At 52.8% G+C, this 280,343-nt stretch overlaps 5 protein-coding genes and 1 pseudogene across 13 annotated transcripts in view; 3 read left to right on the top strand and 3 right to left on the bottom strand.

Annotated features, from left to right (window-relative positions):
* The window catches only part of ZNF335 (zinc finger protein 335), a 21,592-nt gene extending 7,247 nt beyond the window's left edge, over positions 1-14,345 (bottom strand). The window contains exons 1-17 of one of the 3 annotated variants that reach the window (XM_081916642.1): positions 14,219-14,345; positions 11,886-11,984; positions 11,314-11,528; positions 10,674-10,947; positions 10,425-10,502; positions 9,838-10,104; positions 8,555-8,695; positions 8,311-8,466; positions 6,632-6,881; positions 6,328-6,505; positions 5,116-5,228; positions 4,130-4,148; positions 3,700-3,816; positions 2,780-2,856; positions 2,492-2,652; positions 1,352-1,584; positions 1,161-1,257 (exon numbers count right to left, since the gene is read on the bottom strand). In XM_081916642.1, coding sequence (XP_081772768.1) covers positions 1,161-1,257; positions 1,352-1,584; positions 2,492-2,652; positions 2,780-2,856; positions 3,700-3,816; positions 4,130-4,148; positions 5,116-5,228; positions 6,328-6,505; positions 6,632-6,881; positions 8,311-8,466; positions 8,555-8,695; positions 9,838-10,104; positions 10,425-10,502; positions 10,674-10,947; positions 11,314-11,520 — 2,368 coding nt within the window. In that variant the 5' untranslated portion in view covers positions 11,521-11,528; positions 11,886-11,984; positions 14,219-14,345. The remainder of the gene's footprint in view (positions 1-1,160; positions 1,258-1,351; positions 1,585-2,491; positions 2,653-2,779; positions 2,857-3,699; positions 3,817-4,129; positions 4,149-5,115; positions 5,229-6,327; positions 6,506-6,631; positions 6,882-8,310; positions 8,467-8,554; positions 8,696-9,837; positions 10,105-10,424; positions 10,503-10,673; positions 10,948-11,313; positions 11,529-11,885; positions 11,985-14,218) is intronic. The other 2 variants (XM_081916643.1, XM_081916644.1) reach the window with 2 other exon arrangements.
* Positions 14,346-49,728: 35,383 nt separating this feature from the next.
* Positions 49,729-64,690, top strand: MMP9 (matrix metallopeptidase 9). Its single transcript, XM_081916838.1, has 13 exons — positions 49,729-49,946; positions 51,983-52,221; positions 53,033-53,181; positions 53,382-53,513; positions 54,357-54,530; positions 55,400-55,573; positions 56,494-56,667; positions 56,908-57,063; positions 57,801-58,056; positions 59,768-59,907; positions 61,262-61,412; positions 62,317-62,420; positions 64,141-64,690. The coding sequence occupies exons 1-13, from the start codon at positions 49,791-49,793 to the stop codon at positions 64,248-64,250; spliced, it is 2,115 nt and encodes a 704-aa protein (XP_081772964.1). The 5' UTR covers positions 49,729-49,790; the 3' UTR covers positions 64,251-64,690.
* Positions 64,691-72,581: 7,891 nt separating this feature from the next.
* SLC12A5 (solute carrier family 12 member 5) lies at positions 72,582-176,038 on the top strand. Of its 3 annotated transcripts, none has more exons than XM_081916682.1 (26): positions 72,582-72,720; positions 132,920-133,014; positions 135,534-135,665; positions 136,676-136,822; positions 139,361-139,415; positions 142,589-142,719; positions 146,786-147,027; positions 148,672-148,883; positions 150,381-150,548; positions 152,145-152,243; positions 153,317-153,374; positions 156,535-156,709; positions 161,225-161,343; positions 161,624-161,722; positions 162,269-162,388; positions 163,921-164,025; positions 164,525-164,693; positions 164,800-164,995; positions 165,781-165,950; positions 168,031-168,162; positions 168,272-168,379; positions 169,883-170,005; positions 171,006-171,205; positions 171,451-171,465; positions 171,655-171,788; positions 172,681-176,038. In XM_081916682.1, the coding sequence occupies exons 1-26, from the start codon at positions 72,597-72,599 to the stop codon at positions 172,770-172,772; spliced, it is 3,420 nt and encodes a 1,139-aa protein (XP_081772808.1). In that variant the 5' UTR covers positions 72,582-72,596; the 3' UTR covers positions 172,773-176,038. The 3 variants fall into 3 exon arrangements, with proteins under 3 accessions (XP_081772808.1, XP_081772809.1, XP_081772810.1); XM_081916684.1 differs by lacking the exon at positions 72,582-72,720 and adding an exon at positions 108,406-108,816; XM_081916683.1 differs by lacking the exon at positions 171,451-171,465.
* Positions 176,039-178,713: 2,675 nt separating this feature from the next.
* NCOA5 (nuclear receptor coactivator 5) lies at positions 178,714-192,626 on the bottom strand. Of its 3 annotated transcripts, XM_081916899.1 has the most exons (8): positions 192,409-192,503; positions 185,583-185,649; positions 183,193-183,426; positions 182,971-183,086; positions 182,718-182,844; positions 181,632-181,831; positions 180,680-181,003; positions 178,714-179,928 (listed from the first exon to the last, which is right to left on the bottom strand). In XM_081916899.1, the coding sequence occupies exons 2-8, from the start codon at positions 185,618-185,620 to the stop codon at positions 179,318-179,320; spliced, it is 1,650 nt and encodes a 549-aa protein (XP_081773025.1). In that variant the 5' UTR covers positions 185,621-185,649; positions 192,409-192,503; the 3' UTR covers positions 178,714-179,317. The 3 variants fall into 3 exon arrangements, with proteins under 3 accessions (XP_081773025.1, XP_081773024.1, XP_081773026.1); XM_081916898.1 differs by lacking the exon at positions 185,583-185,649 and having other exon boundaries at positions 192,409-192,626; XM_081916900.1 differs by lacking the exon at positions 192,409-192,503 and having other exon boundaries at positions 185,583-186,932.
* A 10,941-nt stretch (positions 192,627-203,567) lies between these two features.
* Positions 203,568-214,084, top strand: CD40 (CD40 molecule). 2 transcript variants are annotated; one of them, XR_014169773.1, is made up of 10 exons: positions 203,568-203,656; positions 204,595-204,679; positions 207,137-207,262; positions 208,448-208,594; positions 209,077-209,170; positions 210,149-210,210; positions 212,709-212,840; positions 213,508-213,533; positions 213,663-213,900; positions 213,959-214,084. XR_014169773.1 is itself a non-coding variant. In XM_081917268.1 (9 exons), the coding sequence occupies exons 1-9, from the start codon at positions 203,597-203,599 to the stop codon at positions 213,807-213,809; spliced, it is 879 nt and encodes a 292-aa protein (XP_081773394.1). In that variant the 5' UTR covers positions 203,568-203,596; the 3' UTR covers positions 213,810-214,084. The 2 variants fall into 2 exon arrangements, 1 of the variants encoding a protein (XP_081773394.1); XM_081917268.1 differs by having other exon boundaries at positions 213,663-214,084.
* A 40,678-nt stretch (positions 214,085-254,762) lies between these two features.
* On the bottom strand, positions 254,763-255,116 carry LOC309371743 (histone H2A type 2-B pseudogene; annotated as a pseudogene). The gene has a single exon. The product of its transcript is annotated as a histone H2A type 2-B pseudogene (transcript).
* Between the last annotated feature and the right edge of the window lie 25,227 nt (positions 255,117-280,343).

Here is a 280,343-nt window from a genome sequence, read left to right as displayed (position 1 = left end):
CATTCTTAAACCGAGGCATGCTTTTCCTAACGAGGCTCCTGCCGCCAGTGCCCTTCCACCATTCGGCTTCTGTTCTTAGACCAAGGTAAAGTTTGCAAACCGGGAAACTATTTCCAGTTTTGCGGAGTTTGTAAACCAAATCGTTCTTAAACCGGACTGTTCTTAAACCGAGGTACCACTGTATGCGGTTGCAGGCAGGCTGGCTGAAACCCTGCAAGTTCCACCCAAGGAAGGCAGTGACCTTAAAAGCTCTTTTGGTGCTGGGTCCTCTGACGCTGGCAGAATGGCGACACTCAGATCGGAGACCTCCTGCTCAAAGCTCTGCAGGGTCCCTTCCGCGCCCCCTCTCCCCCTCCCCTCCTGCTGCTCCAGGACAGGCCTTCAGAAAAGGGTGTGGAGTGAGACCCCGATGTGCTGCATGTTTTTGAGACCTGTGTTTTGTATGTTTGTTTTTGGCTGTATGGTCATACCTCGGGATGAATAAACTTCAGGTTGAGTGTTACTTCCGAGTCAAGCACATGCACGTAAGCGGCAAAACACGACCCACAAACGCGCAGACGGAGTCACGTCTTACGTTCCTTTCAGGATGTGAACAGGGCTATGGAACCGATCCTGTTCGCATCCAGAGGTACCACTGTAACTGGTATTTGATTGACCAATAAAATCTGACTCTCCTATGAAGAAACGTTGCAGCATTTGGGACCTTTTAGCTTTGGGGAATGGCAAGTAAGGAATGCCAACATGGCAGAAGTTTATAAAATTCTTGCATGGCTTGGAAAGAGAGGATAGAGGAAGGTTTCTCTCCTTCTCTGGTGACACTGGAACTTGTGGACATCCAGTGAAGCCGAATGTGGGAGGAAAAAGGAAAGTCCTTCCTCATGCAGTGCCGTGTTAGACTGTGGAACTCCCTCCCACAGGAGGCAGTGACGGCCACCAACTTAGATGGCTTTAAAAGAGGAGGAGGAGGAGAAGAGGGCCACTGTTGGCTACTAGCCACCATGGCAATGATCTGCCTTCCCAGGCAGAGGCAGAACGGCTTCTGAATCCCAGTTGTTGGAAACCACAGGAGGGGAGAGGGCTGCTGCTTGTGGGTTTCTCAGTGGGGCACCCGGCTGGCCCCTGTGAGAAGAGGACGCTGCACTCGATGGGCCCGTCCCTACCTGGCTCGTAGATGATGGTGGCTGCCTCCAGCGGCTCCTGTGTGAGGATGGGGGGCTCTGGAGCAGGCGGGGTTTGGGCAGGTTGGTAGGTGACCTGCTGGAGGGAGAAAGCGGTGAGGGCAGCTCAGAGCTGGTGGGAAGGATGGGGCAGCTGCAGAAATGAGAGGGGGGGGCGATGCCCGGGCACTCACGGGGGAGCTGGTGGGTGCTGCCTCCGCGGCCGCCTGGCCCTGGCTGTGCTGCTGCTTCAGCTCCTCGATCTGCTGGAGGGTGAAGAAGGGGCGGCGACGACAGGGGGGCTCCTCCGGATGCCGCTGCACCCACTCCTCAAAGTTCTCCGCATGGCGGCACTGGATGTGGAGGCGCAGGTTCTTCTTGTGCTTGGTGGTGAAGTGGCAGAACTCACAGGCAAAGGGCTTCCCGCCTGCAGGGGAGACAGCAGCAGCAGCAGCGGGGTGAGGACGGAGCCCGCCTGGCTGGTGACAAGGGGAGGGACAGCTTGGCAATTGGGGAGAGAGTCTGCCCCCCCTTTTCCTTTTTGCGGGAGGCAAGATTCCAAAAAAGCCCAGTGGGACTGTTCACACCCGTTGAACAGTCCTAAACACAGAATTGCAGAGGCCCCCCGAGTCCCACCCCCGGCAATGCAGGAATCTCAGCCAAAGGATCTCTGGAGGATGGCCGTCCAACCTCTGCTTAGAAACCTCCCAGGAAGAGGGGAGAGCAAGCGCCAGCCCTCTTCCTGCAATGTCCTCTCTGCCATCTGCCAGCCGGGGGGGGGGAGGGGGACTGGTCCTCTGCCCTTCTTTGTGTGCCTTCTCCAAGTGAAGTCCAGGGGGAGGCCTTTTCCGCAGTGGCTCCTCGTCTGTGGGATGCTCTCCCCAGGGAGGTTCGCCTGGTGCCTTCATTACAGGTGAAAATGTTCCTCCTCAGCCAGGCCTTGGGCTGATTCATATTCTGTAGCCTTTTAAATGTCTTTGTGTTATTGCCTTGTTGCTTCTGGTTTAGCCATTTACTGTATTTTTCACTCTATAAGACGCACCAGACCACAAGATGCACCCAGTTTTTGGAGGAGGAAAACAAGAAAAAAGAATATTCTGAATCTCAGAAGCCAGAACAGCAAGAGGGATCGCTGCGCAGTGAAAGCAGCGATCCCTCTTGCTGTTCTGGCTTCTGGGATAGCTGCGCAGCCTGCATTCGCTCCATAAGACGCACACACATTTCCCCTTACTTTTTAGGAGGGGAAAAATGAGTCTTATAGAGCAAAAATTACGGTACTTGAATTATTTGCTCTATAATCTAAGTAATCCGTGAGATGGGACGGCGCTGATCACCTGTGTGCTTGACGGCCATGTGGGAGAGGAGGAAGTCCTCCCGGAGGGTGGCGTAAGGGCAGAGGCTGCAGCGGAAGGGCTTGTCCTGGATGTGCAGCAGCTGGTGCTTGAGGAGCAGCTTCTTGTCCTCGCAGACGTGGTCGCAGAACTCGCACTTGAACCTGCCCGGGAGGAGGAGGAGGAGACGGCCGTCATCGTGGGCCAACGGGGGGGGGGGGGGCGGCCTATGTGCACAGCTGTCCATTATTCCTCCCCGCACCCCGCAAGGGCCATGCAGGGGGTGCTCACCGGCGGTTGGCCACAGGCTGGATGTGGGTCAGCAAGTGCATTTTGAAGGTGTAGCGCTTCTTGAAGGACTTCCCGCACTGCAGGAGAGAGGAAGGGCTCAGGTCATGCAGGGCAGGGGCGGAGGAAGGGGGGGCGGTTCTGTTGGGATGTGTCCTGGGAGACGGGGGCAATTGGCAAGCCCCCAGCTGGCTCCAGCCACCGGCCGGCAGCCGGGCGAACTCTGGTTCTCAGAACAGCATCTATCACCGACTTGAGCCTCGGAAGCCTTCAGAGACGGAGCACGCTCTAACTGGCAGAGTGAATAATTCTTCACAACGGAAGTGGTGGACAGAGGCATATGCAAGCATATTTACAGGCGTTTATTCAGCATCAGGAAAAAAGGAAAAACATGTCTGCTTCCCTTTGTGTCCAAGCAAACAGCAGTATAGCAAAAGCAATACACAACGGACGTTCCCAGCAGACTGTGCTGGAAGTAAACAGACATGTGATATACAACAACTCCACATGCCTGTTCTAAAGGTGGAATGGAACTATATCCTAAGAGGTCCAACCCGGGTGTCACCACTGAGGGGTGACAAAATGCCAGGGGGCACTCAGCGCGGGGCCTGTAGCACACCTGAGCCATGCGTCTCTCCTGGGAGTGACGCGGTGGTTTGGGCGCCCGCAGGCTCTGTGCTGCCCCAAATGGTCCCCCTGCTGCCTCCCCCCCCCCAGCTGTAGGGTGGCTGCGTGGGAGGAGGCAGGCAGACTCCTCAGAGGCCCCATGGTGCTCCCTGCCCCTATGGGCGCGCCACCCCAGGCGCCCGAGCAGCTTCCTCTGCCGCTGATGCAGGGTGGCAGCTGCGGACCTTGCTCCCTGCCCTCCCCATGCCCAGGCACAATGCATCAGCCAAAGAGCCCCCCCCTGCTTTGACACCCACCTTGTCACACATGTGGGGCTTCTCGGTGCTGTGCGTCTTCATGTGCTGCGTGAGCCTCTTCTGCATGGGGTAGACGCGGCTGCAGACAGGGCAGGGGAAGGAACTGCGCTTGGGGGGCTGCCCAGGGAGAGGTTAAGGGATGGTCAGAACTGCCTGACTCAGGTGAGACAGAGACCCCACCCCCCACCCCACGAGGAGCAGCCGGCTATGCTCAGCCCAGAGAGCTGGCCCTGATTCTGGGGCTGAAGCTCCCCTCCTGGTCCTGCTCTGGACTCTGTGTGTGGCTTTGCCAAGTCACAGCCTCTCGGTTCCCAAGCAGAAGCAGCCTCCCTCGCAGGGTTGTCCATGAGGAACAGCAAGGAGCGCCCCCTAGGGGAACCAAGGAAGATTCCCACGCAGGAGTCAGGGGGAGGCGAAGGAGGACACTCACCGGGTCAGCTCGCTTCTTCCTAAAAACAAAAACAAAGGATAGATGGTACATAACACCAGTACAATGAGGGGAAATGGATAAAACTGGTTCAAACCTATGTTGGGAACGCAAGGAAAAAGAAGGGACTTTTTATCATATGTGGTGGGATTGCAGTAAAACTAAAAGTTTTGGGATATGATATATAATGAGTTAAAGAAAATGTTCCATTCAACATTTATGAAAAAGCCCGAGGCTTTCTTGTTAGGGATTGTGGGAAAAGACCTACCAAATAAATTTAAAAACATTTTTATGTATGCGACAACGAGAGTCTTAATAGCAACAAGAGTCTTAATAGCACAAGGATGGAAGAACGAAGAAACCCCGACGAAAGAACTGTGGCAAGAAAAACTGATGCGACTATGTGGAACTGGCAAAATTGACACACAAACTACGTGACAAGGATAACTCTGATTTCAAAGATGAATGGGAACCTTTTATGAAATATTTGAAGAAGCAACAAAATGAATTGGACTCTTTGGCAGGTTTGGAATAAACATTCACAAACTCTTTACTGCAATATATAGATAGATAATTTGAGGATTTTTACAATTTTGTAACATGCAGACAGAAATATGTGTTGAGAAGCCAGAGAAAGGAGCTGAGGAAGGTCCGGGGGTGTTCTATTTGGGGGGGGGGATGGAGGGGGGAAAACAATGTGGATGATGTATTTTTGTTAAATTATTGTGTTGAAATCCTTAATATTTAAAAAAAAAAACAAAGGAAGGAAGGGAAGAAGAAGCAGGTGAGGCCACTGAGAAATCGCAAAATTGTAGAGTAGGAAGGGACCCCCAGAGGACATCTAGCCCAACGCCCTGCAATGCAGGAATGTCAGCCGAAGAATCACTGTCAAGCAGCCACCCACCCCGTGACCTGGACATGGGAGGGGAGGCCCACTGCCACCCCTCTGCTGCCCGTCTGGGTCTGCCGGGGCCCCTGAGGACACCTACTTGTCGCGGTTGTGGACGGCCGAGTGGCGGATGACGTCCTTCCTGTAGACGCTGGTGTAGTCGCACTCCTCACACTTGTAGGGCTTGCTCCCCACGTGGTTGAACATGTGCTCCTGCAGGGGGAAGGACGAGGCTGTAAGTTATTAAAAAATAGACCTGGGCTGGTTCTGGCTCCTTGGCCTCTCTCCACCTGCTCACTGGAGCAAATTCCCACAGGCCCCTCTCTCCGTCCCAATTCCCTCTCAGGCAGGTCTGTGGGGGATGCAGGAGATGGCCTCCTCAGCGCTGGCTGATGGCAAGCAACTTTGGAACTCCCCGCCTAGAGAACTCTGTCCTTGCTGTCCTCCCACCGGCAGACAGAGGCTTTCTTGTTCCAACAGGCTTTGGGGAACAGATTGCTTTCAAAGAAAGGCATCGCGCTGTGATGTTTTGATTGTACAAATTGGTTGTTCGTACGTTTTAATAGATCTTTTCTATGCAGCGGACCTGCAACTTAACGCTCGCTTGACAGAAGTGATCAGAAAATTACACAGTGCTTTACCAACTGCACTAGCTCCCGGTGGAGTACAGGGTCAGGTTTAAGGTGCTGGTTTTGACCTTTAAAGCCCTGTGCAGCCTAGGACCCATGTACCTACGGGACCGCCTCTCCTGGTAAGCCCCGCGGAGGACCTTAATGACAACACCTTGGAGGTCCCAGGTCGCAAGGTGGTTAGAATGGTCTCAACTAGGGCCAGGGCCTTTTCAGCACTGACTCTGACTTGGTGGAACGCTCTGTTACAAGAGACTAGGGCCCTGTGGGACTTGACGTCTTTCCGCAGGGCCTGCAAGACAGAGCTGTTCCGCCTGGCCTTTGGTATGGAATCAGTCTGACCCTTATGTTTTCCCTTCCCTTATGGTTTTGATCTATGGGCTACTTTTAAAATGAGGCTGCATTTTAACCTGTATTTTAAATGGGGTCCCCCCCCCATTATGATTTTACTGTAATTTTACTGGTGTTAGCCGCCCTGAGCCCAGCTCTGGCCAGGGAGGGCAGGGTATAAATAAAAATTATTATTATTATTATTATTATTATTATTATTATTATTATTATTATTATTTACAGGCAGGTGATTAAAAGAAAATGAATACATAAACGTCCCCTGCTCTCCATTTATTTGTCTTCCTCCCACCTGCTCGGAGGAGACGGGAGAAGGGAGGCGGCCAGCAGCTCACCTTGAGGGACGACCAGCGCCGAGAGCGGTAGCTGCACTGCAGGCAGCGGAAGAGCTGGGGGTCTCCGGCCTCGTGCGAGTTCACGTGGAAGCGCAGGTCCTCGGGCGTCAGGAAGCGGGAGCCGCAGATCCGGCACAGGTAGGGACGCATCAAGGGCTTGGCCGACTTGTAGCAATACCTGCGGCGTGACATCACAGGGGCGCTCAGCGCAGAGAGCCCAGCCCCACGGAGGCCCCAGGGTCTCTTGCAGGGAGCCCCAAGGGGGCACACGGAACCAGCCCAACCTGCCGTCCCCACCAATCACCTTCGCCCGATGTACTTGCGGTATTTCTTGCCCAGGAAGCGGTGGGAGGGACGGCCGCGCCGACGGGGGAGCGCTTCCAGATTCTCGCGGGAGGAAGGGTCCCTGTTTTCGGAGTCAGACTGGCTCACGGCCTGCTCCCTGTGGCTTTCGCCCCCAACGGGCACTTGGTCCGAGGAGCTGGCCGCCTCGGGGCCTTGGGGGTCACCCTGGGGGAGGCCCTGGGATGAGACCACAGGCTCTGCGTCGCCACCTGCCCAAGGGAAACAGCCAGCCAGCTTAGTTGGGGGGGGAAGGAAGGGGGAGGGGTGGCCTGAAGCCACAGCAAGTGCAAAGCCAATCCAGGAACAGCACTGTGCGAATTGGGGGAAGGGGGAGGAAAACAGAGCATGAAAAAACAAGCTGAGAACTATTTAGCATGAAGAAATCAGTTTAGCCTGGAGAAGAGAAGACGGACAGGTGTCAAAGGAGCCATCTTCAAATATGTGAAGGGCTATCCCACGGGAGTGTCATTCAATTCTGCTCCTATTGATCCAGAGCAGAACTCCAATGTATAGTTGGCAGAGGAAAAACCTAAACACGTTGCAGGATTCCCCAAAAATAGACCAGAGGGAGTGAATATTTCATCCAGCAGAGCTTTACTGCTACTGAAGGCAAATGAGCACAATGTTTAGAAATCCAACACATTCAGGATTGGCCCCGTGCATAAGAAATCCAGTTGCAGCAGACTTAACTTAAGCTTACAATAACTTATAAGTCTAAACTTTAATGCTACATGCTGTACAGAACAGGACACCAGAAAGAAAAGAGATAGAAAGAAAAAGTGAAGCCCAAGCTCCTTCTGGCCTTATTATGATAGTCAGCATGACCTTGACAGAAGAGAAAAGAGAACCAGTTTAAGCCAGCTGTTCTCAGCTTCTCCGAAGGAATAACCCAAACATCAGGAACCTTCTGCTTGTTTCTTTCACAAAGAAAAGCTTCCAGAAGCTTCTTGAACTAATTGGAATAGGAAAGATCTCTACACATGAGATCAATACTTTCTGCACCAAGAAATGCAAACTGACAGGGAGATGGAGGAAACTTGTTCTCTGATGCTCCAGGGGACCCCCTCCATGTCTTTGCTTGGTGCCACTGCCTTGCTCCCCTCGCGACTCGACCCACAGCGGGCAGAGGGGGATCTGAGCGAGGCTCCCTCAAAGGCAGCAAGCCCTGCCAACCTCCTACCAGCAGCTGAGTAGAAGAAACTGCCCTACTGCAAGAACGCCTATTTGCTTGTGAGTAGTCCCACCGAACTCCAACGGGGCGCCAAAGCATCCCCTGGAGAATCTGAAAACCTCAGTGTCTTTCTTTCTTTTCCCCTCCAAATAATCTTTATTAGTTTTCCAGTTACATACTCCACATACACATAATGTGTTGCATCTTACATTTATACTTGCTCCTAAGCGATAAAATTATATCTGATATAAAAAACCAGAAGAAGGAAGGAGGGAAGTCAGCGCTGAAAACCTCTGTTTCTGATATGCAGCCAGCAACTGGAAGTGTTTCACTTTGGCCCTAAATCTGGCAATGACTTGGAAAATGGAGAATCCGCCATGCCGTGCAGGTGGGCCTGACCTTGCCCCTCGGAGCGCACCTCTGTGTGCATTTCTACACCCTCTCCCTGCTCCGCCACCGCTGCTTACCCTCTGGCTGAGGGACCACCTCCAGGCAAGGGAACTTGCGGGGCCGTCCCGGCCGCCGGCGCAGCCGCTCCTCGCTGGACGTGGGCACAGGGCGGCTGCTGGTCTTGGGCAGGCGCCCTCGGGGCTCGTCCTCCGCTGGGTTGTAATCGCTGTCCCCTGTGGAAGAGTGGCAAAGGCAGGCCCAGGTGAGCGGGGCGGGGGAGCCAGGTGAGGGGCTGCAGCTGGGGGTTTGCGTGAGAAATACCTTCAGGGTCATCGATAGCCCCTGCGTCCACAATGTCGTCCTCCTCCTCCTCCTCTGCTTCTTCTGCCTTCCTCTTCTCTGGGGCCTTGGGCACAGGAGCCCCCTTCCGGGGGCGCCCTTTCTTCACACCAGGGGCTGACGCTAGAGGGGAGGAAACAGCACAATTCAGTCCATATATTGTGCCCCTCCCATCTCTCCCATCGTACAGCAGCTTGACTTGCAAGCAGCAGAGTTTAGGAAAGGATCCCTGGCCTGGAGAAATTGGAGAGAGAAAGGTCTTTTCTCCCTCTCTCATGATGCTGGACCTTGTGGATGCTCAATAGTACTGAACATTGGAAGACTCTGGATGGATGAAAATGAGGGCGGCTGACAACAGTAAAAATTACAGTAAAAACATAATGAGGGGGGGCAATTTAAAATACAGGTTAAAATGCAATTTAAAATGCAGCCTCATTTCAAAAGTAGCCAATAGATCGAAACCATAAGGGGAGGGCAACATAAGGGTCAGACTGAGTCCAAACCAAAGGCCAGGTGGAACACCTGTCCTGCAGGCCCTGCGGAAAGATGTCAAGTCCCGCAAGGCCCCGGTCTCTTGGGACAGAGTGTTCCACCAAGTTGGGGCCAGTACTGAAAAGTCCCTGGCCCTAGTTGAGACCAGTCTAACCACCTTGCAACTTGGGACCTCCAAAGTGTTGTCATTTGTGGACCTTAAGGGCTTTAAAGGTCAAAACCAGCACCTTAAAAGAGGATTAGACAAATTCATGGAGGAGAAGGAGGGCTACTGAGGGCTCCATCCAGGCTGGCTCTGCTCTGTCTCCAGGGTGGGAGGCAGCGGCGCTTCTGAATGCCAGTTGCTGGAAAGCACAGCAGGGATAGTTACACTCCTGTGCTCAAATCCTGCTTGTGGGTTTCCAAAGGAGGCATCTGTTTGGCCACTGTGAAAACGGGACGCTGGACTAGATGGGCCATTGGCCTGATCCAGGCAGGCTCTTCTTATGTTCTTTTACTGCCCTGTTTGTGCCACAGAACCTCCCCTCCCTCTCCTATTGCTAACCTCCCCCCCGGCTCCCAAAACTTGACTGCACACAAACTAGAGAAGCTGATAGATTTGTGGTGCAGAGCCAGAGTTCTCTTGGCAAGCCTGCGCAAGAGCCGACTCCATGCCCTCGTGCACCACTCCTGCCTTGCCCTCGGGGTCCCTTCCAACTCTCTGAGTCTACGAACCGCTCCAAAACTCCACTCCGCCCCTGGAGCTTGACGAGCCCCGGCCGAGCCCGACGCACCTGGCTGGAAGTGGCGCTCCCTCATGTGCTGGATGAGGACCCTCTTTGAGGCGCTCTTGTGCTGACACATCTTGCATTTGAACTGCTGCACCACGACCACCTCCATCAGTTCCTCCAGGCTCTCCAGGTCGGGCTCCTCCGGCTGCTCCAGCGGCTCCAGGGCCCCGGGGTGCTCCACGCAGGTCGAGGTGGGGCCGTCCGCAAGGGCTTCGCCGGCCAAGCCGCGGGCCAGGGCAGAGCTGGCCATGTGGGATATCACGGGGGCCCCTGCGGCAGAGGGAGGGAGTGCAGGCGCCAGGTCAAGGGAGAGCTCCCTCCTCTCCAGGCTGGCCAGGAGGGAGCCCTCAGGCCACCACAGCTCCCGGCCGGAGAGGAAGGAAGCAAGGCTGGAGCCAGTGAGGTGTAGCGGTTAAGAGTGTCGGGCTAGGACCTGGGAGAGGGTTTGAATCCCCCCCTCGGCCAACCTCACAGGGTTGTTGTGGGGGTCACACAAGGAGAGGGAGAATCGCGTACGCCACCTTGAGCTCCTTGGAGAAAAGGGTGGGAGAGGAAGGCAAAGAAATGGATGCGTAAGACCCTTTCCTTACCATCATCTGGTCCCTGCAGGATGAGGTACTGGGTGGTTTGGGCCCCACCATCCTCCTCGCTTGTCACAGCAATGCACCCTGAACCAGGGAATAAAGAGAACCAGCGTCAGCTCCTGCACAAATGGCACATTTGGGGGTGCCTCCTAAGAACGGCTGTGAGAAGCGACTTCCAGAGTCCGTTTGCTTCCCCCGACTCCCTCTGAACCCTCCCACCACGGACTCCCCGCCCACAGCCCTCTGCCTGCTCACGCTGAATGATGTCTGGCCCAATGGTGGACTCTATGATCTTGTCAATGGCGGCACTCAGATCCGAGGAGGTGGAGGCCGTGGAGTTGGAGACGACGGGAGCTCCTTCCGCGAGGACGCTGGAGTGAACGAGGCCCTGGGGAGACTGGGAGACCAGGACGGACTGGCTGACGGTGGAGACGCTGGACACCAGGGTGGACTGCGCAATGGAGGAGGAGTCCGGCAGGTAGGCCCTGGGCAAGGTGTCCGTGCTGGAACTGCTCTCCGGTACTTCGGCCTGCGAGGCAGAGAGGGGGAAGAAACAGAGGCTGGAACTCAACTCAGAGGTGGCAGAGAGAGGAATGTGGTGGATGCTCCTTCATAGGAGGATTTGAAGAACAATTTAAGTGGCCATCTTTAGTTGCAATTCCTGCACTGCAAGGGGGTTGGACTAGATGACCCTAAGGGTCTCTTTCCAACTCTACACAAATAAATAAAGGCAAGTCCATCATACCATGAGGAAAGGCAAGAGGAGACTTCCTACTAGCCTCTCATTCTTCCACCAGGTCAGACTTGCTATCTTGCGGAATGGGCCTGGCCTGCTGTGTCCCCCACCCTGGCAGAAAGCCTGGCCCCAAAGAGGCAAAAGAGACTTGGTCCGTACCAGAGAGATCCCTCCACTGTCCGAGCTCTGGCCGACCCCGGATTCATCTGCCTCCGAGAGGGTGACGGGCACCGAGGCAGCATCGCTGCTGTCTGCAGACATGGTCTCTGAGGTCTCCATGCCCAGGCCGCTCTCGGAGGGCTCCTCTTGCTGCCCCAGCCGAGGGGCAGCATCGCTGCTGCTCTCCACTTCATTTTCTGCTTCCATGGCCAAGTCTGGAAAAGCAGAGCGTGTGTGTCATGGTGGGAAGAAACCCCTGTCTTCAGTCGCCCCCTACTGGGATGTGGCACTTGACACTGCCCATCAGTGAAAGGGGGAAGGAGAAACAGAAGCTTCTGACTGCAAAGGAGGAGTGTTCATGCAACAGCACCTCCCCACCCCCCCACCCCCCCAAAAAATCAGGAATGGAATCAATGCCAATCCATGCCAGCTCTTTCCCAGTCATATTTCTGAATCTCTCTTGCAAACCCAGGCCAGTTCACCACTCTTTGGTGTCGCATCTTGCCCCCCTCATGACAGCCCCAGGAACTATCTTGCCTGTCCGTTGCATGGTACATATTTCTGGCACCTACCTGGATGGGGATATCCCAGCTACAGCCTGAGCCAGATACAGTTCCTCTAACTGTGCTTGAGTGAGGCCAGAAAGCGACCAACATCTAGGGCACCTCAGACTAGGCAAGGAGAGAGAAGAGAGGAGACAGTAAACATAAGGCTTTTAGAAGAGGACTTAAAGAAACTTATAAGGCTACCAAGGGCTACTAGTCATGATGGCTGGATCAGAGGGACCCGGGATCAGAGGTCCTATGACGCTAAATCCCAGCTGCTGGGAATCCAAAGTGCAGGGAGAGATCCTGCCCGTGGGGCCTCCCAGAAGAGGCATCTTCCTGGCCATGAAGAGGATGCTGGACGAGATGGCCTCTTCTGACATTCTGAGGCATAAGAGGGGGCTGCTGAGCTTACATCGTGCTTGAGGGGTTTCTCCCTGGGCCACCTGGCTGCCACTTTAAAAGCAAAATTCTGGGATAGATTGATCCAGCTGCAAGGCTCTCCCTGTCTTCCACAACACAGCTTCATGCAATCGGGCTTATCTCTGAACCTGGATGGCTTCAAAGACACAAGATGTGCACCAAATTCCAGGTTCTTTGTACCATCAGGGAACCAAAGATGAAAGCAGTAAGCAACTAGTGTATCCCCTAATCTCTAATGAGATATACTGGCAACAGAAAAGTAACTAATGTTCGAATGACAATCTCATTACTTTGCCACCTCCAGAGTCTGCTTGTCACCCTACATGTCCCTTTGGGCAGGAAAACTTTAGCCTGCTAGGCACTAGATGTGCAATCCAGGTGACCCTGTGCCTTGGTTTGCTTATCGTCCCCCAGCCCGCCCAGCAGTTTAACCACGAAAATTTAATGGAAAACTGAACAAGCTGCTGGAAGGAGTATTGCTTGTCCAGAAATGCCGGAGTACAGTTTGATCTAAGCAGAAAGAAAAGCGGTGCTCCTATTGCTGAGTGCTTAAGTTGCTCATATTGGTGTGTGTGTGGTATTGTGGTTAGAGTATCAGATTAGGATCTGGGAGGCTGCCCTGAACAACTTCGGTGTTTGCAACCCAGAATTCACCCCGTGGGAAAGGAAGCCAGGCAAAGCAGGCGTCCGAGAGCGCTCCTTGCAGGGCTCCCTGAATTGCGGGCTGCAAAGACCAAAGTTGTGCAGGGCCACCTTTGAGGTTGGAGCAGAGCAAGGGTGAAGGGGGCTGTGGCAGAGAAGGGTTTTTGCCCTGAGCAGGAGGTGGGATGTGTTGCAGGAATTTATGTATAGTTTGGGGGGGGGGGGTTGCACATGCAGTCCACTACCAAAATCAGCACAATCACTTTTGTGACTTGTCTCCACAAAACACTTCATCACAGTTTCGTCCTATCTGTTCAAAGGGCCTCTGCTGCACAATACCAAATGATAAATGTATCTATGTACTGGCTCACTGGGAAAACTTCAGAAATTATTATAGACCTGTGAGCTCAGCTGTTCAGCAGCCCCTCTGCCTGAGTGATAATCCCTGGCATCCTGATACCTGAGTGCCACACAGGCTGCCATTCCAGAAATAACAAACCCAGATGAAGACAAAAGGGTGGGATGAACTTGGCTGGGAAACAGGGAAATGTAAATGTCTCTTTTGTTCCACTTGATGGGTGTTTGGTGGAGGGCAAGGGGAACCATGGGGCAGGGTCCAGGATGCTCAGATTTCTGCCACCAGACCTCCCCTTTCATGATGTAACCATGATGTAGTTTTTGGGGGGTGTAACATGGGGATTGGCAGCTCATAAAAGTTTGGGGGCTCTTTTGTTTGGGGCTTCCATCTTGTTCCACCTGGTGGCAGGTGGGAGTCCTGTCACGACAGTCTTCAATCAAGACCAAGGCAACTGGCTGCTCTTTTGCTCTGGTATTCCGATTTTGCTGCGATTCCTGCATCCCAGGGGGTTGGACTAGATGACCCTGGAGGTCCCTTGCAGCCCTAGGATTCCAGAGGAGGCAGCCGAGCCTGGGAGCGGGAGGGCTCGGGGCCTGCAAGCGGATGGGCCCGGCTCCCGGGTCGCCCATGGGCAGGGATGGAGGGATGGAGAGATTCTCCCACAATGCACCTGGAGAGGCCAGGGCGCCCCCGCCTCCCTCTCCCCGCCTCCCCTCTTCCTATTGGCCCAGCGCCCTGGCGTGACGTGCGTGCGGGGGGGGGGCTCGGCTGCCGCGCTCTGCCTTCCCTCCCGCGGGGCCTTGTCCGAGGCGGGCTGCCCTCGGCGCTGCCTGAGCCCCCGCCCGCCGCCATCTTGCGCCAGGCCCCCTCCCTCGCCCGCCGCTCTGAGACCCACCCAAGCGCGCGGGGACCCTCCGCGCCGCCGCAGCCTCCTTACCGCCGGGGGCCTCTCGCAGACGCCCCCGCGGCCCCTCAGCCGCCCGCTCCCTCCGGCCCGGCACCCGCCAGGCCGCCATCGCCGCTTCCCTCGCCCGGCGGAGGGATTCTTCCGCCGGACCCCGCCGGCGCCGGGACTACTTCCGAGGGCGCGGCGGCGGCGCTGGGCGGGCGGCGGCGGCGCTGCTCCGGCTTCTGTTCCCCGGAGCCTGGTTGCTCACTCGTCGGGGGAAGCGTCAAGCCGGCCGTTTCCTCGGAGAAATCTGGCGGCCCGCGGGGAACTACTTTTTCTCCGCGGAAGGCTTCGAGGGCGTCAGTTACGTAAGTGCGCGAGGTGAAGGGAAGGGCGTGCGGAGCGTGTCACATGATCGCTGGGCGTCACGTGCCGGGGCGGAAGAGAGGCTCCGGCCTCCTCCCTCCCTCCCTCCCTCCCTCCGGGCCGCCTGACGGGGGGGGGGGGGGAGCCTCAGGCACTGGGATCATGGCCGTCACGTGACAGATTGGATAATAAGGGACCAGCAGCCTCGAAAATAAGGGGTTTTAGTCAACCAGTTAGAAGGGACCAGATAATTTGGGAGAGCAGCGCCGGTTTTTAGCCCTTCGTTTCCAGAGGTTGCTGCTCAAGACACCAGAAACACTGCAATTAAAGGACTACCAGCAGCAGCCACTTTGGGCGCAAAACGAAGTCCAAGCTTCGAAGATGCTGCTGCAGTTCTCTTATCTTTTCTCTCGTGCTCCGTCTGCAGCTCTCAGTTCCATCAGGCGGGGCGGGAGGGAGGGGGGGAGGAATAGCGCCCAAAGTAAACCCACAGATCAGACCATGTATGCTAGTCTGCCACTACAAATCTGTGGGAGAAGCGCTTGCAGTCCTTCCTCCGCTTTCCCCCTCTATGGTTAGCCCTTGGAACACCTGCCCGCGCCTCCGCTTCCTCCTCCTCCTCCTCTCTGAACTGCTTTCTCTATGGTTGCCCTCGCTCTCCTCTCAAGGCTCCTCAGCAATTCATAGACCATGCCAGGCTGCCCATCTCATCCGGGGGTCCTTTGGCGGCCTAGCGGGAGCGGTGGCAACAGGCAGAGGGGAGGCCCCAGGTAGAGACGCTCACTTCAGCGGCCGCAAGGAGGATAGCGGCGGAAGGGTCCGAGCTTCCCGCCAGTCCCGGCGGGGAGGGGCTCCCGGGGGCCGAGGATGGTGGGAGGGGGCCGGGCCGGGCAGCCAATCAACACAGTTGGAGCCTCCCTCCTCCCTGGCTGGCAGGGAGGGAGAGGAGCTGCTTCCTTTGAAACCCGGGAAATTTAAGGGACATCATCAATCTGGGACAGCAGTGGGACACAGCCCTGGGATAAGGGAGTTTCCCGCCAAATACGGGACGGTTGACAGCTGTGGGCATTTGGGCCTGGGGCAACAGGGAGCAGCAGGGGCTTCTTTGGCTGTGCTCTGAGGCATCCATGCCGCTGTCACCCCTCCCCCCAAAGCCTCAGGTATGTCAGGATCCCCAGAAAACAGTCTCAAGAACCCCAGCAAAGCAGCAGCATTTCTAGAGATTTAAAAATCTCCACTACTGCTGACATACCGTATTTTCCCGTGTGTGACACACCCTCGTGTATAACACGCCCCCTATTTGGGGGGGGGACTCAGAATTAAGAAAAAAGGGGGAGATTGCCCAGAGTAGTGAGTAGTTGAGCTTTTTTTAGGGGGGATTGCCAAAAATCGATCACCCGCCTGACCTACGCGGCCACTAGTGCACGTAGGAAAAACCACCGATCATCGGTCCCCTTGCTGCCAGTCGCCCGCCCAGTTGCCACAGCGACAGCAGCCCTTGCAGCAGCCACCAATAACACACTGACAATCTCTGGCTCGCAGCACCAACCAATCCCACATCCCCCCCCCCCTGCACTACCCATGTATAAGATGACCCCCAATTTTTAACCTAATTTCTTAATTAAAAAAAGCCCCATCTTACACACGGAGAAGTACAGTAATTTGGGGTTGAAGGCAGCAAAAACAGTGACACCTTGCAGGACTTCCTGGCTGGGCTCCTGCTCCCTCCCTCCCTCACCCTCAAGCTGCGGACCCTTTTTTCAAAACAGTGGAAAGGCCAGAATCTCACCGGATCTGTTAGGTCTAGAGCAGGGACGTCCAACTCCCAATAGACTGCGATCTACTCACAGTATAAAAAAAACTGGCAGTGGTCTGCCCATTGTCATTGGATGGACCAAAGTTGTTGGGGGGGGGAGATCCCTGAGGGGCCAAAGATCTACCAGGAACACCCCACGATCTACCTGTTGGACATGCCTGGTCTAGAGTGTTCAGTTTGGGTCTCTGCTGCCCCCACCCCCATTTCTGCCAGGGTCTCTGTTTTAGACTCGCCTCTTCCCTGTCTCGTGAGAGCTCCAGAGGCTTGTCATGTGCTGGAAATTTTGTGTGTCTTCAGTAGTTTGGACACCTAAGGGTTACGTAATGCACTTCTGACAGGGAGATATTGCATGATGCCCCCTTGGGTGCTTTCTGAGAGAAGTGAGAAGAGGGTCCCTCCACAAAACCCCTGCAGAAGAGCTGAAGTGTTTGTAACTAACTCTTGCTTCCATAAAATGGGAGAGATGCTGTCAGACCGGCATGCTTGGAAAGTGACAAATGTTTGGACCTTACGGTGTTCTGCATAGTTCCCAGAGGTTCAGTGTCTCAAAAAGAGTGGATGGAACAATTGCAGCCACATCCCGGAGAGGCTCTTGGCGGCTTGGCATGGCCAGAGGTAAGACCTCATTTTGGGAAGGGGGATTCTGTTTATCTACTGTGTGACCCGAGAATGAAAACCAACAGTCGTCTCAAAATGCAGACCTTTGTGCACAGTTCCTTTGGGGTTCAGCTGAAGGCTTGCTCTGCAAACTCCCAAGTGCTAGGACTCAGAGTAATACCAAACAGTATTGCTCAGAGGAGACCTGTTGAAAGTAATGGGCATACTCTAATTAACATTTAATACTGCTAAAGGAGTTCCCGCTCGTTTCCTCTTTGCTCTCTTTTTAGTTGTATAACAGTTGATACCTAAGAACACAGGAGCCTGCTGGATTAGGCCAATGGCCCATCTAGACCCGCATCGTGTTCCCACAGTGGCCAGCCCAAGTGCCCCACTGGAAAACCTACAAGCAGGATTTGAGCACAAGAGCAACTCTCCCCTCCTGTTGTTCGGAAGCCTTGCCATTTAGGTTGGTGGCCATTACTGCCTCCTTTCAGACTGAGTTCCATAGTTTAATTTCTGTGCTTTGCATTGTAGTCTTTCCTTTTATCTCTCCCAAATCTTCTAACATTCAGCTTCATGTGTTAGGAGAGAGGGAGAAGACTTTTTCTCAATGCCATGAATAATTTTATAAACCTAGTTTGATTGGTGATTGAGCTGTCTGAAGTGAATATGTCCATTTATTGTGTCTGGAAATCTGGGACCAGTCTTGTCCTGCTGAGAAGGGTGCTGCTTTCCTTGTATTGAGCTTGCTGTCCCGCGGGCAGTGGGGGTAGCTCTGCAGTAATGCCCAGATCCGGACACATTTTCCTCTCTGTCTAAAAATGAGCTCTTGGCTAATGCCAGAGCAGCTCTCTGTTTCTCACCCTCCCTCCTCATCTGCCTCTTTCCATCTCCCGGTTGCTCTGCTCTGCCTTCCACCGCTTGGGTTCTTCTTTCACACTCTGATTAGGGAGCCAACAATTTGGTTTTTGGCTCTGCTAAGTGATTTAGTATTGACACAGTCTGTCTCAGTGGGGCTGGAGGGAGTCTGGGCCAAGAGGACTAGCGGGGTGGGTGCTGCAGCAGTGTTCCAGTGGGTCATGTAACCCCCTGCTCTTTTGCCAGGGGTCCAGACAGCACACCAGGCAGCTCCAGGGACGCTATCCAGAGCCTCGCTTGCAGGGTGATGTCCCCAAAGGGCAGACAAAGCCTTTGAATTGGGGTGAGCCTTCCAATGGCCCAGGCTCCCCCATCAATCCTCCTCTCTGGCTTTCGGTTGCTTCACCTCTGCCCAGTGCACAGAATGGTTTGGTGCTCAAATCATTCACCTCTCTTGCCTTTCAGGCCATGTGACACGCACCCCAGTTTAAACCTGTGTGCTGGCTTTCTGTTTGCTCTCAGGTCCACCACAAACTCCTCCTTTTTGAAGCCTTCTATGCCAGCCTGTCCTCTCTGCTTCCTGTGGCCTTTGCTCCTCCACCCTCAGCCATGCAGAGATCGCCCGGACCCTTGAACGCTTCTGCCCCAGGTGCCTTGAACTCTTGGAATATTTCTGTCTCAGGGCTTTCTGGGGCCCTTCTCAGAGGTTTGATACCACGAGAAGATGAGACACCCAGAGGTAGAGTGGGACTAGTGGGACGGTGCCTGCCAGCCCCACCCGCAGCATCACATGGGGAGGGGAGCCACCCCTGTCCCACTCTTCTTTCACATTTATTTAATTATGTACAACTTGCATTCTCCCTAAAATTATAGCACACCGTGAATTTTATATCCTTCTTCCATAATCTTTCCCATTGTTCCATATAGATACTACATCCAAGATCTTGTGCCCATCTCGCCATTACAACTTTAACTTGCTCTTCTTTCACTTCCCATTCTAATAAATAGTTGTATATTCCTGAGATATGTTTTCCTTTATTGTGAGTTTGCTCTTTTTCAAACTTGGATGTTTCTTTTGCCAGACCATCTCTCTTGTCTAAACTAAATCTTTTGTTTATTTGAAAGTATTGGAGCCAGTCTGTCAAGTGGCTTTATTTATTCAACATTGGCTTATCTTCAACAAATTCTAGCAGTACTCGATAGGCGGACCATTCCTTTTTCATATTCCTTTTTTTGACAGCTATGGCTTCTGCAGGAGAGGTCCACAAGGGTATCTTTGGTTCTAACAACCTTTTCTATTTCTCCCAGATCTTATACAGGGATTTTATTATCACATGATTCAATAAACCCTTATGGACCCTCACTTTATCATATATCAAATAGGCTTTATAGATTGCACCAAACTCCAGCAAAACTTGCTAAAATGTATAAAGGTAGATCACCAACCTGCTGGTGCAAAAAAGAGACAGGGACATATTTACACATGTGGTGGAATTGCACAGTCATCTGGGAATTTTGGGACAAATTATATAATGAATTCAAAAAGCTATTCTGATTTACATTCAGAAAAGGACCAGAAGCCTTCCTCCTAGGAATAATGTCAGCGGAAATCAGAAAAGATATAAGACCATTGTTTATGTACGGAACAACAGTAGCCAGAATATTAGTGGCAAAAAACTGGAAAAATGAAACACCACCCACAATAATAAAATGGCAGACTCTTATGATTGAATACCTCGAACTGGCAAAGATGACGGGGAAAGTAAGAGGGCTCTCAAACCAGAAAGTATGCAAAGAATGGGAAATATTCAAAGGTTACCTAAAAACATATTGTCCAAATAACAATCTCCTTGCGGAATTAAACTGATCCTTGTAAAATACAATGAGCAAATGTCCACGAAAACAATTTAGGGTAATAGAAGGCTGTGTGTTAAACGTAAATAACAATACAAGTACAATGAGAAGAACTGGAAATCTTTTATTTAGAAATTCAGTGAACGATTGTATAATACAGTAATGCAAATTCTTGTTTTGCATGTTTTTCCCTCTTTCTTTTCTTGTCTTAATCTTTTCTTTTTTATCTTTATGTGTGTATCTGTATTTGTATTTTAATTCAATAAAGATGATGTAAAAAAAAATTACGTACAACTTACAAAGTCAACGAAAGATGCATAAAATCATTTTAAAATATCAATAATTGCTAGCTAGTTAAAAGTCATGTTTTGAAGGCCTGTGTGAACAAAGAAGTTTTCAAACAACATCTGAAGGAAGAGAGGGGCAGTTCCTGCTGGACCGCTCCCTGCAAGAAGTTCTCATCTTGCCTCAGAAGTCCCCTCGGTGCCTTTGACACAGCCCCATAATCCCCAAACCCCGACAGCAGGGTGCCCAAACTTTTTCAAAGAGGGCCAGATTTGATGAAATGAAGGGCTGTGAGGGCCGACCAAAGGGCCAACCAAAGTTGTTGAGCTTTTAAAAAGGGATTTTACCCCAGGAAATGAACTGCCACAAGGGCCCCAGATTAAACCGACCGGCAGGCCAGATTAGGCCTCCGAAATGGACTTTGGCCATGCCTGCCCTACAGAAACAGCAAGTGACCTGCAAGCATTTCCTGCCATCGCTCTTCCCTGGCTCTCCTGCATTGGATTTCAGATTGTAACCACCTCTAGGCAGGCAGTGGTCTATTATTCCTGTCAAGCACCAGTTCCACTGATGCCATTTTATTATTTTATCTGCCTACTCTCTTATTAATATTGTTAATCTTGCGCCTGCAGCTACCTGTTTCACAGTGGAAGATGATAGATATTTGCATCTGCTGCGTAATTCTCCATTTGAAGTTTGAATATCTGCCTAAATCCTTTTTTCAAAGGGGGACGGGGGGGGGGAGGGGAAATGCCTCCCCTAAGGCGATAATGCCTTGGAAATGAAAAGTTGGCTTTGCATATTCAGGACGCAATTCTCCGTTTCATGTTCATAAGCTCTGGAAACCTCTCCACCAAGGGCCAGGAGTGACCAAAGTTTCTCATTGACCCTTTTGCTCAGAGCATTAAGAAACCAGTGACCGAGGTCCGTGCCCCTGGGTTTGCCATATTTCAGCCCCTAGGTGGGAGTTTGTGGCTGTTATGCAGAATGGTCTGGTCTTCATGTAGCCTCTGAAAGTCCATGAAGTTTCGTTCCTCATTGCTGTCCAGTAACAGGGGCACCGACTTATAAAAAATATTGGGGGGGCCCAAGACCTCCAAACCGCTGCTGCTGGGGGAACGAAAGGGGCGAGCCCCGGGCTGCCCCGACCTTAAGTGAACCTGTGAGGGCCCGCCCTTTGCGGCAGCCAATTGGCTGCCGCCGTGGGCGGTGAATATTAATGATGTATCATTTTTGTGCTTCATGCTGTGGCCACAGACATATGATCTGATGGTGAATTTGGGGTGACCCAATGCAAAAATCCTGAGAATCCCTGTGGATCCATGCTTTGTAACCACGTTTTTGCACCATTGCAGCCCCAGGCAACAGTGGGTGTGTGATTTTTGGGGGGCAGGCTGTAGCCATGGACATGCTATGTGCTCTGATGGTGAATTTGGGGTGACCCAATGCAAAGATCCTGAGGATCCCTTTGGATCCATGTTTTGTAACCACGTTTTTGCACCATCTAGCCCCAGGCAACAGTGGGTGTGTGATTTTTGGGGGGCAGGCTGTAGCCATGGACATGCTATGTGATCTGTTGGTGAATTTGGGGTGACCCAATGCAAAGATCCTGAGGATCCCTGTGGATCCATGCTTTTTAACCACATTTTTGCACCACTGCAGCCCGAGGCAACAGTGGGTGCATGATTTTGGGGGGGCAGGCTGTAGCCATGGACATGCTATGTGATCTGTTGGTGAATTTGGGGTGACCCAATGCAAAGATCCTGAGGATCCATGTGGATCCATGCTTTTTAACCACATTTTAAGTGGGGAGGGAAGGAAAAACACAGAACGGACAAGGAGCACGAGAGGGGTGTGCAGAGAAGCAGCTGGCTAAGAATGCAGGGGAGGGGTATAACGGCAGGGAGGAAAGGAAGGCAAAAGTTTTCCCTCACCTACCCACCCAAGCCAGCCAGCTCGCATGCTTGCTCTCTCTCTCTCTCTCTCTCTCTCTCTCTCTCTCTCTCTCTCCCTCCTGCATGTTTTCAGCAGCACTCTGCTTTCCCCTCTCCTTGCCTGGAGGGGAGGGGCTTTCCCTGCTCTTTGTTCCGTTTGAGCAAACACAGCAACGAAACAGAGGCGGGTGGGCAGTAAGACCCTGAGGCAGAATGCAGGAAAGCAGCCGCTTCCTCTTTTCAGGTTTCCCTTCGACGCGCGGTTTGATTTTTGCCTGATTTTTCGGCTCCAGGGACCACACATTCGCTCTATAACGCTCTATAACGCTCTATAACGCGCGTGTTATAGAGGGGAAAATACGGTAATAATTTTCTTAAATTATTGGGGGGCAGAGCCCCCCCAAACGAATTTTTGAGGGGGCTCGGGCCCCCTCAGGCCCCATAGAGTCGGCGCCTATGTCCAGTAATGCCCATGGCCACTGGTCCCGTCACCTCTTGGCAAATAGAAGGGGAAGAAATGGAGGCAGTGAGAGATTTTACTTTCTTGGGCTCCATGATCACTGCAGATGGTGACAGCAGTCATGAAGTTAAAAGACAAAGGTCTGTATAGTTAAAGCTATAGTGATGTATGGAAGTGAGAGCTGGACCATAAAGAAAGCTGGTCGCCGAAGAATTGATGCTTTTGAATTCTGGTGCTGGAGGAGACTCTGGAGAGTCCCATGGACTGCAAGAAGATCCAACCTCTCCATTCTGAAGGAAATCAGCCCTGAGTGTTCACTGGAAGGACAGATCCTGAAGCTGAGGCTCCAAGACTTTGGCCACCTCAGGAGAAGAGAAGACTCCCTGGAAAAGACCCTGATGTCGGAAAGACGGAGGGCACTAGGAGAAGGGGCGAAGGAGGACAAGATGGTTGGATAGTGTTCTCGAAGCTACCAGCATGAGTTTGACCAAACTGCGGGAGGCAGTGGAAGACAGGAGGGTCTGGCGTGCTCTGGTCCAGGGGGTCACGAAGAGGCAGACACGACTAAACGACAACAACAAAATGCTTTGCATCATGACAAGCACCATGAACAAAAGAGGATAAGGAGAGTCTGCTGGCCAGGCCAGTAGCCCATCTAGTGCAGGATCCTGTTCTCACAATGGCTGAACAGTTGGGCAGTGGTAACAACAACAACAATAATAATAATAATTTATTATTTATACCCCGCCCATCTGGCTGGGTCCCCCCAGTCACTCTGGGCGGCTTCCAACAAAACACTAAAATACAATAACCTATTAAACGTTAAAAGCTTCCCTAAACAGGGCTGCCTTCAGATGTCTTCTAAAAGTCTGGTAGTTGTTTATCTCTTTGATATCTGGTGGGAGGCGTTCCACAGGGCGGGTGCCACTACCGAGAAGGCCCTCTCCCTGGTTCCCTGTAACTTGGCTTCTTGCAGCAAGGGAACCGCCAAAAGGCCCTCGGCACTGGATCTGTGTCTGGGCAGAACGATGGAGGTGGAGATGCTCCTTCATGCCCCAAAGCCGTCTCCTGTGCTTTCCAGCAAGTGGTGTTCAGAAGCACCCCTGTCTTCAACTGTGGAGGGCAGAGCATAGCCGTGGTGGGTAGGAGCCATCAGTGGTCCTCTCCATCGATTTGTCTAATCCTCTCTTGAACGCATGCAGCTGATTCCACTCTCTTCTCTCCCTCTCCCCAAACGGTCCTTTTGTTCTACGCAGGGCAAAACAGAAGCCCTGCCCTTAAAGCATCTAATATTAAAATGAGCAAGGAGCACTTAATCCTGCTCCCCAGGAGTATTTGAAAACTCATTTTCTGAATGTAAGAATTTTTAAGGGGGTCAAAGGGCCCCTTTGGAAGGTTGTGTGAAGAGATGCTTGTTTTTGTCTTCCTTGAGCCTTAGGATGCAGCATCCGCAGTGATGAAAGTTGCCCAGGATCTCGGACCAACATGCTCCCCAGCCACTCTGAAGGAGTGTTGTTGTCAGGCAGGAGGTGGCCACCAGGAGGCAGCACTGAGGCTGCTATGACTTGCAGCACAGCCCATCTTGGTGCGGTGGCAGAATCAAATGCTGGAAGGGGATTTAAATATACATATTTATATTTTAGATTATATATATTTTAGATTATATATATTTTAGATTATATATATTTATGCCTGGCGTGCTCTGGTCCATGGGGTCACGAAGAGTCGGACCCGACTAAACAACAACAACAATTTATATTTTATTAAGGTGATTTCAGTTAAAAGAAATAAAGTGCTCCAGAAAAAAAAAAGGAAAAGTGAGGGAGAAAAACAACAACAAAGATACATATAAAAAGGAAAATAGGCCAAAAAAGCAATATATTCCCGTACATTGTGGTATAAATTGGTATAGTATTATTGTTCAAGTGCTTTTGAAAATGCTAATAGCTGCCTACATTTTGTATAAACTCATTCCAAATGTTAGCATATTTATCCACACAGAGTCTGTACCTGTAAGCTGTGCGTTCATAAATTGGCTGAAGGGTATCATATCTTCATTTTTCCAATTCCTCAATATCAATCTCTTGGCCATCATCAGGGCATGGAAAACCCATTTCATATTCATATATATATGTGTGTGTGTGTGTAAATTTTTTATTTATTGTCTATTCAATAATATACGTTCGCATCATTTCACTCCACGTCCCTGGCTTTTTAGAGCCTGTCCACTTCCTTCCCTCCCACCTCGTGGCTTTCAGAATTTACCTTTATCTTACTGCATTTTGTACATTTTCCAATTCTAATTACACACCTTACAAAATAACTCAAAATTTAAATCAATATAGAAAGGTAGAGAGTTTCTCATTACAAGTCTTCAAACAACCCTGCTAGTGATGTTCATTGCTTACAGTAATCTTTCAGATATCATATAAATTTCCTGGAAAATCCGTTTCCGTTGTCCCGTTGATAATTTCCATAAAGATTTAACTTTTCCTGCGCAGTCAGGACTTTCTCCCCAGACTTGTTAAGTAAAGACACGTGTTTCAGAGAGACCTTGTCCTTGTCCATCTCCAACACTGAGCTATCTTTGCTAACCCTTATACAACCGTAAAGGGGTTCAATAAACTCTGAATATTATTTTCTGTTGTTTTAGTCTTAATTTTAAATCTAATTGCAACTTAGGTATTGAAGCTAATGCATTATCCCACTGTCTGGGTAATAATGATAGGTGATATGATGAGAGAAGTGGCCCACCTTCGGGAATCCTGGCTCAAGAACATAAGAACACGAACGTAAGAACAACTCTCCCCTCCTGGGGTTTCCAGCAACTTGCTGCCTCAGGTGTGAAGGCAAGTAGAGCCATCCTGGCTAGGTGCTAATAATAATAATAATAATAATAATAATAATAATAATAATAATAATAATAATTTATTTATACCCCACCCATCTGGCTGGGTTTTCCCAGCCACTCTGGGCAGCTTCCAATGGAATATTAAAATACAATAACCTATTAAACATTAAAAGCTTCCCTAAACAGGGCTGCCTACAGATGTCTTCTAAAAGTTTGGTAGTTATTGTTCTCTCTCACATCTGATGGGAGGGTGTTCCACAGGGCGGGTGCCACTACTGAGAAGGCCCTTTGCCTGGTTCCCTGTAACTTGGCCTCTCTCAGTGAGGGAACCATCATAAGGCCCTTGGTGCTGGACCTCAGTGTCCGGGCAGAACGATGGGGGTGGAGACGCTCCTTCAAGTATACAGGACCGAGGCCGTTTAGGGCTTTCAAGGTCAGCACGAACACTTTGAATTGTACTCAGAAACGTACTGGGAGCCAGTGTAGGTCTTTCAAGATCGGTGTTATGTGGTCACAATTGTCCTCTTCATGAATTTGTCGAATTCAGGGTTTGGGGGGCACCTGGCTGGGGACAGCTGATAGAGGCAGGGATCAGCCAGATACTTCATGGGTCCAGGAAAAGGGCATTTGATGCTTATGCCCACCATATTTGGGCCAGTCAGTTGTGCTGTGACATCTATGCTGTCAAAGAAGAGAGACCAGGATACTGTTCTCAAAGCCAGTGATTACTGATAACTACACCCCCCATATCCTCCATGTTACAGGAAAAATCCGAGGGCTCTCTTGGACAAAACAAAGACACCAACCAGGATAACTTGGAGCAAAACAGCAGCCTGTAGGCTTGGCCTTTACTGAACTGTTGCAACAGGGTATTCCCCTCACTTGCAGGAGAGAGGAAAGACCCAGAAGAATAGTGTGCAAGGTCTTATAAAAACTTTTGAAATTCCCCTCCTCTAGATCAAGCCCACCCCCAGAAACATCATGCATACATTACAGAAAGGAGGGGCTGAGGGAGGCATACATTACAGAAAGGAGGGGCTGAGGGAGGAGTTGGTGGTAACTTGAGTGTCTTGTCACCTGGCTGGTTCCTCCTTTCCCCCTCCCCATGAGTACTTTCCACAGGACAAAGGGCAGTTTGCAGTTTCCTGCCCCCTGAGGGAAGATCTGATCAGTGTCCTTTGTTTCAGTCCATGTTGAATCCACTCCCATATGCAAGTTCTTTGTGATCTTGATTGTCTTCTGTCTGGGATCATCAGGGTTGGCATTTTGTTAGTTCCTGTCATATGGAGTAAAATAAAATGGAACAGTGCAAATCCGATGTATGGTTGATTTTCTATGAATTTATAACAGAAATGTGGTGTATATAGTGTGTGAGTGTGTAGTTTATACAAACAGAATGATTGGGGTGGGGGGGTTCCTGCTACAGTTCCCCCCTTCGGAGATAAGATTGCAAAGGTGGTTACTTTGCAATCCTTCTCTCCGCACAATTTAAGGTGGTAAATATTAACCTGCTATTCTCCGTCCCAGATGCGTGTGTCCATGTGAACTTGAAAGGGACTTGGATGTCATGCTTCTTAAGGATATTTGTATAGAAATACAATGGTGTAACAGTGCACATAGTTAGACATGAAATTAATATTTTGTTGCTCAGTTACTTGTGGTATTCTAGCACCTTGGAAGAAATATTTTCTCAATAGTGGCGTATGCTTTACATTTAGCAGGAAGGTCCACTAATGACTGAAAATGCAGTTTGCTTTGCCCCCCCACCATTTTTGTGTTCTCAGGTGTCAAAGTAGCTCTTCTGCGGTCTCACACCGGCCTGGTGTAACAGTAGTAGCAATCCCTGGTGAATCCCCTTAGGGCTTTCATATTAACCATGTTGCCTGGCACTCACCACAGCTGGCACAGGTTTGGGCACGTCAGGAGAGAAATGTCCTTGCCTGGCCATTCTATGGGATTTTATTATTATTGGCGATGGTCTTGCAGTCATGGGACTTGCACTTAAAGGACCAAAAAGCTAATTGCAGCCTGGATACACTTGCCCAATTCAAACTGAGTCCAATTTGAATTTATCTTGCCCCATGGTTCTCAACTCTTCAAACCAATCTGTTAAAAGAAAACCATTCTTAAAAGGGCACTTGTCCAAATAAGTCAATTTAACTCTATAAGGGATTATTCCTGCTAAACCAAAGCATATTCACTTTCATGTATCTTAGAAGCTTCTCATTGGTAAAGTGAGTTTTTTTAGCACATTTTTTAAAATGGGTAGGGAAGTTGGCAGAGTGCCAGGTGAAACAACTAAATGTGGTTATAAATTTATCTAATTCTAAACATTGGACTACATAATAGCCTGATCTGTAAAAAAAAAGCATAAAATGTATGAGAATCCTCAACTGGGGTGTAAGGAATAGGACATTAAACATAAAAACAATTACACACAAAAATAGCCACAAATAGCCCCCCCATTTGTGGAAATAACACACTGTCAGACACATTTCAACATTCCTACACAATAACACATAATACAAAACAAACTAATTAAGTATCAGTTACATATCTTGAGACAATTGTGATATTTTTACGCATGTATCTTGAGGTTCAAAAGTCAGAAAATGTCCTTGCAATTCAACTCCACCCCCCATTTGTCAGCCCCACTCCCCCGGCAGTCTATATCCTTTGAAAGAGATAGCTGTGGCCACTTTGAAACTTTGGTGTCTTCTTGGATCTGTAGTAACACACTTGTAGAAGTGATATCCTGTAAGGGGTTAGGGGTTTTTTTGGGTTTTTTTAGGGACTTAAAAAGACAGTTAGAAAAGGGAGAAGCAAAAACCCCCTCCCCAAGAAAATCTCCTTGAGTTATTAGCTGCAAATCATAAAATCTTAGCATGTTAAGCATTTTACTCATTTTAATATTATTATCACATTTTCATATAATTACTGTTATTATCTGCTAAGTTTGTTTGCTTTCCTTCACTTAGTTTTTTGTTGTTATTTTTTTTCCCTTCATATTATTAAAAAAAAATTACTCCACATGTAAAAAAATACAACAAAGGTTAAAAATAAAAAAGAAAGCCAAAAATTAGATTACCAGTCAGATGAAAACAGACTTGACACAAAGATATCAGATTTAGAAAGGAATTATTATTAAATAATACAAAGATATTATCAGAACCACAGATTACTACCGGACTGAAAGAATGAGAAAACAATGGAAAAGGGCTTAAAATGACTTTCAATATGTGGTGGACATGTCCCCAAAGTAAAACACACACACAATGACCTATGAGGAACCAAAAATAATAATACTCAGGCAAAAGGTAAACAAATACAATTCCACAAACAATGTTTGGTTGTGCTTCGATTAATTTCATAGACATCATGGAAAAACTGATTAAATAAATGAAAAGAGATTATTTGTAACTTAAAGTGTCCAAGCCACAAAGAGATGGAAGTCACTAATACAGCAGGGATTCAGACTTGTTTCACAGAACAGGAAAGAAAGTTGCTGTGGGAGAAAAGGGACAAACACTTTGTTATCGGGGTTCACATATCCTGTTAAAAGGGAAAATTATTCCATGTGAGAAGTCTGTCAGGAGATGCTGTTCCTAAAATGCACACAAAGTCTGTGATTTTAATCCCTTGGGGGAGGGGAGTGCTCTGATATTTACCTGTGAAAAGAATTTGGCATGTTAATCATGTTAAGATTTGAAACTACTTAACACCTTTTGTCTTACGTAGCCCCTGGATCAAAAGAGACATTAAGGGTGATTTCCCTCAGTGGCTCCAAGTTTTTTTTACATAAGGAAATTTGGATAAATTTTCCCGTTCAGCCCAAGCTCCTCTCACTCCCTACAGTTCCCCCTCCTTCCTCTCTCTATCTCCCCCCTTTGTTGCTGATCTAGCCTCTGTGCATGTGCAGAGTTCATATCTCAGCAAACCTTTTATACTATTGAAAATGTTGAAACCTTTGGCTAAATTACCATTTGAATAAAGGAAATGAAGGGTAAGGAGTAGATTTAAAAATAGGGTTAGATTTTTTTTTTAACAAAAAAGAGAAACGGAGCAATTAAAGTATTCAATAAAGTTAGCAATTGTAGCCCAAGCAAAAAGGACTGCTTCCTTTATGTACAGGAAAGGGCTATCATTTTGTGTGATTTCCCTCTGGTCATTCACGGAACAATGCCACGCCCTTATATATGGGAAAAAATGGCCAGAGAGTCAGAATTTATAGGATTTTTTAACATTCTCAGTCATTTCAGCCTTACCATTTGCAGACAAATTTTTCTGCCCTTTATTTACAGGATAAATGGTCAAGACTCATATGTATTTTATGTGGTTAAACTTTGAATTGACTTTGAAGTTTGATTTTTTTTTTTAATAGTAGAGAAAATGATAAACACTGTAATCACTCAAATGCTTGAAATTACCAGTTCTGCTTCAAAACATCACGGATTTTACCTCTCACATTTTTTTTTAAAGTAAAAGAAAGAGCAAAGTTGGGCTGAATTTCAACTGATCACATGCTTGCAGACACATGGCCCTCCACACAGCCACAAATTGGGAAAGCTAAAAGGGACCCTTGGGTCATCTAGTCCAACCCTAAATACAATGTTCATAGCAAGATTTCAAAGCAAGATTTACACTACCAAAAGGACATATACATTTAAGTACAGATTTTCAACTGGGAAAGGAAACATCTATGCTCGTATCATGTACTAAGGAAGAGAAAAAGAAAAGTAGCCAACTTTACACAGAACCGTTGTAGCAGATTTTGAGATAGTTTGAGTTTGCTTCCTTCAAGTTCCTAGAGAAATTATCTTTAAAGGAAGATTGAAGTGAACATTTTTCCTAAGAGGGAGAGGATCTCTTATAAAGCATAGTTAAAACAGCCATAGATTTGATTTAAAAGGAATACAAAAGTGAGTTTTTCCTGAATTTGCAGAGGAATAGTAAGCCTAATCTATGCCCCCCCTTTGCAGTTTCCTTTAAAGGAAGCTTACTTGGGAGTAAATTTACCTGGCACAGAAGTAAGAAGGAGAAGGGGGAAAAAACCCCTGAAAGAAACAGAATGAAACAAAGGGGCATGTTTTTAAGAAAAGAGGCCAGAAAGACTGATATCAGGACTGGACTCAGATAGACAATTTTGCTGGCTATGGAAGCTTCTACATTTAATACCAATTTTAATACCAATTTTTCTTAGAAAGAACACATTTTTATAGGGAGACGCTTAATGAAATACATACACTGCATTTTAGCTTGAGAGAGCAGTTGGCTCTACTAGGCTTTTGCAGCAGAAACATTAGTTTCTTCACAGCACATTTCAAAATACTGGAAAAAAAATACTGGAACACGGATATAAACTCATAAACTCAAACGTTGCAACATAACATTATCCACCATCAACTTAAAATCATACTCCTCACTCAAGCTACTTGGAGGAAGACTCCTTGGAGCCTCTCTCAAATAAACATTTGCACACTTCATTCTCAATTTTTTTTTGTCCTGTTTAAGATTGATAAGGCCCAACCTGGTTTCCTTAGATTTAAAAAATTTTTGAGCAAGCTTGCAATTTAAAAACTATGTGCATTTAAGAAAAGTCTGTGGATGCCGGAGCCAATGTAAACACAAACACTTTAAATATTTCCAAATCTTTGAGTACATCTCTTATCCCTTTTTTTTCTTTTTTGGAAAAACTAAGATCTCAAATGCATGGGCTCCCAGGCTGGGCTATTATATCTATTGCCTTCTGAGCACCATTAAATTTACGGTTTCATGTTCTAGCTTTAGGTTCTAGTTTAACACCACAAATTTGATGTGTTCAGCTCTCCCTAAGGGTTCAAACCCTGATTTTGTTAAAGGATCCCTGGGGTGGCCACTGTGCCCTGGGTTCCAGGTGGTGGGCCTAAGCCACTCACTAAAAGTTACAATGGTCTTGTACTTTGTACTTGGAAAGACCATTTTTGCCCCCTTATTTTTTATTTTTTATTCTTTTCCGATTGGAGATGACAAGCTGGAGGGGCATATTGGAATCATATCTGGGGCAAAAAAGGCTTCATGGAAGCTTTGTTGCCAGGAGGAGTCCAGTTAGGGTGTTTAGTGAGCTCCCATTCTCTCATATGTTATTGTTAGGCTTTTTTTCTTTTCTTTTCATTAACGAAGTACGCTAGAGACAGAAAGAGTGGACGCACACACACAAGGGAAGAGGGGCAATGGGAAAGAAAGGGGGGACAGACAAAAGATCCTTTCCGTACTCAAAGTACCCTTGACTAACACAATTCCTACTTATCTATAAACCACAAATTAATTTCTGGAAATCTCAAACCTGAACCTGAAACAAAACCACGGGTCTCTGCCCGGAAACTAAACCACGGGTCTCTCTCTGCCCGGAATTCCTTTACCTCAGCGCTGCTTACAAGACTAATCCTAGTGTGGGGCCCCAATTCCCCCCTCTACCCTCCACGACAGCCTCCTGCCTAGCCATTGAGACTAAGTTCGGAACCCCTACTGGACGCTTGCGCAGTGCAATGCCAGATTAAGGCCCGAGAAAAAGAAGGTTTGGAAAGGAAACAAACAACCTTGCGTTCTCACGTACCCGGGTCATCCCTAACAAAGGTCGCCGGGCATAATTAGAGGAGAGAGAGAGAGAGAGAGAGAGAGAGAGAGAGAGAGAGAGAGAGTGCTTTGAAGGACGCCTCTGGACGACTCCGAAAGAGGGACGTCAGAGAAAACAGTAAAGAGCCACGCTTTTCCGGACTCAATTCCAAGACGGAAAACGGGGGAGAAAAGGACAGGTAGATTAAGGCGTACCCGGACGACTCCGAAAGGTAACGCCGGAAAACAGTAAAAGGTACCACAATTTTCCCGGCCACACTCCGTGTAAGAAATTGAGGGGAGAGAAAGAGAAAGGTTTTGATGTTCCTAGACGACTCCGAAAGGCAACATCAGACAGTAAAGTTCCGCGACCTCCCTGGCCACTCTCCGAAAGGGGAGAATCGGGGGAGAAAAGAATAGAGCTAAAACGTTCCTGGCCGACCCCGAGAGGGAACGTCAGAAATGAAAGAAGGAAAGTCTGGCTGTCGTGGGGACGCTGCTTCTCCACCCCCCTCCCAATGTATTTACTTCAAACCATACTCACGTTCGAACATGTCCCCCGCGGATCCCGGGATCCTTTTCTTTTTTAGCCGGCTTGACCTCGCCTTTGCTCCCCTGGTTGGGCTTTTGGTGACGATTGATTACCGCCCGCAAAGAGGAGGCAGGGAGAGGAAGAAGGATCCCTGGGCTAAGGTTGCCCAGTGGCGCCCGATCCCCTCTATCTCCCCTCTCACCTCTGCAGGAGAACCAAGTGTCCCTTCGTGGTCGCCAACTGTTACAGGAAAAATCCGAGGGCTCTCTTGGACAAAACAAAGACACCAACCAGGATAACTTGGAGCAAAACAGCAGCCTGTAGGCTTGGCCTTTATTGAACTGTTGCAACAGGGTATTCCCCTCACTTGCAGGAGAGAGGAAAGACCCAGAAGAATAGTGTGCAAGGTCTTATAAAAACTTTTGAAATTCCCCTCCTCTAGATCAAGCCCACCCCCAGAAACATCATGCATACATTACAGAAAGGAGGGGCTGAGGGAGGAGTTGGTGGTAACTTGAGTGTCTTGTCACCTGGCTGGTTCCTCCTTTCCCCCTCCCCATGAGTACTTTCCACAGGACAAAGGGCAGTTTGCAGTTTCCTGCCCCCTGAGGGAAGATCTGATCAGTGTCCTTTGTTTCAGTCCATGTTGAATCCACTCCCATATGCAAGTTCTTTGTGATCTTGATTGTCTTCTGTCTGGGATCATCAGGGTTGGCATTTTGTTAGTTCCTGTCATATGGAGTAAAATAAAATGGAACAGTGCAAATCCGATGTATGGTTGATTTTCTATGAATTTATAACAGAAATGTGGTGTATATAGTGTGTGAGTGTGTAGTTTATACAAACAGAATGATTGGGGTGGGGGGGTTCCTGCTACACCATGCCTTCCCCACATCTTTAAAACCGTTTGTGAGAATGGCCACTGCAAAATCATCTGCGGTTGAATTCCTTGGGATAATTATTTATGGTGTTCAGGGGGGAAAAACCTTCCCTTTTTATTTAAATCTTGTTTCCAGGAATATCAATGAATGATGTTTCTGTTCTTGAGAAACTGTTGTCAGATCCTATTTCCTTTCCACTCCCAGCAATGTTAAAAAGTTCCCCACATGTCCTCATTTACCTTTAAATCTGCTCTCAGGAGTTTTAAGTGGATGATGTCTCTGCATTTTGAGAAACGGTTGAGATCTCATTCCCTCCCGTGATGTTAGAAAGTTCCCCATACGCCCTTCATTGACCCTCTTCCGCAAGGATCCAAACCTTGTCTTTGGAGAGGTGATCCCTTCCCATCAGATCCCTTTCACAGGATTTATCCTTTTGAAGACAAGGGTGTCTGGTGAGGCCCACCCCACAGATTGAAAAGCTCAGCTGAGCTGTGATTGTGTGTGTGTGTGTGTGTGTGTGTGTGTGTGTGTGTAACACATAGATTTCCTCCACCCACTGCTTTGCAGGGCTCTTTTGCTGATAGAATCAGAATTCAAAATGACCTTAACAGATTGGGGAACTGGGCCCAAGCTAACAAAATGAATTTCAATAGGGACAACCAGATGCACAAATATAAGATGGGGGGCACCTGGCTTACTAGCAGTACATCTAGGGGTCTTGGTGGACCACAAGCTTAGCTTGATGCAACAGCCAAAAAAAGCTAATGCTATTCAAAGGCTGCATCAACAAAAGCACCATGACCTGATCTAGGAAAGTAATAAAGGTAAAGGGACCCCTGACCATTAGGTCCAGTTTTGACTGACTCTGGGGTTGCGGTGCTCATCTTGCTTTATTGGCCGAGGGAGCCGGCGTACAGCTTCTGGGTCATGTGGCCAGCATGACTAAGCTGCTTCTGGCGAACCAGAGCAGCGCATGGAAACGCCGTTTACCTTCCCACTGGAGCGGTACCTATTTATCTACTTGCACTTTGATGTGCTTTTGAACTGCTGGATTGGCAGGAGCAGGGACCGAGCACCGGGAGCTCACCCCGTCGTGGGGATTTGAACCACCGACCTTCTGATCGGCAAGACCTAGGCTCTGTGGTTTAACCCACAGCACCACCCGCGTCTCTCAAGGAAGTAATAGTCCTGCTCTATTCTGCCTTGGTCAGACCACACCTGGAATTGGATGCTGACAAGCTGGGATGTGTGCAGAGGAGGGTGAACGAGATGATCAAGGATCTGGAAACCTAGCCTGATGAGGAGCGGTTGAAGGAGCTGGGGATGTTTAGCCTGAAAAAGAGGAGATATAAGAACTGACTCATGGAAGGTGGAGCTTGTTTCAGACTAAGAATCAGGAAGAGCTTCCTGAGGGTGAGAGCTGTTTGACAATGGCATGGGCCCCCTCAGAAGAGAAGCTTTTACACAGTGGTTGGATGGGCATCTGCCAGGGGTTCTTCAGCTGTGATTCCAGAGTTTGAAGGGCCCACAAGGGTCATCTAGTCCAACCCGCCTTCCAACCATAAATCTACAATTCCCCTCCTTCCAAGGGCTGCTGCCAGCAGAGCCAGCCCTGGGCTTGTGGTCCCCTCTCCCTGGCCTGGTGCCCAGGCTTCTTTGGGCGTGGGCCTTCCTCCTGCCCACTAACATGCCCTCCTTACTAGGAGCCTGCAGGGGGGCGCATGCGCTCTGTGGCTGTGGCTGGCTCACTTCCACCTAGGCAAGCAGCTCTTGCATCAGGAGCAGCTGTGTCATCAGAGTTTGAGCAAAGCTGCTGCCTCTGCCTGTGCCAGAAACGGGCCTTACTTCACCCCTCTTGCTTCACCCCTGTCTGGTCTCTTCCGGAGAGGAGGGAGAGGACACATTGCTCAGAGGGTACATTTGTCACGGGGGGGGGGGGGCTTCCTTCCCTTGGAGGCTGTTCCAGATCTGTTGACCAGAGACTCAGACTTGCTAGGCTTATGGTGCCATTCTTAATCTGGTTCCCGAAGTGCCCTGGACCTATCTGGTCCAAAGAAGAAAGTGTTGGGCTTGGGACTGGTTCAAATGACCAGTTTAGGGTGGTGTTAAGAACATCAGAAGAGCTTCTGCTGGATCAGGCCCAAGGCCCATCTAGTCCAACATCCTCTTCTCACAGTGGCCAACCCCTGAGTTTCCGCTAGGTCACCTCAGAGGAATTGATTCCATTCCATTTAATACTCACATGCTGCTTTTCCAACAACAAAGCAGCTCACAAGAATCACAACAGCAATATATATACATTGCAATCGCTACAACATAAAAAAACCTAGTTGTTGGCATCTGTCAGTCTTGAGAGACAATGGAGTGTGCCTCCAGGGGTCAAGTCAAACTGCTGGAGAATCACGGCAGCTGCTGTGGATGCAGAGACTGGGGACTTCTGACTCAGGGGTCAGCAACCTTTGTCAGCTGTGGACCGGTCCACCGTCCCTCAGACTATGTGGGGGGCCGGACTATATTTTGAAAATAAAAATAAAAATTAATGAATTCCTATGCCCCACAAATAACCCAGAGATGCATTTTAAATAAAAGGACACATTCTGCTCATGTAAAAATACAGTACGCTGATTCCTGGACTGTCCATGGGCCGGATTGAGAAGGCGATTGGGCTGGATCCGGCCCCCAGGCCATAGGTTGCCTACCCCTGTTCTAACTGCTGCCTGCGGTGTTTTTGCTGTTAGCAGCACCAAAGTAACCTTTCTGGGGCGCCAGCCTGGGCAGTGTGGAGAGGTCCTGGGCTGCCCAGAGGACAAGATCCCGCTCTCAACCTCACTGATGTGGTCCAAAAGAAAGCAGAGCAAGACATTTGGCACCAGCTGGGCTGCAGCAGTTGCTGGAGGGAGGCATATGAGGTGCCATCCAACCACCTTAGGGACTGCGCTACGGATCTGTGTATTGGGGTTTACCCCCTGGGCCTTTCTTCTCCCAAAGATGTCCTGCAAGGCAACGGAGGTTTGGGATCAGAGACCACCCCCAAAACACCATACATACATCACAGAAGGAGGCGGTCTACAACAGAATTCCTGTCTGCTAGGATACCTGACAATGGTCACTGATTGCTTTACCTGGGCAGCCTGGCCATTCTTTTGTGATGGTAAAAACAAAAAAAAAATTCCTTCCAGTAGCACCTTAAAGACCAACTAAGTTAGTTCTTGGTATGAGCTTTCGTGTGCATGCACACTTCTTCAGATACACTGTGATGGTAAATACTTTAATTCCTGAGTCCAGGTCACAAGCTCACCCTATTCATACACAAAGATGCCCTTAAGACAGGTAAGCAAAAGACAACGGAGAGGCGTTCCCATTTCCTTCCTCCTTGCAGAGAAACATTTGAGGTCAATTTGGAAGAGTCAAAATGGTTTCAGGATTGTTCTCCTGTACTATTTCAGACATGTGGTTTATATACTGTACTTATGTATGTGTTTGCCTTGTAAATTGACGAATATTTAATTTATATATTTGATACCTTAAATTCCTATAACACTACCTTTCCAGGCAGCAAGCCTCACCTGGCCCTCACTTCCCTCTGCAGCATGTGCAGAAACCACCTTCTCGACTGTTGAACCCACTGCTGGTCTCATCCACTTGATCCACTGGAGCCAGTCTTCACACGTAGGGTGTGTCGCTAGCTCCCCAAGAGTTTGAGACCCACCAGCTCCCCTCGCCTGTTTAGCCAGCCAGTCGAAGCCTTTCCCAGGGTTGTCGCTGCTCTGGCCTGCTGACAGCTGCTAGGAGCCGCAGGTGAGAGCTGAGTGCAGGGTGGGGATCAAAGGCAGACAATCTACAAACACACACTGTTCCCCACCAGAGGTACCACCCCTTCCCCAACACCCAAAAACACAATAGCAAAAAAAGCAAGCCACTACAGTGGACGCTTGGGTTGCGAATGTGATCTGTGCGGGAGGCACGTTTGCAACCCGCAGCGTTTGCAACCAGCAGCGCCGCGTCTGTGCATGCGCGGGTTGCAATTTGGCGCTTCTGTGCATGTGTGACCGCCGAAACCCGGAAGTAACCCGTTCTGGTACTTCCGGGTTTTGGCATGTCCGTAACCCGAAAAAACACAACCTGAAGCATCTGTAACACGAGGTATGACTGTACTGCTACAAATTCATCACAACAATTGATGCAACGCAGTAAAGTCTTAATGTCCACCATATCTCTGGGTTCAGGGACCTTGTTGCCAGTCAGGATGTGGCCCAGGGAATCTGCCTCCTCCTGGCTCAGAAGTGGCCTCTTAGCCCAAGAGACAGGACAGAGGAGATGCTCTGGAAGGAGGAGGGGTCTCCGGAGTGCTGAATCCACTGTGAGAAGAAGAAGCTGGACTAGGTGGACCATTGTCTGACCCAGCAGATGCTCTTCTTACTCCATGGTTTCTGCTGGAGGCTGGATCCTGCCCCAAGCCCTCTCCTTGACCTCCAGTGAGAGGCTCTCGGGGTTTTGTTATTTCCCCAGAGGCTCCTCCTTGGCCTTCTGCAGTCCCAGCGTTGAGGTTTCCTGGCTTCCAGCACATCTCAGGGGTTGCTGATTCATCAGCCAGGTTGGTTTACAAAAGGGGGAGAAAAACCAGCCGAGTGTGGCAAAACGAGTGAGAACAACAAGGCTGGGCTGGAGACACGGAGCCTGGGCGGTTGGGTCACGTGAGCTGCGGGGCCGGCTGGGAATGAGGGGCCTGGGCGGTGACCACGCTGCTCTGGGGCTGACCCCTGGCCCTTTGGCCTCTGCCCTGAGGACCCTTTCCTACGGTTTGCTCCCATCAGCCTTCCCCAAGCTGAGGCCCTGCAGACATTTTGACCTGCAGCTCCCATCAGCTGCGGCAGAAACATTTGGAGACGCCAGCTTGCCAAAGACTTGCTCTGATCATCTCCCCAGCCTTGAGCTGAGGGTCCAGGGCGAGCTGGTTGTGGCTGCTCCCAGGCAACTTTGGAACTCCATTCCTGGAGAAGTTACTGGCTCCCTCCTTGCTGTCCTTTGGCCGACGGGTGAAGAACTTCCTATTCCAACAGGCCTTTGGGAATGGCTGCTTTTAAGGAAAAGGCTGGCGCTGTGACGTTTTTATTGTAATGATTTGTATGTTTTATTAATAGAATGTGTATGCATGCATGTGTAGTTTTAATTTTGAACGTTTAATTGGTTTTTATTCTTATTTTTCCTATGTTGTTAGCTGTTTCCGACTTTATCTGTAAACCACCTTGAGTTCCCGTCAGGGAAAAAGGCGGAATACAAGTAATTACTATAATAATAACAAAATTTAAAAAAGAATATTGAAAACTATTTCAAAAAATGCACAACCCTACAATAAGGATGGCAGAGTCTCTTGGGCCTCCAGTGCAGAGACCTCATCCATCCATCATTCAACCCCTGACCACATCGTCATCTGCGTTATCCATCCTCACAGGGGCTGCTAGCTTGGGAGACTCCTGGTGGAGGAGCATTCAGGGGCTGCTTTGGAGACAAGCAAATCCTTGCCTGCAGCAGGTTCTGCCTCGTGAGCATAGTGTTTATTTATGTTATTGCATTTCTATCCCACCTTTTTTTCCTCCAAGAAGTTCAAGGCGGCCTTTTATCCCCCTCCTTTTATCCTCACAGCAACCCTGTGAGGCAGGTTAGAGTGAGAGGCAGCGGCTGGCCTAGTGGGGATGCAGACCCTCGTTTCCCAGATCCTGGTCCACTCTTAACCACTTCACCACCAGGGGCTGTTCCCGCAATCCCAGCACGGCCTCCCTTCCGTGGTCCAGCGATGCCCCTGAGCTCTTGTGCTGCTCTTTCCATGCCATGCAGCTCTCTCTCTCCTCAAGCCTTTCCCAAGGCGTCTGTACCTGCTCCTGCCCTTGCAGAAGGCGGCAAGAGCTTGTGCAGGAAGGCCTTTCTGACGTGGAGACAGTGGAACCGACTCCCTGGAGGCGATGGACTCTCCTTCCTTGGAGGTTTCTAAGCAGAGACTGGAAAGCCTCCAGTCGAGGATTCTCGAGCTGTGATTCCTGCACTGCAGGTGGTTGGGCCTGATGACCTTTGGGGGTCCCGCCAGCTACGGTTCTGTGAGTCTGGGAAAGTGCCCCCGAGACTCCCCGCATGCTTTTTGTTCACGATGTGTGAGAGCATTGCCAGTGTGATGGGCTGCAAGGTTTTACTAGTTCCAGGGGTTCTTTAGCTGTGACTCCTGCATTGTGAGGGGTTGAGCCAAATGACCCTTCCATTAAACGTACATCCTGCACGTTCCCCCAAAGAGCCCAGGTGCCCAACTTGTTGATCCTAGAACAATGCCATGAAAACCTCTGGAAAATGGTTCCAAATAAATTGCTTTAAAACAGCTAAGAACTCCTGTAAGCAGTCACCTGCTCTCAGACTTGGCGATTTCAGGGTTGCCAGGGGCAGAACTTCCAACCACCACATCCCTGGGCAGACAGGTGTGTCTTTAAATTTCCCCATGGAGTTCACAGTGAGGAAGAGACATGCCTCACTAAGGAGGGCATTCCCCTGGTTTTGCTGCTCCTGAGATGGTTGGTTTTGGGGAAGTCCTTGGGTCCCAAGCCATTTAAGGAGTCTTATGAGCCTTGTGCGCTATTACTAATGCCTTGAATTAGCCAGTCCATTGCTCTGAGAACCCGTGACACATGCTTGCATCAGGCTGCCCTGTTTGCCAAACGAGCGGCTGCTGTCTGCATAGCAACAGTCTCCAGACCGTCTTCAAGGGCAGCCTCACACAGAGCGTATTACAGTAGTCCAGAGCGTGGACAGCTGAGGTCCAGGAAGAGCTGGTGAGCCAGCCTAAACTGGGCACAAGCACTCCTGGACACAGAAGCCACGTGAGACTCCAGTGACAAGTTGGAATCCAGGAACAGCCTTAGGCTCTTGTTCCTTCAGGAGGAGAGCTGCCCCTTCCAGAACAGGTCAGACACCTCCCTCCTTCACCTGGGAGCCCCACATGTACCTGCCTCTGTCTTATCAGGAGTCAGCGTTAGTTTATTAGCCCCCTTCCGGCTCCTCACTGTTCCCAGACCCCAACTCAGCATCTTCACAGCCTCTCCTGATCTTAATGGACTGGAGAGGGAGAGCTGTTTGCTCTTAGCATATTGGTGGGGCTGTGTTTCCCATCCCAGGAGGACAGTTCCCTGTGGTCTCATACGGAATGGCATAGGAGACAGGCCAGGCCCTTGTGGGACCCCACAACTCAAAGCCATGGGACTGAGCAGCGGCCTCCTACCACTATCTGTCAGCAACTACAGTGGCACCTCGGGTTACATACGCTTCAGGTTACAGACTCTGCTTACCCAGAAATAGTACCTCGGGTTAAGAACTTTGCTTCAGGATGAGAACAGAAATAGTGTGGCAGCAGTGGGAGGCCCCATTAGCTGAAGTGGTGTTTCAGGTTAAGAACAGTTTCAGGTTAAGAACGGACCTCCGGAACGAATTAAGTACTTAACCCGAGGTACCACTGTATAGGTAGGAACAGAATCACTGTAATACTGGACATTCAGCTCCCACCTCCCTGAGTTGCTCCAGAAGGAGTCTGTGGTCAGTGGTGCCCAAAGCCACTGAGAGGTCAAGGAGAACCAACAGAGTCACACTCGCCCTGTTTCCCAATAAAGGCAATCAACCAGGGATGTCAAGGCTGTTTTGGTGCCAACGCTGGGCCTGAAACCAGACTGCAGTGGCTCTAGCTGTTCTGCTTCCTCCAGGCATATCTTGACCTCCCTTCATCCAGGAAGGGAGTGTTAGAGGCTGGACAGCAGTTTTCTCAAAACCTATGGATCCAGAGAGGGCTTCTTCAAGAGGAGCTTCACCGCTGCCCCTTCCAAGGCGAAGGGCATTTTATCAGCCCTGATGGGCAGGGACCAAGGGGGCAGATAGCCTGCCACTGCAACATCCGAAACTGAGCCCAAATGGTGTGATTAGATGGTGCTCCAGGGCCTCTGTTGGAGCTGAAACAATTCAGTGGACCTGAAGAGGACTATCCCTGGAGAGGGAGGGTAATGGGGCTGGGCTAGGGTACAGATAGGGGATATCAGGCTCTCTGGACGTGAGCCCATGACCGGCTTTCGCAGGGAACCCCTAATGGGTGTGTGAGAGGCAAAGTCACCTTTCAGAATCCTTGGGAGCAGAGCCGAGCCGGGCAGGATCCATGCGCTCTGTGCATGGAAGCAGGAAGCCTCCCTCTCTCCCCAGGAGTGACGGTGGATTTTCTGTGGCCGTGGGCAGTGAGCATCTCACGCCTCCACTGCTCTGTAAGGGGAAGGAGTCCACTGCTGCCCCTTTCTCCCCACCAGGCTGACATCACCAGCCCCACGGTGGGCGCACCAATCCCAACCGATTCCTTAAGCTCTTCCTAGAGATCGGAAACAGGACCTGGGAATCAGCTGGGTGCTTTGGGGGATGCTGGAGGAAGGATCCTGGCTTCTTCTGTGCCCCTCGGGATGAGGTGTTTGTGGCTGGTGCTGAGCAGGCGCCTCAGCTGAGCTCCTGCACCACGACCTGCTCCTGGCTCAGGTCGGCTTTGATGTGGCAACGTGAGCTATGTTCATCCTGGGCTGGCGTCACTTTCACATTCTGCTGACTTCCTCTGGCTCTTGGCTCAAGCCCAGCCCTGGCTGGGAAACGGACCCCACTGCCTGCCAGGAAGGCAGTCCCCCCTCCCCCAGGTAGGTGAGCCCTTCCGTGCTCCAGAGGGCCTGGCGGGGCTCATTCCCCTCTTGTTCTGACCTCTGCAGATGGAGGCAAGCATGTCCTTCCTGGGGACTGGTCCCTCCCGGTCCTGATTCTGGAGGGCAGCAGGAGGTGGGGGCTGCTGCAGCTGGCTCACCTTGCCTGCTCCTGTTCTCCAACACAGACAACCTTACCTGTCTCAGCCATCCATGCAGACTGTTTAGGGGCTTTGTCATGGGAGGAGGCCGGCCTTGCAGAGGAGGAATACTGCGGGGAGGCAGAGGAGAGAAATGGTTAGGGTTCAACCTGAGCCATGAAGGTCACTGGGTGACCTTGGGCCACCCTAACCTTCCTCACAAGGTTGTTGTGAGGATAAAATGGGGGAGGGAGGAGAACTCTGCACACCACCTTGACCTCCTTGCAGCAAATGGGGGCTATGGATGTAATTGTGTGATTTATACCCCACCCATCTCACTGGGTTTCCCCAGCCACTCTGGGCGGCTTCCAATAGATATAAAAACATAATAAAACACCAAACATTAAAAGCCTCCCAATAAAGGGCTGCCTTCAGAGGTTTTATAGCTGCTCATCTCCTTGTCACCTGTAGGAAGGGCGTTCCACAGGGCGGGTGCCACCACCAAGAAGGCCCTCTGCCTGGTTCCCTGCAACCTCATTTCTCACAATGAGGGAACCGCCAGAAGGCCCTCGGTGCTGGACCTCAGTGTCCGGGCAGAAAAATGGGGGTGGAGACGCTCCTTCAGGTATACTGGGCTGAGGGCGTTTAGGGCTTCAAAGGTCAGCACCAACACGGAATGGTGCTCAGAAACATACTGGGAGCCAATCAATCAATCAATCAATCAATCAATCAATCGGAAAGAGCATGAATCGCGAATATCAGGCTTGCAGGTTGTGAGTCTGTGGCCTCCTCACAATGGGAAGGCCTGAAGCCTTCCCCTCCCCCACTGCAGTTTCATGGCTGTCTGGAGGAGACACCCTCCCAGTTAACTGATGGACAGCCCACCCCCAACCTGGGGCTCCCATGTTCTGGGGCTCTTAATCTCAGTCGTAGTGGCTGGGCGATGGGAGCTGACAGTGAACACACACACACACATGCCATGCTGGGGTCAGAGGCGTAGGAAGGGGGCGGGGGGGGGCAAACTGCCCCAGGTGTCATCGCTGAGGGGGGTGACATTCTGCCCACTGCCCACCCATGACTCCCAAGCCTACCCCTAGCCATCAATGTGTGTGTGTGGGGGGGGGTGTGACAAAAATTTCCTGCACCAGGTACCACCTGACCCTGCTACGCTTCTGGCCGGGATCCCCCGTCTTCTCCTGCCCCCTGGAAGGGACTGGACTACCCCAGCCCCACTCAGTGCTACCAATCTGTGATAGCTTGGGAAGGTTTTTGCAACTTGACACAACTCCCCTCCACTAGCTGCGCAGAGATCATATTTGTTGGTTTTGTTCTTGCTATTATTATTTGTATCTTGATTTTTGTATCTTATTATTATCTATGTGGAAATGGTTTCAGTTTGGCTGCGTGCTTTTTGTTGTGTTTTCTCTATTGCTTCTGACTTTTGTTATGTTTGTAACAATGCAAATCTTGTTGTGTTGTCAGCCGCCTTGAGCGTGGCTTTAACTATGGAATGACGATCTTGCAACCCAGGGGGCGTCTTCCCTGCCTCCTGCATGTTGAAATTGGAGCTGCCCCAAAACTTGGTCTCATCCACACTTCCTTTGTCATGGGTCCCAGATATTATTTCTTTGTCCCAATTGATGTTTGTTCTGACTCAGCAGAAAACATCTGGTTTTCCCAGGGAAAGCAGTAGGACCAAAACAGAGCCTCTCAGACCCATGCCTGGACCTCTCTAGCCGTGGGGTGTGTGTGTGGGGCGTGTGTGTGTGAGGGTTTTAAGAGTCCTTCTCCAGCCCTGGACAAAGCCGTGGGCGATGGCCCGGTGTTTCAGAATGGACCAGCCCTGCTGCACAAGAGCTGCCTCTGGTGCTGGAGAGAAGGGTTGTTGCACAACTACATTCATGTCCTCTCCTGCTCCTGAATCAGCTGGGATTTGACGGGTCCTGCTGCAAAGAGAGCGGGAGCAGCGCCGGGTGGGGATTCCCAGAGAACACCCATGTGTCAGAGAGACTGGCTGCCGTGACTCAAGAGGCAGTGGGTGCTGATTTCTTGGGCTCTCTTCCCTTTTCGGCCTGTGGGAATCTGCAGACTCATGCACAACCTGGCCAGGGGGAGAGGAAAGGCTGAGCCCGTTCTTAGGGTGGCTCGAGAGCTTGTGGAATCACCTGCTTCTGATAAATCTGGCCTGGTTCTCCAAGCTGCCCACCCCTCTGGCCAGCAAGGACCCTCCAATTTTCAAGGGTCTGCAGGAGAGCCCCCCACCAGGACCCCGCAGCCACCTCTTCCTGGACTCTCTCCTCATCTGCTGTTCCACCAAACAGAGAAGTGGTTCTGGGGCTCAGGGGAGGGTGATTAATTCTAGGGGACTCAGGGTGACAAAGAAAAAGACTTGGGTTTTGGGACCATATATAGACTGAGGATCTTGAGAGGTTGCGGGTGATCTCATGTGGGAAGTGAGTGTGGAAATCCTTCGAAGGGGTGTCTCAACAGCTCAGAGTCAGACCTGGCTGCTCAGCCTCTCTTGAGATTTTTGCAAAGCCCCCGAGTGAACGCAAAGCAGCAGACCTTCGTGCACATGCAGTTGTTGGTGTCCGCACTGCTAATGGCAAACCAGGAAAGAAACTGTGGATAAAAGGAGGCACTTTTTCATGCAGGGCATAGCTGAACTTTGTATATATTGTAATGTTTATTAAATTTTCTGTTTTACAATTTAAAACACTCATTGTTTTTTTACATCCTTAAAATATCAATGAGTTCTGCTCTTCTCTTTCCATGGTTCATTTTACATCTCAATAATCCCTGCATATTTTACAAAAACTAGACCATTCAGTGAAGAGAAGACTCCCTGGAAAAGACCCTGATGTTGGGAAAGATGGAGGGCACAAGGAGAAGGGGACGACAGAGGACGAGATGGAGGGACAGTGTCCTCAAAGCTACCAGCATGAGTTTGACCAAACTGCGGGAGGCAGTGGAAGACAGGAGTGCCTGGCATGTTCTGGTCCAGGGGGTCACGAAGAGTCGGACACAACTAAACGACTCAACAACAACAAAGACCATTCAGTATTCCATTATTGCATCCATCAAAGCTTATCTACACCGTTGAATTTATCTTAATGCTGCCAGAGTTCTCAGCTGTACACAACTATTTCCTATATATTCCATAAACATTTTCCAATCTTCTCTAAATGTATGTTCTTCTTGTTCCCTTATTCTATAAGTTACGTCTGCAAGCTGTGCATATTCCATACTTTAAGTTGCCATTCTTCTTTAGTTGGGACCTTGCTCATTTTCCATTTTTGGACTAACAAAGCATGGGCTGTGGTAGTAGCATACATAAATAACCTTTTTTGACACCTGGGAATTTCAGTCTGAATTATCCCCAACAGAAAGGACTCTGGGGTTTTTTTTTTTTTTGGAGGGGGAGTACTTTTAAGCATCTTTTTCAATTCTTTATGAATCATTTCCCAATATAGTTGAACTTTGAAAGTCACTCTCACAAGGCAGTGACGACCACCGACCTGGATGGATCAGGCCCAAGGAAACCCATCTGGTCCAGCGCCCTGTTTTCACAGAAGGTGACCTGATGCCCGTGATGCAGAGGCATCATGGCCAGAAGCCATTGCTCTCCCTCTCCTCCATAGTTCTAGTTACAGGTAGGCAGCCGTGTTGGTCTGCCGTAGTCGAAACAAAAAAAAATTAAATCCTTCCAGTAGCACCTTAGAGACCAACTCAGTTTGTTATTGGTATGAGCTTTTGTGTGCATGCAGGTATCTGAAGAAGTGTGCATGCAGATGGAAGCTCATACCAATAACAAACTTAGTTGGTCTCTAAGGTGCTACTGGAAGGATTTATTTATTTTGTTTCCTCTCCTCCATGAATTTGTCCAAATCTCTTTTCTCCAGGCAGAACATGAAGTGCTGGATGCAGACAAATAGGTGCTTAAAAGGCACTAAATTAGATCACAGAAACTCTCCTAGGAATGCTAAGAAGTGAAGTTTCTAAAAATCTTTCTTGGATGTCCCAACTGAAGGAAAGGAACCGGAAATAAAACACCTGGCGTTTCTTTACAATACACGCATTCATGGACTGGTTGATTTTCAGACGTTTCCGAATATTGATGCAAAGACGCCCCTGGCAGTATCTCTCTAGGTGACCCTCCCCTTCCTCTTGGGTTTCCCCCCCCCTGACACATGGAGGATCCTCCCCCACGCTGTCTAGGCTGAGGGCAGGGGAAGTCCATCTGGGGCCTCGGAGCCTGTTGCTACAAGCATAGCCATCAAAAACAGCTCTGTGGGGCCAAGGAATGCTGCCTGGGCTCTCGGAGTCGTGGGCTGGAGCCTCTGCGCTGCTGACAGAGAGACGCACCCTCTGGGAGTCCACTGCCTTCTCTCGGCCAGAACCAGGAGAATCCATATGTGCTGTCTAAAGGTTCCCTTGCTGGTTCCTGGGGAGGAGTTTGCTCTTGGAAGTTACAGGGGAAAGTCGAGTCAGCTCCAGAGGTTTCCATAGATGATGATGATGATCACTATTATTTTAGTTTTTAAATTTGTATACCACCCTTCATCCTCTCAGGGTGGGTCACAACATAGATATACAAGATAGAAGCACAAAATTCATAATGAAAACAAGAACACACACACACATACGCACACTCACAAAAACATTTAAAAGGGTGAAGGATGTTAATTGGACAGGGCTGCAAAGCCATAGGATCTGCAGATCTAGCCCCAAGAACGTAAAAATACGGAACGCTTTGTGAATTTGCGTGTCCTTCTCTGTATCGATCCAGCTTCAGGATACGAGCTGCTGAAGCAGCATAGAACTGTAAAGGGATATAAAGGGCCTCTAGTCCAACCCCTCCAATGCAGGAATCACAACAGCTGTTACTTCTTTTATTTGCTTATCACATTTCTATCCCAGCTGGAGGTGGCTTACATGGTCCCCCCGCTCCTCATTTAATCCCCACAACAGCCCTGTGAGGTGGGTTAGGCCAAAAGAGGTCAACCCCCCCCCCCCGTGAGCTCCAGGTCCAATTCTGGCTCTCCAACCACCAGGCCAGGCTGGCTCTCTCTTCTGCCCCTGCTGTGCCCACTATGCTGGCCAGGACTGGAGGACGCTGCAGGCCCAGCCGTCCGGAGGGCATCAGGCAGAGGCTGGGCTAGGGGCTGCCTGCCCCCCCACCTGCATCTGCTGGTTTGTTTGGTTTGTTCCCCGTGTGCAGGATCAGCACCGCTTCCCTCCCTCGGACACTCTGTCCTCCTGCCGCTCTTGCAGGGTTGTGCTGTGAGGCAACAGGCAGAGGGTTTCCTAGCACAGATCACTCCCCCCCCCCCCCCGCTGCCACCGCCCTCAACAGACATGTGCGCAGGCCATGGCACCTTGTCCTCAGAGCTCAGCCCTCGGCTGAACCTCCCTGGCGCTCCCGGAGAACCTTTCCTGAAGGGACAGAGACACCACAAGCCAAGAAATGTCTTCCATGCCACTTGCAGCACCTTTGGGTGGGCTGGCTGGGCGTAGGTGAAAATGGTGCTCTCTTGGCCAGAAAAAAACCCCCTCCACAGACCCAGTCCAGTGCTGGACCCCCAAGTGCAGTGCTTCACCCTGGCGCATGGGGTCCCACAGGGTGAGATGAGGTCTCCTCACATCACTCCTGCGAGGCGGCTCCGGCTGGTAGAGAAGAACGCTAGGAAAAGCTTTCTGAGAGCTGTTTGACAGCGGGACAGATGACCTGGGAAGGTGGTGGACTCTCCTTCCTCGCAGGTTTTGGGTGGGAATCTTCCAGGGATTCTTGCATTGCAGGGGGTGGGCTAGAGGACCATTAGGGGTCCCTTCCAAACCCACAGTTCTGTGGTTCCATGAAAGGGAAGACCTGATGGGAGAGGAGTTCAGCTGCGTGTCTCACCAGCTTTGCCCATGTATCTCGAGCACCTTCCACTTCAGAGCATGCATTCCGTGGCATCGGTGGGGAGAGACTCTGAGCACGTGCAGAGTGCAGCTCTGTTACTATGCCTTATATACCTGTAAGGAGGAGGAGGGAAAGGGGGAGACTGTTCTTGCCAGCAAGAGGAAATGTTCTCCTGGGCAGACCTGACTCCTCACAATTTGTGAGAGTGGCTAGACTCTTTGTGGAGATGCCAGGACAAGGGGCAGGGGCTGCATCTGCAGGGCCAGATCCGCAGCTCAAAGGACCTATGGCACTGCCAGGAAGCCAGTCCTGTGTGGGTGCAAGAGAAGTTTCTATCCATGCATACTTCCGAGCATAAGTCAAAGTGTTGGTGTTGACCTTTAAAGCCCTAAACAGCCCCGGTCCAGTATACCTGAAGGAGCGTCTCCTCCCCCATCGTTCTGCCCAGATGCTGAGGTCCAGCGCTGAGGGCCTTCTGGCAGTTCCCTCCCTGTGAGAAGCCAAGTTACAGGGAAGCAAGCAGAGGGCCTTCTTGGCAGTGGCGCCTGCCCTGTGGAACGCCCTCCCACCAGATGTCAAAGAGAAATACAACTACCAGACTTTTAGAAGACATCTGAAGGCAGCCCTCTTTAGGGAAGCTTTTAATGTTTGATGTATTTTAATATTTGGTTGGAAGCTGCCCAGAGTGGCTGGGGAAACCCAGCCAGATGGACAGGGTATAAACAAACAAACAAATAAATATCGCCTCTGCCTATTGATCCTGTGACATTTCAGGTGGTCCAATACCCGGCATCTGCTGGTAGGTCTGCCCGTTATCTGAAGCCCGGGAGTGCTGCTGCCAGCCAGAGTAGAGAGAACACTGCACTGGATGGACGATGGATCTGACTCCCTGCGAAGGGAGGCCCAGGGGCGTCTGAGGACAGCAGAGGCAGCCTTGCTGGAAATGACGCCTGGAGAGGGCAGCTCTCCTGGGGCCTGCCAGAGGCTGCCACAAGGGGTGCAAGGAGCAGCATGGGGGTTCCTCGCGAGGCAGCATCCCAGCCTGCCTGCCATTTGATGGACTGAAAAGAGGGGGCTCCAACTTCCTGCTTGGAAGGGCAGGTGAGGTCACCTCCCCGCCCTGCTTAAGTAAGGAATCCAGGAAGCTGCTTCGCTCCATCTGTCTCAGCACTGCCTGCACTGGCTGGCAGCAGTGGCTCTCCAGGGCTTAAGGTAGTGCTATGTCCCAGTCCTACCTGGGGGTCCTGCCAGGGATGGCATCTGGGGCTTCTGCATTCAAAGCGGGGGCTCTACCACTGAACTATGCCCCTTCCTGTTAGGGCAGTTATGGGACACCCCACATCTGATGCCAATTTATTTGTTTTTATTAGCTGGCTTTTCGTCCAAGCCTTTGGGATGCGGTGGGAGGAGAAGGGCAGGATCCACTGGAGGCAAGGGGTTCAAGGACTCTTGGGCAGGGTGAGGGAGGGCACACCCCCCCCACTCCCAAATGATGGGCACCTTCCAGACATTTCCTTGCCCACCCCAGAAACCACATTGCTTTTCCTCAATGGATTTCACATTTCCTGTGGGCTTAGTAAACAAACTGTTGAGACACCCCAGGAAGTGGCAAATGCCCTCCCCCCTCCCCCCCAAGGACCTGGCTTTGCATTTCCTCCTCTGCCCAGAAAAGAGTGAGTGACTCTTGGGGCAGAAAGTGACTCACCCCCTTCCTCTCTCCGCCTCCCCCCCCCCAACGTATTGCAGAATATAAATGGCCCAGGCAGAGCTCTCTGCTGCAGAGGTCGCCAGAGGCAGAGAACAGGGGCAGAGAGGCAGACAGAGAGAGAGAGTTCCTCGCCCAGCTGAGTCGCCATGGGGTCCTTCCTGGCTCCCTCCCTCTTTGGGCTCCTGACTTGGGTGTCCCTGCATTGCAGCTGCTGGGCTGCTCCCCTCCAGGACAAGGGTCCTCTGGTCATCTCCTTCCCTGGGGACGTGGTCAGGAACGCTTCGGACCGGGAGCTGGCATCTGTAAGTTCTTAGGCTTCCTGGGGTCTCCTAGCCTGAGTGTCTGGATCTCAGCTCTGGGTTGGGGCAATTAGTAATTCAGACAGGGCTGCAGTTGCTGGGAACTGCAGGAGGGCAGAATTCTGCTCATGGGCTCAGATCCTGGGATGCTGGACTAGATGGTCTGATCAAACTGAGAGAGTGGGAGAGTTCCGTTGGCAGAGCATCAGACTCTTAAGCTCAGGGCTGTGGGTTTGAGCCCCACGCCGGGCCTAAGATTCCTGCATTGCAAGGGGTTGGAATAGATGACCCTCGGGACCCCTTTCGACTCTGCAATTCTCTGATCCTTATGAGGCATTCCTGCCCCCCCCCCCAGCCAAGAGATAGACAGACTAGTCTTGGCGAGACCATGGGGCTGGTGGGATGTGGAGAAATGAGGCTCAGGACCAGACTGGCTGAACACAGGGTGCATCATGTGAGAATATGCTGGGGAAAGGAGATGAGGAGGGATGACTGGATCCGAGTGTGGGTGTATAAATCCTTGGTAAAGGTAAAGGTAAAGGTAAAGGGACCCCTGACCATTAGGTCCAGTCGTGGCCGACTCTGGGGTTGCGGCGCTCATCTCTCTTTATTGGCCGAGGGAGCAGGCGTACAGCTTCTGGGTCATGTGGCCAGCATGACTAAGCCGCTTCTGGCGAACCAGAGCAGTGCACGGAAACGCCGTTTACCTTCCCGTCAGAGCGGTACCTATTTATCTACTTGCACTTTGAGGTGCTTTCGAACTGCTAGGTTGGCAGGAGCAGGGACCGAGCAACGGGAGCTCACCCTGTCGCCGGGATTTGAACCGCCGACCTTCTGATTGGCAAGTCCTAGGCTCTGTGGTTTAGACCACAGCACCCCTTAAATCCCTGGTAGTTTTAAGCAAACTTGCCTTTCATGCATCTAGGCACCTGCACCCAGTTCCTCTTTCTTTATCAGTAATGGGGTTATTCTGAATCACCTGCCAGTGGCAGTGTGGAGAGCCAGTGTGGAGTAGTGGTTAGGAGCGGTAGTCTCGTAATCTGGGGAACCGGGTTTGATTCCCCGCTCCTCCACATGCAGCTGCTGGGTGACCTTGGGCCAGTCACACTTCTCTGAAGTCTCTCAGCCTCACTCACCTCACAGAGTGTTTGTTGTGGGAGAGGAAGGGAAAGGAGAATGTGAGCTGCTTTGAGACTCCTTAAGGGGAGTGGAAGGCGGGCTGTCACGTCAGTGAGCAACCTAGGTAAGGGAGGCAGGGGAGATGATCCTTGAGACCCTCCCCACTGCTCCCAGCAAGGGCAGCTCCTTCTTACTGGGAGGGTCTTTTTCACACACAAATGCACCCCTGCAGGGAGGCGACTGATCCCAGAGGGGCAGCCGCTGTGTCAGCCGCCTTGCTGCAGTGGAAAAGACAAAAGGCGTTGTGGGACCTAGGAGGCAAACAGATATGGGGTGGCAGAAGAAACTTTTCCTGGGCCACAGCCCACTTTGAAACACCCTCAAGATGCCCAAAGGGCCATCCTTACAAGATGTGCTTGTGTGTGTCTGGGGAGAGAGCAGTTTTAATTTGCAACATCCAGCTAGGAGAGAGGCATCGTGAGCCCCCTTGCAGACTGCTGAGGGAAATGTTTTAAATCAATCGCCATTAACTAAGACAAATCTTGATGCTGGTCACAAGCCTGTTCCATGAGTGACCCGTTCACAAGCTCAGCAGCAGCCTCTTCTCTCACTAAGTGGGCGGGGAGCATTTTTCTAGCGATGCTCTGCCCATTGAGCAACTCCAGTGGGAAAGAGATCCACAGGGCCTGTTAGAAGTGGATGAGTTCAATATAAACGGATACAGAGCAGCTGTGATTCCTGCATTGCAGGGGGTTGGACTAGATGAGCCCTGAAGGTCCCTCCCAAGCCTACAAGTCTATGATTCTGTGATTCTAAGAAGTGGCCCCAGACTCTTGGCTGCTTTTGCGTGTGTGTTTTCTCCCTCCCTCTCTGCTCCCAGACAACCTCAGCTCACAGCTCTTTTCCTCCTTCTCCCCCAGCGCTACCTCCAACGCTTCGGGTACCTGCAGGACCCCAACTCGGGCTCCAGCGGCGGCCAGGTCACCCTGGACTCCGCCCTCAAGAAGATGCAGAAGCGCCTGGGCCTGCCGGAGACGGGGCGGCTGGACGCCCCCACCATGGAAGCCATCCGGGCTCCTCGCTGCGGGGTGCCGGATCTGGGCACCTTCCAGACTTTCGAGGGAAACCTCAAGTGGGACCACAATGACATCACCTACCGGTGAGTCCCCCCCCCCCCCGTCGTGCAGAGGCAGCAGCAGGCTGGTCTCTGGCGAGGGCATCTGCGACTCTGCGCAGAACCTGAGCAGCTTGCCTCCTCTCTGGGTGATCTCAAAAGGGACGGGGGCCGCCCTCGTGCCTTGGTCCCCAAAGTGGGCGGTGCCACCTCGGGGGTGAGGGCGGGATTCCCCAGGGGGTCGCTGGAGGTGCAAATGCCGATCCGACTTCGAGGAGCCGATCTAGCAGCCAACTCCTAGGGGCCCCTCGGCCCCCCAATGAAATATTTGCCATTCCTAGGGTGCATGCGCCACATCTTGTGATTGGCTATGTGGGGCGGGGCTTACCTCCCCCCCCCCAATATTTTATTCCACTTGGCACCCTTGGAAGCTGGTACCGCTGGATGAAGTTCATCAGCAGTGGAGCTCAAAGGTTTTAACTGGTTTCGGACAAATGTTTTGAACATTTTGAAGCAACGTGCAATTAAATGCTACCGTTTGGAATCTGGTTGTGTTATTTGTTTATCGATTAAATTTATAAGCCGCCCTTCCTCCGAAGATCACAGGGCGGTTGAGAGGATAAAATCGCAAGATACGCAACAGAATAAAACAAACACAACACACACACTCACACCTTCCTGAGTCAGGCAAACTGCTATTCTGAAATTAGGGTAGGGGGCGCTGGGGAGGAGTTTATGGAACGGGCTGTGGGGGGGAATTTGGGAGCCGCTGCCCTAGACGGGACCCCCAGCCCTCCTGCGATGCCGTGGCTCCCCCTTGGCGGCCGTGGGTCCTGACTTTGCTCTGCCTTCCCAGGGTGCAGAACTACTCGCCCGACCTGGACGCCTCCATCATCGAGGACGCCTTTGCGAGGGCCTTCAAGGTGTGGAGCGACGTGACCCCCCTCACCTTCACGCGCCGGGACAGCGGGGACGTCGACATCCTCATTATGTTCGGGACGGATGGTGAGCCTCGGCCTCGTCCCCCTGAATGGAGAGGGGAAGGGGGGCAGGGAGCAGCCAAGGACACCAGTTCCCCATAGGGCGGTGCCTGCGGGCTCGTGGTGGGAACCCCAGAAGCTGCCTCCCCAGGGGCGCCTCGGGGAGCCCTTGCTTGTCCTGAGCCTCGGACTTCCCCTCATGCATTTGCCTGTCTCCCCCCGCAGAGCACGGGGACGGCTATCCCTTCGACGGCAAGGACGGTCTCCTGGCCCACGCCTTCCCTCCTGGCAAGGACCGCTACAGTGGGGATGCCCACTTTGACGACGACGAGTTCTGGACCCTGGGCACGGGCGTTGGTGAGTGGGCCGCTGCTTTCCCCTCCTCCCCACATAGAATTGTTGGGCTGGAAGGGGATCCCAGGGTCATCTAGACCAACCCCCTGCAGTGCAGAGTCCATTCAAAGGATCCCTGACCAATGGCCTTCGGATGCCTGCCTAAACGCCCTTGCGGCTGTCCCCTCCGGGCTCTTCATTTCAAGCCATTTATTAAACTTGTATACCACCTTTCATCAGGGATGTGGGTGGCGCTGTGGGTTAAACCACAGAGCCTAGGACTTCCTGATCAGAAGGTCGGCGGTTCGAATCCCCGCAACGACGGGGTGAGCTCCCATTGTTCGGTCCCTGCTCCTGCCCACCTAGAGTTCGAAAGCACGTCAAAGTGCAAGTAGATAAATAGGCACCGCTCCGGCGGGAAGGTAAACGGCGTTTCCGTGCGATGCTCTGGTTTGCCAGAAGCGGCTTAGTCATGCTGGCCCCATGACCCGGAAGCTGTACACCGGCTCCCTCGGCCAGTAAAGCGAGATGAGCGCTGCAACCCCAGAGTCAGTCACGACTGGACCTAATGGTCAGGGGTCCCTTTACCTTTACCTTGCCCCCTTTCATCATGGAATCACAGAATTGAGTGGGAAGGGGACATGAGGGTCCTCTGCTCCAACCCCTGCAATGTAGGAATCTTTTGCCTAAATCAGGACTCGAACCCACAACTTTGAGATTGCATAAAACAAATTCATGAATTTCTATACTGTACAGTAACCAGTCTATGAATGCAGTGGGGATTTGCATGTGCTGTTCTATCTTGGGGTGACTTGCCCTGTCCTGACCCGCTTCTTCCCTCACTCCCTCCCTCTCTCTCCTGAGCAGTGGTGAAGACCCGTTTTGGGAATGCCAACGGCGCCAACTGCCACTTCCCCTTCACCTTTGAGGGCAAGTCCTACTCCACCTGCACCACCGAGGGGCGCGAGGACAACTTGCCCTGGTGCTCCACCACCCCCAACTTCGACCGGGACAAGAAGTATGGATTCTGCCCCAGTGAATGTGAGTGGCCAGGGAAAGGAGGGGGGCTGGGGGGCTGGAGGCCCCCAAGGGCGGATCTACTAGGAAGCGAATGAAGCTCCAGGGCCCCTAATCCCAGAGGGGCCCCAGGAGAGACTTCACTCCATGTTGCTTGAAACATTGTGGGTATAGCAGACCCAATTTGAGTCGCTCAGGTCAATTTGATTAATTTATTGTGTGGCATCTATTTCAACAATCCCAATGCTTATGAGTCAGTAGCACAGAGGCTGTAAAAGTTGTTGTGAACAATTCCCTTGAAGACGATGGTTCTCTTTTTATGTATATATATATTTGCTTTATTGATTCCAAAAAGAAAACAAACAGTCAATATTTTTTTTTAACACTTTACAAAAAGATATAATAGTTTCCTAATATGTATCTTCTATGGCGACTTCCCATCACCCCAGGGTGGGTCTTTAGTATTTTTGGTTTGTCACACTTATCTTTATCAATTACATCTTAGTTCTCTTAAGTTTCTACGATTCCCCTCTTTCCCACAGAAGTCACTCCAGGCCTGCCAACAGGTTCCGATTTTTGCAGCGCTCCCTGAGATACTTTCTATACATGTCCCATTCCCTCATAAGTGTTTGTTCAGTCCGACCCCTTCATTTCCCCGTCATCCTTGCGAATTCTGCAAACTCTTAACGGTTTTGACTGCCGCTGCAGTTTAGTCAGGATTACATCTCCTTTCCGGTTCCTAGCTATGAGAATCCTTGCTCTACGGACCTGGTTGCTGCTTGCAAAGGGGTCCCCGTAACAGTTCAAGTTTCAGGGTCCCCCAAATTTAAGTCTGCCCCCCCTCCTCCCGCCTGGCCGGCTCAAGACTCTCCTTTCTCCCTGGCTCTGGCTAGTGCTCTTCACCTACGGAGGCAACGCAGACGGAGAGAAGTGTGTCTTCCCCTTTACCTTCCTGGGCAAGACCTACGACAGCTGCACCACCGAGGGGCGCAGCGATGGCTACCGCTGGTGCGCCACCACAGAGAGCTTCGACCGCGACAAGAAGTACGGATTCTGCCCCAACAGAGGTACAGGCAGTTGCATTTCAAGACGGGTGCCGGGGGCTGGATCTGTCCAGTATATAACTATCACTAGTCCCTAAGGGCAGGGGGGCTCACTGGTTAGGGAAAGGCACTTTGGGTGCACTCAGAGGCACTCTTTCTTGCTGAGCCAGAGAATCACAGGAGTGTAGAGTTGAAGGAGACACCCTGGGCTCATCTAGTCCAGCCCCCTGGAATGCAAGAAACACAGCTAAATTGTGTCATTCATTCATTCATTATCGTTTATTAAATTTCTATACGGCCCTTCATCCGAATTTCACAAGGCAGTTTACAATATAAAAGGGGGGAAATGGCTAACGTTGTAACAAACAGAAGCAAGAACAAGAACACACACCAGTTGAAGGTTGTTTAATTAGCCAAGGGGCTGGAAGAAGAGGAATGTTTTTGCAGCAATCCCAGCTGAAGTGCCACAGGCCCATATAAGTGGACAGGGTCCCCACAGGTCATTTTGTCGAAGGCAGAAGTCACAACCTTGGCCCTGGTGGGTCCTGGAGCTGCTGGACCCATATCCTAGCAGGCCATGCAGGTCACACTGAATTCTAATAATAATAAATATAATAATAATAATTTTATTATTTATACCCAGCCCATCTGGCTGGGTTTCCCCAGCCCCTCTGGGTGTGGGGCTGGCAAAATGGCTTGAACCTAGATCCAGCTGCCCTCAGGGCTGAGCTGTGGGGCTGCCTACGGGTCCCTTCCTGCCATAGGGAAGGGAGGCAACCATGTCAGACAGAGAAGGGTACCTCCCTGCCCCACTGCCCTCTTGCCATGCTCGGCTGGTGCGCTGCTCCCGGGCGGGTGGGGCGCTGTGTGGGAAGCCCCACGGGAGTTGGGTGGGGAGAAGGGCTCCCTGCTGGGCAGAACGCTCACCGGCCGCCTCCCTGCAGACACAGCCGTGATTGGCGGGAACTCCCAGGGCGAGCCCTGCGCCTTCCCCTTCACCTTCCTGGACAAGAGCTACAGCAGCTGCACCTCCGAGGGGCGCGAGGACGGGAGACTCTGGTGCGCCACCACCAGCAACTACGACACCGACAGGAAGTGGGGCCTCTGCCCTGACAAAGGTACCCCCTGAGGCTCTGGCGCATGAGCCAGCCTGGAGAGAGCCCTGACACGAGAGGAGGCTAATGTTCTCAGGTGGTTCAACCAGGTGCCTGTGGGAGGGTGTGGGTGGTTCTGATCCTGGGCCAAATGGTGGGGCGGGTCAGGGGATGCACTCCTCCTCCTCCTGGTGGGGGCAGAGAGGTGAGGAGGGAGAGGGCGAGCCTGCAGCCCCCACCCACAATCTCCTTCCTGCCTTCCAGGGTACAGCATCTTCCTGGTTGCTGCACACGAGTTTGGGCATTCGCTGGGCCTGGAGCATTCTGACGTGCGGGAGGCCCTGATGTACCCCATGTACACCTACCTGGCTGATTTCCACCTGCACTCGGATGACGTGGCTGGCATCCAGTCCCTCTATGGTGAGTGGGGTGCTGGGGCGGCTTTAGCTGGGGGGTCCCCTGCTCAGCCACCCGCCACAGCACTGTGGGCAGGAGGGGGGCCAGAATGTAAAGAGGAAAAGCCTTCCTGTGCCCCATAACTCTCCCTCAGTAGCTCCTCTTCTTGGAGGTTGGGAGGAATGGTGGATAAATAAATAAAACATATAATAAGATATGGTGAAGACTTGACGTTTTCACCCCCAAAAAAGTTTTTGATTTGAGTTTCCATTGAAATGAGGCTGCATTTTAATGTTTTAATCTTGTATTTTAATCTTGTTTTTTAAGTTGTATTTCAATCAATTTGTTTTTATATCGGTTGTTAGCCGCCCTGAGCCTGGTCTTGGCTGGGGAGGGTGGGGTATAAATAAAACTATTATTATTATTATTATTATTATTATTATTATTATTATTATATATAACAAGTGTAGGGTTGCCATGTGTCTTCTTTTTCCAGGACATGCTCTCTTTTTCAGGGGTAAGATTTGAGACAAATTGCATTTATTTGCTTTGAATGGCTGTCGTAGCGTTCTCCTCCTTGCTCTTCAGAATACGGCAACCCTAAATAATGCAATCAATCAACTCTACGAGACCTGTCAGGGATGCCTGGGTGCCTGTTGTGGCCTGACCTTCCCCTGCCCGTCACCCTGGCACCTGGGCTCTCGTGGTCTTTCTGATGGGTATACAGACCCTTGAAAATGCTTTGGCCTTCCCACTCCTAGGCAGAGGGTCAGGCGTGAAACCCACGGTGGGCACTCTCCCCACGACTCAAAGCCCCCAGGACCCTGACCAAACCACCGAGGAATACGATGATGACGGCTCCAGCACGGATGAGGATGTCACGGAGACCCCCCCAGTCACAGAGGCCACCACGGTCGTGGAGACCACCTCCGCAGGCCGCGCAGGAGAGGCTTGCAAAATCCCTCAATTTGACGGGGTGAGCGAGATCAGGAAGGAGCTGTACCTCTTCAAGGACGGGTGAGTGGCAGGAGGAGGGCAGTGTCCTGGGGAGGAGGGGGTGGAGGGGCAGGAATGGGGCAAAGGGCTGTGTGAGCCCACAGAAGGGGACACATGGGCTTTGTGCCCTCGGCACCTCTCCACACTCAGCCAGGGAGGGAGGAAGAGAGGGCTGTTCATGAGTTCTAGCTCTGCAACTCTGTGAGTCATTCTCATTGCGAGATGGGCTGTCAGTTAAAAATTTTCATTTTTCATTTTTAAAATAATTTTTATTTATTTTGCATTTTATAATATACATACACATCATAACACTCCACTTGACGTCCCTGGCTCTTTACAGCCTGTCCACTTCCTTCCCTTCTGCCTCATGGCTTTCAAAATTAACTTTTTTATCATTGCATTTTGTACGTTTTCCAATTCTAATTACACACATTACAAAATACCTCAAAATTTAAATAAGTATAAAAAGGGGGAAGAATTCTCATTACAAGTCTTCAGACAACCCTGCTAGTGATGTTAGTTGCTTACAATGACCTTTCAAATATTGTGTAAATTTACTCCAGTCCTTTTGGAATCCTTGATCATTCTGGTTTCATATTTTTCCTGTCAGCTTTGCTAGTTCTGCAAAATCCATCACCTTTACCTGCCACTCTTCTTTCATTGGTACCTCATGCTGTTTCCATTATTGGGCTAAAAGAATTCTTGCCCTGGTTGTTGCATACATAAACAGTCTTTTCTCTTCCTTCAGTATCTCTTCACCCACTAGACCCAGTCAAAAGGCTTCTGTTTTTATCACAAAAGTATTTTTAAACCTTTTCTATTCGACATAAGGAGGAAAAGTCTTTCTGGGAAATGATATATAATGAGTTTTGTGAGTGTTTTCATTTGTGCCTCAAGGAAGCTGAACATTGGAAAATTTAGGACAGAGAAAGGGAAGGTCCTCCTTTTTTGGGGAATATTTTTTATTAGGAATTTCAAAATAACAATTTATCAAAAACACAACATCCTCACCCCCCCATTTCCCCCTCCCCCTCCCCAAAAGAAAAACCCACCCTCCCACCCCCTCCCAGACTTCCCTCAGCTCCTCTCTCTGTTTTTTCAGCACATGTTATTCTCTGCATATTATAAAATTGTAAAGATCCTTAATTTTTCTATCTATATATTACTAATAAAAAGTTTGTGAATGTTTTTAAAAAACCTGCCAAGGAGTCCAGTTCATTTTGTTGTTTCTTTAAGTATTTTGTAAAAGATTCCCATTCTTCTTTAAAGTCACAGTTGTCCTTGTCACGTAGTTTGTGTGTCAACTTCACCAATTCCGCCTAGTCCATCAGTTTCCCTTGCCACAGTTCTTTAGTCGGGAAAGGGAAGGTCCTTCTTTCTGCAGCTCATAGTTAAACTGCGGAACTCCCTTCCACAGGAAGGGAGAATTGCTCCTGTGCTCAAAATTTCCTTGTGGATTTCCCTTGGGGGCATCTGATTGGCCACTGCAAGAAGAGGGCTCCTCCTCTGTTCTTAGGCTCTTATGACTAGCGCTGCCCCTCCCCACTCTCTTCTCTTGCCAACCCCACCTACGTACCTGCCAGACCCTCTGAGTCCACCTGCCTTCCTCTACACCTGGTCAACCCTGGTGGAGACTGGAGAGCCGGGATGGAGGCTCCCTCTTTCCTTCCTTCCCTCCCTCCCTCCCTCCCTCTCCAGCCCCTGCTCACAGAGACCTTTCCCTCCTTCCCAGGCAATACTGGAAGAAGCCAGTGTCAGGCACCGGGGCCATTGTGGGCCCCCTCCGCATCCAGGACAGCTGGCCGGCCCTCCCAGATGGGATTGATGCTGCTATCCAGGACGCACAGACGAAGAAAACCTACTTCTTCTCTGGTGAGTGGCTTCCGCATTGTGGCTGCACGTGGAAATGGGTCAAAAACACAGGGCAAAGAAGATTTTTTTGGGGGTGGGATATGAGTCCACACTAGCTGTAAATACTGAGAGCTCTACATTAGCTCCCGATACATTTCTGAGCACCGTTCAGTGTTGCTGCTGACCTTTAAAGCCCCAAGGGGCCTTGGACCAGTATGCCTCAAGGAGCGTCCCCATCCACATCATTCAGCCCGGACACTGAGGTCCAGATCCGAGGGCCTTTTGGCGGTTCCCTCCCTGTGAGAAGTGAGAATACAGGGAATCAGGCAGAGGGCCTTCTCAGTGGTGGTGCCCGCCCTGTGGAACACCCTCCCATCAGACTATCTGACTTTTAGAAGATATCTGAAGGCAGCCCTGTTTAGGGAAGCTTTTAATGTTTGATGTACAGTATTTATTGTGTTTTTAATATTCTATTGGGAGCTGCCCCAGAGTGGCTAGGGAAACCCAGCCAGATGGGCAGGGTATAAATAATAAGTTATTATTAATAATGATAATTTTATTCTGCATAGCTCCATGCTCAGACGCTGCCCACAACCCCTGTGGCTGCTTCAGAGAACGTGCTGAAGCCCACAAGGGACACCTCGAAAACTCTTGATTGTTGGCGCCCGCAGGGCAGAGTGGCCTCTTCTCACCTGACTGAAGATTCCTGCTAGCAGGATGAGTCTGAGGGTCACGTTGGATGGATTTAGATGACTGGGAGAGGATATTTTATCTAGGAATGATCCTTCCTCTTTCTTACCTTGTGTGAGAATGCAAATATCTATTTAAGCAGAGCTAACCCCCCCCCTGCACAGCTTATCTCTGGAAGCTATTAGGACAAGGTTGCATAATCTTCTAGAAAAATTATAATTTCCAAGGATGCTTTAGGCAGACTCAGGTTATCTTCCCCCTTTTTATTTTCCCCTCTTAATAAAGAAATCACTTTCAGACAAATAAGTAAACAATAAAAAGCTGAGGTTTACGCACATTGAGGTCTTGCCAGGCAGCAGACACCGTGATGAAAATCAGGGTGGCAATAATCCTTCAACATTGTAAAGACCCACAGTCCAGTTCAAAATGGAGATTGCTTTCTGGAGGAGAGCAAAGAAATGTATTCATCGTAGGTCGGAAAAAGAGTGTGCAGTGACAGGAAGAAACAGAGATTACGTCTCTCTCTTGTTCTCCTTCCTGCCACAGAGGAGACGGTCCCCTGCCTGGGACTCTCTAGCCAACCTGCCCTCTGTGACGGGGCTGCAGGTCCTCCCACAGATCCATGGGATGGACACCTGCTGGGGGGTGAACAAAGAAAGTTGCAAAAGCTGTTTCTCCTCCGCAGGTCGGCGCTTCTGGGTGTACCAGGGGGCGAGAGTCTTGGGACCGCGGAACATCGAGAAGCTGGGCATCCCAAGTGACGTGCCGAAGATCGTGGGGGCCCTGCAGGAGAAGCCGGGCAAAATCCTTATCTTCAGTGGGGAGCACTTCTGGAGGTACCAAGGATCCTGGGGGGCGGAGAAGGCAGGGGAGAGAAAGCAGAAGGGGGCACCTGGTCAGACCTCTGCCTGCAGGCCCCCCTCTTTCCCTGGTCACAGTGGGCCAGGATCAGAGAGCAGCAGGGGCTGGTGGAGAACATGGAATGGGAAGGTCCCCCAAAGGTCATTTAGTTCACCCCCTGCAGGAACCACAGCTCTTGACCTCAGAAAGTCCATCCTCATGTTTAGTGGGAATCTCCTTTCTTGTCATTTGAGTCCATTTATTTGAGTTGTACCATCTGGAGCAGGAGAAGACAAGCTTGCTCTCTCTTCCATGCGACAGCCCTTGGGCTATGTGAAAATGGCTGTCCTATCAGCTCTCAGAGTCCTCTTCCTGGGGCTTAACTCCCCCCCACTCCTCCCCCCACTGTTCCTCAGAAGGTCTCCAGACCCCTGATCATCAGAGAGAGGCCAGCTCTTCTCCAGGACCACCAGTCCTGTAGTTTGACTTGGCCAAGGAGGAATCGCCCCTTCTCAGCTCTGACTCGATGGGCGCAACAGCTGGTTGCTTCTCTGCCAGGCCCAGAACATGGAGAAGGGGAAACTGCCTGCCCCATAGCTGCCCCCATGGCATGAGCAGCCCCACCTGACAAGTGCTTCTCCACAGCACCCTTCTCCCTGCCGCTGAATCAGTCATCTCCAAAGCCAGCGACAAATAGGGACGGCTCATTTCTGGCCTCAACACGGGTCAACCTTGAGGCATCAGGCGTCCTCCTGCCCCCCCCCCCCGTGATGTCAGGACTGAAAGGGCACCGTGCCCACCCCAGCACTGCCCAGACTGCGAAGAGGGCATGGGGGGGGGGGAGGAGGCCTGGGCTGGACCATGGGGAAAGCCTTCCTCAGTCTTGCTTTCCTCCTTCAGGCTGGATGTGAAATCTGAGCGAGCGGATAAAGGCTCTCCTCACTACACGGACAGCCTCTTTCCTGGGGTCCCACTGGACTCTGAGAATATCTTCCACTTTAAAGGTAAGGAGGGTGAAGAGGGGCAGGGGTGGGCTTAGAATGCATGCAACCTGGGGGGGGGAGCACTGCCAGGAGGGGATTCAAACTAATCCACCCGCCCCCCAATTCCCAGACTGTCCCTGCTCAGAGGCTGAGATGCTCTGTCTCTCTTGACCAGGGCTGGGCAACCTAAGGCCCGGGGGCCAGATGCAGCCCAATCGCCTTTTCAATTTGGCCTGCAGGCGGTCCGGGAATCAGCGTGTTTTTACATGAGTAGAATGTGTCCTTTTATTTAAAATGCATCTCTGGGTTATTTGGGGGGCATAGGAATTTGGTCATATGTTTTCCCCAAAATATAGTCTGGCCCACCAGTGGCGTAGCGTGGGTTGTCAGCACCCGGGGCAAGGGAAGTAATTTGTGCCCCCTAACCCGTGGATTTGCGCCCCCTAACCCTAACCCCCAGATGTTGCTCCCGGTGCGGCCGGGCCCCCCTGCACCCCCCACGCTATGCCACTGTGGCCCACCACAAGGTCTGAGGGACGGTGGACCGGCCCACAGCTGAAAAAGGTTGCTGACCCCTGTTCTTGACCTTATGTAGTCTCTGGCCTTAATGGCCTTGCAGGAGCTCCCTCTTCAGGTGGGGATGGGAATTGCCCCACTCACCTGAGCCCCTGCGCAAGGTCCAGCCTGTCTCCCCATCAATGCTCAGAGCAAACCTTTCTGCTCTAGGCCTAAAGAAGGCCAGCTGGTGGAGGCTCCTTGCTGGGATTTCTGGAGGCAGCCATGGGGCAGGTGGGGGGGGGGCTGGATTGAACCAGAATCCTGGCACTGGGGGAGGGAGGGGGATGAAATTCATGCTCCCCACCAGGTGTTATTTGATCTGGGGTGGAAGGCATAGAGGTGCCCATGGCAAATATCTGTATGTTTGACCCTGAAAGGTAAATATCAGCTCTGGGGTGGGGGGTGCCAATAACATGGGGGGGTAGGGGGAAGGGTAGAGCTCTCCCTCCAAGCGCTCTGTCCCCAGTGGGACAGTGCTGTGGTCTAAACCACTGAGCCTCTTGGGCTTGCCAATCAGAAGGTCGGCTGTTTGAATCCCCGCAATGGGGTGAGATCCTGTTGCTCGGTCCCTGCTCCTGCCAACCTAGCAGTTCGAAAGCACGTCAAAGTGCAAGTAGATAAATAGGTACCACTCCAGTGGGAAGGTAAACGGCATTTCTGTGCGCTGCTCTGGTTCGCCAGAAGCGGCTTAGTCCTGCTGGCCACATGACCTAGAAAGCCGTCTGTGGACAAACGCCGGCTCCCATTTATTCATTTTTCATAAAATTTAAACTCCACTTGGTTGTAAAAGAAACCTCAAAGCAGTTTATGAAGATAAAGCAATGACACTGTCAATAAGAAAAACCAACGGTTATATTTAAGACTTTGGGAAAGTTAAAATAGCAATAGGCTAAAAGACAGATTAAATCTCGCATTGACTTTCTCAGCCTCTGGGCAGGAGCAGAAAACAGCACAGAGGCGGCTCCTGCCTGATGTCAGTGGGGAAGGGACACTGCCATGTGTGGCTTTCTTAAGGGTGCAGGAGATGTGAGACTGGATCTCCTCTCTCTTCCTTGGGATCCTCCCCTCCAGAGGCGCTTCCCAGCTGCCCCTCCCTGGGTAGCCTCGGGCATTTTGCCTCCTTTGCTGGTGACTGTGGCACTCCTTTGATGACCGCCCCCCCCAATTTCCTTCCTTCTTCCAGGGAAATACCACTTCTGCCGGGGACCGTTCTGCTGGCGGATGACCCCCCGCTACCAGGTAGACAGAGTGGGCTACCTGAAGTACGATGTCCTGAAATGCCCGGAAGAGTAAGCTTGCCAGAGGGCTGCTGGGACCCTCATCTGCCTGCGGTGGGACTTTAGGGCAGTCGCTCACGCAGCTTTGTCGCCCCAGCCTGGACCAGCAGATCAACCTGGGAGGCTGTGCCCAGGAGATGCGGGTGCCCTGCTCGACTGCCGCCCAAAGAGGACTCTCCAGCCACCCTGTGCCACTCCCAGGGCATGCGGACCTCCTGCCAGCCTGAGCCAGGTGCTTTGCAAAAGCCTCACCAGGTGCAGGCAGCCGGGCTGCTGGCACAAAGAGGGTCCCTGCCTGTTGTGTGTGTGTGTGTTGCTTGGTCATGGACTTGTGGCAAAGACCCCCCTGGGGAAGAGAAGGAGGGTGCCTTCAACCCTCCCACTGCCTCTGCCTACACTGCCTCCTGTGGGACCTCCAGCATCTTGCACTTTCTGAATAAATGAAATCCTGCCCCACCTGGAGCCTCTTGTCTGCTTATGAAGTGGTACAGAGGGTGGGATTTGGGGGGGTTGGGGGGCTGGAAGGGGCTCTGGACATCTGGGAAGCGACACTAGCTCAGTGCTGCAAATGCTGCTAGCCAGCAGCTCTCCTGGTCCCCCCATTTATTTATAACCCCTTGCAGAGCATTTCCTATCAGAAGGAGGTCGAGTGCCCTGCTTGCTTGCCTCAGCTTCCAGTTCTGGGGGCTGGTAGCAAAGAGCTGCCTTCTGCTGACTGACATGGTGTGTAAATAAAGCATAGAAGCATAGAATGGTAGAGCTGTAAGGGACCCCGAGGGTTGTCTAATTCCAGCCCCCTGCCATGCAGGAATCTCAGCTGAAGCATCCCTGACCGCTGGCCCCCCAACCTCTGCCTCGAAATCCCCAAGGAAGGAGAGTCTGCTGCCCTGTCAAACAGCTCTTGCTGTAAGAAAGTTCTTCCTGCTATTTCCTTTCCTTTGAACCTGTCAGTTTGGGTCAGGAGAAAACCTTCCTGCTCCCTCTTCCATGTGGAGCCCTTCAGATATCTGGAAACAGCAATCGTATCTCCTCTTTTCCTTCTGAGCATCTGCTTGGCCTCTGTGAGAACAGGACTAAAGGAGTCTTTGGCCGGATCCAGCAGCCCCCACCCTTTTCAGAATATATTGTAGCGCTTTTTCTCATATAATAAACATAATTTAAAATACAATAAGCAACAGCGGCAGCAGCCAGTCCATCATTTAGAGGGGGAATGTGTAACCAGCTTAAAATTAGAACCATTACTTAGAACAAGTTTATGATCCCTATTAAAGCCTCTAATCCAATAAGTCTCTCCCGATGCTTCCGTGGGTCGGAGGCGGCTGTCTCAATTGATCGTCTCATCTCATCCAGGAGATGAATGGATGCCAGGCATTGTAAAAGGACGGATCGTTTAGAAACAGCGAGATGCGGCATTCTGCAACTGATCTGTCCTTAGGCTCAGGGCAGGCTCAGGTGTGCTCTGTCGCTCTGGCCAGCAGGACCGAAGGAGAGTCCTTTATCCTGCAGAAACCCATCTCCACAGGGCATGGGGCCTTTCCTGCAAAGGCAGCTGCCTCACCTCAATTTCTCGCCTAAGAAACATGCAACGCTTCACCCAACCATTTGTTGTTGTTGTTGAGTCATTTAGTTGTGTCTGACTCTTCATGACCCCATGGACCAGAGCACGCCAGGCCCCTCTGTCCTCCACTGCCTCCCGCAGTTTGGTCAAACTCATGCTGGTAGCCTCGAAAACACTATCCAACCATCTCGTCCTCTGTCGCCCCCTTCTCCTTGTGCCCTCCATCTTTCCCAACATCAGGGTCTTCTCCAGGGAGTCTTCTCTTCTCATGAGGTGGCCAAAGTCTTGGAGCCTCGGCTTCAGGATCTGTCCTTCCAGTGAGCACTCAGGGCTGGTTTCCTTCAGAAGGGATACATTTGATCACCCAACCATACAAAATCAAATGTAGGGGTGTTTTGTGAGCAGTGAGGCAGTAATTAGGATGCAAAACAGAGCAGATTTATTTATTTATTTGTTTCATTAGATAAAAGTTATACACCACTTGATTGCAAAACGAAAGCAAAACCTCAAAGAGGTTTACAAAAAAAGCAAGAAAAATGTACAACAATAGTTTAGAAAACAACAACAACAACTTTATTATTTATACCATGCCCATTTGGCTGGGTTTCCCCAGCCGCTCTGGTTTACAGAATATATAATAAAAACATCATAAAACATCAAGTGTTAAATACGTCCCAATACAGGGCTGCCTTCAGATGTCTTCTAAAAGTTGTGTACATAATTCTTTATCGCTTGACATCTGAAGGGAGGGCATTCCGCAGGGAGGGCACCACCACCGAGAAGGCCCTCTGCCTGGTTCCCTGCAACTTTGCTTCTCACAGTGAGGGAACTGCCAGAAGACTCCCAGAGGAGGACCTCAGTGTCTGGGCTGAGCAATGGGGGTGGAGACGCTCCTTCAGGTATACAAAATAGTATGAAAATAAAAAAGTAGTAAAAGGTTAAACTTCACATCAGTTTTCTAGGCCTCTGGATAGGCTTGTCTAAACAAGAATGTTTTTAGCAGGCAGCAAAAAGAATACCTTGGAGGCAGCTGCTTAATATCACTAAGCAGGGAGTTCCAAAGTGTAGATGCTGCCACACTAAGCGATCAAGTTTTTACAAATGTGGAATGGGTGTTACCTGGCACCGGTAGCAGTGCCCATTCTGCTGGTTTTGTGAGCTGGAGGCGGCTTCCACAGGCTCTCGCCTCTGCCCCAACTAATTGGGTGGTCTTTCAGGTGCCACAGGAATGTTCAGCTGCCTGGTTGCTGATCAAGGCAGCCCTGTGGTCCTGTGTTGTGGCGATGCTCACATAGCCTTGTTCAGCTCCTCTGGGCTCCCAGCAACAAAAATAAGCGAAGGCCACAAAGGCAAGAGGACACTTTGGGTGAGAGACACACTGGGGGGGGGGCGAGTGTGCAAATCCCCTGTTGGATGGAACAAATAATTCAGCCACTGAGATGTTTGTTTCACCTTACACTCATACCTCGGAAGTCGAACGGAATCTGTTGGAATCTGTTCCAGAAGTCCGTTCGACTTCCAAAATGTTCAGAAACCAATGTGTGGCTTCTAACTGGCTGCAGAAAGCTCCTGCAGCCAATCAGAAGCTGTGGAAGCTGCGCCGGACGTTTGGCTTCTGAAAATAGTTCGCAAACTGAGACAGTCACTTCCGGGTTTGCGGCGTTCGGGAGCCGAAACATTCGAGAACTAAGCTGTTTGACTTCCAAGGTACGACTGTACTTCTGCTCAACATTGAATAGCAAGAATACTGAAACTATGCAAAACTATCTTGGCAAAATACAAAGACCATGAAAGAAGAATTAAAAGTACAATGAAACAGGGCCGGTTATTATTATTATTATTATTATTATTATTATTATTATTATTATTATTAATATACCACCCTATACTCAGAGGTCTCAGGGAGGTTTTAAAAACAGCAGCAGCAACAGCACAATAAGCGTACAATATACTTGCCCTTGCCACTGAGTGCAGCTGAGCACCAAATGCCTGGTCATATTTATTTTATTTTATTTTATTAAATTTCTGCCCTGCCTTTCCTCATCCTAAAGAAGCCCAGGGCAGCAAACAACAGCTAGCAAAGCAAAACCACTCAAAATTAATAAAAGAACATTTAAGACATTCATAAAGATTAAGGGGGTCTAAAAATGTCTCAAAAGATTAAGAACGTTTAAAAACATAATAGGATGGGATGTCATGGGGCGGGGATGGGGGGGCAAAGCTAATCTCCAGAGGGAGGGAGTCCCAAAGACAACCTCTGAGGAGCCCAGAAGAAGAAGCGTGCCCCCTGCCCCACCTCCTTGGTGCCACCCCCCCACAGACCTCACCCACAACACCACAAGCAGGACCTCCCCAGCAATGTAGTGCTTAGAGCTGAGTCCTGGGAGACTAGGGTTCGAATCCTCCACTTGGCCATGAGGCTCAAGGGGTGAGACATTGGGGGCCAGTCATTGTCTTCATTCAGCAGAGCCTACCTCTCAGGGTTGTTGTGGGAATTGAAATAAAAAATTTAAGGCCATATATATATATATATATATATATATATATATATGTAATGTTCATAACTGCATATATAAACCGCATGTCTGAAAGCCCACAGAAAAAGTCCTGAAACCATTTTGTCCCTCCCAAATTGACCTCAAATATTTCTCTGCAAGGTCGAAGGAAAATGGAAAAGCCTCCCCATTGTCTTTTCGTTCACAAATCCTGTCTTAAGGGTATGTTTGTGTATGAATAGGGTGTGAGCCTGTGACCTGGCTCAGGAACTAAGTATTTGTCATTACAAAAGACTGGCCAGGCTCCCCAGGGTATCCAATCAAGTGACCATTAACAGGTGACCTGCCAGACAGAAGATAAGCAACGCACTCAGATTTCTGTTGTAGACCGCCCTTTCCGTGATGTATGTGTGATGTTTGTGCTCTTGGGTTACACCCCTTCTGTGATGTATGCATGATGTATGGAGGGGTGGTCTTGAGCTCCAGGGCAGGGAATTTAAAATGTCTATATAAGGGCAGGCACACCTGGGTTCGGGGTCCTCCTCCTTTCCTGTGTGAGAGGAGGTGTGAGGGCTTCCTAGCTTCCTAGCTGCTTTGCTTCTCCATATTCTCTGGTTGGCCTCTGTTATTTTCTCGGACAGATGGAGAACCTACAAAAGACTATACAGCGGTACCTCAGGTTACATACACTTCAGGTAACATATACTTGAGGTTACAGACTCCGCAAGCCCAGAAATAGTGCTTCAGGTTAAGAACTTTGTTTCAGGATGAGAACAGAAATCGTGCTCTGGCGGCGCGGCAGCAGCAGGATGCCCCATTCGCTAAAGTGGTGCTTCAGGTTAAGAACAGTTTCAGGTTAAGAACGGACCACTGGAACGAATTAAGTACTTAACCCGAGGTACCACTGTATAAGGGCTCTTGTGTCCCCCATAGGGGAATAAGGGCAGATTTTTTGTTTATTACAGAATTAAAAAGGAGAAGGCCACGCTCCTTGCGCTCTTATAGGACTTCCCCATCTCACCTGCCCCCCAACCCCACCTAGCAGAGGGAGCGCGAGGGCCTCGATTCTGCCTCTTCGGAGATGGAGGAGACCCAGTGGCGTCCAGAGGTTCCTTATCTGGAGGGCAGAGGTGTGAGACTGTCCTGGAGGGAAAGAAAGGGAGATGCGGGGAGAAGAGAGAGAAGAGAGAGACGCCTGGGCTGGAGAACAAAAAGGACAAAAGCGGTGCGCACGCGGAGGACCCCCTCCTCTTCCTCCTCCTCGCCGAGAGATGGCAGAATCCGGCAGCTGCAGCGGAGCCCCCCGCTCGGGCCAGGCCAGAAGGGGCTCCCGGCCAGAGACCCTTCCGCTCCCGGCCGGGGAAGGGTCCTCGGGGCTGGGCGGCGGAGCCCCGGCCGGGCGCGCAGAAGGTCCCGAAGGGGGCGCATCTCCGGGCAGGGCTGGGGGAGATTCATGAGTCTTGGAACCCCGGAGAGCCGCTGCTGCCGGTCAGTGCAGACTGCACCGGGCAACATGGACCCGGGGTCTGTCTTAGTAAAAGTCAGCTTCTTATGTTCCCCTGCGGCAATGGGGGCGAACTGTGGGGGGAGGCTTTCTTGCAGGGCTCCACCTCGTCTGTTGCTCCTTGCATTTCCCACAAATAATAATAATAATAATAATAATAATAATAATAATAATAATAATAATAATAATAAAAAAATAAAAATTTATTTATAACCCACCCTCCCCGGCCAGAGCCGGGCTCAGGGCGGCTAACACCAATAAAATCACAGTAAAAACATAATGGGGGAAAAACCAATTTAAAATACAGGTTAAAATGCAATTTAAAATGCAACCTCATTTTAAAGTAGCTGATAAATCAAGACCATAGGGGGAGGGAAACAGAAGGGTCAGACCGAGTCCAAACCAAAGGCCAGGCGGAACAGCTCTGTCTTGCAGGCCCTGCGGAAAGATGTCAAGTCCCGCAGGGCTCTAGTCTCTTGGGACAGAGCGTTCCACCACATCGGGGCCAGTGCTGAAAAGGCCCTGGCCCTAGTTGAGACCACTCTAACCACCTTGCGACTTGGGACCTCCAAAATGTTGTTATTTGTGGACCTTAAGGTCCTCCGCGGGGCAGACCAGGAGAGGTGGTCTCATAGGTACGAGGGTCCTAGGCTGCATAGGGCTTTAAAGGTCAAAACCAGCCCCTTCAACCTGACCCGGGACTCAACCGGGAGCCAGTGCAGTTGGTAAAGCTTCCTGCTGCGCCCTCGGCTTCTGGCTCTCATGCTGATTCTGAGGAGTGGCATCGAGGGTCCCGAGGCCCCAGACAACCCTTGGTGCAAATTGGATCAGCCCCCACGGCTGCCCCTCCAGTCCAATTGCAAACATTTCCCAATGCAGAGTTAAGCCGTGGATGGCCTTAAAAGAGAATAGACAAGTTCCTGCAGGAGCAGAGGGCTATGGATGGCTGCAGTTGGAGGCGGTGATGCTTCTGAATGCCACTTGCTGGAAACCACAGGGCTCTTGTGTTCGAATCCTGCTTGCTGGCTTCCCAATGGGGCACTTGCTTGGCACTGTGAGAACAGGATCCTGGACTACAGTCTGTTCCCAGCAATGTGGGATTTTCTTCACATCAATTGTGCTAATTTTAATAGGTTGGCTATTAGATTTGAATTTGCACCTTTCACCTTCAGGATTGGTCTGATCCTGGCTCTGGTGCTGAGGGAGCCCAGGCAGGACCAGCTGCTTGGATACACACACACACACACACACACACACACACACACACACACGTGTTTGGGTCATGCCAGAGGCAGAGAGTGTTGAGCTGCAGGTGGAGGGGGTGTCTGCCCCTGTGTCCACCACAACTGGACATCCCCCCCCCAATTCCTCAACTCAGCTATGAAGCAGCCCAGTAGGACTGTGAGACTCTTCCAGGGAAGGCGGAAACTGGAATCTGTTGTCTGTCTAGCTCAGTAAAGTATGCTCTGACTGGCAGCAGTGGCTTTTGGGGGTTTCAGGCAGGGGGCGTTCCCAGCCCAACCTGGTGGGGCTGCTGGGGACTGAGGCTGGGACCTCCTGAGGCTCTACGCCTACCTGCCAGCTCTAGCAGCGAGGAGCTGCTGGTTGCCCTTGAGATGCCCCCTCTGTACCTCCTGCTACATGACCCTTCCTGGCCCCAGAGTTAGCATCAAACACTCCACTTTCTCCTCCACCCCTTCCTGTGGTTAGTCGGTTTTGGTGACTTTGAGGAACAGGGCCTTCTCGGTGGTGGGGCCTGGACGGTGGAATAGCTTCCAGGAGAGAACTTTAGTGCTCCTTTTCCGGCTGCAATCCTAAGCACATTCCCCTCGGAATGAACCCCGCGGAGAAAGCTGCAGACAGCTGCAATTGGACTAGATGTCCCTTGGGGTCCCATCCAAGGGTACGATTCTGTTTCTAAGCAGCAAGCTATTTAAACTCAACTATTTGAGCACAAGCCTCTCTCTATCCTGGCAAAAGTGGTACTGAGAATCAGTGTGGTGTAGTGGTTAGAGTAGGGTAGTCAACCTTTCTATACCTTCTGTTGTAAATAAAAATATGCCCTTTTCCCTTATGGGGTATCCAAGAGCCCACTAATGCATCTTTCTTGATGGTAACATTTCCTAACCGCCCACCAGGGCTGAATGGAAAGATTCAGCTTGTGCCTTGGGAACCCAACTGCCCGCCTAGAATCCTGAAACGCCCACTAGTGGGGGGTAGGGACCAGGTGGAGAACCCCTGGGTTAGAGGGTCAGACTGAGAGAGAGCAGGGTTCAAATTCTGCCCCCTTGCACTGGGTCATATGAAGCTCGCTGGTCATCTTGGGTTCTGCCTTCTCTCAGGCTACCCCCACCTCAGAGGGTTGTCGTTGTGGGGATTAAAAGGGGAGGGGGAGAAACACGAGCTCCTCGGAGGAAAAGGTGAAATATAAGCTAAATAAATAAATAAATAAATCCACCCATCCATCCGAGGGATGGGTGTGTCTGCCCCCTTCCCAACCTCAAGAATTGGCCTCGCCCTCTCCGGAGCCTCCTCCTGACGCATCTCGTGGCAGTGAGTTCCGCAGGCGAAGAGCGTGCTTGGTGACGTAGACCTTCGCCCCAGCAGCATCTCTCCTCCTCGCGCGCCCCTTCTCTCTTTTCTCCGCGGAGAAAGGAGGCGCTAGGACCGCGCCGCCCCGCGCTCGCCGCCGCCCGCCGGAGCCTCCGCACCCTCGGCGGGAGCAGCATCCGCGCCCCGGACAGGCGGGCAGGCAGGCAGCCACTTGTGGCGGAGCGGCGCCGAGCCCCAGCCCGGCCCGCGGCCATGAGCCGCCGCTTCACGGTCACCGCCGGCGAGGAGCCGCGCCCGGGCACCGCGGCAGCAACCGGAGGGGGCGACGGAGGAGGAGCAGAAGCCCCCCCGCCGCTGGGCAGCAACAGCGGGCAAGGTAAGGGCGCGCCGCCGCCGCCGACCCCGCGGAAAAACCCAGGCAGAGGAGGGAGGAGGGAGGAGGGGTTGCTTCTGCCCCCCCACCAAGGGCCAGTGACCCCCCCCCCGGCCAGACGGGTCAAGTTGGGGAGGGGGCCAGGTCGGCCCAGGCCAGGTGCCCTCCCCCTAAACCCCAATGCGGGAGGAAGAGGAGCGGGGATACCCGCCGCTTACGCCCTCCCCGTCTGGAGGGCTGGTGCGCCCCCCGCCGGGGCGGGCTAAGTGGGGAGGGGAAAGTGGGGAGGGGGCTGGGCCAGGTCAGGTGCTTCTCTCCCCCCACCCCGGTCCGCCTCTGGACTGGACCCCGGGCGGGACGGAGGGGGGCGCGCCGTGTGGGTCGCCCGTCGAGCGAGGCTTTCGTGCCCCGAGGCAGCGGCTCCTCCATCCATCTCGGCTGGCTTTGTCTCCGAGAGGGGAGAGGGGGCTGCTGCCGCCGCCGCCGCCGCCGCCGCCGCCATGCCCCACCGGGCGCTTTCCCGGAGCCGCGCGGCGAGGACGCGGCCGGCACGCCCCCCTGGCCGAGCCCGGCAGCCCGACGGGGCGGGCGGCGGAGGCCCCGGGTGCCTGTAGTGGCCGGCAGAGATTGGAGAGGCTCCGGGACGCGGGGGCTGCCCGGACCCCCTCACTGGGTGGTGGGCGGGTTGCTGCTGCCCCTCCCCCGGGAGTCCCCGCCAACCGCCGCCCCCCCCCCGCTCCCCTGCTCGCCGCGCTGGCTGGCCCGTCCCGGCTGCGCTTCCGTCTCCCGTTACCGGCGCGCATCGATCGTGGAAATCCAAGCCAGGCAGCCGCTTCAGCACTTCCCCGCCTCGACCTTCTCTCCCCCAGGAAAGGGCAAGTGGCTGGCGGGCGAGGCGGAGGGAGGCGCGCGCTTGGAAGGACACCCCAGGGTCATCTAGTCCAACCCCTGGAATGCGGGGGGGAAGGTGCAGAATAGTACCGGGGACAGAATACCTCAGGTATGTGGTTGGGGAAAGGTTCCTACACTGCAGGGGGTTGGACTAGATGACCCTCGGGGTCCCTTCCAACTCTACCATTCTATAGTTTCTAACAAGCAGCACCTGCCTGGAGGAGGCCCTGGGTGCTCAGGCTCAGGGAGTTCTGGAACCCACCAAGAAGCTACAAAATGTTTAGTGAGGTTTCTTATTGAAGTTTACATTCTATCCCCGAGGAACTAGGCATCATACTTTAGCCTCGCAACAACCCTATGAGGTAGGAAACACACAGAGGGGGCAACTTTTCCAGTGCCCCTTATGGCAAAGGCTCCCTTTGAACTCAGATTTCCTACAGCGCTCCGCCCACAGCACCACGCTGCCTCTCTACAGCAGCATCCTTTGTTGACAAATTCCCCTCTTCAGCTGGCGGGCAGGTAATTGAGTTTCTGCCACTGAGCTATAGATCTGAGCCAGCCACCTAGCACCTTGAGGCGAAGTTTGAAATCTTAAAAAAAAGGGGGGGGGACCAGAGGTCTTGCAAAGGGTCTCTCTGCTTTTATGCGATCAGCTCTGCTTTAGCAATGTATATTCTGATGACACCACAAGCCTTGTTCTTGCAAAGAGTCACAGAAAGCGACTGTGAAGGCAAAATTGGTCGGAGCAAAGGCAAGTTGGGGGTATCCGACTGCGGGTCACGAGGGCAAGGAGGCGGTTTGGGGCATCTGCTGCCCTAAAGTGTGAGGCTGGCCTTTGGCCAAGATGGCTTCAGAACAGCCTTCGCCAACTGGGTGCCCACTGCCCACCCAGATGTTGGGGTGTGGGATGCCGGGACTCCTGGGAGATGTAGTCTGAAACATCTGGGGAGAAACTAGGTGTATGAAGGCAGCCTCTAAGCATCAGAAGAGACCTGCAGTTGCTGGATCAGGTCCAAAGGCCACAATTTAAGGAGGATATAGAGAAGTTGGAAGGTGTGCAGAGGAGGGCGACCAAGATGATTGAGGGTCTGGGAACTAAGCCTGATGAGGAGCGGTTGAAGGAGCTGGGGATGTTCAGCCTGGAAAAGAGGAGATATGAGAGCCCTCTTCAAATATCTCAAGGATAGTCACATGGAAGAGGGAACAAGCTTGTTTTCTGCTGCTCCAGAGGGCAGGACTCGAACCAGTGGCTTCAGGTTACAAGGAAGGAGATTCTGTTTGAACATATGGAAAAACGTTTTGAGGGTAAGAGCTGTTCAGTGGTGGGACAGACTCAGAAGGCGGTGGACTCTCTTTCCCTGGAGGTTTTTAAGAAAAGGGCAGATGGCCAACGGGCAGGGATTCGCCAGCTGTGATTCCTGCATTGCAGGGGGTTGGACTAAATGACCCTTGGGGTCCCTTCCAACTCTACAGTCCTGTGATTTTATGAAAAGAGGGCTAGGCAAATTCATGGGGGGGGGGGCTATCAAGAGCTACTAGCCAGGATGACTCTGCTCTCTCCTCCACAGCTGGCGGCAGTGATGCTTCTGGACAACGCTCACTGGTTTCCCCCAACGGGTATCTGGTTGGCCACTGTGAGAACATGTGTGGGGTCCCTCTAGACTGGGGGTGTGTGTGTTTTATTTTGGTGTGTTCTGCAACATTGGTGCAACAATGGTGCTTTGGTGGTGTACAGTCATACCTCGGGTTGAAGTAACTTCGGGATAAGTATTTTCGGGTTGCGCGCTGCAGTGACCCAGAAGTAATGGAGCGTGTTACCTCCAGGTTTCGCCACTCACACATGCGCAAACGGTCAAAATGACGAATCGCGACCCACAGACGCAGGTTGCATTCACTTCTGGATGTGGCCGGGGCTCCGGAACGGATCCCGTTTGCATCCAGAACTACCACTGCATCTAAACCAGGGGTAGGCAAACTAAGGCCCGGGGGCCGGATGCAGCCCAATTGCCTTCTGAATCCGGCCCACAGGTAGCCCAGGAATCAGCATGTTTTTACATGTGTAGAATGTGTCCTTTTATTTAAAATGCATCTCTGGGTTATTTGTGGGGTATAGGAATACATTCGTATTCCCCCCCCCAAATATAGTCTGGCCCCCTACAAGGTCAGAGGGATGGACCGGCCCCCTGCTGAAAAAGGTTGCTGACTCCTGATCTAAACCGTCCACCCGCCATTTGTCTTTATAGGAATTGTTCTGTAATGCTTCCCCATTATTCCAGCCTTCCTGACACCTGGGGGGGCAGACTTGTGCTCTAGCGCAACGGAAACAGGACAGCCCCCCTTTCCCTGAACAATTCCAGTATGAAAACTTATGGCATTTCGGAAGGAAGCTACGGATTAGAGATGAAGGAGTATCACTCCTCACAAAACATTTGTGGCACTATTGAAAAGGGGTCGTGTATCACTGCCCGAATGCTACCATGAGCAGAAAAGGTCACAACTGCACAATAAAATAGCACTATTTATAATAGAAGCATAGAGTTGCAAGGAACCCTCAGTGGTCATCTAGTCCAGCCCCCTGCCATGCAGGAATCTCAACCAAAGCATCCCTGACAGATGACCATCCAACCTCTGCTAAAAAATCTCCCAAGGAAGGAGAGTCCACCTTCTACCGAGGGAGACAGTTCCACTGTCCAAAGTTCTTCCTAGTTTCTTGTAGCTTTCAGAAAGTCCAACCCCTTTCTTGTAACTTGAAGCCACTGGTTCGAGTCCTACCCTCAGAGCAGGGGGAAACTCCCTCTTCCATGTGACAGCCTCTCAGATATTTGAAGATGGCTCTCAGTCTCCTCTTTTCCAGGCTAAACATACCCACCTCCTTCAACTGTTCCTCATCAGGCCTTGTTTCCAGACCCATGATCATCTTGGTTTCCCCTCTTGGCACACCTTCCAGTTTGTCAACATCCTTCTTAAATTGTGCTGCCCAGAACTGGACACAGAACTCCAGGTGTGGTCTGAGGAAGGCAGAATAGAGCAGGACTATGACTTCCCTCGATCTGGACACTAGACTTCTGTTGACGAAGCACAGAATAGCATTAGCCTTTTTTTGCTGCTGCATTACACTGTTGACTTGTGTTAAGCTTGTGGTACTAAGATCCTTTTTACATGTACAGTGGTACCTCGGGTTAAGAACTTAATTCATTCTGGAGGTCCGTTCTTAACCTGAAACTGTTCTTAACCTGAGGTACCACTTTAGCTAATGAGGCCTCCCACTGCTGCTATGCCACTTCCACACGATTTCTGTTCCCATCCTGAAGCAAAGTTCTTAACCCGAGGTACTATTTCTGGGTTAGCGGAGTCTGTAACCCGAAGCGCCTGTAACCCGAGGTACCACTGTACTGCTATCAAGCCAGGTGCCCCCCCCATCTTATATTTGTGCACCTGGTTCTTCCTGCCTAAATGCAGAACCTGACATTGGTCCCTAATTGGTGTGATAGTGCAGCCCTTCCTCGCTTTGGAACAAACACCTGAAATTTTAAAGCAAAACCTCAGTCTTGACTGAATCCTGAACAGGTGGACTCAAACTTGCTTGGGGATCCTAGTTCAGCTGCTACACTTCTTCTGCCATTAAATAGCTGACTTATCTGTTCTAGGAGGGGAGGGCCTGGCTCCACTGATGGGGCTGGAGTGCCTTTGAAGGTTATCTCCAGGCCCCTCCCTCCCTCGCTTGGCCCTTATCTCCCAGGGAGCTGAATTTAGCAACTGGCCTCATGTGTGATGGAGAGGATGCCCCATTGAATGACTTGGCTAGGATCAGGGCTTCAGTTACTGCCTTTCTCCAGATGTTGCAATCCTGAGATAAAGAGAAGATGGAAGCAGAGAGTCCCCCCCCCCCAACACAGAGGTATGGGGAGAATGTGGAGGAGAAGAGGTGGGGGTATTGTGGATGCGCATTTACCTTTCATCTCTCCCCCCCATGTGTGAAACTACAAGAGACAGACTTTTGATTTCAGCACAGAGATATGTCTCTCCCTTCCAGGCCTCTCTCTCTGTGAGGTGGGGAGGGGCTGTAATTTTGTGGTAGAGCCTCTACTTCCCTTGGGGAAGGTCCCAGGTTCAAGACCCCTGCCTGATACTCTCAGGGCCTGCTGCCAGCCAGTGCTGGAAATGCGGGTTAGGTGGTCCAATGGCCTGACTCAATGTAGGGCAACCAATTTCTACAGGAGTTTCAAGGAAAATATTTAAGATTCTTCTCTAAGTGACATTTTGCTTTTCCCAGTCACCAACCAGACATCCAGAGATCTCCATGTGGTTACAAAACACACGTTGTTGTTGTTGTTGTTGTTGTTTAGTCATTTAGTCATGTCCAACTCTTCGTGACCCCCTGGACCAGACTACGCCAGGCCCTCCTGTCTTCCACTGCCTCCCGCAGTTTGGTCAAACTCATGTTTGTAGCTTCGAGATCAGTGTCCCACCATCTTTTCCTCTGTCGTCCCCTTCTCCTTGTGCCCTCCATCTTTCCCAACATCAGGGTCTTTTCCAGGGAGTCTTCTCTTCTCATGAGGTGGCCAAGGTCTTGGAGCCTCAGCTTCAGGATCTGTCCTTCCAGTGAGCACTCAGGGCTGATTTCCTTCAGAATGGATAGGTTTGATCTTCTTGCAGTCCATGGGACTCTCCAGAGTCTCCTCCAGCACCAGAATTCAAAAGCATCCATTCTTCGGCGATCAGCCTTCTTTATGGTCCAGCTCTCACTTCCATACATCACTACTGGGAAAACCAGAGCTTTGACTATATGGACCTTTGTTGGCAAAACACACCTGGAGCCTGGCTAATTTCTAACACTGTAAGGTAAAGGTAAAGGTACCCCTGCCCATACCGGCCAGTCTTGCCAGACTCTGGGGTTGTGCGCCCATCTCACTCAAGAGGCCAAGGGCCAGCGCTGTCCGAAGACACTTCCGGGTCACGTGGCCAGCGTGACATCGCTGCTCTGGCGAGCCAGAGCTGCACACGGAAACGCCGTTTACCTTCCCGCTAGAAAGCGGTCCCTATTTATCTACTTGCACCCGAGGGTGCTTTCGAACTGCTAGGTTGGCAGGCGCTGGGACCGAGCAGCGGGAGCGCACCCCGCCGCGGGGATTCGAACCGCCGACCTTTCGATCGGCAAGCCCTAGGCGCTGAGGCTTTAACCCACAGCGCCACCCGCGTCCCCCGACACTGAGCAGGACCCGAATCCTACTATGACCTCTCTGCTTTTCCTCTTGCATTGTGATAAGGAAAAATCCTGGTGTGTGGATTTACTCCACTGTCCAGCTTGTCTTGGTGCCACTCCCCATGGGTCTCTCTGGTCAGCAAAAGAAGGAGTCTCCAGCCAAGTTAGAAGAAGCAATCAGTGGTCAGTTGACCTGATCTTTATTTGTTGTTGCAACAAGGTTCAAACAGACAAAGAAAAGAGTAGGAACCCCAAGCATGGGGGTGAAATTTTAAGACCTCTCCCCATTTCCCATAATACATTTTCCAACAGCATCATCGATACATCACAAATATGTCACAAAGTCAGATTGTTTGGCATGTAGAAACATGAGCCCATCCCCCACCCCTGTCAATAACCCCACCTCCAGACACCTTTTAACCTCTCCCCCAAAGAACAATAAGAGTATTTACACATCCCGCTAGCTGCAAGCCTTTCCTGTGCTTCTCCTTTGAAAGTATCAGGATTCAATCCACCATCCCGATGGGCTTCTGTCTGGAGTAAGTGCTGCCCTTGATTGCCTCCTGCCTCCTATTGTGTGGCTGACTTCACACCTTGTGGAGGGGCAAGGAGTATGTGACCTTATCCTTAAGGGATTATGGGGTCAGGGGGAGCCCTGGATTCCCTCTTCCAGAGGAGTCATTAGCCCTTGGAACCAAGGAAATCTTTGGAAGCAAGGAAATCTGTCAAACAGATGAATTTTGGCGATTATTTGATTCTATATTGGATAGTCAGAGGAAACAGTACGATTGATGGTATCCGCTTTGCTTCAATTTTATAGACGGCTTTTCTGAGCCTCTTTGCTGTTGTGCATGTCTGGTGCCTGTGTCAATGGTCATTGTCCTGGCCTTAGGTAGAGGCTGTGGTGGGGACTTGGGTTTGGGAGTCGTTTAACTGCCCCCCCCCCCCATTCCTGGTTTTAACAATTGGCAGGAGATATGAGGCAGGATTGGTTAAAGGGTATCTACCTTCCTAAGTTACTGGGTAACCAGTTTTCCTTTGACTCACCTTTGTGTAAAGACCGTGGCAGTGCTGATAGATCACAATAGATCCCACTGTAGAATGACTTCTGAGCTTGGCATTTGTTGCTGCTGGTTAGGAATGGCTTTTCCATTGACCGACTCTGGGGTTGCGGCGCTCATCTCGCTTTATTGGCCAAGGGAGCTGGCATACAGCTTCCGGGTCATGTGGCCAGCATGACTAAGCCGCTTCTGGCGAACCAGAGCAGCGCACGGAACGTCGTTTACCTTCCCGCCGGAGGGGTACCTATTGATCTACTTGCACTTGGATGTGCTTTTGAACTGCTAGGTGGGCAGGAGAAATTCTCCTTAGCTACCAGAATTCTAAGGGACGTGGGTGGCGCTGTGGGTTAAACCACAGAGCCTAGGACTTGCTGATCAGAAGGTTGGCGGTTTGAATCCCTGTGACTGAGCTCCCATTGCTCGGTCCCTGCTCCTGCCAACCTAGCAGTTCAAAAGCACGTCAAAGTGCAAGTAGATAAATAGGTACCACTCCGACGGGAAGGTAAACGGCGTTTCCATGCGCTGCTCTGGTTCGCCAGAAGCCGCTTAGTCATGCTGGCCACATGACCCGGAAGCTGTACGCCGGCTCCCTGGGCCAATAAAGCGAGATGAGTGCCGCAACCCCAGAGTCATCTGTGACTGGACCTAATGGTCAGGGGTCCCTTTACCTTTACCAGAATTCTACCTACCAAAGAAGTGAGGAAGTGAGGTTGGCTCCCTCTAGTGGCAGCACGTCCACACTGACTGCAAGTACTTGCCATGTTGTCTTCATCTCCAGAAAACAGAATGGGCTAGACGTCTTATGGGTCTACTTGGAGTAGAAGTAAGACTGGATACAGCCCATGAGATTTGCTTTTCTCATAGCTGCTTGCCCAAATGCTGAGGAAAGGCACATTTTCTGAGGGGCAGCAGCAGCCCTGCAAGACTTGCAGGAAGGAGAGCCAAGAGCCTAGTTTAGCCCCATGAAGACTCAGCCTTTCCTCTCTTGTGGTCCTCCTCCTGGGTGGCATCTGCAGAACTAGGACCCTGAGGTATCCCTGCAGGCTTGTAATATGTTCATATTTATTTACACAGTTATTTCCAAACTGCTCTTCATACAAAATATCAGGGTGTTGCACAGAGAGATCCACAAATCCAAAAAATAAAAAAATCATATCGACAATACAGAAGAATAAAAAACGAGGGGTTCATCTAAAAAGTTTATAAAGTGCTGAATAGGCCTATCAGCATAAAAAAGTCATTAAGAGATGCCTATAATTAGGAGCAAGGATGTTTCTGCTTAGTATTTTAATTGCTAACACTTTATAATATATTTGCTCTTAGGTTTGTTTTTGTCTTATTATTTTTCGGTAGGTGGCTGGGGTCTAAAGAATAAAAGTATTATTATTATCATTAGCCTTAACTATTTGCTTATTACGGGAAAGTGAGATTAATGTTTATATCTCCTGCCCAGCCCTGTACCTGCAGCTTCCTCCCTTGTTTCCTTTGGAACAACTTTTGCTTGGCAGGGAGGGCAAAGAGGTCCAAACAGGTGGCTTTCCATTCCTAGTGGAGGAATGCCGGGCACAGAGCTCCCTCTCGTGGCCAAAGGTTTTGTCTGTGTTTTGCAAAGGTTGCTCCTGACAGCCGTTTCTGAGACTGTGATTTGCATGGTGGTGCAGATCCCTGGGCCCAAAATACCTGGTGCAGGATGCACCTCTTGGGAAAGGCGCTGCCCAGGCATGTTTTGCCACCATGTGTCTAGCATGGCGAGCAATGAATGAAAGAGCAGGCCTGCCTCTGAGGTGGACCTCTTGCAGAAGTGCATAGTCCACACTTGACCTGATGGTGGGCAGGAGGGTTGGGAGGGATTGAATATCTGTTCCAAAGGACCAGTGGCTGCATGAGAAAGTTGGCACTTATGTGAACATGGGACGGACAAATCGAAAGACGACCTTAGAAATTACGAGATCTCAGTGCTGAGATATTTTCCTTCCCCCTCCATGAGGGCGCAGGGCCCTGAGGGCTGAGTCTGGCTGTGATAGAGATGCCCATGGCAGGAACCTCCCAGCAGCCTGCGCAATAGACAGACTCAGCTATGTGCAAATGGCATCTATACATCACACTAATTCCAGTGTAGAATTTTTACACTGACAAAATCCCTTGCAATCACCACCAGTGTCGGCTCCCTGACAGAAAGTCCCTTTCAGCCGTGCCTCTTTCTCAGGTTCACACGACTGACTGGCGGTCTCTAATTCCTTCGGGGAAATTCTCTATCAGATTCCAGCTTGAATCATTAATAAGGACCAGGCAGCTGAACGATGGGGGCAGTTCTTCAAACCAGCCATTTCTTTCCTTACAATAGGTTGCTTCCCAATGACGTTTTGAATGCTGAGGTTGAATGTGTTTGGAAAATGTTCCTGATGTTTTGCATGGTGTAATATCGATCAGAGGTGCTGAATCTGTGGTACTCGAGATATCATTGGGCTCAGCCTCACTTCTGAGCACAGTCCATGGGCAGACGGAGTCTGTCCTCAATCCTACCCTTAATCATCATCATCATCATCATCATTTATGATTTGTACCCTGCCCACCTGACTGGGTTTCCCCAGCCACTCTGGGCAGCTTCCAACAAAGATTAAAAATGCATCAAAATGTCGCACATTAAAAACTTCTCTGAACTTTCATGAGAGTCCACGGTGAGAAAGGGAGACAAGCTTTACTCTCTCCACGTTCCCCATCATTTATAAACATCTATCCTGTCCTCTATGACTCCACCCTAAAAAGTCCCCCAAAGTCCTTTCCTCACAGGGGAACCTCTCCACCCCATTGATCATCTGGCTTGCTCTCTTCTGAAGCATTTCCAACTCTGCTATATCCTTTTTGAGGTGAGTCAACAAGAAACTCTGCACAGTATCTCAAAGGTGGTTACACCACAGATTTGTATAAAGCCATTATGATATCTGCAGTTTTTATTTTCAATTCCTTGCTTAATGATCTGTAGAACATGCCTTTTCCCCAGCTGCTACACGTGAACCCAGAATCTCCATCGCGCTTTGCACTGTCACCAAAAAGTCTTGTTCCTGACAGTCACCTCCAGTTCAGACCCCATTTGCCTCCCTGTGGAACAAAACATTCTGCCCCAATGTACACCATCACTTTATATTCCTGTATATTTAACTGTGTTTGCCATTCTGCTGCCCTGTGAAGGAAGGTCACGGCATATGGGAGAAAAGGAGACCCAGAGGCGACATGACATTTCCTTGTGCCTGGCATGGAGAAAGCACATAAAGAAAAGTTCTTCTCCTTTTCCCATTACACTAGAAGCCCTAGACATCCAATAAAGCTGAATATTGGAAGACCCAGGCTGGATTTATATATATATATATATATATATATATATATATATATATATATATATATATGCAGGTTTTGGTGTCCTCGGGTGTCTTCCCGTGTAAAAGTTGGGGTGTCTAGGCGACGTTTCGACGAGGTCTCACTCGTCATCTTCAGGCTGGTGCTTTCGGCTTCTTGTTACTGGAACAGAGCAGGATCTCAGTGTTTGAGTTCCTATAAATACTGTTGAGGGGGTGTGGTGTATAGCCTCCAATGTTCTGGGCAGAGAGGAAGTTCCCAGGCTAGTGTGCCTTTTCTTCTTTTGTTCCTTAATTACTTGAGGGATATCTTGAGTGATTTCTTGAGTGATATCCTGAGTACCACTTAGGTGGGTCATTAGGTGTGGATTAGTTGCTAAAGTCTTTGTGTCTTGACCTCTTGAACTTTGTGAAGAGTTTTTCTGAGAAGATGGCTGTACTGCACTTAGTTGTGCTCTGGCTTGGCTTCGTGTATAGGGGCGAGCTGTGGTTTTGTGGCCTGTGTCAGCCATATATATATGCTTTCGTAGATTTTCACGGGTACAGGAATGCAGGTTTTGGTGTCCTCGGGTGTCTTCCCGTGTAAAAGTTGGGGTGTCTAGGCGACGTTTCGACGAGGTCTCACTCGTCATCTTCAGGCTGGTGCTTTCGGCTTCTTGTTACTGGAACAGAGCAGGATCTCAGTGTTTGAGTTCCTATAAATACTGTTGAGGGGGTGTGGTGTATAGCCTCCAATGTTCTGGGCAGAGAGGAAGTTCCCAGGCTAGTGTGCCTTTTCTTCTTTTGTTCCTTAATTACTTGAGGGATATCTTGAGTGATTTCTTGAGTGATATCCTGGGTACCACTTAGGTGGGTCATTAGGTGTGGATTAGTTGCTCAGATATGTTGACGACACCTTTGTAATTTGGCCACACGGGAAGGAAAAACTGGATAGCTTCCTCACACATCTCAACAGCCTACACCCCAAAATACAATTCACTATGGAAATAGAAGCCAACAACCAACTTCCCTTCCTTGACGTCCTAATCTACAAAAAACCTGATGGCTCCCTAGGACACACTATCTACCGGAAAAAAACACACACCAACCGCTACTTACATGCACAATCACACCACCACCCTGCACAAATAAACTCCGTAGCCAAGACTCTCATCTCCAGAACCAAACGCCTGGCTGACAAAGACCACTTGACAACTGAGTTACAGAATCTCTCAAATGTGTTAATTGCCAATGGATACCAGCAAAACAGGGTTACGAAGCTAATCCAAAAAGAAACACCCCCCAAAAACCAAGACACAGAAGAAAACAATGGCATGGCCCTCCTTCCTTATATCAAGGGCACTACAGATAAAATTAGCAAAATCCTCCATAAACACAATATCAAAACAGCCTTTTGCACCAACCAAAAAATAGCCAATATCCTCAGAAACCCCAAGGATAAAATCCAGTTGGAAAACCAAGGGGTCTATGAAATACCCTGCAAAGTCTGCCCAGCCACGTACATTGGACAAACAAACAGACGAATAAATGCACGTATCGCAGAACACAAGAATGCCGTCAAAAAAGAAGAAAAAACTTCCTCTCTTTTCCAACACATGAAAGAAACAGGACACGAAATTAATTTTGCAGATTCCAAATTGCTCTTTAACATGGAACATCACCACAAGAGAATAATCATGGAAGCCATCGAGATAGAGAAACACCCTCACAACATGAACAAGCGTGACGACACATCCCGCTTGCCAGACATCTGGAAATTAGCCCTCCCCACAAAAACTGACACCAGATCCAGAGGCACACAGAACGCCATCACCAATCAACCACACCAGACCCAAACCCAGACCCTCTCCACAGATAAATTACAGACACCATCCAGTAGCCAAACCATGGTGGCACCTCCGGATGCTGCACCCCCCTGCAATCCCTACACAGATCTGGCTGACACAGGCCACAAAACCACAGCTCGCCCCTATACACGAAGCCAAGCCAGAGCACAACTAAGTGCAGTACAGCCATCTTCTCAGAAAAACTCTTCACAAAGTTCAAGAGGTCAAGACACAAAGACTTTAGCAACTAATCCACACCTAATGACCCACCTAAGTGGTACTCAGGATATCACTCAAGAAATCACTCAAGATATCCCTCAAGTAATTAAGGAACAAAAGAAGAAAAGGCACACTAGCCTGGGAACTTCCTCTCTGCCCAGAACATTGGAGGCTATACACCACACCCCCTCAACAGTATTTATAGGAACTCAAACACTGAGATCCTGCTCTGTTCCAGTAACAAGAAGCCGAAAGCACCAGCCTGAAGATGACGAGTGAGACCTCGTCGAAACGTCGCCTAGACACCCCAACTTTTACACGGGAAGACACCCGAGGGCACCAAAACCTGCATTCCTGTACCCGTGAAAATCTACGAAAGCAAATATATATATATATATATATATATATATATATATATATATATATATATATAATCCTTCCTGTAACACATTGTTAACCCATGGAACTCCCTCCCACAGGAGGCAGTGACAACCACCAACTTGGGTGGCTTTTAAAACAGATTAGGCAAATTCCTGGAGGCGGAGAGGGCTCTTGTGTTCGAATCCTGCTTGCTGGTTCCCCACAGGCAACCGTTTGGCCTCTGTGAGAACAGGATGCTGGACTAGATGGGCCACTGGTCGGATCCAGGAGGGTCTTGCTGTCTTCTTATGATCTCTCCCTCCTAGGCACTCATTCCTAAAGAATGGTGTTTTCTCTGCTGTTATCAGCAGAGGCAGCTTCCTCCCTCCTCCTCCTGCCCCAATTCCCTGTTGCTCAAAATCAGGCACCTTTGGACGCCTGATGACTAAGCAGCAGGTGCTTCACTCGATCTGGAGATGAATCAAGCCTTTGCTGTCCCTGCGCAATCCTCGCAAGATCTGGAGGAGGCTGGGGTTCTCCTTGCCCACCCGGTGGCTGAGTTGGCTGTAACCTGGTTTATCTACTTATGCCAGCTAAGGAAGAGCCCTGCTGGCACAAATTAAGCCAGCCTGAGGTATGCTGGTGAAAATGGCAAAAAAGGGGCTGTGTCAGGGCTAAGGGGAGGGATAGAATGGCACAGCTTCCAGCCCTCTACATTCCCTGGTCCTGCCCACAGAGCTTGCCAGAAATCAGCTCCGCAGGAGTCAGTGGAATGGCAGGAGGGGAAGGTTTGCCCTGCCCCCAGCAGCCACTGGCCAGGAGCACAGAATCCTAGAGCTGTAGAGTGGGAAGGTACCCTCAAAGGACATCCAGCCTAACCCCCTGCAGTACAGGAATCACAGCTAAGGAATCCCTGGTAGCTGGTCTTGCAGCAGATCAGATGCCGCTGAACTGGTCTGTCCGCCTGGTTAGGATTCCTCTCCATCTTGACTGACTGGTGGGCTGGGGCAATTGTCACCTGTAAGAACTGAAGGCACCCAAGGTGGTTTTTAGATCTGGATTCTTATGATTTCTTCTGGAGTTTTCTTGGGATGCGGCAAGGGGGCGGGGGGAAGGCTAAGATGGCTTTTGGAAAATGAATGATTTTTTAAAAATAAAAATGTGGTTTGCCCCCTTTAAGAAAAGTCAGTGTATTTGAAAAGTGAAATAGAATAATCAAATGCCTCGCCCTTCCACTAGTACGCATCTCAAAAAGGCATGAATGCCGAGGTTCTGCGCACATGCAAATGTGTCTGATGAATTGATTGATCTTGAGACAAAGGCTGGTGGGGAGACGTCAATTAAAGCTGACTTATCGTTGGTTAGTTAACCTAGATCTCATTTCCCCTCATTTGCTTTGACACTCAGAGCAGCTCAGGGAAGCCCTGAGGGATGGATTTGGCACGGCTGCTTCTCTGTATGGGGAGCCCAGGAGTTGTGGGTTCCAGACAGGTGTGGCTGCTGCTCCCAGAGACCAGGGCAGGTAGCAGGTGTCTCCCTTGCTGCTGCTCTGGGGGGAGCCAGTGGGAGCTCCTTTCTGCCACTTGGGGAGGGGCAGGAAGCCTGGCCTGGACCACCTGGGGAACCAAAGTGTCCCCCCCCCTTGTGTGTGTGATGCTGCAATACCTCCTTCAGAAAGAGAAAGGCATTTGTCTCCTTCCTCATAACACACACAAGCTTGGACATGAAAGAGGTTTATTAGAGGCTCCCAGTACGTTTCCCAGCACAATTAAAAGTGTTGGTGCTTGAAAGCCCTAAACAGCCTCAGTCCAGTAGACCTGAAGGAGCAGCTCCACTCCCATCGTTCTGCCCAGACACTGAGGTCCAGCTCCCAGGGCCTTATGGTGGTTCCCTCACTGCAAGAAGCCAAGTAACAGGGAACCAGGCAGAGGGCCTTCTCGGTGGTGGCACCTGCCCTGTGGAACGCTCCCCCACCAGATGTCAAAGAGAAGAACAACTACCAGACTTTTAGAAGACATCTGAAGGCAGCCCTGTTTAGGGAAGCTTTTAATATTTAACAGACCACTGTATTTTAATATTGGGTTGGAAGCTGCCCAGAGTGGCCGGGGAAACTCAGCCAGATGGGCGGGGTATAAATAATCTATTCTATTCTTTTCTACTGGATTATGCATGGCAGGGAGAAAGAGGCTAGACAGGAGCTTGATCCTTGCGCTCTCAGAACGCTAGAATTCATGGGCATCCGAGGAAGCTGAATGCTGGAAGATGCAGGCTGGAGAAAAGAAAGTCCTTCTTCATGCAGGACGGTTAAACTGTGGAACTCCCTCCCACAGGGAGAGCCACCAACTTGGATGGCTTTACAAGAGGATGAAGCAAATGCCTGGAGGACCAGAGGGTGACAAATAAGTTGCCAGCCACTGGTGGGGACAGCGATGCTTTCAGTTGCTGGAAACTTCGGGAAGGGAGCAGACAGGGCTCTGGTGCTCGGATCCTGCTTGTGGGTTTCCCATGGGGGCATCCGGGTGGCCCCTGGGAGAAGAGGAGTCTGGACTGGCTTGATCCAGGAGGCTCCCTTTGTGCTCTTAAGGAAGTCAGACTATCCTCCACCAGGAACAGGGCCTTCTCAGTGATGGCTCCGACCTGGTGGAACGCTCTGTCCCAGGAGACCAGGGCCCTGCAGGATTTAACCTCCTTCCTTCTCTGTAAGACAGAGCTATTCTGCCTGGCCTTTAATTTGAATTCAGCCTGATCTTTTATTTCCCTTCCTTCCCTCCCTCTTCCCTTTTTGTGAAGATTCCCCACTCTGGGATCCCACAGTTAATTCTCCCCTGGTCTCCTCACTGGCCCAAACAGGACTAACTTAGCCAGCTAGGCCTGGTGATCATCTAATGCTTATTGGATTGGATTAAATTCCCCCCTAAATTGATTTTTGAATTTTGTATTTATTGTTATTCACATTTTATACTGTATTTTATGCTGTTTTTTGTTGCATTAATTAAGTGTTTAAATTTGTTGTTAGCCCTGTTCCCAGTTTTCTGAACCCGGAAGGGCGGGGTATAAATATATTATTATTATTATTATTATTATTATTATTATTATTATTATAGTCTCAGACTGGGGCCTGACTGCATGGGTCTTGTTCCAGAGGGAGGCATTTTGGGGGGGCTGCCAGTGTACTAGCCATGCACAATTGGGGGTGGGGTCCCCCCCCCTTGGGTTCCCTTGCACAGTTGCAGAGAAAAGTGGGTTGTGTCTCCCAGATCCCCCTGGATCTAGGCGCCTGTGCACATTCGGAACCAGCAGCACCCCCTGGCATTGCTGGGGGTTGGACTAGATGGCCTTGGGGTTCCCTGGGAGCTCTGATTCTGTGACCAGAGCAGGTTGCTCTCTGCCAGCTCAGGCCATTTGAAAGCGGATGAGATGAATTTGTGATGGAGGAGGAGGAGGAGACAAGCAGGGCTTGCAAGTGGCAATGGTGAGAGGCGACCTTCCAGATGAGAGGCTGCCTGATGGGCAGCAGCTGTTGGGAGGGCTCTGGTCTCCAGGCCTGGCTTGGGGGTCTCTGTGGCTGAACGTGGGCTGCCAAAATGTGAGTGCGGCTGCTGCTGTTAGGAGAGGGCTGGTTTTTTTTTAGCTTTTTAAATGTGTATTGTAGGATGGAGACAGATCTGGGTTACAGCTAGGCTTTTTGTTTTTTGTTTGTGCTTCCTGAGATACAGAATCAACTGTTTCTCCTTCCCATCAGCACTCAATTCCTGGGCAGACTTGAAACCTAGACAAAGGGGTAAAGGGACCCCTGACCATTAGGTCCAGTCGTGGCCGACTCTGGGGTAGCGACGCTCATCTCGCTTTAATGGCCAAGGGAGCCGGCGTACAGCTTCTGGGTCATGTGGCCAGCATGACTAAGCCGCTTCTGGCGAACCAGAGCAGTGCACGGAAACGCCGTTTACCTTCTCACCAGAGCGGTACCTATTTATCTACTTGCACTTTGAGGTACTTTCAAACTGCTAGGTTGGCAGGAGCAGGGACCGAGCAACGGGAGCTCACCCCGTCACGGGGATTCGAACTGTTGACTTTCTGATTGGCAAGTCCTAGGCTCTGTGGTTTAACCCACAGCACCAATGGCATCCCACTTGAAACCTACATAGCCCCTAATAGCCTTGTTTGAATAGCTGCCCCCCCATGTAACTTTCTCATGTTAAGGACTCTTGCCAGGTGGAAAGGTGGGGGAACATGGCCTCCCCACAGCCGTTACAAAACAAATGCGCTCTTCCCCCAAAGGTCAACTCGTCCAACTCGCCCCCCCCGCCAGAATCACAGCTAATGTATTTGCTCTTCTTCATTTAACCTGAATAACTTGAAACCTCCTGTGTTATTTTCTGACATTTCAATTGGCCCAATAAACGAGCATTGCCATGATACGGGTTTGTGGATTTTCCTGATGGGAGACTGCAGCTCCCTTCACGTTTTGTGTGGCTTGGGGAGGGAGATGGTTTGTAGGGTCCCTGGAATTTTTTAGAACAGGAGTCCTTGTGGCGAAGGACTGCTCTCCTGGTGCCCTCGGGCAATCTAGAACGTGTGGACATCCAACGAGTGCTGGAACACTCAGGACGGAGGAAAGAAAGTCCTTCTCCACACAGCGCATCGTTAATCTGTGGAACTCACTTCCACTGGAGGCCACTAACCTGAATGGCTTCCAAAGAAGTTTAGAGGCGTTTGTGGAGGAGGAGAGAGGGGACTGTTGATGTCTACAAGAGGGAAGGGGGCTCTTGCACTCAGATCCTGCCCGCTGAATTCCCAGAGGCATCCGGCTGGCCATTGTGAGTACAGATGTTGGATGGGCCATTGGCCTGATCCAGACTTTATGGCTCCTCCCAGGTTTCATGCTCTCTTGAATCCTGACCCCATCTCCACCCCCTGCCCCCTGACCTGCAGCGCCAGCAAAGTGCTCCCTCTGAGTCCACACGCTGCATCTTCCTTCCCTGTGATGCTTTTTGGAGCGCCTGCAGCCCCAGAGGCTGAACTCAGCGCACTGCACTTAGCTGTGTGCAGAATTAGTGCTGCTTGGTTTGGGGCTGGGTGGAGATGCTCCAGACCTAACTCTCTTTTTCAAAAACAATTATTCATTTTATAACACAAATACAGAACACAAAGAGAAAAGACAAACAGAAAAGACAAACAATACAAACAAATCCTTGTCATATCCTTATATTTCTAAACATCGTTAAATGGGATTCCCCAAGTCCCACCTATCTGATTTTCATTTTACTTCATCTTTAGCAGTTTACATATACAGTGGTACCTCGGGTTACATACACTTCAGGTAACATACGCTTCAGGTTACACACTCTGCTAACCCAGAAATAGTGCTTCAGGTTAAGAACTTTGCTTCAGGATAAGAACAGATATCGTGCTCCGGCGGCGCGGCAGCAGCAGGAGGCCCCATTAGCTAAAGTGGTGCTTCAGGTTAAGAACAGTTTCAGGTTAAGAACGGACCTCCGGAAATACAACATACAAAAGAGAAAAAGAAAATAGGAAAATAGGAAATAGGAAAATAGGAACGAATTAAGTACTTAACCTGAGGTACCACTGTATCATAATTTCTAACCATCTCCCCCCCATTTACTTTAACCATAAAAAACTTCACATTTTATCACTTATAAAATACACTATCCTACTTCTAACCCTACCGCCTATATCTACTTCCAAAGCTATTCTTAGATTTAAATATTAACATTTTTTCAAATGTTCCTTAAACGTCTTCCATCTTCTTCCACCGTCTCTTCTCTCTGGTCTCGGAGTCTCCCGGTCAGTTCGGCAAGTTCCCTATAGTCCATCATCTTCATCTGCTTAACTCTCTGCGGAGTGGACTTGGGTCTGAATGCCCAGGCAGATGCTCCCTCCCTCCCTCCCTCCCTCCCTCCCTCCCTCCCTCCCTCCATCCCTCCTTCAACTTGAAGCTGGACCAAAGAGACCCCACAGCAGCCCGCTCTGCCCTCCATGCTGGCCTGGAATCGGGAGACTGGAAGGGACCCCCAGAGGCATCTAGTCCACTCCCACGCAATGCAGGGGTTGAGATACTGACGCCCAGGGCTCCCCATCGCCACCCCCTGAGAAGAGGGCTTTGCGAGGCTCTGACGGGGGGGCAGAAGCAGCCCCCAGGCTTTGCCGAAGCCCCCTTCTCACCTCGGACCCGGCTTTGCTGGGACCCTCCCTCAGTGCCTGCCTCCTTCCTTCCTTCCTGGGACCCCCCTCCCCTCCCATGCCCACACACAGTTAGGGGGCGTCTGCCTGGGGGCTGAGGTTCGCGGGGGAAGAGCGGGAGGCAGCCGCATGCCCCACTTCTCCCCGCCCCCTCCCTGCCCGGGGGAGACTCCGAGATCCGACGCGTTTCTTAAAATAAACCCTGAATTAGATCGCCACTCGGAGCGGCACAGTTGCCATGGCAACGCCAGTCTTGGCTGAGCGGCGGCAGCGGGATCTGGAGGGGCACCCGGGTGGAAGATGCTGCCACAGGGCAGGTCCAGGGGCCCCCGGCCCACCTCATTCCCTGCCACCCACCGCCTCGGGGGACCCTGCCGGCCCGTGTGAGCACATCTCTGAGTGGGCTTTGCACAAGCATCTCCCCCTCCCCAAAGGCAAATGGGGAGACTGGGGTCCCCCGAGTGCCTCCTGCTGCCATTCACAAACGGAGCCCTGAGGCACCTGGGATGATGGAGGGGGCATGGAAAGGGTGTCTTAAGAGCCCCAGGACCATCTGGCCCAGCCTCCTGTTCTCACAGGGGCCAAGCAGACGCCTCTTGCAGGAAACGCACAGGCAGGATCCGACCACAAGAGCAACTCTCCTCTCCTGCAATTCCCAGAGCAGAGGCACCCTGGCCAGGGGCCAGCAATAGGCCTCTCCTCCTCCGTGAATTTGTCCATCAATCTGCCTCCTGTGGGAGTGAGTTCCACAGTCTAACTGTGGGGCGCAGTGCGTGTGAGTGTGAGGAGCCCAGACACGCAGGCCAAGGGGCACGTCCCCCCCCCGCCTTGAATGCCAACCCACAGCTGCTCCAGCGGCTGTAGCTTGACATTTCTGGACCACAGCATAGATCAGTGCTGCTGTGTGTATCCCTCTGCCGTCTCCACGGCAACCAGCTGCTTAAGGAGGCCCTCTAGTTTCCACGGCAACCATGCTGCCTGTCTTCCCTCTCTTCTTCTGCTTGATGGATTTCACAAGCGATATTTTGGGGAGAGGAGGAGGAGGAGGAGGGAGAGGAGAGCTTTAAGTCCAGGAGGTGTGGGGCAGGGGGGAGGACAGCCCCCTGTCCGTTTGGGGGACCTTCCTTCTGCTCCTGAGGGTGGCAGGTTTTGTGGGTGTAGGCAGCTGCCTTCTCCTGACTCTGACCATTGGCCCATCGTGCTCCAGACTGCCTGCACTGGCCGGCAGCAGGAGTCCAGGCAAGGGACTCTCATTCGAACCCTGCCTGGAGAAGGAGCTGAACCTGAGCCCCTGCCTCTGAGCCCCTGCCCTGCCCCCGCTCGGCTTGAGAAGGGGTCTCCCCTTGGTTCTGTGGGCATGTGGGTGGGCACAGCTGCAAGGCCAGCCCCTCCTGCCTCTGGTGCCCAGTTCCAAATGCCCCCCCCGTCTGACCTGCCCAATGCAAACATCCCTCATTTCAGGCAAGGCCCGGTTCAAGAAGCCCCTCTGCCCACAAACAGAGTTTCTCCCCAGGACCCTCCCTTTGCAGAAATGAACCCCTTGGCTGCCAGGTGGTGAGATGCATAGTAGTAGTAGGAGTAGGAGTAATTTATATCTAAAATTATTCCGGGGGGCTCCCAACAAAAATAGTAAAAACACAATACAATATCAAAAAAATTCCTTCCAGTAGCACCTTAAAGACCAACTAAGTTAGTTTTTGGTATGAGCTTTCGTGTGCATGCACACGAAGAAGTGTATCTGAAGAAGTGTGCATGCACACGAAAGCTCATACCAAGAACTAACTTAGTTGGTCTTTAAGGTGCTACTGGAAGGAATTTTTTTTGTTTTGACTATGGCAGGACCAACACGGCTACCTATCTGTAACTAATACAATATCAAATACTGAAAACTTCCCTGAAGAGGGCTGCATTCGGATGACAACTACCATGGGCTTCAAATCCCAGTGAGGACCCTGCAGGTGGGGAGGCTAGCTGGCTCAGGGGGCAAATTCTGACTGCCATGAAAAGCAGACCTGTCTGGCGGGGGGGGGGGCAGGGGGAACAAGGAACGGGAGCAGCGCTCTGTGCTATTCAGTGAGTGGTGCCAGGTGAGGACGATGTCTGTTTGGAAACCCTTCTCCCTCCAGCGCCGAAATAATGGACCTTCAACTGGGCCTGCTCTTTTTTTTGGGGGGGGGGGCTGCAGAGCGTCTCCAGCAAGACCTTCCTGAACGGGCCCCATTTTGTCACTCCCTCAGGCCACACACTTGCTTTGCTAAGGGGTGTGATCGAAAACCTGTTGTAGCGATGATAAATAAGGAGGGCGTGAGAAGATGGCCTCCTTCTCCTTTCACCAGGAAGCCCCAAAGTCCTGTGTTAATGACATATGGTGAGCCTGCTGGATCAGGCCCATCTAGTGGCCCTTCTAGGCCAGGATCTTGTTCTCACAGTGGCGGAACAGTTGCCTGTGGGAAGCCAGCCAGCAGAATCCGGGTACCAGAGCCCTCCATCGCCGCCGCCTCCTCCTCCTCCTCTTCTTCTTCCTCCATTTGTCCAATCCTCTTTTAAAGCCATCAGAGTCGCTGCCTCCTGCAGAAGTGAGTTCCAAAGCTGAACTATGCATCGCGTGAAGAAGGACTTCTTCTCATCTTTTGTCAATAATAATAATAATAATAATAATAATAATAATAATAATAATTTATTTATATCCTGCCCTTCCCGGTTCAGGGAACCATGGCTCAGGGCGGCTAACAGCAAATTTAAAACACTTAATTGATGCAACAAAAAACAGCATAAAATATGGTATCAAACGTGAATAACAATAAATTCAGAATTCAAAAATCAATTTATGGGGAAAATCCATCCAATAAACATGAGATGATCCCCAGGGCTAGCTGGCTAAATTAGTCCTGTTTGGGCCAGTGAGGAGACCAGGGGAGAATTAGCTGTGGGATCCCAGAGCGGGTAATCTTCACAAAAAAGGGGAGAGGGAGGGAAGGAAGGGAAATAAAAGATCAGGATAGGTTCAAATTGAAAGCCAGGTGGAATAGCTCTGTCTTACAGGCCCTGCAAAAGGAGGTTAAATCCTGCAGGGCCCTAGTCTCCCGGGACAGAGCGTTCCACCAGGTCGGAGCCATCTAGCATTCTCTTTCTTTGTTTCCCTCGCCCTGGTGCCCCTGGACTTCTGTGACCGGGAGGCAAACCCCAGCCGACTGTGGAGTGTCTTGCCAATAATAAATGTGCCCTCTCAACATTGGTAGCCCTGCAGGACACAGGAGAGGCCCAAGGCAAGAAGGTGGAGTGGCTGGCCGACCGGCTGGCGTGTGGCAAGGGACTCTGGTCTCCATCAGCAGAGCTGTCCTTCAGACGGCAGCCTGGGCTCCTTGCTATGCCCCCGGGAGGCGGCCTGCCTCTTCCTGCTTGGCTCTCCGGCTCACGGAGCTGTGAAGTGTGAGGCGGCACCTCGGATGAAGTGTGAGCAGGAGCCTGACTGTGGCATGGGCATGTGTGTGTGTGTGTGTCCGCAGGAGGCAGTGGAGACAGAGTGGCAGCTCGGCCTGCCCAGCCCAGCTGCCTGGCAAGGAGCCGAAGCAGGCGGGCGGCTGGCTCTGCTGGAGCAGGAACTGCCTCAGCCCAGCCATGCCTTTCCCTGCTGGGAGGAAGGCCGCCCTTCCCAGCAGCGAGGTGGCAGCACTGGGCTTGGCTCGGGAGCAAAGGTCTGGCACTGCCTGGCCCCAGAGGTTTCAGGATTGGGGCACCTTCCTGGAGGAGGAGAGGTCTGTGCTCAGCCCCAGAGGTTTCAGGATTGGGGCATCTGGTTGGCCACTGTGAGAACAGGATGCTGGGCCACATGGGCCTGATCCAGCAGCCTCATCTGAGGTTCCTATGCCTTGGCAGCTGCCACTGTCCCAGGGCTCACGCTTTGTGCCAATGAGGACTCTCTGAGGAGGCTGGTGCTGTTGTGGCTCACTGGGAATATGAAACAAAATTTTAAAATTCCTTCCAGAGACCAACTCAGTTCGTTCTTGGCATGAGCTTTCTGTGCATGCACACTTCTTCAGATACACTGAAACAGAAGTCATCAGACCCTTCTATATAGTGGGAGGGTGGGGAAGGGTATTACTCAGAAGCGGGGTGGGAATGGGTGATTGGCCGATAGGCATGGTAAACCTGTTGACTGTTAAGACTGCAGTTGGTCTTACAGGAAAAAGCAAGGGGGGAGATGGCTAAAAATAGCTTTATCATGTATAATGAGATAAGAATCCAATGTCTGTATTCACACCAGGTCTCTCCATGGTAATAAGTTGCAATTCAGCAAAATCTCTTTCCAGTCTATTTCTGAAATTCTTTTCTGAAGTATCTGAAGAAGTGTGCATGCACATGGAAGCTCATACCAATAACAAACTGGGTTGGTCTCTAAGGTGCTACTGGAAGGATTTTTTTTTATTTTGTTCCAACTACGGCAGACCAACACGGCTACCTACGTGTAACTGGGAATATGAAAGTCGGCCCTGCTCTGTTGGCAAAAATTTCCCATGAGAGCAGGAGGGAACATGGGAAAGAGGCAGGGGGCAGAATGGGTAGAGTGCCAGACTGGGACCCCTGGGAGACCTGGAGTCAGAGCCCCCCACTTGGCCATGAAGGGCCAGTCACCGGCTCTCAGCCTAATCTCCCTCACAGGGTTGTTGTGGAGGATTAAATGTGAAGGGGAGAACCGTGCATGGCAGGTGGGATAGGACTGCAGTAAGTAAAGCAATAGCAAATATATAAAAGGGCAGGGGGGGCATGACAGCAGGTGGCAAAGGGGGCTGGACTGGATGACCTTTCTTGGTCCCTTCCTACTCTACGATTCTATTCCGTTTTGACCCGGGACAAGCAGGCGCCCATCTCTGTTGCTTGGTGGCTACCTTATCTGGCCCTGAGCTTGACTGCCTTGCAGTGACCAAAACCCTGAGAGTGGGCAGTGTGTTCAAATTCTGCCCACTCCCCCCCCCAAGCATCACCCCCACCCTGCTCAGCTTGTCTCCTCCGGTGCCAAGGCAAGAAGGAGCAGAGGTGTCAGGCTGTTGTGAAAGAGAGCTGCCAGGGTGCCAGCCTGAGTCTGGCAAGGTCCCTCCTGGCCTGGAGAGCTGGGGCCAGGCCTGGCTCCAGGAGAACTGCCGCTGCCACCCCCCAGCAGTCGAGGAGTGAGGCTGTGGGGTGCAGAGAGGGAGTGTGGAGGGGGGCACAGCGGTTGCCCTTGCCAAGGGGACTTGCAGTCAAATCTCCTGCTCATCCGTGTGGCAGCATTTCCTGCCCCAAACGCCCTGCGCTCGCGGCGCAGAGGATGCCAGGACCATCCATCTCAAGTGCGAGCTGCAAATTAGCCTGCCACCCCAAAAACCGGCCCAAGGCGCTCTCTGCAGTCGCACAAACAAATGTGACTTGTCCTCAGGTGGCCCACTTGCCATGACTCGGGCAGCCTGTGAAGAAGAACACACAAAGCGACTTGAGTGAATTCTCTCTCTCTCTCTCTCTCTCTCTCTCTCTCTCTCTCTCTCTCTCCACCTTCTCCAACGTTGCCCAGCCTCTTGTTGCTGAGACTGCAGAGGTTGGGAGGGACTGGTATCTGCTGGTATCTTCTCTGGCTGTCCCTAAGAGAGGAAAGCGCTGGATTCTGACCCTGGGGCAGAGCTAGGCCGGCCCACGCTGCCATCTCCTTCTCTCCCTCCCCTCCAGGATCAGGGCCATTGGTCTCTCCCCACCCCCATGAATATGATTTGGAAGCATGAGCTGTGCGGATGTTGAGAGAGAGCCTTGGCGATTCCTTGTTGTTGGAGAGCCCAAGTCAGCCCACACTGTCCTCCTGGAACTCTGGCTGCTTCCTCAGGTCTTCCTCTCTGGGACTGACTCAGGCTGCTTCCCAGGAGGCGCCCCAGGAGGCTCAGGAGAGGCCTGGTGCTGCGGAGATCAAGCAGGATAACAGAATCATGGAGCTGTAGACTTGGACGGTACACACACAAAGGAACATCTAGTCCAGCCCCCTGCAATGCAGGAATCTTGGCTCAAGCATCCCTGATAGGTGACCATCCAACCTCTGCTTGGAAACCTCCAAGGAAGGAAAGCCCAACACCTCCTTAGGAATCATAATAATTTATTATTCATACCCCGCCCATCTGGATGGTTTTCCCCAGCCAGTCTGGGCGGCTTCCAACAGAATATTAAGATACAATAGTTTTTAAACATTAAAAGCTTCCCTAAAGAGGGCTGCCTTCAGATGTCTTCGAAAAGTCTGATAGTAGTTGTTCTCTTTGACATCTGCTGGGAGGGCATTCCACAGGGCAGGTGCCACCACCAAGAAGGCCCTCTGCCTGCTTCCCTGTAACTTGGCTTCTCGCATTGAGGGAATCGCCAGAAGGCCCTTGGCACTGGACCTCAGTGTCCAAGGCAGAATGATGGGAAGCGCATTCCACTGCTGAACAGCTCTCAGCATCAGAAAGTTCTTCCTAATGTTTTGTTGGAGTCTCTTGTCATTTGAATCCATTAAGGATGTAAGAGCTGGTGAATCAGGTCAGTGGGGACCCATCTAATCCAGCATCCTTTTCTCACAGGGGCCAAGCAGATACTCCAAAGGGAAGCCCACAAGCAGGATCTGAGCGCAAGAGCAGCCCTCTCCCCTCCTCAGGTTTCCAGCCACTGCCTTTGAGCATGGAGGCAGAGCAGAGCCGTTGTGGCCCTTAGTCATTGACAGGCCTCTCCACAAATTTGTCCACCCCCCTTTTAAAGCCAGCTAGGTTTATGGCCATCCTTGCTTCCTGTGGGCATGAGTTCCATAGTTTAACTGTGCCCTCTGTGAAGTCCTGAGCCCCTGAATCTATTCCTCCCCTGATTGGGACCACTTGGCAGTCAGCTCAACGCCAACAAACAGAAGCTCCTCTCATACATCGATCTGTGGAATTCCCGACCGCAAGAACTGGCAGTGTCTGACTGGCTCGGCTAGTTTGGGGAAAGGCAGTTACCTTCATGAAAGGCAGGTTTATCAATGGCTATTAGCCCTGACATGACATGAAACCTCTGCTCAGAGGCCACCTGCCTCAGACTGCCAGGTTGGGGGGGGGGCAGAGGATAAGCCTTTCAAGGGCCGATGGAGAGATAGCTCAAGGAAAATGTTACACTCCGTGCCTGGGATTATTAGGAAGCAGGCTGAAAATATGACGGCCAGTGCCGTAAGAACTCTCTGCAAATCTATGGCGCGGCTGCATCTGGAATGCGGTGGACGGTCCCAGTTGCCTCACCTCAGAAAGGATGCTGTGAAGCTGGGAAAGGTGCAGAAAAGGGCAGCTGAAATGATGAAGGAATTGGAAACCCTTCTTCCACAGGGAAAGGTTGTGGACTCTTAAGGTTGCGGGGGGCAGGGGAGAGGTTACTAAAGGGGAGAAAGACCGAGACTGATAAAATTATGCTTGCTGGAGAGACAATGAAACTGGCTGGCGGAAGATTCAGGCAGGCAAAAGGATTTACATCTCCGCCACCCAACACATGGGCAGCTTGTAGAACTCGCTTCAGCAGGGCTCTGTTTTCTTGTTCTTGAGAGCATCAGAAGAGCACCTGCTGGATCAGGCCAGTGTCCCACCTGGTCCAGTATCCTGTCTCCACAGTGGCCAACCAGGTGCCTCTTTTGGGAAGCCAGCCAGCAGGATTCGCACCCAGGAGCACTCTGCGCCCCCCCCCCGTGATTTCCAGGAGTTGTGTTGGTGGCTATTAGCTATCTAGTCTAGCATCCTTCTCCCATGGAGGACAACCAGATCATGGGAAGCCCAAAAGGAAGACATGAGCACCATGTTGTTGTTGTTTAGTCGTTTAGTCATGTCCGCCTCTTCATGACCCCATGGACCAGAGCACGCCAGGCCCTCCTGTCTTCCACTGCCTCCTGCAGTTTGGTCAGACTCATGTTTGTAGCTTCGAGAACACTATCCAACCATCTCGTCCTCCGTCATCCCCTTCTCCTTGTGCCCTCCATCTTTCCCAACATCAGGGTCTTTTCCAGGGAGTCTTCTCTTCTCATGAGGTGGCCAAAGTATTGGAGCCTCAGCTTCAGGATCTGTCCTTCCAGTGAGCACTCAGGGCTGATTTCCTTCAGAATGGAGAGGTTTGATCTTCTTGCAGTCCGTGGGACACTCAAAAGTCTCCTCCAGCGCCAAAATTCAAAAGCACCCATTCTTCAGCGATTAGCCTTCTTTATGATCCAGCTCTCACTTCCATACATCGCTACTGGGAAAACCATTGCATTAACTATACGGAGCGTTGTTGTTAAGGTGATGTCTCTGCTTTTTAAGACGCTGTCTAGGTTTGCCATCGCCTTTCTCCCAAGGAGCAGACGTCTTTTAATTTCGTGACTTCTTTCACCATCTGCAGTGATCATGGAGCCCAAGAAAGTAAAATCTCTCACTGCCTCCATTTCTTCCCCTTCTATTTGCCAGGAGGTGATGGGACCAGTGGCCATGATCTTCGTTTTTTTGATGTTGAGCTTCAGACCATATTTTGCGCTCTCCTCTTTCACCCTCATTAAAGGGTTCTTTAATTCCTCCTCACTTTCTGCCATCAAGGTTGTGTCATCTGCATATCTGAGGTTGTTGATATTTCTTCCGGCAATCTTAATTCCGGCTAGGGATTCATCCAGCCCAGCCTTTCGCATGATGAATTCTGCATATAAGTTAAACAAGCAGGGAGACAATATACAGCCTTGTCGTACTCCTTTCCCAATTTTGAACCAATCAGTTGTTCCATATCCAGTTCTAACTGTAGCTTCTTGTCCCACATAGAGATTTCTCAGGAGACAGATGAGGTGATCAGGCACTCCCATTTCTTTAAGAACTTGCCATAGTTTGCTGTGGTCGGCACAGTCAAAGGCTTTTGCATAGCCAATGAAGCAAAAGTAGATGTCTTTCTGGAACTCTCTAGCTTTCTCCATAATCCAGCGCATGTTTGCAATTTGGTCTCTGGTTCCTCTGCCTCTTCTAAATCCAGCTTGCACTTCTGGGAGTTCTCGGTCCACATACTGCTTGAGCCTTCCTTGTAGAATTTTAAGCATAACCTTGCTAGCGTGTGAAATGAGTGCAATTGTGTGGTAGTTGGAGCATTCTTTGGCACTGCCCTTCTTTGGGATTGGGATGTAGACTGATCTTCTCCAATCCTCTGGCCACTGCTGAGTTTTCCAAACTTGCTGGCATATTGAGTGTAGCACCTTAACAGCATCATCTTTTAAAATTTTAAATAGTTCAGCTGGAATACCATCACTTCCACTGGCCTTGTTATTTGCAGTGCTTTCTAAGGCCCATTTGACTTCACTTTCCAGGATGTCTGGCTCAAGGTCAGCAACCACACTACCTGGGGTGTACGAGACATCCATTTCTTTCTGGTATAATTCCTCTGTGTATTCTTGCCACCTCTTCTTGATGTCTTCTGCTTCTCTTAGGTCCTTACCACTTTTGTCCTTTATTATGGTAATCTTTGTACGAAATGTTCCTTTCATATCTCCAATTTTCTTGAACAGATCTCTGGTTCTTCCCATTCTATTGCTTTCCTCTATTTCTTTGCATTGCTCGTTTAAGAAGGCCTTCTTGTCTCTCCTTGCTATTCTTTGGAAATCTGCATTTAGTTTCCTGTATCTTTTACCATCTCCCTCGCATTTTGCTTGCCTTCTCTCCCCCGCTATTTGTAAGGCCTCATTGGACAGCCACTTTGCTTTCTTGCATTTCCTTTTCATTGGGATGGTTTTCGTTGCTGCCTCCTGTATAATGTTACGAGCCTCCATCCATAGTTCTTCAGGCACTCTGTCCACCAAATCTAAATCCATAAACCTGTTCCTCACTTCCACTGTGTATTCATAAGGGATTTGACTTAGATTGTATCTTACCGGCCCAGTGGTTTTTCCTACTTTCTTCAGTTTAAGCTTGAATTTTGCTATAAGAAGCTGATGATCTGAGCCACAGTCAGCTCCAGGTCTTGTTTTTGCTGACTGTATAGAGCTTCTCCATCTTTGGCTGCAGAGAATATAATCAATCTGATTTCGATGCTGCCCATCTGGTGATGTCCATGTGTAGAGTCGTCTCTTGTGTTGTTGGAAAAGCGTGTTTGTGATGACCAGCCTGTTCTCTTGACAGAACTCTATTAGCCTTTGCCCTGCTTCGTTTTGATCTCCAAGGCCAAACTTGCCAGTTGTTCCTTTTATCTCTTGACTCCCTACTTTAGCATTCCAATCCCCTATAATGAGAAGAACATCCTTCTTTGGTGTCACTTCTATAAGGTCTTGTAAGTCTTCATAGAATTGGTCAATTTCAGTTTCTTCAGTACAAGTAGTTGGTGCATAAACTTGGATTGCCGTGATGTTAAAAGGTCTGCCTTGGATTCGTATCGAGATCATTCTATCATTTTTGAGATTGCATCCCAGTACAGCTTTCGCCACTCTTTTGTTGACTATGAGGGCCACTCCATTTCTTTTACGGGTTTCTTGCCCACAGTAGTAGATATGATGGTCATCCGAACTGAATTCCCCGTCCATTTTAGTTCACTGATGCCCAGGATGTCAATATTTATTCTTGCCATCTCATTTTTGACCACCTCCAACTTACCAAGGTTCATGGTTCTTACATTCCAGGTTCCTATGCAATATTTTTCTTTACAGCATTGGACTTTCCTTTCGCTTCCAGGCATAACCGCAACTGAGTGTCCTTTCGGCTTTGGCCCAGCCGCTTCATCAGCTCTGAATCTACTTGTACTTGTCCTCCGCTCTTCCTCAGTAGCATGTTGGACGCCTTCCGACCTGAGGGGCTCATCTTCCAGCGTCATAACTTTTATATGCCTGTTGTCTTTGTCCATGGAGTTTTCTTGGCAGGGATACTGGAGTGGCTTGCCGGTTCCTCCTCCAGGTGGATCACGTTTGGTCAAAACTCTCCACTATGACCTGTTCATCTTGGGTGCCCTGCTCGGCATAGTTCATAGCTTCTCTGGGTTATTCAAGCCCCTTTGCCACAGCAAGGCAGTGATCCACGAAGGGGATGAGCACCATAGCGTGGTCCTTCTTGGGGTCCCCAGGAACCGGCCTTTGGAGCTATCCTGCCTCTCATCCTGGAAGGAGAACTCAGCCATTGTGACTACAGTAGAAGCCCCGGCGAGAGATGCCCACCATGAATTTGTCTAATACCCCTTTAAAGCTCTCCAAACCATCGCTTCCTCTTGTGAGAGTGAATTTCATAGTTTGCTCTGTATGAATAGATTCCTGCATTGCAGGGGGTTGGACTAGATGACCCTGGGGACCCCTTCCCACTTTTATGATTCTGTGAAGAAGGCGTTTCTGTTACTGGTCCTGAACCTTCCGACGTTCACCTTCATTGGATAATAATTTGGCATCCTCAGCGAACTTTGCCGCCTCACTAATGACATCTGTCTCCAGATAATTTAAGAGTGAGTTTCAATGCCCAGATCCCAAGACATATCCTTGGTGGGAGACTCTATTTACTATCCCTCCCCCAAATGGGGAGAAGGGTCCATTTATTTCTGCTTTTTAACTGGCTGCTGATCTGTACATAGCAGCCGGTGAGACGGCACGAACGGGATACAGCTGCTCCAGCTGTTGCGGCCACATTGGACCAAACTCGCTGCAACTTATCCCTCCCCCTCTAGGGAAGGGGCAGCAGCCCACAGTTTTGGGAAGCTGGAGAGCAACAGAGCCCCCTCCCCTGCTATCGCACTCGAGAACCTCTGCGCTTGAGTCACGGCTGTCAAACCTCCTTGGAAGCTTTTGTCAATTGCCTTCATCAAAACCTTTTTGAAATTCCATGTAAACAATGGACATAATGCATGGAGACAGGGGGCCGGACACTCAAACTTGTGCACATCCCACGAAGAAGCTGAATGTTGGGAGATTCAGGACAGATAACAGAACCTTTGTGCAGCACATAGCTAAACTGCGGAGGCAGCGGTGGTCACTAACTTAGGCTAAAGAGGATTAGACAAATTCGCTGAGGGTGAGAAGTCTCCTAGGCATGAGGGCCCTGCTCTGCCTCCACAGCTGGAGGCAGTAAGTGCTTCCGAATGCCAGCTTCTGGAATCCTGCTTGTGGTTTCCTTTTGGGCATCTAGTTGGCCCCTGTGAGAAGAGGCTGCTGGGCTCTTCTCATGTTCTTATGTGGAGCCTCAATGCTCAGGTGCAACATACCTCTGAGTTCTAGAAACTGCCCCCCCCACAAACTACAGGGAGGAGCCTCCACCTTGTGAGGCTCAAAGAAGCCTCTGGCTAGCAGCTCTTGGGAAAGAAGGCTGCATTGGGTGAAGCCTCCCCTGGTCTCCTTATCTCTCTGCTGTTTGACCCAGAGATCAAATCTAGCAGCTGTATTGCCCTCTTCCATTGGAGCTATATCTGGTACCAAGCATTATGTTTGGGGGGGCAGGCTCCATAACAAAGGGCTCCCCCCACAGTTCTCTCCCCCATACACACACACACCGCCAGCCTGAAAGGGCCCCTCTGCTCCTCTGAATCCCTGCTTGGGGTTTTGTTTGGGGTGCCCATCTCTAGGGCTTGTACCGTCTCAGTCATCTTGCAGTTATATCACCCTCACACTTCCCTGTCCTTTCTCTGCCAGGCGTGCGCGCACACACACACACACACACACACACACTGGCAGCCCTGTGCATTGTGAGGTGCAAAATAGGTGTGATGATATCATTTATCAGAGCAGCCTGCCTTGCTGGTGGAGGAGAGGAGCGAATGTCACCAAACTCTTCATTAGGCAGGCGGCCCAGAGGGGGAGCTGGTCCTCGCCGCCACACGATGAACCACACAGTTGAGGGAAGACATGGCTTGCTGGACTCCCAGCCCAGAGCAGCCAGTCGCCTTCGCAGGTGCTCACAGGTTGTGGCTCAGCAGGACATCGGGCTGAAACATGTGTTCCAAACCCTGCAGCCACAGTGGCCAATGCAGACCCCACTCCCTCCTGCAGAAAAAAGTGGTCCCATTGTGGTTGATTATCCAGCAGATGTTGTGGTGGGAAGTAGCCTAAGTGACTCTCAGGGGTCTACGGAGGGCAGGTGATCAGTCATGAAAACCAGTTGGTGGGAGGGGAGGGGAGACCTGTGTTCGAATTCTGATTGCGAGTGTCCCTTTGGTGCATCTGGTTGGCCACTGTGAGAACAGGGTGCTGGAGCAGATGGGCCATTGGCCTGATCCAGCAGAGGCAGTATATATGACTACCAGGGACTGGGGACAGCAAGAAAAAAGGACACTCTCTCTCTCTCTCTCTCTCTCTCTCTCTCTCTCTCTCTCTCTCTCTCTCTCTCTCTCCTGGTTCTGAGCCACTCAGACAGCATCTGACTGGCAGCTGCTGGAAAATGGTGGACTGGCTGGACTTTGGTTCTGGACTTTGGGCAGCTCTTGTGGGGTTAGTCTGAAAGATGATGGCTGATGATGCAGAAACCATGTCCTGTCAGCACTCATAGTAGAGAGAAATGTGCTCACGGGAAAGGAGGGGGAGCAGAGCAATGGAGGGTCAGGATCCTGGCTGGTTGCAACAGGGCAGGCCAGCTGCTGCTTCTGGGAACGTTTGCCTGGGAGGAGAGCTGGTCATATTTAACTTACCAGCTGCTGAATGGAGTGGGCCAGATCCAGGCCACTTGGCCATTGTGGGCAAGGATGCCTGAATAAAAACAAAACAAAAAATATTTAACACTAGTCATAAACAATTCTAGCGCTTCCATGTTCATTGTGCTTTGACTATATTATCTTTGTAATACAATTGGTCTGTAAGGCACCAGAATTACCCTCATATTTCAGGGGTGGGGTCTGAGGCCGTTTGGAATGTGACTTCGAGGCACACAGATGAACATGGAACCCAGTCCCAAGGGATTCCCCCTTGCTTCCTTGTGGCTCCCCGCTTCTGGCTTTCCCACCCCGTAAGATGTCCTCGCCCATTTGCTCCAGGCCCCCTGCTGCCCCAGGTCCAGCACCGAGGGGGTGTGGGGAGAAACTGAGCAGCCTCCTTGGGAGCCCCACACCCTGGGGCGGAGGAGGCCCCCAGCTGCCCACTCTGTGCCAGCAGTGACGGAGGCTCTTGAAATGGAGCCATAATCCTGGGATTAGAGGATTAGCATCTTTTCACGTGCTCCCCCTCCCCTCCCCACCGCCTCCACTTTCGCTGCCTGTGCCCGGGCCACCTCCAGAAATAAATGGACTGCTAGCTAGCAGATTCCTTCCTCCGGGACAGGGAGGGAGCCCACTTCTGCCTTTGGCTCTGGGTGCAAAAGGGTGTTTGGGGGCTGGCAGCAGCCTTCCTCCACCCCCCTCTTGCCAAGGCCCCATCTGTGTGGCTTTGCAGGCTCCTGCAGGTCCACAGGTAAATTGCACGTGGATGTACACAGGTGGGGCAGAATGGAGAGGGGGGTAGGAGCCCCCCTTCACAGCCACCAGCAATCCTGAGACTCCTAGTGGTGGCCAAGAACTTCTCTAGCACTTTCTTTATCCCTCTGGGTTTTCACATAGCACCTCTGCAAAAATATGCATTGTATTCTTTGCTGGCACTGCCATCTTCTGAAGGGCTCTGCCTGCAGCCTGAACTCTTGCCCAAGGGCAGGGCAGCCTGTGCAAGCCCAGCAGCGTGTGCCCCCTCACCTACTGTGAATTCCCTTCCCTTTTCGACGCCCAGAGAGAACAACCACCAGGCATAAGGAATCAGCGGTGTTGGGGTGCCACCCTCTGCAGCTCCAAGGGGGTGCCTCTTGTGGCCGGGGTGTCCCGGACCTCAGTGCCGGCACCTGCCCGCTTTGCCCCCTGGACGGATGCAGCAGAGCCCCCTGGAGCCAGGGAATAGGGAGCCCTGGCCGTGCCGCAGGGCGAGGAGAGGAGGGGGCGGGAATGCAGAGCAGCTGGCCAAGGCCCAGGAGGAAGCAAACAATTAATTACAGCCGTCAAGGAGTAATGAGTGCCAGCGTCTGCCATGATCCGTGCTGGGATCCAGGCGCCCTCCCCCTCCCTCCCCCCCTCCCGCTGCCAGGACTCACCCACATGAACTCCAGCTGCCCACGGTGTGAAGCATCTCCGGCTGGGGAGGCGGCTCCCTGCCTGGGCCCCACCCCCTCTCTTTCACACACACACACGAACCCCCAACTCTCCTGTCGGCATCTCCGCAAGCCTGGCCTGTCGGCGCCGCCTGGGCTCCTAAGAAGAGAAGAGCCTCGCGGATCAAGGCAGCGGCCCAGAACTAGTCCAGCACCCTGGACAGGGGCAAAACCAGGCCGAGTCAAAAGACCCAGTTTGGCACACGCATTTGTGCACACGCACAGGCTGGGAGCCTCAATGGTGCCCCTCTGGAGGCTTTACTCAGGGCAAAAAAAAAAAAAATGCCCCCCGCTATGGCACTGATCCTAGGGGCGTTTTTTTGTTGTTTTTTTAACGGCAACGTGCTTCACTTTACTCTGGTTTGCATGGAATTGCACTTGCCAGGTGACCGCCCATTCACTCCGTTTGGGGAGGTCCCTTTGGAGCTCCTCCCAATCCCTTTTTGTTGTTGTTGTTGTGATCCTGGACAATTTAGTGCCACTGGCAAACTTGGCCCCCTCGCTGCCCAGGCCGAACTCTGGGTCGTTCACTAGCAAGTTAAAGAGCGCGGTTAAAAATACCCAATAGTTGGAACTTCAGTCACGAAACCTAGGTGGCTTTAAGAGGATTGGGCAAATTCATGGAGAAATGGAGGGCTGTTGGCGGCTCCTAGCTACTCTGGCTCTGCCTTGCCCTCGACAGCTGGAGACAGCAAGACGTCTGAACCAAAGGAGGGGAGAGGGTTCGGGCGCTTGGATCCTGCTTGGGGGTTTCCTACAACCAGCATCTGTTGGGTCACTGTGAGAACAGGGCGCTGGGCTACAAGGGCCCCTGGCCTGGGCAGCAGGCTTTTCTGATGGTCTTATGAATGATGTGCCGCCTCTGGGGCTCAGGCGAGAGCAGAGTGACCTGGGCGTCCTGGGCTGTGCCTGGCTGGCCGTGGGTCCCACAAGCCAACTCCCTCTGCTCTGCTTCCCAGCGGCTTATGAGGAACCCACTCGAGGGCTGCTTACAGTGTGACCCACCACCGCCCGGGGCTTTGTGATGGGAAGGGGGCATTCTTGACTGACAACCACGAGGATGCTGCTGGGACCAAGGGAAGGGTGGCTGGGAGTATCAGCTTGGTCTGGGGCGAACTATACGTCTGGCACGGGCGACACGTCTTTCTACCTTCTCATCCTCTGAGGAGTGATTTGGGACAGGAGGGAGTGCCCCCGCCAGGTGTGTGTGAGTGGGTGGGTGGGTGGCTTCCCTGAAGCCCCTTCCACTTCTAGGCCCTTCCCGCTTTGCACCGTGACCTGCGGTTCAAACTGCTTGCCTGCATTCCCACGAGCCAAATGTCTTGCGAACCAGCGGTTGTCGCTGCCCCATCTCTTAGGAAAGGCGGACACGTGCGCGTCGCTGAGGGGTGTGGGGCGTACGGTTGGGTAAACAGTACCTTCCTTCCCCCCCAAACTTATCTCCGGTGCTGGGTTGCTGATGCGGGGGTGGGGGTGGGAGCGGAGGAGGAGGAGGAGGAGGAGGAGGCGGCATCCGCGCAGGCGGATTGCGCGGGGGGGAGCCGCAGTGCCAGCCCCCGAGATGCCCTAATTCCTCCGCCGCCGACTCAGATCTGCGCTGCCCTCGGAGGTGGCGAGCAGTTCGGCGGAGGCTCCTGGCCCCTCCTCTCCCAGCTCGCTTACACCTCGGCGCCCCCCCGCCTCAGCTCATCCACCGCCCCCCCTCCGCTCGCCCGCCTGACGGAGAAGATGCCTTTTGAATACACGATGAACTGAAAGGGGCTGAGCGGCAGCGGCGGCGGCGGCAGCGGAGAAGGGAAAGGCTCTGCTCCGCACTGCAGCGGCGCGCGAGGCAAGCGAGGCTCGGACGAGGCAGCCCGGCGGGCGCCATGCTGAACAACCTGACGGACTGCGAGGACGGCGACGGGGGCGCCAGCCAAGGTAAGGGGCCGCCGGGGGGGGGGCTGGCTTCTCAAGCCTGGGGGCAGCCCTCGGAGGCCTCGCCTCGGCGGGGTCCCGCTGCGGGGCAGGGCCGGCCGGCCGGCAGGATCGCGCGCCCCTTCTCGAGCGCTGCCTGCGCCGGGCAACGGCGCTTCTCCTGCTCGGCGGAGGAGCCTCGCCAGCTGCGCAGCCCCGGAGCCCGAGCCGCGCGCAGGAATGCGCCGCCGCCGCCGCCGCCGCCGCCGCCGCTGTCCAGGGTGCTGGAATGCGGGCGCCGTCCAGCCTAGCCGAGCGCCGCGCTCCGCCAACCCTCCGCCTGTGTGCGTGTGTGTTGGGGGGGGGAATGGCAACTCTCTCGGGAGACATTTTGGTGAGGTGGGAAGCAGGCAGCGGGGGGCAGCCGGAGGTCCTCGGGGGGTGCAAGTCTTGTCTCTCTGCGAAGGCAGCTTTTCCCCCACCCCAGGCTGCCGCGGCCACATGCAACGCCTGGGCGCCCCGGGACAGCCTCCCCTTGGCTTGGCTGGCTTGGCCCGAGCCCCAGCGAGCGAGCTCCCACCCGGGGCCGGGCGCCAGGAGGAGACCCTCGGCAAAGTGTCCCGCCGCCTTACCCCCCCCCCCGTCCCGCCTGCCCGCCTCTGTCCGCGGTGCTGAAGTTTCCCTGCGGGCTGCGCGGGACTCGCTCTTGCGCAAGAGGCGGGACTGTGGGGGAAGGAGGGAGAGGGGAGCAGCGCCCCACTTCGCAGGCCTGAGCCGGGGGGCCCTTGGTTCTGCCTGCCAGGAGTCTGCGCCGCTGTAGACCCCGAGGATGCTGGGGCTGCGTGGTTCGCGGGTGGGGGCTGTTTATTCCCTGCCTGCCGCTTTGGTGACGGCTCCTGTACTGCAGGCTCAATGCAGCGCCAGCACAGACGCGCCACTTTGGAAGCAGAGCGTTTGGACCGAGCCCCCCTGCTGCGCACCCCTCCTCCCACGACCCTCTGTGCCCACCCTCTGGCTCTGGCACGGACAGTGGCCTCATACGGATCCCAGCGCCCCCAAGTCTTCAGATAGGGTGTTTGGGGTTGTTGTTTTTTTGTTGTTGCTCGCAAACCAGGAAGCTGATGAGGCTGAGAGTGAGATGAAGACGCAGCTTCCTGCCCATTGGCAGAGCCTGGGCACAGTGCGGAGTTATGGTCTGCAGGTATCTGCATGGGAGTGTGCCAGGATGGCATAAGCCAAAGCAGATACCAGCTGACTGGCGGGGTGGGGGTGGGGGGAGAGCCTCCATCCCTCTGTCCCACTTTCCTCCTTGCAATCAGGTTCTGGGCACTGCCTCCCTCTGCCCCCCTCCCACTCTGCTCCGCAACCCGCCCCCCAAGGTGCTGACTGCAGTGTAGGGCTGGCTGCAGCAGGGGTTAGGGGGCAGAGACTGCTGCAGGAGCCTGGCAGCTGCTGCTGCGTGGCATGTCTGTGTGTCAGGGAGGGGGAAGGTTAAAACGCAGGCGCCTCCTTGCCTGTCACTGTTCATTTGGGCTGGCCGTGGCTCCAGGCCGTTGCTGGTGTGCAGACCTCCCATTTCAAGGGCAGCTTTGAGAGGCTGGCACAGCCACCTCGAGAGGCCCTGTTTTGGCCCCATCTCTGACCCAGGCCGGTGTTGCCACTCTTGGCCAAGCGGGCGCTTGCTTGGAGGAGGCTGCAGAAGGGGCCTGTCCCACGTATGGGCTGGCCTCCAGCCGCTGTGCACCAATGAAGGGCTCGCTGCAGGACCCTTTCCGTAGTGACACCCGGGGCTGATCCCAGCGCTGTGCTCCAGCGCTTGACCCAGCGCGGCCTAAATGGCAAAGCGTCATGACTTTCCCAGAAGGCGCCTGGCGGCTGTCAGCTGTCGGCAAGTTGGAAGCCCTGTGCATGACAGTTGCCTTGTGCGAGGTGGAGGAGGGGAACCAGAGACGTTGTGCCCACAGTTGCTGTTTGCAGTGCAGGCCAGTGGGGATCCCTGCAAGATTTGAACTCTGAACCCAGTAGCCAAAGGCCTAGCAAAGATAATGGATACCCAGAGCCGGCTTATGGGGTGTGGGCTTGTGTGTTTGTAGGAGCGTTGCTGAAGCAGTGTGCACTTCATGAAGTGTGCCCCCAGCTTTGCAGTGGAGCTTGGGGCGCATCTCTTGGATCCCACAAGACAGTTGCTTCCATTCCTCTTGCAAAGGTCTTCCCCTCCCCCTGTAGGGGTCAGGGGAGTCAGGGGGTCCCAGACATGCAGGTGCCAAAAGTATCCTCAGCACTTTGAGATGCATCTACAGTGGAAAAGGCAAGAGAAGTAATGGATGAATCTAAATTATGGAGACAGCAGTAATAGTCAAGCTTACGAGGCTCTTGTCAGGATCACAGCAGAGAGGAAGTGAGAGAACCATGCTGGACACCCTGAAGTGCAATCACTATGCAGGCTGCTGCTATTGAGGGGCGCCTCCTTCTTGAGGATTTGGGGTGGAACTGGTGGGAAAACTCCTGTGAGCCTTTAGCCCATGACATCACCTCTCCCACTCCTGCAGGGAGGGATCAGTGGGAAATGGGTCTGGGGCCACTGGGGGAGGGTGTGTTGCGCCAAACGGCTTGCTGAGCTTCAGCTGGAGGTGTGGCTTGCTGAGAGGGCTTCTCTGCAAAGGGGGCCTTGAGGCCCCCCTTCTGCTCTTGGTCAAGAGGCACCCCTTGTAGAGGACAGGGGCCCCAGGGACCCAGAGGGAGCAGAGAGCCTCCAAGGAGCCTTTGGTCAGCTGGTGGGGCAAGTGGACAAAGCAGAAAGGCCTCCTTGGGCAGAAGAAGCAGTGGGGTTTTTGGGAGGGGTGGTGGTACTGAGGCAGCACTCAGCTAAAACACTCGTGGGCGACAGATGACTGATGTGGAGCTTGCAGTCGGAGCCAGAGCTCCGCTCTTCACATCCCTCCAACATTGTGCATCTCCTCGGGGGGTTCTGAAAGGATGCAGTGAGCAGATTTTCAGAATGAGCCAATGAATTAAAAGGGCCACCAGAAAGCCACAGCCAGGCAGGCCCCCCTACGCACTTTGCAAAGTAGTTCATCACCCCCCCCATCTTCCTCAGTAGCTGCCTTCTTGTGTTGAGCCTCCTGTTCCTCAGGGGGGGGCATGCCGGTTAGTTGCAGTTAAGAGCCCAGTCCATCCAGCAGCAGCCCCCAGCACCAGCCCCCCCAGTATCCACCCCATGGTCTCATGGGGAGTTCTGGGCTGAGGGCCAACACTGCCAGGGATCTGCCACTTGGGCCCATCATTCAGCAGCAGGGACGTCTTCCAGCCTCCTTGCTGGGGCTTCGGCCAGTAACCCTCCCCCATCTAGACTGGCTGAACCAGGAGTTGGGGAGGGTGACCAGAGCATGCTGTGCATTTCATTGGTATTGAAATCCAACACCGTGAAGGGCCCCCCCCCCCGCCCCCGGATGACAGTCCAATGAACAGGGGCAATGTGATGATTAAAAGTGGGGTTCACCTTAACTTTAGATGCTGCTGCTGCTTGATCACCCCGGTTGTGACCTGTTGGGCTTTTGCATGTGCTGGTTTGAGGTTGCTTTGAGTTGCTCTGGGCAAAATTAAGGGACTAACAAATTCAAGAAATTATATTAAGCAAGAAGAAAACCAACAACGTAAGGACGCCAGAAGAACCTGATGGATCAGGCCAAAGAGGACCCCTCTAGTCCAGCCTCCTGTTCTCACAGGGGCCGACCAGGTGCCCGTGGCAACCCACAAGCAGTCCTCCCCTGCATTTCCTGCCTCCACCTGCCTAGTGTTCCCTGATCGCCCTCTCCTCCTCTGCCATCTTTTCTAATCCTGTCTCCCGTTGGCCAAGCTGGGAGCACCTGCACCTCCCACCCCTCTCGCTTGCCCCTCCAAGGCATTTTGCCACCTGAAGCCAAGGAGACGGTGGCCTCCCTGCCAAGGACAGAAGTCAGCCAGGCTGGGAGTGGGCTCTCCCTTCCATTCTGGTGACAGGGCAGCACCGGCGGCAGCAGGCGGGCTGAATGGGTGCCAGGCGGTTCCGCTCCCCAATTACCGCTGCTGCTGCCTCCTCTTATCCGAGGCCACCTGAGGCTGCTGCCTCACTTTGCCTAATGGTGTGGCCGGGCCTGTATGCTTCATTGAACGCACCCCCGCCAAAAAGATTTGGGAGACCATACCATTTCGGGTGGGGGGAGCAGAAGCCTCTTGTTGCTGCCTCCCTGTGCAACTTCCTGTCTCCCTCCTCCCTCCCTGCTTTGGCTTGAGGATTATCTGATCTTCGCACTGGGGCTGTTGTTTCCCTGCCAGCGATCCAGCCGCCAGCCTTGCCAGCCACCGCAGAAAATTAAAAGGCCGGTTCATGTTGAGTGATCCCTGGGGAGGGTGGGAGGGAGGCAGGCAGCACTGAGCATGAATCAAAGAGACGGCGCGCTTGCTTGCTTGCTTGCTTGCTTGCTGAGGAGGAGGAGGGCTGGCTGTGCCGTGGCCTCGCCACAGTCACCTGGGGGAAACGCTTTTCCCTCCGGAAACACTCCTACCCCTTGGGGGCCCCTCCGCCTGGACCCCTTCCTTCCCCATCACACGCAGCCCTTGCTCTGAGCCACCTCTGACCCCCCATGGCAGAATGTGGCGTGCAGCCCTGTAAGGATCCCATGTGCATCTCTCCAGGGTCCCCGGCTGCACAAATCCACAGGCCCCACAACCCCCACAGCCTTTGGGAGAAAGGTTTGTGGTTTTAGGAGGCTGCAGGGGCTGCTCACTTTCTTCAATGCCTCCCTTGCCCTCTAGACCACTGGACTGGAAGATCTCACCCCAGGCGGGGAGAGAAAGTGTCTGGCTACGCAGGAGAAGGACCCAAGGGCCCCACCTGGGGAGAAGACTGAGCCTGCTGAAGCCCAAACCTGCATGCCACCCCCTACCCCGTGCCCCATTGCTAGGCTCCTTACTCTGCCCCCCAGCCCAGTCCTCCCAGAAAAGGGGCCTTTCTGCTCCCCTCCAATGGGCTCTCCCCCCCCCCACCGCCATCCCTGCAGATCACAAGCAGTGTGCGGTGCTGGGATGTTGGAGAAAGCGTCAGCCCCTCTGCGGCAAAACGCTCTCCGGACGGAGCCAGAAGCCATCCATCACTCAGGACCCCACTGCGAACGGCGCTTAACTCCTTACGGCCCGGAAATGCAGTGGGGGCTCCCGGAGCCTGACCCAGAGGCCCCATGTCCCTCTCTGTGCCCCCTTCATGCCCCAAACTCCCTTTATGGGAAGATCAATGCTCCGTGGGGAGAAGGCCAGACTTGGCTCCTCCTCCATAGCCCTGCTCCACAGCTATGTGGCGTTTATGTGTGGGCAAGGTCTGGGGGAGGCCCAGTGTGCTGGAAGCCCCCACCTGGGGAGAAAGCAGGGCCCCTCCAGGCACCCGTGGCCATGGGGGGGAGGGCAAACTGTGTGGCAGGGGGAATGTGAAGGCGCCAGGGCATGTGGGGGCAGAGGTGGTGAGCAGGATCCATTCAGCTGCCCAAGCAACCCCAGGGAGACCTACTCCATGGAGCCTGGGGCCCCAGCCCCTCCATGCAGCAGGTGATTCAGCCAAGGAACCGGAACAGACCAATCCCCGGAGGAGGAGGAGAGGGCTGTCGCTGGCTCCCGGCCACAGTGGCTGTGCTCTGCCTGCACACTTGGAAGCAGCGACGCTTCTGAATGCCACTGGCTGGAAACCGCAGGAGGGGAGAGCTGCTCTTGTGCCTGGGTCATCTGCTTGGCTACCGTGAGACCAGGCTGCCGCACTGGAGGGGCCCCTTGGCCTCCATCCCAAAGGCTGCTCTGATGTTCCTGTGCTCCTAAGCGCAGCTTGCGCTTTTCTGGGCTCTGAATCCATTTCAGGCAGAGTTGCAGTGCTGCCTGTCTCTCCCAGAGCAGAGAGATGACAAGTGTGGGGGAGGGCCTTCAGAAAGACAGTTTGGGAACAGGGTGTGTGTGTGTGTGTGTGTGTGTGTGTGTGTGACGCTCAGGAACAGGGGGAAGGAATCTGCTCCCTGGCACCCAATTTAGCAGCTGGCACGCAGCTTTGAGAATCCCATCCTCTCTTTCGAAAGGGCACCAAGTTTCTCGATTGGCAAAGTGGGGAAGGTGTTATTGTCTCCTTGAACACACCGACCCCCAATTGAAGGAGCTGCATAACCCACACTCCACAGGATGGTGAAATAAGAGTCACCAGGAACGCAGAGCCAAAGGGAGCCAGAATCCGTGCCCAACAGGGACAAGGCAAGTGCTTTTTAGAGTGCAAGGCACTGTGACAGCCAGCAATCCTCTTAAGATGTCTGCACATTTCCCTGTTATGCGTAAGATTTTTTAGAATGATCTCAGCTCCTGAAGCTTGCGTGCCTAGACCCTTCCTGGCTGCCAATGCAAGGCCTTGGGCACACTTTCCAGGCGGCCGTGTGGGCAGCCGGAGTGGTGCCTCAGCCCTTCCAGGGGCATCTCCCTCACTAGCCGGCCTGGAGAAGGAGGAGCTGGATGCTTCGGAGTAGCAGAGTGGGGCAGGGGGGGCCCTGGGCAGAGACAGAGCCTGGTTTCCTTTTCCCGCGGAGGGAGAGCAGGCAGCCTTCAGCAGCCGTGGCAAGAGGAGGGGAGACCAAGTCCCAGAGGCCATAGCTGAGCCGGATCCCATTGAGCTGTGGGTTTCCTTTAGGATTATGGGACTGATGTCGCCGCCTGCCACTTTTAAACAGCCAGTTTCCCTCCCTGTGAAGAGGGACTGGTCATTAGGCCACTCTGGGAATTGCAGCTCTGTGAGGCGGGCAGAGGGAGATAGGGGCCACCCCACAGCTCTCTGCACCTTGACAAACTGCAACTCCCAGGATTCTTTGAGGGAAGCCGTGGCCTTTTTATGATGCTGCTGCTTTGAGCGCCGAGTGCAGGTGGGGCCTCAGGCATCCTGCCTCCGCCAGGGGGTGGCATCGACCCCTTTCCCCTCATGCTTGACTGGTGTCCTCCAAAGCAGGCTTCCTCCTCCCCACTGAGGACAGGATGGGAAGCAGCGGTTTGAACCCCCAGAAGGCAGATTTCGGGTCGATGTTCAGAAGAGCAGGCGGCTCACGGCCGGGAGAAGCTGCCTGCAGCAATTTGTGCATTCTCCCTGCGTGGAAGTTTTCAAGGAAAGGACAGGAAAGGATCCTAGGAGCACCTTGCCTAGAAGGAATCCTACTCTAGGGCAAACAGTTGGGGTTTTCACAGAATCCCAAATCATAGAACCATAGAGGTTGGATGGGGTCCCAAGGGTCATCTAGTCCAGCCCCCTGCTGGGCCCCTGGTTGGGGCAGACTGGAGTAGATGCTCCCCGTGGGGGTCTCTTGCGTGGGCATCTTCAGCCGTGAGTCAGCCGAATGCATGCACCTTTGGATTACTCTTGTAGAACTGGGGTGGGCTTCACATCACCATGGGGGACAACATCCCACTGTGGGTGAGGGCTGGGAGGGGCGACATCCACTAAGGATGCAATGGGGCTTTCCCCCCCTCTACCTTGGGCTTCCCCATATTGGGTGTGGGGAGCCAGAACAGCAGGAGGCTTAGCACTACGTTGAAGTCCTCCCAATAGGGCTACTGAACAATGGGTCACTGGCTTGCATTCAGGTGAACTCACCTGCATTTCCAGGTGTGTGTGTGTGGGGGTCTCCTCAGGGGACAAGGGCTGTTTGTTTTATGGCTCTGGAGCCAGGAAGGGTCCTGCAGGTGTCTGAGCCCCACTGGATGGGCTGCCCCCCCCCTTGTTTGACTAAGAATGTAAGAACATCAGATGAACCTTTTGGATCAGTCCATGGTCCATCCAGCCCAGAATCCTGTTCTCAGGGAGGCTGACCAGATGCCCCTTATGGGAAACCCACACGCAGGACTTGGGCACGAGAGCAACTCTCCCCTCCTGTGGTTTCCAGCTGCTGGCATTCAGAAGCATTGCAGAGCCAACAAGGCACCACAGAGAGCCCTCTGGTCCTCCATGAATTTGCCCAGTACTCTTCTAAAGCCATCCAAGGTGGTGGCTACCATTGCCTCCTGTGGGAGGGAGTTCCACAGATTAACTGTGAGCTAGAGGCTGAGCTGGGGGAACATTGGCATGGCATGCTGGTTGGCTGTGCTCTTAGAATCGGAGAACTGTAGGAGTGGGAGGGGGACACCAAGGGTCATCTAGTCCAACCCCCTGCAGTGCATGATTTGTTGAGGCACTTCCTTTGATCTTGCCGTGACCATATGGACACCTTCCCCACCCCCGTCTCCAAATAGGCAGGGGCAAATGCAGCTTCCATGGCTGGGCTTTGAGTTTCAGAGCTGAGTTGCCAGAAAGTGCTGAGATGCCAAGCTTTTATCTGAATGAAGCTATTCTGTTTCTCTGAGTTGGGCTAGAGCACCACACCGATAAATAACCCAGCAGACACCTCTTCATCCAGGGAACATCCAAGGCCACCTGGCCTCCATCAAAATGATCTCAAAAAGGCACTCAAGTCACTAGTTTGTCCCAGATTAGTGCCCTTTAAAGAAATGGAACCAATTACAGTGAAACTAGCTAGCAAAACGGGAGATGTTGGTGGTGTTGGAGTTGATAGTGGATAGTTGATGGATAGGAGGAGGAGCTCCTGAAGAGCTCCTCTGACCCTAGAACTGCAGCAGCCTGTGATTTTGGGGTGTGAGGCCTCCTCTGCTGCTGCTTTTGGGGTGATTTGTTGTTTAGTCGTGTCTGCCTCTTCGCAACCCCCTGGACCAGAGCACGCCAGGCCCTCCTGTCTTCCACTGCCTCCCGCAGTTTGGTCCAATTCATGCTGGTAGCTTCGAGAACACTGCTTGGGGTGATAGGCTATTGCTAGAAACATTTCCTAACACAAGAGTGCAGTGGCCAATCTAGTCATAGAATCCTAGAATTGGAGAGTTGGGAGGGTCCCTGGGGGACATCTAGACCAACCCCCAGCAATGCAGGAATCTCAGCTCAAGCATCCATGATGGATGGCCACCCAACTTCTCCTTAAAGTCCTCCAGGGAAGGAGAGCACATGACCTTCCACGGGAGTCCCTTCCACTGTCAAACGACTCTTGCTGTTGGAAAGTCCTTGCTAGTGTTCCGTCACCATCTTCTTTTTCACAACTTCAGTCTGTTTCTTTGGGTCCTGCCCTCCAGAGGCTTCCTCCGCCTTCCAGGTGGCTTCCCTTTAGATAGGTGAAGATGGCTCTCCTGTCTCCTCTTATTCTCACAGTGGCCAACCAGGCTCCCAAACCCGCAAGCAGAGCCCAGGCACAGGCAACTGGTGCTCAGAAGCATCACTGACAGTGGAGGCAGAGCAGAGCCATTGACAGACTTGTGTGATAGATTTATTGTGATAGATTTATGTTTAGGCGCCGGGGGAAAACGTTCCTCTTCAACCAGACCTTTAGCTGATTGACATCCCAGGCCCTTTTAAATGTGTTGGGGGGGGTCATGGGTTTGTTTTCGTTCCTATTTTTATTACGTATTTGTGTTTTTATTGTAATTTTATGTTGTGGCCTGCCCTGAGATCTACGGATATAGGGTGGTATGCTTATTTATTTCATTTTTTTAAATGATTCTATTAACGTTGCTCCTGAAATAACGAATGCAAAATGCTTTAAACACCACGAAGCCCATTGCAAACCCCAGACCTCACAGTTCCTATCCAGAGCTTCGTTTGTGCCTGGAGTCACCTGTTTTCAGTGCCAAGCAACTCTGAGCGTGTACAGAGAGCAAACTGAAATCCTCCCCGCTTTTAGGATCGTGGTCCAGCCTTCCCAGCGTAGACAGTCCGGCTTTAGCTTCTAGGCTGCCTTGAGACGAGGGGGGGGGGGCTTGTCTGCCTGTCTGTCCCTGAGTGTCCTTCCTCCTGCTGGCTTAAGGGAGGTCAGCGGCTGCCTGCCCTTTGCTCCCCAGGACTGTAGTGACCGCAGACCAACTGTGAGCAGCTGAGGCAGAGCAGTGATGCACAGCCAACACGGCTGCCTCTCCGATTGCAGTGCTGTGATTCAGATTGAGCCAAGAGATTTGCCTGGTTGGGGGGGGGGGAGGAACTGCTCCTCCTCCCTCTGGCCTTTGGGCACCCGGACGTGGGAGGAGGGAGGGTGAGGGGGGTCCCCAGCCCCCTCTTCCTGCCCCTCGCCCCTAGGAGGGAGGCAGCGGTGCGTCCCAGGGGCCTGGCCAGCTTTATTGTTACATAAGAGCCTTGGGAGCCCAGGCTCCTCTTCTGGGTTGCCATGGAAACCGACCTAGTGATGGGGATGGCTGTGGCCTGCGTGGCCGCGTGGAGACGCGAGGGACGGGCTGGGTGGGGGTCTGCAAAAGCCTCCCCCCCACCACGCAGCCCCTGCGTCCGGCCTCCCCAAGCATTCTTCCTCGCTGGGGAAGGGGCTCTTATCTGACTCCCCCCACCCTGAGTCAGGCGCCCCCATTCCTTTCAGCAGGAAAAAGGCAGCAGGTTCATGGGGGGGGGGGAGTCATCCAGAGAAGGGAAGGGACCCGCCCGCCCGCCCCACAGCACAGCTGCCCGCAGAAGAAGGCAAATCCATTTACGAGGCTGAGCGCTTTAATCAGTTTATCAGTATGATTGGCCAACTAATGCTCTAATTGCAGATTAAATGTGCCCCTGATTAATCAGTGGGGGTGAATAAGCCAAACGCTCAGGGATTTAGGTTTCTTAAAGTGGCCCTCCCCACCACGCAGGCTGAGGAGATGTCAGGGCAGGGCCAGCCCCCCCTCCCCGCCCCGTGCCACGAAAGATGGAGCAGGTGCTTTTAGGGTCACGCTCCTCCCTGGCCTGTGTCTCAATCCAGCAGACCTTTAAGAGGAGCTTCCTTCAGAAGCCTCCAATGGCAGCTTCGCTGGGGGTTTGCAATATCTGCATTTTGGGGGATTTAAACCAATTCATGTGCACCAAAACAGTTGATTTGGTGTGGTTTTTTTTTAAAAAAAATGTATTTAGCCTGATCAGGAAAGGGAGACCAAGATGAAGAAGGGGCTGGAAACCCAGCCATGTGAGGAACGGTTGAAGGAGGTGGGGAAGTGTCGCGTGGAGAAGAGGAGGCTGAGAGGAGATAGGAGAGCCTTCTTCCAATATCTGGAGGGCTGCCCCATGGAGGAGGGAGCAGGCTGCTTTCCTGCGCTGCTGGGGGTTGGACTAGAGGACCTTGGGGGTCCCAACTCCACAATTCTGTGATTCTGTTCTGTGATTCTAAGGAGCACTTAAGCCAGCTGTGCACTTTGTTTCCAGAAGAGGAGCTGGCAAGTTAACAGGACCAGAGACTGCATACCCTCCAACATTTCTCCGCTGAAAAGAGGGAGGTCCGAAGGAAAAGCCTGTTGTCTTTGTCCATGGAGTTTTCTGGGCAGGGATACTGGAGGGCCTGCGGGTTCCTGCTCCAGGTGGATCACATTTGGTCAAAACTCTCCACTATGACCTGTCCGTCTTGGGTGGCCCTGCATGGCACAGCTTGTAGCTTTTCTGAGTTATTCAAGCCCCTTTGCCACGAGAAGGCAGTGATCCATGAAATACTCACTGGAAGGACAGATCCTGAAGCTGAGGCTCCAAGACTTTGGCCACCTCATGAGAAGAGAAGACTCCCTGGAAAAGACCCTGATGTTGGGAAAGATGGGAGGGCACAAGGAGAAGGGGAGGACAGAGGACGAGATGGTGGGACAGTGTTCTCGAAGCTACCAACATGAGTCTGACCAAACTGTGGGAGGCAGTGGAAGACAGGAGGGCCTGGCGTGCTCTGGTCCAGGGGAGGCGGACACGACTCAACAACAAGGAAAAGCAGGACATTCTGGGATCAAATCAGAAACTGGGACTGGAACATAGGGACACTGGGAGAGTCTGGAGATTGTGCCCGCTTCAGTTGACCAAACGGAACGTTATAAAGCTTGTCAATGTCCTTCTTTAAAGGGGCTGCCCAGAACTGGACACAGGACTGCAGCTGGGGTCTGACCAGGGCAGAACAGAGCTGTCCTTGTGCTCCTATTTGTGCCACCTCAGCTCTGAGGCTGCCTTTGGAGGCTGGTGCCCAAAAGTTCTCCCTTCCACCTTCCAGCCTGGTCTCCTCTGCCTGCCCTTTCTCTGCATGATGCAGGCTGCCTTCCTCCTGGCAGTGCCCTGGCTGCTGCTGCTCCTCTCTGCCCAGGCTCTCTGTTGGTTGAGGGGTGGCACTGCCAGCCTCATTCCTCAGCACTGCTGCCATGCGCGTCCATCTCAGACCCTTCCTTCTCTCTCCTGGGCCAGGCTGGTTCCGGCTGCTTGCAAAGTTCAGCCGCCACTGGGCTTTCGTCTGCCTCACGGCTCCCGGGAGACGTTGCCCGCACAGGCCCTGCTCCGTGGGCTCCTCCGAGTGAGCAAGCAGTGCATTTGGCTCTCCCGGGTGCTGCGAAGCCCAGCTGCCCTGGCTGCAAGCTCAGCGTGGGCTCCCTTCTGCTCCCTGGGGACACAGAGGCAGGAGGGACGGCTTGGTCCCGGGGGGGGGGGGTTAAGGGGAATTAGAGGAAGCTTCTCTGCCCTGGGGGGGGGGGGGGTCAGCAGCACCAGAGGATAATGATCTCAGAAGCTGATAAAAATCATGGATGGCATGGAGAAAGTGGACAGAGACCTCGTGAATGTCCGAAGAAGCTGAGAGCTGGAAGACTCAAGGCGGATAAAGCCCTGCCCTTTTTCACACAGCACGGAGTTAAACTGTGGAACTCCCTCCCACATGAGGCAGGGACGGCCACCAACCTGGATGGCTTTGAAAGAGGATGGCTATTGGATTCTAATGGATTACTGAATATTGTTTTATTTGATAGGAGTTGTTTGTTTTAAAGCTATTCTGACTTTCTTTATCGAAACAGATTGTTACTATTAATGTTTGATTTATTATTATTATTATTTTTATGTGTGTTGGATGGTGCCCAGAATGGCTAGGGCAACCCAGGCAGATCAGTGGAGTATTATTATTATTATTATTATCATTATTATTATTATTAATTCTTATTACTCATGGAGGAGGAGAGGGCTATGGATGGCTACGATGGCTCTGCTCTGCCTCCATAGTCAGAGGCAGCAATAATAATAATAATAATAATAATAATAATAATAATAATAATAATTTTTATTTATACCCCACCCTCTCCGGCCAAAGCCAGGCTCAGGGTGGCTAACATCAGTAAAATTACAGTGAAAAACATAATAGGTGGAGAAAAACCCCCAATTTAAAATACAGGTTAAAATGCAATTTAAAAAAGCAGCCTCATTTTAAAAGTAGCCGATAGATCAAGACTATAAGGGGAGGGAAACATAAGGGGCAGACTGAGTCCAAACCAAAGGCCAGGAGGAACAGCTCTGTCTTGCAGGCCCTGTGGAAAGATGTCAAGTCCCACAGGGCTCTAGTCTCTTGTAACAGAGTGGTCCACCACGTCAGGGCCAGTACTGAAAAGGCCCTGGCCCTAGTTGAGACCAGTCTAACCACCTTGCGAACTGGGACCTCCAAAATGTTGTCATTTGTGGACCTTAAGGTCCTCTGCGGGGCAGACCAGGAGAGGTGGTCCCGTAGGGATGCTTCCGGATCCCAGTTGCTGGGACCCCCAGGAGGGAGAGGGGCTCTTGGGCTCGGATCCTGCTCGCAGCTCTCCCACAATGGACACCTGGTTGGCCCCTGTGAGGACAAGATGCTGTTCTTGATGGGCTCTTGGCTCCCCAACCCTCTCGCCCACCAGCTCCCTGCCCTCAGTCCCCCTCCCCACATCCTTTGGGAGAAAGTCAGGGCCTGGTCCTCTGCTCCCTTGGGGGTCCCCTGCCATTGGCCACAGGCTGACCCCCCCCACTGCTGCCCCACTGCAAGTGATTGTCTAAGCTCCAGCTCTTCTGGTTGTGCAGCGAAGAGAAGCCTGGTGATGGCAGAGGCCCTGGAGTGATGACGTCCCCCTGGACTGCCCCCCAGGGGAGTCTCCCTCCCCCCGCAACTGGCTTCTTGGGGTTGTGGGGTCCCAGGCGCCTCCCTCCTTCATCTGCCACAAGCGACCAGGCGAGGGGGGAGGTTGGAACTGGTTGCCCTTGGCTCCGCAATCTGCTTTTCAGATGTTTGCCCATTAACATCTGGCTGGCTGGTTCCTCAACTCTCTCTCTCTCTCTCTCTCTCTCTCTCTCTCTCTCTCTCTCTCTCTCTCTCTCTCTCTCTGGCTGGGTTTCTCTGCGCAGCTCTGGTTATATATTGTGCTCTTCCGATCCCCCTGGGGGGCCCAGGGTGCTTGCATGTTTCAGGCAGACGTGGGGGGGGGGGGAGAGAGCGAACATGACAGGGCTCAGAGCTCTGCGCAAAGCATCGTGCGGACAAGGATCCTGCCGGCTGGCTTGTTATCTACACTTGGGCCTCCCCCCTCACCCCCCTGGGGCTCTGGATGTTGCATTTTTAGACTGGTGCGGGTGGGTTTGCGTGTGCTCATGCATGGCGAGCAGAGGAGAACTTCCGCATCAAAGTTTCATAAGCGAGGTGCATTTTCCACTCTGCGAGAGATGCTTGTCGTGTTCCCCGGGACTTGGGCAAAAGGCTCCCAAAGCAAGAGGCATTTGGCAAGCAGAGGGCTAGGAGCACGGTTAATTCGGAGGCAAAGTCGTCATGCGATGAAACGTGCTGGCAGCACAAGCCTATGCATATTCACTCAGAAGTAAAACACAGGGAAAAAAGCACTTTTAATGCACGCATAGTTAATCGCTGGAACTCGCTGCCCCAGGAGGCAGCGATGGCTGCCAGCCTGGATGGCTTTAAAAGAAGATTGGACAAATTCATGGAGGAGGAGAGGGCTAGCAATGGCTTCTAACCTGGTATGCCCCGCGGAGGACCTTAAGGTCCATAAATAGCAACACCCTAGAGGTCCCGGGCCCTAAGGAAGTCAGATTAGCCTCAACCAGAGCCAGGGCCTTTTCAGCACTGGCCCCAGCCTGGTGGGACGCTCTGTCTCATGAGACCAGGGCCCTGCAGGATCTGATTTCTTTCTGCAGGGCCTGCAAGACAGAGTTGTTTCGCCTGGCCTTTGGCTTGGAATCAACTTGATCCCCTCCCCCTCCCCCTCTTTCCTTTCTCCTTCTGTGATGGAACTCCTATTTGGGGACTTCCCTGGCTTTTTTTCTGGCCCACGTAGGAATAGTCTGGATAGTTGGCCTTGGTGAAGACTTGACGTTTTCATCCCCAAAAACGTTTTTGATTTGAGTTCCTACTGAAATGAGGCTGCATCTTAATGTTGTATTTTAATCTTGTTTTTAAGTTGTATTTTAATCAATTGTTTTTATATCTGGTGTTAGCCACCCTAAGCCCGGTCTTGGCTGGGGAGGGCGGGGTATAATAAAATGTACTGTATTGTTGTTGCTGTTGCTGTTGTTGTTATTATTACCAGGTTGGCTCTGCTTTGCCTCCATAGTCAGAGGCAGCGATGCTTCTGGATCCCAGTTGCTCTTGTGCCCGGATCCTGCTGGTGGGTTCACTGCAGGCATCTTGGTGAGCACGTGTGAGAAGAGGAGATGCTGAACCAGGTGGGCCACTGGCCTGATCCAGCAGGCTCTGGTTCTGATGGGTCAGTGCCCCTGAGTGCAGAGTGTGACCCTCCTAGCTCAGTGTTTAGAGGACCCGAACCTTGGCTAAGGATGGCCTGGCTTTCTTTCGCTGCCTTCTTGACTAGTCATCTAATTATACTTGTGTACATTCACCAGCTGCAAAACCTTGAAAAATAAAGCATTTTGAAGAAAGGGGACATGTTCTTTTCCGTGTGAGATGACTTATGATTTAATAAATAGAACCTACCCTTTGTTGATATAGGGATGTGGGTGGCGCTGTGGGTTAAACCACAGAACCTAGGACTTGCCGATCAGAAGGTTGGCAGTTCGAATCCCTGCAACGGGGTGAGCTCCCGTTGCTCGGTCCCTGCTCCCGCCAACCTAGCAGTTCAAAAGCACGTCAAAGTGCAAGTAGATAAATAGGTACCGCTCTGGCGGGAAGGTAAACGGCGTTTCCGTGCGCTGCTCTGGTTCACCAGAAGCGGCTTAGTCCTGCTGGCCACATGACCCAGACGCTGTACGCCGGCTCCCTCGGCTAATAAAGAGAGATGAGCGCCGCAACCCCAGAGTCGACCACGACTGGACCTAATGGTCAGGGGTCCCTTTACCTTTACCCCTTGTTCATGGGAAGAAAGGTAATTCTAATAGTTTCTTTTCCTTCACATCTTGGAATGCGAAATATTTGGCGACTGCCGGTCAGAGAAGTGAACCAAGTAGTTTTAAGAAATAATCTAGCTCCAGGTCCATCCATGCACATCAAGGCCGGATTAGGACATGCTCTGTCAAGTTTCAGAGCACTCCTGCCCTGTGTTACCATAAGGCAGGTGTGTGGTATTCTAAGACATGCATTATTCCTTCTTGCATTGCAGGGGCTTAGACTAGATGACACTTTTGGTCCCTTCGGACTCTGCAGTTCTATAATTCTGTAACACTAAGGACAAGGGAAACATAAATAAGACTGTTTGGATATGCACATGTACAAAAATATGACAACCGAAAGCATATATCTTACAATACTTCTATTAACTTTTTCACCCATTATGTAAAATCTGGTTTAAAGAATTGTACTAACCTGAGACCCTAAACTGTAGCTGAGTGAGGTGGTACATAAATCTGGCTCCCGTGTCCATCAACAGAGTCTGATTCCTCTGAGCCAAGCCCAGTTTTCTCTGCTTCTTACTAGCCAGAGGAAAGTCGTATTCCTCTTCTAATGTTGGCCTCTGGCTATATCCGGGCAGAGTATTCGGTGTTTTAATGTTATATATCTTTGGTCCAAAGGGACCGTGGATGCTGACTCCATTTCCGTCTCTCTTCCAATACCCTGAACTGCCGTCCCCCCTCATTCCAGAGCTCTCCCACACAGTGGAACTGCAGAAATGACTTTGAGGGGGAGTCGCTGGGGCCTCTGCTGAACTGACGCTGCAGGTGGTTCAGGCTTGTGGGAGATCCCGAGGGGACCATCCAGTTACAGGGGGTGGGATCGGTTTCAGTTGTTGCAGCTTGAGGACGCGGGCAGGATATGGCTGGTGAAATCTAGAATCAGAGTCCAACCCCCTACAATGCAGGAATCACAACTGAAGAGAGCTGGCCAGAGGCAGACCTCGAGGGGGGTGGAACTCGGCCCCCACCAGGCCCTGGGGTCTCCTGCAAGGAATTCCTGGCACGAGGGATCGATCTTCATGTCCTCTTTACAGACATCTCCCCCCCCCATTTTTTTATTCATTTTATAACACAACTAAACAACACAAACAGAAAAACAAGCAATACAAAGAAATTCTTGTCTTATCCTTATTTTTTCAAAACATTGTTAGGTGGGCTTCCCCAAGTCCCCCCCCCCATCTGATTTTCATTTTACCTCATCTTTAGCAGTTTACATATATCATAATTTTTAACCTTTTTTTATCACACTTACTTTTACCATAAAAATCTTCACATTTTATCACTTACAAAGAATACTATTTTAAAATACACTATCTTCTACTTCTAACCCTACAGCCTATATCCACTTCCAAAGCTATTCTAGAATTTAAATATTAACATATTTTTTCAAATATTCCTTAAACTTCTTCCAGTCTTCTTCCACTGTTTCTTCTCTCTGGTCTTGGAGTCTCCCGGTCACTTCAGCAAGTTCCATATAGTCCATCATCATCTTCATCTGCCATTCTTCGATAGTTGGTAAATCTAGTTTCTTCCAATTCTTCGCTAGCAATATTCGCTAGCTCTTGTGGCATACAGAAAAAAGTAACATCCTTTTGGGGATTTCACCCCCCACTATACCAAGTAAAAAGGCTTCTGTTTTTTTAATAAATGTGTTTTTCTACGCTTTTTTCAGTTCATTATAAATCCTTTCCCAGAAGTCTTTTACCTTGGGGCACGTCCACCACATGTGGTAAAAGGTGCCTTCTTTTTCCTTACATTTCCAGCATTTATTATCATGAGTCTGATACATTTTTGCTAACTTCACTGGTGTTAAGTACCATCTGTACTTTACAGACATCTTTTTAATGGGCCTGATCCCTGAAGCCAGCTCCCCAGAGGGCACTTCCTTGGGGATCCTGCCCTCTTCTGCTCTGTGGACAATGACCAAGCCAGTGTAGACAGGAGTGTGAGTAGGATGGGAAGATGGGCTTGTGAGAGCTCCTCTGGGTTGGAGATTCTGCCTGCCTGCCCTCGTCTGTGCCCGCTCACCGTCCGAGCGAGGAGTGAGTGGGCACTGGCCAGGCGGCCCTTCAGCGAGGGGGTTAGGGGTGCGGCAGTGGGGCAGGTTGGGCTCCGGGGCCCAGAGACCCCCAGAGGCAGGTAGGGCAGGATGGGGATCCCTGTTTGGGGGTTCCTGGTTCGGGCCACCTCTAAAACGTGCACCCGGGGCCATGGGCCTTTGCCCCCCACTCTATAACAACAACAACAACATTATTTATACCCCACCCATCTGGCTGGGTTTCCCCAGCCACTCTGGGCAGCTTACAGCACATAAAAAATTGTAAAACATTAGACATTAAAAATTTTCCCTAAACAGGGCTGTCTTCTAGAAATCAGATAGCCCTTTCTTCCTCCATGAATTTGTCTAATCCTCGCTGCCTCCCGTGGGAGGGAGACCCATAGTAAGTGTGCGCAGGATCACAGCTTGTGTCTGGATATTCTTGAATCTAAATTTAACACGCACCGTGGTAGTGCTTAGCAACTATATCCATTCTTCTTTTCTTTTTTTATCTCAAATGCCCCAAATTCCAATTAGTTGGATTTTGAGAAATTGCGGTTGAAGAAGTGGTTCTTTTAAGTAGAACTGAGCAGCCAACCTTTCTTTTTCTTAATGATTTGCCTCTGCTGTGTCCGGATCGCTTGAATGGGAGGCTCAATTTCAGCCCCTCCCGCCAGAAACCCTGAAATGAAATGAAATGAGGTCATGTTTTCCCTGAGCATGAAAGGCCAAAGCAGATTACAAGGAATAAGATGATGCTGGAAATGAATGTTAATGAAGTGTTAAAAAAAGAAGAAGAAAAGGGTGCTGCAGTGGACAGCAGCTTATCTAGGAAACAGATCTTTGTTCAGGGGGAAAGGATCAGTGAATCCACCAGATCACTGTGTGGTGGGGGAAAAGGCTAATACAGGGGTCAGCAAACTTTTTCAGCAGGGGCCCGGACCACTCTCCCTCAGACCTTGTGGGGGGCCGGAAGATACTTTGAAAAAAATAAATGATCAAATTCCTATGCCCCACAAATAACCCAGAGATGTATTTTAAATAAAAGGACACATACTACTGATGTAAAAACACGTTGATTCCCAGACCGTCCACGGGCCGGATTGAGAAAGCGATTGGGCCGGATCCAGCCCCTGAGCCTTAGTTTGCCTACCCACGGGCTAATAGGACGAGCATTTTCAGAAAGGGACTGCAAATACCCTTTGTCAGCCTGGCATTAAGGCATCTCTGGTGTGGCTGCAGTTAGAAGCCTCTAGACAGCCCTGCTTGCCTCATGGGCACCAAGAATGGAACCCTGAGCTGGGAAAGGAAAGGCAGCAGGATCAGGACCTGAAGGAGGAGGAGGAAAGGACAGTCAGGGACCGGCTGGGGGCAGGGGTGGCCAGGAGGACTCAGGGGCTCAAGGTGAGGCGTGGCGTCTACGCTCTGGTTCGATCACGCAGGGCTGCCTCTGAAGATGCTTCGGAAACTTCAGCTGGTGCAGAATTCAGTGTCTGGGTTGCTCACTGGGGAAAGAGGGTTCGAGCATTTTGCATGGATCCTGGCCCAATGGCACTGGCTGCCAATTTGTTGCTGGGCCCAGTTCATAGAATCATAAAATTGGAAGGGACCCCGTGGACATCTAGTCCAGCCCTCTGCAATGCAGGAATCTCAACTCAAGCATCCATAACGGCTCTGGCTATTAGAAAGTTCTTCCTGATGTCAGCTGGAATCTCCTTTCTTGCAACTTCAAGACATTGGTTCGAGTCCCTTAAGATATTTGAAGAAGGCTGGTCATATCTCCTCTCAGTCTCCTCTTTTCCAGGCTAAACATCCCTAGCTCCTTCAAGCGCTCCTCCTAAGGCTTAGTTTCCATACCCTCCTCTGCACACCTTCCAGCTTGTCAACACCCTCCTTAAACTGTGCTGCCCAGAACTGGACACAGAACTCCAGGTGTGGTCTGTCCAAGGCAGAACAGAGCAGGACTGTGACTGCCCTTCATCTCGACACTAGACTTCTGTTGATGCAGCCTAGAATAGCATTCGGTTTTTTTGCTGATGCGTCTCATGATGGACTAATGTTCAGCTTGTAGTATTTCAGCAGAGACCAGGTGGCCCACCTGTCGCAGGTGCTACGCTTCTATCCTGCACTGGGCTGGACTGAGGTTTGATTAGATGATCTGATGTGAGAAGCTGGACTCTGCAGGTCTTTGGTCTCATCCAGAAGACAGGCTGTTCTTGTGTCAGATTCAGTTGCCCAGAGATGCTCATGGCCAAGGCAATGAATGAAGCCAAATTGACGGGTGGGGGAAGGGCAGGTCTGTGAATGCCCCCCCCCCTCTTTAAGCAGCAGTCCTCACTGGAAAGTTTACTCCTTTGCTGAGAGGGCAGCAGGAGAGGGGCTGGATGGCTGCTGTGAAGAATGGCACAGGCAGTTTCTGGCTGTTGCCCTGGGAAGAGTCTTCAGCCCCAGGACAAGAGAACAATTAGCTGCCGTTCCCAGGAGGGCGGGACTGTCAGAGCTATTTATCAGGCCAGCCCCGGAGCTCCCTCGGCCAGGCCAGTGTCCTTGCAAGGAGAAACGGAGAAGCAGGCAGTCTCCTCCGTCGGGCAGCAGAGGCTGCAACAAGGCACAGAAGGATGTGAGGACAAGTGACCCCATTTAATTGCAAGATCATGCCCTGGCCTTGTGGCAATTGACTCGGGCAGCTCAATGCCTGTCGGAGGGGGAACATTTCTTCCATTCAGGAGGGAAGTACCTGGGGATCAGGGCCCCCAAGGAGGCAGCTGCAAAGCCCCCAGGCTCTGAGCAGTGGGGATCTCACTTAACTCCACGTGTTCCAATTTCTGCAGGTTCATTGAGTGGTTTGTATCGGAGAAGTGCCTCGTAGGGGGGTATATTCTGGTATTTTCTGCCAGGCCCCAGGTCCTCTGACTGACACCCCTTTTGAGCGTCTCCTCCTGCTGCTCCTCCTCTTTATTCAAACCCATTTTCTTCAGGAAGAAAGGAAGACTGAGAAACTGAGGCAAATAGTGAAGTTCTGAGCTCCTCCATTCATGCAAAGGGACTGGTTTTCTCTCACACACCACTTGCAAAGCACCACCTACCAATTATACAATTAAGCACCGTACAGAGAAAGCTCTCCCCCCCCCCATGATAAAAGTTTAAAAAAAATTCCATTGCATGGAGGGAGAGGAGAGGGGAACATTTTCTCCCTCTCTGAACACCAGGACTTGGGGGCATCCAGAGAAGCTGAACATTGGAAGATTAGGATGTGGTTGAACTGTGGAACTCTCTCCCACAGGAGACAGTGTTGGCCCCCAACCTAAATAGCTTTACAAAAGGAGCTGAAGATTCATGGCAGAGAGGGCTCTCCAAGGCTCAGCTCCAGGGAGCAATGCTTCTGAATCCCAGAAGCTGCAAGAGGGAGAGTTCTTGCACGCAGGTTCTGCTTGTGGCTTTCCTACAATGGGTATCTGGGCGGCTGCTGGGCGGATGCTGGACTACAAGGGCCTCTGGGGCTGATCCAGCAGGGCTCTGTTCTCCTCTTCTCCAGTCCCCAAGAGTCTCCCATCCTCAGGACGAGTCGTTTTCCATTTACATCCCACTTTCCCCCCATCATGAAACTAAGAGTTCCCCCACCCTTCCTCTTGCCCCACTGCTGTCCCCCAGGGGAAACCGCTCTTTAACACTCAGTCGGAGCAAACGGCAATTCGGGTTTTCTCTGGACTGATGTTTGCTCCAATTGAGAGCTAGAGAACAAGTTTTCCCTGTGAAAGGAGTGGATTGGGGGAAAACTGCTTGGAGCCATGCTTGGTTGGGGAAACCCAGCCAGATGGGCGGGGTACAAATCATCATCATCATCATCATCATCATCATCATCATCATCATCATTTCTTTATCAAGCAGAATACCCCCCCCCAAGGCCCACGGTCTCTAAGCACGGGGCAAGTGGGAAGGTGGAGGAGCCCTAAATTTTGCCTCAATTTATTGATTTGCCTATTACTTTATTATTTTGATTTTATTTCTCAAACTTGTATCCTGCCCTTCATCCAAAGACCACAGGGCAGTTCACAGCATGGAGGTCGAGTGGGATTCCCAAGCAGTCGTCTCCTGTCCAGACATTGACCATTGTCCAGATGCTGACCCGGAAAGAGGAAGAGCTGCACTTAGGATTGTATTCAGTGGTGCTCAGGCAGGATCCCAGCTGTGCCACGGGGCTTTCCCCCTCTCCCCCCATGTTGGGGGGTCTGCAGGGGGCAGGAGAGGGAGCTTCCATTACGCAAGTGGAAGTTGACTACATGAGAGGAACGGGAGTGTTGGATCTGAGCTTCGGGTTTGCTCAAGGAAGGAAAGCGAAGGTCGAAGCCATTGTTTCTGATGGGTGGGGTATAAATAAGAAATAATTATTATAATTATATTATTATTATTCATCACCCACAAAGTTAATTCAGGTTAAATAGGATAATGGAACAAGTTCTGTTCTGTTGCACAACAAAATGAATAAATCTGCAAGACTCTCAGATGAGAAGGGAAGGTCTCCGTGTCCCAGCCCTTGAAGGAGAGATCTTCCTTCTCATTCTGCGGCACCTGCTCTGCTCAAAAATCTTGACCCAGAACTTGGCTGCTAAGGCCAAACCCTCTGGATTCTCCCTCCCTCCCTCCCTTTTCTGCTTCTGCCAAGCAGGTCCCAGCAGCCCAAAAATACACGTCCACCTTCTGGCCTGGAAAGCTAGATGAGCCAGACTCTTGGCCTTCAGAAAGGAAGGTCTTCTCTGAGTGCAAAGGCTTTTCCTCTTCCTTTTCCGCTCATGCTATGCCACGATGAGGGCTCATTCACACCCCCAGTATCCCCCTGGGGAAGCCCACTTTTTACGGCTGAATCAGGGCTGGATGAACCATAAGCAAAGCAAGCATGTGCTGAGGGTCTCGGGGGGGGGAATAAAGTGGATGCATACCCAAATAATCATTGTTTTCCATCTTACTGGAGGATTTATTTTGAAAAATAAAATATAATTTTATGGTTTATTGTTGTTTATATTTTGATTAAAAAAATATCATTAGTATGTTGCCCATCTGGGGGGTTTCCAACACATATAAAAACATAATAAAACATTGAACCTTTTTTTAAATATTCCCTATCCAGGGCTGCCTTCAGATGTCTTTTGAGGGTTGTATAGTCACTTATCTCCTTGGCTTGGGGGGTCACATCGCCATACCCATCCACAATGAAAATAGAGATGTCCTAAGGACATAGCTGTCAACTTTTCCCTTTTCTTGCGAGGAATCCTATTCGGAATAAGGGAATTTCCCTTAAAAAAGGGAAATGTTGACAGCTATGCCTAAGGAAAAGCAGGACGTTCCAGGATCAGATCAGAAACTGGGATGGCTTCTGTAAATCCAGGGCTGTCCCTGGAAAACAGGGCCTGTAAGTGAAATTAAGAGGCAGTGTGGCCTAGTGGTGAGAGTGTTGGACTAGGACCTGGGAGACTTGGGTTCACATCCCTGTTTGGCCATGAAGCTCTCTGGATACATGGCCTTCTCAATGGCCCCCTGCAAAGGATTCTCTAGCTGAGATTCCTGCATTGCAGGGGCTGGACTAGAGGACCTTCGGGGTCCCTTCCGACTCAGGGGAAACCCAGTCTGTGTGTGCTGGTGGTGGGAGGCCACAGAGAGCTGGCGGTGCTCCCTGCCCCATTTCTGTCCGAGCTCTGTGGACGGAGAACCTTGAGTTTTGCAGCAGGTGGACCGTGAAGATGGGCTTCCAGCAGCCAAGGGCAGGGGCAATTTGGGTGCCAAGCAGGGGGCAATTCCTGTGCAACGTGGGTGGGAGGGAGGGGCAGGAAAATGGCCCCATGCCTCTGGCACTGATCCATCTCTCTCTCTCCCCCTTTCAGGCGATGGAAACCCCAAGGAGAGCAGCCCTTTCATCAACAGCACAGACCTGGAGAAGGGGAAGGAATATGACGGGAAAAACATGGCCTTGTTTGAGGTGAGCTGGGCGCGTCCTGAATCAGGAAGGGAAGATTTGGGATGGAGGAGCCACAGCTGGCGGGGGAGAAGGAGTCTGGCATGCAGGCAGACTCAAGATGGGAAACGCAGAGCGTTAAACCAGAAGCATTCTTGTTAGGGATTGTAGGAAAAGGCCTGCCAAGGAAATAAAAGAACTTATTTATATATGTGACAACGGCGGCAAGAGTCTTGATAGCACAAAGATGGAAGAATGAGGAAATCCCGACAAAAGAACAGTGGCAAGGGAAACTGATGGACTATGCAGAACTGGCAAAACTGACACACAAACTGCGAGACAAGGACAACTGTGGCTTTAAAGAAGAATGGGAACTTTTTACAAATGACTTAAAAAAGCACACCCCAAAATGAATTGGACTCCGTGTAAGGTTTTGAATAAACACACACAGATTTATTATTGTTAACATAATAAATAGATCATTTAAAGATCTTTACAATTTTATAATATGCAGAGAATAATTTGTGTTGAAAAACCAGAGAGAGGAGCTGAGGGAAGTCCGGGAGGGTGGGGGGGGGAGGGAGGGTTTTTCTTGGTGAGGGGGGAAATGGGGGGGATGAAGATATGTTTTTGATAATTTTTTATCTTGAAATTCTTAATAAAAACCATTAAAAAAGAGAGAAGGAAACAGAGTTAGAGAGCAGACACGCAAACTGGGTTTCCACAGTGGGAGGCAGCCGTGCTCCTGAATCCCAGTTGCTAGAAGCTGCAGGAGGCGAGAGTTGCTCTTGCGCTCGGATCCTGATTCTGGGTTTCCCATCTGGGCATCTGGTCAGCCACTGTGAGAGCAGGATGCTGGGCTAGCTGGACCCCTGGCCTGATCCACAGGCCCTTCTTAGGGAGGTCTATTGTGGTAGCAGAACCTCCATGCTCAGGCACAGCCTACCTGTGAATGCCATTGTGCTCAGATTGTGGGCTTCCCAGGGGTTCAGCCAGCGTGAGAAGAGGCTGCTGGACTAGATGGGCCCTGGCCGGATCCAGCAGGCTCTTATGTCCTTATGTACATACAGCCTAGCTGTCAACTGTTCCCTTTTCTTGCGAGGAATCCTATTCGGAATAAGGGAATTCCCCTTAAAAAACGGGAACGGTTGACAGCTATGATGTACAGTTCAAGGCCCAGCTTCTCCAAACAGGCTCAGGTGATGAGAAAGACCTCTGCCCTGAGGTGGGAAGGGGAGGAAGAGTTGGCCAGCTGCTTGCAATGGAGGCCTTGTCAGCAGCCAAGTCCGCTGCCTCGCTGGCCGGCCCCCTGGCCCCCCTGAACCCGCCCAGGCTGACCATGGTGATGGAGGAGATGAAGACCCTGAATGAGCACCAGGGGGTCTCTGTCCTGGCCATCAAGCGCTACATCCTGGGCACCTACCCCGGGGTGGACCCATCCGCCTGAAGCACGCCCCGAAGGTGGCCCTGGCCAGAGGCCTGGAAAGGGGCTGCCTCATCCGGCCACAAGACTCTTCCGCACTGGGGGCCACAGGGAGATTCAATCTGGGCACAAAGGAAGCCAAGGGAAAGAAGAGCCCGGAAAAGCATTCGGATTCGGATGGAAAAAGAGCGCCCACACCAAAGAAAGCGGCCAAGAATCCCAAGGCAAAGGTTCCTGTGGAGAAACCGAGGCAGGGAGCAATCGCAGAAGGGAAGGAGGAGGAGGAGGCTTCCAGCAAGAGGACCAAGGTGAAAGCTGGCAAGCATCCAGACAAACCTCCAGCGGAGCCCAAGGCAAAGAAGTCCCCCCCGGGGGGGGGGAGAAAGAGGCCCAAACCCTCAAGAAACAGAGCTCTCCCAAGGCCTCCTGGCAAACACACCCGGTGCCCCCCGGAAAGCTGTGTCTAAGGAAAGCAAGACGGGGGGCCGAGGATGAGGGGCCCCCCAGGCAGAGGCCAAGGCGCCTGCAGCGGCCAAGAAAACCAAAGAGGCCAAGGGAGAGAAAGCCAAGGCTGACCAGGGGTCCAAGCCCCCCAGAGCCAAAGGGGGGAGGAAGGGGGAGAATCCAGCCAGCCGGGGCCCCAAGGAGGCCTGAGGGGCCAGATTCCACAGGGAGGGCAGGATGCGGGCACGTGGCTGTCCAACGCGGCACCCTCCATCCACCTTGTGCAAGGGAGAGGAGACCCCTTTCATGGTGGGGGCTGCCCCTCCACCTCTGGCACCACGTCCCCATTTATGAATGGACTATTTATGAAGCAAAGACCCTGTTTTTAAACACCGTGTCATTTTCCAATAAAGCTCAGAATGCAGCAAAAAAGAAAAAGAAAAAAGAGAGCTCTGCCCTCTCTGCCCGAGACCCTGGGCAGCTGCTGCCAGCCAAAGTAGGCAGCACTGGCCTAGTTGGATCAACAGCTTAAGGTGGCAGCATCACCTGCGTTTCAAGGGAGAAATGGGGTGTGCAGAGTTTGGGGGGAGCGGAGAGGCAGTTGTGGGCCAAGGGGGATGTGGAGAAGTCCTCTGGAGAACCCCTCTTCAGCCCCGCTCCTCCTTCTGCCCCACAGGAGGAAATGGACACCATCCCCATGGTGTCGTCCATGCTCAGCGGCCTGGCCAACTACACCAACCTGCCTCAGGGCAGCCGGGAGCACGAGGAGGCAGAGAACAACGAGGGAGCCAAGAAGAAGCCCGTCAAGGTGAGCCATTCAGGGGAGGGGGGCGCCGGGAGACTGGTCTCTGCCTCTGCGGGGTTCCTTGTGGGGTTGTGGGCGGAGGGGGGTTGGCTCTGGACCCCAGGTGTGTGCCTCCTTTCCAGAGGGTCAGGGGCTGAGCTGTTGCCTGTGGACTCTCTGTGGCTCTGTTGTGGCTGCGTTGTTCTTCTTTAAAAAATAAAACAAAATGGGTTTTTAACAAAAAATGAAGTGCAAATATAGGCGGGGGACAACGACAAGGAATTAAAACATGCAAACCATTAAGTGTCACAGCCAGGAAGGACAAGAGCAGCTCCAAAGGGATAGTAAAGTATTCCCTTTGCAAATAATACAGATTTGTACAAATCAAAGTATCCACCGTTCTTGAGAATAAAGGTTCCACAGAGTCTTACATTTGCAAATCTCGGTGGCACAGAGTCACCACGTGCCTCAGTTATCTGCACGTGAGGAAGGGGCTTCGGGTGATGATCTCAGGGTCCAAGTCGGTTATATGGGGAGCGGTGGTCCTTGAGATTCTTCTTGTGGGGATTAAAGGAGATGGGGAGGCCGCCATGTCCCCCCTCCTTGTGCTGGAGAAGAAAGTGGGCTGTGAATAAAGAAAGAAATCCTTCTTGACGGGACTTTGAGCCTCCCGTGTGACCCCCACCCATTCTTTCCTGCCATTATTGCACCGCTTTCGGCAGAAGTGTTGAGGAAGAAAGGATTTGTTGGACCTGTCTTGAGGAACCTCTGAGCCCTCCTTGCCCTCTCCGTCCCCTGGCACAGCCTGGCAAGGCACCTCCATCCTTCACTGCCGGCTGCCCGCTGCCAGGGGGAAGACGCTCCTCGAGGGAGGGTAGTTCTGAGAACAAACCCCTCACCCGCTCACCCGGCCTGCTCCCCAAGGCACCTGGGCAACTTCCTTCCTGAGCCTGGGAGGAGGGTGGGGAGGGGTATCCATCCTGCTCCGCACCCCCCGGGTGCCTCACCACCCTCTCTGCCCCCTCCTCTCACAGGCTCCCCAGATGGGCACCTTCATGGGCGTCTACCTGCCATGCCTGCAGAACATCTTCGGCGTCATCCTCTTCCTCCGCCTGACGTGGGTCGTTGGCATCGCGGGCATCATGGAGTCCTTCTGCATGGTCATCCTCTGCTGCTCCTGCGTGAGTCGCCCCCTCCTTGGGGACCCCATGGGCAAAGTGGGGAGGGGAGGGGAAGGTTTTCACCAGGCAGGCAGAATTCCTCAGGGCCGGCAGTCCAAGCTATTGCTCTGGCTGGAAACTTAGGGAAGGAAGGTCAAAATGAGGAGCCCCTCAAAATGCCCACATTCTGTCCCAGTCTTTGAAGTCTCACCCCAGGGTGGGGGTGGGGGGTCACGTGGGAAGCTCACAGCTGCCCTTTGGGATGGTTGGCAGTGGGACAGGGGACCTGGGAAGGTGGCAGGCTGCCCCTCCTTGGAAGTTTTTAAAGAGAGGTTAGATGGCTCTGTGTCAGGGCATCTCAAGCTGTGATGGCTGAATTGCAGGTCCCACCCAGCTCTTCAGTTTTATGATTTTGTAAATTTTTGGGGGGGGGGTGTAATCAAAGCTACTAAATAGATCTATTAACAAACACGCAGGTAATTCAGAACTGCAGTCCAGAAAATAAATACAGCAGAAGGTTATTATTTCTTCCTCTGATAAATTGTCCCAGTTGACACAGCAGGCAGGTACATTGCAGGATGGAGGAGCACCTGTCAGGGATTCCTCACCTGCGATTCCTGCATTACGGGGGCTGGACTAGAGAACCCTTGAGGGTCCCTTCCCCCTCTACAATTCCAGGATTCTGTGTGCCAGGGGTGGACGCAGCCAGGCCTGGCATAGGAAGGCAGCTGCTGGCGCTGGGCATGGATACACCTGTCTGGATGGGCAATGGTGCAGGGAAGCTGATTAATGCCAGCCTGCCTCCCGGGGACTCATCCAGCTGCATCCTGCCCCAAAGGCACCGCTCAGCCCATCCATCTCCCGGCCGTCCCCAGGAAGCAGCCTTGCCAAGTTGCTTCAGCCCCCACCTCTCCCCACCCCATTACCTGCCCTCAACCCCGCAAAGGGACCCCCCCAAAGACACCCTCTTCTGGCTGGTTGGGGCAGCCCTAAAGGCCTGGGTTCAAGTCCCAGGAAGGAGGAGGGCAGGGCACTCGTTTTGCAAAGTCTGCTTCAGCAAAACAAATCACAGAATCTCAGAGCGTTCAATTTTGAGGGGCTCCGTTTGTCATCTAGTCCAACCCTCTGAAATGCAGGAATCCCAAAAGTTGCTTTCACAAGCCTAGCCAGACATGGAATTTTACTTGTTTTTAAATTCTGTTGCTTCTGTTTATATTTTGCATTAAGAGGCATTAAGGCTGCCTCTTTGTTTGGAGTCTGTTGGTTTTGCAGGTTTTCATTTTTGATAAGTATTGTTTTGTGAAAGCACTTACAGATTTATTTATTTTCAAATCAAGCAGCCTATACGTTGGGTTGAAGAATAAAGAAATCAGTATAGCAAGCTGCAACACTTTTCAAATGCAAGCCTGTTCTGGAAAATGGGCATCATCGCCTTTGCTTTCTTTTGAATGCCCTTTGAGGATAAATGAAAGGAACATTTTAACAGCGCTGTGTTGCACACAGTGACTGATGGGGGGGGGAAGAGTGTGGATCTGGCCCTGTGCCCCCCCGGCCCCTTTGAGCTGGTTTCTGGCTGGATGAGATGTGGCCCCCATTCCAGGGGGACCCTGCAAGAGGAGGGGTCTCAGCAGCACAGGCAAGGGGTGGGCTTAGCCGCTTCCCAGACCCTGAGAGCCTCTGAGCTTCTCAAAATAAGAGTGACTTCGCTCTATGACTGACAACCCAGGCGGGCTCTGCTCTGCCTTCACAGCTGGAGACAGCAATGTCTCTGAATCCCAGATGCTGGAATCCTCAGGAGGGGAAAGTGGATCTGGGATCCAGCTTGTGGGTTTGCCTTGGGGAAATCTGGCTGGCCACTGGGAGATGCTGAGCTAGATGGTCCCCCTTTCGTCTGATCCAGAAAGCTTTTCTTATTTTATTTCATTATTTCATAACATTTATATACTGCTTGATTGTAAAGAAAGCTCTAAACAGTTTACGAAAAAGAGAACAGAACAGTAAGATTATTAGTAAAAGCAATACAAACCTTCAAAAAATTAAAACCAACAATAAACTAAAAATACAACAGCATCCTAAATGTCTGGGTAGGCTTGCCAAACAAATGTTTCAACACAACAAATGTGCCTGCTTGGTGTCAAGAGGCAGGGAGTTCCGCAGGGCCAGTGCTGCCGTACCAAAAGACTGATTTCTGACAGATGCAAATGTCCTTATGTTCTCACCCTCACCTGCTTCTCAGCCCCCTCCACCTCCACCTGCCGGGGGCCACTTTCCTGACTTTGCTTCTTCCCTCTGGCCCTTGGCTTCCTGGTGACCCCCTGCCCTCCCCCAAGTGCCATCTCCACTCTCCATCATCCGGGAGCCAGACAAAACAATCTAGGGGGGAAACGGAGGGTCTTGCCTTGGGAAGAGGTGAACCCGGGAAGGCTGACCTTGGCGCTCATTGGGATTCCTGCATCGCGGGGGTTGGGCTAGATGGCCTCTGGGGGTCCCTCCCCATTCTGCAGTTCTAATCCCCCCCCCACCAAACCCTCCTACCTCTCTGCCTTTTCCTCCTCACAGACGATGCTGACAGCCATTTCCATGAGTGCCATTGCCACCAATGGAGTCGTGCCAGGTGGGTAGAGTCCTTTGTGTCTGTGTGTCTGTGTTTGTCCGCCTGCAATCGCGGAGCCCCAGGCCAAGGGGAGGGGGGTCTTCCTCAGCACTCCTCCTGACGGCTTGCCAGCCCTTGGTGCCACCTCCCCCCCTGCCAAGACCCCTTGCCTCTGCCTCCCTCTTCTGCAGCCACTTTGTGCTGCCAGGTGTGCTGGGCCCAGGGGTAACTCATGAAACGCAGTCCGGGTCCGGCCCCGAATCAAAAGGTTCTGCTAGGAGTCAGTCTGACAGGGCCAAGGCAGGACACGAGGCAGGGAACCAGGCAAGGACAGGCACAGGATCACAGGCAGGTTCTGGCAAACATTGCTCCCACAACCTGGGGGGGGGGGTCCAGCAGCCTTTTATCTCTGTCTGGGTTATGGCTGGTCCTGATCCCCCGGCGACTCACCTCCCTGTCTCGCCCGAAGGTGAGCACTCCTCCTGCGAGTACTCAGGTCTCGTCTTCTCTCAGACCTCAGTCTCTGCAGCTCGGGAGATGTTGGTGGGTTACTAGACCCAGGGGCCGCCTCAGCCTCCCCTGACCCAACAGTGGAGCAGCTGTAAGTGATGGCCCAGCTGGAGGGAACTGGAGCCAGGGCAGGCTCAGGCCCCGGACTCGGCCCAGCTGGTGCTTGTTGCAGGGGAACCTGTGCAGACTGGGTCTCTTCAGGATCAGGCCCCAGACTTGGTTCGGATGATGCCTGAGGCAAAGGATGCCGTGCAGACTGAGACTCCTCTAGTTCCAAGTCCGAGCCCAAATCCCAGGCCCTCACACTAGGGCTACTTCGCAGGGTTGGCGCATAGCAGGAGGTACAGCTGGAGGCCAGGCAATGGCACGCTGGCATTATCCAAGGGCGTGGGCACTCAGTTGCATACCCTCCAACATTCCTCCGATGAGAATAGGGACATCCCATGCCATAATGATAATTTTCCTCTTTATACCCCACTCGTCTGACTGAGTTGCCCCAGCCACTCTGGGTGGCTTCCAACATATATAAAAGCATAATAAAACATCAAGCATTTTAAAAGAAACCTTCCCTCTACAGGATTGCCTTCAGACGGCTCAGGGGTTGGGTAACTCCATGTCTTCCAACATTTCTCCAAGGAAAATAGGGCCATCCTAAGGAAAAGCAGGACATTCTGGGGTCAGATCAGAAACCAGGACAGCTTCTCTAAATCAGGGACGTCCCTGGAAAATAGGGACACTTGGGGGGGTCTGCAGTTGCTCTCAAATTTCCCCCCACCCCAGTGCCCAAATGCTGGCATCGGTTGCAAGGATTTTATGATGGCAGGATGGGAGTCTCTTTTATGCAAACCTGCATACCCCCCCCACACACACACCATAACATATAACATCTGTAAAACACATTCTTATGACGTGACTCACAAGTTATGAGATCCACAAACCCTTGGGACTTGGACTTTGGTGTTCTGGAGATTCCTTTATTTATTTTATTTGTCTGTTTCATAAAATTTATACACCACTCGGATGCTGAAAAGAAAAGCCTTCAGAGCAGTTTACAAAAAGATAAAAACAAGAAGATTTGCAATACTTTAAAACATACGAAGACTTAAATGGATCAAAATGCAGGCCAGCATTTCTAAGCACCTGGGCTGGTTTGTCTCAGCAAGGATGTTTTCAGCTGGTGGCAGAAAGAAGACCGTGCAGGATCCTGCCTGAGATCAAGAGGAGGGAGTTCGTTAAAAAAAAAAAAAGTGATATTTTATTAAAATTTTCAGAGTAAGACAATAACTGGAAAAAACACAGGAAAAAATACAAAAACACAAAAATAGAGAATAACAAAAAATCCCTCTTTTTTTTAATCTCTCTTCTTTGATTAACTTATTTTCCTGACTTCCTCACGCCTCCCTTTTTTGTATTCCATTTAAAAACTTAGTTCAGCAAATTCATCCAAAGAGGAGGGAGCTCCAAAGTGAAATGAAGTTTCAAATTTGTGAATGAAATAAAGCTACTGCGTTCTCCCGCATAGGGGTCTTTGTGCCAGACCTAACTTGCTGGCCAGTTCACCCCATAAGGGTGACACGCCACCCTCTCTTGTCCCAAGCGTCCAAGTTTGCACCATTCAAGTCCTTCCTATAACCACATATGCTGCCGCTAAGCAAAACCCAATTGGTGGCTCATCCCTTGTTCTCATTTCAGTGCAGATTTGGGAATGCCAGCTCTGGAGACTTCATGAAATGCTGGTGTGTGATTTTACTTCTCTCATTAGACGCTTGCTCCTCCAAACTGGCAGCCTCGGGGCATGTCCGCCACAGGTGCCTAACCTGCCTCACCCGCTCCCCAGACTTGCGCCAGCACAGAGATGAAGCACAGCAGACCCACAACTTATGTGTGATCTGCTTGCACGATTGCAGCTCTGTGTGGCTGTCAGGAAAATAAATAAAGGGAGGGAGGGAAAACCATTGAAAGGGACCATCTGAGATCTTACAATGACCCCACAAGATCTCATGGGATCCTCACAAAGCCCAGTAAGGGAGGGACGGTCACGCAGGAGAGACCGGTTCTGTTGGGTCTTCCTGACTTTGTGCAATTTTGCCTTGGCACTCAGACCCCCAGCAGGTTGCTCCTGCGCAAGTTTTGGGGCTACTTTATGCTTATGCGTATGTTGTTGTTTAGTCGTTTAGTCGTGTCCTCCTCTTCGTGACCCCCTGGACCAGAGCACGCCAGGCACTTCTGTCTTCCACTGCCTCCCGCGGTTTGGTCAAACTCATGTTTGTAGCTTTGAGAACACTGTCCCACCATCTTTTCCTCTGTCGTCCCCTTCTCCTTGTGCTCTCCATCTTTCCCAACATCAGGGACTTTTCCAGGAAGTCTTCTCTTCTCATGAGGTGGCCAAAGTCTTGGAGCCTCAGCTTCAGGATCTGTCCTTCCAGTGAGCACTCAGGGCTGATTTCCTTCAGAATGGAGAGGTTGGATCTTCTTGCAGTCCATGGGACTCTCTAGAGTCTTCTCCTGCAGCACCAGAATTCAAAAGCATCCATTCTTCGGCGACCATAGCTTTAACTATACGGACCTTTGTCGGCAAGGTGATGTCTCTGCTTCTGAAGATGCTGTCTTATGCATATATGAAAGCTTAACTCTCTCTCTCTCTCTCTCTCTCTCTCTCTCCCCCCCCCCCCATCTGACTCCAGCTGGCGGGTCGTACTACATGATCTCCCGCTCGCTCGGCCCTGAGTTTGGTGGCGCTGTGGGGCTCTGCTTCTACCTGGGCACCACTTTTGCAGGTGCCATGTACATCCTGGGCACCATCGAGATTCTGCTGGTGAGTGGGATCTATGCTGCATATGTGGTGGGCATTCTGGGATGAAATATATATGGAACTTTAAAAAATGTTTAAGGGTTTGTTTATATATAAAAAACCCCAGAGGCTTTCCTTCTTCAAATATTAGGTCCTGACATCCAAAGAATATAAGGGAGCTATTTTTATATGTGACAGTGGCCGCAAGAATTTTAATAGCAACAAATTGGAGAGGAGGAAAAATACCATCAAAGTCGGAGTGGCAACAAAAATGAATGGAATACGCAGAGCTGGCTAAGCTTTCAGGAAAAATAAGAGACCATGCAGACCAAGTATTTTTTTTTAATAAATGGGGTTTATTTAAAAGTTACATTAAAGATTGCAATAGCATGAAGTCTGTGGCAGCCTTTGAATAGCTTCTGTAGTCTACTGAATAAGTTTAAGAAAGTACAATATCTTTAATAAGTAATTATTAAAAGCAGAGATGAATACAGTGGTACCTTGGGTTACAGATGCTTCAGGTTCCAGACTCTGCTAACCCAGAAATAGTACCTCTGGTTAAGAACTTTGCTTCAGGGTGAGAACAGAAATCATACTCTGGCGGCGCAGTGGCAGCAGGAGGCCCCATAAGCTAAAGTGGTGGTTCGGGTTAAGAACAGTTTCAGGTTAAGAACGGACCTCTGGAACGAATTAAGTTCTTAACCCGAGGTACCACTGTAGTGCACTAGTTAAATACACACTTAAATCTAAATGGAATTGGTGGGAAGTCATTAGAACCAAAAGAAGACTGTGAAAAATGTAAGAGATTTTGATAATTATTATTAATTTTTGATAACTTTGATTTTGTGTTATGTTTTTAAAAGTTCAATAAAGCAATTTTAAAAGGGAGAGAGAGAGATTCTGCTGGTGAGTGGCGGCAGGCAGACCGAGAGCAGCGAGGGTGGGCAAGGGCAAAGCCCTTTGGCCTTCACTGGGTGAGGGGAAATCCATTTTAAGTGTCTTGTTTAACCCCCGCCAGGCCAATTTTCAAGTCCTTCTGACCTGCCTTCCTTCTTATCCCTCTGTGGAATTTGTATGGCTTCCCCACTACCAAACCATAACAGGCAGATCCTTGTGTTGCAGTTCAAAAAAATATTTTTTTTTTGTTTAGGCAGATCCTTGTGTTGCAGTTCAGATCAGGCTCAAGGTGGCTTGCAGCGTGGAAAAAATGCACAACTGCAACACAACAAAAGTAGTCATAAACAATAAATACAACATTTGAAAGTGCACACGATCTAAAATAAAGATACCAAAAGCCAACTTTGGCAACAACATGCCAGCCCAGGAAGAGTGAATCTGGAGGGTAAGAAAGTCTAACAAAGTTCTGATTTTCCCCATGGTGACTTCAGTGCTTCCCCCCCTCCCCATTTTTCAAATATCAAATTCTTTCCAAAAATAAAATCTCTTTGCCGCTGCCCTAAGGAGCTCTTGTGCAAGGCAGCCTTGTTCTCAAAGCAGAACAACCTCGGAATACCTGAGTGGCTCCTGGCATGGCGGCTGGATTTGCAAAGAGCGGATTCCGGGTTTCATTTTGGTCCACAGAAAGCAGAGAGTCAGGATGGAACTGGGTGACTCTTGGGGTCCCTTCCGACTCTGCGATGCCATGAAAAGAGATTCTTTAAGAAAATTCAATGCAACCCCTGCCTTGGAAGAGAAAAGGAGTTCATGAAAGACTCCCTTTGAAGCAACTAGAAATAGATATATTTTTAAAAGCAAACATAAATAATGACACTGGATCCTGAGGCGGAAGAATAGCTGTCCTGTCTCCCCTTTTTTCTTTTAGAAGATGTAAGCAAAAAGCTTAAGTGACCTGATATCTCATCTCCGTATCCTTCATTTGCTCTCTCCGGCATAATATCGTGCTTGTTTTTTCCGCTTGTGCTTTTGTCTCCCTGCAAAAGGGAGAATATAATGAAGCTGGGGGTGTTTGGGATGCAAAGCTTGTCCCTGTCGGCTCAAAGGACTTTTGTAGATGCAGCCCCCCCCCAGCAAGACCCCCTCCTCCCTTTCTGGCAAGGAGGGAGGGTCAGCCGGCAGAGGACTGTGTGAGGAGGATGGAGAAACCCACTCCCCAGTCACATCTCAGGGCTTCATGACCCTCTTCTCAGAAAACACTTGCAATCAAAATTAAACCACCATGGAAAATCCTAGCAGCAAAAGGAGCAGCAGCCTCTGCCTTTTAGAAATCCGCAATCGTCCTTTTCCAAGAGGAGCCCCTCGCATATTTCCACGTCCCACTGCTCAGCGCCAGAGTTCATTGTTCCCAATTTCTAGGCGCAAATAGGATCGTTTATGTCACCCTCTCACCCAAGCTCTTGCTAAGGAGGCCATTTCAGCACTTATCACATATATTAAATAACTTGCGTTTCCCAGATGCTCGAGTGTGGAATTATGCCTCTGCTGTGAAGATATGTGAACTGACAATCCGTAGCATATATCCTTTCACAGATTAATTATCACCCTGAGATTGGGGAGCTGTCATCCACGTTAAAAGCATTAAAATGAGCTGGGGTAATTTAATCTCCTTTTGGTGCAATAAGCTCATCTGCGTCTCTGGGCTCCCAGAACCCTTTTTGCAGCTTGTGATAGGGGTGTCCCCCTCCCCGCTGTTTCGCAAGATGCACAGCCCTGCCCTCATTTGACCCAAGCGAGGACAGAGCCCCCCCCCAGCCCCATGGAGCCTCTCCGAAGCCTTCCCCACGGCACCCTGTGCGAGGTCACTGAAGGAGACCTTCCTGCACCCCCACCTCCAGCTGGGCCCACCCCTTGCCCTTCTCGGGGGCTGCTTGGCCCACTTCTGAGACACAGCATGAGAGGTACCTGGAGGGCTGCCCCACTGAAGGAGGAGCCAGCTTGGTTTTTGTGCTGCTCCAGATTCAAAGTGGAAGAAAGAAGATTCCAACAGAACATCAGGAAGAACTTTGGGAGGCAAGAGCTGTTCTGACAGAGGAACGGACTCCCTTGGAAGGTAGTAGACTCCTTCCTTGGAGGTTTCTAAGCCGAGGTTGGGGCGGTCGTCTGCCAGGGATTCATTAGCTGTGATTCCTGTATTGCAAGAGGTTGGACTGGACCAAATCAATGATTGATTGATTGATTGATTAATAATAATAAGGTAGAGCAACTCCCCTAGGAGGAAAGGGGCAGCATTGGGGACTGTGCAGTTGGTGGGGGGCAGGTGGCTATGGGTTTGTTCTTGTTTTATGATGTGTTTTTTTGTTTTTATATTGTATTTTAATGTTGTGAACCCTGCTAAGATCTACAGGTGAAGCAGTAATACTACTACTAATAATAATACTAATAATAGTTTAGAGGAAAGGCAAGTAAGAGGTGACATGATAGAAGTTTATAAAATTATGCACAGCACAGAAATACCCCCCCACACACTAGAACTCATGGGAATCCAATGAAACTGAATGTTGGAGTCCATCACGCAGTGGATAAACTGTGGAACTCCCTGCCACAGGAGGCAATCATGGCCAGCAAGACAAGTTCATGGAGGAAAAAGTTACCGAGGGCTCCTAGCCAGGATGGCTGTGCTCTGCCTCCGCAGTCGGAGGCAGCTGGAACCCCCAGGAGGGGAGAGTTGCTCTGGTGCTCGGATCCTGCTCCTTGGTTTCCCATGATGGGCGTCTGTTTGGCTGCTGTGAGAACCGCATGCTGGACTCGGTGGGGCCCCCTTGGCCTGATCCAGCAGCTCTCCATGTCCCTGGGGCCATTTCCAAGCCCACAAGGTTGTGGTTCGGAGGGTGGGTGGCCCAGCCTTCCTCTGAGTTGGGTCTCCTTCCTGTTAAGATGCGTCTGGGGAGACGGGGCAATTGGCAGCCCCCAGCTGGCTCCAGCCCACCGGCCGGCAGCCAGGCAAACTCCGGTTCTCGGAATAGCATCAAAACTGCGACTCAAGCCTCAGAAACCTTTAGAGACTGAGCACACAAGGCAGCAGAGATAAGAACTCTTTGCAGACTGTGCTGGAATTAAACAGACATGGGACATACAACAATCCACACATCTGTTTAGTGGAACTATGTCCTAACCCTTCCTTCCTCTCCGCCAGGCCTACATCTTCCCTCCGATGGCCATCTTCAAGGCCGAGGACGCCAGTGGAGAAGCGGCTGCCATGCTCAACAACATGCGCGTCTACGGGACGTGTGTGCTCACCTGCATGGCCACCGTGGTCTTTGTGGGCGTCAAGTACGTCAACAAGTTTGCCCTGGTCTTCCTGGGCTGCGTCATCCTCTCCATCCTGGCCATCTACGCCGGAGTCATCAAGTCGGCCTTTGACCCGCCCAGCTTCCCGTAAGTGCCAACGAGGAAGAACCCCCAGCCCGGCCCACGCCAAACGGGGGCTTCCCTTTCTTTTTTTAATATAATTTATTATTATTATTACAAATTCTTCAGAAACACCATCCAAACCTATCTCTCATGTCCCTTAACTCCCCATTCACCTTCCATGGTGTTCATTCCCTTATAAAGCTGCGGTGTTACTTCTCTTTTATCCATTACATGCGTTAATTCCAAATTATTAAACTGCAAATTCTCATCTGTTGCCATACTTCAAATCCTGCATGCATTTTAACACAACCATGCTATTTTTTTCAAAATATTTCCATCCTTCAAGAATTTCTTTCCCCCTGTTTTGTTCCCTGATTCTCAGTTAGTCTCTGCATACATCCCGTCATCTTCCTAAACCAGCCTTCTTTCGCGGGAACTTCTTCTTCATTCCATTTTTGCGCAGAGTCATAAACTATTTCTGCCGCTGTCATAGCGCACAAAAACAAATGAAACCATTCCTTCAGAAGCTCTGGTCTGACGATACCTAGCAGAAAGGCCTCAGGTTTCTTGGGAATCCTCACTTTAAATTATAAATGCCTGAAGGTATTTTAATACTTGAAGGACTATTGTATTTTAATATTTCGTTGGAAGCCACCCAGAGTGACTGGGGAAACCCAGCCAGATGGGTGGGGTAGTAGTAGTAATAATAATAATAATAATAATAATAATAATAATAATAATGTTTAAAGTGGGAGGGGTGTGTGTCTCCATTTCAATACAGTTGTACCTCATGTTACGTTTGCTTCAGGTTGCGTCCCACGGTGACCCGGAAGTAGCGGAAAGGGTTACTTCTGGGTTTCACCACTTGCGCATGCGCAGATGTGCAAAATGACATCACACGCATGCGCAGAATAATAATAATAATAATTTATTATTTGTACCCCGCCCATCTGGCTGGGTTTCCCCAGCCACTCTGGGCGGCTTCCACAAAGACCAAAAATACACTAAGTTGTCACACATTAAAAACTTCCCTGAACAGGGCTGCCTTAAGATGTCCTCTGAATGTCAGGTAGTTGTTACCTCTTTGACATCTGATGGAACTGTGTTCCACAGGTCGGGCGCCACTACTGAGAAGGCCCTCTGCCTGGTTCCCTGTAACTTGGCTTCTCGCAATGAGGGAACCGCCAGAAGACCCTCAGAGCTGGACCTCAGTGTCTGGGCAGAACGATGGGGGTGGAGATGCTCCTTCAGGTCTACTGGTGAATCGCATCTCGCACATGCACAGACGCGGGTTGCGTTCTTTTCAGGTTGCGAACGGGCCTCCGGAACGGATCCCGCTCTCAACCAGAGATACCCCTGTACTCTCCTTCCCACTGGGCTCTCTACAATTCTATAAATAAGTCCATCACTAATCCCTCCTCTCCTTTGGGTGGGGAAGGGGCAAGAACCTGCAGGGCGGCCCCTCTGGCCAGGAGGCAGCAAAGAGGTGACCAGTGGCATAGCGTGGGTTGTCAGCATCCGGGGCAAGGCAAGTAATTTGCACCCCCTAACCCATGGATTTGTGCCCCCTAACCCTAACCCCCAGATGTTGCGCCCGGTGCAGCCGGGCCCCCCTGCACCCCCCATGCTACGCCACTGGAGGTGACCCCTCCCCTTCTCCCCCCACAGGATCTGCCTGCTGGGCAACCGGACTCTGTCCCGCGACGGCTTTGACATCTGCACCAAGGTGGTCCAGGAGGGCAACGAGACCATCGGCTCCCAGCTCTGGGGGCTCTTCTGCTCCTCCCGCTTCCTCAACGCCTCCTGTGACGAGTACTTTGCCCTCAACAACGTCACCGAGATCCAGGGCATCCCGGGAGCCGCTTCCGGCCTCATCCAAGGTAGGAGGGCTCTAGGTGGCGTCACTGGGGGGTCAAAAGGGGAGCCCCAAAAGCCGTGGGGGACCTGGGCAGATGGGCAACTCTATTCATTTATGGACTGAATACCCCCCCTTTTCCTCCAAGGAGCTCAAGGGGACGTTTTCTCCCCCTCCTTGTTTAATCCCTGTGAGGTAGGCTAAGCTGAGCGATGGCAACTGGCCCCCCAGGACACCCCCAGGGAATTTCTTGGCCAAGTGGAGACCAATCATTTTATTTGTATGTCACCTTTCCAAAGTGAAAACTATGCTCAAGGCGGCTTAAAGGTAAAGGTAAAGGGACCCCTGACCATTAGGTCCAGTCGTGGCCGACTCTGGGGTTGCGGCGCTCATTTCGCTTTATTGGCTGAGGGAGCCGGCGTACAGCTTCCGGGTCACGTGGCCAGCATGACTAAGCTGCTTCTGCCGAACCAGAGCAGCGCATGGAAACGCCGTTGACCTTCCTGCCGGAACGCGACCTATTTATATCCTTGCACTTTGACGTGCTTTCAAACTGCTAGGTTGGCTTACAACGTATTAAAAAACCCCACATAACATTGACAAATGAAGGAGAATATAAGGAATATTTTGAATATAATAGAATGCCTGGAGGTCAAAAATGAAAAGAAAGCAGCAATGATGTTTATAGATGCTGAAAAAGCCTTTGACAGCATCTTTTGGAAATTCATGACAAAGTTACTTGAAGAAATTAAATGGAATGAAGAAGGAAGAAATGTGAGCCTAAATTTCTAAAGGGGATATCAGCAATTTATTCAGAGCAAAAAGCAAAATTAATCATAAACCAGGTGATAACGGACAAATGTAAGACACAAAAAGGAACTAGACAAGGATGTCCACTATCACCATTGTTGTTCAAAAGCAGTTATAAATAATAAAGAAAACTTCAAAAAGCACACAACCAAATTGAACAATTTCCACATAAATCCAAAATAAAGATACAAAAATATTGTACCATCTGCAACAATACCCCCTCCAACAAAACCCCCCTCAACAACGCCCCAACGCAAGATGAATAAATAAGCTGTCAGCATGCATCAATCAGGATTCGAACCTTGATCTCCCTGGTCCTAATCCATCACTCTAACCGCTACACTTTCCCGCGGCTGTGTCTCTGGGATGGGGAGGGTGGCGCAGTTCATTTCTGGTGCCCCTAAAACCCTAGAGTGCCGTGGGGCAGAGGCACTTCCCTGACCTGCTGGCAGGTGAGTTGCCCAGAGGGGGAGGGGCAAGGGGGCACAGAGGGGGGCAGAGGCCTCAGACTGGCTCTGGGGGCAGGACTCATGGCATTTCTGGCAAGAAGGCGGGGAGGGACCATGCCACTTGTGGGGTGCCCAACCCCAGCCCAAAGTGGGGGGCTTGGCGGTGGGTTGGGGGGCCTCCCTCCACTGGCGTAGAGGGTGGGGCCACCCTCTGCGCATGGCAGCCACTCACCCGCCCCGCTTCATGGCGTCTCCCCCCGCAGAAAACCTCTGGAGCACCTACTTGCCCAAAGGGGTGATCATTGAGAAGTCTGGGATGACCTCGGCGGCCCCTGCAGATCCCCTCCTGGACATGGACCAGCCCTACGTCTTCAGCGACATGACCTCCTACTTCACCCTCCTGGTGGGCATCTACTTCCCCTCAGTCACAGGTAATGGACTCTGGTGGTGGGGTGGCACCCGGGCGCAGGTGGGGCAGAGTCTCTGGGGCACAGGTGAGGAGGGTGCCTGGGGAAGGAGTGGGTCTCGGGTGCTGAGCGCTTCCTCCAGCTCTCAGTTGTCCCACCTGCCAGGCATGACTTTTAGGAGGCCGTATGGGGGCTGGGGAAATTTGGGGCTGGGCGTCATCGATCCCACCTCCCTACTTTCTGCCCCCAAGGCAATAAATGGAGCCCTGGACCTCGGGCCATTTTGGTGTTCAGAGGCTGGGAGGGGGTCTGCTTCACAAGCCCCCAGACACCGCAGCCCACTCCTCAAGTCCTGGGGAGGGAGCAGTGCAAGACCTTTGGGGCAAAGGTCAGGGGTCGGCATCCCTGTTGATTTCAGCTTCTCTTTTGTCCCATGTGAGGCCAAATCCTCCACAGTTCTGCAGGAGTTTGTGGGTTGGTGTTCTTTTAAAAGCAAAAAAAACCAAACCATGAAAACTGATTAGCATTTCAGTACACATTTTCGCTAACACACAATTTTTTGTGTGCATTTTCTTCTGACACAATGCATTTCTAAAATATTTGCCAGCCTATGCATTGCATATACTTTCCTGGAATAGACACAATTTTGTGTAGCTTATTTGGTTGCAGAAGGGCATTGCAAAATTCAGGGAAAGGTGGCTTTCAGAGGAGGGCTGAGTTTCGGTCAGCAGATTGTTTTGGAATGTGCAGGTGAGGCCACTTCCCTTTAGCACTTGAACTGAGCCGAATTCCTCTCTCCTCCCTTGAGACCCCATGTCCTTCGAGGGCCGAGACCCCAGACACTGCAGCCTCTTCCCCTCGTGCCTCTCACGAAACCCCTTTTTTGGGGGGGTTGGGGGCAGTGCTCTTGCCCTGCAAAGCTTCCAGAGAGGGAGCCCCCACGGCAGCCCCAGTCCTGGCCTGACCTTGTTACAAACAAGTACCCTCATGTGCAGCTCATTAGCCGCCACAGCTGGAACTAATTGGGCCACGATAACGAGAGGAAGGGACCTCACATCTGCACCCGAGAGGGAAGCTGGGGGGGGGGCTCAGCTGGGCACCAGAATCAGAAGCCCCTCCCTCCCACCTGCCAGTCAGCCCCTTCCTCTTCAAGCATCCTCTTTGGGGATGCAGGAGAAGTTCCCCAATGAGGAGACCTTCTCCTCTCCCCTGGAATACGGTGGCCAGTGGTGAGTTTGCAAAAGTGTTTAGCTTGACAAAGAGGAGCCTAAGGGGAGAGATGATACCCATCTTTAAATACCTGAAGGGCTGTCACATGGAAGAGGGAGCAAGCTTGTTTTCTCCTGCTCTGGAGGGCAGGACTCGAACCCATGGCTTCCAGTTACAATAAAGGAGATTCCAGCTAAACGTTAGGGAAAACTTTCTGACGGTGACAGCAGTTTGACTGGGGAAAAGGCTCCCTGGGAAGGTGGGGGGCTCTCCTTCCCTGGAGTTTTCAAGACAGAGACTCGGGGGCCATCTGTCGGGGATTCTTTCGCTGTGTTTCCTGCATTGCAGGGGGTTGGACTAGATGACCCTGGGGGGTCCCTTCCAACTGACCTTTTCCTCCCTCTTCCCCAGGGATCATGGCTGGTTCCAACAGGTCTGGAGACCTGCGTGACGCTCAGAAGTCCATCCCCACGGGCACCATCCTTGCCATCGCCACCACGTCCGCAGTCTGTATCCTTTGCCTCCGGGGGGCCTGCCCCTGTTCTCAGAGGAAGGTGGGGGCCTTGGAGAATCGGGCTGGCTCGTCCTGAGCCCCTCTGCTATCGGCAGCCCCAGATGGGGCTCAGCCAGGTGATAGAGGTCATACCTGTGTGGCCAGTTCAGGGGCTGCTGGCCTGATGCCCCAGAGCGAGACCCCCCCAAAAAAACTGTCTCTGTGTCACATGCACATATTGCCCCCTGGGCATAAGTTGGGCCAGGAGCCACTGTGCCCATATTGCGGGGGCCGCCTCCATCTATGGGGACGGGACGTTTGCCTTGCCCCACATGAGCCCACCTGACCCCTTTGATCTGCACAAGCAGCGCTGCTGCAGCTGCCACATAAATATCCCTTCTGCATGTGTAAGAATGTGACCTTTGGAACTCCCTGCCTATTGATTCCAGGCAGGAACTTTTTGGGGGGCCCAGCTAAAGCATTTTTCTTTAGCCAAGCTCAATTAGAAAGTTAACACGTGTTTTAATTTGCTTTTCGTCTGTTGTCATTTTCGGTTTCCAAAAAAAAATCTAAATGTTGCTGTTAATTTTTCTCGCTACTGTTTTCTCTTTGTAAACCGCTTTGAGGTGGTGCCTACTTTTCCAGTGAAGCGGCGTATAAATTTTATGAAATAAGCAAATAATAAAGAGGTGCCTTCCAGGTGTTCCCTTTGAGTCTCTTCTTGCCTTCAGCTTCAGACCAGCCCTTCAAGCGCATTGCTCCTCTTTTGCCTCTTTGGGACGCCGACCAAAGACAAGGGAGGAAGAGCTCCCATGTCAAGAAGGAAGACAGCAAGTGGCCCTGAAGGCAGCACAGAATCATGGGACCCCCAAAGGTCATCTAGCCCAACCACTCACAATGCAGGAACCGCAGCTAAATAATGTCAGGCGACCCCTCTCGCCAACCCCCCCTTCTGTCTCCCCCATGCCCCATGCCAGCACTTGCCCTGATTCTCCCAGGCCTGGTCCCAGGGGGGGGGGGGTCCTTCAGACCAGGCAGAGCTTCCAGCCATCCCAGCTGCCTGCCGCCTCCTTCCTTAACGCTCCCGCAGACATCAGCTCCGTCATCCTCTTTGGCGCTTGCATTGAGGGCGTCGTGCTCCGGGACAAGTGAGTATTCTTCTCTCTCTGGGCTGGGGGACCACTGGCCTCCTGGCGTATATTCTTATAATAATAATAATAATAATAATGTAAAGGGACCCCTGACCATTAGGTCCAGTCGTGGCCGACTCTCGGGTTGCGGCGCTCATCTCGCTTTGCTGGCCGAGGGAGCCGGCGTACAGCTTCCGGGTCATGTGGCCAGCAGGACTAAGCCGCTTCTGGCGAACCAGAGCAGCGCACGGAAACGCCGTTTACCTTCCCGCCGGAGTGGTACCTATTTGTCTACTTGCACTTTGACGTGCTTTCGAAGTGCTAGGTTGGCAGGAGCTGGGACCGAGCAACGGGAGCTCACCCCGTCGCGGGGATTCGAACCGCCAACCTTCTGATCGGCAAGTCCTAGGCTCTGCGGTTTAACTCACAGCGCCACCCGCGTCCCAATAATAATAATTTATAAAATGATAATACCAGGCCTCGGGTTGATTAAACATTCTGCAGCCTCCTTAAACATGTCTGTGGCAGGGGTATTGTTTTTTGCTATTGTGGGAAACGCAAGGATCTTAAGATAACATGGTTATGTTTTCAAACTTGCGTCCTCTTGTTGCAAACTGCCCTGCTGTGGTCTTTGGCATATAACTTTAATAAATGCATATGCCGCCCTCCATCAAGAGAAGATTTGCAGCGCAAAACACAAAATGTGCCACATAAAGAGCATAAGCAAAGCAGGGCAGTGGCCTTGAGAGGGACCCCTGCTAAGCCCTTGGAAGACAGAAAACTCTGCGCCCGGTGCAGCCCCCCCCCCCGTGACAACCCCCTGCCCTGCCAAGGGACCCCTCCCGCTCCCTGCTCTCTTCGCCCGGCAGGATGCCGGCCTCGGCTGCTGCCTGTGGTGCTGAGCTCCCTCCTGGCAGCCGGGATTCAGCCGCCCTTCCCCCATCTAGGCCACCCAAGGTGCTGCTGCAGCTGCCACTGACATTTTTGGGTCATAATACTAATGGCTTTATTCCCTATACAAATATGGAGGCACCTGGCCATGGAGGGCCACCAGCTCATTTAGGGCCATACGGAACCTTTGCAAGCTGGAGAATTCTTTTCTTTATTTATTTCAAAAATCTTGATGATTTGCAAAGGGAATCTGTGCTTTCCTCTCCTGCTTTGCAGCTGCGCTGTGTCCTTTTCCTTTTCGCTTTCGTCCTTCCAGGCTGAGACGCTTTGTGGGTTAAGTCTTTGATTCCTTCTGTTTCATCACGCTTGCACTTTAGGTTTGTTAGCAAATCAATAAAATAAAATAAAAATGGAAATAAAATTAGGACTAATAAGGCTTGCAGGGTTGGCACAGCTATGGTGGCTGCCAGGAAAGGAGAGACTTCTTGCCCTGAGCCGAACTCGTCCAGGGGTCCCCGCTGGCCTCTTGCGCAAGGGGAGAAGCAGCCCCCCCTTTCCCAACGCTGCTGCCCTCTGAGATGAAGAGGGAGCCAAGAGAAGGCTCTGCTGCCCACTTCCTTGCCAACTGCAACACAACAGCCCTGCAGGGCTGCCAGTGGGTCTTACTCTCTGCTAGCTGCTGCCAGCCCCCTCCCACTGACATCCCTTGTGAGTTACTCAGAGAGTAAAGGCAGCCCAGGCTGTCGCTGAGTCTCCCCAGACCTCAGGAGAGTGTGCCAGTCACTTCCAGCCCTAAACTGCCAGTAGCTCAAATGCCAAGCATCTGGGCACAGGGAGGGGACATTCTGAAACACAATCCAGCGGTCAAATTAAGGAACATTTTTCAGAATAAAAGTGGGTGGGGAGCCAGTAGAAGGTCCGTGTAGAGTCTGAAATAAACCTGAGCTCTGTGGCTCTAAATCTGGACTGATCCTGCCCACGCCACAACAATGTAGGGATTCCAATTTACTGCCTCCCTGAAGTTGGAAAGAACCCGATGCCAAGGCCACGTGGATTGTTGAAGTCTCTCTCCCTTCCCCTGGGAGGGTGACCCCTGGCTCTGTCTGACCAGGAAGAGTCCGAGTTAGTTGGTCCAGTCCTGCATGTTCCTCAGTCCCCCGGGGAAAGGGCGGAGCAGGTGGGGCCTTTCTTCACACCCTCACAAGTGTCCCATTTTAAGTGGGACATCCCGGATCACGGAAGCCAATCCCGGCTTCTGTCTGGATCCCAGAATGTCCTGTTTCTGGTGTGGCACAAGTCGAGAGCTGGAATCCCGGCCCAAAAGACTGAGATGTTGGGGACTGAGATGTTGGGGACTGAGATGTTGGGCGGGCTGTGCTTCTACACAGGCTTTGGGGGCATCAGTTATGGCACCCTCTGGCCTCTATGGGCCCAGAAGGTGCCCAGCAGGGATCAAGACTAGATTGCTTTGCTCCCGATCCAGAAGCTACAGTTAGTGCAGAATGCTGCCACACAATTGCTGACAGGAAGGAGGCCTTGTCAGCATGCAAGACTTTTGCCCAGAAATCTGCACGATCAGGCTCGTTTGCTATCAGGCCAAGTAGAAACTGTTAGTATATAAAGCCCTTTGCAACTTGGGCCCAGTTTACCTGCGAGATCACCCTGATACATGCCCCCTTGACTTCATAGATCTGCGGACGTGGCTCTCTTACAAGTGCCACATAATATCCGTTCTGCATTTTTAAGGAATTGATCCTTTAGGGTGGCAGCACCTAACCCTTGGAACTCCCTGCCTCTTGATACCAGGCAGGTGCCTTCACTGCTCTCTTTTCAATGCCTGCTCAGAGCATGTTGGTTTGGACAAGCTTGTCCAGTTGCTTAGAAAGCTGATGCCAGTTTCATTCTGTTTTTAGTCCATTGTTCTTTTCACTTTTTGGAAGCTTTAAATTGTTATTCATTCTTCTTACAGATGATTTTATTGCTTTATCTTTTTTGTAAACTGCTTTGAGGGTTATCTTTTTACAATCAAGCGGTGTGCAAATTTTATAAAACAAAGCCAGAGGATGGGGCTTTGAGCAGCAGAGGGCAGGCGAGGTGACCAGCTGATCCATTGAGTTTACTTACGTGCCGCTTTGCCCATGAGGTGCTGGGCCCAAAAGCAGCTCTCAGCAAACCGTAGAAGCACAGAACCGTGGAATCAAAACACCGAAACCCAAAGCCCTGAAGATGCCACTGTACAGAACGCAGAGCTTGCCAGTCCATTCAGCCCTGCCCTTTGCCCCTCCAGGTTTGGCGAGGCCGTGAGCGGGAACCTGGTGGTGGGCACCCTGGCCTGGCCCTCCCCCTGGGTCATTGTCTTCGGGTCCTTCTTCTCCACCTGCGGAGCCGGGCTGCAGAGCCTGACGGGGGCCCCTCGCCTGCTGCAGGCCATCTCTCGCGACGGCATCGTCCCCTTCCTGCGGGTAAGTGCCTGCCTGGGGGGAAGGGAGGAGCGTGGCCACAGCGCGGGGTGGGGGGCAGTCAGGAAGACCCTTCCTGCTGCAGCCAAGGATGAGTTGAACTGAAGGGGTTTCTTTGGGGGGGGGGTGAGGACCCTGCCTCCTTCTGCAGAATTCAGAAGTGGCCCATGGGAGGAAAGGATCGGGGGTCTTCTCAGGTCACTCTGTGCCCCCTCCGGGGCTGGGATCTGCAGAGCTGGAACTTCTGCAACTCTCACATGATGCTAATTCCGCACTCTTGGGAACTCCCTTTCACTGCCCTGTTAGGGGCTAGAAATGTTTTTGTCCCAGCGCACTTTCCAGGCTCATAACTTTAACCCATAATCTTGAGAAGTGGCTTTAATAAGTATGCATGTTTTCTACTCTTTATTATATATGTGTGTGTGTATCCATATAATGTAACTTTAATGCTTGTTTCTAATTGGCCTTTTAAATAACTGCTTCAGACTGTTTATTGCAACCGACGTAGAGAGGTCTTGTTTCCTAGTAGCAGGAAAAGGGGGGAAGAGCACAGTGCTTAGAGGGTCAGACCAGCACCTGGGAGAGAGACCTGGGTTCAAATCCCACCCCCCCACCCCCGCCATGAAGCTCACCAGGAGGGTCAGTCCTTGGGGCCAGTCCCTGCCTTGCAGCCTAGCCTCCCTCTCAGGGTTGTTGTGGGGATTAACATGCAGAGGGCAGAATCCTGCAGGCCCCCTTGAGCTCCTTGGAGAAGCAGGTGGGACAGAGATGCAACTGGTTTTGATCTGGCCCAGCTCCCCCGTCTGGTTGGGCCTGATGTGCTGCGCATGTGTCTGTGCTGGTGAAGCCAGCCTGGGTGTGGGTTGTGGGGGCCCCGGTTTCTCAGTGCGTTTGGCGCACTTAGTGAGCCACATCTGCACAAATCCAAGCCGACAGCCGACAGGGACTTGCGGCTAATTTTAAACTCCCTCCTCAGCTGCCTCTTTTGCAGTCTTCACTTGAGGGACGAGCCATGCTGGGTAACAGGAGGAGGCGCCGGCTTTCCTGCCTCCACTCCTGTGCCCCCTCCCTGCACCCCTCTCTCTCGCACACACACGGGCACAGATACATGCACACAGGTGTGTGCGCACACAGCAAGCGGTTGGTCGGACAGGGTGCATTCCAACCCTCCTTGCACCCTCAGCAGGATCAGGCCAGGAGTTTTCCTCACTAGGATTAGCCAAAACCATGGAGAAGAGGGCCCTGGAGGGCTCCCAGCCTGGCTGGCGCTTCTCTGCCTGCGCAGTCAGGGCAGCCATGCTCCTGAATCCCAGTGGCTGGAAACCGCAGGAGGGGAGAGTTGCTCTCATGCTTGGATCCCGCTTGCTGGCTTCCCACAGGCTGGCCCCTGGGAGAACAGGATGGTGGAGCAGCTTGGCTCTTGGCTTGACCCCACAGGCGCTTCTTGTGTCCTTCTGCTCCCTCGGTGGCCAGTCAGAGGCGTCCAGGAGAGCCCAAAGATAATTCCCAGCAGGTAGCCTGGAAGTTCCCTTTTGCTGATGGCACCCGAAGGAGTTCTCGCTCCTCCTCCTCCATCCATCTAGCTCTTCTTTTGTAATCTTTTTTATTAGTTTCCCAATTTACTCCCAACAATAACCAAATTATAACAAGAGCAATTAATTCTCCGTCCCTGTACCTTGTCCCTTTAAAAGCCACCTGAGCCAGGGGCAAGGCTGCATCCCCCCCCCCCCGGGCCCTGTGAGGTCGGCTGCCCCCCAGGCCAGGCAGGGAGCTTGGTGGCTGAGCAGGGGCTTCCGACACGCAACCCTCAAACTGCCTCCGACAGAAAGATCTCCAGGTGTCAGAAAGAAAAGGAAACAAGAGGCAGCTTTGCCCTGCCAGTCTCAGCACCCGCATCTCCAAGGTCACCTGTGCCCTTGTCTCCTCTCAAATCAAATGGGTTGGATGGTGAAGCCCCTCTTGAGCAGAAGCATCAACCCAGCTAAGGTCAGAGCGGGCGCAGGAAGACCAGGGGGAGCATCGTGCTGGGTTTGAGCCAGGCTGGGTCTAGCCGAGTGCCCTGTCTCCAGCTGTGCGCCAGAAGCCCAGGCATAGTCAAGCTCCTTCCTCCAGAAGACAGTGGTGGTGGATGGGGGAGGAGAGGCTCAGGCTCCGTGGTCGGAGATACCAGTTGCTGGAAACCCCAGGAGAGGAGAGTTGCCCTTGTGCTCAGGTCCTGCCTGCGCTTCTCCGGAAGAAGTATCTGGTCAGGCCCTGTGAGTGTTGGGATGCGTCCGGGGAGACGGGGGCAATTGGCAGCCGGGCAAACTCTGGTTCTTGGAATAGCATCAAAACTGCAACTCAAGCCTCACAGACCTTTAGAGACTGAGCACGCAAGCCAGCAGAGATAAGAACTCTTTGCAACAGAAGAAGCGGACAGAGGCATATTTACAGGCGTTTACTCAGCATCAGGACAAAGGAAAAAACATGTCTGCTCCCCTTCGTGCCCAAGCAAAAGCAGGAAGCAAAACACAAACGGAAGTTCCCGGTAAGCTGTGCTGGAATGTAAACAGACGTGTGCCATGCAGCAGCTCCGCACATCTGCTTAGATGGAACGGGACATCATAATCCTAACAGTGAGAACAGGAGGCTGGACTAGATGGGCTCCCTTTGGCCTGAACCAGCAGACTCTGCTTATGTGTGTAAGCTGAGTTGCAAATACTGCAGCAAAGGAGGTCTGGAGCCGTTCAGCTGCCTTTTCGTCCTCGTGAACATCTGATCCCACCTTGAGACGGGAGGGAGGGAGGGAGGGGGCTGGCCCCATGCCTCCATCCTTTGCTGCTTCTTCTTCCGCCCTTGCAGTGCCCCCGCGCACGGTTCCCGCAGCCCCCTCCTCGCTGAGCCTTGAGGGTTTGGACGCGCCCCCCCCTTTGCTCCTGCACCTCCTCCTGCCCTTGAGGTGTCCCCTTCAAGTAGCCAGAGTTGTCAGCTGCTTCGGCTGCACCTGCCACATCCACCTTGTCTGCCGCTCCACACTTTCCGCAAGGTGCTCTGGAGCCAGAAGCTACAAGGTCCTTCCTTCGCTCCCGGCAGCTTCTCGCCCAAAGCTGTTTTCTTGGCTGCGGGGGGGCTGGGGCTGGGGCCCCACAGCAAACGGAGAGCGAGGAGGCAATGGGGCTGGTACAGGGGGCGGCTGGGGCCCATTCAGCAAGGACATTGTAGAGCCGTGACTTCCCCATTCATTCAATTGCCCAGCCATAAATCAGAATTATGCACAGCGCACCCAGTGTAGCTGCACCATAGATTTGTGTAACAGCCTTAGGATAGTGTCAGTTTTATTTCCATGGAATCTTAGAACTAGAAGGGACCCCAGGGGCCATCTAGTCCAGCCCCCTGCAATGCAGGGCTCTCAACCAAAGCAGCCATGACAGACCATCCCTAGCATGGAATTTGCCCTTTTCGTGGTGCTGTTCACTACAACCTCACAGGCTCCTTCCTGGTCACTCACTGCAAGTTCAAACTCCCTGAGTGTATTTGTGAAATAAATGTCTTTTGATCACACTGGATTGCATTTGCCATTTTTACTGCGGGTTCTCTCAGTTCAGAGAAATCCTTTCTGGAGCTCTTTGTGCTCCATTTTTGTTTTGAGCACCCTGGACAACTTGGCTCTGCCTTTCTGCTAAAAGGAACGAGGAGGCAAAATCAGCAAAGTGTCACCATGAAGAGCCTGGCAAAATATGCAATTTAAAAAAACCTCGTGTGATTTTGCAAAAAATTAAAGGCTCAAATTATGGAGTAGGAGGGATTGGACAATAACCCAAGAGGGGACTTTGGATCAACTCCTGGAAGACATGGCTGCACCCTGGAAGCAGGATCCATCTTTTGCTCTGGCAGCGGAGGCCAAACAGGGACAGATCTGGACCTCATCTGCTGGGCTGCAGTCAGTGCATGATCATGTCTGGCTGTCCCCTTCGTGAGACCATCAGGGGAGCCTGCGGGATCCAGCCCAGCATCCTGTTCTCACAGTGGCCAAGCAATTGCCCCAGTTCGAAACCCACAAGCAGGATCCGAGCACAAGAGCAAGCCCTGTGGTTTCCAGAAACTGACACTCAGGTGCATTGCTGCCTCCGTCCGTGGAAGCAGAGTAGAGCCATCCATAGCCCTCTCCTCCTCCATCAGTTTGCCTAACCCTCTTTTAAATCCAACCAATTTTTGGCCATTGCTGACTCTTGCAGGAGGGAGTTCTAGTTTAACTCTGCACTGAGTAAAGAAAGGCTTTCTGTTATCTGTCCTGAATTTCCCAACGTTCGGCTTCATTGGAGGGCAAAGAGCCTTCCCTTCTCTCTCCACTTTCTCCAGGCCGGCCGTCATTTGGCCAACTTCTCTTGCTCACCTCCAACCCCAAAGGTCCCAGGCGCTGTGGCCATTTCTTCCCAGGGGCGCCTCTCCCTCCCTCCCTCCCCAGGACCAGGTATGGGGCCCTTTCCTGACCCTCCTCCTGCTCACGGTCTCTCTGCCTTCTCTCTTCCTCTCCCGCAGGTCTTTGGGCACGGCAAGGCCAACGGGGAACCCACCTGGGCCCTCCTGCTCACCGCCTGCATCTGCGAAATAGGCATCCTCATTGCCTCCCTGGACGAGGTGGCCCCAATCCTCTCCATGTACGCCCCCTCCCCCTCCTGGGACCTCTGGGGGCCCCTCTGAGCACGGGGCAGGGGGTCTCTCTCCAGCAGCCAGGAAGAGGCCGGACTGCCCAGCCAACCCCAGGTCTTGAGCATCCCTCAAGCTGGGGCAGCCCCTCCTGTCTGCCTGTGCTGCCCTCCCCAGCCCCACCCTCCCACCCCACGTGGGGCAGTTCCTTCCAGGCGCTGGGAAGGGGTGTCTTTGAGCCGCCCTCTCTCCCCCCCCTCCACATTCAGGCCCTTGCTTCCTCCCCCCCAGGTTCTTTCTAATGTGCTACATGTTCGTCAACCTGGCCTGCGCGGTGCAGACGCTGCTGAGGACCCCCAACTGGCGGCCGCGGTTTCGGTATTACCACTGGTGAGTGGCGAAGGGTCAGGGATTCTCGAGCTGCCGTTCCTGCGGGGCAGCAAGGGGGTTGGTCTAGATGGCCCTGGGTGGCCCCTTCCTGTTCTTTAGGAGGAGGAGCCTCCTGTTGGCAATAATAATAATAATAATAATAATAATAATAATAATAATTTATTTATTTATTTATTTATACCCTGCCCATCTGGCTGGGTTTCCCCAGCCACTCTGGGCAACTTCCAACAGAACACTAAAATACAACAACCTATTAAACATTAAAAGCTTCCCTAAACAGGGCTGCCTTCAGATGTGGTAGTTGTTCTTCTCTTTGACATCTGGTGGGAGGGCGTTCCACAGGGTGGGTGCCACCACCGAGAAGGCCCTCTGTTTGGTTCCCTGTAACTTGGCTTCTGGCAGCGAGGGAACCACCAGAAGGCCCTTGGCGCTGGACCTCAGTGTCCGGGCTGAACGATTGGGGTGGCAAGGGAGGCTTGGGCGGCTGCCGGTGCTCCTCTGGTCTGGGCTCAGCTCTTCTCCTCCCCCCCCCCCCGGTGCCCACAGGACCCTCTCCTTCCTGGGCATGAGCCTCTGCCTGGCCCTGATGTTCATCTGCTCCTGGTACTATGCGCTGGTGGCCATGCTGATTGCAGGACTCATCTACAAATACATTGAATATCGAGGGTAAGTTGGCAGGTCGGGGGCTAGCGGGTCCCTCCGGGTGTTTTTCTGGGGGAAGAACCCAGGCCAAGCGACTCCCGCATTGCAGGGGTTGGGCTAGACATCTCTTAGGGTCCCTTCCAACTCTGCAATCCTAAATCACATTTAGGAGCCTCCTTCACTCCACTGCTTTGCGAGTTCCAGGGCAGAGGGGGGGGTTCTCCTCCACCTTTCCTGACCCCCCCCTCCCTCCCTATTATTAAAGTTATATACCCCAGAGTTTGTGTTGTCTTCCGGGACAGTAAGACACAGCAGAGACTGTGGCCTCTTTATGATATATCGCTCTATTGACACATATCTACAACCTGCTCCTAGATAATAATAATAATAATAATAATAATAATAATAATAATAATAATAATAATAATATTAATATTTATACCCTGCCCTCCCCAGCCAGAGCCCGGCTCAGGGTGGCTAACACCAGTAAAATTACAGTAAAAACATAATAGGAAAAAACCCAATTTAAAATGCAGGTTAAAATGCAATTTAAAATGCAGCCTCATTTTAAAAGTAGCTGATAGATCAAGACCATAAGGGGAGGGAAACATAAGGGGCAGACTGAATCAAAACCAAAGGCCAGGTGGAACAGCTCTGTCTTGCAGGCCCTGCGGAAAGATGTCAAGTCCCGCAGGGCCCTGGTCTCTTGAGACAGAGCCTTCCACCAAGTCGGGGCCAGTACTGAAAAGGCCCCGGCCCTAGTTGAAACTAATCTAACCTCCTTGAGGCTTGCTACCTCCAAAGTATTGTTATTTGTGGACCGTAAGGTCCTCCGTGGGGCAAACCAGGAGAGGGGGTTCCATAGGTACGAGGGTCCTAGGCCACAGAAGGCTTTAAAGGTCAAAACCTTTAAAGGGATTGCAGAAGATTTGCATCCTACGAGGGTCTGGCTTCCCCTTAAGGGCGGACAGCAAAAAGCCATCCTCTGCCTCTCTGGCTTCCAGCCGGTCACTCCCAGCTCACTTGCAGTTCTGCCCTCCTTCTCTTTTTCTCTGCAAACTGACTGCAAGAAGCTCCCCCCTCCCCCCCCCCAAAAAAATACCTGGCCTTGGCCTCTGTGCATCAGCACCCGACCAAGAAGGGGTCCCTCTCCCCCTTGCCTGGCAGTCTTGCCCTCTGGTGGTTTCCTTGATGGTCATCGCTGGTCTTTGTCCCCTTGGATGGCCCATTGAGTCCAGGGGGCTCCCCATGTTTGGCAAAGTTCAATCAGACTTCTGGCTAAATCCTAAGACATAATAATATTAAAAGACAAAAATACACAACATAGTAACCAACAAAAGCAACACCCCCACAAATAGTTGAATCAGTGAATGGCCTGGTGGAAGAGGAAACGTTTTTGCCTGGCGCCTAAAGACAAGGCGAAAGAGCCAGGCGTGCCTCCCTGGGGAGAGCGTTTCCCCAAGAGGGAGCCCTGTTCTCATGTTGTCCCCCCCCCCGGCCTTTGGTGGAGGAGGAACACCCAGAGGGGCCTCAGAGGATGACCTTTGACTTTGCAGAGCGGAGAAGGAGTGGGGCGATGGGATCCGGGGCCTGTCCCTCAGCGCGGCCCGTTATGCCCTCTTGCGGCTGGAGGAAGGGCCGCCCCATACGAAGAACTGGAGGTAAGGGAGCAGGACTCTGCCAGACTGACCGGGTGGGTGTGGGAAGAGGGAGAGGCAAGGAGACCGGGGGGGGCACCTGTGGGAAGGCTGCTGGGCAGTGGAGTGCCAGGGGCCCTGGATCAGCTGCCCACCACAACAGGCATAGCAAGTGCAGGAGGGGCAGAGATGTGCCTGGCACGAGGCCTGGAGCAAAGGGAGGGCATGAATGTGAGGGGGGGTGAGGGGGGCGTGATTCCTGCATGGCTCTTGGGGGACCCGACTGCTCTATGATCCCTAAGGGAGGGGGCAGCAGAGGGAGCTGGCAAGGCAGGAGAGAGGAAGGGGACTTGGGACTGGGAAGGAGAGGCAGCGAGAGTGGGCAGGAGTCCTCCAATGCTAATCCTACTCAAGAGGAGACCCACTGACACTGATGGCCATGGTGAACTTGGTTTCCTGCATTCCAACGGGTATACTCTGAGGAGGGCCCGGCCAGCGCCAACTCCCGCCTCCCCCTTCCCAGGCCGCAGCTGCTGGTGCTTGTCCGCGTGGATCAGGACCAGAACGTGGCCCACCCGCAGCTGCTCTCCTTCATCAACCAGCTGAAGGCCGGCAAGGGGCTGACCATCGTGGGCTCCGTGCTGGAGGGCACCTTCCTGGACAACCATGCCCAGGTCCAGCGGGCAGAGGAGGTGAGCAGGGCAGAGCGGCGCTCCCGGGGTTGGGGGTTGCAGGGTCCCGATCCCTGCTCTCGGCCGGGAAGGGGCTCCAACTTTTCTCCTCCCTGCTCCCTCGCAGTCCATCCGGCGGCTGATGGAGGCAGAGAAGGTGAAGGGCTTCTGCCAGGTGGTGACGTCGACCTCGGTGCGCGACGGGATGTCCCACCTGATCCAGTCCAGCGGCCTGGGGGGCCTGCAGCACAACAGCGTCCTGGTCGGCTGGCCTCGCAACTGGCGCAGCAAGGAGGACCACCAGACATGGAGGAACTTCATTGGTACACGCTGGGCGGGGGGCAGGGGGCTGGGAGGGCAGAGGGGCCCTAAGGGCCAGGCCAAAGGGGGCCCACCGACTCCAGCACCCTGCTCTCCCAGGGGCCTCTTGTGCGAAACCCACAGGCAGGATCTGAGCCCAAGAGCAGCGCTCTCCTTTCCAGCAACTGGTAGTCAGCAGCATTGCTGCCTCTTGCAGGGGGTGGGGAGCGTGGCCCTTGTGGCTAGAAGCCCCCCCCCCCGGCCCTCTCCTCCTCCCCCATGAATTGGCCCAATCTTCCTCCAGTGCCACCCAGGCCATTGCTGTCTCCTGCAGGAAGGAGTTCCAAAGATTAACGATGTGCTGCAGGCAGAATCACTTCCTTTCACCTGCTCACCTTGGGGTTCTCTGCTATGTTAGAAACTCAGATATAGAAGCGAGGCACCAAGTGGCTCCTTAAACCAGAGTTATGGTTGCCAAAATTGAACGTCTAGTTGCCATTTGTGGCCAGGCCGTTCTAAAGTTGTATTTTTCAACGCACCGTTTTGGTTCTGGAAATTCATTCCAATTGTCCAGATAGAATTCTACAGGACAGGGTATTAGTGTGAGAAAATGGTCTATCTCTAAGGATCCCCAGCCAGGCACCTCCAGATGATGGAGACGTCAGATGCCGTCCTGGCCCCCGGGCATCTTCGCTTGGTCACAAATGGCCAATAACCGGGTGCAAAATGTGTGAATTTTGAGCACTGGTTCTCTGTCCACCCTCTCCTCTTGTGGGTGACGCTTCTCTCCCCTGCCTGCGCCCCACAGAGCTCGTGCGAGAGACCACCGCTGGGCACATGGCACTCCTGGTGGCCAAGAACCTGGCCATGTTCCCGGCCAACTCGGAACGCTTCTCAGAGGGCCACATCGACGTCTGGTGGATCGTGCACGATGGAGGGATGCTGATGCTGCTGCCCTTCCTGCTGCGTCAACACAAGGTATGCGGGGAGGCGCAAGGGGGGGTCGAGCTGAGAACCCTGCCCTGCAGGGGGTGGGGCCACAGCAGGGTGCCGGTTGGTAATCATACAGTTGAAAGATGGAGCTAACTCTTTACAGTCGTGCCTCTGCTTACATATCCCTCCAGTTACATAAACCTTGGGATACATAAGCGGCAAACCTGGAAGTATATTTCCAGGTTTTTGCCGCATGCGCAGAAGCAGTAGCCCCTTTGCACAGAAGTGCTGTTCCACCCTGCAGGTGTGCACAGAAGCGGTCTCTCCAGCTGCGAAAACCTCAGGATCCGATGTGGTTGAGTGTCAGGCCTAATGAGAAGAACAGCTTGTTCTTGGTGGTCTTACTCCATGGAAATCAGCTCTTGAGATCAAAGACCCCCCCTCCCCCCTCCTCTCCAGGGTTTCCCCCTGCAATCTGAGGCTGCGCCTGCATGCCGCCAACCTCTCCTCTGCCCTCTTCATTCCTCTTCTGGGGGGAGGGGAGCTCATGGCAGCAGGAGGGGGAGAGACCTGTGACTCTTCACCAGCCGGACTCATGTCTGGCCCTCCTCTCCTGCTTCAGCTTCTGATTCTTCCTGCTCACGAAGCCCTGTTGCTTCTTCCGCTTCTTACACCTCCTCCTCCTGGTCTGCTCCCCTTCTCCCTCTGACCCCTCGTCATCATCCCACCCCCGGGCTCTGGGCCTTCTTCCCTTGGGGTTCCCCTTGGGGGTTCCTCCCACCGTTCCTCTGTGCCCAACCAGCCCAGGACAGCTGGACTAGATGGTCTCTGGGACCCTCCCAACTCTGCCATTCTATGCTTCTACGAGGAAGGGCAGAGTCCTCAGCAGGGACGCCCAACCGCAAATCCACTCCCTTAGCAACCACAAATGGCTGTATTGGAGCTCCAGTCTCTTCTGGCGGCTGCTGGGGAGGAAGGGGCCCATGTTCTTTTTAATAATATTTTTATTGCATTTCCATTTTTAATATTTAGACGCATTCTTATTATCCACTCTACTTTTTTGCTCATATGAACCCATCGACATCCCTCCTGCCGGCCTCATGGCTTTCAAAGTTCATCTCTATATCATAGCAGTTATACATCTTCCATTTTACGGTTTTCTCATTCAACATCTCCATTTTTAAGTAAATGTAAAAAAGGTAATAATCATTGTCAATACTTCTTACAACCCTGCTCTTGTTTTTAATTGCTTACGGTGATCCTTCAAATATTGTACAAATTCACTCTAGTCTTTTTGGAAAGCTTGATCATGCTGGTTTCAGATTTTCCCGGTCAGCTTCTCCAGTTCCGCATAGTCCATCATCTTCATCTGCCATTCTTCTATCAATACAATAGTCTTTTTTGTCATTGTCCCATACAGAACAACGAAACTGAAAAAATCTACATCAGACATTCAAAACACAACAAGCCTGCTATCCCAGCTATCCCAGCCTGGTTAACCCCCTAAAAACTCTGATACCCCACAATTAAATACAATATACTCCCATAGAGACTACCTTAAAGGTAAAGGTAAAGGGACCCCTGACCATTATGTCCAGTTGTGGCCGACTCTGCGGTTGCAGCGCTCATCTTGCTTTACTGGCCGAGGGAGCCGGCGTGCAGCTTTCGGGTCATGTGGCCAGCATGACTAACCTGCTTCGGGTGAACAAGAGCAGCGCACGGAAACGCCATTTACCTTCCCACCAGAGTGGTACCTATGTATCTCTTTGCACTTTGACGTGCTTTCAAACTGCTAGGTTGGCAGGAGCTGGGACCGAGCAACGGGAGCTCACCCCGCTGCGGGGATTCGAACCACCAACCTTCTGATCAGCAAGTCCTAGGCTCTGTAGTTTAACCCACAGCGCCACCCGCGTCCCTTTTGGAGACTACCTTACACTGTGTTTAAAACCAAAATCGCATTTGGATAGAAACTGTTTCTCAGGCGCTAGTCCTAGTCTTTATCGTAGATATTTCTTGTTGCTTCCGTGTTCTGCCAGGCCTTGTCCCAGGAACGAGTCCCCTGAGCTGGGCAGGGCAGTTTTTGCGCTGGCTTAGTGTTTCCAGCGCCTCTTTTCCTCCCACGTAGGTTTGGCGCAAGTGCAAGATGCGGATCTTCACCGTGGCCCAGATGGACGACAACAGCATCCAGATGAAGAAGGACCTGACGACTTTCCTGTACCACCTGCGCATCACAGCCGAGGTGGAAGTGGTGGAGATGGTAAGGCTGTCAGAGCAGCCGGCTGCTGGATCCGGCCAGGAGCCTGTCTGGTCCAGCCTCGCGTTCTCACGGGGGAGTCCCCATGTCCCACCCTCTCCCTCTCCCGCAGCACGAGAGCGACATCTCCGCCTACACCTACGAGAAGACCTTGGTGATGGAGCAGCGCTCCCAGATCCTGAAGCAGATGCACCTCACCAAGACGGAGAGGGAGCGCGAGGTAAGTGGCCGTGGGGCTGGTGGACCGCACAATAGCCCTCCCACTTATGGGCTGGGAAGCGCTGCAAGGTCTCGTGCAAGCGCAAAGGGAGAAACCTGCCCTGCCTGAAGAAGGGCCTGGGCAGAGAGGCCGGGAGGAGAGAGTCCTGCTCTCTTGCAGCGATTCCTCCGTGCACCTTAGAACTGGGTCCGATTTGCACCTGCCCTCGTCTCACAGGGGCCAACCGGGGGCTCATTCTGGGAAACCCACAAGCAGGATTTGATCACAGGGGTGCCGTCTGCCTTGCTAAATGCAAGGCAGTTGTTTTAAAAAGAGATTCAGATGTAACACAAAACATGAGTGAGTGAGTGAGTGAGTGAGTGAGTGAGTGAGTGAGTGAGAAGATTGAAGGTTTTTATTCTAAACAGCAAGCAATATATACATGCCAAGCAAGCACTTTGGTCTGCCACTTGGAAGCCCTCAAGAAGTGGCGAAGTGAGGCCTCAGTTTGCACGACCCCACGGCCATCAGTCTGTGCATGAGCTTCTCAGAAACTATGCCCCAAACCATCCAATTTATAGATAGCTAGCCTGTTAGACTGCATGGCTTGCTCAACTGGCTATGTGCAGATAATTCATTAGCCACCTCTCCCAGTGCCTCACTTTCTCCAAATGATGTCCGACATCAAAGAAGGTGAAGGTACCCAGCACTATCACAGATTAGGGCACTAAAGGCTGTTCTCAGCCATCAAAGAGCTGAACAAGAGATAGAGGGCGAAGCAAAGAGAGGCAGGGAGGGGAACCATGTCAGATCACTAGATCTCCTGGATCAATTGCCCATATAGGGAGAGGGAGAGAAGGGAGCCGATTCAGCTGCGTGGGTTCAAGAGAGGATGAGATCACTAACTCCTTGAAATGCAAATATATTCCAGACAGATACCCCACACACCTTCCCCTCCTGTGGCTTCTAGAAACATCACTGCTTCCACCTGGGGAGGCCAAGCAGAGCCCCCCCCCCCATGGCCTCTCATCCTCCATGGATGTCTCTCATCCTCTCTTAAAAGCATCCAAGCTGGTGGCCAGCCTTGTTTCCTGTGGAAGGGAGTTCCATAGTTAAACTAAGCACTGTGTAAAGAAGGACTTCCTTTTCCCTGTCCTGTCTTTGATCTTTTTCACATCTCTCCCCTTGTAGGCCGTCTATTATATACTATACTTCTCACTACACAGATCTCAGTGTCTCTTGGCCAGCAATGGGTGCCACCCTAAAGCATCTCTCACAAGGGGGGGGCACACAGAGCGTTTTAAGGGTGTGTTCAGATGGGGGGGTGATATGAAGAAAACCTGTGCATGTTATATGCGCTTTATAACTGGCACCTCAGCCTTTGCCCACAAGGAGCCTGAGGATGAGTTGGACGTCTAGCAGATAAAACACCTGGCACACAGCCAGAGCCTGGCACCAGCCTGGCACCACCCATAGGGGGCAGCTCCCTTGCCAGTGGCCTCTCCTCTCCCTTCTGCCCCCCAGATCCAGAGCATCACGGACGAGTCGCGCGGCTCCATCCGGCGCAAGAACCCCACCAACACGCGCTTGCGCCTCAATGTCCCCGACGAGCAGGTGGGCGACAACGAGGAGAAGCCGGAAGAAGAGGTGAGGCTGCCCGGGGGTGTGTGTGTCTGGGCTCAAATGCCCAGAAGGGGCAGAGCAAGAGCCATCTGCAGTTTCTCATAAGAATAGCGCTTCTATTAAATAATGTGGGAATGTTGAAGATAGTAGGAGAGAATATATTAATTAAATAGTATCCTTCCTCACTCAGGCTAGTGAGTCATGTAGCAGAGCACATTCCCTCGTAGACAGCAGGAAGCCAGTTGATGGATTCAGGAGAATCATTAGAGTTAAGCAATCCAGTCTGGCTTGTCCAGATGGGATTGTTCCTGGTAAATCCCCTTAAGGTAAAGGGACCCCTGACCACTAGGTCCAGTCGTGACCGACTCTGGGGTTGCAGTGCTCATCTCCCTTTACTGGCCAAGGGAGCCGGCGTACAGCTTCCGGGTCATGTGGCCAGCAGGACTAAGCCGCTTCTGGCGAACCAGAGCAGCGCACGGAAACTCCATTTACCTTCCCGCCGGAGCGGTACCTATTCATCTCCTTGCACTTTGACGTGCTTTCGAACTGCTAGGTGGGCAGGAGCTGGGACTGAGCAGACACAAGGGGAGGAAGTCCAGACCAGGTGTGACAGGAAGTCCTCCTGGCTGGGGCAACGTCTCCCTGTGTGTCCGCTCTGGGCAAACAGGAAATGACCGTTCCTGCTTCAGTGATGTTACATCCCACAAATAAAGAATTTGCCCAATGAATCCATTTCCAGTTAACCTGATTAAGCGCCAAATTGTTGCAGCCCTGAAAAAGAGAGCAATCAGAGTAGGTCGGGGCCTCAAAGGTAACCCAGTCCACTGATGGAATCATGGGAAGGGACCCCTGGGGGCATCTAGTCCAGCCCTGAATCTCAACTAAAGCATCCCTGACCGCCCAGGCAGAGACTTGTGGGGCATGGCCTCGATCCTGACCGGGGCTGATGGCTGCATTGCGAGGGGCTGCGCAGGGTCCGTGCCCTGGCCCCAACCTCTCCCACCCTCCTCCTCCTCTGCCACAGGTGCAGCTCATCCACGACAAAAACGCCACCAGCGGCTCCCCGTCTCCGGGCGACGAAACGGAGGCGGAGGTGGAGGCGGAGCCAGAGGCCGCCCCGGAGAAGGTGCACCTCACCTGGACAAAAGACAAGCTGGCCGAGAAGAACAAGGGCAAGAGTCCCGTCAGCCCCGAGAGCATCAAGGACTTCTTCAGCATGAAGCCGTGAGTCCCGGCGCCAGCGCCTCTGCCCCCCAGGCAGGAGGGACCTGCTTCTGCTCCTGCCGGGGCATCGCTTGGGCAGGTGCTGGAGAGGCTCTGAGGGTGCCGGGAACCAGGGGGCTGCTGGGCAGAGGGGAGGGAGCTCGGTGCCAAGGGAGGGGCTTGCCAGGCATGCCTCCTGGCAGGGGGCACCAGGTAGTCAATGACCAGCTCTCTCTCTTCCTCCTTCCTTTGCCTGACGCTGCCAGGGAGTGGGAGACCCTGTAAGTCTTTGCTTGGGGCTGCTCTGCTCTGTGTTATGGGGGGGGAGCAGGGGGGCTCTCGGGGCACCTCTGGCTGGGCTTTTCTCCCGCCCCACCTGTTGTGGGGCAGGGCGCTGGGCTCGGGCGGGCAGGGTGGGGTCCAAGGAGGCTTCTGGAGCCAACCGACCAGGCCCCCGCCGTCTTCCACAGGAACCAGTCCAACGTCCGGCGAATGCACACTGCCATCCGCCTCAACGAGGCCATCGTGAAGAAGTCCCAAGACGCCAAGCTGGTGCTGCTCAACATGCCAGGGCCCCCCCGGAACCGCAAGGGGGACGAGAACTGTATCCTTCCCTGGCAGAGCCCCACGGGCACCTGGGGGCAGGGGCATTTCTGGGGCGTCCTGAGAGTGAAGCTTTTGAGGGGAGCAAGGGCAACACAGGAAGGGAAACTGCAGATACTCTGCCTTTTAATAATAATAATAAGAAGAAGAATAACATTTATTTCTATTCCGCCCTTCCTGGTTTAAAAACCAGGCTAAGGCGGCTAACAGCAAATATAAAACATTAATTAAAATGCGACTTAAAAACAGCATAGGTAAAGGGATCCCTGACCATTAGGTCCAGTTGCGGACAACTCTGGGGTTGCGGCGCTTATCTCGCTCTATAGGCCGAGGGAGCCGACGTACAGCTTCCGGGTCATGTGGCCAGCAGGACTAAGCCGCTTCTGGCGAACCAGAGCAGCACATGGAAATGCCGTTTACCTTCCCGCCGGAGCTGTACCTATTTATCTACTTGCACTTGGACGTGCTTTCGAACTGCTAGGTTGGCAGGAGCAGGGACCGAGCAACAGGAGCTCACCCCATTGTGGGGATTCGAACCGCCGACCTTCTGATCAGCAAACCCTAGGCTCTGTGGTTTAATCCACAGTGCCACCTGCGTCCCATAAACAGCATAAAACAGCATAAAATACAACATAAAATGCAGCATCAATATCAATAAAATTCAAAAATTCAGGGGTCATTTTGGGTAAAAGAAAAGAAAAAAACAAAACGCCAGTCAGTAGACATCCTGGGCTAACTGGCCAAGTTGGTCCTACCTGGACAAGTGCATTTAGAACCCAAACCAGCAGAGGAGAATCAGGTCCCTGGTTCTTCTGGGGAGGGTGGGCCAGGGCCAGGGTGGGGGCCTCTCTTCTGTGCCCTGGGTACCCCTCCGCTCCTTAACTGCCCCCCAGACATGGAGTTCCTGGAAGTCTTGACGGAGCACCTGGACCGGGTCTTGCTGGTGCGCGGTGGCGGCCGGGAGGTCATCACCATTTACTCCTGAGAGGCTGGCCGAGGCCGTTGCCCGGAGGTTTGTGCCCCGCCTGAGAGCCCCGCCTGCCCCTTTCCGCACCCATCTCTCCCGGAGAGCCAGCAGGGAGGGCCTGCCGCCCAACACCGCTCCACTCGTCTCTCCGCACGTGAACTGCAGCGCCAGGCGCACCCATCCAAGCACCGCGGCCGCCAGCTCCTGCCCAGCGGCACGGCTGCTACCGCTGACCCATAGGTCGACCTCGGCTCTAGGGCCGGCGCTCGCCGTGGGACGGAGGGCGGCCGCCGGCAGCTAAGTGACTTCCCCGGGAGGCCGGAGACTCGGATGCGCCGAGCCCCTTGCCCTGATCCTGCCTGCTTTTCTATCGTTGCCTTTTGTCGGGTGTGCTCCTTGCTCCCCCTGCCCCGCCCCCCAACCCAGCCCCCCAGGTGGGGAGAGGGCACCAGCCGAGGCCACCAGCATGCTTCTTCCCTTGCCAATGCTGGACTCTCCCCTCCCTGCCCTCCTAAGGCAAGCCCCCTCTTGGGGACCAAGCAATGGGGCTGGGCAGCTTCCGTAGAATCGTAGAATTGAAGTTGGAAGGGACCCCTGGGGTCATCAAGTCCAACCCCCTGCCCTCCTGCTTTGCCCTTTTTGCCCAGGAGGGCCTGGCAACTACGGCTGACCCCCTGCAGGCTGCCTGGGCTTAGAATGGCAGAGTTGTCGAGTGGGAAAGGGGGTCATCTTGTGTCCTGTCCCCCCGCCAAGCCCCTCTAAACCCACCAACCATTTTGCACTTTGCTCTTCCCGTCCGGCCCAGAGGGGCACTGGGGCGCAGAGATGGGTCTCTCTGCCCCGTCTCGGACGGAGAAGCCACGCCTTTTGGGGTCCGCGTTTCCTCCTTCCTGCCAAAAGGGCGGGAGAGGAGACAGGACAGACCCCACTGGGGCCCCCGCAAGACCACAGCCCCTTTGCACTTTAGGACTGTCTCTCCCAGCCCATGGGACTGGGCTGCCAGGTGACACCCCCCCAGGGGCCACAGTGGTGGCGGGGGCCCCTCTCGCCACCCTCCTGCTTCTGTGGCCCCTTCCTCGCCCGCTGACATTCCCCAAATGCCCCGTATGGGACGGCAGTCTCTCCCATGGGGGAGGCAGGTTGCCTCAGCCAGATGCACTTAAAGCCCACCCGCCCTCCTGCATGCCCCCCCCAGTTCTCATCTGGCTCAACAAAGGGCTAAGATGCTTTGGGGGGGATTCTGTTTCCCCCCATCCTAGAATCGCAGAGTTTGAAATGGGACCCCACGGGTCATCTAGTCCAACCCCCTGCAATGCAGGAATTGCAACAAAGCCTCCCTCCCTTGCCTCCCCCCAAAATGTGTGACGCAGCCCCTTCCTCTCCCCCTCCCCCCCCAGTGTCCGCTGTGGGGCTTTTAACCAATGTGAATAGTCCTCCGTAGCCAGAGGGACGTCGCTCTGCCTGATGTGGGGCTGTATATATTGTAAATAGCACAGGACATGTATTTTTAAAGGGGTCGTATTTATGTGGGGGGGGGGACAGAAACGAGATGAAAGTCTATACATAAAGAGAGTGAGAGAGAGAGAGATCCAGCGGGTGGGGTGGGTGGCTGGCTGGCTGAGACGCCCCCCAGGCGGGGCCAGGAGCCAGGCCTGGACCGGCTTGGCGAACAGGCGCTGCGCACTTCTCCACGGGCGCTGTGCAGTGGCAGGGAGTTCCGCTGAGACCGGGCGGCGCCGGCGGCTGTTTCCTCCTTTGTGCACTTGTCTCTTCTTAGCTTCTTAGGGTTCTTATCAGGGAAAAGGGCCAGAACCACCTGAACCTATTTCACAGCAGATCTGAGCTTCCACTTCCGAGTGCGGCCTGCTAAGCTTCAAACTCTCCGCGTCCCCCTCGCCCTGCGCCCCACCAGGCAGCCTGGCCCCCGTGCCTCCCCACCTCCTCTCCTAGGGCCGGGCCGTGGCTGGAGCAGCATAGAATCAGGGAGCTGGGAGGGACACCCCAAGGTCATCTAGGGCAACCCCCCGCCATGCAGGAAACAGAGATCAAGAATCACCGCCGGACAATCCCCCGGCCACTGCTGGAAAGCCTCCAAGGAAAGAGAGCCCCCCCTGCATTGGAGAAGATCCAGTGGGTCCTCCAGACCACCCCCTGCAATGCAGGGCTCGCAGCTTCCCATCGCCCGCACCCCTGGCAGCTAGATCACCCCTCACTGCCCCTTCGCCACCCACCTGGTGGGGTTGCATCTGCTCCCCGCCTGCACCTCCTGGCGCACTTTCCATGCAGGGTGTTCAGAGGGTGTGACCCTCCCTCCACCTCCAGAAGGCCTGGGGGGGGGTGTCTTCTCCCGCCGCCGCATGGCTGGCTCCTTCCCCTCCCAGCTGCCCCACTCCCCCCCCCCCATATTTCCCAGTCCCTCAGGAGAGACCCACGCTTAGCAGGTGGCACTGCATGCGAGTTTACACCCCCCGTTCTGACCCCGCACGTTTGGCCCCCCGTGTGTGTGTGTGTCCCGTGTGCCGCTCTCCCCTGGAGCCCCTTCAGCCCCGTCCGCCCAGGGAGGGTCCTCTTGTGATCGGGGGGGGGGCAGGACATGCACCACTGCTGGAGGAGGGGGTTGCAGCGGAAACAGGACCAGCTTCAGAAACAGCAAAAAAGGAGAACGTAATTTTAAATCATCTCCAACGTGCAGACTGAGAAGGGGTCTCCTTGGAGCCAAGGCTCGCTCCTTGGAGAGTCCTGGTCCTTCAGAGATGCTGCTTCTGAGAAGGACCCAGAGGCCCTATTTGTGTTGGTTAAAACACACTCCCCCCCCCCCCAAAGCTCCATGTGCAATATCTTTGTTAATGAATGTTCCCACCAGAGTCGGCTCATCCAGTAACCTTTATAATCCGATCACCGTAGCTAACCTGTTTTACGTCCATCCAAGTGACTCTTGATTCGAGTGCAATATTTCGATAGCTTTCGTGAGCTCCTCCATCGTAGGCTTTTGTGTTCTAGGGATTTGTGTGTGCAAAGCAACGCCGATCAGTTTCCTCCCTGTAAATAAACCGGGTTGCCGATCCAAAGGAACGCGCGTTAGGCTTGCCTCTACTTTTGTGCGAGTGTTTCTGTGGGCTGCCTGGCTACCGCCCCCCCCCCGCGCTGTTCTCTATGCCGATAGATATCCATGGGGTCGTGGCTCCTCCTCTGTTGACTGCTTGTGTTGACGCTTCTACTGTATTTTATTTTTTAGATTCCTGTCTGCACAAAATGCAATAAAAAGGATTTTATTACACCCTTCATTGGCTGCGGGCGGCCTGCTTATGTCCTGGAGGAGAATGGTGCGTGTGCACAGAGTTCACCTCCAAGCGGCACATGGTTAACCTGTGGAACTCCCTGCTGGAGGCACCAATGGTCCCCTACCTAGGTGGCTTTAGAAGAGTGTGAGTTCCTGCAGGAGGGGCACCCCCTGGGGCTTCCAGTCATGAGAGCTATGCACATGCAGAAGGGGAGGTCTTGTGGTGGGATGCTTCGGGGGGGGGGGTTCCCACAGGCCACAGAGAGAACGCTGGACTAGGTGGACAACTGGCCTGATCCGGGACCTTGGGTTCTTATTTTTACAAGCAGTCGACTGGTGCTGAGCAGGCTGGAAGGAAACTGGAATGGCCTTCCCAACAGCTTGCACTGGCCCAGCTCACAAGGCCCAGGGAGGGGAAACAGCTCTTGGGTTCTGACACTCCATGACTGACCTACAGCTGCTGAAGACAGGATAGGGTGGAAGAGGTCTTTGCCGTTCTGCATTGCCATCCACAGGGAGGGACTCCTGGCTGGGGCAAACGCTGCAGTTCCCTTCCACCGGAGGGGAACTGGGCTGCCATTGCCCCCAGAGAATGGCGCAGTGCCACGGGGACTGCTTCCGTTTCTCCAGCGCGGAGCTGCTCTTGAGTGGGCAACAAGCCTAGAGAGCAGGAGTGCAGTAATAAAGGATTGAGGACTCAAAGGTACAGTTTCTAAAACTGAGTTTACAAAAAAAGGTTTGAAAACCTAAATGGCAAGTTTTAGACACAGCCCAACTTGAACAAAGCCAAGCACAGTAATAAAGAGTTGAGGACTCAGCTGTGAAAATTTTAGTATTGCCTTTACAAATAGGTTTAAAAAACCTAAATGGCACAAATTCAAAGGAATGCAAGATAAGCTGTTTTAGACTATAAACAAACTCAAGAACAGGGCTGAAGCGCTCCCATGGTCTAGATGTTACTGCTGATGTTAAAGACTGCGGGGGGGACGGGGACTCACATGGCCCAGCACTGAAAGACCAACAGCCAGGCCCTCTTGGAGATGCCAGGGGTTACAACAAACGCAAAAAGGAGCTTTTACAATTATTGTCCAACGTTTAGAAAACCCTTTTAGCAAGCCGTATAAATAAAAAGCGGAATGAAAATCCTGGGCTGGGAGGCTCTTGGCGCACATTCTCTCCGAAGGACCTGATCTCAAGATTGAAGAGCTAACCTGAAGGCGCCTTTCCCCCCTGCAAGACAAGCCTCTGTTGGGGAAGAGCCCATTTCGGGCGGGGGTGGGGGGAGACACTATGAAAGAGATTTGGTTTTTATACTTCTTAAAAATATCCAAGCAGGGGGGCAGCCTCCTGACACACAACCTCCTGTCCACATATAGGAAGCTGCCCCTGTAGCGGCAAGGCAGGGGACCAGCGGGTGTCCTGAGATGATCTACGGAGGGGGGGGGGGAGAATTCTAGCCATCATGGCCATGCTCTGCCATGATCAGAGGCAGCTGAATATCAGCTGTGGAAGCAGAGGAGGGCGCTCTGGCGCTGGAATCCTGCTTGCTGCTTTCCTGTGGGGGCACCTGGCTGGCGACAGCCATTACAAAACTATCAACATTACAAAATTTCAGCCGTTTTCTACTCAGTCTTCCCCAATACTGTATCAAGCCCTGGCCTATGTCTTAAAGGTACAAGATCCCTCAGTTTTGCTAAGATGAACCACCTGAGTTTACAAGTATGGAAGAACATGTTTGAATACTCTCATATATCTTCTTCTTCTTCTTCGATCACTCGTAGCCGAGTAAGATTGTCTTCCATAAACACCTTTGGCGTGTAGAACACTTGCAAGTCAGGAACACAATCACTTTTTTAAAAAAAGTCAGTTGTAGTGGAGCAATGGAGACAAGTTGTTCCTACTGTTTGGAGATAGGCAATATGTGGCAATATCACAAATGTTATGGTCTGTTTTTTAGTATACCCCAAATCCTTTGCTTATTCGGGGCCACCCCACGTTTTCTTCAAAAAATTGCTTTGCACAGGAATAGAGTCATTGACATTTTCAAAAGCAGGGGGTCCGTGGCTTGGCTTTTGAAAAACAGGGGCTCCTTGGTAATTAACTAATAGGGAGCCCCTGATCTGCCTTGCATGCGCTGGGAGAAAGGCAGCAAGACTGAGGAATGTTAATACGCCCAAGGGCATTCATGAAAAATTTAAAAATACTTGCCAAATATTTTGGTGGATAGATAGATACAGACACACACACACACACACACGGAACCTTGAAAGCGCTTGACAGGGAATCTGGCCTTTGGCCCAGTGAGGGTGCTCTTGGTTCTACACGAACCTCCCTGGGGAGATGCTGCTGGCAGGGACCGAATCCAGGGCCTTTTGCTGGCAAGGCAGGTGTCCCTCCCCAGAGCGATGAGGAGTTCAGTCTTGGAGGTGGAGGTGGGCTCTTGCAGGTGGATCTTTTGTCCTTCTTCCCCAGAGAGGGTTGGGGGGAAGGGAGCCCTGACCTACAAGAAAACACCCCCTGAGCTACACACCCTCCTCTGCAGCGTGGGCGCTTCTCACAATGAGCCCAGGTGCTCCATCGGGGGCATGAGGAGGATGGTTGCCCAAGGCAGGCACAACACACTCGGGGCATCAGGAACAGCCTGCAAAGACCCACAGCCATTTTCTTTTAATGCAGATGTGTGTGTATATACACCTTTTTTTAATTAAAAAGTGGCATCCTCCAGTTAACAATACAGAGGAATCTACATGACAAAACCATTCAAGAACAGAACATCTACAGCTTCAGAAAGAGGGGTGAGGAGTAACCCCCGTGAGTAGGCCTCTCCAGCTGCAAAGGAACAGACACCCCCGTTTCCAACGCAAATTCACGATTGTACAACATGAAATCAAGGGGGCAACAGGACCACCCAATAGAGAAAACATTCCTTGGCCCTTTTCTTGCAGGGAGGGGCCTGAGCTTCACAGCAGAGCCTGGGGCTGCATTTCTGTGGCTGTTGCTGAAAAGAAGCAACGGGGGGGGGGGGGTCATGAAGTCCACAGGCAGCTTCCCTCAACGGAGGGGGCCCTTGAGCAAAGAAGGAAGACACTCCACTCGCCTCAGCCTTCGTGGCTCTGCGTGAGAGGAGGAGCAGGCTGCCCCCGCCTGCAGCAGCCCCCTTGGGCTGGAGACGGGTCAGCAGAGCTCCAGTGAGGGAGGGGGCCTCCTGGAGGGCGGGCACGGGAAGGGGCATGCACAAAGGGGAGCCTTGGGGAGAGGAGGCGGGAGAGAGCTGCCCTTGGCCTCAGTAGTGCCGATGGTAGGAGCCCAGCTGCTGCTGGGAGGGGGGGGCGGCCCGCGGCTGCCCCACAGTCTGGTTCACCAGGTGTGTGAGGGCCGGTCCGCTCTGGATCAGAGTGTCCAGGGCCTTCTGCACGCTGGGGTTGTCAAAGTTGATCCCGGAAGACTGCGCTGGCCTGGAGGCGGAAGCATTGCTGGGGGCTGGTGGGCGGTTCTGGTACAGCGGCTGCGAGGCCTGGGGAGCTGCGGCCCGAGGGCCTGCCCCCCTGGCGGGACCCCCGTGGCTAGAAAACTGAGGGCCCTGGGCCGGAGCCCGCTGCTGAGGCTGGCCCAATCCGCCGCCGGTGGCGCTGGGCCGGTTCTGCGCGCTGGGCCCCGTGGGGAAGCCGGGGTTCTGGGAGGTTCCTGCGGCCGAGCTGCTGTTGGCCGTGGCCATGGCCGCCCCGCTGTTGAAGAGGCTGAGGATCTTGGCCTGCAGCTCCTGCTGGGGGGTAGAGGCCACGGGGGCCGAGGGGGCCGAGGAGAGGGCCTGCGAGCTCTGGGTGCTGCTCAGGCTGGCCGAGGTGCCCAGAGAAGACCCAGAAGAGGCTCCGAGGGGCTGCCGGGTGTGCGAAGCTGCGGGGAAGGAAAGGCCAGGTTAAGTCTCTGGAGCCCCAACTGTCCCCCACTACAGGCTTAGTGCTATAATAATAATAATAATAATAATAATAATAATAATAATAATAATAATAACAATAATTTATTATTTATACCCTGCCCATCTGGCTGGATCTCCCCAGCCACTCTTGGCGGCTTCCAACCAAATATCAAAAACAATGCAGTGTCAGACATTAAAAACTTCCCTAAACAGGGCCGTCTTCAGGTGTCTTTTAAAATAGTAAAATAGTTGTTTATTGCCTTGACATCTGGTGGGAGGGCGTTCCACAGGGCGGGTGCCACTACCTAGAAGGCCCTCTGCCTAGTTCCCTGTAAGCTCACTTCTCGCAGGGAGGGAACTCGCAGAAGGCCCTCGGAGCTGGACCTCAGCTTCCGGGCAGAATGATGGGGGTGGAGACGCTCCTTCAGGTATACTGGACCGAGGCCGTTTAGGGCTTTCAAGGTCAGCACCAACACTTTGAATTGTGCTCGGAAACGTACTGGGAGCCAATGAAGATCTTTCAGGAACAGTGTTATATGGTCTTGGCGGCCGCTCCCAGTCACCAGTCTAGTTGCCGCATTCTGGATTAATTGCAGTTTCCGAGTCACCTTCAAAGGTAGCCCCACATAGTACTTCTGGGGGGCCAAAATGCAGTAGGCCTGGTTCAAGCAGGTGGGGAGGGCAGGCGTCCCTGACCAGCTCCTCTCACCTCCCTGGCGGAGAACTTACCTGGATGGGAGTCTGTGGTGGCTCTCAGCTGTCGCTCCTTGCGCTCCCTCAGGTAGTTGATGATCTTGTCCGTCTCCTCGGAGGTCAGGTAGCGGTTGTCGCACAGCAAGTTCAGGAGTGTCTGGATGCCCGGGGGGTGGCCCCCACGGAGCCCCTCCTCCCCCTGCTGGGGGCGCTCCCGCTCCTGCAGAATGGTTTCGTCGGCCATCTTGGCGGCCTGCCTGGCGATCACTTCGCGCTCCTTCTCCCGGACCTCCGTCTTGTAGCGCTCGTAGTTCCTCGCCACCAGCACCATGGCGTCCGCCTGCGGCATGTTCCTGTGCTCTGCGGTGGGAAAGGTCGTGCGTGAGAGGCAGGAAAAGCCCTCCTCCCGGCCGGGTCTCCCGAGAGCTGCTCTCCCTGCAGCCAGAAGCCTCTCCTGCCACTCTAGAGGGCTCTGGCATCTGCCTGCCTCTGGCAAAGGGAATTCTGAAGTTGCAATTCAGTTTTAATTTTGCTGATTAACTGGGGCTGTGGGTGCACACATTTGTGCGAGAGACAGACAGTAAAAGACACCCTGCTTTGAGGGGGGGGCTTCCTCTTAATGATGGGCTCTCCTTCCTTGGGAGGCTTTTAAGCAGAGCTTGGAACGCCATCTATCTAGGATACTTTAGCTGAGATTTTTGCATGGCAGGGTTGGACTAGATGCCTCTCGGGATCCCTTCCAACTCTACGGTTCTAGGATTCTTCTGAAAACACACACAGGTTCCCGCTCTCACAAGCCAGGAGACCCAAAGCAGACACCCTCCTCCTCCTCCTCCTTGACTTGGGCATCCTGTGGGTTCTGGGGCACGGGCCCCCTTTGTGGGAAGAAGCAGCCCCTCGCTCGGCACCCTTGTGCTCTCAGCCACCTGCACAAGTGTCTCTGGGGAAAGCCCCGCCCGCAGCTGCAGCCACCCCCTGGCCCCCCTACCTTGCGGGGTGCCAAACATGATGTTGACGGTGCAGGAGTGGTGAATCTGGTGCTGCTGGGTGATGACAATGGCAAAGGCAGAGCCCCCTCTGCTCACGTCGTCCAGGGCTTGTTGCAAAGACATCTCCGAGTTGAGGAAGATCAGGTCCACCATCATGCCAAGATCGCGCACCTTGCGCCCCACGGACTCCGCGTACTCCCTGCGCAAAACAGAAGCCGCTGCACCTGAGCCTGCACCTCAAACTGCCGGCTCCTCTCTCTGCTTCCTCACCATACGCCAGGTGGAACACAGAGGTTAGGAGTAAGGAATCTTCCGCTTGTGGGGCAAACATGGCCAGCCAGGGGCTCAAATTTGGACCACAAGATCCTTTCCCCCAAACCAGAGTTGCCTGCCCCACACTTGACATCCCATGTGGCGTCAGGTGTGCTGGCCAGTAGGCACATGGCTGCCAAGGGGCCACTGGGAGCTTAGAAGTGTCCTCTTCATTCTGCATTAGCAAGGGAAACCAGGCTTTGGCTCTGCCCCCCGCCAGAGGGATCAGCTGGGCAAGTGAGTGCTGGGGAGGGGAGGAATTCGCTCACCCACACAGCCAACAACTGCAGAAGCAGCTTTCGCCTCAATTGCCCATCAGCCAATGTGCAGGAAAGCAGAAACCTCAGGTACTCTTTGCAAGCTCAGAGTGGTGCTTTGCAGTCCCAACTTTGGGACTTCAAAGAACTCTATCACCCAATGTCATTGTGATGTCAGGTGATTGACAGTTGGGTGGCTCCATGCACCCATCACACGGGGCCCACAAGGCTAGAATCTGACAAGGATCTGGCCAGCAAAGCTCCCTTGTTTTGGGCGTTTGCAGAGATGGTTTTATCCTTTCAGAATCTGCTGGGTTCATTTACTACTCATAGAGCCTGTGTTTTTACGTTTTGCTCTGCTTTTATTGTGTGCACCTGCTTTGAGGGCGTCATGCCATGAAGAGGTCGGGACCCGTGCCTAGAAAGAGCCAAACCACCAGCCCCACAACAGCCAGAATGCAAGAGCAGCAACTGGGAGGATAGTGAGGGCCGCGGCCTCGTCTGCCAAGCTCTTACTTGGTCTGCTTGTTGACCACAATCACTGAGCAGTCCACCGGCCGCTCCGAATCAATGCGCCGCTTGATGTCCTCAAAGAACTGGCGATACAGATCTTCCCGCCGCCGCTCCTCCCGCTTCATGCGCTCTGAGGGAAGAGTCACCAGGGTCAGGGCAGAGAATCTCACCTGGCCCCCTCCCCTTCCTGGCAGGACCACCCACCCCGCTCCCACCAGCCTGTACCGCAGGACGGACGGACGGATCCGATAGCCACCTTCAGTGCTCAGGGTGGGTCTGTCCAACTGGTCTCGGTAGCGGTCGTAGTACTGGTCATCCTTCCTCCGGTAATAGTCGTCCGGGCGCGCATAGCGGTCGTAGCCCTCCTCTCGCCTGCAAGGCAGACACAGGGAGACATGTTCTGACTGCAGCAGCCAAGCACCACTCCCAACAGCACTCCCCCTTGCGCCACTCCAGGAGGCTCCCAAGTCCTGCATACCTGTAGGGAGGCTCCCTGTAGCGTTCGTAGAGCGGCTCTCGGGTGTCCCGAGGGTCCCTCAGGTCTCTGGGGTCCCGGAAGTCTCTCGGCTCTCTGCCGCTGCTGCGCACATCTCTCACCCGCGCATCCTGGGAATCTCTGCCATTCCGGCCTTCTTGAGCTTCTCTCGGAAGGCTGTGGCGGTTTGGAGAGCGGTCACGTCGCCCATCTCTCTCTCCGTAGGGCAAGGCCTCTCTGCAAGAAGCACCGGGGAAAGATCTTTAGACAGCGGGCGCCGTCAGCGGGGTCGTCCCCAGCTGCCAGGGCAAGGCCCCTCCTGGAACGAGAGTCTAGGAACACTTGAGAGAGGAACAGCAGGCAGAAAGCCCTCTTTAGGGAAGATTTTAATGTTTGGTGCTTTACTGTGTTTTTAATATTCTGTTAGAAGCTGCCCAAAGTGCCTGGGAAGGCACAGCCAGATGGGTGGGGCATAAGCAATAAATTTATTATTATTACTACTACTAAACTACTACTGCTACTGCTACTATCCGCAGCCTGGCTTCAGAAGGCAAAGGGATCGTGGCCTAGTTCTCACCCCAGTGCCCAACCTGCAGCTGGGCTCTCCTGCTTCCAAGACTGGTGGGGGGACGCATGACCTAACGCTCCTTCCCACAAGACGACCCTCTCCTCACATACAAAACCACCCTGTCACGGAGATGCCTGCGCCGGAGCCTTTCCAACACCTAGCTTTCTGTGTGCAGGGAAGAATTCCTATGAAGGAGGCTTCAGCCACCCAAGTCCCCCCCCCCCCGGCAGTTCGCAGTGGTGCAGCCCAGATTGTTCTATCACCCCAGGGACAACGGGGCCTTGGTCAATTCCCGCACAAGCCTATCAGCATTGAGACCCCCTCAGCTTAATCTTCTAGATGGGCTCCCCCCCCCCCCAGACGTCTTTGTGTTGGTCTGAAGTGAACCTGCAGTGACAACGGGCTCCAACACCACATCTGCCCCTGGGCTGGGCTCAGCGCTCGAGGGGGGGAGAAAGCTCCCTCGGGATTTGTTTCTAACCACAGAGGTATAACAAGACCAGGAAACAAAAGAAGTGAGTGGCGGCCTGTGGAGGTACAGCAGGAGAAGGGGAGCTCTCACGTTTCGGAAAAGGTGGTGGTCCCGGACCGCAGAGCAGCGCATCTTACGGAACAAACCTTGTGGACAGTAGGAGAATGTGGACAGGCGGAATGCCTGGAGAAGTTAAGGAAGCGGGACAGTCGGAGGACTCCTTGTCCGGAGCCAAGAGGAGCCGTCAGTGATGTGTACGCAATAAGCCAGCACCCTTCGGACGCAGGGCCAACCCTGGACGTTACCAAGAACTCAAGCACTGCGCAACGGTTCTTTATTTCAGTTCCCAAGCTTCGTTCTCCCCAGGCTCAGGGACGGCGGCAGCGCTTCTCATGTTTTCTTCAGGCTTCATACGAGTGGCATTTGAAATGGATCTCAGCAAGCTCAGCTGAACTGCGCTCTTGACAGGGGAACCCAAGAAATGCCACAGAGCCAGAAAGGGCACCTCCCTGGGGAGAAAGCCAGCACCCTCCTCCCATGTAGGTCTGCGAACAGACAGACCCATGGTAGGGCCAGAGCTCAGGCAGGTTGTGGCCACATGCCCCCTTCCCCGCTCATCCCTTCCTCCCCCCCCCCAACACCCACAGCAATGCCATGCCTGCCCCTCGCATGCGCTCTGCACACAGCGCCCAGAGCAAAGCAGTGCCCTGGTGCACGCTAGCGCGCTAGCCGCTAACATCAAAGGTGATGCTCCGGCTTCTGCTTGCGCCTTGGCCACTGGCACCCTGGCGATGTCCCGGCTCCTGAACTAGCAGAAGCGGCAGCCAGGTCTGGGGCTTGTGCACAGCTCTGTACTGGTGCCAAGAGAAGTGCCCGTGCACGATGGGCACACAGTGATGCAGCGCCAAGAGAGGACAGGAGAATCCTCTTGCCAAGATGATGTTATCTGCGCCCCTCTCTTCGGGGGCAACACCGCTGCAACGGAAAAGCATGCCAGCACGGGGAGGGGGGAGGAAGCGCTCGCCGACATGCAGCCTCTGCCCCTGGGCGCAAGGAATCTTGCTGCCCTCTCCTTCGTGGTACAGCCCGAGGGACGCTCTCGACTCAGAGGCGCTCGCCAGGGACGCCCCGGGGTCACACAGGCTGCAGCTCTCCTTGCCCGCAACCTGCCCCGAGCCTGGGAGGAGCCTGGCGGCAAAACGATCTTGCCGCCTGGAAGGCTGCAACCAGGAAGAATCGCAGAATCCTCGTGGGATTCCCTTCCGAGGAGAAGCTCCACCGTCCGCGGAGGAAGGTGCATTTCTGCCCTGAGCCCAAACTCCTAGGGGAACTTGATGCTTCTCGGTACTTTACCTTCGTGCTGGGCTGGACCTTGAAGGAGCCTTATTCATATTTCTTCTTCCCGCTGCTTTATTAATATCTGAAAAGAATAATCAACCCGTCTGTTCAATGCTATGGAACAAAGAAAAGATCGTCAGCATATTGAAAAGAAAGCATCAACGTTCAAAGGCGGCCAGAGGGTGCAAGGAAGACCACGCCACGAGGTGCTGTCACTGAAACAACCTTTATTACATCAGGAATACAGTACAGTGAAGTTGTCGGCTGACGGCATCCTCCAGTTGCAAGCTCCAGGAAGGAAGGAACCAGCTTTTTGCTCCAACTGACCCAAAGGTACAGGCTGGAAACAGAGGCCAAAGCCCAGGCAAACCCGGCAGGCGGCCAACCAGCCCCCACCCCAGTTGCTGTGAAGCAAGCTGGGCTCCCAAAGCCACATTCATTCAGCACACAACTGCTCAGGAGGAAAGGGATCCGAAGGGACAGGAAGGTGCTGGAGCTACGCCACAAGGCCAATGAAGGTGCTGGAAAGGAGGGTGGGGGGGGCGGGGGAGAACACACACATCTCCAGATCAGACTACTGGGCTGCAACGTGATAATACCCAGGGCTGTCAGCCAGAAGTTTGAAAACAGCCAGACCTGAATCAAGTTACACATGCATAAAGCAATAGTTCTGAAAAGAGGAAATCTTTTTCATTCTTTCTCTTTTAGATGACGCACCCAGAAGTCACAGCAAGCACCATCTCAGGAGAGGCCCAACCCGAGAGAGGGAGGTCTGGCCGCACAAGCCTCCCTCTCACCTGGGGCTGCAGCATCTCAGAAGTCAGAGCGCGCGGAAAGGAGATGGGCAGGAGAGGCTGCGGGTCCACAGGGTCAAAAGCCACCTTCTTCCACCACCACCCAAAATAGATGGGTGGGAGAAAGACAACAGCCCTCGTGAAGGTGCAGTTTGTTTATCCCCCCCCCCCAAAAAAGAACAACACACCACAGCTGGAAAACTGGGAGAGAAATACTTTAGCCCATTTCTTCGATTAGCTGGGTATAAAAGAGTGACTATCAACGCATTCTGTATTTTTAACCACTCAAAGGTACAATTAAAAAACACATCTGAACTTTATAGTTTTACAGTTTTATTTAGATTAGCTAGAGTGAAATATTAGTGTTATAATCCTGCACGCTGAGATTTTCTTAAAAACTTACTTCTAAAAAAGAACTGGGGGGGGGGGGAATCAGATACATATTACAGCCAACAATTCCTACCATTTTTTTTCTATCACTTGCATAGCACCATCGTAGGAAACGTAGTAAATATTTAGAATAAAATATTTGGAGGTGCAGCCCTTTCAACAGCTGACCGGCTCCCCTGTAAAATGTCCATTTCCCCAAAGCCTGAGATCCTGCAATGCTTTTCTGCAGCAAAAGGAAAAGGTAACCCTGAATCTATGGCAACTTCCCTTTTAGTGGGGAGGGGGGGAGGAAGCCCAGGCATCCATCCTTCTTGCCGTGGAGTCACCCCTTCTGAGCCTCCTTCTCCCATTCATTCACAGGTCGATCTTTTGCTATGGAAATGGCTGTCCCTTCAGAATAATGGCCTCTCATTAGATAGTAATCGCAGAGGGCTGGTGCTATTTCCAAGTCTAGCCCTTAAATTTAGTCATGTTTTAATGTGTCGTGCATTTGCGGGTCAGACCAAAAGCCTCCTGCTTTGCTTTGAAAAGAGCCCCTTTGCCCCTTTTCTTACATGCCCCTCAGGCTGCGAGTGCCTCCAAGTTTGCCTTCTGGCCTTTTGTGCCTTACATAATCAGTGGAAGAGATCCTGGGCTTTGGGGTCCCATGTCATCCTAATGTGTTTACTGCCCCAGTTCACTCTCGAGTCTGAAAAGAAAGTGATGGATCGGGGCCCGAGGCAAGACGATGGCAATATCTGATTAAGAACCACCCCTATGGAGCTCCTTCTCAGTGGGCCCTTTAACACACTGCTCTAACAATGTGTACTGCGCATTCATCGTAACATCAGGTTGCCTCCTGTCCCATCATGAGATCTCTCTGAAACATCTCAAGCATCCACACTTGTACGCTGACCCTCAGTCAACTGTATCTTCTCACCTCTTTCCTGCTCGTTTTGCCAAACAGCATAAATTGAAACCCTGAAATTTGCTTGCGAAAACTATTTGAAACCCTCCTTGGCATCTTCTCTTTCACTCTTCCATTTATACTGTGTGGCTGAAGAACCTCTCGCCTTCCTGGAAGCTTGTACAAATCTGGAACTGATGCAGGGGGGGTGCAGCCTTTCCGCTGGTGGACATCTTGTTCCTCCATGTAACCTGATTTGCTCCACAGCCAGGCCCAGCTCCCCCTCCTTTCCTTCCACCTCTGGAGCTGTTGAGACGATGTTGGCAGCAATCCAGCCTCCAGGTCAAACTGCACGTTTGCCAGCCATCGCACGGCAGCGGTTTCCGCTCCATCAACACTCTGGGCTGGCTCTCGCCCAACTCGAGTGGCACAAGGTGTCCAGGGACTTCTTCAAGGGCTCTTCAAAGGACCCCCCCCCAACATGCCTCAGCTTACCTGTGAGGACTGGCACTGAAGGTCTGAAAGCTGCCTTTTCCACGGGGAACGAGCAGGGGGGTCCATGCAGGATTTGAAAAACAAAGTCCACGATAGGGCAGCAGCTTAGGCTGAACACTGGGGAGCTCAGTGTAACATACTGGCACAAAGTTTAAGCACCGCTGGTGTGTATTGGGGGAGGGGGACTGAAGACAAGACACTCAGAGAGAGCTGAAAGGATGACAAAGGCAGAGCCAAAAACACTCTTGGAGGTCAAGGTCCACAGCGTCTTTTATTGAGTAGCATGCCAGAGACAAAGCCCCCCCCCCCCGCCACCTGTGCCCTTTCACATTCGGTCTTAGGTACCCACGCAAGATGATAGGCTGCCTCCCATCTTAAATCAAAGGCAGACAGCTTATAAGAAGAGTGTTTCTTCTGCCCCTGAAGGACTGCAGGCGCATCAAAATGTTCTGTGTCAAAAGCCATGCTATTTACTTGTCTACAGTGAGGCCAGCCGTGATTTCAGATTGTGAGGGGATCGGAGTCTGGCTCTAGCCTTCCAGAGGTGGGGGCCCCAGCAGGTCCAAGAGATGGGAAAGGCCAGAGGGGGAAAGGGCTTCCCTCCCCCAGGGCAGAAAAACTGGAAATGTGGGGAGAATGAGTAGGTACACTGGAAATATTGGCTCTTTCAGAATGTGTAACCTAGTTAATGTTTAAAATGATGAAACCCAAATACACATTTCAGTAGAGTAGTTCTTTAGGTAAGCAAGCAAGAAACTCAACAGTATTAGCCCAAAGCAGCTCCTGAATTGTGTAGACACAACACTTTCCACAACAAATTACAGCTCCCAGCTCAGTGGGTGTAGTGAGGACTAGGACAAAATACGATGCTATTCCTAATAAAGCCCCGTGAGGGCAGCCCAACACCCCATTTTTCTGCTGGCCTTTAATATTTACAATCTATTGCCTACATTCCAGGGATGCTCAGCTTGACCTTCTTCCCACAGAAATGTGATTTGGTGTCCCTGCACAATAGTGAGGTCTAGCTATGATTTGTGACACAGCCTTCCTTCCGTCCACCGTGATGCAGCTCAGCACTTCCACTTGCAACGTTTAACAATTTAGCCAAGTCACAGCTTCTTAGCTAGCCTTCTCTGCTGCCTCCTGCCAACAGGTAACAACTGACTACATGCATCCTCTGGGACACACCATTCTCGGTGCCGCCCATTTTTGCCAAATCTCTTCATCGAGTTTGCAAAATGTCTGCATACAGGCTACAACTGAGACTGCAACAAGGAATGACAGAGATATGGAAAATGGAGTGCCAAGGAATGCGAAGCTCCCAGGGTTCTGACTTGGCTCACGGGATGCTATCTGCATATGCTGAAAGACGAGATACAGTCAAACTTCTCCATCGTCACACCCAGTTGGGTCCAGAATTGTGAACTAAGAAAGTAACACACTTCTGAAGCGCAACCTGGGAATTCCTCATCCAAAGCAGAACTTTGCCATGGGAGTCCGGCAACCAGCAAAGAGCTTGAGAAATTAGCAGAACTATTTGTCAACCTTGCGTCCTGGTCCTTCTCTTTTGAAAAAGTCTAACACCAACATCTCTAGTTTTTTTCTATGGCTTTTAATTCCAAAATTGCTACAGCACGGATTTGTTATTTAAGGATTTTTTTTTAAAAAAATCCAACCAGTCCATCTAATTGCAAAGTGGGATTAATATTTCATTTCTGTAAAACCATGTAACTTTTCAAGCCAGGCCTGAAGCAATTTGCCCCTTTTTATACCTCAGCAGCAAAGGAAGCAGGCAGAAGGAAGAACCCTCCTATCTTAACAAAATTCACAAGCAAAACTTCCTGATGGAAGGATTTTAAAAAGCACCAAGATTCTCCAGAGCTACATGGAGCATCATGTCAGGGGACCAGAGACCTTTCCATCACAAATAATGGAAAGTGTTTCACTGGGGTAAAAAAGGGGATCCTAAATATTTTTCCTATGGATCCCTTGTAAACTGCTGGGGGTCTTCTTGACAGACCACTATTGTTTTTCCTGCCAGACACAACATTTGCAATGTGCTAGGCTAGATGACGGAATCCCAACACTGTAGAGTTAGGAGGGACCTCAAGCGTCATGTAGTCAAACCCACTGCAATGCAGGAATCACAGCTAAGGAACGACAAGCTCAGAGGCCTCGCACCACAATCAAAGGAAGTGACAGCACTATTCTAATAATAATAATAAAAAATTGTCCAGTAGCACCTTAGAGACCAACCAAGTTTGTTCTGGGTATAAGCTTTCGTGTCACGTCTTCAGATACACTGAAACAGAAGTCACCAGACCCTTATATATCGTGGGAGGGTGGGGTTTTTCTCAGTAGGGTAGTAGGAGATGAGTGACTGACTCAATGCATATGGTAAACCTGGGACTGTTAACAACTGCAATTAGTCCTACAAGGGATAGTAAGCAATGACAAAAAATAGCTTTCGCATGTGTAATAAGACAATAATCCAGTACGTATCTCTATTCAGACCAGGTCTCTCCATAGTTTTCAGTTTAGTAATATGTTGTAATTCAGCAACTTCTCTGTCAAGTCTATTTCTGAAATTCTTTTGTAATAAGACAGCTGCTTTGAGATCCTGTATTTCCGCATCTGGCAGGAAAAACAATAGTTTTATTTCGACTGCGCCGGACCAACAAGGCTACCTACCTGAATCTAGCACTATTCTATTTTGCCTTGGTCACACCTGGAGTCCTGTGTCCAGTTCTGGGCACCCCAGTCTAAGAGGACTAGAGACAAGACAAGACGCTCAAGGGTCTGCAAACCAAACATTGTGAGGAACAGTTGAGGGAATTGGGTATGTTTAGCCTGGGGGAGAGACTGAGAGGAGAAATCTCTGATGGGTCGTCTCATGGAGGAAGCAACAAGCTTGCTTTCTGCTTCTCCAGAGGGGAGGACCTGATGCAACAGACTCCAACTGCAAGGAAGGAGATGCCAACTAAACATCAGGAAGAACTTCCTGAGGATAAGGGCCTTCTATGGTGGAAGGGGCTCTCTCGAAAGGCGGTGGATACTCCTTCGCTGAGGCTCTGAAGCAGAGAGGTGGGGTGGCTGTCTGCATCTGCCAGGGATCTGGATGGCCACTGGGAGAACACACTAGGCAAGGTGCAGGAAAGGACATTCCAACTGTAGACATATGGGGGGAAATTCTGACTGTAAGAGCTGCTGGACAGTGGAATGGACTCCTGGGGAAGTGGTGGACTCTCCTTCCTTGGAGGGTTTTAAGCAGAGGCTGGCCATCTGCCCTGGATGCTTGAGCTGAGATTCCTGCACTGCAGGGGGCTGGACTAGAGGACCCTTGGGGTCTCTCCCAACTCCATGATTCTACTATTCTTTAGCCCAAATTCCTTTTTTTAAAAAGTACTTTTCATTTGCATTTTTACATACAGTTCAAAAAGAATAAGGAAAGGAGAAAAATGAGAACGAAACCACGACAATCCAAGGTCTCAACACAAGAACACTTTGCAGGCATGGCCAAACTCGGGGACTACAACTCCCATCATCCCTAGCTAACAGGAGCAGTGGTCAGGGATGATGGGAATTGCAGTCCCAAAACAGATGCCGGCGGAGTTTGGCCATGCCTGCTAAGGGCTCCTTCTCTGGTCTCTCCCGTGTATTCCAAGTTCCCAAGCTCTGCTATCTCTCTCCTCCTTCCTCTTATGCTGCTGAATTTATCCAAGTCCTGCTAATCTGTTCACTTGTTCATAGCGGTCACAGCTGCCAACTTTTCCCTTTTCTTGCCAGTAAGAAGAGAATTTCCCTTACAAAAAGAAAAACCTTGACAGCTCTGATCCGGATATTTAAAACACTTTACAGTCCTTGATGGCCTTGTTCCCTCCTCGGGCTGCCGAGTCCCGCTTCGCCCGCGGGTCAGGCTGGATGACCTCGGGGGAACCTTCGCCCCTCCACTTCCACGTGACCTTCCTGGCGCCGCCCACCTCCTCTCGCCCCCCCCAGAATAAAAGGCCCCGCCAAACCGCGCAGCCGCAGAAGCGGCCCCCTCCGAGAGAAGAGGCGGGGCCCACGGATGCGCGTGCACGAGACAGACGGAGAGAGAGGCGCGCGCCCCCTCGGCTCCCTTCCCCCCCGCGACGGACTGCGCACGCGCACAAGCGACGGGCCTGCGGGGGTTGCCGGGGCAACGGGGCCCCTCCCTGGCGACGAGGCGGGTGTCTGTGGGCCGCGGACGGGACACTGAGGGGGGGAAGTCGGCGTCGCCGCCTCCGCCACTCACCGGTTCCTCCGCGGCGGCCGCGACGACGGCGAGCGGGCCAAGCGAGCGCAGCGCACGGCCTCTGGCGCTCTCCTCACGGGGCATGCGCGGGAGGGCGGGGCCGCTTCAGAACCGAGCACGCAGAGCACGGCGGGAGGGGCGGGCCTCCCTCGGCGAGCGAGCCAATGGGAGCGCAGGTCCCGCCTTTCCCTCATCCCTCCAGCCAGTGACGTTCTCGAGCGTCGAAGATGGACGGGCCTCTCTCGGCGAGCGAGCCAATGGGAGCGCAGGTCCCACCCTTCCCCCCCCCTCCCTCCAGCCAGTGACGTTCTCGGGCGCCGAAGATGGACGGGCCTCGCGCCGCCCGCCTCCTGCCCCGTCCCGGCTCATCCTCCAGGGGGCGCCCGAGCCGCGCTGCTCCCTTGGGCGGGAGGGTCGGGGGCCGCGTGGGAGCCCTTTGCGGGCCGCCCTCCTCCTCCTCCTGCCTTTGCACTGGTTCTGAGACCCTCAGAGGCGCCCAGGATGGGTGGGAAATATTTTTCAGGGAATGTGGTGTAATTTCCTGATTTAATTTGATTTTTCCTTTTCCTTGTTTTTCCAGGGCTGGGATCTTGTTTCTGGACGCAGAGCGTGTTTCCAGGCCATGCCAAGGGCCACCAGCCAGAGATTTAGTCATCACCATCATCATAATTTATTTATTTATTCCCCAGCCACTCTGGGCGTCTTCCAATAAAATATTAAAATACAATAATTTATCAAATATTAGAGACCGACCAAGTTTGTTCTGGGTTTGTGCATGCACACTTTTTCAGATACCTGAAGAAGTATCAGAAGGTATCTGAAGAAGTGTGCATGCACACGAAAGCTTATACCAAGAACCAACTTTGTTGGTCTCTAAGGTGCTCCTGAACATTTAAATTAATTAATTAATTAAGACTGCATCAGACCAACATGAATCTAGAATCATCCGATATTAAAAGTTTCCTTAAACCGATGCTTGGGCTGCAGTTTCTGCCTGGCCGGGGGCTGGACTAGATGTCCCTTGGGGGTCCCTTCCAACCCTCCCATTCTGGGATGCTCTTTTGGAAGCCGCCCTGGGACGCTTGGGGTGCAGCAGGGCGGGCAATAAAGGAAGGAAAGCACCAAAGTGTGAGGTTTGGGGGGGAGCGGGGAGTTCCCCCCCCCCTTGCAGCTGCTCTTGCCTGTGAGTCATCTTGAACTTCTTCTGAGGAAAGGGCTGGGGGTATAAATAGAGAGGTGCAGGTGGCCCCTTGTAGCTAGACTGGCCCAGGGAGGGTGTATGTACTGAGTTGAATAGGATCCAAAAGGCAGAAGTCTGGTTGGTCCTAGAGCAATAGGATTCAGAATGCGGCAGTCTGATTGGTCCACAGGAGCCCCCCAATCCAGCGCCAGGTGGAAGGGAATCCGCAAGCTGATTGGCCTACAGGTGAATCCCGGAATTAGCCAATCACGTGGGGCCCATTGTGTATATAAGGCAGATTACTTTGGGGAAACTTCCACTCCTCCTCACCACTGTGAGCTGAATAAAGAGCATGAAATCACTTTGCGACTCTGAGTATATTTCACTGGCAACGAGGATGGGATCCCGTCCACCAAAGGTGAAAGAATGTACCTTCATTCTCTTTACATTTCCAACATTTGTTATTGGGCAAATGATATATTTTTGCAAGCTTGACTGGTGTCATGTACCACCTATATATCATTTTCATAATATTCTCTCTCAAGGCATTACATGCCGTAAATTTCATACCAGTGGTCCACAACTGTTCCCAGTTAGCAAACATAATATTATGACCAATGTCTTGTGCCCATTTAATCATAGCAGATTTAACCGTTTCATCCTGCGTATTCCATTTTAACAGCAAGTTATACATTCTAGATAATATCTTAGTTTTGGGATCTAACAGTTCTGTTTCCAGTTTTGATTTTTCCACCTGGAAGCCAATTTTATTTTTTTTGTCCAAATTATAGGCCTCTCTTATTTGATAATAATGGAGCCAGTCTTGCACTTTATCTTTTAATTTCTCAAAACTCTGCAATTTCAATTTGTCTCCATCTTGTTCCAATATTTCCCAATATTTCAGCCATTTGGCCTCCATATTGAGCCAGTGGTCAGCCATGTCCTCCGTTAACAGTTATTATGAAATTGCTTTTTGCGGTATCTGGTTTTGAAACTCAGCTCTGGACATGCCTTTTTCCGTGGAAAAGCAGCATCCAAAGGAAAGGAAGGCATGCTTTCCCCCGAAGAATCTCAGGCCAGGCCTCCTTCCTCCAGGCCAGGGGGGAAATGGGGTCGTCCCCCCCCCCCGGCACTCCGCTGTCTGGTGTGGGGCAGTCTGAGGTTCCTTGGAGGGCTGCATCTCTCAGTGCTCAGCCCAGCTCACTCCGCTCAAGAGAGGCAGCTGGAAATCCCTGCCTGGGGCCGTGTCCCTGCTCTCTTCCTGTCCCTGTGTGATGCTCTGGTTTCCCTTCCCCACAGGCTTCTCAGGGCAAATCCAGAGCTGCGTCACCCAAGCCCTGTGGCTTCTGTGGGGAAAGGCCAGGGGGAATGCTCAGGCCCCTCCTGCAAGGGAAGAACAGCCAGGCCCTTCGCAGTGGCGTAGCAAAGTCAGGTGGTACCCGGGGCGGGAAATTTCTTGTCCCCCCCCCCATTGAAATTATTAAAAGAAGGAAAAATAAAATACTTACAGTTGCAATTGTTATTTTCTGGTTTACAGTGGTACCTCTGGATGCGAACGGGATCCGTTCCGGAGCCCCGTTCGCATCCAGAAGCAAACGCAACCCGCATCTGCACGTGCGCAGGTCGCGATTCACCTCTTCTGCGCATGCACATGACGTCATTTTGAGCGTCTGCGCATGTGCAAGCGGCGAAACCCGGAAGTAACGCGCTCTGTTACTTCCGGGTCGTCGCAGCACGCAACCCAAAAATACTTATCCCGAAGCTACTTCAACCTGAGGTATGACTATTTACTTAACATTGTGAGCATAAGCACTTACCGTAAAACCTGCTTTTCACGATGAGAATTTCTTATGAATGGAATTTTTTTTTTTTTGCTTAATTTCGCTAGTTTGCAGCCTGCTGTTGATGTGGACTGAAGGTAGCTGAGGTGCTGTGTGAGTACAGCTGCAAAAAACAAGCACCAGTGCAGATATGCGCCCACTCAAAGCCAGTGGTGGAGGAAGGGGGTAGGGGATAGAGGGGATAGAGGGTGGGCTCACAAAACACCTGGGGCAGCTCACACCCACCGCACCCCCTTCCTACACCTCTGCCTTCAGATGTCTTCTAAAAGTCAGATAGTTGCTTATTTCCTTGACATCTGGTGGAAGAGCGTTCCACAGGGCGGGCGCCACCACCGAGAAGGCCCTTCACCTGGTTCCCTGTAACCTCACTTCTGGCAGGGAGGGAACCGCCAGAAGGCCCTCGGAGATGGACCCCGGCTGAACGATGGGGGTGGAGATGCTCCTTCAGGTATACTGGTCCGTTCACAGGGCACTGCTGGATTAAACCCTGTGGAGGCCCCTTGGCAGTCAAATTCTGGGCAGGGGGCAGGCCTTGTGCGCACGCTGGAATAACATTGAAATAAGAAAGCTTGATTGTCGTTTGCTTTCAAGATCAAATCAATATTATTTCCATCCATTGTCGCGGGACCCCTAAAAAGTGTGGGGCCCATAGGCCAGTGCCTACTCTGCCTATTTGGTAATCCGGCCCCTTTGGCTGCAGGAGAGAGAAGAAATGGAAGTTGAGGGCCGCCTCCTGATGCGCTGTACCGTTCCCCACAATGAAATGGAAGGCTCAGCAATTGTCAGGCACTTTCTTTTCCTTTTTAAAATTTTTCTTGTTTATTAAACAAGAAAATACGTTAAAATACACACAAAACAAGCATACAATACAAACATTCTATAAGAAAAAAATAAAAGAAAATAACATAGTTGCATATAGAGTGAAAATCAGTGAAAGAAAAGAAACTTCCGACTAAACCCATTGTACTATTTTGCCTTCAAGAATTTTTACACTGTTTCTTATTAATATTTTTCCTTATCTTAGTTTAAACTTTTTCTAATACTTCCTTCTATCACAAGACTCATTCGATATCTGCCAGGAAACATTTATTATCACATTACCCTTTGAGATATTCCTTAATTATAATCCACTCCTTATTAACATCTTGTGTTGAGTTTCCTCTCACTGTCCCAGTTCTCCTTGCTAGCTGTAAATACTCTATTGATTTAGCTTGCCATTCGATCTTTGAAGGGATGGTATCGCTTTTCCAATTTCTTGCTATTGGAATCCTTGCTGCGGTTGTTGATTGTCAGGGGGTGTCGGATGCTCAGCAGCCCTGTGTGCTTACAACAACCCTGTAAAGTAGGCCAGTGCTATGCCCTCCCCAAATTGCAGCTGAATCCCTTGCGGATTGGCATCCAACCTCTGCTTAAAGGCCTCCAAGGAAGGAGAGTCCACCACCGTCCCAGAGAGTCTTACCTTCAGAAAGGTCTTCCTAATGTTTAGTCCAAATTTCCTCTCCTCCCCCTCACCTCTGGAGCAGCAGAAAACAAGCTTGATCCCGCTGGCAGCCCTCAGGGGTTGGAAGATGGCTCTCCTCTCTCCTCTCAGTCTCCTCTTCTCCAGGCTAAACATACCCAGCTGCCTCAGCCGTTCCTCATCAGGCTTGGTTTCCAGCTGCCTCAGCCGTTCCTCATCAGGCTTGGTTTCCAGACCTTTCATCATCCTGGTTGCCCTCCTCTGCTCACCTTCTAGCTGCTCAATCTCCTTTTTCAACTAGCCTGCACTGACTGGCAGCAGCTCTCCAGGGTTTTGGATGGGGGGGGGACATTCCCAGCCCCCTCCCTCTGGAGATGCCGCCCAGGACAGAAGACCTGCATGCCAAGCAGATGGCCCAATCCTGCGCTATGGAGACCGCTAGCCTGCCAGGAAGGATGTGGGGCTGGTCTCCCTTTGGAAATGGGGCTGCAGGAAGAAGGAGGTGAAATGAAGATGCAGCCCAGCTGCAGGCGGAACAGCAGGTGCCTCTGAGTTCTGAAGGAGGAGCATCATCTCTTGGGAGGAGCCAGGTCCAGGTGAGGGGGTTGCCACGGTGACAAGGACCTGCCCTCCTTTGTGACATCACTTGCTTCTCCCTTAAAAGCCACCAACTGACTTGCAGGTGGCCATTGTAGGTTAGTAGTGAGGCGAGAGAAGGAGAGAGGAGTTGGTGGTGGTTGGAGAAGATAAGGAGAGGCGTTTAGTTGATTATTTTCTCAGTTTTTTACATAGTGGTACCTCGGGTTACATACGCTTCAGGTTACAGACTCTGCTAACCCAGAAATAATACCTCGGGTTAAGAACTTTGCTTCAGGATGAGAACAGAAATCGTGCTCCGGCGGTGAGGCAGCAGCAGGAGGCCCCATTAGTTAAAGTGGTGCTTCAGGTTAAGAACAGTTTCCGGTTAAGAACAGACCTCCAGAACAAATTAAGTACTTAACCCGAGGTACCACTGTATTGATTTTGATTTGATTTATTACTTTTATTTTATTTATTTTTATTTGATTTATTATTTTACTTTTTTATTTTAACACTTTTATTTTACTTTTTATTTTATTTTTGTGTTCTTTATTTTCATATTTTTTATTTTACATTTTTATTTTGTGCACATTTTGTATATATTTATTTTGTGAATTGACAGGTAGTTATGGGTAAGTGTAGGGTTAGGGCTTGGGGTTAGGCTTGGGGTGAGAGTTGGGCTTGGGTGGGCATTTTAGATAGTTAGCTAGTTCAGAGAGAAGGGTGGGGATTTTTTGTGAGCAAAATGTGAAGACTGTAAGTAGCATTCCTTTGCTTTCTCTTGATCTCCTGGGGGTGGGGGGGTGAGTCCTGGGGTCCCCTGCACAGCCTTGGCTCTCTGGAAATTGACCCGGGGAGTCTTCTCCAGAGAGCTCAGCTCCTCCATACGCTTCCCCTGCCTTCCCCTTTTCTCTCCCCTCTCATCATTTACATTTACTAGGACATTCCTAGCCCACTTTCCTCCCAGGAGCTCCAGGTGGCCTTCATGGTTCTCCCGGCCACCAATTGTTATCTTCACAGCAGCCCTGCCAAGTAGGCTAGGCTGGCACAAGGTCCACCAGGGGGCTTCTTGGCTGAGTGGGGATTCGAATCCGGCTCTCCCAGGTCCTCCTAGTCCAGCCCTCCAACCACTACACCTCTGCCTGGCTCCATTTTGCATCTCTCCAGCTGCCCTATGACCTTGGCCTTCTCCCCCTTCCTGGGGGTCTCTCTGGCTCCAAGGAAGACTCCAGCGCCTTCCTCATGTTCTGCTCCTCTTCTGGGACCCCTTGAGGCTTGCAAGACCCTCCTAGGGGTCTCCTCCCTCTCCAGGAAGGGCAGAGCTGTCCTAAGAAGATGAGGCAGAGCAGCCCTTTAACAGCTGGCAATGCTTCTCTTTCCTTTGGGCTGGAGCTCTTGAACCCAGAGCACTTGGGGCCTCCTTTCTCCCTCTGCCAGCCCTTCGTGCTCTGGGCTGCCTCTTTCCAGCTCTAGTGATGCCCTTTCAGGTCAGTGAACTGAAGAGAGACGGAAGGAATTGGGCCAGACTGCCCTCCTCACACACAAACGCCCCCCAAGAATTGGGGCTGTTGGCTTCTGGGTCGCTCTCTCCGCTCATCTCTTCTAGGATCAGGTGCTTAAGGCGCCTGTTCAGATGCTGCAACAGGGTGGCCCCCCAGCAAGGCCTGGAGCAGCCCGTGGTGCCAGGTGAGCAAGTGGCCCTCCTTCTTGGGACAGAGGAGGGCAGGGATGGGCATGGGGGCAGCTAGTCAAAAGATGCAAAGAGCCAGACAGCTGGATCCGACCCAAGGTCCATCTGGGCCAGCATCTGGAAACCCACCCATCCCCAGTGGCCAACCCGTTTTGTCGAGTCCGATGGAGGAAGGAGGGGGCTGGGCTGGGGGGCAGGGCTGGGGGGCAGTTGTCAGCTGGAGGGGCACCTTCCCTGGGGAGCCACGTTCTGGGGGAAGGAGGCTGGGATTGGCCCCCAAGGCCTGGGGTGTCCCTCCCCTGTAGTAGGACTTAGAATCCAGGAGAAAACTCTTGGAATAGCCTTGCCAGGGGCTCAGGGATGAACTCACCTCTTCCCATGTCTTTCTCTTTGCAGTTCTGCTGAGGTTCCACATCCCTGCCCCAGGGGTGAGTACTGGAGAAAACAAGAGCAGGGAGTGGACCCCTCAGACCTGCCCCCCACCGTCCGGGCTCTTTGCCCCCCACTCTGCACTCTCAGATGGAACCGACAGCCTGACCTCTGCATTTCAGCTGCTGGAGGAAGATCAGTTGTTCCTCCTGGAGGTCATCCAGAACTGCCAGGCAGCTTGGCTCAGGGGGCTCTGAACCCTGAAACCCTCCAAGTCCCTTACCTTGGGAAAAAACAATTTTAGTTTAAAAACACATATTTTTGCCATTTTGTCACCCCCTTCAGTGATGACACCCAGTGCGACCCACACCCAGCACCCCCCCTTCCTACACCTCTGGCCCTTTGGCTGTAGGACTTTCCAGGGGTTGGGACCATCAGCCCTCCTAAGGCGAGTGGCCAGTCGTGCCCCCCAATGGTCGGGGTTTTGCGGACAGGAGCCCTTTGAATACCAGAAGTCGAGGTTTGCTCATACGAAGTGGATTTTTGTGCCCTAACAAAACAAAACCATTTTTTAAAAGGTTTGGAAACTTCTGAGGAAATGCAACAGAAAGTGATGTTTGCATTTATATCCCAGCTTTTCCTGCAAGGAACTGAAGGTGGCAGCCGTGCCTCTCCCTCTCCTGGTTTAATCCCTTCCATAAGCCAGCCAGGGAGGCTGCTGTGCTGAGAGGCAGCGATCGGCTCCCCAGGTCTTCGTGATGCCCAAATGCGGGGATTTGAACCCTGGTCCAATGACAAACCTAGACAGCATCTTAAAAAGCAGAGACATCACCTTGCCAACAAAGGTCCGTATAGTTAAAGCTCTGGTTTTCCCAATAGTGATGGATGGAAGTGAGAGCTGGACCATAAAGAAGGCTGATCGCCAAAGAATTGATGCTGGAGGAGACTCTTGAGAGTCCCATGGACTGCAAGAAGATCAAACGTATCCATTCTGAAGGAAATCAGCCCTGAGTGCTCACTGGAAGGACAGATCTTGAAGCTGAAGCTCTAATACTTTGGCCACCTCAGGAGAAGAGAAGACTCCCTGGAAAAGACCCTGATGTTGGGAAAGATCAAAATCAGGTTGCATGATCATCAAGCAGGTTGTCTGGAGGGGGCGCATGAAGCCCCCTCCTCCAAGGCAAGGCCTGTCCAGAGCCCTTTGGATCCCCTTCACTCTCAGAGCACATTCAGCAGGTCAAGTGCAAGAGAGAATATGCTACCTGACCCCCCCCCCCATGCACAAGAAGGTGTGTCCTTATCTGAAGCAAATCACTGCAGGTGCTTCCCATACGACATCCCCAGGTATAGAGTCATGCCCCTTTTTTGGACCCCCCCCCCCCGCAATATTCTGCAAGGTCTGGTCCCATGAACAAAAGTCTCCCTGATGACCTCAATGATCTTGCAGATCTAGAAGCAGCCAGGGCAGTTCCCTCTGCCCAGGCCAATGGCTCGTCTTGTCCAGAATCCTGTTCTCGCTGTGGCCAAGCAGATATAAGAAGGATTCAAGCCCAAGAGCAATATCCGCCCCTCCTGTGGCTTCCAGTAGCTGGTCTTTAGAGGCACTGCTGTCGCATGGACCAGTGGTACCAAATAGCATGGGAAACAGCCCTACTAGAAAAATTAACCAATAAACTGAAACTGGGACAAATAGAAGAAGACACCTTCACCCCGGTATGGCTCCCCTTTATCACATACACAGCCCAACAAGACAATGACAATAATCCACCAACAGCATACAAATCAATATGGCTAACCTGACCCCAAACCCCCACTCACACATGAAAACAAAGACCACCACAGCCAACCACAAATGAACAACCACATCCTGGGCCAACCCCAGCCTCTCTCACCACCAAAGGAACACAAGTGAACAGCAGAGAACCTGCACAAGCAACGCTGACACCAAACCCCACATATATGAAGTAAAATAGAAACATCGCCATCTGACCCCACCCCCACCCACCTTTCCCCCTCCACCTCTTTCCCCCTTTTCTTCCTAATGTCTCAACAGATGAAACTGATTTGTAAAAATGTGGGGGCGGAGCATTTTGGCTAATGGCCACCAAGAGCAGCTCTCCTCCTCCATGAACTTGTTTCATCCTCTCTTTGAGCCATCCAAGTTGGTGACCATTCCTGCCTCCTGTGGCAGGGAGTTCCACAGCTCAGCTATGTCCTGCATGAAGAAGGACCTTCATTTGCCCCGAATCTCCCAGCATTCAGCTTCACGGGATGTCCACGGGTTCTAGCGCTAGCAAAGAGGGAGAAAAACTTTCCTGTCCACTGTCCCCATGCCAGGCAACCCAGTCAGATGGGCAGGGTACAAATAATAAATTATTATCATTATAAACTTTGCATGTCACCTCTCACTTGCCTTTCACCTAACTAAAAAGTCTCAGACACTGCACCCTTTCTTCAGCTCTGCCTCTCCAGCTGCTCCACTCTGCAACCTGGTTGCCACAACTCAAGGGAAGCCAGCACAGAGTGTATCGTGGTCGTCTAAGCATTTGGTTAGCAGTGTGTGAGTTACAGCACTCAGGCCATCCTTGCCCAGGAAATAATCAAAGAAGGACCTTGTTTTGTCTGCCTGGAATCTCCTGCTTCTCATCTCCCTCCAGTTTTCTAGATCTGCTTCTTCCAAATGCCTTTGCAAACCTCCCCTTGCTTCTTCGTTCCTTCATGCTCAGGCGGCCTGCCAGGAAGAGGGCGCCCCGTGGCTGCTGTTCTGCCTCAGGTGCCTTTGCACAGCCCTGGGCCTCCTTCACCTCCAGCTGCCCTGGAGGCAGCTGAGCTGGCTTCCTTGCCCTGACCCAGAGGCCCCACCGGCACCAGCACCTGGCTGCCCTGTAGCCTAAGGCTGCCCGGAGGGGTCCAGCGTGAGCCAAAGTGAAACAGAAAACCCCTGAATACAACTCTGATCTACCTGCTTTTCTAAATTCAGATTATTTGGAGGAAGGCTAGCATCTCCCCAAGGCAGAAACGCCCTCCCCACAAGTCACTCTGTGGCTCTGGCTGGGTCTGGGGATCACAGAATCCTAGAGCTGGAAGGGTCATCAAGCCCAACCGCCTGCAATGCTGCCAGCCAGGTTTTCTCTCTCTGCTTGGCAAGGCTTAGCCTGTAGAAACAGCCTCTGCCAACGTGGCACCTTCCCTCTGCCCAAAGCAGCACCACCTGGAGTTGGGGGTCCAAGCCCTTTGGAGGGCACGTGGTTGGGGACTGATCCCTGCTCCCCTCAACTGCACTTGGGCTCTCCTATCATCTTTGAAGTCTCTCAGCCTCACTCACCTCGCAGAGGGTTTGTTGTGGGGGAGGAAGGGAAAAGGAGATTGTTAGCTGCTTTGAGACTTCTTAAAAGGTAAGGTTAAAGGGACCCCTGACCATTAGGTCCAGTCATGACTCACCCTGGGGTTGCGGCGCCTATTTATCTACTTGCACTTTGACGTGCTTTGGAACTGCTAGGTTGGCAGGAGCAGGGACCGAGCAACGGAGATCACCCCGTCGCGGGGATTCGAACCACCGACGTTCTGATCGGCAAGCAACCGCAGCAGGCGCTGCAAACTCTCCAGGGGGTTGACTGGCCCCGCAAAGGCGCCCTCCTCCTTTGTCTTCCGAGACAGACGGATGCCAACCTGGGGCGGGGGTTCCCAGGGGTCCTATAGTCCAGCCCGCTTGCAACGCAGGCGCCTCAGCTGCGGCATCCCAACAGCTTCGTGGGCATCATTTGGGCGCCGCTGCGAATGGTCCCTAAGCGCGGTGCAAGGAGCGCCCCGATGCCCCGGGGGGGCTGGAAGCTGCCGGGACCGACCATCGCCGAGCAGCCCCCTCCTCGGACCCGGACGAGGAGTCCCGCGCCTCCGCCGCTCCGCTTCTCCTGGTAGGGACATTCCGGGCGGGCTCGTGTCCGCGGGGGCGCCGCCTCGGAGGGGCTCCGCCTCGCCGGATTGGCTGGCTGAGGACGCCCCCTCGGCCTCCGTCGCCGCCCCCCGGCCCGGCCTTATAAAGGGGGCGCCGCCCGCCGGCCAGAGCAGAGATGCGGTGGCGCCTGGTTCCCTGGACGGCGGTGTGGGGCGGCTGCGCCTTCCTGACATTGGTGAGTGGCGCTTTCGCTTTCGATTCGGGAGGGAGGGCGCCGCGCCCACCCCTGCGCTCCCTCCCAATTGGAGACCCCCGGGCGAGGGGCGGGCAAGCGGGAGCCCATCCCGGGAAAGCCCCCCCGCGCCGATCCAGGTCCAGTTCCTCTTTCGGCGCCTGGGAATCCCCCTCGTCCCGGAGCTGCTGCCTCGCCCTTTTCCGGGGGGGGGGTCCTCACTCTAGTTGTGACTTGATCGATTTACCAAAGCGATCCCCAACCTAGATCCCCAAAGTAAACCGGCGCGCCCTCCGGGGCCCCTCTCGCCCCTCTGGCCACTGGGGGGGGGCGGATCTGGACTTCACGGCCCTCTTCTTCTCCCGGATGGCATTCCTGCATCGCAGGGGGTTGGACTAGATGGGCTTTGGGGGTCCCTTCCGACTGTGCCATTCCCGAACTTGACGGCCCCTTCGGACGGAGCAGTGCCAAGCCGAGTCTTTGGGGGACGGGGAGGGTCTCGTCTCCTCCCGTTCGGGGAGGCAGGACCGCTGCCCGCCCCCCAAGCGCGACGCTCTGGGGAGAAAGAGCGACCCTGCCGCAAGCCAGGCTTTCCTTTCCCCGGGAAAAGCGAGCCCCGGTGGCTCAGCCTCCCTCCGGGCAGGTTCCCTTTGGCTCCCCTGCAGCTTGGAGGGGGCGGGCTGCCCCTTGTGGGTCTCTCTGGGCGACTGGAAACCGGACCCCAAAGTATGGGCTAAGCGGCGGCCGGATCCCGCATCTCTCGGGGGCGCAGAGGTTTCCAAGGCGAGCGGCGCCCAGATGCGCTTTTAGGAGCGCTTTGCTCCTTGCGCCGGAGATAAAGCCTTGCGTGCCGCTTGGACTGTGGCTTGGGGGGAGCTGGGGCTGGGGGGGGTGAGGATGATGAAGATGGGGCTGTGACTAACCCTCCTCCTGCGGTGCAGTGCCTGGCGTTGGAGCTGCGGAGCCCGAGCTGCTCCGCCACCGAGTACCTGGAAGGGGGACGGTGCTGCCAGAAATGTGGCCCAGGTAATAAGCTGCGCGGACGCGACTCTTGCTTTTCCTCTTGGGGCTCCTCCGAGCCCCCACCCTGCCCTAGAGCCCCGGGGGGCTGGGGGGGCTTCTCACGGGAGGCGGGCAAAGGGACGATGTCAACAGCACGGTTTCTCTATCAAGTGACATGCCGCTTATGTGCTTTGTAAGGGCTTTGAAGCGGTTTGCGCTGATGAAATCAACGGGGAAAGCCGTACTGTAATTAAAGCACACAATCGTGATTCTTTCACGGCATTAAAACCCCCTTAATTAAAAGACACAGCTAAATCAGCCAATTAAAAGCCTTTCCAATTAAAGCAGTTCAAAAACAGTTGATACAGTTAAGATTAGACGTTTGAGCGGAGGGGAATATTTATACCTATTTATTGGCGTTTCTGTCCCTGTTTTCTTCAAGGGGGTCTGCTTGGTGTCCCCCCCCCCCCACGAACTCTGTTTCATTTAATCCTCAGAACAGCCCTGTGAGGTAGGCTAGGCTGAGAGGCAGGGACTGGTCCCCAAGATCTTCATGGCTGAGTGAGGATTTGAACCCTGATCTGCCAGGTCCAGTGCTCTAACCACTGTGCCACACTCTCTTGAATACAGATGACTCTCTGAAAATCAGAGTTGCATGGATAGCCCACCTGGGCAGATTCCACCCCCCATAGCACTTTTCCTCACAACCTTTGAGCCAGTTGGGGATCACAGAATAGGAAGGGACCCCAAGGGCCATGTAGTCCAACCCCACAATGTCTCTGGAAATAAAACTGCCCCCGTCCAAAATCTCTCCCACCCCCGGCCCTCCTCCTGGGCCACTCAGGACGAGAGGAATGTGGGGACCTCTTTGGGCTGCTTGGGCCAGATCATTCTGGGCAGGGTTGTCCAACTGTCCGTCATACGATGTCACTATGACGTCATAATTTACAGGTGGGTTGTCCTGCCCACCTGTCCAAACTCCTTGCGGAGCTGGAGGAAACCCCAGGAAGAATCCTAAGGAGCTTGAGGTGACATACATGGCTCCCCCCCCCCCAAGTTAATCCCCACAACAACCCTGTGAGGCAGATTAAGCTGAGAGAGGGGGGCGGTGACCCCCCCCCAAGGCCACCCATTGAGTTTCATGGCTGAGCGGAGATTTGAGCCCTGGACCCCTCCCAGGTCTTAGCCCAGCACTCTAACCACTGAGCCACACTGCCTCTTAAGATGCAGCAGTAAAAGGGGGGCAAAGAGGGAGAGAAAGAAGCTTCTCTTGCCCCTTCATTCTCTCCCCTCAACTGCTGTGTTCACTGGGGGGGGGGGCGTGGGAAGGACGGCCAAGCCATCCTGGGCTGCCCCTTTCAACCTCTGAGGACCGAAAGGATGAGGGCAGCTCTGGGAGGGAGGAGCGGGTGCCATGGGATGGAAATGGGGGCCCCTCCTTGCGCAAGGGGCGGGGGGGATGGGGAGGAGCCCCCAGAACCCCCTTCTCCCTTGGAAAGCCCACCCTTCTCAGTCTGACGCCATCTCTAGGGCTGCTCAGGATTTCTCCACCCTAGGAAGAGCCTGTTGCTGGATCCGGCCAAAGGCCCACCTAGTCCAGCCTCCTGCTCTCCCTGTGGCCGACCAGATGTCCATAGTGGGCAAAACACAGGCGGGATTCAACACAAGAGAAACTCTCCCCTCCTGTGGTTTCCAGCAACCGGGATTTCATTTTCATTTTCACTTTTAATTTGTATATCCCCTTCCTATATTACTGTACACGAAGCAGTTTCCAGCCTCCAAATATACAACACACACCTACAGTGATGGCCAAACTTGGCCCTCCAGCTGTTTTGGGACTACAACTCCCATCATCCCTGACACCACTGGTCCTGTTAGCTAGGGATGATGGGAGTTGTAGTCCCAAACAGCTGGAGGCCCAAGTTTGGCCATAATAAACTAATCCAATACAAACAGTCATTGTCAAACATAACTTTGAAATGGAAAGACATATCAAATAAAGTAATATTCAATAATCTATTAGAATATGATAGTACACAATAAAATTAACACTCAGAAGCTCAGCAAATGATAACAGAAATTCACTCTTAATAATTACAATAACTACTTACTAAACGATGATCAATGAAAATAACTACAATTAACGGTGCATAAAATACCACAATATATACAAAAGAATGTGAAAGGATGAAATTGAGAAACAAAGACACACAACTTCTAACACTACTTTTTCCTGTGGGAGGGAGTTCCATAGGCCAACTGCCCCTCTCCTGCGTCCTGCATCTCCCAGGGAGGTGGACTTTCCAAAGAGTTTCCCCATGCCAAAGAGATGTCGCTCTGCTGCTGAGCCCTGGCCCCTTCCTATCCCCCCACCCCTGTCCATGCCAGTCTCCGCTGGAATCGCATCTGCCCCCCTCGCAGGCACGGCCCTTTCCCCGCCCGAGGTGCCAGCGCTCACCGGGTCTCCTCGTGTGTTTGCAGGCACCAAGGTGCAGGCGCTCTGCTCCGAGAGCTCAGAGACGCAGTGCGCAGCCTGCGAGGCTCAGCACTTCCAGGCCGGCTGGACCAAGGAGAAGCACTGCGCCCCACAGGCCTATTGCGACGAGAGTAAGTGGGGGTTCCCTGTGTGTGTCTCCTTCTCCCTTCACCGCCGGACAGACTCTGGCCATGTCCTGCCTCCAGAGCAGCCCACTGTCATATCACGGAGCTGGAAATAAGCCCATATATTTCACACCTGGCAACCCACGAGCCCCTTTGGTTTCAGATGGGTATCCGAGTCTACAAAGCCCAGGGCACAATTTTTCATGGCCCTCCAGGGCCACATTAGGCACGTGGGTGGCGCTGTGGGTTAAACCACAGAGCCTAGGGCTTGCCGATCAGAAGGTCGTGGTTCGAATCCCGGTGACGGGGTGAGCTCCTGTTGCTTGGTCCCTGCTCCTGCCAACCTAGCAGTTTGAAAGCACGTCAAAGTGCAAGTAGATCAATAGGTACCGCTCTGGCGGGAAGGTAAACGGCGTTTCCATGCGCTGCTCTGGTTCGCCAGAAGTGGCTTAGTCATGCTGGCCACATCACCCGGAAGCTGTGCGCTGGCTCCCTTGGCCAGTAAAGCGAGATGAGCGCTGCAACCCCAGAGTCATCCACGACTGGGCCTAATGGTCAGGGGTCCCTTTACCTTTACAGCCTCATTGGCCAGAGGCGTAGAGCAAAATATGCATCAGGAGGCTTCGTTTGGTCAGAATCGAGTCTATACTTCCGGAGTTAATAATAGACTCATAGAATCTATAGGAGCTGGAAGGGACCCCAAGGGTCATCAAGTCCAACCCCCTGCAATGCAAGGATCACAGTTAAGTATCCATGACAGATGGCTATCCGACCTCTGCTTAAAAACCTCCGAGGAAGGAGAGCCCACCGCTTCCCCAAGGGAGACTGTTCCGCTGCTGAAACTTTCTGATGGCCAGAAAGTTCTTCCTGATGTTGAGTCAGAATCTCCTTCCTTGAAGCCTTGGGTTCGGGTCCTACCCTCTGAAGCGGCAGAAAAGAAGCTTGCTTCATCTTCCATGGGGCAGCCCTTGAGATATTAGAAGGTGGCTCTCAGCCTCCTCTTTCCCAGGCTATACACACCCAGATGTGTATAGCCACTCCTCATCCAAGGCCTTGATCTCCACCCTCCCCTCTCTCTTCCCTGCTTGTGGGTTTCCCAGACTGCGCATCTGCTTGGCTGCTGGACTCAGATGGTACAAGGGCCCGATTCAGCTCCAAGGCTCTCCTCCTTCTTCTCTCCCCCTCCTCCAGATGCCGGTTTCCTTGTGTACACAGAAGGGGACGCCACGCGGAACGTCGTCTGCCACTGTCGGACCGGCACCCACTGCTCCAGCCGGGAGTGCCTGACCTGCAGGGTGAACCGAGAGTGCCCAGCGGGCGAAGGCGTCCAGCGCCAAGGTGAGCCAGGAGGAGGAGGAACACGGGGGGCTGCTGGGCTGGGCTCCCTACATCGTATGGTGAAATTACTCACTCTGCACGTGCTCACATCCCAGGGATGAATCGGGCTCATCCTTTCTATGAACAGATGCAGAGGAAAGCCCCCCATCCTCTCCCATGGGATCCTGTGGGTCCCATGGATGCTTTTGTTGCAATTCCAGCATTTCCTGGGGTTGGACTCGATGACCTTGGGGGGTCCCTCCCACCTCTGCAATTCTAGGCTGGGGATTGTGGGGGGTGCAGAAGTCGGCTGGACTTTCCCTTCCGGTGGGATTTCTCCCCACACCCAGCCAGCCCTGGAGGGGCATTGCTGCAGGAGCTGCATGGACCCCCCCCCGGCCCCGCATCCTGCAGATATGAGGGCTGCTGGAGCCTGTGGCCCCAGCCCCATGCAGGATGCCTCAGGGCCTGGCGTGTGACGCTGCCTCTCGTCTTCCTTCCAGCCACCCACCTGAACGACACAGTCTGCATGGCATGCCCTCCTGGCTCCTTCTCCAACATCTCTTCTGCCAGCGCTCAATGCCAACCCTGGAGCAGGTGAGATGAGCGGGACGGGACGGGACGGGGGGCGTGGTCGAACTGGAGCCGGTTGGAGGATGGATGGCGGCTAACAGATTGAGGTTGAATCCGCGGAGATTGGATGGATGGATGGATGGCGGCTAACAGATTGAGCGGCCGCGGAGACCACATAACACCAGTCCTGAGAGATCTGCATTGGCTCTCAGTACGTTTCCGAGCACAATTCAAAGTTTTGGTGCTGACCTTGAAAGCCCTAAATGCCCTCAGCCCAGTATACCTGAAGGAGCGTCTCCACCCCCATCGTTCTGCCTGGACACTGAGGTCCAGCTCTGAGGGCCTTTTGGCAGTTCCCTCATTGCGAGAAGTGAGGTTACAGGGAACCAGGCAAAGGGCCTTCTCAGTGGTGGTGCCCGTCCTTTGGAATGCCCTCCCTTCAGATGTGAAGGAAATAAGCAGCTATCTTCTCTTTAAAAGACATCTGAAGGCAGCCCTGTTCAGGGAAGTTTTTAATATTTAATGCTGCATTGTTTTTAACACTCAATTGGGAGCTGCCCAGAGTGGCTGGGGAAACTCAGCCAGATGGGTGGGATATAAATAATAAATTATTATTATTATTATTATTATTATTATTATTATTATTATTATTATTACGCTGGCACATTGCAGTTGGGCAGGAGACGCTGGCAGACTCTGCGTGACGGGGTCTTGCTGGGAAAGGAAGTTGCCTGCATGGCTAACCTTGCAATTCATGCAAATGTGTGCAGCTGAGCCCAGGTGCCAGTTTAAGAAAAGCAGCTCTGCCTGTGGGGGGTGGGTGGGGGGGTATTTGGAGTCAAGCTGCTTATCTGCATTTTGGGGGGGGGCTTCACGTACCGCTGCTTCTCTCTTCCAAACCGAAACAGGGGCTTGCGCACACTTGCGCGCCTGTCAGGGCTTCGCTTGCGAAATGCTCATGTGGTGCAAACCCTTCTTAAGAGTCTGCCTCTGTCTCCGCAGCTGCGAGGATGGAAAGATGGTGCGGCTGGCAAACGGGACCCACAGTTCGGATGTGGTTTGCGGTGAGTGAGCTCCCAGCCAGAGGTGTGGGCAAGGGAGGGGCTGCCAGAAGGGCTGGTGCCTTGGGCATGTGGAGGGCGGCTTTCTCTTCGGCTTGGAAGGTACCGTGTCCAGGGCTGGATGTGGGCAAACTGGATGGGTCTGGTAACCAAGCCTGATGAGGAACGGTTGAAGGAGCTGAGTATAGGTAGATAAACTTTATTCGCATTAGCCAACAGCCATGGCAACATAAAACAAGCAATATATACAAATAAGGTAAAGGTAAAGGGACCCCTGACCATTAGGTCCAGTCATGACCGACTCGGGGGTTGCGGCGCTCATCTCGCTTTATTGGCCGAGGGAGCCGGCGTACCGCTTCCGGGTCATGTGGCCAGCATGACCAAGCCGCTTCTGGCAAACCAGAGCAGCGCATGGAAATGCCCTTTACCTTCCCACTGGAGCGGTACCTATTTATCTTCTTGCACTTTGACGTGCTTTCGAACTGCTAGGTGGGCAGGAGCAGGGACCGAGCAACGGGAGCTCACCCCGTCACGGGGATTCGAACCGCCGACCTTCTGATCAGGAAGTCCTAGGCTCTGTGGTTTAACCCACAGCGCCACCTGTGTCCATACACACACACACACACACACACACACACGAATAGCAATGGGTAAAAAGGGCAATCAAATGACCAAGATTATCCTTCAGATAGTGGCCCTTGATCTCATTGCACCCTCGATAAACCTAGCACCCTTTGCTGTTGTCTGATCATTTTGATCTGATAAAATAAAGAACAACGTGTCCTCAGATGGACGGCCTGGGATGGTAAAGTATGGAGCTGGGTATGTTCAGCCTGGAAAAGAAGAGACTCGGAGGAGATGTGAGAGCCATCGTCAAATATCTCCAGGGCTGCCCCATGGAAGAGGGAGCATGCATGTTTTCTCCTTCAAATTCCAAGAAAGGAGATTCCAGCTGAACATCAGGCAGACCTTTCTGCTAACAAGAGCTCTTGGACAGTGGGGTGGTCTCCCCTGAGATGTGGTGGGCTCTCCTTCCTTAGAGGTTTTGAGCAGAGGTTGAAGGGCTGCCTGCCAAGGATTCTTCAGCTGCCGTTCCTGTATTGCAGGGGGTTGGGCTGAATGAAGGGAGATCTTACTGGGGAAATGCCTTCTCCCTTTGTCAGCTGTGACATTGCCGGGGGGGGGGGCAGGAACACTCTTGCCTGGCTTCCAGTTCTTATCCAGAATGGCCTGGAGGTGGCCGGGGAGGACTGCTAGCAGGGCCTGCTCCGCGCAGCCCCCTCAGAGGGAATGAAGAAGCTGGGTCTGGCTGTTCTTGTGTTCTGAGGCTGTACTGAGGAAGGAGGTCAAAGAAATTATCCCAGTGAAGCTGTCAGATGGAGCTGTTTGGAGCAGGGGCTGCAGCAGATCTGGAGGGGGGAGGGTGGGCTTCATCCTGCTCAATTGCTGCTGAGCATCAAAGAGGCTGGACCAAGATGCTTCTTCCTATGCTTTCATTGGCTCTTACGGTGTTTGTTTACTGCATTCATATCCCCCCTTCCAATTAAATCCCTGTGAGGTAGGTTAGGCTGAGAGGCAGGGACCGCCCCCCCCCCAGGCCACTCAGTGAGCTTCCAGGCCAAGTGTGGGGATTTGCACCCTGGCCTCCCAGGTCCTGGTCTGATGCTCTAACCACTGCTCCACACTCTCCTTATCCTTTCTTCCATTTCTCTTCTTTCCTCCCAAAGGGGCCCAGGGGCCAGTCCAGCCTACCTCACAGGGTTGTTGTCAGAATTCAATGGGGAGAGGGAGACCCACGCACATCCCCCTTGAAAGGTGGCCTATAGATGTAATAAAGAAATAAATAAAAACAAGAGACCTGCCCACACGGTCCGGCTGCATCAACTGAGACGGATCCCGTGAGCCAGGATTCGCTGGTGCTTCAGGGATCTCCCAGTGAGCCTGGGGCATTAAGTGGGGCAGGATCCGCCACTCCCAGGGCTTCGCAAATCTCCCACCGCAGGCTGCGCAGTGGCCTCCCATTAAAAAGGCAACGCTGATCCGGACCAGCCGCTTTATTTTTAACTCCGCAACGTTCTAAAAATAAGGTGTTTTTCCTTTGAGAAAAAAGCCACCCTTCACAATAACTCTTTAAATGGCTGCCTTTAAGAAACCTTTAGCGAAAGCTAAATTTGTTTTGGTTTAACTCTGCTTGACGCCTTGCTGATCGCCTAGCGCCTAATTGTCTTCCTTCGCTGTCGGGCACAAAGAGGAGGTCAATGCAGAAGACCCAGAAGTATTTAAGGGCTGTTTGTTCCATGGGGGCAGCGAGGGGGGGGGAGTGGAGGGGGAAGAGGGGTTGGTCCCAGAGGATTCCTGCGCTGGGGAGGGGAATTGCAGGGGGTTGGTCTAGATGGCCCTTGGGGTCCCTTCCAACCCTGTGCTTCTGCCCGCAGGGGTGTGCCCTGGTTGCCCTGGCGGTGAGGGGTTTCATGTGGCTCTTTTTCTGCACCCTCCCACAGGTGTCCTGCCCACACAGCCCCCCCAGGAAGAAGCCAGGAGGACCCACGTGCTGCTGGTAGTTCCCCTGGTGGCCATCCTTGGGCTGCTGGCGGGGACCCTGTTCCTCCTACGTTGCCATCGGAGGCGCCAGGGTGAGTCACTGGATGGGGGGCTGCTGCTTGGGAGGGGGTCTGAAGGGGGGGAGTCCCTTGTGCCAGGCCGGATTGAGGTTGGATGCGGCCCTCAGCTCCTGAAGTTAATGGGGCCTTTTCTATGTCCAGCTGTCCTTTGTCCACAACAAATTATCACTGTTTTTTTGCGTTGAATGGATGCTATATGGTAATTTATGGACCTCATAGGTATCTCAAGCCATTTGCACATCACAAAGTATGTGTTGCATCAAAGTAATTGTTGAACTGAAATACAGTGAAGAACCCGTGATATTTGAGGGAGCAGGCTAGCAGGCGGGGCCTATGACTTACATCATAGTTACATCAACTGTTAAGAACAGTTTCAGGTTAAGAACGGACCTCCAGAATGAATTAAGTTCGTAACTAGAGGTCCCACTGTAAAATAAGACCTACACACAGCAACAGTGTTTTGTGTTGTGTTGTGTAGAGCTGCCTGCCTCTCGGGGCCCCCTAACAGTGGGGTCCTGTAACAGAAAGAGGGGTGCTTTCATTTCCCACTCTTTGGGGTGAGCTCCCTTCTCCCAGGTGCCTGTCGCTGCCTTTCCCCTGAGGGTTGTTGTGTGCCCCCCCAAAAACCAGCCAGGGGTCTCCCTATCCAGCCTTGACTGTTTCCCTTTCTCCTGCCTAGATCTCTGGAAGCCTCCACTGAATCAGGTGAGTGAGCCAAAGGGCCTTTGGGGAGGGGGCTTCTGCTGCTGTTGGCAGCAGGCGGGAGGCCCTGGTCCCGGATGCTGCTGCATGTCCCTGCTGAACCTGCCGCCCTCCCTGCATCTCTCTTTGCAGCCAGAGGCCCCTGTGGGCCACGAGAGGCCGCAACCTGAGGAGACAGAGGAGCCTGCCTTCCCCGTCCAGGAGACGCTGCTTGGGGGCCAGCCTGTGGCCCAGGAAGATGGCAAGGAGAGCCGCCTCGCAGAGCAGGAGCAGAGCTGAGCCCCCTGCCTCCGTCGTCTCTGCCCCCCACCGCCGGCTGGCTCTGGACGCTTCCCTGCAGGTCCTCCTCCTCCTCCTCCTGCAGGACTTTGTCCTGGACCCCCCTCAAAATCAGGGTGGGTGGGGCTTGCCCCGGTGGGGGTGGAGAGGGCCTGCCCGCCAGAAAGTGGGAGGGGTGAGGTGGCATTGCAGGGGGTTGGACTAGATGACCCTCGGGGTCCCCCTTCCAGCTGTGATTCTAGGGCAGTAAAGGCACCACCTGCCCCTGGTCTGCTTCTGCTTGGCAGCAAGCCTGCAGACCTAGTGGGGAGACCTTGGAGCTGAACCTCTAACCATCGAGGGGCTTCTGTGCAGCAGTTAAATAAACTCCTGGGGGTTGGGGGGGAAGCTGTGTGTTCGCTGCCAGCCAGGAATTATTCCTCGTTCCCCAAGAGTTGCCCCCTTTTCTCCTGTTCAGCTGTGGAAGGGATTCTCCTTCCCTGGAAGTTTTTCAGCAGAGGTTGGGTGGCCATCTGCCAGGGATGCTTTCGCCGAGATTCCTGCATTGCAAGGGGGCTGGACTGGGTGACCTTTGGGGGTCCCTCCCAGAGAGACAGCCGCTTCAATGGGCTTTGCCCTCTCTTGGGTGGGGGAGCGACCTGAGCCTTGCAGAGTGCCTTCTCCAGCAGAGGTGGGCAGGGGAGGGGAAGCAGCCCCAGAGATACGGGGTGTGGGGTGCATTGGGTCCACAGCCCTCTGCCTCTCTGGGTGCTTCTGGAGCCTCGCTCTGGGCTGGGTGTCCTGGGCAGCAAAGGGGTCACTTTAAACAGAGAGTGTCACTTCATGGTTTTTATAGGAACCAGTTTTTATAAACCATTTTTAATAGGACTGTGTTGCAGGTCTTTGCTGTTGTCTTCCGGCCAGAGAGTTGGGGATAATAACTTGTTTGTACAATTCCTCCATCTTCTCTTCCCTGCAAAAACACATTTTATTGTTTTCACTTCTATAAATCAGAAGCAACAATCCAGATTCGGCCAGCCCACCCCAATTTCTGTATCTGCCATGTCGGTCTACGTGGGTCGAGCCGCCTCCATCCTTCAAGGGAAGGAATGCCTTTCTTGTCTCATTCATCTTTTTATACTGTATTTTATGCTGCTTCCACAATTAAGTGTTTTATATTTGTTGTTAGCTGCCCTGAGCCCAGTTTTCTGAACCCTGAAGGGCAGGGTATAAATAAAAATGTATTTATTATTATTATTTACTTTCTTTCATCCCGGAAACTGAATGTGTCTTTTGAGCACACACACACCTGACTTGCCTTGTGTGGGGGTCTTCAGTTTGGGGGCTGTGGCAGAATCTCTGCTGCCCCCCCCAGTAACATCTTCTCCTGCCTGGGGGTGGGGGGTGGGCGAAGCTGGAGGCTGTGGGTTCCTGCCTGGTCAAGAGAGCCATGCCAGGAGAGGCCAAAGGGGGACCCAGATGCCTCTTGCAACAGAATGCCTCTTCAGAGAGTCAGAGAATTGGAAGTGACCCCAAGGGACATCTAGCCCACTATCAGGGCATCAGTGCTGTAGCGTAGGTTGCTAGTGCCTGGGGCAAGGCAAATGTGCTTGGCGCTGCCTGCTGATAGGCTGGAATGAAGGGGCAATAGGTTGGCGACCTACTCGAGTGGCACCCCACGAGCGTTGAGCAGGATGGGGGATTGGTTGGGAGTATCTTTCTAAAGCCCTGCAGAGGGCACCCTGGCAACCGGCCATCACCCAAATCTGCTCCGTGGTCTGCCTATGTGAAGATTGGGATATTTTCTGTGTGAGGAGGCGGGTCCACTCTTTTTTATTGCTACTTACTTTTTTCCCCTTTAGAAATTTTGTGCCCCTAAGAGTTTTGCACCCAGGGCAACTGTCCCTGTGGCTTTGCCCCTGCTATGCCACCGCAGGGCATGGGGGCAACTGCCCTCCTTCCTGCTGTTGCCCCAGTAGCTGGTGATGTAGCCTTGAGCCTGGTCCAGCCCTGGCAGGAGGACCGTTCTCCCCGAATCTCCCCAAGGCCCTCCAGAGGGTTCCTGCTTGCACTGGGTCTGGTGTCGTCAGGTGAGCTGTAACCTACCTGCCTGCTGGGGCAACGGACAGGAGGGAGAAGCAACAGACTGGAAGGTGGGGGGATCCATGGCTTGGACTAGATGACTCTTCCAGTTCTACGATTCTCGATTCATTGGAGGTTTTTAAAGGTTGGGTGGCCACCTGTCGGGGAAACTCTTATTCCTGCAATGCAGGGGGTTGGACTAGATGACCCCTGGGGATCCCATCCAACAGTGCAATTCTGTGGGGTGTGTTCTTTCCCCCTGTATTTACTTTCTGGACTTCTTCAATTATGAATTACCTGTGTGTTAGTTATTATTTTGATTTATATAAGTAGTTCTGATCTTTGGGGGTTCTGGCTAACCTTCCCTCCCAGCGGACTTCATGCCTTACCCCCAAGGTGGAAGTTCCTGCCAGGGCACTTCAAACTCCTGCCTGGGGCAGTTTGGAGGCTGGGACTAAGAAGCAAAGATCACCAGTGTGGAAGCAAAGATTCTTCAACATCAACTTTGTTGGACTGGTCATGTTGTGCGGATGCCTGATTATCGTCTTCCAAAGCAACTGCTCTATTCTGAACTTAAAAATGGAAAGCGTAATGCTGGTGGTCAACAAAAGAGGTTTAAAGACTCTCTCAAGGCAAATCTAAAAAAATGTAGTATAAACATCAACGACTGGGAAACACTGGCCTGTGAGCGCCCCAGTTGAGGAACAGCCTTGACCAAAGGCTCGAACTCAGGACGCAAGGGAGTAACATGCTAAGAGGAAGACACGCTTGGCAAATCCACACCGTGATCAACTCCTGCCCGGAAACCAATGTCCCCATTGTGGAAGGATGTGTGGATGCAGGAGTGGCCTCCACAGTCACTTACGGACTCATTGTTAAGACCATGTTTGTGGAAGACCATCTTACTCTGCTACGAGGGATCGCCAAAGGAGGAGGAGGAGGCGGCTGAGGGAGCTGGCAGAGGATCAGGGCTTCTGTGTGTGGTCTGGTTGGGGGGCAGGAGTCTTGGGGATCAGACTGAGTGGCCTGTCAGGCTGGATTTGGTCCTCCGCTCCTGCTATGCAGCTTGCCAAGGCATGTCTGTGGTTTGAGAAAACAGTACAAAATGGGCCATTCAGAAGGGAGCAGGAAGGTCAGTGGCTGCTCTTGCTGTGAGCTGGGAATCCCCCAGCAGCCCAACTCCCTGCTGGGGGGGGGGTCACGAGGCTCAGCTGCTTTGCATGCAGAAGGTCACAGGTTTATCCCCTCCATTTCAAAGTAGGGGCGGGAAAGACCCCCCCCCCCATTTGCACTCGATGAGTCTCTGTAGAGACTCTGCTGAGCCAGATGAACCCTGTTTCCCCAAAGGCCTCTTCCTCCGTTTCCCCATAAGACGGCCTTTCCCCAACGTGGTGCCCTCCAAGCGCCTGGGTTGGTGCTGGCGGGAGTCCTGGTCCAAAACCACCGCAGGGCGCCAGCTTGGAGACTGGCAGCTTTACAACCCCCCCCCCCCCAGCAGCCAGTCTTGTTTGGTTCATTCAGGGTGTTTTTGTGCCAAAAAGAATCACGGCATTTGACGCAAATAGAAACTACAGAAAGAACTGAAAAACAAATCCAGAAGTTCAGAAGTTCCAGCCAGTCATAAGCGGAGAACGGAGGCCCGACTGGATGTGGCGCTGAGGGAGGGAATGCAGCCCTGGGGCACCTTTAAAAAACTGCAAAGTGTGGTGGTCTAAGAAGGAGGGGCAGTGAGGGATTGCCCCTTTGCCTGGCCACACTGCGGCTTTGGCTCCATGAAAATCCCCTCCTCCTGAAATCCTGCCATGGGGGGGGGGGGGGGAGAGAGAGAGGCGATGCCCCTGATTATTCATTTACTTTTATTTCCTGCCTTTCTTCCAAGGAGCTCACATTGGTGTACATAGTTGTCCTCCCTATTTTATCCTGACAACAACCCTGTGAGGCAGGTGAGGGGCTGAGGGGCAGTGACTGGCCCAAGGTCACCCAGGGAGCTTCATGGCCTAGTGCAGATTCGAACCCAGATCTCCCAAGCCCCACCTGGCTCTCCCCTGCTGATCATCCAGCCCCCAGTCATGGCACAGCCCTACCTTGAGGGGCTGTTGTGCTTTGCACAACCTCAAGAAGTAAAACCTCCACAGGTTCCCTGCTCCTTGCAGGAAGATCTCCTGGGGGGCTTTGCTTGGTGGGCGGGCAGGCAAGAGGAAGAGCCTCTGCCTTCAGTCCCAGTGGGCATCTCCAGGCCGACTCCTGCCTGAAATCCTGGAGAGGCACTGCTGCCAGCCAGTGCAGACAATACTGCGCTACTGAACCAGTGGTCTGATTCAGTATAAGGAGGCAGGGAGAAGGAGCCTTCCTGGTGTTAACGGAGAAATCGGAGATATCCCTTGGACAAAAAACAAGGACCCCAGCCAGGAATCCCAGAACAAAACAGCAGCCAGCAGGCTTGGTCTTGATTGAAGACTGTCGACAGGACTCCCACCTGCCACAAGGTGGAAGAAGATGGAAGCCCCAAACAAAAGAGAACCCAAACTTTTATTAGCTACTAATCCCCCAAGCTACACCCCTAGAACTACATCACAACTACATCATGACTACATCACTGACACATCACAAAAAGGAGGGGTTGAGGGAGGAGTTGTGGTAACCTGAGTGTCTTGTCACCTGGCTGGTTCCCCCTTTCCCCCTCCCCATGAGTACTTTCCAGGTGACAGAGGGGAGTTTGCAGTTTCCTGCCCCCAGAAGGAAGAGCTGATCATTGTCCTTTGTTCCAGTCCATGCTGAATCCACTCCCATATGCAAGTTCTTTGTGACCTTCATGGTCTTCTGTCTGGGACCATCAAGGTTGTCATGTCAACTGGGCAGGGCTCCTGTGGATGTGCTGGTATGGTTAAGGGATTATGGCCATCCTGTATCAAACCATCCCCCTTTGATAGTCCTTCCTTCATGGAGTAAAATAAAAGTGGAACAGTATAAATCCATGGTTGATTTACTATGAATTTATTCCCAGGGAATGAAAGATAGGGTATTGAAATGGTATTATGTGTGTTTTAAATTGTTTTTGCTCTGTCTTGTTTAGTTTATTGTGTTAATGTTGTGTTGTGTATTGTTTATATATTGTATTTTTTTCCCCTCTTTTATTTTTTGTTTTTTTGTTTTTTCTTTCCTTTTTTCTTTTTTGTAAGGTTTAAAAGTAATAAATATTATTTTTTTAAAAAAAAATACTATGAATTTATAACAGAAATGTCGCCTATGTCGTGTGTGTGTGGTGTTTGGGGGGCGGTTTCCTGCAACACTGGGGATTGGAGCAGCTTCCGGATAGCGCAGGAGGAGGGGGCATGGGTGGGGCTCTTCCTGACGTTGCTGGACCCCCAACGCCCATCCTCATCATCCTCACCCCTGACCACTGGACGTGCTGGTTGCTGGTGGCACGTGGAGCCCGACACCATCCGGAAGACCACCGATGCTCCCAGTCCCTGACCTTAAAGCTACGGTAAGTAGACCTTGGCGGCGGCTGCCTGCTTGGCTCGCGTAAACGGCCGCATCTTCCGAGAAGGCGGCTTGGCGGGCCGTATCTCGACGCTTCAGGGGCCGGTTGCGCGGCGCTTGTTGGCAGCGATGAGTCGCTCTGGCCACCAGGTGGCGCCCACGTCACGCGACCGGCAATTGCGCGCCGCGAAGTCCCGGCGCTGGGGGGGGGGGAGTCGGAGAGCAGAGCCGGGGGGGGCAGCCTTTGTTTTGCGCGCGGCTGGGGCCGTTTCGTATGCAAGCGGGCTCTCTTCGCACCTGGCTGAGCAAGCCCTCCCCGCTAAAGCGCACGGCCTGGTTTTAGGGGCGCCAATGCAACCTCGAGGGGCTGCAGAACCATTGCATGCCCCCCCGGCCCTCTCGTGCGATGGGGCAGGAGGCTGGGCGGCCCGCGGCGCCAGGTGGCCTCGGGAAAAGGGGCGCCTTCACCTCGACTCTGCCAGGACCTCCTTTGGGGAGCCCGCGCCAGAGGCTTCGCTTGGCACCGGCAGGCGCCTTTCTCCGCGCCGCAGATTTGCCAGGTTTGCAGACTCCTCGAGTGCTGTCAACTTTCCAGAGCCTGAAGAGAAGCGCCGCGTCTCCAGGAACGGGTCGCTGGGCGCGCGCGCGTTGCTCGCGTTTCTGCTTCAAGAGAAGCGGAGCCGCCTGGAAGCGCCTCTCCCGCTGCAGCTGCGCTTGGCGAGGGATGGCGGCGGGCTCTGGATTCCCGCTTGGCGGCAGCTGGAGGAACCGCCTGAGCGGGGGCTGAATCCGAAGCGAGAGAGAGAAAAAGCTCACAAGGGAAACAGAAGCAGAACCGAGGGGCCGCCTAGCAGCCTCGCAAGGGCCAGCCTGACGCCCCCAAGGGGAGCCCAAGCAGGACCAGAGCGCAAGGGCAGCTCTACCCCTCTTTCAAATCAGAACCAGTGAAGGTCCTGTGTGAGTGCCTGGAGGCGGCTGGAGGACTGATGGCGGCTAATGGATTGAGGTTGAATCCTGACAAGACAGAAGTACTGTTTTTGGGGGACAGGAGGCGGGCAGGTGTGGAGGATTCCCTGGTCCTGAATGGGGTAACTGTGCCCCTGAAGGACCAGGTGCGCAGCCTGGGAGTCATTCTGGACTCACAGCTGTCCATGGAGGCGCAGGTGAATTCTGTGTCCGGGGCAGCTGTCTGCCAGCTCCATCTGGTGTGCAGGATGAGGCCCTACCTGCCCACAGACTGTCTCACCAGAGTGGTTCATGCTCTAGTTATCACCTGCTTGGACTACTGCCATGCGCTCTCCGTGGGGCTACCTTTGAAGATGACCCGGAAACTACAACTAATCCAGAATGTGGCAGCTAGACTGGTGACTGGGAGTGACCGCCGAGACCACATAACACCAGTTGGCTCCCAGTACGTTTCTGACCTTGAAAGCCCTAAACGGCCTCAGTCCAGTATATCTGAAGGAGCGTCTCCACCCCTATCATTCTGCCCGGACACTGAGGTCCAGCACTGAGGGCCTTCTGGCGGTTCCCTCACTGCAAGAAGCCAAGTTACAGGGAACCAGGCAGAGGGCCTTCTTGGTGGTGGCACCCACCCTGTGGAACGCCCTCCCACCAGATGTCAAAGAGAACAACAACTACCAGACTTTTAGAAGACATCTGAAGGCAGCCCTCTTTAGGGAAGCTTTTAATATTTAACAGACCACTGTATTTTAATATTTTATTGGAAGCCACCCCGAGTGGCTGGGGAAACCCAGCCAGATGGGTGGGGTATAAATAAATTATTATTATTATTATCAGGCCAAGGGATCATCTCAGCCAGCATCCCCCCCCCCCCGCCACAATTTCCAATCCCTGGGATTCAGGAGCATCACTGCCTCCAGCTGCGCAGGCAAAGCCAGCCCCCCTGGGCCTTTGCTCTCTCTGGGGAGTGCAGTGCCCCCCCACAAAGGCCAAACGTGGCCCCATAGGCTGGGCTCCTGGGGAGACCCCTTGGAGCTGCTTTTCTCTGCAGACCCCTGTGTCCAGAGCCCCCACCTTGGGTTGAGAGAGGCCAGTTGCCTCCTCTTTCTCTTGACCCTCCCCCTGCCCCCACCCCTGCTGTGATTCCTGCATTGCAGGGGGTGGGCTAGAGGGCCCTTGGGGGGCCCTTCCAAATGCCGCAGTTCCATAGCTCTATGGCTCTGCTGCCCCTGATACCCTCAGCGCATCTCCTCCAGCCCCTCTCCTTTCCCCCTTGATCCTCTGGGTCAGGTGGGGTGGGGCTCTGCTGGCTCTTGCTTCCTGGTGCTGCCCTTCCCCCAGCCTGGGCCTTCCTCTCCCCCCAACCCATCTTCCTGCCCACTGGTGGTGTCCTTCTGCCCAGCCGCCAACCTGCCAGACTGGCCAGCGCATTTGCTGCCTCCAGACTGTCACCCTGGCACCCCCTGTCCCTCCCGGTCCTGCCTCTCTGTTGCCCTGACAATAGGGACAATTATGTGCCATTATCCCTCCTTGCATGGTGACAAAAAAGATGGTATTTAAACAATAATTATCCTCTTGCAAGCGGCTGGCCAGCCTGCAAAGGCTCCCTTCTTCTTCTCAGCTTGGAAGCAGAAAAACAGCCCCCCCTGCCCTCCAAGGGGCCTGCCCCAGATGCAAGCAGCCCCCTCTGGGGCTAGGCCCACGCGGGGGAGTTTCATACAGATGCAGGTCACTGTTCTGTGTGGAAAGATCATTTCCATTATATACCACAAAGATTTAAACCGAGGCCCTTTGGTTGCATTGACAGAAGTCTAATGTTCAGATCGAAGGAAGTCATGGTACCACTCTGTTCTGCTTTGGCCACCCCCTGCCTCCCCCCCCCCCATTCTGGGCACCCCTGTTTAAGGAGGATACTGGCAATTTGGAAGGAGTGCAGAAGAGGGCGAGCAAGATGATTAAAAGTCTGGAAACCAAGCCTTGTGAGGAACTATGGAGAGAGCTGGGTATGTTTAGCCAGCTCAGAAGAGGCTGAGAGGAGATACGAGAGCCATCTTCCAATATCTCCAGGGCCATCGCTTGGGAGATGGAGCAAGCGCTTGTTTTCTGTTGCTCCAGAGGGCAGGACCAGAGCCAACCAACTCAAATGGCAAGAAAGGAGATTCCGATGAAACACCAGGAAGAACTTGGTGTGGGTCAGAGCTGGAACAGGCGACCTTGGACGGTCCCAAAGGGCCCAAAATACCACACTGCGTGAGCTTCATGACCGAGTGGGGATTGGAACCTTGGTCTCGCAAGTCCCACATATTAACCCCTGTGCCACCCTGGCTCTCCAGTATACTTAGCCCCAACATAGAATCATAGGGTTGTCAGGAGCTCCTAAGAGTCAGCCAGTCCAACCCCTCTGGAAAAATAATCTCTCAAAGGACCTGTTGGTGGTGTGGTGTGGGAGCTGCACGGTCAGGGGAAAAACAATGCTGTCCAGGGTTGTAAAGACTGCGGAGAAAATAATTGGGTGCCCTCTTCCCACCTTGGATCAAATCTATGCTTCCAGGTGCCATTAGAAAGCTGCAGAGATAGCGCAGGATAGTGCGCACCCCGGAAATGATCTCTTTCAGCTTCTGCCTTCTGGAAGAAGGTACAGGGTTATAAAGACCAGGACTAGCCGCCTGAGAAACAGTTTCTACCCAAATGCAATTTTGATTCTAAACACAGTGTAAGGTAATCTCTATGGGAGTACAGTGGTGCCTCGCAAGACGAAATTAATTCGTTCCGCAAGTCTCTTCGTCTTGCGAGTTTTTCGTCTTGCGATGCACGGTTTTCCATAGGAATGCATTGAAAATCAATTAATGCGTTCCTATGGAAAAAGCCTTCCCCCGACCTCTTCTGGCGGGCGGCATTTTAAAATCGCCCGGGACAGCGGAGGACTTCTCCGCTGTCCGGGGCGATTTAAAAGCCCCTGGGAAGGCAGGCAGGGGGGACAAAGGCTTTCCCGCCCGGCCGCCCGGCTTCGGGACATCGTTCCGATGCCGGGCGGCTGGGGGAGGCTTTCCTGCCCCACCGCCCGGCATCGGGACGATGCCCCGATGCCGGGCGGCTGGGGGAGGCGTTCCTGCCCCACCGCCCGGCATCGGGACGATGCCCCGAAGCCGGGCGGGGGGGGGAGGCTTTCCCGCCCGGCCGCCCGGCTTCGGGACATCGTTCCGATGCCGGGCGGCTGGGGGAGGCTTTCCTGCCCCACCGCCCGGCATCGGGACGATGCCCCGAAGCCGGGCGGCTGGGGGAGGCGTTCCTGCCCCACCGCCCGGCATCGGGATGATGCCCCGAAGCCGGGCGGGGGGGAGGCTTCAAAAGCCGTCCGGGGGCTTTTAAATCGCCCCGGACAGTCCCGGGGCGATTTAAAAGCCCCCGGTTAGGCAGGCAGGGGGGGGCAAAAGTCTTTGCCCCCCCTGCCTGCCTTCAAAAGCCGTCCGGGATAGCGGGAAGCGCTTCCCTGCTATCCCGGACCGCTTTTAAAATGCTGGCGGTGGGGAGCAAAGCCTTTCGCCCCCGCCGGCCTTCCTGGACCTCTTCTGAAGTCCGGAGGGGGGGGAAGGCTTTGCTCCCCACCGCCAGCATTTAAAAAAAGGTCCCCGAGATTTCCCTATGGGCTTTCGTCTTGCGATGCAAGCCCATAGGGAAAATCGTCTAGCGAAGCGTCGCAAAAACCGAAAAACCCTTTCGTCTTGCGGGTTTTTCGTCTTGCGAGGCATTCGTCTAGCGGGGCACCACTGTATATTGTATTTAATTATGGGGTATCAGAGTTTTTAGGGGGGTAACCAGGCTGGGATAGCTGGGATAGCAGGCTTGTTGGGTTTTGAATGTCTGATGTAGTTTATTTCAATTTTGTTGTTCTGTATGGGACAATGACAATCACGATTATCGTATGGTATTGTACTGTCAGAAAGTTCCTCCTGATGTTGAGTAGGAATCTCCATATTCTGGTCCCTCCTCGACATTGCTCCCTGCCTGCTCCAAAGGGAAGGAGAGAAACCGGAAAGGGCAGCTACAGAATGGACCGTCTTGAGACAGACGGGGGGGAGGGGGCCCACCAGGGAGCAGATCTTGCAGGGAAGGGACAAGAGGGGAGCAGCCCTGGCCAAGGAGACCCACCTCCTGGTCCAGCACCCAGCACCCTCCTCTCACAGGGCCAAGCCCACCAGGTGCCCATGATGGAAAACCCACAGGCAGGATCCGAGCGCAACTCTCCCCTCCTGCCATTTCCAGCAACTGGCATTCAGAAGCATGGCTGCCTCCGACTCTGGAGGGCAGAGCAGAGCCATCATGCCCAGTAGCTATTGATGGCCCTCTCTGTGAATTTGGCTAGCCTTGGCAACTCCCTGCCACTTGCACGACTCCATAACATGATAAAACTGCACATTGGTTGGAGATGAGGTCCCAAGCAGGCAAGTGAGGGGTGGGGGGCCATCATGGGTCTCCCACACTGCCTGCCTGGGGGGTGGTCATGTCATTTCATAGTGACTCTCCTTCCTTCCCTGCCTGCCTCCCACTTGAGGGATCTCAAAGCTAGACTTCCAGGTGTGTTGAGAGGGACAGCTGGGATCCCTGCATTGCTTGGGCTGGACTGGGAGACCCTACAATTCTGTGAGTTGGACTGAGTCAGCTTCCCCCAATGAAGCAAACGGGATGTGGGCAAGGCCAGCAGACCCACAAGGCAGGAATGGGTCTGTTGTGCAAACTGCTCCACACCCACCAACCCCTCCGTGCTGCCAGTATTTTGACAATATGCGGGTGTCTCTTCTAAGCCCCCTCAAAATCAGCTGTGCCCGTCTGTTTGGGGCAGTTCCAGGCCTGGGAATTGGGGGTCCTTGCTGGAGGCGGCAGGCAGGAGAGGAGAGGGAGGCGGGGAATGGAGTGCAAGGGGCTCTGCAGCCCTGCATTTTTATTTCCTCCCCTCCAAGGCAGCCTCTGCGCTTCTTGGCATTGTCAATTCTGCAGCAGCAGCTCATCTCCCTGTTTGCTTAAGCCGAGCGCCCGCCCGTCTCGCTGAGGGTCCTCTTGGAAACTGGCATCTGCCAGGCTCCTTCCTGGAGGATCTGCAAACCTCCCGTGTTTGCAGTCCTCTCCCTCACCCACCAGAAACACTCAGGTCCATCTGCAGCAGGTGCCTAGGCCTCCCCCCTCGCTGGCGTCACGTCCCTCGGAGGAAGGCCAGGCTGGCGTCACGTCCCTCCTGCCTGCCAGAGAAATGGGCCTGTCTCAGGGACTCTCTGGCCCCAGGCAGAACCCTATGGGGCTGGAGAGAGGACTGCACCACTTATGGGGCTAAGCAGAGTAAAGAAGAGCAAAATCATAGCACTGAATATTAGAGTCAGCATTTGTCATCACAGAATCGCAGAATGAGGAGGGATGCCAAGGGCCATCTAGTCCAACCCCTGCCCTGCAGGAATGACAGCTCAAGGAAGGAGAGTCCCCCCCCTTCCCAGGGAGTCCCTCCCTCTTACTGCCAGGAAATCCCTCCCAGTGTTTAGCTGGAATCTCCTTTGTTGCCATTCGGTTTCCATTTGTTTGGGTCCATCTTCCGTGTGGCAGCCCTTGAGATATCTGAAGATGGTTGTCTTATCTCTTCTCCGTGTCCTCTTCTCCAGGCTAAACCCACCCAGCTCCCTCAACCATTGCAGCACCTGCTGGGGCTGGAGAGACTGACGCAGGAGAGACAGGCTGGGTTGCAGCGGGGGCAGAGGAAGGCGTTCAGCTGTGCTGCTGCAGATGCACCAGGGCGTTCCTTCTCTCTATGCTCCTCCCAGCAGGCATTCCTCTGGTCACTGCTGCGGATGCAAGACCTGACTGCCTCTCGTCCGCAAGGGATTCCCACACAGCAGGGCTGATGTTGCCAGCCTTCAAGTCACACTGGCAGGCATCTTGGTAACCCAGAGTTGGTGGCCCAGGGGCCTGGTGCTCCCCGTAGGGCCCCGGAATTAGCAAAAGCGATTTGGTGTTAGCCAGCGTGAAGCCATGTCCCCTTGGGGCAAAAGGAAACGAGAGTTCTCGCTTCACAAACGCACTGAGAGGTCTGAACTGGCAGGGACTGACCAGAAACCGATTCTGGAGAAGAGCAAAAGGAAAAATCAACCCATTTGCAGCAGCTGTGATTCCATGCTAGGGATCATTAGGAAAGGGCTTGGAAACAAAACTGCCCATATCGTGATGCCGCCATGCAAATCTATGGTGCATCTGGGATGTGCTGGGCTCAGAGCTCTGGCTGCCTCACCTCAGAGAGCAGGGAAGGGTTCAGAAAAGGGACACCCAAAGGACCCAGGAGATAGAGGGACCCCTGATTTGGGGGGAGCCTTGGGAGGCTTTTCTTGCAAGGAAAGCTGTTCCACAGTGGGACAGAGAAGGGGGTGGACTCTCTCCACTGTCAGCCAAAATACCAGCATTGCAGGGGTGGGGCTAGATGACCGTCGAGGTCCCTTCCCACTCTCCCACTGTGGTTCTCAGAGCCGCTCAGAAAAACAATATCCCCCAAGAGAAGCCAAGAGTCCAAGGAATGGGATGGCCTCTCCTCCTCCAGAGGCTGTTAAAGAGAAGCTGGACGGCCACCTGTCAGGGATTCTCGAGCTGTGCTACCTGCATGGCAGGGGTTAGACTAGAGGACCCTTAGAGAGCCCTTTTACATTTCCATGGTTCTTTGACCCCAGAAGGTGGTGCTTTTTTAAAAAGAGAGGTTGGCTGGCCATCTGTCAGGGATGTCCTTAGCTGTGATTTCTGCATGCTAGGGATCATTAGGAAATGAAAATAAAACTGCCGATAGAATGCCGTTGTGCAGATCTATGGAGCGGCCGCATCTGGAATACCGAGTGCCGTTCTGGCCGCCTCACCTCAAAGCGCTGGGAAGGTTCAGCAAAGGGCCGCTGACAGGATCCGGGGGGGGGGGGTCCCCTGGGAGGGAAGCTTGCAGCGCTTGGAGCCTTTTAATTCAGAACAAAAGATTAATTAGCAGCGGGGTGGGGCAGGATAGAGGTTGATAAAGGATTGTCTGCCCTGGGAGTGAGGTCAGCTCAGTCCCGCTGGAGGACAGCACCCCGGGGAGAGCAGGGGCCACTCCTTGACCAGCCAAGGCCCTGCCTGTCCAGCTGGGGGGGGGTCAGCGCTTGGGGCCAGGCCAGGGCTCTGTCGGCCACCGGCTCCGTCACGTCAGGCGAGCGGCATCTCATTAGGCAGGCCTGGCCCCGGAGTGAGGCAGGAGAGCGCCCAGACCTAATTGAATGTAACTAATTATTCACTCGGCAAATGTTCTGTTTAAATGGGATTGTGAGGGACAGAATTACTCATTCCGAGAAAGGGGAAGGCAGGCAGAAAACAAATAGAGGGGGGATGCGGCACGGAGGCTCCTCTGCTCCCCGGAATACCAATTACCGGATAAAGTGATTGGATAAATCTTTGCGGAGGGAGAGAACCGGACCAGTCACTTACTTCTGTCCGGCTGTTATTAGGAAGCGATGAAAAATTACGGCTCATCTCCAGCTTTGCTGCTGCCGCTGCTGCTCCTCCACCTTTTCCTCACCTCCCCAGCCGACTGGTGGATGCTGCCAAAGGGGGCTCAGCGTGGGGTGGGGGGCTGAGAAGCAGGTGGGGATGGGACCTGGGGGGGGGCAGAAGGAGCAGCCCCTGGCAGGGGTTTCACCCGCTCTGCCTTGGGGGGTCTCTACCTTCCTAGCCCTCCTAGGGAGAGGTGGAGCTTAGACCAAGACAGACCACTGGTCCATTGAGCTCAATATTGCTTGCACTGACTGGCAACAAAAGCTCTGCAGGGTTTGAGGTTGTGGTCTCTCTTCCCTAAATACACCTCTGATCAAGTTGCCTGTCAATAACAGATAAGGGCCCTTCCTGAGGTGTAAAGGTAAAGTGGTCACTGACCATTAGGTCCAGTCGTGGCCGACTCTGGGGTTGCGGTGCTCATCTTGCTTTACTGGCCGAGGGAGCCGGCGTACAGCTTCCGGGTCATGTGGCCAGCAGGACTAAGCCGCTTCTGGCGAACCAGAGCAGCACACAGAAACGCCATTTACCTTCCCGTTGGAGCGGTACCTATTGATCTACTTGCACTTTGACGTGCTTTTGAACTGCTAGGTTGGCAGGAGCAGGGACCGGGTAGCAACGGGAGCTCACCCCATCGCAGGGATTTGAACCGCCAACCTTCTGATTGGCAAGTCCTAGGCTCTGTGGTTTAACCCACAGCACCACCCACATCAGAATCCATTCTCAAGGACCAGGTCAGCTTGGCCATTCAACAGATACTTGGCAACCTCTCAGGGGTTTCCTGCTGCCTCTGTGCGACTTGAGACTCTGAGCTTCAAGCACCAATGAATGTTTACCTTGTGCACATTAGGATTTTATTTGTGGCACCTTAGAATTCTTCTAAGAAGTGGAAGCCGCAGGAGGGGGTCTCCCCTGGTCCCTCCCTTCCCCACCTTCTGGGACTGAACCCAAGTCAGGACGCCTCCTGCCACGGAGCCATCCTTTCTCGCTAGGGTGTGCAAAGAGAATATTTTTTTTCAGGGGTGGGGGCGGTTAAGCCCCCCACCCCACTTCCCTGCCCGATAATCCCCCCATGGAGAGCTGTTCACATCGCCTTCCCTCCCATTAACCGCACAAAGCAATTACTCACAATGCAACTCTGAATGTAATTACGGTAAACAAGAAAAGAAGCGGAGCTGCCTGGAGGGGGAAAGGGGGGCGGGGGGGGGCAGAGCAATTATCCAGCACAATGAAAATCAGCCTCTTGGCCTCTTCCTGGGTCCTCCAGGACAGGGATGCTTGGGAGGGGGGTGGGGACTCTTCCCCCCCCCCCCGCACCTGTTCCGGAATACCTTTTATGGTTGTTGTTGTTGTTGTTTTAAAAAAGTAGATCTTTTGCCACTTAAAACTTTGTATTCCCCTTGCCCAAGTCTGGCAAAAACAACCCCCCCCCCATCCCAGGCCCTTTCTGCAGCCAAAGTCAGCCCTGCCCCGCTATCCACACACACACACACTTCGTGCAGAAACACAAACACACCTTCATTCATGATGGCTCCAGATCCCAGGAGGAAGAGGAAACAGAAGCCATTAAAAGATAGATATAGATGGATAGATGATAGATGATAGAGAGAGAGAGAGAGAGATGATGATAGATAGATAGATAGATAGATAGATAGATAGATAGATAGATAGATAGATAGATAGATGATAGATAGATAGATAGATAGATAGATAGATAGATGATAGATGATAGAGATAGATAGATAGATAGATAGATAGATAGATAGATAGATAGATAGATGATAGATAGATAGATAGATAGATAGATAGATAGATAGATAGATAGAGATACAGAATGGAAAAGCATGACCAACTGGAACTGGAATTAATCGGGATGTGAATTAATGATTATACAATAACCACAGATCATTGTCTCAATATACGACCACAGCAAAAATACTCTAGGGAATAAAGGTCAAGGATTTATTGTTTCTCAGTATTGTTGGGCGGGAGGAAGACTATTGTTGACTTTTATCCTTAATAGTAATTGGATAACCTCTTTTTGACTTTTTGTGCGGAAGGAAAAATAAATGAATTTCAGATGCCCAGACTAGAAGACTGGGAAAAGATGGAGACCATCCTGGAGCGAACATTTCAAATACTTTGAATAACTCTTCTATATACAACTGACAGATGGAGAATCCGAAGCCCTTTTTATTTATTTATTTTTATTCATCTGCCTTCCTTTCTTTTTTTATTCCCTTCCTATTTTTCTGTTACTTTTTCTTCTTATTTGCTTTGCTTTTAATTCTGTTTCACTTTGTTTTTTGTTGTCCTCTGCTCTGGGTTAAGGAGGGGATTGCCGGCAGGTGGGGCGATGGATGGAGGGCTGGAGAAGGAGCTGGTGAGGGAGGAAGGGAAGGGAGAATCTAAGAAGGACGTAGAAGCTGGAAGGTGTGCAGAGGAGGCCAACCAAGATGATCCAGGGTCTGGAAACCAAGCCTGATGAGGAACAGTGGAAGGATCTGGATATGTTTAGCCTGGAGGAGACTGAGAGGAGATATGAGAGCCATCTTCAAATATCTTAAGGGCTGTCACATGGAAGATGGAGTATGCTTGTTTTCTCCTGCTCTCGAGGGCAGGACTCGAACCCATGGCTTCAAGTTACAAGAAACACCAGGAAGAACTTTTTGACAGTAAGAGCTGTTTGGCAGTGGAATGGTCTCCCTCGGGAGGTGATGAACTCTCCTTCCTTGGAGGCTTTTAAACAGAGGTTGGATGGTCATCTGTCATGGATGCTTGAGCTGAGATTCCTGCATTGCAGGGGGCTGGGCTAGATGACCTTTGGGTTCCTTCCAACTATGATTCTAACAGTGTGGAAACCAAGCTTTGTGAGGAACAGTTGAAGGAGTTGGGGATAATTAAACTCCTCCGCTGTGCAAGGAGGTGAGGGAGGGAGCCCAGAACAAAAGCGTGTGACCATTTTTAAAATCCTCAGATAGTGCCTGCCCCTGTTGCAGAAAGACCACACCAAAAAACCCGCCACATGTGCATCCCAAATCAGATTATGCTCAGAGTTCATGTTTCTCCAGTGTATTTACAAGTCTGTCAATCAAGACGCCTGACAATACCTGATAATGGCTCTTCCTGGCCTGTCTGAAGCCTCTTTTTGAAATGGTGAATACCTTGACTCCAGAATCCATTGTCAAAGACCTGTCTTCACTCACAGAGAATAAGCCCTTTTGAGAGGACTGCTGGGCAATTTTGACAGACACTTGCCAGACCAGTTTTGCAGAGGGGTGCTCCATCCAGGTCTCCCTGCTGCTGCATGACTTGAGGGGGTCTGGAGGTTGAGGGGGGGGGCTCCACAGGGTGCCGCATTGTTCTCTGTTCTACTTCAGACATGTGCTTTATGCACTAATGTGCAATTACCTTGCGCACTTAATGAATGTGGAATTTTTAATGGCACCTCAGAATTCTTACAATGCGTGAAACCTCTCCTTTGCTGGAGGTTTTTAAGCTGAGGTCAGATGTTTTCTTTAACTGCAGTTCCTGCACTTCTGAGGGGCCGGACTAGATGGCCCTTGGGGGTCCCTTGCAATTCTGCGATTCTCCGGGTTGCAGGATTCATTGGCTCCCCGTGGGCTCAGCTGGCACACTTGGAGCAGGAGGTTTCAGAAGAGGAGCGGCCCACCATTCCCGCGAGGGGAAAGCCCAGCGGGTCGGGCAGGGTGCCGGCGCCCAGGTTGGAAGCGGCCGCGGTGAGCCTGCCTGCCGAGCGGGGAAGGAGGGGCTTTCTCTGCAGGCGCCTGGACGCTGCAGCCTCGCCTGGCACCACCACCAGCAGCAGCCGCTGAGCCTTCGCAGCTTCGCGCCGGGACAAAAGCTCCATTGTTGGCCGGGGCTGCCGCGAGTCCCCGTCTGCTGCTCACGGCGGAGGCGATAGCATCGCCGGCATCCTAAGTTCTAGCATGTGCAGGCGCCGCGGCTCATTCTTTGCTCATTGGCTTTCTTCTGTTTATCTGTAAATAATTGCCGGGACACAAAAGACTTTTAGGGCCGCTGAAGAGTTACTAACTGAATTGCCACCTTATCTGCCTGGAGGAAGGCGGAGGTGGGGGAGAAATATTTACTGCTGGGGATATTTGTCATCAGCAAATTACAGCCGCCTCTAATCCGGGCCTCGAGGAGGGAGCGAGGCAGGCAGGCAGGCAGGCAGGCAGGCAGGCAGGCAAGGGGATCAAGATGGCAAAGCTGCTCGGACGCCGGGATTCCCAGCTGCACACAAGCCTCGCCCTGCGCACACACAGGCACGCAGACTCACGGAAATGGATTATTATTATTATTATTATTATTATTATTATTATTATTATTCCATATTGCCCTTCATCCAAGGATCACAGGGTGGTTTACAATATAGAAACGCAAAAATGCACAGCATAGTCACAAACAAAAAACAACACACACACACACACAAACACACACACACCCCTTAAAAGGCCATAGATTGTTTCCTTAGCCAAAGACCTGGTTCTAGAGGGACCTTTTCGCCTGGCACCTAAAGAGATGCAAGGAAGGCGGCAGGTGAGCCTCCCTGGGCAGAGCATCATCATCTGACCACGGGGTGCAGGGGGGTTCGCTGGGGGAGAGGCAGTGCTGGAGGTATTGCACACCTAGGAGATTTAAGGCTTCAAAGGTCAAAAGCGATTGTGAAGCTGAAAGGCACCCCAAGGGTCATCTTGCCTATCTCTCTGAGAAGCAAGAACCGCAGATAAAGAATTGTAAGGTTGGAAGGGACCCCGGTGGTCATCTAGTCCAACCCTGGCAGTGCAGGATCCTGGCTTCCCAGTGACTCCTCCTGGCACCTGTCCTGGGTGCTGCTCACCTCCAGGCCCTTTCAGAGGACCAGAGGCGGGGAAGACAGTGGTGTGGCTGAGAATGACATGGTTCTGGCCAGGGGCAGAGGGGCAGCTGCTGCTGCTGCTGCTTCCCATTGCTTGGTGGGGAGAAAGTCCCGGGTTCAGGGGTGGCAGCAAATCCTGGGTGCATTTTTTTGCGGTTTCCAGAAGACTTTTCCCGGAGGGCGACTTGAGAGCCAGCATTGCATCGTGGTTAGAATGTCGCTATCGGCTCCCCGGGAGAGACCAGGCTTCCAATCCCCTCTCAGCCATGAAGCTCCCCGGGTGGCCTCGGGAGCCCAGCCTGCCTGGCAGGGCTGTTGTGAGGATACCACGAGGAGTCCCACGCAGGCCCCCTTGAGCGCTCGGAGGAAAGGCGGGGTGCAAATGGCTGGGCGGAGATGGAACAAAGGAAGGAGCCTTTTGCGCTGGTGGCCACTGGAGGGCACCCATGCGCCAGGGAGGAGGCCTTGGCCTGGCACCTGCTCTGGCTGCAGTCCCTGGTCAGAGAGAAGCAGCCCGTGAGAGGGAGGGGGCTGGGCAGGGTCCCTGCCTCATCCAGGGGAAGGTCTGCTTCTCAGGACCTCCTTCCCAAAGGCAGGTGTTGCCAGGAGGAGAGAGGGATCTTCTGCTCAGGTCCTGCTCCCACCTACCCCTCCTCTCTGGCCAGGCCAGGCTCCCGGCTCCCTCTGCCCAGTCCCTCTTTGCCTCTTTTGCAGGAGCTCCATTAAATGCTCATCCTTTCCAATTCCAGCCGTAATTTCCCAGGTGGTGCTGTATCAAATGCTTTGCCGGAATCCAAATAGGCGAGAGAGATCCCTCGTCCGGGAGCGATCTTTCCTCCACGGCTAAAGGGCCTCGCTTTAGAGCTGCCATCATGCAGACGGTCAGCGACAGACCCCCCTACCCCCCCACCCCCAGTGGCCGCTGGTGCTTTGCTCTGCTGGCCAGGCTCCCCATCTCCCCAATTATACCTCCCTATAACGTTTTCCACAGGATCCCATTGACTAAATTGTGAAAGGAGCAGGGCTGCACTTGCCTTGGCTGCGATGGCAGGACATGAGGCAGCCTCTTGCAGGCACCTGAGAGATGGAAGGAAGGAAGGAAGGAAGGAAGGAAGGAAGGAAGGAAGGAAGGAAGGAAGGAAGGGCGGGCCTTTCCAGAGGGAGCCCAGGGCCATTGCTCAGGGACAGGTGAGTTGTCATGAAAGAGCAGAGGCGGAGGATTCAGGAAGCAGCCCTGCTTCCCTCCTGCCTACCTGGGGGGTCCACAGTCCTGGCACCCTCAGGGCCAGCCAGGCTGCCTGCAGCCCCAGCAGGATTGCTGCTAAGCCCCCTGCTGAGGAGCTTCCTGTGAGGAGGCTCTAATAAACTCCATGGAGAGGCCCCATTTTCTTGTGGTCTCTGAAAAATGTTGGCCTTTGTGGACAATTCTCGCTGCTTGCCTTCGTCTTTCCTTTTTTGCTTTTAAGAAAAAATCTGGGCCGGACCCAGCTCCCCTCCCCTACTCCAGGCCTATGATTCTGTGGGGCTTCTTTGCTGGCCTGCCCCCCCCCCGCTCGCTTAAGACTCCCCCCCCCATCTTTTGCTATTAGCCCGATTAAGACGGTTCTTCATCCAGTTATGCCTGGAACCTTTTCTGCGAGTGCAGAAGGCAGCTAATCTGGGCGCCTGGTAGATTTAAAAGCAATTTCCTTCCTCTCCTGCATTTGGACTCTTCAAATGCCTCCGTCTAAATCTGCTTTGGGGGTGGGGGGGCAACTTCCCAAAATGTCGCTCAAGGAATAAATAAATGAGACCTGGCTGCCGACTGGCAGTTTCCACGGGGTTCCGTCTGTCGTGCCAATCAAATCAAGCAGAAACCTTTTCTGGTGACATAATCCCAGGCTGCTGCTCCTGACCATCTTCCCAGGCGTCTGTGGATCAGCATCGGAATCGTTTTGGGAATCAGACGGATGTGCTCCAGTCCCAGCAAAGCATCACGATAGCGAACCAGATGTGCCACGGAGAGACAACTCTCGATGGCCCCCGGGCACAATGGCTATGCCCTGTCTCCACAGGGGGAGGCAGAAACGCAACCGGGCACCAACTGCTGGAAACCACAGGAGGGCAGAGGGCTCTTGCTCGGATCCTGCTCACAGGTAGCCCTTTGGGCATCTGTTGGCTGCTGTGAGGAAGGGAGGCTGGGCTACCAGGGCCATCGGGCTGATCCAGGAAGCTCTCCTTAGGTTTATGCAGAAGAATCGTAGGATTGCAGAGTTCGAAGGGATCCCAAAGGGGGTCTAGTCCAAGGCAGGAATCTTAGCTAAGCATCCATGACAGATGGCCACCCAACCACAATCTCTTGAGGTTGTCCATTCTGCTGTTGAAAGGCTTTTACCACCTGAAAGCTCTTCCTGATGTTTGGTCAGAATCTCCTTCCTTGTCACTTAAATCCATCGGTTCAGGTCTTACCCTCCAGAGCAGGAGAAAGCAAGCTTGCTTTGTCCTCCCTCTGACAGCCCTCCAGGTGGCATAGCCTCCAACATTTCTCCGATGAAAATAGAGACATCCTAAGGAAAAGTGGGACGTTCTGGGATCAAATCAGAAACCGAGACGGCTTCTGTAACTCCAGGACTGTCTGTGGAAAACAGGGACACTTGGAGGGTCCTATCATCTCTCAGCTCCCTCTTTTCCAGGCTAAACATACCTGGATCCTTCAACCATTCCTCACAGGGTTTGGTTTCCTTGACCACCTTGGTCGCCCTCCTCTGAACACCTTCCAGCTTGCAATGGCTGAAGTATCCCCCACCCAGGCCATGGGCCTTCCCCCAGCAAATGTCTGCTCTGGTACTCTTTTGGGGGACAGTGGGATCCCCCCAGTCTCCCTGGGAGAAGTGGAGCAGCCTGATGGGTCCTTGTGATCCTGTCACGATCCGGCTGCCCCCTCCCTCCCTCAGCCCATCTGCTCCCGGCGCTGAGAATACCTGCTCTTCCATTTCCCATTCTGTCCTTCTCCCTCCCTGCGCCCCCCACCCCTTTTGCCCCCTTTCTTCTCTCCCTTGCACAAATTATTCTGGCATCCTCCTCCTGCTCCTCCGCCTCGGCCTTGGACAGCCCCTTGCCAGCCTGGCTGACGCGCGACGGGCAGGCGGTGTGTGTTTGCACTAATCAGCACTTCTGCCATATCGACACGCGGATGAAATTATGGGAACGGGAGGGGTCAGGGGTCAGCAGTGCCAGCAGGGCCTGCACTTGTCAGTAAATAGCATATGCTAATGAGGAGAGCTGCGGGGGAGGAGGGGCTGGGCAATGGAGCTGTCAATCACAGGCTGGGTGGCAGCTGGGAGAGGGAAAAGAAATAAACTCCTTTCTTTAGGGGAGATGAGTATGGGATGGAAGGGGGGGGGAGCTGGTGCAAATCCTCTCTTCATGCTCCCATCCCATCAACCTGTCCCTAAACACCTCATGCCTTAAGCACTGGCTCTCCCCACCCAGAGACCAAGGAAGTTTGCATTTCTCTTTGATCCCATTCAGGAGAAGACATCTCCTCCCTGCCTGCTCTTCCCTTATTTCACTCTCTCTTTTACATAAAGGTAAAGGGACCCCTGACCATTAGGTCCAGTCTTGGCCGACTCTGAGGTTGCAGCGCTCATCTTGCTTTACTGGCCGAGGGAGCCGGCGTACAGCTTCCGGGTCATGTGGCCAGCAGGACTCAGCCGCTTCTGGCGAACCAGAGCAGCGCACGAAAACACCATTTACCTTCCCGCCAGAGCGGTACCTATTTATCTACTTGCACTTTGACGTGCTTTTGAATTGCTAGGTTGGCAGGAGCAGGGACCGAGCAACGGGAGCTCACCCCGTCACGGGGATTCGAACCGCCGACCTTCTGATTGGCAAGTCCTAGGCTCTGTGGTTTAACCCACAGCGCCACCCACGTCCCTCCTATCTCTTTTATGCCTCCCCTTTTACCCCAAAGGAGCCCAGGATGGCAAACAAGAAGAGATGGAGTGACTAGAACACCCTCAAAACATGGCAAAAACAATTCCACCAGCGATGACGTCTGGGAAAGATTCCAGCTTCAAAAGTTGGTTGGAAGAGCAAGGTCTTCAGCGGACCCCCAAAAAGACAAAAGAGAAGGTGCCTGCCTAATATTCAAGGGGAGGGGAGTTCCAAAGGGCAGGAGGGGCAACCCCACAAAAGACCCCTGGAAAGGCCTCCTGGAAGCTGGTATCTGCAAGACACTTCTAGGTCTGGGGTATCAAGAAGTTTTACCTCTTTGTCATGACCGGCACACACATGGAGAATCAGAATTGTAGTTGGAGGGGACCCCTGCAATGCAGGAATCTCAACTAAAGCATCCCTCCCCTATTATATCCCTGTGCTGTTAGTGAAATAATCATTTTTTTTCCTCAATGAGGACAAGCTTGGAAAGGAAAATACCAGGCTTCCATTCCATGCAGCCCCAGGCAGCAAAGAGAGCAGACAGAATTACTTTCAGGAGACTGGAAGTGATGCGGATTGCCCTTGGAGCAATCGTTCAACTGTGGAACTCCCTCCTGCAGGAGACAGAATGGCCAGCACTCTAGACAGAAGGGACTGGACATATTCATGGAGGAGGGGGCTATCGATGGCTCCTAGCCAGTCGGAGGCAGCCAGGCTTCTGAATACCAGATGCTGGAAAAGCCCAGGAGAGGAGGGGGCTCTGGTGCTCAAATCCTGCTTGCTGGTTTCCCAGGAGGGCATCTGGCTGAGAACAGAAGGCTGGACTGGATGGGCCCCTGGCCTGATCCAGGTTCTTCTGCAATTGTGATGGAACCTCCAGGTCCAGAGGCAGTCTTGGAAGATTCCCAGGTTCTGAGGGGCCCTGCGGTTCTGAGGGCCCCTGCGGTGGGAACAGATGCTGGAATGGGTGGGCCCTGGCCTCATCCAGCAGGCCCTTCTTGCGACCGTCTGGGCTTGGCACAGAGAACCCCCCCTCCTGCTCCTGGGCCCCTCAGTGACCCCCCTCCCAGCTCAGGCTCCCACTCTGGATTCTGTGTGCGCTGCAGGGAAAATGCCTCCTTCCTTGAGCGTGTGCCTGGCACCGAGAAGGAGAAGCAGCGCCAGTTTCCATCACCTGTGTGTCTCGAAAGGGCACTGCCTGTCAGTCAGATGCCAAACAGCCCCTGGTGGCCAGAGGCTTGCGAGTGGAGAGGCAGCAGAGAGCTCAGAGCACCGTTTGCGCCAGTATTACGTCCTCCACAAGACGGGGGAGGTCTGCCCCCCCCGTGAGGAAATCCCCTGTGCCCCCTCTCCACCTGGCAGACTCCAGAGGCTGGCTGCGGGTGCTGAGTTTGGCCTCCGAGTTGTGTGGTTGGGGCTTGTGTGTGTGTTGGGTCCTTCAGCAGCTGGCTGAGCTGGCCTTGCTCTTCCGGGGATAAACGCAGAGGCGTGCCTGGCCTCCTTCTCCTCCGAGTTCAGAGGGTCTCGCTGGAGCCCCATGCCCTCCCTGCCGGCGTTTGAAGAAGCCGGCAAGGTCCAGCGAGGTCAGGCCCCTCCCAGGCAAATGCAAGGGATCAAAAAAGCCCCAGAAAAGGACGCAGCCTCAGTCACTTCCCCCATGCGGAGGCAGAGAAACCGAGGCTTCCTGAAGGGCAGCAAAGTAGGTCAAATCCAGACATTGGCAGGTAGACCGTGGGCAAGGAGACTTGCCACTCCTCACCCCTCCAATGCCAACTGTCCAGCGAGGAGCTGCCAGTCCCTGCTGCTCTCTTTGCCCCCCTCTGAAGGCTTGGTGGGACAGGAGGGTCAGAGAATCATAGAATTGGAAGGGGTCCCTAAAGGGCATCTAGTCCAACCCCCTGCCATGCAGGAATCCCCACTCAAAAAAAAAAAAGATCAAGAAGGCCCCATTTGGAGTTCAGGATGATGGTGGACAGAGGCAAACAGCCCTGGGCGGGGTGGGGGGCTGAGAGGGACCCAGCTTATGCACAGGGCGGGGGGGGGAGGTGGCCTCAGGACTGAGGGGGATTTGTGGGGTAGGACCTGACTTTTCTGGAGGCTTTTGTTGGAAAGGCTTAGAGCATGGGTAGGCAACCTAAGGCTTGGGGGCCGGATCTGGCACAATCACCTTCTAATCCCGCCCACAGACGGTCCAGGAACCAGTGTGTTTTTACATGAGTAGAAGGTGTGCTTTTACAATATTTAAAACGCATCTCTGGGTTATTTGGGGGGCACAGGAATTTGTTAATATATTTTTCCCCTCCAAAATATGGTCCAGCCCCCCACAAGGCCTGAGGGACAGTGGACTGGCCCCCTGCTGAAAAGGTTTGTGACCCCTGGCTTAGAGGGAGGTGAGCTTGCTAGTGCCCCATGTCTCTGCCTGGGGCTGACCCCTATCTCCACTTCAGACGCACTATTCAAAGGAAGCAGCCAAGCACAAGAAAAAGGGGGCAGAATCATGGCCAAGGGCAGCACCCCAAATATCCGGCTGCTCATTTCCATCTCCTTCAAACCTTCAGGAGTTTCCCTTGGGCCTCAGGCTCCTGAGAAGTCTTCCCTGCCCTGCCCTCTGGACCCTGGTAGTGCCCCCCCCCGCCCCGCTGAGCGTGGGGCCAAACGCAGCTGCCATTCTGGAGGGGGGGGCTCCTGTTGCTGAGAGGGGAGGTGAAGAAGAGAGATTGCCAGGGAAAGCGAGGCGAAGAAGGGAGGAAATTCTCTTGCTCAACGTCAGGGCGGCAAGAGCCCTGCAGTCACGGAGGGGGGGGGGGTCTGGCCAGGAGATTTACAGCCCGTCTCTCATTGTTTAAAGACTCTCGCCCAGGCCTGGTGCTGCGAACTTCACACGGGGAACGTGGCAGCGGTGGCGGCGGCAGCGTAGATGCGGCAAATTTATGACGCCGGCTCTGAATCCCCAGTCCCATCGTGGGCCAATCCGTCTTCTTGGCGCTGAGGATGGAATTAAATTATTGCAAAATGAATCTGTAAAAATGATGGAAAGAGTGTCGGGCGGTGGCAAGGGAGGGGGCCCTGACAGATGGACTGGTGGCCTAATCAAGTCCTGGGCCGCCCACCCGAGTGCCCCCCATGCCCACCCTCAGGTAGGGCCACGTGCGCCAGGGAGGGAGCAACGCCCTGGCGAGGAAGGGGGTGCAGATCCCTATTGGAGGGACACCTCCCCACACAGACAGAGCTGCTGGCCCAGAGGGTCAGGTAACAGACTTCAGGTGATGGGCAGGTGCCACTCATCGGATCAAGAGGGCTGGGAGATAAAATTGGCCAGAGGCTGTGTGCCCCCCCCCACCCCAAGCAAGCTCCCTGCTCCAGAAATCACCAGGCATTGCCCCCAATATCTGTCCTGGGAGCAATGATGCAATAAAGGAGGACAGAGTGCCTCTGAACATATGCAGAGTGCCGGCATGGCTTTACAGAAGACAAGCCCTGCTGGATGGGACCCAAGGGCCAACTAGCCCAGAATCCTGTTCTCGCAGGCACCAGTCAGGTGCCCCTTATGGGATAATTATCTACAAACCCCCAAATTTTGGATCCCCTCCAAACCTGCACTAAAGTTATGAAATTGTTTTGCAGCACCCCACAAACCAAGTAGTTGGGGGTCCGTAGATAACACCCAAACCAGCAAGCAGGATTCGAACACAGGAGCCCCCCGTCCCCTCCTGGGGCTGGGTGGTGGATGCTCTCTGGCACCTCTGCGCTCCTTGCAGAGCTGTGGGAGGCCTGAGCCCGCACCCAGGGAGACCCTCTCTCTGGCTGGATCACAGCCGGCGTCTCCTGTGTTCCGCCTTGGCCAGAGGCCTTGCCTGGTGGCCAGCCGGGCGCCCAGGGGACCCTCATGGTGGGAGGCCAAGCTCAGTATTGATCGGGGCTGTTAAGCTGATTACTGCTGGGCGGTCCCTTCTAAGTACTGAGAGATCCTGTCAATAGAGATGCTAATCACAGGAGCCCCCGGCGGGCGGAGGGGAGCAGGGAATGGGCCAGCCTTGCCCAACTGGCGCCCTCCAGCTCCCACTGGGAGGAATGGGGAGGCTGCTTCAGACCCAGGAGGAGTTGAGGGGAGGGAGAGGCCCAGGCCCAAATTGGCTCCAGCTCAGAGCAGCTGGGAGCTCAAGAGTGCCGAAGCTGGGAAAGGTCAGGCTGTTTGTGACCTCCTGGCAACCTGCCGCTGCGTTTTTCTGGAAGGGGGGGGGGGTCTCCTGCTTTTCTTCCCTCTGTGGCGGGCAGAGATTCAACAGGTGCAGCTTTCCCTCACATGAACCTTAGGAGTATTGCTCGAAGGTTTATTTAAAATGCTTGTTAACAAGTCTTTGTCCAAAGATTCCAGGCACAAAAGCACGAATGAAAACTAATTCCACCCACATCTTCCAAATACAATCTGAAGTAACAATTGAAGGGTGACTTCTTTTTGAGGAGTGAGGGGTTGGGGTCTCTCTTATAAACCTCTAGGGCTGGGTTTACAAGAGGTGCCAGGGCATGTGGCTCCATGCGCCATTTCATGCGCAGTGTGTTCATGTCTCTAGAGAGACCTCTTGTTCCAGGAGAAAGAACCTTGGGGTGGAGTGGGACTTGGAGTGTGTTTGTCACATGCACTTTATTTTCAGCAGTTTGAGCAGAGCTCAGAGTCCTAGACGTGTGGCCTTAGAAGGGACCCCAGCAGGAAACACAGGTGAGGAATCTCCTCCTGAGAGCCATCGCCTGACCTCTGATGAAAAACCTGCAGTGGGAGCTGAGTCTTCAAATCCACAGCTGCCAAACTCTCTCTCCCAGCCTCTTTCATTGAAACCGCAGCCCTGTGGGCGAACTGACCATTAGGTGAACCCACCCCCAGCCATTAAGAAAAATATTCAAACTCTTTTGCAGTGGCGTAGCGTGGGGGGTGCAGGGGGGCTGGCCACACCGGGCGCAACATCTGGGGGTTAGGGTTAGGGGGCGCAAATCCACGGATTAGGGGGCGCAAATCCACGGGTTAGGGGGCGCAAATCCACGGGTTAGGGGGCGCAAATTACTTGCCTTGCCCCGGGTGCTGACAACCCACGCTATGCCACTGCTCTTTTGTCAAAAGCCAGGCTCTAATCTGGAAACATTTCCCTGCAAAACCCTCCTGGGAGGGAGACCTGCTCATGCTAATCAGACAAACACAAACCCACATTGGATTTGCCGGGTAATGTGGAGTTTGGGGAGGCAGAGGGGCTTCCTCAGGATCTGCCCCTGGGGACCTTTGGCACAGCAGCAGGATCAGGGCTGGTTGGCTTGCTCTGGCAGATTCTGCAATGTGCCTGCCTGGGGTGTGGAGGGTGTTTGGGGAAAGGTGGTACCTGTGGTGGGGGACACATGCTGCTCCTTCCGGGGTCATTTGTCTGCGTTTAGTCCCCACCTGCACTCATCTCTCACCTGTGGCTCCTAGAAGGTGTCAGCAGGTGACAGCAGCCACACCCCAGGAATGGCCTCCACTGGCCGGCTAAACCAGGTGAGGGGAGCCCATGGGAGTCAAGAGCTTCCCCTGCAGGAGAAGACAGGCTCTGGTGGATGGACCAGGTGAGACCAAGGGTGGGTCCAATGGTCAAGAGGGCAGTTTCTAGAAAGGGAAGGGAGGGGCAGATGGGGCTCATTGACCGGAGAAGGCTGCCCATCTGGGAGAAGGAAAACCCTGGTCCCAAGGCTTGGATTGTATTGGCTGAGCTGGCACGTCCAACTCTGCAGTCCTGCGGTTCTGCGTTTAGTGGCTGGAAGGAGGGGAGGGCAGGGGGCCATGGCGCATTTGTGGAGTCAGCACTCTTGGCCAAGCTGTGCGCACTCTGCCCTGCCTGGGGAAGGATGGCAGCTGGCAGAGCACAGCTGCGGCTGGCGGGTGGCCTGCAGTGGGAGGGAGGGAGGGAGGGAGAGAGGGGGCCTCGTCCTTCACCCCATGGAAGGCACCTGAGGAAGAATCCCTGCAACCGCTGCAAGGAAGCAGAATGCGGCCTCAAAGAGGCCACTCCGCTTTGCCAAGCACTGATGGCCACAGGTGGCAGGATGCCACAGACACCGCCACGCCTGAGCGTCACGAGAGAGCTGCTCCCCAAAGGCAGCTCCATGAACCCCGATCTCAGCAGCAATGAAGCAGCACCATGAGCCTCAAAGCAGAAGGTGGGGGGGGGAGTGGGGGTCACTTCTTCCTCCCGCCTTGGAGCAGCAGCCAATGGAGCGGGAGGCAGGTCAAGAGGTGGCCAGTGCAAAATGTGTCTCCCGTGGCTTCTGCAGGGTTGGAAGCAAGGCTGGCCCCCCAAGGGGAGGAGGGTGGGGAAGAGGGCACAGAGACAGGCATGTGTGGGGTTTCCAGTCAAAATCACAAATGCATGATTGGCAGACAGGCTCCTGAGGGGCTGACCCTCATAGGGTTCCTGGATCAAGATAGGAGGTTACTTCCTCAATGCTTTGGTGGGAATTTTTGAACAAAGGAGATAATCTTATGTACTTCCTTCTGCTCTGTGCTCTTGTTCTCTTCTTTCAAGGCAGCAATGTAAGCAGACTCTGTTATGGAAACTCACTTTGTAATTTCCCAATAAGAACATTTTTTCGCCTGCATACTACTTTCATGTATTTGTTGCCTGCATCAAAATGCAAGTAAACCTTTTGTTCACCTTACTAAATGTGTGGTTCCTTCTTGGCAATGGGGACAAAGAGGGGAAAGCTCAGCAGACCACCAATAAACAGGGATAAAAAGCTGTAATTACCTAATTCCTAGCTTCCAGTAAGCCGCGAAAGCACATGTTGTTACTCTGCTAAAAGGGCTTCAGAGCCTGCTTACTGTCATATTTATCCCACACATGTGGGGCAGGAGATTTGAATTTTAATTGACAGAGGTACTCCTCAATCCACCTCCATCACCAAGGATATTGGCAAGCAAGGGAGAAGAGAGCGGTCAAGCTGCTCCCCAACAGGGCCCTGGAGGCAGCCATGCTTCTGAATCCCAGCTGCAGGAAACCACAGATTGTTGCTCTTGTGTTTGGGTCCTGCTTGTGGGTTTCCCATCAGGACATCTGCTTGGCCCCTGTGAGAACAGGATGCTGGACTTGATGGGCCCCATTGGCCGGATCCAGCAGGCTCTCCTGGTGTTCTTATGCTCCTATTTGCTGGCTTCCCAGTGGGGCATCTGATTGGCCACAGTCAGAACAGGATGCTGGGCTCTGGTGGACCATTTGGGGCTGATGCTCCAGCAGGGCCCTTCGGACTTTCCCATCTCTCGATTCTACAGAGCGGAAGAAGAGCCTTCTGGATCACAAGAAAGGCCCGCCTAGCCCAGCATCCTGTTCTCAAAGCGATCGACCGGATGCCTGTAGGAAACCTTCAAGCAGGGCTCAAGCACAAGAGCCTCTCTATATTATTATTATTATTATTATTATTATTATTATTATTATTACTATTATTATTAATAATACCCCACCCATCTGGCTGAGTTTCCCCAGCCACTCTGGGCAGCCCCCAACAGAATATTAAAAACACGCCAAAACATCAAACATTTAAAAACTTCCCTGTAGAGGGTTGCCATCAGGTAGTTGTTTATTTCCTTGGCATCTTCCACAGGGTGGGAGCCACTACCGAGAAGGCCCTCTTCCTGTGGCCTCCATTCAGAAGCATAGAGCAGCTGCCTTCAAAGGTCTCCCTGAGTCTGGTCCTCCTGCCACCTGGGGTCCTGAGGATCACAGGGGCTGGCATCTCAGGCAGTCACCTGCCACCCCCAACCCAAGGAGGGGCCCAGGAGCTCCTGCTTCCTTGCCCAAGTGGCATCCCCACAGGCCGATGTGCAGAGCTCACAGCCACACTAGCCAGGCTGGGCTTCTTCCAGGCCGGGCTGGGCTCCAGCGCCTCAGCTGGTCCGCTGGAGTCTTCCTGGCCGAAGCTCTCCTGCCCCAGGAAGCCCTGGCAGCTGCTGCTGCTGCTGCTCAGAAGCCGTTGAGCTGGGGAAGGTGTCTCTGCTCCGTCATCCAGGAATGATCAGGCACTCAATAATTGACAGTCACTGAAGCATGGCAAGAGCAGCAGGGATGGCGGAGGATGGAGGCCGCGCCAGGAGTGCCAAGATGTGTGCTCTGGGGAGGGAGGGAGGGAGGGAGGGAGGGAGGGAGGGAGGGAGGGAGGGAGGGAGCAACACACCGCCCCCCCCCCGCTGGTCCCTGGGGTGCTGCCCCTTGCCTCCTGCCTCCCAAGCTCAAGGTTGGCTCCCGCCAGACGGGACGTCCTGCAAAGGGAACGGCAACCCCCCTCCCAGCTCCTGGGTAGGCAAAGACCCCAGTTGGAGGCACAGGGATGCGACTTCTAGAGTGGGTCGGCTTCCTAGATATGCAGAGTTGGAAGGGACCCCCAAAGGTCATCCAGCCCAGCCCCCTGCAGTGCAGGAAGCATGACTGAAGAACAGGTAGCTATCCAACCTCTTCTGAATTCTGAATTTATGGTTATTCATCTTTTATACTGTATTTTATGCTGGTTTTTGTTGCATCACTTACCGGTAAGTGTTTTAAATTTCTTGTTAGCTGCCCTGAGCACGGTTTTCTGAACCGGGAAGGGCAGGGTATAAGTAAAAATTTATTATTATTCTGAAAAACCTCTGAGGCAGGAGAGCTCCCACCTTCGCTGGAGGTTTTTCGACAGGTTGGCTGGCCATCTGTCGGCAGGGAGCCCCTTTGCCCTTAAGCCATGCTCTTCTTATCCCCATTTCACAGAAGGGACACTGAGGCTGCCAGAAAGCAAGTCGCCCAAGGCCCGGAAACTCATTTCCCTGTATCCAAATCTGGCCTCCCACAGGACCATGGTGAACCACTGCTGCTCTTAGGGACCTCTGACCTCCAGGGACAAGACCTGCTCTCAGTCCTCCTAGGGGGCGGGGGGGGCAAAAAGAGCAACCCCACCACCACAGTCCTGGGCTGGCGGTGCAGAGATGGAGTCCTCCAAAGCTGTGCCTCAGTTTCCCTGCTCCTCGATGCCCAGCCCTGACCCTGCAGCTCCCCCCTCGCTTCCCTCTCTTGTACATGGGGGGGGGGGGCACAGGGAGGCTCCTCTGGCTCCTTGTCCTCCATCTTAGGGCTGAGAGCCCTTGAAGGCCCAGGGCACCTGGCAGCAGCAGCAGCAGCAGAAATGGGGGGCGGGGGGCGGGGGGGCAGAGCAGCTCAGAGAAGCATGAAATCCTGGCTCCTGCTATTGATTGAGGGGTGGGGCTGGCAGTGTGTATTTTTAAACCCGGCCGGGGAGTTGGGAAGCTTCCACTTTGTTCTGGAAATGGGAAGTTTCAGGGTTTTATTTGTGCGCAGCCAAGCGGAAACGACTTCCCCGCCGCAGTTCTCCTCCGCCTGCTCCTTCTTCCTCTTCTTCCTTCTCTCCCCTCCTGGAAGGACCATAAAAGGAAGGAACCTGAGAGAGGCCAGAGCCCAGTTAACCCTTCCTGGGGAGGCACGGCCTCATAGAATCGCAGAGACAAAAGGGGCCCCCAAAGGTCCTCTAGTCCAACCCCCTGCAAGGCAGGAATCTCAGGCAAACCACTGCTCCCCTTCCTGCAATGGCATGGCGGGGGTCCCAATGGAGAATAAGCAGAAGAGGGGACCAAGAGATTCTGCTGCCAGGCAGAAGGTCCACCCCTGGCAGCACCTCCATGGAGACTCTGGGCACAGCCAGGCGGAGAGAGGCAAAAGGGCTGTTTTGTTGGACGTGGGGGGAAGCAGTGGCGTAGCGTGGGGGGTCCCAGGAACACAATCAGGGGGGCACGAACCAAGCACCCCCCACGGAGGTGAAGTGCGTCGTCTTTGCTCCCCAGCCCTCGCCAGGTGAGTGCTCACAACTGGGCAGAGGCAGAGAAGGGGGGCACTCTCCATGCGAGTGCCCCGTGGCAGTGGGGCAAGTACTGGGTGAGCCCACTCTGCACCTGCCCCGGGCACTGGCAAATGGTGCTACACCACTGGGTGGAAGAATACAAAGGTTAAACAGGGAAGAGGGTTTTTTTAAGCCTCAAGGTCTCCAGGAATCCCAGCCCTTCTCCTCCTCTGCAAGCTGGCACCCCCAGCCCCACAGCTGCACCTGTCCTGTAGAACCCAGGCAGAGGCCAAGAGGCTGGTTTTCATTTCATAACAGCTCTGGCCCCGGTCCCCCCTCCCCCATTTTCTCATTTCAGGCAACCTTTCCTATTCCCTGGCTGCAGAGAAGGCAGCTTCCGCTAGGACCCCTGGCGTGGGGTGGGGCTTGTCCCACCTGACCAATACCTGTTGGTTGGGAGGGCCTTTTGGTGCAGACGGAGCTCAGAGCAGAACTGGAACCCATGGCCAGGAAGCTGCCTTGCCACCCAGCTCCTTCGTTGATGCCACCCCCACCAAGCCCCCAAGCCCAGAAGAGAGATGGGGAGGGAGGGAGGGAGGGAGGGCAGCATCTGCCAAAGATGCTCTTTGGGATCCGGAGCAGAGTCTGGTCCCCAGTCAGGCCGGGTGGAGGGGAAGAGGCTCCCACCCGCCTGCCTGCCTGCCTGCCTGCCTGCTGCGCCAGGAACTGCTGGAGAGGAAGCCAAGTGGGCAATCAGGAGCAGGAGAGGCTGAAGAGGCCCTGATTGAGGAGATGCTCTTCTGGAGGGGGGGTGCAAATCTTGATTAAAGGGGGGGAGGCCCCTTCATGCTGGACAGGAGCAAAGTCTCCCTGGCCCATTTTTCAGCCACTGCAGACCGGGAGAGACGTACGGCTGCCTCCTCCAGGCAGTGCCCAATTTAGGATGGGGCAGGCGGTTCCCCTGCACAGGGGGCCAAGCCGAGAGGGTGCACAACAGGGGGGGGCAGGAGGGAGGGGTCAGGCCCAACAACCCCAGGCAGCCCGCCCTCTCTGCAAGGCTTCATGCTTTGGGGGCGGCAGGCACGGCAGAGCTGCCCCTTTGGCTGCGGGGGGCTCCCCAACAGGTGTCCTCGCTGGCTGGCGCCCGGCTCCCCCAATCTGGCACCTCTGCCCTGCCGGGGGTGGCGCACGCCGGTGGAGGCAGATGGCCTGGCATGCTGATTCCGGGACGCTCCCTGCCATCTGCTTGGTCTAATTGACTTCCTGCAGAAGTTTCGCTCTCCATCTCCTTGCTTTAAATTAAACCAGTTGAAAGGATAAAATGGTTAATTAAAAGGCCTTTTGATTAGATAGACAAATATTTACCAATTATGAGTGACCCCAGCCATTCTTCTTTGGTGTCTGCAAACTCAACCATCAGCAGTTATCTCCGCAATTACGTGGGCACTGATGGCTCCCTCCCACCGCCTCCCCTAATCTTTCCCTTGTGAGCATCTCTTGGAGGAGAGGAGAGGAGAGGAGGAGAGAGAGAGAGAGAGAGAGAGAGAGAGAGAGAGAGAGAGAGAGAGAGAGAGAGAGAGAGAGAGAGAGAGAGAGGCCCTAGGTGTGCTTTGCTGAGTCTTTGCAGGGGAGCTGGGCAGGGAGAGCCAAGCACAGTCCTCGCCAGCAGCTCATCCCTGGCTCCCCAGGCAAAAGCCGCGCGCTCTGGGCCAAGCAGCCAGTTCCCCGAGTCAGCAGATCGGTGCCCTCATTCGCTCCGCTGATGTATGGCTGTGCATGTCAGTGGCGCTCGCCCCAGCGGGGCTTGTACATTCTCCGGCTCTCTCTGGAGGGAGGGAGAGTTGGACACTCAAATAATGGCACACCTGGGTGCCTCACTTCCGCCCTCTGCTTCCAGGGGGCACGGGCGACTTGGGTGGATCCTGCAAGAGCCCCGATGCTGCAGAGGCCCTGGAGGCGAAGCCCAGAGGGAGAGGGCCTTCCTCCACAGCTGCCCAGGGCACAGGCTGCGACTCTCCCCATCGGAGTGCTGTCTGAGGGCTCCCAGAAAGAACCAGGTCTGCGGGAGGAGGCCCATGGCAGGGGCGTAGGAAGGGGGCGGGGGGGAGGCCACCCTGGGTGCCCTCACTGAGGGGGATGACATTCGGTGCGCTGCCCGAGATTTCCAAGCCTACCCCAACCCATTGGGGTAAGGGGCAGAGCTGCGCCACTTTGCCAGCGGCAGCCCCCCCTTCCCCCTTCATTTTGGCAGCTTGGGGGAGGCTTGGGAGTTGTGGACAGGTGGCGCACCAAATGTCCACCATGGGCGGATTGCTCTGCCCCCGGCTGCAGGGCAGGCATGCTGATTTGGGCACCCGAGTGGCTATCCTGTGCCTGACAGGGCACCCTCCAAGCCACCCCCCCCTTGGGAGCGCGTCCGCCCTGGGCAGCACGGGCATATCCTCTGCCGCTGCCCCAGAGCACAAGAGTCCAGTATTGCTGCCTCCAGCCGTGTAGGCAGAGCACAGCCATCGAGACTGGCAGCCATGGACAACCCTCGAGTATTTTAAAGGCATCCAGGTCAGAGGTCATCGCTGCTTCCTGGGCAAGGGAGGACCTTGACATCTCAAATTCCAGAGGAGTCCTGTGCATTGCCAAAATCCAGTTGCCCCCCCCCCCATCGCCTCCCCTTGGATAGAATCATAGAATCCTAGAGTTGAAAGAGACCCCAAGGGCCATCGAGTCCAACCCCCTGCCAAGCAGGAAACACCATCAGAGCACTCCTGACATATGGTTGTCAAGCCTCTGCTTAAAGACCTCCAAAGAAGGAGACTCCACCACACTCCTTGGCAGCAAATTCCACTGTCGAACAGCTCTTACTGTCAGGAAGTTCTTCCTAATGTTTAGGTGGAATCTTCTTTCTTGTAGTTTGGATCCATTGCTCCGCTTCTCTGGAGCAGCAGAAAACAACCTTTCTCCCTCGTCTATGTGACATCCTTTTATATATTTGAACATGGCTATCATATCACCCCTTAACCTCCTCTTCTCCAGGCTAAACATGCCCAGCTCCCTTAGCCGTTCCTCATAAGGCATCATTTCCAGGCCTTTGACCATTTTGGTTGCCCTCCTCTGGACACATTCCAGTTTGTCAGTGTCCTTCTTGAACTGTGGTGCCCAGAACTGGACACAGTACTCCAGGTGAGGTCTGACCAGAGCAGAATACAGTGGCACTATTACTTCCCTTGATCTAGATGCTATACTCCTATTGATGCAGCCCAGCCCAACATGTCATAGTTGTTGCACCCCCTTCAGCCCCCCAGAAGTTCCCTGTCTGGAACGACGGCACCGACTGCTCTCCCGTAGACCCACTTTTGTCCTGTGGGAGGGAGTTCCACAGTCTAACTCTGTGGTGCATGAAGAAGCCCTTTTTACATGGCTCCTTGCTGTAGTGGCAGGAGCTGGTCTCATTCGATATACAATATACCCCTAAATGAACTTTCCTGACCCTGGTCTACAGTCCTTGTCTCCCACATCCCTGGAAGGCGCTGAGATTTCCTGAGCTCCCAAGACTTTGTGTAAGGATCAGCGCCTGTAATCTGCAGGCCCCAGCAAAATCCAATTAACTCCCTCCTGTAAAAGGGTTCCAGGTATACAATAGTAAGATAACTTTAAGACTCAAGAAACAAACAGAGATAACCAGTTTAGTCATTCCTCACTGGGATTGTGCTCTTCCAGCTTTCAACTGAGCAAAGTAAACAAAATAGGCAGGAAATTAATAGGAAAGAAGCAACAGAACAATAGAGTGCAGGTATTATAACAAATTACTCGCCCCAAAGACCCCTCCACTTTCCATTCTGATGCAGGGGCTAAAATTAGTACAAAACCCCCTTGGATCTTCAGTGGTGGGTGAGCTCTCCAAGCGTCTACAAGGATTTTACTTAACCTCCTTAAGGAACCAACACACACTGCAGGACAGGGACACCCCTCCACATTCAATTAACTACGAACCCTAAAATTTGGGGTCCCCTCCAAACCTGAGCCAAAGTTTTGCAGCAATTTTGCAGGGAAAACCCTGTGTTTTGCAGAGCCCCACAAAATGAGTAATTGATAGCTCTTCTGCCTCCCCTTCCTGCATTCTTTTTAGGCTAGTTTCTGAGGCAAAATTCTCTCCCTCCCTTCCTTTAGGTTTTTGGGCATAGCTAAAGGAATCTTTTGTTATGCTATACTGATGATGGATTTCCCAACACATCTTGACTTGAGTGTCCTGTGACCCGTGGAAAGGCGGCATACAAAAAGTTATGTATGTATGTATGTATGTATGTATGTATGTACAGACCCTGATGTTGGGAAAGATGGAGGGCACAAGGAGAAGGGGAGGACAGAGGATGAGATGGTGGGACAGTGTTCTCGAAGTGACCAGCATGAGTTTGACCAAACTGCAGGAGGCAGTGGAAGACAGGAGGGCCTGGCGTGCTCTGGTCCATGGAGTCACGGAGAGGCGGACATGACTAAACGACTAAACAACAACAACATGTATGTACAGTGGTACCTCGGGTTACAGACACTTCAGGTTACAGACTCCACTAACCCAGAAATAGTACCTCAGGTTAAGAACTTTGCTTCAGGATGAGAACAGAAATAGTGTGGCAGCAGTGGGAGGCCCCATAAGCTGAAGTGGTGCTTCAGGTTAAGAACAGTTTCAGATTAAGAATGGACCTCCGGAACGAATTAAGTCCTTAACCCGAGGTACCACTGTATGTATGTATGAATGAATTTATGTATGTATGATCCAGACCTGCTTGCTCCCGTCCCCCAGGCAGGTGTTCAGGCCCGGTGAGAACAGGATGATGGTCTAGAGCAGTGTTTCCCAACCTTGGGCCTCCAGCTGTTTTTGGACTACAACTCCCATCATCCCTAGCTAGCAAAACCAGTGGTCAGGGATGATGGGAATTGTAGTTCAAAAACAGCTGGAGGCCCAAGGTTGGGAAACACTGGTCTAGAGGGACCCTTGGCCTCATCCAGAAGACTCTTCTTGGGTGCTGATGGGTGGCTTTATTGAGGCAGAGCATCACGCCCCCACAGAAGCCCCCAACTGCAGCCTTGAGTGGTATAGTCCAGGCAGAAGGTGACCCCCAGGTCCCCCTGCTGGATAGTGCCAAGCCAAAGAGCCAGGGACTCCCCCCCTTGGTGCAAAGCCCCCCCCCCAGCCTGTGCCCCTGCATCATCTCAGCAGATGGTCAGGGAGACCCCTAGGGCCCAGACCTTTGCTGAGGTGGAGCCCGGCTGATTCTTCCGATCCCGCTATTCTATTTAAAAATAGTCACAGCAGCTGACACAAGCAAATAAGCCAGATAAGATGAATGAAGACAATGCAATGATGTGGACCTCTGAAAATATTGAGTATAAAGTTTAAGAATAGTTTATAAAGGTTCAAAAGCAGAGGTATCAAGTCTTGTCTCCTACCCAATTAGGAGAGGAGGGACCCCCCCACCCAAACCCACTGAAAGGATGGGGGGCAGGGTTCTGAATGATGCTGGGGAGAGGCTCAGCTCCGCCCCCAGCACCTGCCTGCCATTTCCTCCCACACTCAGCCCATCAAGGGGGGAGGGAGATAGGGATGAACCACCTCTGGCCGCCCCCTCCAGAGAAGCCCCCTGCCCCACGTTGGAGGAGCCAGCCAGCTGTGGGGGGCAGGAGAGGCTCTTGGCAGGCGCTTCCGCCCCCCAGCTCTCCGCAGTCCCTGCCACGCGCTCCCCAAGAGCCGGTTGTCGATGGTAACGTGCGGAGAAACTGATGGATGGTTCTGAATGAATGTTCAGTTTAAATTACCCGTTGTGCAGGCTCCAATTCATGGCTAATTCATTAGACACACATTCATACACAAAAATAAAGAGCTCCTCTCTGCCTCTCTGCCCACCCCTCTCACGTCATCGTGTGCCAAAGACGGCGCGAGGAAAGGAGGACCAACCACCTCCCTCCCGAGGGATGGAGGAAGCTGCCTTACAGAGCCCAGTCACGGAGTCCCTCGAGCTCAAGACTGCCAACTCTGGCTGGCAGCAGAGACTCTATAGGGGTCCCTCCCAGCCCCACCTGAAGATGCCAGCGGGGGTTGAACCCGGGAGCGTCTGCATGCAAGGGCCCTTCCTCTAAAATAAGTCAAGATGCCAGTCCTCATTGTTCTGAAGAAAGGATTGTCTACACTGACTGGCAGTCCTGGCTCTCCAGGGTTTCAGGCACAGCCTTTCCTAACTCCGGCTGGAGATGCCGGTGGAGACTGGACAGGGAAGCCGTGGCGTGCGATGAAACTTCTCTTGGGGAACAAGCCTTGTGCCTCTCTCCCCAAGACTGGCAGGAGCTCCCCAGGCTTTGGGAAGGAGGCGTCAGGGGAACATGGAGGGGTCTAGCCTGGTCCCCCAGTCCCCTGACCCCACTGCATGGCAGCCACAGGCCCTCCCCATCCCTGACTCAGGGCTGCCCATGCCAGAGACTGTTTCCACTGGAAATGTAAGTATTTTACCTGCATGGTTTTTACTGCTGCTGTAGCTGAGAACCAGTGCAAGGCTAAGTAAAGGTAAAGGGTCCCCTGACCATTAGGTCCAGTCGTGGCCGACTCTGGGGTTGCGGCGCTCATCTCGCTTTACTGGCCGAGGAAGCCAGCGTACAGCTTCCGGGTCATGTGACCAGCAGGACTAAGCCGCTTCTGGCGAACCAGAGCAGCGCACGGAAATGCCGTTTACCTTCCCGCCAGAGCGGTACCTATTTATCTACTTGCACTTTGAGGTGCTTTTGAACTGCTAGGTTGGCAAGGCTATGAGTGAGTAAATCATATTTTAAACTTACTTTGCAGTCTGTTGACAAATTCTAAGTTAAAGGGAGGCAAGGAAAGAGGGAGGCAGTTTGCTCTGCGGCTGGACCTATTTAAAAGAAGGCTCCACAGCCTATTCCTATCTGCTTCGATTTGCTTTCTAAGGAAGGGGCTTTAAGCTCTGTTCAACCCCCACACATGGGCTCTGGGAGGAATAAGTAGCAATTAGCAGATCCTCTCCTGCCCATTCAAACCCATCCCACACTCACAGGGGGGATGGCAGGAAACGTTCAGCTCCAAAGGGAGGGTTCCCTCCACCGGAAGAAGCTTCCTCTCCCAGTCACCCAGCAGCGGCCAGAGTTTACATGGCCACTGTGGGAACAGGTGCTGGGTGAGATGGGCCACTGGCCTGATCCAGGACACTCACCTGCTGCTCTGATGCCCTTCCCCATACAGGGCACAGCAGTGACTTCTCCACAGGGGGCAGGGGGCAGAGGCACATTTGGGGGAGTTGGGGTCCCAGAGCCACGAGGATGCTCCAAATCTGTTTGGTTTGTCTTTGTTAGGGCAGCTGGCTGATGGCCTCATGCCACGCTTGCTACTGGGATGGGCATCTCTGAAGGGGGGGGTGCAGAGCATATTTGTCCTCTTGAGCAAGGACGCAGGGCTTAGGGTGTCAGCACCCAAGGGGGCCTGTGCAGGCGGGCAGGGTGGGGATCCCAGCCCAGCGGAGAAGCAGAAAAGGGCACGTCTGCGGCAGGAGAGTGTTGGATGCCAGCCCTCCCCCCCCTTTCATGTGGGAGTTCAAATAACTGTTGAGGGTTATTAATGGCGCAGGAAAGATAATTGTGACTCAAAAAACAGCAAAGCAGCCCAGAAGAGCAAAATAGATTCCTGGAATCTCGCTTGCAAAACGAAAATACCAGCGGCTGGGGGAGGCTGGCTGAGATGCAACTCTCCACCAGCGGCAGCTGCCAAGGGAGTGGAAGATTGTGGGGCAGGCGGGGGCATTTTACAGGGGGCTGCTGTGCCTGAGGTGGGGGCAGCAAGGAGGCCTCCAGCACCCAAGACACAAAGCGCTGAGCTCCCAAGCAAAGGGGCTGAGCGCCTGCCCAGAACCCCAGAGCCCCTGCATTTCTATGACAACCACACTTTCTGCAAGGAGAGGAAGCCAAGGCCAGGTGTTGGAGGGAGGGGCACCCACCCCCCCCTCCCACGTGGCGGCAGCGGAAGGAAGAGAGGGAAGGGGTCAGGTCCTGGGGGCCAGGCTGGAAAGTGCCACTTTGGGCTGCCTGGGGAGGGTGGGGTGCTGTTTGGGAAGGTCCCCTCCCCAGGCAAGCCAAGGCCAGCACTTCCACAAGGAAGGCTGCCCCCTCCACTCTCCTGGCTGTGCTTGCCCCCCACTTCCCTTTTTTCTTTTTAGTGGCCCTTAAAAGAGCCTTTTTTGTGATGCACAGATGTTTTAGGTTGTTAGGTGAAAGAGTCCGCTTCTTCCTCATTTGCCTGTGGGCTTGTGGCTCTCTGTCTTCTTGAGAAGCAGAACAGCCTGGATGTTGGGCAAGACTCCCCCCCCCCCGGCAATAGGGACTCCTCCCAGCAGCTTGCTCAATTCTTCATCGTTGGGAACCGCCAGCTGCAGGTGATGGGGAATGGTCCCCATTTTCTTTTTGTCCTGGGCAGCATTGCCGGCCAGTTCCAGTATTTCAGCTGTGAGATACCGGTACTCCAGCAGAGTTCCCTTTGTGGAGCAGGCGGAGCAGGCAGCTGGCGGGGAACTGGAGACCAGCGCGGGAGGATCGCGGTTTCGCCTTGGCTCTGCCTTCCCACCTCGCTTGCCGCGGCCAGACATGGCGACACTGACTCAGCTCCAGCTCACTTGGGGGCTTCCCAGTTGGCCACTGGGAGAAGAGGACGCTGGTCCAGGTGAGCCACTGGTCCGGGGCAGAATAATCTTTCGTCATTTGCTCTCCTGCGTCCTCCAGGCTTCAGCCACTGCTGCCCAGACTTCAGCACCCAAAGCAATCGAAGTGTCTCTGAGCATGTGCAGAGTACTTTCCCCTCACCACTCAGCATGCCAAGCCCCCCACCCCTGGGACTAGTGGGCTGAGATGCCAGATGGGAAGGTGTGGCTTCTGAGCAGTAATGGCTCCAGCACTTCTTTAGAGAGAGGGATGCATTCCAGCCTGCCCCTTAATTTTTGGGGGTGGGAGTCAGATCCCCCCCTGCATTGCTTTCTTCCATAGTGGCCACAAACCCCTCGCTGAGTTTAGCCCTGGACCAATCATGTGGTTGGGGGGGGGGTCCAGTCGTCTCCAGGAAATGAAGCTGAAGTCCCTGAGAGATGCATTGTGGGTAGAGCAGGAAGTGAGGACTCTTGAGATGAGGCAACAGGGAGATGCAGCAGCAAAAAAAGCGAATGCAATTCTTGTTCTTAAAATGTCTACCCAGCCCCTCACCCAAGGGTCACGGGCAATTTCTAGGCTGCATCAGCAGGTATTTGGTGTCCCGATCAAGGGAAGAAATAGTCTAACCTCCCTGCAATACAGAAATCTCAGCTCAAGCATCCCTGACAGATGACCATCCAAACTCTACTTAAAAACCTCCGAAGAAGGAGAGTCTCCCACCTGAGTGAGTCTGTTCCACTGTCAAGCAGCTCTTAGCATCAGACAGCTATTTCTGATATTTTGTCAGAATCTCGTTTCTTTTATTTGAATCTGTCAGTCTGAGTCCCACCCTCCAGAGGAGGAGAAACAGGCTTGCTCCCTCTTCCATATGATGGCCCTTGAGATATCTGAAGGCTGAGATATTTGCTGGTAGCTCTCATGTCCCCTCTCGGTCACCCCCCACTCCCTCCTCACAAGGCCTGGTTTCCAGACCCTTGACCCCCTTGACCGCCCTCCTCTGCCCACCTTCCAGTTTCTCAACACCCTTCTTGAAATGGGGTTCCCAGAACAGGACACAGGATCCCGGTGGGGTCTCTCAAGGCAGCGCTGGCCCTTCCCTCGCTCTGACACTAGGCTTGATCCTGTCCATGTTCCAGCTTCACTTTCAAAACAAATGAAGAAGGGGAGACCTGGGAGGAGGAGTTCCCTTTCGTTTCTCTGGCCTTGGTTGCAGCATCCTAGCAAGCAGCCGAGAGGAGCAGCTCTTGCCAAGCAGCCTCTGAACACTCCTGACTCAGCCCGGCTGACCCTGGGCTTCATTAATTACAGCACTTATCACGGATGTTCCCTGGAGGATTCAGAAAGCTTCCCACCCATCAGCTCCACAACACAACAGCCCTACAAAGTAGGCCAGTGGGATCGTCCCCGTGGCAGGCGGGGGGCAGGGGCTGAGGCTGCTTGTCCTGGGGGCACCATGGCTGAAGAGGGCAGCCTTGACCTCCTCCAGCTGCCAGCTGACCCACGGCAGCTCTTCTCTGGGGAATCCTTCTCTCCCTCTCTCACACAACCCCAGAACTCACGGACAGCCCATGGAGCTAAAGTCTGGAAGGTTCAGGACAGACGAGAGAAAGTCCTTCTCTTTCTTCTTTTTCAATTTTTTTTATTAGTAATTTCAACATAACGTTTTATCAAAAAACCTTTCATCCATGAATTCTCCCCCCCTTATTTTTCCCCTCCCCCCTACTTCCCTCAGCTCCTCTCTCTGGTTTATCCACATATATTGTTTTCTGCATGTTACAAAAGTGTACAGATCCTTAACTTATCTGTCTAAATGTTATCAATAAAAAGTTTGTGAATGTTTATTCAAAACCTGTCAAGGAGTCCAGTTCATTTTGTTGCTTCTTTAGGTACTTTGTAAAAGGTTCCCATTCATCTTTAAAATCACAGTTATCCTTGTCATGTAGTTTATGTGTCAGTTTTGCCAATTCCGCATAGTCCATCTGTTTCACTTGCCATAGTTCTTTAGTCGGGATTTCCTCATTCTTCCATCCTTGTGCTATTAAGACGCTTGCCGCTGTTGTCACATACATAAAGATATTTTTCAGTTTCCTTGGCAGGTCTTTTCCTACAATCCCTAATAGAAATGCTTCAGGTTTTTTAACAAATGTTAATTTTCTTCAACTCATTATCTATCATTTCCCAAAACTTTTTAATTTTTTTAATTTCATTACAATCCTACCACATATGATAAAAGGTCCATTCTTTTTCTTTGCACTTCCAACACATATTTGAACTGGTTTTGTACATTCTTCCTAGCTGTACTGGTGTTAGAGAGAAAGTCCTTCTTAATGCAACACAGAGTTAAACTGTGGAACTCACTGCCACAGGAGGCAGGGATGGCTCTGCCCTGCCTCCACAGTCGGAGGCAGTGATGCTCCTGAACGGCAGTTGCTGGAAACCACAGGAGGGGAGAAGGCTCTTGGGCTCGGATCCTGCCTGCAGTGGGCATCTGGTTGGCCCCTGGGAGAACAGGAGGCGGGTCTAGGTGGGCCCTTGGGCCTGATCCAGCAGGCTCTGCTGATGGACCTCTGGTCCTGATGGGTCTCTGGTCTGATCTAGTGCAGGGCTCTTCGGAAGGGAAGCATTTACAGCGCAGGGTCTGTAAGAAGGAGGGAGGGGGGTTCTGATCTTGGAGTCCAGCCAGGGCAAGAGCTAGATGGGTTAGGGGAGAGAGTTTTTGCAGGGGAGGCTTGCCAGGCAAACGGAGGCCCTGCAAATGCCCCCCCCCCCAAGTACGCTGGCTTGGCAATCCCACCGAGATGGAGACCGGGGAGAAGAGGGACCAGAGTGTCGTGCGCATTCTCTCATCTCCCGGAACGGGGCAGGAGGAATGGGAGAGGAAACAGCCTGAAGCTGTGACAAATTGGACACGGAGAGAGCAGCTGACTCGCCCGATGCATCATTGCGCATGTCAAAGGCCCCCCCCCCTCTGAAAAATGATGGGAGGGCAAAGTGACAGAGAGCTATGGAGACGGTGTGGCCATTGCTTTCTTTCCCCAAAGGTGAGATTCTCTGCAGACTGGAAAAATATGGAAGAAGCAGCACAGGGGAAAGTGAGGGGTGTGGATGTGCCCAGCAAAGGAGCCTCAGCGTTCTCCTGACTCCACCTTCAGCTCCCTGAAGGGGTTGTTAAGAACATAAGAAGAGCCCGGCTGGATCAGGCCAAAGGCCCAACTAGCCCAGCACCCTCTTCCCACGGTGGGCAGCCAGATGCTCCTGTGGGAAATCTGCCAGCAGAACCCGGGCACAAGAGCCCTCTGCCCTCCTGTGGGTCCCAGCAACTGGTCCTTCTCGGAAGGCGTCCTGCCGTGGCCCTTCAGCATGATTTTGTGGGGCTCTCAGGGTGGAACGGTCACCCCAACCTTTTGTCAATCAGAACTGGACAGGCTCCTTCTAAGCCAAGCAGCTGCCCGGCAGACTGGACGCCCCTCTCCTTTCTTTTTTTTAACAAAATATGGTACATTTTTATTCGTTTTTAACGTATTATCATTTATACAACAAAACTTCTCATCTTATACAATAGTTTTTGGACTTCCGTCAACACCTCTGATGATTTTCCGTTCTTATCACTTATTATGCATTTCTTCATTTCATATTACCTTTAATTATCTTTAACTAACAATTCTCCTCATTGTCTTTTTGGCAATATTTCAAATAATTCACCTTACAAAACTTCTTGCAAACCTACTAGCATGATCTGCTCATCACAATTACTTTGCGAATAGTCTGTAAATTTACTCCAGTCTTCTGAGAATCTCTGGTCCCGCAGGTTTCAAATTCTTCCTCTTAGGTTATCTAATTCTGCATAGTCCATCATTTTCATCCTACATTCTTCTTTCGTCTGTAATCCTTCTTGCTTCCAATTTTGTGCCAATAACATTCTTGCTGCCGTCATTGCGTACAAAAATAACTTACAACCCTTTCTGTTTATATCATCACCTTCAATGCCAAGTAAAAATGCTTCTGGTTTCTTAATAAATGTATATTTTCCCAGTAGCGATGTATGGAAGTGAGAGCTGGACCATAAAGAAGGCTGATCGTCGAAGAATGGATGCTTTTCAATTCTGGTGCTGGAGGAGACTCTTGAGAGTCCCATGGACTGCAAGAAGATCCAACCTCTCCATTCTGAAGGAAATCAGCCCTGAGTGCTCACTGGAAGGACAGATCCTGAAGCTGAGGCTCCAATATTTTGGCCACCTCATGAGAAGAGAAGACTCCCTGGAAAAGACCCCGATGTTGGGAAAGATGGAGGGCACAAGGAGAAGGGGACGACAGAGGATGAGATGGTGGGATAGTGTTCTCGAAGCTACGAACATGAGTCTGACCAAACTGTGGGACGCAGTGGAAGACAGGAGGGCCTGGCGTGCTCTGGTCCAGGGGGTCACAAAGAGGCAGACACTACTAAACGACTAAACAACAACAACACAATGCCAAGTAAAAAATGCTTCCGGTTTCTTAATAAATGTATATTTCAACATTTTTTCCATCTCATTATATATCATTTCCCAGAATGATGGCCCTCTCCTTTCTGATGGGCAGGTGGGCATCTCTTCTCTGCCTGTGCTGCTGCTCTGCCCTTGAGATCTGCCTTGCCACCCTCCCTCCTGCCCTTTCCTTTGCAGGATCCTTCTGCCATCTAGTCTGGAGTCCTCCTCTTCTCATCTCTCCTCTGCACCAGAGTCACACGCAACTGGGTCCCTGATGATATCACCTTAAGAAACTGCCGGCTTTTCTGGACATTTTCCCCATGTTCCCAATTTCCTGACTTTGCACAGCCAGCCCCGTTCTGCTCCTGGCTCAGGACGGGCTGAGGGACATTCCCCCCTCCCTGGATCTGCACATGTGTTTGGTGTGTGCATTGGAGCCCCCTCAAGAGGCAGGCAGGGGCTCCGGTGGGCAAGGGGCTCCTCTTCCAGGCCATCCAGCTCTTTCTAGGTCATGGAAGGCAGGGGTGGAATCTGAGCTCTTGCAGGAAGAAAAGCTCTGCCGGTGGCCTTCCTTAATCCCTTGCAAATCCCAGCCTGTCCAGGGGCACCAGAGAGAGCTGGGAGACTGCAGGGCACGGGGGGGGGGGGAGAGACCAGGCCCTCCCAAAGTGGGTGGATGCAACCCACTTTTCTGTTCTCCCTCACGGCTTTGCAGCTGGGAACGGGCATGAAAAATGCCACCAAATTCTCCTCCTGAATGGCATCAATCCCGACTGCGGTACCAGTGGATTAGCGAAGTCTGGCAAGGACCCCAGCACAGAGAGAGAGAGAGAGAGAGAGAGAGAGAGAGAGAGAGAGAGAGAGAGAAATATGTTGGAGGCCCAGATGCTAATGGAAAGGAATCCAAGCACAGCTGGAGGGCATGAGAGAAGGTGGCACAGATCTGTCCTCCTCCTTTGGTGCCTCCTGTCTGAGGCTGGAAGCTGCCCAGGCCCTGAAGGCAGGTGGGGGCTTATCCCCCCCCCAGCCCCCAAAGGCTGAAAAAGATCCATCAGGCACCTTCCACTCCAGAGGGATATATATTATCTAAATTTGATAAGACAACTTAATTTCTCTCCATGTCTGTTACTGGCGATAAAACCGGGAGACTTTTATGACCCGGAGTCCTCTGCAAGATTGTCAGGAACTTATTATACAAGGTATAACTGGATTTCTCTCCGCAGATGGCTTGCAGCCATGAGCTGTAACGCAATTCTGCAGCACATGGGCTGGAATAAATGCAAAGCACTTGTTACAGCAACTTAGATAAGAGAGAAGGGAACACGGTTGCTCTTGCAGCCTAATTCCCAATCAGATCTGCTTCTTCCTGGCTGTGAAGGGCGAGAGGAGGAAGGCGGCACCTGGCCGGGCTGAGTCTTGCCACATGGCATGGGGTGGGGGGCACCCACTGCTCTGCTCAGACCCACAGGGAGGGGGCCAGAAGACACCCCCTTTTTTCTGCCAATGCAGTGAGCAGCAAGGAAGGCACCGGGTGCCACTGGAATCCCCAGCACAAGGATATGGGGGGCACACCCAGTTGTCATCTGCAAAGCCTGGAAGGAGAAACACGCATGGCAACAGCAGCAGCAGCAACAGAAAGGGCTTTTTCCTCCTGTGCCCACAGAAGTCGACCATGTTATGAGAATTATAAGGTCTAAGATATAAAATAAATGTACCAAGCGAACACTTACATAAATATATAAACCACATGTCTGACACAGTGCAGGAAAAAAGTCCTGAAACCATTTTGTCTCCCCCAAATTGACCTCAAATGTTTCTCTGCAAGGAGGGAGGAAATGGGTGAGCCTGTGACCTGAACTCAAGAATTAGGTATTTATCATCACAAAATAATAGCCAGGCTGTCCAGGTAAGCCCATTAACAGCCAGGTAAACCCATCCACAGGTTTCCTGCCAGACAGGATTGTGCTGTAGATCACCCCTTCTGTGATGTATGTATGATGTATTGGGGGTGGTCTTGGGCTCCAGGGTGGGCAATTTCAATGGCCATATAAGGGCTTGTGCACCATTGTTCGGGGTCCCTCCTGCGTGTGGTGAGTGAGCACCCTGTTGCAACAGTTAATAAAGATCAGGCTTACTAGCTGCTTTGCTTCTCAATATTCTCTGGTTGGCCTCTGTTATTTTCTCCGACCAATGGAGAACCTACAGAAGGACTCTATATGGGCTCTTGGGTACCCCATAAGGGAAAAGGAGCCCATTATGGGTAACGAGCAAGCAGGATTTGAGCACAAGAGCCACTCTTTCCTCCTGCAGTTTCCAGCAGCTGGGATTCAGGAGCAGGGCTGCCTCTGAGTGCGGAGGCAGAGAGGAGCCACCAAGACTAGCAGGTGCTGAAAGCCTTATTCTTCTCCATGAATTTGCCACAGCCTAGGTTCCTGGGGGAGAGAGTTCCGTAGTTCAACAATGCACTGCGTGAAGAAGGACTTTCTTCCTTTTGCTCCAGGCTCAGGCCCTGCTCACGGTTTGTGCCCTTGGACTGTGCAAATGTGCCAAACTGCAGCTTTTTATCTTAAAGCATCAAAACCACCAGGAGGTCAACTCTGAATTCAGGGTGAGGTTCCCAGGTGCACATTTGCCAAATCTGGGTGTTCCGATGGACCAGTGGACCAGGATCTTCTGCTGAGGATCTGCACCTTTCACCATCATTGCTTCTCCAGAGAAGAGGAAGGGGGTCCAGTCTCCTCCCTCCCTCCCTCAAGAGAGGCTGTGGGATGGAGGCGGCTGCACTGCGGTCTGTGGAGCTGGCTGACCAGGGAAGGCTTCATCCTTGGAGCTTTGTGGCTGCTCAGACAAAGGCCCAAGGGCATTCCTCCCTCCAGGAGATCCAGGTGCTCCCCTGGTGGGGGAAGGCAGGGTCTGGGTCGGGCATGGCTTTGCCTTTGCTCTGCATCCAGGGCCCACTGACTCCGCCTGGCCAGTCCCTCCCCTCCTCCTCCTCCTCCTCCTCCAGGTCTGGCTCATTCTTCCTCGTTTCCTCATTTGAGGCTGTCCAAAGCAGAGGCCAGATAACTGGCCAGCGATTCTTTATGCACTTAGCCGCTTCCAGGGCGTCCCGTGGGCAGGCAGCCGCCACCTGGCACCCTCATTTATCTCCATTTGCTGCTTCCTGCCTCGCGCCCCTAATTTCTAGCCTTATCTGCCTTGCCGTTCCCGGATCGGAAAACAATTGCAGCCCCTTCTCTGGGAAGGCCTTGCTGACAGGCCTATTAGTGTCAGCCAGTTTGAGACACGGCTGGGCTGGCAAGGCAATCAGGCACCCCCAGGCCAGCTGGGGAGGTGGGCACCTGCCCTTTCCCTGGCACCATGCCCCCGGGCTCCAGAGAACAGAGGAGGAGGAACCATGGAGGAAAAGGTCTCTTTGGATAAATTAACTGGCATATAAAAACCCCTTCCTTTCCCCTTTGAGCAGGGAGATATCTTGGATTGGACCAGCTTCCTTTGTTCCCGGTATGAGCTGCTGGATCCACATGGGGATTCTGGTCCTAAGAAGCCAAGCAAAGATCCGGCCAATGGCCCATCTAGTCCAGCATCCTGTTCTCACACTGGCCAGCCAGAGGCTTTGATCAGGAACCCACAATCAGGATGGGAGCACAAGAGTCCTCTCCTGTCAGGGGGAAGCCTGGGGGAAGGGGGTCTGGGGTCTGACTTGGGAGGGGGGGGTCAGTGATTTGTGGGGACCTGCAGCAGCCAGGAGGCAAGAGTCAGAGCTGGAGGGTGGAGCCTGGGTGGGTCGGAAAGAGAGGAGGAGGAAGTGGGTTAGGCAAGCAAAGGGCCAGGGGCTTCCCCACACTCTCTGCACCGCTGTCTCCCAGAACCAGGAGCGGACTGAAAAGGGGTGAGCAGGGGATGTTTCCACGCAGGCATTGTCTCCAGATGTGTGTGTGCATGTCAGGGACCGGCTGGATGAAGGGGGGTGAGGCACCAGCTGGGAAACCCCCAAGGGAAGGAGGCTCTGAGCCTGGGAGTGGGGGTGGGACAAGTGGTCAGAGGGAAAAGAAGGAGCAGACTGACAACCGGGTTAAGTGAGCAGGAAGAGGCTGTGGCAGAGAGCGGTCCTGATTCAGAGGCTGAAGAGGACGGGGGCAGGAGACAGAGATGAGGCAGGCTGCTGCAGAATCCAGGGGGTCTCCCCCTCCTGCTGCAAGCAGCTCCCCTTCCCCATTTGCTGCAATTGCTCCGCTGGAATGTTGGGCATTGGCCTGATCCAGCGGGCTCTCCTTGCGTTCTGCTGTGCCCTGTTGGCCTGGCTCAGAGGCTGGCAGGCTCCTCTTCCCAGGCCCTCCTGCGCCCACGTGGCTCCAGGTTTCTTTCAAGCCGGCACTTAAAATTCCAAAGAAAGCCAGATTCAAAAGTAAGTTTCTTATCGGGTGTCAGAGAGGAAATTATGAGTGCCTCGTTGTCCAAGGTTAAAAAGTGAGGGCTGTGCTTGGCTGGGGAGCGGCAGCAGATAAGATGAAATGTTTTCTATTCAAATGAATGGGCTCCTCTCTTCTCTGTAATAAACGATCAGTGTCAATATGACAAATTAATCCTGCATTGAGATCCATTTAGAGTGCAGGCAAAGGGGGGCGAGGGGGGGCGAGGGAGAGGGAAGAAGCGGCCAGGTGGAGGAGAGTCAGCATTTCCGCCACCGCCATGTCCACCCCCCCCCCCGGGGGGGAGAGGTTTCTTGGAGGGGTGGGAAGAGACAAAGGCCACTGGCTGGCAGGCAGGCACCAAGCCGGGGGGGGTGGGTGGGCGGAGGACGCTGCTGCGGCGGCAGGGGGCAGGGGGTGGTCAGGGGCCGGCCATTTGTCTCTGCACAGCTGCCTCCGTCCCCATCCCTTCCACACTTGTGGGAACGTGCAATTGGAAGCTGCAGGCATCCTGGGAGCCAGGCCCCCTTCTCCGCCCGGGCAGGAGGGGGAGCATGCACTGCAAGGCATTGCAGCCCCACCGCTGTTGGTCCCTCCAACCTGCCTTGCAGGGGTGGGACTAGACCTCCCTCGGGTCCCTTCCAAGTCTCCATTGCTGTGGTTCTGTGTTTGGGGTGGATGAGCACAGCTTGCGTTCAGCCTTAGAAAGTGACGCTCAGAGGGAAGAAGGCAGGAGCCCCACAACGCAGGGGCAGAGGGAAGCAGGCCGAAGCTCTCCTGGCACTGACCTGCTGCCTGTTGGCTCCTGGGCCCAGCAGCCACTGCTCCTCCTGGGCCATCACTGGCCGCCTGTCTGCTTGCTCTGGGAACTGAGGTTGGGGGAGCAGGCGGCTTCCCCAACAAGAGGCTTTCCCCCCTCTGCTTTTTCCTGGGTGCGTGTGTGTTCGTATGTGCTTGGGCTCTGCAGGTTGGTTCTGTGGGCTCAGGGTCTTCTCCCTGCAACGGGCCTTCCAGGGCAGGCAAGCTCTGAGCTTGGATCACTTTCTCCACGTTGTATTTTACCACCCTCTGCCCTCAAAGACACATTTTCTCCCACGCTATAAAGGCCAAAACGTTGTGGCGGCCTTTCCTTGGAGGACAACATCTCCACATCCTGCACCTTTTCCAGGGCCAAAGCTCCACAGTGGAGCCCCTTGCAGGTAGAAGGTGCCAGGTTCATTCCGCAGCATCTCCAGATAGGAAAGACTGGGAGAGGAGGAAGGGACATTCTTACACCTCTGGTGGACCTGCCCGAAGGTGAAGGCCTTCTGGGAGATGATACATAATGAATTAAAAAAGGTGCTTAGATTCACCTTACCCAAGAAACCGGAGGCCTTCCTCCTGGGCATGGTGGACCAGAGGGTGGCAAAGAAAGATAGAATTTTCTTTATGTATGCTACTACAGCAGCAAGGATCTTGATGACAAAGCACTGGAAGACACAAAATCTACCCACATTGGAAGAATGGCAGACGCAGCTGATGGACTATATGGAACTGGCTGAAATGACTGGCAGAATTCGAGACTCGGGAGAAGAAGAAACGGAGGAAGTTTGGGAAAAGTTCAAGGATTATTTGAAAAAGCATTATAAGTTGTATGAATGTTAAAAAATGCTCCTTTTTAGGAAATTACAGCTTCAGCATCGGAAAATTTTTGAATTGGAAAATAAGGTATAACAAGACAGAAGTGGTGTAATGAAATAATTTTATTGTGTTGAAACTAAAAATTAATGGATTTGGACTGTAATGTTTAGAGACCAGATATCACGATAAAATGGAAGACATATTATTATGTTTAAAATAAGTTAACAAATTGCTGAGGTTTTGAATCGATAGAGAATGCAGTGCTCGGAAGATGGGGGGAGTCTATTAGATCTATGGAAATATGTATTTGGAAGTTGGATTTTGTATATTATAAACTTAATAAAAATTATATTAAAAAAAAAAGGAAAGACTGGGAGAGACTCCTGCCAGTCCGTGTGGACAGCACTGGCCGAGATGGACCCCTGTTCTGACTCAGTGAAAGGCAGCCTCCTCTGCTCCACAAGCACTGAGGATATGGGGGAGAGAGAAGCTGGGGGAGATGAGGCTGCAGGTGTCAAGGGGTCCAAAGGCCCACCCCTGGGGCCCTTCCGCCTGGCCTGGGTGACTCCAGCCCTGGCCCTGCCCATAGGAAGGGGATGGGCGGGAAGGCCCAGGGAGCCACAGGCAGACACACCCCCCCCGCGCGCACATGCAGGCTGCCTCCCTCCGCCAGAGTTCCTCCCCGCTCCCCCGTTGCATTGCAGCTGGGTGACCCACGTGGCTCCCAAGATACGGAACCCTTGAAAAGAGACAGTGACAAATGGGACTCCTGCTCCAAGTGGCAGGAGCTGCAGGCGGGGGCCGGGGGGGGGAGCAGGCAAGATGCGCCTTTCAGGGAGAAGCTGAAGGTCAGGAGCTGCTGCCTCCTCCTGGGCTGGTGCTGCAAGGGGGGGCGTGGAGGGGCTGCCCCACGGAGAAGGGGCTAGGCCATTGAGGAGGATAAGGAAACAGAAAGAGCCTGCTGCTGGATCAGGCCCAGGGCCCGACTAGTCCAGTGTCCTGTTCTCACAGAGGCCAACCAGGTGCCATAGTAATAGTAATATTAATAGTAATAGTAATAATAATTTATTATTTATACCTCGCCCATCTGGCTGGGTTTCCCCAGCCACTCTGGGCGGCTTCCAACAACATGTTAAAATACAGTAGTCTGTTAAACATTAAAAGCTTCCCTAAAAAGGGCTGCCTTCAGATGTCTTTTAAAGATAGCTGCTTATTTCCTTCACATCTGGTGGGAGATTGTTCCACGGGGGGGGGGGGTGAGAAGGCCTGGTTCCCTGTAACTTGGCTTCTCACGGGGAGGGAACCACCAGAAGGCCCTCAGCACTGGACCTCAGTGTCCAGGCAGAACAATGGGGGTGGAGATGCTCCTTCAGGTATACAGGTATACCAATGGGAAACCAGCCAGCAGGATTGGATCACAATAGCACCTTCCCCTCCTGTGGTTCCAAAAGCGTCACAGCCTCCAGCTGTGCAAATATATATATATACACACAAACTTAGTTGGTCTCTAAGGTGCTACTGGACAATTTTTTTATATATTTCGACTGTGTCAGACCACACGGCTATCTACCTGAATCCAGCTGTGCAGGAAGAGGAGAGCCATCCTGGCTAGTCAGTGGCATGGGGGGGGGCACAGAGGCAGTTGCCCCAGGTGCAAAATTGTTAGGGATGCAAAATTTCAAGACCCGGTGCTGCCTCCACACAGCTGGGCTCCGCTGAAAATAACTTCTCCACGTGAACCAGGAAGTGGCTTCTCCCAGCAGCAGAACCAACTCTTCTTTTCTCATCTCTACGGCCACAATCTCCTGGGTGATGTGGACCCCATTAGGCAGCTGGATGCACAGGCGCACTCCATTTCCCTCCCTCCCACTCCCCTCAGTGTGGCTCTGGGTGCCGGCATCCCCCGCTACACCACTGTGGCTGGTAGCCCTTGACAGCCCCTCTCCGCTCCCCCATGAATTTGCCCAGTCCTCTTTTAAAGCCATCTACGAGAGCTGGTGGCCCTCACTTCCTCCTGAGGGAGGGAGTTCCATAGGTTAACTCTGTACTGCATAAGGGGGGGGGAGAAAAAAAGGGAGGGAAAGGGGGAAAATAAAAAATACAAATAAGGAAAAGGAATAAAATAAAATAAAATAAAATAAAAACTCTGCACTGCATGAAGACAGCTTTTCATTCCTCCATCTTGGATCTCCCGATATTCAGCATCATTGGATTTCTAGTGTCAGGTGATGAGAGGAAGAGAAACATTTCTCTCTCCACTTTCTCCATGCCAGGCATAATTGAACAAAATGCAATCATGTCGCCTCTCACTTGCTTTTTCTTTAAACTACAAAGTCCCAAACGCTGCGGCCGTTCTTCGCAGGGCAGCCACGCCATCCCACCCTCAGTCCTTCTGATTTGGCAGTAGAGCAGGTCCAGGCGGACGCTGGGCTCTCCTCCTCCAGCAGTGGGGCAGACTGCAGCCTCGCAGACCCTCCCACTTTCCTTGAAACACGAGGGGCTCAGGGGGGCTTCTCTGCCTTTGGCACACCAAGGCTGGCTTCTCCCCACTTCCTTCTTGCCTGGACTCCTGTGAATTCAGACCCTGTAGGTGTTTGGGTTGCTAATCCATTCATCTTCCCTAAACTGCACCCTGGAAGGCGCAGGTCCTGCTCAGAAAGGTGGAAATATGCCAAGAAGTTCCACGTTTCTGTGTTCAGAGCCAGGATTCTAAATTGTGTTCTGGGATGCTGATTGTGAAGGGAAATGCCCAGACTTGAAAAGGTGCGTTGTGGCCACACAAACTGCTGTGCCTCCCAGCAAATGCCCTCAGGCCCCCACCCCACTCATGCCCCCCAGCAGGAAATCCATAGGTGGCTGACAGAGGCCGGTCCAGATGGTTGAATCTTCTGAGCACCCCAGTTTGAGAAGGATGTGGACAAGCTGGAAGGTGTGCAAAGGAGGGTGGCCAAGAGGGTCCAGGGTCTGGAAACGAAGCCTGATGAGGAACGGTTGAAGGAGCTGGGCCTGCTTAGCCTGGAGAAGACGGAGGGGTGATCTGATGGCCAACTGCAAAGAGCTGAAGGGCTGCCGTGTGGAAGATGGAGCAAGCTGTTTTCTCGCTGCTCCAGAGTGGGGGACCTGCAAAGAGGGAAGGAAGGGGGCAGCTGCATCCCCCCCCCCCACCGCTGTCCAGGCCAGGGGGCCTCTCTTTGTCCAGGAGGGGGCAGCCACAGAGTCCTCCTCCCGCTGCCCTGATCAGCATCCAGCCGGTGTAAGCCGGGTAGGAAAAAAAACATTTGAGAATTGGGAGCCGGTGAAAGATTACATTTATTTGTTATAAACTGATTATTTTTCTGTTTGGCTGAGGCTGGCTGGTGCAGCTGACACCCTGAATTGTGATTTATATTCATGTTTAGTCATTTATAATGAAGAGCCAGGAACTTGCTGTCCCGGAGACGGGCGACCTGGTTTCACCTTCTTCCTGCCTCACAGGGCCAGAGGTGGCCCAGCCCAGATCCCAGTTGGCCCTGATCCTACACTCCTTCTGCCACCAGACACCTTTGGGAGTGCAGAAGGCCCTCTTCTTCTCCAGATAAGTGGTCCACCTAATGGAAGGAGTAGCAAGGGGCTCAGTCCTGCTTTGCCCATCACAAAACTATGGCATCAATGAATTGTAGAATTGGAGGGGACCCCGAGGGTCATCCAGTCCAGCCCTCTGCAATGCAGGAATCTCAGCTCAAGCATCCATGGCAGTTGGCCATCCAACCTCTGCTTAAAAGCCTCCAAGGAAGGAAAATCCACTAGATTCCAAGGGAGACCATTCCACTGTCAAGCAGCTGCCAGAAAGCTTTTCTTGAGGTTTAGTCAGAATCTCCTTTCCTGTCACTTGAAGCCATGGGTTCGAGTCCTTCCCTCCAGAGCAGCAGAAAACAGGCTTGTTCCACCTCCCGTCTGATATTTGAAGATGGCTCTCATATCGCCTTACCTCACATTATGAAGAACTTCCCAGTGAATCCTTCAACCTTTACAAGATCCTTTGATTTCTTAAAAAATGCGAGATTTCTAGTTTGATCAGAATTTAATTCTGGCCCAAGATCCCTGTGTAACGCAGACCAGACAGTTCAAGGAGGGTTTGGTGCTGCCTCTTTTACTCCACATCAGTCTCCGTGGGGTGAAATGCAAGGCAAGGCAACCCAAACCTGACTAGAAGAGGTGGGCTCCCTCACACAGATGCAAAAGGCAGCTGCAGCTCCTCACCTGTAGCAGGGGAGTTTTTTTGGGGGGGTAACTAACTGAATTCTGGTGCTGGAGGAGACTCTTGAGAGTCCCATGGACTGCAAGAAGATCCAACCTCTCCATTCTGAAGGAAATCAGCCCTGAGTGCTCACTGGAAGGACAGATCCTGAAGCTGAGGCTCCAATACTTTGGCCACCTCAGGAGAAGAGAAGACTCCCTGGAAAAGACCCTGATGCTGGGAAAGATGGAGGGCACAAGGAGAAGGGGACGACAGAGGACGAGATGGTGGGACAGCGTTCTCAAAGCGACCAGCATGAGTTTGACCAAACTGCGGGAGGCAGTGGAAGTCAGGAGTGCCTGGCGTGCTCTGGTCCAGGGGGTCACGAAGAGGCAGACACAACTAAACAACTACACCTGGGTGACTTGACCCAGGAGCCCCTTTACCTGATAAGTTTCTCTCTGGATGGTCTTTTCTGCCCCCACCCCATCTGAGATGCGTCTTTTGCTAAGCAATGGTCCTCCTGTAGATGCCGGGTTGATTTCACCAAAGTGACGTGGTTAATGGTTGAACAGCTGGACTTGGGGGGATGTTTAGGCACAGGCAATTAGAGCAGCCCAACCAGAACGTACATCTTTCTTAATTAAAGTTCATCAGAATAAAACCAACACCACATTTTGTGGCACCTTCAAGGCTGATACCGATACGGTCGTTTGAGCTTTCGTATGTTGGGGTGAATTTCAAAAGTGGTGAGGAAAAGGGAAGCTCGTCACCTCTCTCTTCAATGAATCCCCACAACAAGCGCCTTGTGAGGTCGATTAGTCTGAGAGGCAGCGACTGACCCCTGAGTGGGGACTTGAACCCTGGTCTCGCCAGGTCTTCATCTAAGGGCCCCCCCTGCTGCCTCTTCACAGCCCTGACCCGGGACCACCTTCCTCCCTTTGAAGAGAAGAGGGGAGAGGGCTTCTCTGCCGCAGGGGAGGGAATCAGGGCCATGTGCTGGTTTGAAAGAGGGGAATTGCTAATATAATCCTCAAAGGGTTTGCTTTTTCCTTTTGACTTAAAAAAAAAATCTAATATCTTCATTTCCATACCTTTTTTAAGCTAATTTGTGGAAAATTAAAATGGCGAGGCCCACAAAGGCTGCATTTTAATTGAATCTTGTATCTGAGCCGTGGCGCAGAGTCTCTCTTGGCCTCCTTGATTAGCCTCCATTAAATCATTTTTGCCTCGTTTAGCTGAGATACCGTCTCCTTGCGAGGCCTGGGACTTGGGGACTGGAGGAGCAGCAGCAGGAGGAAGTGCTCCATGCCAAAGCAGGTGAGGACCCACCATGGAGGCAGGAGGGACAGAGCGAGGGAGGGAGAGGTGGCTGGACCCATCCGGCCTTGTCTGGGGTCCAGGGGGCTTCAGGGGCAGCTGCCCAACACTCAGCCCTTGGCCAGGAAGACCCATCTTGGCTCAGACAGAATCATAGAATCAGGGTCAGGAGGGATCCTAAGGGTCATCTAGTCCAGCCCCCTGCAATGCAGAAATGGGGACTCCCCTGCCAAGCCTAGAGGGTGCAGCAGCTCCTCCAGGAAAGGGACCGTGCATGGTATCCCGAATCCAGCACAGAACCACCACTGTGGGCGATCCAGCAGAGGGGATGCCACAGGGGTCCCTGGCCCCGGTGCCATCTGCAGGGGGGTGTTTAATCATTTGACTGTCTCCAAAATGGGAATCGCTGTGTGTATTGATGAAAGGGTTTAACACTGCAGTGTTCTAAGGGACTCTGAGCTTTCACTGAGCTGATAATTAACTATCACTGTTTTCTGCTAGCTCACACATGAGTGTTTAACCTTTGATTAAGGTATTGAATTGCAAATTAGCCATCTTGGAAGTGTGGTGACTGAAGTTTCTTTTTCTCAGACTCTCAGAGAGTAAGGCTGTAACTGAAGCTCCCCAGGATCACCCAGACCCAGGCTGGAATTCAGGCTGTGGTCAGAGACAGACTTCTGCTTCTTGGTCTGTTGGAATTATTTCATATTTTGTAAGATGCTGACCCTGTGTCTTGGACGGGTACATGTCTCAGGGAAGTGTTTCCATGTATCATTTGGTGTTTTTGTTTTGTTTTGAAGAAAGTTCTGCAAGTGACGTTGCTGAATAATATCTCATGGGTCTGGACAATGCTTCATGTCCAAAAGGAGTCAGTTTTTAGGCATCCAGCACAATATTCGTATCTGCAATAAGGGATATGCAAAGCGGGGGGAGGGCAGTGGAGGGATGGGCACCACCCGCCTCCTCCTGGTTCCGCAGTTTGCTGATTCCGGAGCCTGGGAGGGAAAGGAAACCTGGAGGAGGAGGAGGAGGAGGAGGAAAGATTAGCAGGCAGCAGCTGGTTTAATCAAGCAAATGCCAGGAAAAAGGAATCCCTGAACATGAGAAAGAGAGGGAGAGAATTGGAAGGGAAGGATGAAGCCCAGCGGACCCCCAGCAAGTGATGGAAGGCAGGAAGAGCTCCTTGTCAGCTGTGGGGATGGAGGGAAGGAGGTGGAGAGAGAAGTGAGAAGTGCCTGGTGGTCTCCGCAGAGCGATCCAGGCAGTTTGAGATTCTGCCAGCCAGAGCGGGGGGGGGGGGAGCCTGGCACTCACAGAGCCCTGGCAGTGCAGACTTGGAAGGGACCCCGGATGCATTCAGTAGCTTCCTCTGTCATCCTGGGCGTGCAAATTCCTGTCCTGCCGCCCGATTTGTCATTTAATCAAAGTGTCTCCTGGCACACCCTCCCTAACCCAGTCGCAGCAAAGCGCCTCTCGTGTATTAAGAGCTATTATTTATTTCGCTTTGATTCAGGCCACCTTCTGAGTGCTTCTCCAGCCAAGGCCACTCACACCATCAAAATGCAATACGACGTCTGCAATGCAAGGGGCTAATACAGCCGTCATGGAATTCTGCAACTCCCTGAGAGATATGAAGCAAGGAAAAAAACCTGTCAACAGAGCAGGGTTGATGGGGCGAGAGAGATTTTCCACCCAGGGGCCACATTTCCTTCCGGACAATGTTCCAGGGGCCACATGCCAAAGCATGCTACTTTTACTTTTATGCAAGAGCATATGTCATGCACCCACGGAGACGCCCCTCCCTGCCCTCCATCCAGGCAAGGGAGGGAGCAGGGGAGGGCCAGGGAGGGGGTGTCCAGGGGAGAGTCCCAAGGGCCAGGGAGGGAGGCCTGGAGACCCCTGAACCTGAGGTGCCCAGGTAGGGAGAGTCCTGCTTCCGGGTTTCCCTTTGGGGGCACCTGGTCGAGAGATGATGATGCCAGACGATGCCAGACTCGAGGGGCACCCTTTGGCCTGATCCAGGCAGCCTCTTGCGTTGTTAGGTGAACTTAATCTCCCTCCCTCTCTCTTTATGGATTTGTAGCTCACCCTCGCTGGCAGGGAGAATATTCTGGGCCAGACGCAAGAGGCCCAGTTTAAGGACATGCCCATCCATGTGTCTCCCCCAAAGGCACCACACATCTTCCAGAGCGACTCTGAGCATTGCTGAGGAGTTTGTGGCCCCTCTGGTGAAGAGGCAGCGTTTGCCCTGGGCTCCATCCTCAGACCCTTCAAAGCTCTCTGGGCTCAGAGCCACCCCCCCTTGAGCTAGAAGCCCCCACTCAGGTCGACCAGAGATGGCACAGTGTGGGGAAATGGGGAAGGGGCAGCGCCCAGAGTCCTGAGCCCCGGCCAGCTGGGATGCACACATGGCCCTTGGAGGCTTCGGAGCCCCAGAGCTGCAAAGCAGATGGACGGTGAGGTCCTTTTCACCCTGTTAGATTACCCAGGATTAACCTTGATCTGAGTAATAGATACTATTCTAAATGGAAGTCCTGCTCAGGAGGATTTCCGCCATATGTTCTTGGAAGGGAACATGAAGGATTGGAGAAGGTGAGGGTGCCAGAGGGAGGGAGGGAGCTGCTGGTGGGACTCTGAAGAGCTCAGCTTCACAGAATCCTAGAATGGGAAAGTTGGAAGGGATCCCGAGGGTCATCTAGTCCAACCCCCAGAAATCCAGGAATCTCAGCTCAAGCATCTCTGACAGATGGCCACCCAACCTCTGCTTAAACCCCCCCCCCCCCAGGAAGGAGAGTCCACCACCTCCCCAGGGAGACCCCTCCACTGCCAAAAACCTCTTACTCTCAATAAGTTCTTCCTGATGTCTCACTGGAATCTCCTTTCCTGACATTTGAATCCATTGTTTGGGGTCCTGCCTGAAACCCTCCAGCCTCTTCTCCCTTCCCTGCTGGACCCATTGGCTGGTTCAGAGCCCACAAGCCACTTGCTCAGTCGGGGGTTTCTGGCTTGCAGCCTTTTCCTTGCTCCTCTTCCTGGCATTTGGGAATCCTTCAAGCAGAGAGGCTTAATGGGAGGGACTCATCCTGCTGTCAGTCACAGGCACTCAGCCTCTTCATCCTGCCGGCAGAACAGCGCTATAAATGAGCTGTCTTGCAGAAGGACTGACAGATGACTATCAAGCGCTAAACAGTAGGAAGACCCGCACAAGGAAGTCTGTTTGCAGCCATGATGCTCTAAGAGACACCCCCAGCTGCCCCTGGGCTCTTGTGAGCGCCACCCACCCACCAGTACCAAGAGAATTGAATTCTCTCTCTCTCTCTTTCTCTCTCTCTCCCCCCCCCCCCCAGACATGGCCAGTTCAATATATTTTGCTGCCAGTGTTGGCTTTCTAAGAATTAATGGAGGAGGAGAGGGCGATGGATGCCCCAATAGCCCCTGTGAGAACAGGATGCTGAACTAGATGTTCCCCTTTGGCTTGACCCAGCAGGGCTCCTCTGATGTTCCCATGCCCCCCCCCCACTCGCCACGCAGAACCCGGCTGGACTGGGCCCCAGCATCAGGCAGGGAAAGAGCAGCAGTGGGGAAGCAGCAGTCAGTGGCAGCAGGACACCTGCAGGTCTCTAGCAAAGGGCCTTCTCAGGGTTTGCTGGAATCATACACTCCTAGAATGGTAGAATTGGAAGGGACCCCAAGTGTCATCTAGTCCAGACCCGCTGTAATTCAGGAACAGGAGCATCCCTCGTGGATGATGCCAGAAGCAAGCCAGGAGGACCCCAGGGTCAAGCAGAAGCCACCAAGGATCCACAGGCTCAGGAGGAGAGGACGTCTCCTCATGTCTCATCAACAACAGCCCAAATATCCACAACACACCACAGAGGTTGTGCTGCCCCAGAATTGGGGCTGCCAACAGGGGACTTGCAGAGGAGACACTCCTGGGTAAGGATGAGCCGTGAGGAGCAGAGGCTTGGAAGCCGAGGCAGATGCTGGCCCACAAACACCAACTCAGAAGCAGATCCCGTTGACTTCAGTGAGTGGGTGCTGTAGGACTGCAGCCTCAGAATCCGAGAAGCTGTGTCCCTGAATCATAGAACCTTGGTATTGTAGAACTGTAGAGTTGGAAGGGACCCTGAGGGTCATCCAGTCCAACCCCCTGCAATGCAGGAATCTCAGCTCAGGCATCCATGACAGATAGCCATCTGCTTAAAAACCTCCAAGGAAGGAGAGCCCAACACCTTCCCCCCCCCCCATGGTCAAACAGCTCTTACTGATGGAAAGTTCTTCCTGATGTTTAGCTAGAATCTCCTTTCTTGTAACTTGAATCCATTGGTTCAAGTCCTAACCCCAGAGCAGGAGAAAACAAGCTTGCTCCATGTGACAGCCCTTAAGATATTTGAAGATGGCTCTCATATCTCCTCTCAGTCTCCTCTTTTCCAGGCTAAACATACCCAGCTCCTTCAACCGTTCCTTGGTTTCCAGGCCCTTGATCATCTTGGTTGCCCTCCTCTGCACACCTTCCAGCTTGTCAACACCCTTCTTAAACTGTGCTGCCCAGAACTGGACACAGAACTCCAGGTGTGGTCTGTCCAAGGCAGAACAGAGCAGGACTATGACTGCCCTTCATCTCGACACTAGACTTCTGTGATGCAGCCCAGAATTTCATTAGCTTTTTTGCTGCTGCATCACACTGTGGAGTCATGTTCAGCTTGTGGTCCACTAAGAATAACTGGAGTTGGGGAGATGGTCCTTGCCACACATGGAACCCAGATGCAACTCCTGCTGGGGGTGCAATGAAGGCCCCCCCTTGTTGGCCCCTGAGGCTTTTCCGCCCCACAGATGCAGACAGAAGCACTGCAGGGCAGCCGGATGAAAAAGCAAAGCAGCCCTTGGGTGATAAAGGAAGGAACAGCAGCAGCAGCAGAGCTTGGACTAGGTGTGTCAGATCATTGGCGCCATTGAGCAGGGCACCAAGAGGGCTGCTGCTGCCAAGCCAGCAAACTCTGCCTGCGCAGGAAGCTTTCAGAATCCTACCCCGTGAAGGCGGCACATGACAAGGTGCGGGGGGAGTGAAGTCACCCTGAGACCCTTCTTGTCTGCCTGGAGAGCAGCGTGAACTGCCAGGCCAGTGGCTCTCTGCGCAGGGCAGCTCTCCGCCTGCTTCCAGAGCCCCCCTCACACCTGAACAGGGGGCTGAGTCCTTGGCAGGAGCCAGCGACCTTGGACTACAAAGAGAGCCTGAGCAAAGAGGAGCCGTGCTGCTCGCTCTGCAATCATCCCCCACTGCTAATTGCACTGCGAGGTTTTGCTCCACAGAGGGAATCGTGCAAAAGTGGCTCCCGGAATGGAAAATATCCCTGGAACTTGCAGGAGGTTCTGCAGGGGAATTCAGGAGGTAGCTTCCTTCAAAATCTTAGAGAAGAGACAGGGACAGAAATGCAATGGCAGCCCCAAGTCCCAAAGCAGAGGCTGCACCCTCTTTTCAGAGACACCAAAAGCCAAACTGAGAAGATCAGAAGAGCCTCTTGGGTCAGGTCCATGGCCCACCCAGCCCAGCCTCTTGTTCTCACAAGCAGGATTTCCAGCAAGTGGCCGTCAGAAGCATTGCTGCCTCTGACCGTGGAGGCAGAGGGCAACCGTCCTGGCTAGAAGCCATGGTCAGCCACCAGCTGCTCCTCCATGGATTTTTCCAGTCCTCTTTAAAAACCAGGGAAACAGGCTCCTGGCTTCCTTCCCAGTCCCCACCCCCACCCCTCCCAGGCACCCCTTCTTCTTGAGGTGTGGTGCCCAATGCCAGTCTCATCTAAACAAGGTCCAAGGCATAAGCATTTCCTCCCACACCAGGAGCGAGCAGAACTGGGAGATCTGGAATGTCCTGGGAGATCTCTGGCCACACGAAGGGCTTCGGACTCCCAGCTGTTGGAGCAACAGAAAAATCTTCCTGCCCCATACTCTGAAAAAGAGTATTGCTGGAAAAGAATGCCTTTGGAGGAAACCAGGAGTGGGTTTTCCTGAGAAAAGGCATGCGAGGCTGATCACAAATGCTTGGCTTGAGCATATGCTCTGAGAGCAGCACCTTCCTTAATTCTTTGCCTTCTGCCTGTCTGGCTAAGCCAATATTTTCCACCTGGTTCAGGCAGATGGACTTGGTTGGCTTCCAGATTTCACAAGCCTCAAATCTGCCCATCTCTCTGCGGCTGCTGATCACGCATCTAGCAGGATCACAGGTTAGAGGGGCTCAGCGGAATCCCTGATCTGGACTGGAGGTAGCATTGAATTCTCTCTGCCAGAGGCCCAGGCCCCTTGGTCTGCAGAAGTGCACCTACCCTAGCAGAGGGACGGTGACATTCCAGTGGCAGACCCCGGAACAGCTGAGGATTTTGCAAAGGGATGATCCAGGCATTAAGGTTGCGTGAGTGGAAAATCAACTCGCCTGCTCGTCCCCACTGGGAAACTGTGCCCCCCATGCAACACCACTGGGAAGGCCTTTTGGTCCCAATGGGAGAGTTTGGAGCTGGGGTGGACATATTGTACCCTAAATGGGTAGTGCCCACTGGGGTTGGGCACTGGGGGCAGCTGGTTGTGACCATTAAGCAGGGGTGCCCAAACTTTTTTCAAAGAGGGCCAGATTTGACCGAAGTTGTTGAGCTTTTTCTAGGATTGAAGTTTTGCTTTTTTGACAATTTGACCCCAAATTTGTTGAGGTTTTTTTTAGGATTTGACGCCAGTAAATTAACTGCCACAGGGTTAGGCCTCCGAAAGGGGCTTTGGACATGCCTGCCACAAAGCTATGCCATGATTTGAAGACAGCTGGACACTGTTGCAGGAAGGCGCCCCAGAAGGTGAGCCTCTGAAGCTCAGTGTAGCTGTGTGAGCTCCTGGAACTTAGAGCTCGATGAAAACCCCAAGCAGGCTACTTACTGCAGGAGTGTCTGCACTTGGGACTGAGAACAGATTTGCAAAGAGAGTCATCCTGCAAGCTCAACAATGGTTTTGAAATGCTGTGTTGTGTTTCCTTTGCTTGCATGCTGGTGGAGAGAAACTGTTTTGAGGGTTTTTAAAGAATTGCTCAGCTAATCCTTGTGTGTGTTTGAAAGCTGTTTGGAAATGCAGAATTGCGGGAGGAGGAGGGAGGCCTCCAGAGACCCTGCTGGGATGGAACCTTGCTTGAAAGGGATGCTGTCCGTGTCGGGTTTGCTACTGTGTGCAGTTTTTTATGATGTGAATTCTAATACCTTTTTGTTATTTTGCACACCTGAGACAGATGTGCGCTTTTTGAGGGGGTAGAATGTTGTCTCTTGTGGGTGCCAGAATCAAGACACCCATAATTTTTAGAACTTAACCATTGTTTGAAGTCTTCACCTTAGCAGTGCAAAAAGGCAACTTCCTGGCCTGGAATTGCTTGGGGGGGGGGAGAGCCCTCCTGTAGTACAAAGGAAGGTTACCTTGGCTGGCTAGCTAAGTACAGAGCCATTAGCAGACAATTGAGAGCCATTAAGGGCCATTGACAATGCAAAGAACTTTCCTTCCCCCCATGGCTCATGCCAGGTAACTGGACCTGAGGTCACACAGGAATAATGCTGTCCTTTAGAGCAGAGGTTTTTGGGAAAGGAGGGGCCCAGAGGTTGGAGCCATCTTGGCTGCTGGCTGGAGAGGCTGCCAGCCAGAGCACAGCTGGCTGCTGTGAAAGGAATTTTGAGGTCTTAGATATATGTTAAATGTTCCTAAGTGTACCAACCAAGCACGTACATAGATCAGCACAGGAAGACTGACCTGAAACCATTTTGATTCCCAAACTGACTGAATGTTTTCTCTGCAAGGTCAAAGGAAAAGCCTCCCCATTGTCTTTTCCTTCACAAATCCTGTCTTAAGGGCACATTTAAGATATGAATAGGGTATCTGAAGAAGTGTGTATCTGAAGAAGTGTGCATGCACACGAAAGCTCATACCAAGAACTAACTTAGTTGGTCTTTAAGGTGCTACTGGAAGGAAATTTTTTTGTTTTGACTATGGCAGACCAACACGGCTACCTATCTGTATATGAATAGGGTGTGAGCCTGTGACCTGGCTCAGGGGCTAAGTATTTATCATTACATAAGACTGGCCAGGCTCCCCAGGGTATCCAATCAAGTGACCATTAAACAGGTAACCTGTCAGATGAGATAAACAACACACTCAGTTTTCTGCTACAGATAGGTAGCCGTGTTGGTCTGCCATAGTCAAAACAAAAAAAATTCCTTCCAGTAGCACCTTAAAGACCAACTAAGTTAAAACAAAACAAAAAATCCTTCCAGTAGCACCTTAAAGACCAACTAAGTTAGTTCTTGGTATGAGCTTTCGTGTGCATGCACACTTCTTCAGATACACTGAAACAGAAGTTTCCAGACCCTTCTATATAGTGAGAAGGTGGGGAGGGGTATTACTCAGAAGGGTGGTGGGAATGGGTGATTGGCAGATAGCTGTGATGAGCCTGTTGAGGACTCTTAACGACTGCTGTTTTCTGCTGTAGACCGCCTTTTCTGTGATGGTGGTCTTGAGCTCCAGGGAAGGGAATTTAAAATGTCTATATAAGGGCTGGCACACCTTTGTTCTGGGTTCCTCCTCCCTCCTGTGTGTTGGTGAGTGAGCACCCTGTTGCAACAGATCAATAAAGATCAGACTTACTAGCCACTTTGCTTCTCAATATTCTCTGGTTGGCCTGTTATTTTCTCCTACCAATAGGGAATCTATGTAAGGACTCTATATGGGCTCTTGGATACCCCATAAGGAAAAAAAGGGCAATTTTTGTTTACAACAGGTGGCAACCACGAAGGGGCATTTGGTTACCTGGATTCTGGGAGCGAGGAAGGACTGGTGATCCAGTGCGCACCAGGCAGTTTGCCAGGAGGAATAACCAGTCCTCCAACAATCCCAGGGTGTGGAAATAACTGGAGGTCCAGCGGGGTTAACCAGAGGAAGCAAAGCTCGATCAGGCCGGCCTTATACAACCAGTCAAGAGATCCCGGGATCACCAGGCCAGATCATGCAGAAGTGAGTATAAGTAGGAAACACAGGTGGTGGGTTGGGTTCTCTAAACCACAGCAACCAAAATTCTTTAACTCTTCCTTTCCTTTCTTCAAATCTAAACTTTCTCCCTCCCTTTTC

This window comes from Podarcis melisellensis (assembly GCF_964234715.1).
Source record: "Podarcis melisellensis genome assembly, chromosome: 6".
Classification (NCBI taxonomy): domain Eukaryota; kingdom Metazoa; phylum Chordata; class Lepidosauria; order Squamata; family Lacertidae; genus Podarcis; species Podarcis melisellensis.
The sequence above is the reverse complement of the archived record's forward strand: the minus strand, read 5'-3'. Positions and strand labels throughout refer to the sequence as shown.

Coding starts and splice junctions, on each gene's coding strand:
- MMP9 (XM_081916838.1), top strand. CDS start 49,791: ATGGGGTCCTTCCTGGCTCCCTCCCTCTTTGGGCTCCTGACTTGGGTG. Junction 49,947..51,982: donor CGGACCGGGAGCTGGCATCT/GTAAGTTCTTAG, acceptor CTTCTCCCCCAG/CGCTACCTCCAACGCTTCGG. Junction 58,057..59,767: donor CTGTACCTCTTCAAGGACGG/GTGAGTGGCAGG, acceptor CCTCCTTCCCAG/GCAATACTGGAAGAAGCCAG.
- SLC12A5 (XM_081916682.1), top strand. CDS start 72,597: ATGAGCCGCCGCTTCACGGTCACCGCCGGCGAGGAGCCGCGCCCGGGC. Junction 147,028..148,671: donor TTTGACCCGCCCAGCTTCCC/GTAAGTGCCAAC, acceptor CTCCCCCCACAG/GATCTGCCTGCTGGGCAACC. Junction 164,996..165,780: donor GACATGGAGGAACTTCATTG/GTACACGCTGGG, acceptor TGCGCCCCACAG/AGCTCGTGCGAGAGACCACC.
- NCOA5 (XM_081916898.1), bottom strand. CDS start 192,602: ATGAGGGAAAGGCGGGACCTGCGCTCCCATTGGCTCGCTCGCCGAGGG. Junction 183,427..192,408: donor CGGCCGCCGCGGAGGAACCG/GTGAGTGGCGGA, acceptor TGCTTCTTGCAG/AGAGGCCTTGCCCTACGGAG. Junction 183,087..183,192: donor TACAGGGAGCCTCCCTACAG/GTATGCAGGACT, acceptor TCTGCCTTGCAG/GCGAGAGGAGGGCTACGACC.
- CD40 (XM_081917268.1), top strand. CDS start 203,597: ATGCGGTGGCGCCTGGTTCCCTGGACGGCGGTGTGGGGCGGCTGCGCC. Junction 203,657..204,594: donor GCTGCGCCTTCCTGACATTG/GTGAGTGGCGCT, acceptor CCTGCGGTGCAG/TGCCTGGCGTTGGAGCTGCG. Junction 210,211..212,708: donor CAGTTCGGATGTGGTTTGCG/GTGAGTGAGCTC, acceptor ACCCTCCCACAG/GTGTCCTGCCCACACAGCCC.